At 38.3% G+C, this 288,358-nt stretch overlaps 5 protein-coding genes and 1 non-coding gene across 10 annotated transcripts in view; 3 read left to right on the top strand and 3 right to left on the bottom strand.

Annotated features, from left to right (window-relative positions):
- Positions 1-2,085: 2,085 nt before the first annotated feature.
- Positions 2,086-5,506, bottom strand: LOC149015911 (uncharacterized). The gene is made up of 3 exons (XM_089156887.1): positions 5,335-5,506; positions 3,399-3,485; positions 2,086-3,264 (listed from the first exon to the last, which is right to left on the bottom strand). The coding sequence occupies exons 1-3, from the start codon at positions 5,458-5,460 to the stop codon at positions 2,392-2,394; spliced, it is 1,086 nt and encodes a 361-aa protein (XP_089013013.1). The 5' UTR covers positions 5,461-5,506; the 3' UTR covers positions 2,086-2,391.
- A 2,083-nt stretch (positions 5,507-7,589) lies between these two features.
- LOC149015910 (putative small nuclear ribonucleoprotein F) lies at positions 7,590-19,283 on the top strand. The gene is made up of 5 exons (XM_089157078.1): positions 7,590-7,709; positions 9,960-10,047; positions 16,232-16,269; positions 16,735-16,799; positions 17,918-19,283. Exons 1-5 carry the CDS (start codon positions 7,704-7,706, stop codon positions 17,985-17,987), a joined length of 267 nt encoding a protein of 88 aa, XP_089013204.1. The 5' UTR covers positions 7,590-7,703; the 3' UTR covers positions 17,988-19,283.
- A 1,655-nt stretch (positions 19,284-20,938) lies between these two features.
- Positions 20,939-22,010, top strand: LOC149015909 (putative calcium-binding protein CML46). Its single transcript, XM_089156843.1, has one exon. The coding sequence runs from the start codon at positions 20,984-20,986 to the stop codon at positions 21,548-21,550; it is 567 nt and encodes a 188-aa protein (XP_089012969.1). The 5' UTR covers positions 20,939-20,983; the 3' UTR covers positions 21,551-22,010.
- Positions 22,011-63,495: 41,485 nt separating this feature from the next.
- Positions 63,496-185,612, bottom strand: EDD1 (glycine-tRNA ligase). 4 transcript variants are annotated; one of them, XR_016173554.1, is made up of 37 exons: positions 185,249-185,612; positions 183,529-183,579; positions 182,672-182,739; positions 175,937-176,018; positions 175,750-175,813; positions 170,155-170,210; positions 169,920-169,997; positions 169,600-169,674; positions 169,450-169,520; positions 166,002-166,118; positions 165,798-165,899; positions 161,913-162,039; positions 160,191-160,274; positions 159,389-159,475; positions 159,152-159,253; positions 142,049-142,112; positions 140,934-140,989; positions 135,636-135,707; positions 123,678-123,760; positions 112,162-112,210; positions 109,197-109,259; positions 108,936-109,025; positions 108,724-108,810; positions 103,839-103,910; positions 103,664-103,722; positions 103,376-103,469; positions 101,861-102,079; positions 92,827-92,921; positions 85,815-85,905; positions 85,631-85,735; positions 85,308-85,346; positions 77,184-77,273; positions 66,417-66,518; positions 64,874-64,955; positions 64,584-64,669; positions 64,034-64,190; positions 63,496-63,777 (listed from the first exon to the last, which is right to left on the bottom strand). XR_016173554.1 is itself a non-coding variant. In XM_089156475.1 (36 exons), exons 1-36 carry the CDS (start codon positions 185,501-185,503, stop codon positions 64,092-64,094), a joined length of 3,216 nt encoding a protein of 1,071 aa, XP_089012601.1. In that variant the 5' UTR covers positions 185,504-185,612; the 3' UTR covers positions 63,496-64,091. The 4 variants fall into 4 exon arrangements, 3 of the variants coding, with proteins under 3 accessions (XP_089012601.1, XP_089012602.1, XP_089012603.1); XM_089156475.1 differs by having other exon boundaries at positions 63,496-64,190; XM_089156476.1 differs by having other exon boundaries at positions 63,496-64,190; positions 160,191-160,268.
- Positions 185,613-226,719: 41,107 nt separating this feature from the next.
- Positions 226,720-226,826, bottom strand: LOC149015907 (small nucleolar RNA R71). The gene has a single exon (XR_016173745.1). It is a non-coding gene; the product is annotated as a small nucleolar RNA R71 (small nucleolar RNA).
- Positions 226,827-255,844: 29,018 nt separating this feature from the next.
- LOC149015906 (uncharacterized) overlaps positions 255,845-288,358 on the top strand; it is a gene marked incomplete at its 3' end in the record, with an annotated part of 40,544 nt that continues 8,030 nt past the window's right edge. Inside the window, 6 exon segments of one of the 2 annotated variants that reach the window (XM_089156903.1) lie at positions 255,845-256,022; positions 256,216-256,878; positions 274,375-274,575; positions 275,358-275,441; positions 282,150-282,209; positions 286,449-286,493. In XM_089156903.1, the coding sequence (XP_089013029.1) occupies positions 256,528-256,878; positions 274,375-274,575; positions 275,358-275,441; positions 282,150-282,209; positions 286,449-286,493 (741 nt within the window). 2 annotated transcript variants of the gene reach the window in all.

The raw sequence follows: 288,358 nt of genomic DNA, 5'->3' as shown, positions 1-288,358 counted from the left end.
TACCCCTCTCTTGCTGAGCCGGTTGGTTCCTCCAACGCTGAAACCCCCTCCACCCCCTTGTGTAGCCACCTTAAAAGTGGCCATTCAACTCAAGGTCGCCTTCCCCACGACAAAGACTTCATTGTTGACGTCTAGCCTTTGAAAAAAAGAAGAAAGACAATGGGAAAGAATAGTCTGATTTCCCCTGTTGGCCTTTATTGGTTTGTTGGCATCGATTTGTTACTTTATTTGGTTTTGTCTCGGCCTTTGTGGGGCTTTGTCCCTTTGTTTCTTGTTCACCCCCCCTCCCGCTTTATTCTTTCCTTTTGTAATGAATTCTTTATTCATCCAAAAAAAAAAAAATCTGTGAGCCAAAAATGGAAGTTAACAATGACCATTTCTACTTATGGAAAGGTTCAGCTTAAAGGGTGTTCTGATTATGGTGTATTTGTCTTGAAAGTGTAAAAACAAAAAGGGAGTTTATAATCCAACAAAAAATAAATAGAAGAAGAGAAGGTGAAGTGATACAAACTCTGGCTCACTACATTTTTCACACATTACATAATTCTACAATTTGCAACTGTTGATGTATCTACAGTTTCAAGAACCATCGGCCATTTGCAAACCACCACGCCTAGTCAAACACAAGTTTCTCAGAGCATAATGTTCTCTACATTTTTTTTATAAGACGAGAAATCAACATTAAAAGGAAGCCAATAGATAGAAGTTCCATGGCTTAGTTGCTGTGTAGCATCCTCAGCCATGGAACTTGTATTTATTTATTTTCTCCTTGAGAGATGGCTAAAAATAACAGAAATGTTTACAAATTACACCACCACCTGATAATCTGAAAAAGTTTTTTACTTTAGTACCTCAACTGAAATACAGGACAGTATAGATTTTGATCCTCTTTGGCAGAAAGGTATAAACCCCAATAACCTTTTAGTAGCTCCCAAGTCTTCATGTTCTCAAAGAAGATATATAGTAAATGTTGCCTAAAATGCTAGGATAAAAGGATTGACCTAAGATGCTCAATTATAGATATCAAATGGTATGCCTAGAAAAATAATTTCATTTAGGGCTACATGGATACTTTCATAAATCACCTATAAAGGCTTTTGCTATGTATTTGTAGCAAGAGTCTTTTCTTTTGAAGCAATCTAAGACAGATGTGAGGATGAGAAGCTGTAACCTGTTCTTATCTAAATTTTAATTTGCAGCAGTTTTGGATTAACAACCAAATAACAGCTGATTCATATGACAAAGTGACATAAAATTGTCAAGAAAAGCAAATAAATAAGCATCTCAGATCAATATCACATATAAAATTATAGAGCAAACAATAACTGGCTTTGTTTTGGGTTAGTAACATCTACATTTCTATGTTTGGCAAGTAAACGCTCTGCTCCACAAGCAATGGAAACCAAGCTTGTCCTCTGTTCTGGAAGGAATTTATGTTTCTCAGGTAATAGACTCAAAGAGTTTCAAGGTAATTCAGAAAAATAAAGATAATTTACAATCTGCAGTAAGTTCTCCCGTATGCATCATCTCGAAGAATACACAAGGGAGCATCTGGTAAGAAATCTGCAGCAGTGTTGAGTTCTCTGACATGGTGATGGAACACACACTGTGAAAACTAGAGGAAAACTCCAATATATCCCAGACCAGTTTTAAAAGATACCACGACAGTTGAGTTCTTTTCAGGTTCATCGAGATGACATTCAACAAGTCTGAACGGAGCTGAATCCTCTGGAAACATCCATCTGTAGCCTTTAGCAGCCCAATTTTAACGGCCATGAGCTTCATGTGTAGCACCTCAAAGGCAGTTTTCGCACCCACAATTGCGAAGACAACTCTGTCCACCATCATCGCGTTCAAAAGCACCATAGCCACCTATGTTGCCACGAATAGAGCCATCACAATTGAGAGATAAACAGCCAGTGGAGAAAATCAGACGAGAACTAAATACAGTAATTTGAATTCAAGTTGGATATAATAACCAGATGTTGTAACCAAATAAAGACTGAATAGAATCTGTAGTTAAGTACTGATGGATGAAAAATATTTCCAGACACAAAGGCCTCCAGGTAGTTAGTACTAATGGAATGAAATTCCCCTCTTGCTTTATTGCCATACATAAAATCTGTTACAGTTCTTATTTCCATACACCAATCCTTTCAACAATCTTCTTTCTTATCTAAAGAACAAGTGGTCTTCTAACAATTATTGCCTAGCACTGCTGACTATAAGAATACATCATCTCAAAACTTTGTGAACACTAAGGCCATACAATACAATCAAATGAAGTTCACTAAGTACTATACAAAATATATTGAAGAATCACATTCACTTTGTAAAAGCAATGCTTGCCTCTTAACTGCATTCCCAGTCCAAGAAGAACAGATTCATTCGCTAGACATGAGCAAGAACATTCCAAGAGCTTTCAATATGGTAATATGTCATGTCTGCCTCTAAAGGTTCGGAGTCGAGGGGAATAAAATCCAATTTGTACAGATCAAGATCATTTGCAATCTCTGAAGAGGATTCATGTTCCAGAGAAGTAGCAGATTCAAGAGGAATAAAATCCATTTCGTAGAGCATAGAATCAATTGCAATCTCTAAACTGGATTCTGATTCCAAAGGAATAAAGTCCAATCCAACTGGCAGTCCTAGAGAATGAACTGGATGTTGGTTCCTTGCTGTAGCAGGAGCTTGAACCACTGGATGTTTGTTCTTTGATGGACGTGATATATTTCTGTTTCTGCTATAAGAAGAACCACAGCCATTTTGGTTCGTCGGGAGAACTGTTGGCACATATGCTACCCTTTTAAACAGCTGCTTACAATATTGAGGCCCCAAAGTACCAACATTATGGTTTCTCTCTTTCCATATGAGGTCATTTGTATTGAGCATCAGCTGTGGTCTGTTCAAGTTCTGTGCACATCTGCTTCTGCTCAAGGTGAATCCTGGTTCCCAATTACTTCTTGGCACACCAAAACTGGTTGTTGATGGATAATCACAGAGTGTGGGTGAGGAGACTGACTGTGTTACAGAACCAGTATTGGGGAGTTGCATTTGATTGACTGCTAGAGCTTGATCTGGCAAGGAATGAGTCACTGCAGTTGTAGTAACTGGAAGCTTCTGGGCCTGTGTACCTTGCTTCAAAAGTTTCCTCTTCATCTGCCATATTTCCTCTTTATTGGTTGAATGACAATGGTCAGTTGCAGAAACACCTGTGCCCCAGTAGCTGCATGGAGCAGGAGAGTCACAGACATAACAGTGGCACTGCAGCAGTTTCCAGAGAATGGAAAATCAAAGAATGACAAAAATATCATATTTGAAATGCAAAGCAGAACAAACTATTAAACAACATCATCAAATAAAAGTTTTTGTTCAATTAAATGAGTGAAAGATCATACCATATCACAATACTTGTTATGTAGAGTTGAACCAAAAGGCAATTTTGCACACAGGTGTCGCGGGTGAGGGTAATCTCTGCATGCTAACTGCAAAAAGAAAAAAAAAAGAAATACAACAGTCAGCACAACTCGCTAAGAGAGAGCAACCACATGACAATGCAAATGGTACTAGCTTCAGAATTTTCAAAAGTCATAAACATGGACAAAATGCCAGTATAATGCAAACAGTACACAGATGGCAACTATGTTATAACTCTCGAGAATCATCTGAAGATGTGCTAGGAGCAGCAGGGAACCAACACCCAAAGAAGCAAATATCAAGATAATCAGTTTGTTCTTGAAAGCCAAAAACAAGAATTTCTAGTGAAAATAAAATATATTTTTTTTTTTGTGGCTCAGAACTTTATGTGATCTCTTAAGAGACATCTGAAGTGTATGGTTACAACAAATTGAATGAACTAAGAGAGATAATTGTAGACACACAAGAAGATCATCCCTAGCAAGCCTTCTAATGGGGCTGAGAACTTCTGAGCAAGTGGTCATACAAAATATATGCATTATGTGAATATCAATTGTGACATCTGAAAGACTAAAAACATTAGAAGGAAATCAAAAAGCTCTCTTTGCAAAATTGCCCATTGCCCATGAAATGAAAGAAATAAATCCACTTTAGTTATCGTAGGACTGGTGAAAAATGCCGTTTGGAGACTTTTGAGCAAGAACCCAGTTATGTAGAAAATATTGATGCCAAAGACTAACCCGACATGAAATAAAACATTTTACTGAAAAAACATGTTAATTGGAAAGGGGGTGGGAGGACCACCAGGTGTTTTCCCTGTCCCAGATGACATTCTAGACACCATTTGTTAAAAACAGGGGAGGTTGTGTTCGCCATTGGGCACTCCAAGCATCCCTGATGCAGCCCAGATGTCAAAAGGTAAAGTGCCATTGAACTCTTTTTACAATGAGACCCAATTGATAACTGATCAGAATACACTCAAACAAGCTGGAGACCTATTTTTCCCAAGACAGAAAGGAGGATCCAAGTACAAGCAAATTTTGTATAACTGCTAATAACAGAGAGCTTGAGAATTTTGAGATTCTAGAAAACAATTCAGAAAATATAGCGGTGAGACAGTTGGTGGCTCTTTCCGTTAAGCAATTTTGATACTAAATACAGAAAGAATGAGCAAAAATAAACAAGTGCATCGAGGACCAGAGTCAGGATGAACTGCAATTAAAGTAAAGAAGGACTAAAATTAAGATAAACAACCTGAAAACACGAAGATTTCTGGCACAGGATAAGAAAAAGACAACGAAGTTTCTATTCGTGGTTGTGGTTCTGGGTGGGTGAAAGTGTCATCGGACGTCGGAAACGAATTGGGACAGGCAAACAGATGGGTACGCAATGGATTGTTCGTAAAATCCTCCTTGTTTCAGATAGTAGGAGGAGCGGAAAAATATATTGAGTGTCTGAGGAATGGCGGAATCCAGCAAAATCCAGAAAATAAAGCATTATGTAGTATGGTGGCTTCTAAATGAGATATTCTCCACAAGACATAAAAGAAGAGCATATAAACAAGAGAGCTGCAGAACAGGGTGCATGACGCACATCAATAGATAACAATGGAGGACGAAAAAACGTAACCACGTAAAAGCAAGCCATGATAGATGAAAAACAATTAAAAAAACAAATCAAAAAAATTCATATTCTCTGCTCATATGGAGAGTTAGGGCTGAAAATAGTTTCATCAGGCAAAGAGGTGCTTGAAGCTCTATGAGTTGAGATAGGCATTTAGGCTTTCAATCCATCCAGAACCCATTAAAAAACCATGCGAACAAAAAGGGTAAAGTTCAAAAAACGATTCTATGAACTGAACTTAAACATAGTACAACCAAGTAATATTGAAAAGACTCAGAAACACAGAATCAATACCTGACCCTTCTCAGCGATGATGAACAACTCATCCTCCCCATCTGCTGAATCATTCACAACTGCAGTTGGGTTATCAGGGTCAGCATCCAATATGGTGCACTCATCGTCGTTGTACTCGTCAGCCATGATAAGTCGAAGAAGCGATACAGCCGAAACACGAAGGCTAAAGCTAGCAAACTTCACAAATTTGGAACCAAACCTCAAAATAAGATGACCGTTGTATTTATAGAGTACAAATTTGAAAAAGACCGGGTTTCATCAGAGTAAGACTACCCCGAAAAGAAATTTAAAATTTAAAATTGAATAGAAACGGTTAAATTAATTTGAAGAAACTTTACAAATACGAAAAACTAATTTTTTCGGTAAGTTTCCAATTTGAAACACAACCCTCGACTGTTGTAAATGTAAATTCTACCAAAAAAAGACCGTTGTAAATGTAAAGTACAAATTTGAAAAAACAAGTACAAATGTAAATAAAAAAAGATAATAAAAGATAAATTTGAAAGCAAGGATATTTTCCCAAGAAAAAGATAAATTTGAAAAACAAGTATATTAAGAAAAGGAAGATAATTTTACCGAAAAAAAAAAGGAATGGAAATTTAGAAAAAAATTACAAATTTGAATACACAAGGATAATTACCCAAAAAATAAAAATAAATTTTTTTTTTAAAGCAACGGTTAAAATGTTAAATTGGAGGGATGTAAATGGCGGTAATTACTAATTAGTGTTGTCTCTAGTTAAATTACAATTTTATTCTTTATAACTTTTGAAATTATTTATGGAACCTTATGTTTTGGTTGCTTTTGTTTCTCCCTTGTATAGTTAAGATGTGTTTGTAAGTTGATATGACATCTTTTAATTTTTTAAAATTTCTAAAATAACTTTCAATGGTTTGGTTAAATTATTTTTTGGATAAATATCATTTATCTCCCATTTTACCTAGCAAATATATCAAACACTTCCCCTTCTGTTAACTTTCTCAGTTAAATTTAACATTTACCGTTAAATATTTTTCTAAAACTCCAAACTATTCTTGGCTAAAATATTTTTTTAGTTTAAACCCTAAATTATCATAATCACCATAACAGTTAAAATACTAAATTACCTTCAATTTGTTATAAATAATATTGATTATGGATATCCATCACCCCCAATAGACAATACTTTCAATTGAAGATTTCAACCACCTTAGCATATAATCTTGGTGATTTACATTTTCATCTTAATTGAAAATTACAGTGATCTCAACACACAATGTTGACAATCAATATTTCCATTCCATGCACCTTCTATCTTATGCGGCAATCTATTTTTCCATATCAAGAATATCTTATTGTGTGCAAGAATCATATATTGTATTTCCATATCAGAGTAGATGCTCCTTCTAATATAAATATGTAATGGACTCAACTGAATGAATCACTTCTAATTGATCTTGTTCTAGTTTTTCTTCTTTGTCTCTGATATATTCTCTTTATTTTATAACACAATTAAAATATTTGTTAAAAACTAAAACATCATAATTAAAATTAAAATTATTTTTAATTATTAAAAGCCCAACAAACCCTTTTGATAATCAGTATTGAAATTGCATTTTGATATTAAGCGAAAAAAAAGGGTATGTTGGAGTTTTAATAATTAAAAATAATTTGAGTTTTAAGTATGGTATTTTGGTTTTTAACAATAATTTTAATGGAGGGTAACAATGATTTTAACTGCTAAGGTGATTACGATAATTTAGAGTTTAAATTAAAAAAATATTTTTAGCCAAACTAGGTTTAGGTTTAGGGTTTAGAAAAATATTTAAAGATAAAAATTAAATTTAACCGAAAAAGTTAATAGAGGGGACGTGTTTAATAAGAAGGTGTAAGTGCTATTTGTCAAGCTAAGAGGGGAGGTAAGTGACATTTACCCTTATTTTTTTAAACATAGTATTTTTTTTAATAAGTTAAAACTTGTAATTTTCCTTCAAATTGAAATCAATTCCAAAATTGAAAGCACATTCATGACCGTTTTTTTTTTTCCTTTTTCTTTTCTTTTCATTCACGACTCTAGAGAGGGCAAAGTGGAAATGCATTCAGGTTTATTCGGGTCAATGTTTAATCCGAATAGCTCTGAAGCCCGTTCTGTTTTGTGAAGCGGAATAAATATGGAACCGCAGACGATTCGGATCTGCATAGATTGTGACCCGAGTTCCTCAATCCATGCCCGAAACTACCTTGCCTTCTGTTTTTTCTTTTCAAAAACACAATAGGTAGAGAAACATGCAACTTCCACAGTTCCACTGACAACTTGAAGCTGTTTTCCTTCATCTACTGATTTTGCTTACTTGATTCATTGTGCTATCACGATTATAATTTGAGCTCCAATGGCGGTGAGTAATTCTTCAGTTCTTTTTAAATGCCGTTGTATATGTAGGAACTTTGAATTGGTGCGTTTGAGCTGCAAAAATTTTTGATGCTAGATTGACCTGTCTATTAGGGCTTTTAATGTATGTTTTACTAAGAATTTCCCACAATGGAAGGTACTCTCTGTTTTGACAGCTGAATTGTAGCAAAAAGGTAAGGTTTAATCGCTTGAACTCTGGACTTTAAACCCCGTTACCTAGATTCAACTCTCGCTACAAGGAGAAACTTCTCGTATCTTCGATTTCGTGTAGCATAGGATTCATTTGTTTTGCTGGATTTCTGCAAACCCGAAGACTTGAATTTCTAGAACACGAATTTTGAAGAAATACTATATTGTGCTAATGATAACGCGAAATGTTTATTCTCTGCCCAAACCCCTAGATGTTTGTTTTGTCCCATTTTTCTGCTGTCTTGTACCATATGTATTGTGGGTTGCGGTTGCAAGTGGCCTACCAGGTTGAGTTCTGGATTCAGTTTAGCACTAGAGCCAAGATCAGTGCCAAACCTCACTCCCTACCGTCGTTAGTTGTATTTACTTGAAATGATTACAGAGATTCTGCTCCATTTTATCCTATCAAGGGAACTTAACATTGTTAAATTCTCAGGCCAATAAACTAAAGTGGTGGATAAGAAGCTGCGTATCCGGTCATGGTTGTGCAGTTTGATATAATAGGGAGAGGATTGGACCTGTGTGGGGGAGAAAGGTTATGTGAGGGTTAAGTTGGGATTTGGGATAATGTAAATAGATATCAAAACATCTGGATGAATATTCAAGTTGTGATTTAAAAAAAAAAAAAAAATCTTGATCATCTCTTACCTCGTCTTTGTGTAAGAGGAGAGAACCTTTTTCATGGCTGTTAGTGAAGGGTTGAGATAAAAGCATTTCTCAAGATAAGAAGATGAACATCAAGATGAAAAGGTTCTAGGTTACACGTATTCATCTAAAATCAGGCCCTGTGTTAAGATATGATAAGTAGAAGTAAATATCTTAGGATTAAGGTTGTTAATGAATGTCTGCCAAACCTAAATGCAGAAGGAAACTTAAGAAATATTTGAATGAATTGTACCCATTGGTGTCATTAAATTTTTATTAATAAAACAATAGAATTGAACTAAATGGCCTTTACTCGTTCCAAACATGATAAATCTGTTGCATAAATAACCATATCAGAAATGGTTTTAGGTTATGATACAAGTGCTGACTCTATCATCAGGTTTGCTATGATCCTTCTTTCATGTTTTGAAAAGAAAAACCACATGACTTAATGTGGATGGAGTAAGCGGGTCTCTATGATAAGGACAATATTGTTCTGAGTATGATGTCTTGTATTCTCTCAGTTGGCTTGTGGGTTGATTAGAAGGGACTGTTAAGAAGTCAGGGTGCTGGAGACCCCAATGGAAATTTTTTGGGACTATGTGGGTATCTGGGTAAATTCTTGTGTAGGGGTTTTTGCCAGTAATATCTAGCTAGGTGTCTTTTCTGTAACACAATGTTAGAGAGTTGTGAGTACAAACCACTGTAACCCAATTTGATGGTGAAACAGCTGTTGTCTCACCATGGATGTAGGCAATCTCACTAAACCACATAAAAACTATTTTCGTTGTGTGTGGATTTTTATTTTCATTCTTGTTTATCTCAATGCTATTTCAGTTTGAGCAATTAATTGTTTGCTATCACACACGTGTGCAGATGCATATGTACAGTTTTCCCCTTTCCACATTTCCTATTGTTGTTGACCAATGAATAGGTACATATATTCTATGGAATATCATGCCATGGTTTTCATGTAATATATTTAATGTTTCATAAAGGAGTAGAGAAAGAAAGAATCTTCTTTATTTTTTATTATTTTTTTTTAAAGTAGAGCTGTGTTGGCATGTTTGAGAAAGCATCCTGGGGGGGGGGGGTTCTGCTGTAGGCTCTATCTTTCCATAAAAACTAGAACAAAGTGAAGTAAGTTAAAATTAACTTACAGTTATGCACTTTGAGATGGTAGCGTATAGCATGTACAATGACATGCACTTGTGCTCCTGATGCTGATTGCACAATGTTTTCTTAGATCTTTATCTCTGAATTCCAAGTGAATTTATTTTAATAAAAAAAATGTCAACAATAAGAATATATCTCGATTATAGAGTTTATTTTGGACTAGTGACTATTGAGGTCTTACATGCTAATTCCTTTATGCCCTGTGCTTTTGTTGTCTGATTTGCAGACTGTACCAGTGAACCCAAAACCTTTCTTGAACAATTTGACTGGAAAGCCTGTCATTGTGAAGCTTAAATGGGGAATGGAATACAAAGGTACTGTGCTAAATTAGTTATATTTGCCTTTCCCATTGCTTTTCCTAGTCTGAGTCTATTATTTGGACTACTAAATCATTTTTATCTGCTTGCATTTTTCTGGTGTGTGTGTTGACTTTTTGTTGGGGCAGGGGGGATTTCATGGTGTCTGTGAAGGGCTTTGGAATTATTATCTACAAATTCAAATCCATTCCAACTATGACTTGAGTAAACATGTTTGTCACAGTCAAAGAAGGAAACCATATTGTCATATTAATTAACAAGTTCCAAGGATCAGATTTAGCCAATATTATTGTCAAATAATATGATATCAGAGACTATACTTGATTGAAGTACATTATTAGTATACTTGAAGATGAAAACCTCAGAATTTATGGAGAAATCCTTTTTGGAACTAGTTTCATCCTAAGTTAACAGTTCAAGTGATTATCAGAAGTATAAAATCACAGAATGAACATTAACTTGAAAGTCAAATTGATGAAGTCAGACTTGAAATAAGAAAATCATTAAGATGTCAACAGATAGAATTTTGAAACTATAGGATACTTTAGGATAGAATTCAATGATAAGTGTTGAAGCAGAACTGAAGTCTAATAATAAAAGATGTTACAATCCTTGGAAGTATTCCAATTCCTGGTACCGTGAAAAGCCAAAAAACTCTGAAACCAAGCCATGACTTTCTTGACAGTTTCAAGTAGGCTCAAGCCTAATGAGGAACTCTCTTTCCGTCTTCCGACAATCCCAAGTACCACTTTTAAGCTTCAATGGTGGATTTAATTTTTAAAAGGTAGGAGGAAACAGGGGTTATTGGTTTCTTCCTTTCTCCTTCAAGCCCTAAAACACTTTCTTAATCTTCTCTCTGTTTTTCCTTAGCCATTCCTGTTCTTTAGGTGGACAAATCCCTCACTTAAACATACCAAACTGAAGCTTCATTACTCCCCAGCTTGACCGTTTATGGCTTCATGACCTTCTTCACAGTGCGGAGAAAAAGTCTTACTTTTGCTTTCAATCCCAGATTGATCTTATTCCGGAGTCATTGGGAAGAGGATGCAGATTCTACATATTTTAATTTTTTGAGCTTGAACACAAGTAAAAGATGTCAGAAAAGGGGCTGGAAGTTATTACATGTGCAGTCAGGTATCGTGAACACAATGCACTGCATCCATCTGCATCCATGTTCGATAACATAACATTCTAATTGGAACTCATTTTGACCCTATTGTTAAGGTGTTTTAAAGCTTACCATATGTCTAGTCTCTCCTAGTTTTGATTTTCAACTCTGAGTTAGTGGAAAGGTTATGAAATAAAGCTTGAAGCTGCTGGATGTGCAGATACTCATCCTACCAGATTATGACATTCCTTAACACATTCCAGACACCATATGCTCATCCACCACCACCTTCTAGTGCTGGACATCTATCTGGGTGTGTTTTGGCTGACAAAACTTCTCAGGTGCTGTCCAGGAAGAGAGTTGTGCTAACAATGACAATTGAAGCTGCTCTTCAATGCTGACAGCTTGGAACATGCAACACTCCTAGCACTCCCAACTTATTACTGGCTCAGACTTCCTGGTTTAGAATCTGTAGATTAAAGTGTGAAGAGGCGAAGGACCAAAATTAAATTCGAAATTTACTGTTCATGAGTTACTCTTCATAGGAATAGTACCCAACTACCCAAATTACTGTTCACATGAACAGCGCTGCAACCAATATTTGGCAATTACATTGTAGAAGATCTTGTGGCCCATTGAAGATGTCAAGTGGAGGAGGATTGTGTCCTAATTCTGCCAAAGTGTAGTGTTAGGACTCTGAGAAGATGCTACATGGAGGAGAGAAAGAGAGAGGGTGGGGTTATCTAAAAGGGGGAAATATGTGAGAAGAGGCATCAGTTATTGTGTATAAGGTTTTCAGCAGCTTTCGGCTGAGAGCAGCATTGTGTGAATGCTGTAGGGGGTGACTGGCATCATCAAAACCAGGTCTATCTTTAGTTTCTTGCCATACTCTTATTTCAAGTAAATGCAATATCAGTCTAGATAGGAGGGTTCCTATCATGTAGCTTCTAGTTTCAGTTTTATAAAATGTATCTTATTTCATCGGTAGCTTCTAATTTCAGTTTGTTACTATTTTTGTTTGTTCTCTAAATTTAGGGTTTCTATATTTGTGGCGACTAGTAGGAAGTTTTATATTTTGGTTGTAAGCAACTTGGTTGCATGCTATTTTTGTTTTATTTGGGTTCCTATATAATGTAATGCCCTTAGATGCCTAAATATAATTTTAGTTGAATGGAAACTTGCTTCTTAGCAAATCAATTGTCCTGAGGGGGCCTAACTGTGAGATATCAGGTCTGAGAGAGCCATTCTGGCCCCAACGCTGCCGACCAACACTTCTTCTTACTTTACATTTTCATCATTCTGCAATAAACCTGCCCACGTGAAGAATTGGGGCACTCAAGGATTCGGCCGGGGGGGGGGTCATTCTGTGTTCACATCAATTACTCATTCAGGTATCCCATTGGTAATTTCTGTTTGATCCAAAGGCTGGACCTGGTCATAAACAGTTATTTTTATTTTTGTGATCCCACTCTCTAATTCTAAATCCCTTCCATATTTCACCAGCCTTGTTTATTTGCCTTTGGATTGAGTTTATACTTCCACAGTCCTGAGCCAGTACCTTCACTTGAGTTGTGCCTGTAATACTGACCATGGTTGGAGTCTTCGTGTTGGTGATTTTAACCCTATGTGATGCGCTCTTGCTCAACACTTGTATACAATTCCATGTTTGAATTTCTCCAAAATTAGTTGAAATTTTGTCAAAATATAGACTTCCCCGTATTTTGTATAAGTTTCACATCTGATCATCTTGATTCCCAATGTTTAGCCAAATTTTTGATATCTGGTCAAAATGTAAATCCATAAATGGAAGACTGATCATGGTCCAAGATCTGATAAATAAGCTGATTGCTGGTTCTGGACCTGATCTTGGTTACCTGATTTGATGGAAATGAAGGAAGATCAGCTAGTCTCTTGACACTAGAGAGGATATCAAATTGGCCATGAGTTGATCTAGCTAATTGATTATTGATTGCTCAAAAAATTGATGAATGTTTTCTTCTTAGATGAATAATCAGATCTATCCTCAAATGTGGTTCAAAATGGGCTTTTCTGTTGAAGGGTTAAAGAATATGTGGTTTTCTGATTCACATGTAACATGTGTGGTGCCTAGTTACTTGAACATGATTAGCATGCCCATCTTAGTGCAATACTTGACCAATACTAACAAAGGATGCTGCATGATAGCATCTATCAGAAGGATTAATTTGGATATTGCATGAATACTTCTTGTTTATAGCTTTCTATTTTGCAGCTGTGTCAAGTGTTTTTCTGTTTCCTCCTAACGAACTCTCTATTTGTGTTTTCAACTTAAGTATTAAATGAACATTCTTGGAGCATATGGTTTTGGAGAGAGGAATGAGGAAGGGATCTCAATTTTAGATTTTGTTATTGCTTTTGATCTATCTATTGTAAATACTAACTTCAAAAAGAGAGAGGAGCATTTAATTACTTTCAAAAGTAGACATTATAGAAGGACTGATAGATTGTTGTGCAAGGATTGTAAGGTGATACCAGGGGAAGCTTAACTGCACAACATAGACTTGTGGGCTTGGATATGTGCCTAACCTCAAAAACTCATAAAAGGTGCAAGGTTAACTATTCCAAGATAAGTTGGTGGAACTTGAATAGAGAGTGCTCGAAATCCTTCTCTAATGAAGTAGTCAAACAAGGAAAGTGGGATTTCAAGGGGGATACTAATGCGATGTGGAATGAGATGGCTGTGTATCAAGAAGGTGACTAAAGATGTCCTTGGTGAATCAAAAGGAAAGCTCCATTCTTATAAAGAGATTTAGTGGTGAGATAGTGAGGTTCAAGCTGCCATTAAGAATAAGAAAGTTAAAGACATGACAAAGAACTAAGGATGTTAATGATCTTCAAAGGTATATGTTGGATATAAATGAAGCTAAGAAAATTGCGGGAAAAGCAACTAAGCAAGGGAAAAGAAGTATGAAGAGTTATACAATAAGTTGGGCACGAAGGAAAGGGAAAAAAATCTATTTATAAGATAGTTAAGATGAGGGATAGGAAGAGTAGAGATCTTGACCATGTTAGATGTATTAAAAATGGAGAAGGTAAAGTACTAGTATGTGATGAGGATGTTAAGAAAAGATGGGAAATCTATTTCTCTAGTTTACTAAATGAGCATACTTCAAGCACCTATGATTCGGACGATTACACCATTCACCAAGGCAACAATTTTCGAACTTATATACGGAGAATCTCAATGTCCGAAGTAAAATAAACACTAAGGAGGATGAAACTCGGCAACACAAGATCCTGATGAAATCATAATAGAGGTATGGAAGAGCTTAGGAACCCATAGACTAGTTTGTTTGACTAAGTTGTTTAATAAGATTATGAGCATAGGGAAAATGCCAGATGAATGGAGGAGAAGCATTGTGGTTCCAAGTTACAAAAATAAGGATATATTCAAAGCTGTAATAATTATAGGGGCATTAAATTGATGAGTCATACTATGAAATTATGGGAGAGAATAATTAAAACCCGTTTAAGGCACTTAACTACAATTACCGAGAACCAGTTTGGGTTTATGCCGGGAAGATCTACAACGGAGGCTATTTACCTAATTAGGAGACTTATGGAAATGTATAGAGAATGTAGGAAAGACCTTCATATAGTATTTATTGACCTAGAAAAAGCTTATGATAGAGTTTCTAGAGCATTAATTTGGCAAGTACTAGAGAAAAGAAGTGTTGCAAGTAAATATGTAGACATAGTTAAGGATATGTATGATGGTTCGGTGACAAGTGTAAGAATAGTGGGGGGACAAAGTAATGAATTCCCAATTACAGTTAGGTTACATCAAGGATCAACTTTAAGCTCATATCTATTTGCACTTGTAATGGATGAATTAACCAAAGACATTCAAGATGAGGTCCCCTAGTGTATACTTTTTGCTGATGATATTGTGTTGATTGATGAGACTCAAGTGGAGATTAATACCAAATTAGAATCATGGAGAGCAACTTTGGAATCAAGAGGCTTTAAACTAAGTAGAACAAAGACATAATATCTAGTTTGTAACTTTAGTCATGATCGGGCAGACGATGAGGTGGTGATATTTGACGATTAGGAGATTTCTCAGAGTGATTGTTTTAGGTACCTAGATTCTATCATAAATAAAAGAGGTGATATAGAGGATGATGTTTCTCAAAGAATTAAAATAGGGTGGATGAAGTGGAGAGGTGCGTCCGGGTCTTGTGTGATTGGTGTATTCCATTAAAGCTTAAAGGAAAATTTTATAGCACCGTTGTTCAACCAACTATGATGTATGGTGCAGAGTGTTGGGCTGTTAAAAAGAATCATATAGATAAACTCACTGTAGCAGAAATGAGGATGCCAAGATGAATGAGTGGCAAAACTAGGAAGGATCAGATAAGGAATGATCATATTAGAGTTGGTTTGGGAGGTTCTCCCATAAGTGATAAGCTTTGACAAAGTTGTTTGAGGTGGCACGACCATGTTCAACGGAGACCTATAAATGCCCCTGTGCGGAGAAGTGATATAATCCAGATTGAAGTGACTAGATGAGCTAGGGGTAGACCTAAGATAACCTTAAGAGAAGTGATGATAAGGATATGCATAGCATAGGCCTTTTATCTAGCATGACCTCAAATATAACTAATTGGAAGGCAAGAATCCTTGTAGCCGACCCCATTTAGTTGGGACAAGGCTTGTTGTTGTTGTTGTTGTTGTATTAAATGAACATTCTTGAGAAATTTTCTTTTTGGAAGAGACTTATAATCTCTTCTTTTTTTTTTTTTTTTTGGGGGGGGGGGGGATTACTGTTAAGAAATTTAGAAATTATATGAATTTGCTAGATCAAAATTCAAAAGGAAGGAGGTTTAGCTTAAAAATATGTGCAGAAGCATGTTATTTGCGTATTGAATGAGCTTTCTGTATCTCGCTTGACACTTAGATTTCTGGAAGTAATAGCACCTTGTTCCTGCATTAGTGTTCATACTTCTCTATATCTGAGCATGTAGGATTGCTTCTATGTTTATCTTATTTCTTATGTTTTGTTTTTGTTTTGTTTTCTATTTTTATTTTCAGGTTATCTTGTCTCAGTGGATTCATACATGAACTTGCAGGTAATGCTTCTAGCTCCAAAAGTTGATTCATGGAATTCATTAAAGGTCTCTATGTTTATTTGTTCCTTGTAGTATTATGAACCATGCTAGCATGCACCTAATCATGATGAATATCTATCTGGTGGATAGTACATGCATCAATCGGTCAAATTTATTTGAATATGGTTTCCTAATCCCCTGAGACACTCTGGGACCTGGGTTGGTGAATTTTCTATTAAATTATGCAGCTTTTTCCTTATAGCTGCAAGTCATCTGCAGTTAGCAGACAGTGCAAATCCAACTGGAAAAGTGGATTGCATAACCATGTGGGCATGTGCAGTATGTTACCAAGATTGTTGATGTACCATTAGAAGAGATTCCACCCTTTTTGCCTTGGATTCTTCTTAAATGGTTCCTATTAGTCTATTACAATGTACTCATTTGAATATATATTCTTATTATCACTTACGAAATCCTTTCTTGCAGCTGGCAAACACTGAAGAATATATTGATGGACAGTTCACAGGAAATTTAGGGGAGATTCTGATCAGGTATGTGCCCTCAAGATCCATGTGTAATTTTCTTTCATTCTTTCCTGTGCCTGAACTAGATAAAGGGGAACATAGGTCGTGAGAAGGGGAATGCCCAGCCTAAATATACCGATGTGTTCATGTGGGAGAAACATGGCAGCATTAAGCATGTTTAAAGAAGGTGATTCCTTCTCTACATAAATGTGGGCATGTGTATAGACTTTTTTTCTCAACGCTAGGTCGTTTCAGCTTATAATTATACCCAGAAGGAAGGAGGGAAAAAGAAAAAAAAGGTATTAGCTCTAGATTGTTCTAAGTTGGGTGGTATTTTAGTTCTTGGACAATTCCAAATGCCTTTTGTTTGCATATATATGACGTGGAATGTGGTTCCACCATCCCATCAACTTTTGTTGTGACCCCTGCCGGAAAAAAATTTGAGGGAAACTCAAGTTTTGACCTTGTGAAATGGTAAATTTCGTGGAAACCTGAGATTTTTTCTTGCAAGTTTCGATAGATTTTTTAGAGTATTTTAAGATAGGACTATGCATATAAGCTAATTAGAGTTTAAATAACACATCGTTCATTTTACTAAAAAAGTCAATATAGATATGTCATTCAAAGTACATAACATCAATGTAGAGTTTTATGACAAATACTTTATAAACTTAACTACATAACATTCAATATATAACTTCTAAGTTTAAAATATCAATTACAAAGTAACTGATAATAAAAGGGAAGTACAACTTAGTGCCAAGAGGAGTGCCTCAGTGTATCCATCCCGTGAACTGAAACTTGCAGGAAAAAGTCTGAGGTTTCCGCAAAATTCCTCATTTTCACGAGGTCAAAGCTTGAGTTTCCCTCGAAGTTTTTCTCATGAATCTGCTGGTCCAGCCGGGTTCGGTGTGGGATATTTCCGAGGTTCACATGGTTTCGTCAAATTTTTGAAACCTGAGACTTTTTTTCGTTCCTCTACAATTTCGTTTCCCATTTTCAGAAATGGGAAATTTTCCAGGTTTCGCGTGAATTTTGTTCCATGTACCCCTGCAGTATCATGCACCTGAACAGAATTACTAACTAGCTAGAACTGACCATTCGGATGTCTAATGGTATTTTTGTTTCTCTGCATTGTGCTGCAGATGTAACAACGTTCTTTATCTTCGTGGTGTACCGGAGGATGAAGACATTGAAGAGGCTGACCAGGATTGAGGGTAATCCTGTGGTTTTTAATGTATCCTACTTTAGAGATCAAAATACGTTTCCAAAGTGCTTCTTAGGTCTTGGGGTTATCTTAGCTAACAAATACAGTTATTGAGTTTTAAGAGTTTTGAGATTGAGATGGTTGAGTTTTACAATTCTGGTCCCCATTGTCTTGTGTATCTAACTAATTTCTTCCTGCTAGACCATCTGTCTGCATAAAGATAATTGGCTTATGAGAAGATACAAATTAATTGACCCCAAACTCGATCAGACAACGAACGACAATGGAAGCTAAAAACACTCGAAACAGTTTCTTTCTTGGCATTTCCGGAAAAAGATTACCAATATGCTAGATGGCATCACTTTCCATGTGGCTCGACAGCTTATGGTGAGTAGTACAAAAGCCCTCCAGAAGACATTTCAAAGATGGAGATCATGGTACATTGTTACACTGATCATGGCCAAGTGGATTCATTAGATGATACACTGATAAAATGCTTTTGATTTTGATCCTCCCAAGTGTACATGTACATCCTTTGATGCATCAGGTGGTGGATTTTTGAATCACCTAGCAGGAGCTTGCCAAGAAGGCCCATGCATGACTTCTCTATTCTTCTACTAACCGTGTTTTCTGGATAGCTATAGGTAGAAGAGTCATCAGACAATTTCTTCTCCTTAATTCCTGGTGCTATGTTCTGTATTCCATCTTCTAAAGTCGTACCAGATTGATTGGTATTTTTGCATTTCTTCTTCTTTTCTTAATGAAATGGAAGAGCTTAATTAATATACTTTTACCTTTCATGGGAGCCAACCAAACATTTGCATTGTTCATGGAATGAGAATGGGCTCCCATTCTTGATTCTTGTTGATGGTATGACTTCTGAGTTTTCAAACCCAACCATCTTTTTTGGGATAAGTTATTATGCAGTCAACCATCAGACAGCCTTGTACGTGGTTTCCTACCAATCTGAGTCTCTGATGCTTGTGCGGTTGTCTGGTGGGGAACTTGGAAGTCTCACATTTTTAATTTCCCACTTGTAATTTCCAATCTCTTTCACTTCCTGTCTCTCCCTATCAGCATTCAAAAGAAGAATTTGAAAACCAACGTCTGCTTCTCTCCCATTTCCAGGGTATAACGTTACTCTTAGCGTGTCCCCACGGTGCTTTTCTTAATAAAATATAGGGCTGCGCGACGTGTGGCAGCCAGGAACCTTGGAAGCATTCGCAAAGTGGACTTTCTTTGGAATCTGGACTTTGGAAAGCTTCTCCAATGCCATCAGCATTCAAGGGTTTCAAACTATAATCCAAATCGAAAACCAGAACTAAAATTGAACCGGATCAAAGTAGTAGTTGGTGTAGGTATTGCATGCTTTACATACATTTACCAACTCTCTTCTTTTTTTCTTTTTTGGTATAACATTTACCAACTCCTCGTGCGTTATAATCAAACGATCATCAACAAGATCACATTGAACCTTCCTTAGTATTGTATCTTTCTAGAAATCAACCTGCTCTTAGGTATTGCCTTTGATCCTGACTCCTTCAGTTGGAAATATTATGATCTTCTCTTTTTAATTCATAATGCACCGCTGCTCTTTTCAAATGAGTAGCAGCCCTAGAGAGTGCAGAAGCAGCCTCATACGACATGACCATGGTTGTCTGTAGACCTGTAAATGGATCGGATTCATCTCGGATACATTAGTATCCAATTCCGAATAGAAAACCGCAATCCGAATCTGGTAGAAATTTAGAGAAGGCATCCGAATTTAAATCCGAAACTTTATCGGATATCCGATAATAATCTGATAAATTATCTAATTATTTATTGGTGATTGCCATTTTTTAGTTTTTTATTTTCGATTTTTAATTTTCGATTGCAGATTACCGGTTTCCAAATCCAATTATTAGCCCCTTTTTTAGAGAAAAATGTTTAATACTTTTCTTTAACCGGATAATTTTCGATTTTCGATCATCCGGTTACCAATTACTGATATTCTAATCCGATTATCATCCAATTTCAAAGAAAAAAAATATTGAATACTTGACTCTATCCGAATAAATTTTTATCCGGATATTTTCCAATCCGATAAACAATTATCTGAATCCGATTGCTTAGCCAACGGGTACGGATATTTTTCGGTAAGAAAATTTTTGAATACGAATGCAAATTTGGAGGTAGATTTTAGTTATCCATTTACAGGCCTAGCTGTCTGTTTGGATTGATAGTTAACTCCCTTGCCACACCAACTGTTTGATTAGCTATGACCTTTCATATAACAGATCCACTATTAGGAATGACTACCTTCTACGCATACCCTATACACTGAATTATTTTTCTAAAATTTAAATCCTTTACATTGAGGGGTTACTTCATTTTCGACTTTCCCACCCTCTTCATCGAATTATCATTTTGAATTTCAAATTCATTATTTTTTTTTAAATTTTGTATAGACAGTAATCAGTACTTATGTTGCAATTAAATAATTTAGAAATTCAGAAGCCAGTATGAAACAGCTGTGGCTTATTAATGGCTGCAGACCCATTACTCTACCACGTCTAGGAAACTTCCACGTTCAGTTCAGGTTCATCTGCAACTACTGTTTAAGATCAAACCCACACATTCCTGGAAACATCCACCAAAACCCAACTAAAACAGACAACGAAAAGCAGTACAGAGTGGACTTCAGAGTCCAGACTGGCCTTTCTCTCACAACTGCGTTGTACTCACACTGTGCAGGAACGAAGCTTCCTTCAATGGCAAACCAATGGTCACCACCATTCTTTACTCTTTTTTTTTGGTAAACCCATTCTTTACTCATCACGTAATTTTCAATTCTCATATTGACGTTGACGTTTCTGATTCAACTAAATAAGAAAATTAAACAACTCGACACCAGTGTGATGGGTTCATTATATATATCCATAGCAGCAGAGTTTCAAAACAGTTCCTCAATTCCTCTTTCCACTCTAAGTTGATTTCTCCGAGCTATCCATATTATTCAGCCATGGCGAAATTTGTTTCCTCTGCCTTAGCATTAGCTAGATTTGTTGGGTTTTTAATATTTCAGAGAATCCTCATCTGGGTCTGTAGAATCCATAGGTTCTACTCAAGTTGTATCTCTCTTCTCCAATCCAAACGTGCGTTTGCATTTGAACCATCAAAAGGTTCAAAGGATTGGGCAGAGACGACAAGCCAGAATCAAGAAAGTTCAGAGAAAGACGATGAGAAACTTTGCTGGGGAGAGGTGGAGAAAATGATGGAGAATTTGGGGATTTTTGTAAGCAAAGATGATGAAAAGCTGCAGGAGAGATTGGGTTTGGAAGAGATTTCAGCCTTGTTTGAGGACGAACCCAGCATAGAAGAGGTGAAGGAAGCTTTTGACGTGTTTGACGAGAACCAAGATGGGTTCATAGATGCAAGAGAGTTGCAGAGAGTAATCTGTAATTTGGGCTTTGCAGAAGTGTCAGAGGTGCAGGATTGCAGAAGGATGATCAGGGCCTTTGACATGAATGGAGATGAGAAGATAGATTTTGGTGAATTTGTGAAGTTTATGGAGAACAGTTTCCAATGAAAATTCCTTCAATTTTTCTTCTTCCTGTACAGTGGAGATTCCAATATTGAATCAGTCTGATTTTGTTTCATGTGCCATCCACCAACGGTGAAGAGAGAATTTCTTCACCTTACAAATAATTTATAAATTTATTTATTTTCTTTTATGACTGAAAACTTGGAAGAATAATCAGTTATGTCCATTACTTTTTAAAAATTATTTTTTTATTGTTGTGATAATCAACGTCTCATTGCAAAAGGAGTGATTGAACATAGATGTATCAGCCACTCAGTGGAAATAAGTCATTCAATTGAACTCTCAATATCGTATATCTTCATTGATAAGAGATCCACCATAGTATTTTTTTGTTTTTTGTTAATAATCCATTATAGTATTGGATCACCTCGAAATATGCTGAATTCTACACTCAAGAAATTGTGTTATCAGGAATTGAATATCCTGGATAATATGCAAAATGGAAAGGGGGAGGGGTTGAGTGATCCTCTGTATGAAACACATCAACCAATTGTTTGTAGTCAGACTTTGTCCAAATATAACCAACCCCTTTCCAACTGCCTCTAGAAGTCCAACCCTTAATGCCAATGCCTCAGCCTCCATTGCCGATGAACACAAGATATGTATGGATTTTGGCCAATCTAAGTATATCATCCACAACCTGAATAGTTATACCCAATCCTCCTAACTTCCACTTTTCTTTCCAAGACGCATCCACATTTAATTTCCAAAAAGGAGGTTCAGGTGGATCCCACTTACCTAGACTCACTGATGCACCCCTGTTGAGCTTTAATTTCAGCGTTGGTTTTTTCATTGAACTCCAAAATTCAGCATGGGCCCTTAAGGCTTCTTCTACAACCTCTTACAAAGATTGTCTTCTTTCTCCAGTGCCTCTGTCATTTCTTCCTTTCCACAACATCCAGATAATGAAAAAACCAAGACTTTGTAACTTAATTGAGTCTCTATCATTGTTGTTCATACTTGCTTTCCAAGATGCAATCCATATTCTAAGAAAATTGTCTATTGGTTCCGGCACCTGCCATGAGTATGAACTTCCAAACTACACAAGTTTTGCAAATTTACAATTGAAAATGATATGAGAAATGGACTCTTCCGTTGCTCCACCTTCACCACAATTGGAATTAGTTTTCATTCCTTGGGCATTCAATGCCTCAACCCAAGCTACCCCTTCATTACAAGCTCGCAACATGAAGGTTATAATTTTAGGGAGTGTTGGGCAGTTTCATATCTGATTCCATGTTTCTTCAAGTAGAATTTTGCAATCCTTTACTCTTGATGTAGAAGTTGCTATCTCTTTAGACTCATCCATATCTCTTCATTTGAATTTTATAGGCTGTTTTAACTATAAATCTTCTACCAATATTGTAATATCCAGCCCTATTCTAACCTTGACCCTGACCTGGATCCACTGTTGTATTCAGGTCCGAAGACCCGAAGCGGTGGAAGAAGAGATTTATGGACCATTCTGATTGATGATTATGATTCGGAGACTGAGCCCATGGACATTGACAATGATACCCCTTGCTTAAACGCATTGTCAGTGTTTAAGGAAAGTCTGCGCATCGGAGAAGATTAATATGGTTGATGTACCAAATGACCTCCTGTGCACAATCCGAAGGTATTCCCCGAAACTAGACTTCTTGATTGAATTGTGGAAGAAAACCTCACTCAATTTGACCTGGTATAGCTTTTCAAATCCCTACTTGAAGTTGCTGTTCTAAACCTTAATTTTCTGCTGAAAATATTTTGGTCGATACCATCGACCAAGGACCATCGACCAAAATATCCCAGTCTGCCAAGTTAATGATTCCATGGAATATTCCTTTTCTATTTAATATAACCTCGAGCCTTGAGCCTTTTGCAATCATTTTCTCACCTGGGAACGTGGGGAGAGCTTCCCAAAGCAGCTCCTTGGTTAGTGTGAAGGGTACCTCATCAAAGATACTTAGTTTATCATTGATTCTTATCTTCATCTTCCACACTAAGGTATGACTCCTCATTCCACTCTCTACCCTACCATTTTCTACTCTTTTCTATTGTCACCTTGCTGATGAGACATTGGGAATGGTGCTGCAACCTTGCAACCACCACTCCAAGTGTCTACTCATGTTCAATCCATGATTTCCTTAGCTATTCATTGATGCTATGCTTCTATCTCATGCCTAGCATATGTATTCCATGATTTACCTATTAACATCATGCCATTTGATACCAAACTGAGCTATAGAGTGTATTATGTTCATGTTTAACATTGCCATATGATTCCAATCGAATTTCTATTAGCTCCTCTAACTATTACATGCTATTCCTCATCAATGCAATCAATTCCAACTCATGCCATGATGTTTATCACTTGAACTTGATAGCTCAAATTGGGGCTTTTTATTTAGACCATTGGATTGGGTTAATTTATTGATTTATAGTGTCCTACTACTGTTGTTAAGTATGCCTCCAAGTTTCAGATTGATCTGAACACCGGAAGACTCATTTAGGATGAAAACCCCCAAAATCCACATTTCTTTCCCGAAGACAATTTTGGTCGATTCCATCGACCAAGACCATCGACCAAAGTTGTTGCTGACAGCAACCTTGGCCAGTTTTGATCCAAATGACATCCGATCCTTCCGGCTTCTTTTTTAACTTATTATTGATGTTTGTTTAGGGCCTTAACAATTCTATTGGACTATTCTTGGTATTCTCAATTCATCATCAATTCACCCAAGGTAAGGATGGTTATCTCCATAAACATATAAGTCATCAAATATTGAATTGTGCTTTATTTAAAGAATGAAATCCCTTAATTTCCTTTCAATCATTATAAGACTGTTACATATGTGTTAGAACAGTAGCATTTAAATCTTTATACTCTTGTTGTGTTACTTTATCATTTTAATTTGCTTATGTTTATAATGATTCGTTTCAATATCATGATTTGATTACTATTATGAATATGCATTGGATGCATGAGAAATGATGAGATTGGATGTGTGATTGCTTACGTATGACTTGGGATTGGGGGGTGTCCTACTGACACTTCTGTCCTTGGGCATCGGAGGGAATAGTATGGGATGTTCTCCGATGGTGCCTATCGACACTCTCCCGAGTTATTGGATGACATACATAGGACTGCCTAGTTGTGTGGCTAGGTTCATCCTTGTCGTGTCAGACCCGAATCGGAAGGGCATTGAGACCGAACAACCTGTGGTAGTGTATGGTTGGATGGGCGCTTTAGGCCGGTAGCCAATCCGGTAGGGGACATAAACCATGCTACGGATACCTGAAAGGGGCCATTTATTGGTAGAGTTGCATATGGATAGACTTGGGCTCACGGGCGCTCAAGACCAGTAACTAATCCGTGAGAGGACGTGAGAGCTTCCCGTTTACTATATGTGGATGACCAATAGGGTTGATGAGTCTGAAATCCGGGATTTCGCTGACTCTAGTGTGAAGGATACCGGAAAGGATCGCCGGGGGAGTGGAATGGACGTATCTGAATCTGACTTGACCGACTGAGTAGATGACTTGCATTGGGCTAGGCTTTACTGTGACATGCGCCAGTACTTGACCAAATGGTGATGTGAGAGAGCGGTGACCGATCCCCTTACCACGGCTTTTTTGATGACTTTACCGATCTTCCCCGGGCATTCCCAAGATATGGAAATGGGAGAGTGACTGAGGACCCAGAGAAGTACGGTGCTATGACTTAAAGCATGTCTACCCTAGAGACTAGCATTCATAGAGTTAGACTCATAATTACATCATATATTCCATATCGCATTGCATTATTATATGTTCTGAATGTGTATGATTTCTAATTATGGAATAACTTCCTTGCTGAGCTCTTCGAACTCATTCCTTTTGTGCAAATGTTTTAGATTATATTCCAGGTACTGAAGATTACGATGGCACCTCCTATGAGGCGGACTATGATTCCACATACTACCCTCCGGGTAGTGGCGTCGGTGAGGATCCGTATATTGGAGCCGAGGAGGATTACTATCCGCACCAGGGTTAGCCCCACAGTTGTGCGGGAGCGGCAACGTTGGGTTTACTTCATCCGTACTGTTGAGGAGACTACCATTAGTATAGAAGAAACCCTAGCATAGTGCCCCATTCCCCTGGTGTATTTGTGGAACCTTGGATCTTGTAACTAACTTATCTTTGGGATTATCTTTTGACACTTGGACATGTATTTGACGTTATCACACTTCTTTTCTGCTGCTCTGAGAGAGTGGTTATCATACCTTTTCTCACCCTTATGATTATGTTTATACTTCAATGTTATTGTGTTCCGCACTCTGATTTAGTTAATCTTATCTTATTCATGATACTTAGTATTAACTGTTTTTACCATTGATTATTACTGTTCATGATTATGTTACCGTGTCTGGGGGAGGCATGGACCTCAGATCATTGATCCTTGGACTGTGGATCACATCCCGGGTATTCCAAATGGGGTACCGGCTGGGTGGATGTGACAAATATTGCCCCCCAAATCATAATATCATATGTAGGAAATAATGACAATGAAATAGCTAGGATTGCATTGCTCTTTATTGGACTAAATCATAGCTGAATCACATCTTCCTTCCAAATGTGAGTTTGTTGACAAATCCCTTTCTAAACCACACTCCCTCAGTTTATTGGATTGAATTTGAAATTTTCTCAAAGTAGACATCCATTTTTCAGACCACATATTTTAATAGAACTTCCACTTCCTATCTGCCAGGTAAGTCCCATCTTCAATACTTCCCTACCTTCTAGGATACTTCTCCATGCCCATGATGGGTTGTTACCACTTCTTGCTTCAAGAAATGAGGTAGTTGGGAAATAAATTCTCTTGATAAATTGTGCCCATTTTGATGTAAGATCCGAAAACAAACGCCATGCCACTTTATTCAATAATGCTATGTTTTGGATGTGAGGATCCTTTAATCCAAGACCACCTTTACACTTCGCCTTTGTTAACATTTCCCATGATATCCAATGAATGATAGATTTGGCCTCTGACACTCCACAATAAAACCTTGCTGCTTTAGATTCCACATGCTTGTGGAGACTCTTGGGCAATTTAAAATGTGAAGTAACATAATTTGTGGAAGGAAGTGCCACAAATTTAAGGAGAATTTCTCTACTAGTATGATTGTGAAGCTTTTTGCACCAATCTTGAAAATTTTGATCTACTCTATCCCCCAATGAATGAAATAATTCAACTTTAGACACTCCAAAATCATTAGGTAATCCCTAATATTTAGATGTACTTAATCCATAAGAAAATTTTCAAAACTTTTGAGAACCACCTATTTACCTTTTGTAGTGTCATACAAAAAAACCCATTTTTGGCGATGCTATTTTTTGTAACCGTCGCCATATATGGATTTTCCCGACGGTTTTTCTGTAACAATCGCCAAAACAAAGATTCAGCAACGGATAATAGAAAACGTAGCCAAATAAGTTAAACCATCGCCATATGGTAATTTTCCACGACGATTTTTACAGACCGTTGCCATATAGGAATTTTTACCGACGATGTAAAAAAAACCGTCGCCAAATATAGATATTTAGAAATGCATTTTCGGCGACGCTATTTTGTAATCGTCGCCTAATATAGTCCTTTTCGGCAAGAGTTTATATTAAAACGTTGTGGAATATTGTTATTTTCGGCGACGGTTTAAGTTAAATCGTTGCTGATGGTCATTTTCGGCGATGGTTTACGTTAAACCGTCATGGAATATAGGCTTCTCCAACGGCTCGACCGAAACTGTGGTGGAATATCGTTATTTTCAGCGATGGTTTGCGAACAACCGTCGCCAAATATCAAATATATCGCGCCCAAACTTTCGACTCTCCTGCTTTGATTTCATGAGCAATTTCTCTCTCCCTCTCACTCACGCTCTCACATTCTCCCTCTTGTTTGCACTATTGCTAGGTCTCTGGCTCGCGCTACCTTTGGTCGCCAGCTCTCTCAGTCTCTCACTCATGCTCGCAGGTCTCTCTCGCTCGTGCTGTCTCTCTAGCCCTCTTGGTTCGCAGGTTTCTCATACATCTTGATTTTATTTTGGATTCGTGAGATGTGGGGTTCCCATCTCTTGTGTCCTTCTAAAATTTGTTTATCAGTTGCAGATAGGTTTTTTAATATTTTTTCCTATACTTTTTTTTACCTGGTATATTGATACACCCTAGGATGGGAGATCAGTTACAAGTTACGAAAGGGTTTTAAGAATGGAAGAAAACTCAGAGAGGAGAGCTGGCTTTTGGCGTTTTCAAATTACCCTCTAAATTTCCCAAAAGCACTATCTACCGTTCTCACAAATTCCTCACTCTCATGCTTCTATTATGATCTTTTCCCTTTTTCATTTACAGAGCATAATTAGCTAGGTGAGCTGGCTTTTGTCTTGCTCTGGTACTGGTACGCAACGCTTTGGTTGTGGCCTCCGTCACCTGTCCTAAGGGTAACCGAAATCGCTTTCTCTGGAAGTGGTCTTGGCGTAACCGAAACCTGCTTTGCTGGAATTGGCTCTCCACAAGAAGGAACTGAGCTTTGGTTAGTATCATACAGCCTTGGAAGTTTTCCCTTCCCTTTTATTTGTGTCTCTGTGCTTCCTTTCATCTTAGGCAAGTTTAATTCAGATATGGTTGCTGCATTTTTTCAGTATTTGTTCTTGGTTTATGGGAATACTTTGATTTTTTTCAGTAACTTGAGAATCATGAGAATACTTTGATTTGAGCCCATGGACCTTGGGCATAAAGTATAATTTCTCAAGTTTGTATTTTTGTTGGATTACTTGTTGTTCAGATTGTTTTCTTATTGAGTAACAAATATTAATGTTTACTTGGAAGTAGCTTAGTATTAAAATTTAGAAGTGGAAGAATACTAGCCACCAAAGGGTTCCCAACTTTAGATTCCCAGTTCACAATGAACACAAGTAGACATGGGAGCTTCACATGAAAATGGTTCACAATCAGGGATAGAATACTATGGCTACAACCACTTGGTTCTTTCAAATACACGGCATCCACTGCTTTTTGGCATCCACTGCTTTTATTTCATTGATGCTTACTTTAATTCAATTTGTATCTTTACAGTATTAAAACTCATTATTGTATCTCCATTCCAAATTCATTTTGCTCCAAATTGGATTCTATAAGTTCAAAGTTTAGGAGAAGCCAGGTATCCCAATAGAAAAAAGTTATTTATAGTTTGATGCGTAGATCAAAGGGGTTTGGGTTCTTGTAGTAGCTTTGTCCATACTGAAGGCATCTTAGTTACTTTTGGATGGAGACTCTTAATCTTTAAATCTCCATTGTCATTTTTTAAATGCCAAGTAACTCTCTCTCATATCTTTTATTTGCTGATGATACATATGTGAACATATCTGGAATAATAAGTTATTGTATTATGGATTTATTTGGAATAATAAAATTATTGAACTTATTAGAGGAAGGAAGGGGGAGATAGCTTCAGTCTCTATGGGGGCAGAGATAGCTTCAGTCTCTATGTTCATTTCTGAACATCCAATAAAGAATTCATGTAGTATTTGAGGTCGCCAATTATCGCTTTCTTTGATTTGAGTGCACAATAGGTTAGATTTGTTTGGTGATGAGGGATAAGGAAAGAGAATGATCCTTAGGAAATTAAAATAGAGATGAAACTGCATAAATGCTTACACATTCTAAGAAAAATTAATGATATTTTTCAGGTGTAGTGTTGGGATACATTGGAGAAAAGAAAAGGGAAAGATGTGATTGGAACTTCGAGAAGCTTTGAAGTTCCATTTTTCTCCATACAATTTAACATTATAAGAATCTAATGGAGTCTACAGCCGATTGCAGCCCTGTAAGTTAATCTTGATTGTAGTGACTTAATTGAACAAGAGTGGAGTAGTCACCCTTTATTTGTTTATCAGTATTCTTCTACTAATTAATCTTCAACTCCTTTTATTTCTGAATTTTTGCGTGGTAAATTCAATGATTCAGCAATTTATTTCTTATTGGTTATGAATTTGGAATGGTTGTTATTCCTTAGTTAGGATTTTCAAGTTTAGAACCAACATGGATGGTGGTTATATACATGGATTTTCAAGTTTGTTGCTATTTCTTTGCTGTTTCACCTTACTTAAATATTGTTCTCAGGTTTTTGAGAAGTATGTGAAGAATTGGATTGCGATTGCTGCACCATTCTAGGGTAAGTAACCTTGATAATTTGTTATAAGGTGTTGTTGATAGTGGATGTCTGATATGTTATCTTCAAGTTTTTTGATATGTTGATTGAACTATACTGCAAAGATATTCCATGTTGTTCAAATCTTCAAGGTACATTAGGTGCCCCCTCCATGCAAAGGAAAAGAAAAGGATACATTAGATGCAAACGTGGTGGACTTTATTATATCTCTTTGACAAGTACTTTCTGGCAATGTGGTATGCTATCAATATGGGAATACTAATACATATTATATCTTCCACGTGGTTGGTGGTTTTGTTCTTTTGCATCATGATGTGGATCCTGCTGTTATAGATGGTTTTGCCCCTGCCACTCCCTCTTGAACACCCACCTAACCTTGAGATTGTTAATCTAGACAGTGCCCCATCCATGTTGAAAAGTACTAGTTAAGAAAAACATGTGGCTGATCATCAGCCTGTAGAGAGGTTCCTGTCAATTAAATTGCCCTCTGGATTGGTAATGTTCAGACTCTAGATCCCCTTCTGCTCTGCACTAAACTTCTCCCCTGTTATTGCCAGCTGGTGAAGTTTCAAAGTTCTAGCAAAAGGAAATTTTTTCGTTGCCCTTATTGGGGACCTTTTCTACTTTGCCATGTAGTCTTCTGCTTCTCAAATATGATAAGTTTGTCCGTTGGATAGATGGGGTGCTCTCTGGCTATGCCACTTGTGAATTTCGGTCTACCAATGGACCAACATTTATGGAGTTTTCCTTGTTATTCTATGGTTGCTGTTGTTCAAGCAGCGTAAGAAAGAACACCATGCAGACAATGTGTCCACCAACGTTTATTGGGAATCGATCTTTCATGTAACATTTATATGAGGGTCATGATGGGAGGAATTTCATAGAGGGAACCCCATTCCCTTAGTTCAGAAATGTGTATATTTCTTTAGATAGTACCATGAATCTTTGTTTCCACCTTGTGCTTTTAAATGTCTCTTCTAATGCGTTCTTGATTCTTGATTTTAACCAGACCTCTATATATTTTGAAGCAAAAATTTTCAAATCTAATACAATCATTCATGAGCAGGTGCACCTGGTTATGTCACATCCACCCTCTTGAATGGGATGTCATTTGTTGAAGGGTGGGAACATAATTTTTTCATATCAAAATGGAGCATGCACCAGCTGGTATTAACTGTTCTATTCGTATTTTAAAAGATTCTTACTTGGTTGTATACTCCTCTGCTGGAATATCTTGCATTTTGACTAGGGTGTGTTTGGTTTCGTTTTCCTTGGATATATAAACAAAACACACATTTTAGTTATCTACTGGAGTATCTTCTCTTACATTTTGATGTCAGCGTAATTTTTGTTTTGTTTTGGACTTTTTAAGTGCATACATGGATGCATCTTTGTGGTGAATTAGTGTACTTAGAGTGGTGAACTGGATCTCCCTTAGGGATAAAAAAGAATGAATGCCTTTGAAGAAAAAGTGTCATTTGGAAGATTCTTTTGTTTTGCCATCTCATAAATGCCATGGTGGAAGTCTGAGTTGAAAGTTTTAAGGTTTCCTTTTGTAACGTTTGTATGATCCTTCTTTCTGACTTCCAAGAGTTTCAGTGAAGTAAAATACAATGTTTAGGTAGGTAACAGATGAATTTATAAATTGACATGCTTTATTTTGTGTTTTTGTGATATCCCACAATGATTTTTGGTACACAACAAATGAATTTATAAATTGACATGCTTTATTTCATATTTTCCTGATATCCCTATTTACACATTTGGGTTTCTCTTAGTCGTTCTCTTTAATATTGTAGCACCGATGCATATATGATGATGGATTTGAATAATCAGACTGCTATCTACAGTAAGAAAAAGGAGTCTTATGGTTTAAGATATATTTGTTTTTTAGGGTAGTTAATAACCATCACCCAATGATACACTTTATTGTTCCTAATTCCCCATTCATTTGAGCCCCTGACAGTTTTTGGTGGCATAGAAACTCTGTTTTTAAGTGTCCATGCCCCAAATAGTTTCTTATTTTGTTCATTGTTCTCTGTCAGCTTTTTCTTTCACATGCTTTGCAATTCTTCCCTTGGTTTTTGCTGTTTGTTCTTAAAGTGTCCCATGCAGAAGCACATTTGACATTTTAACATTATAGTGTCTTAATAAATTTCAAGGGGCTGTTGCTGATGCTGAGCCATGTACGTCGTCTATGCACTAATGTAGAAACTTTATATTGTTGTCCTAAGCTGCTATTTTTTTTTGGTCGAATTGTCCTAAACCTATCTATAATGGACTACTAATCATGGTTGGCTGTTGAGGTCATGTTAAAACTTTCCAATAATGTTAGGATTTCATGTCTAACTAGCTTCTTTTTCAGCTAATTGAATGTCCTTCAATATATGAATTTCTGGCTTGTCCAAATTTGAATTGGCAAAATGTTCCCTTATTAAAAGTATGGAGAGAAAAGCAGGATGACGATGGTAAACCAACTGTTGCATGTGAATCATCTGAACCAATGGAAGCATTATCAATAATGGAGGAAGCTCTTTCAAGTAACACGGTGAGTAATGGTCCTCTCTCATGTCCCCAATAGCTTTATTGTGGATTAGATGCATTTCTCAATTTTATGGTGGTAGGGATTTTTTGGTCTGGATAACAACAATGATAACAAAGCCATGCAAATCATGCCTCCTAATGTACTGGGAGTTAGCTTGCACTTATAAATTATAATTACAATTCTGGGAATTTTCTAGGATGTTGATAATTTTGAGTTGAGGATGATATTGCCTGAAATGTATGCAGTGGTGGTTCCCAAATCATTATTGTGGATGGTTTCGATGAACATTTTTTCATGTCCTACATTTGGCAGGAAAGTCTCTAGTAGATATGTACGTCGATCTGTTGATGTCATTAATTTAAATTGCTGCCATGATCAGGTTCATTATGATGAAGTGGATATTCCTCTCCCATTCATCCTCAAGATCTTGAAATGGATTAATGAGACTTGAAACATCATGTCACGTGCTAAGCTTCCCCAAGGAATCAAGTTCTACAACATATATGGTATCGGTTGCGAAACACCTCACTGTGTTAGGTAATGTTTGCCTCTGGTTTCTTTTGTAATGTGATATGTGTCATATATTGACCTTCAATTTGGTATTTAGAAGAGCTTACATGTGGTTATGCTTGTGAGGGAAGTTTCATAATGGAGAAAATAATTTGAACTAATTTATGGAGTTGAAGTCTAGGTCTGAAACTCAGATCTGGCTTGAACTTTCTTCCGTACTAACAGATTAAATACTATTGTGTTGCTGAGCCTTGGCCTTTAACTTAGACTAGGAACTGGCTGCGAGCCAATCTAATTTAAGGATCATTTGGTTTGGCCCCATGTCCAGCTGTTTCAAAGTTAACACTGTAATTCATTGGGTTTCTTTGAAAACTGAATTATCACAGTGGTTTAACATCAATGTTCCTAAAATTTTTAGTTACTAGCTATTGTAACTGTATTTGTCTCTAAGTCCGAATTGGATTTGAGCTTGATGCAAAGTAGTCCACGACGATACTGTCATGCACCTGTAGAACATGTTTTTCAAGATTGTTCATGACTGACTAATGTTTCTGTACTGAAGCTATGGGAGCTAGGAAAACCCTGTTACGGACCTTCAACAATTGCCTTTTTTCTAGGTAAGGACCACCTTCTGATAATTTTTTCTCAGTTGGATAATCTGTGTGACCAATGTACATTGACAATATCTAAAAGAAACATTCAGTAGCAACTATGATTTCATCTTATGGATTTTCTGATTTCCCCTTTGTTGATTTTTCATTTTCATACCAAAATCTCATCAGTTTATTGCACATGTAGAAGAATTGTTACCCTAAACTGCCTAAAGAGGTTATATTTTATCATAATTTGGCAGAGTTGGATGGTTAGGTTAGGTGGATTGATGTCAGGAAGGACCCATGCTCATCTTAGTCTTAGTGGCCAAATTTTAGCCAGGAACAAGCACTTAAAGTATAGTTAAGAAGAATTGAGTTTAGCGAGTCATTTTAAAGCGAACTTGGAATTCATCTTATTCTTGGTGATCGATGTCAACCTTGAAACAAACAATCAAAGCATGAACTAAAGGAGGTGAGTTTAGAGCTTTGATGCTCCAAAATCTCATATGCTGGAAGGGAATCAAGCATACTTGTCAAGGCATAGTTGAGGCATCTAAGCACCCACTGCTGGAAGGCATTTTGGTTGCATAAAGAATGCCTTGAGAACTCGTCACTTAGATCCCCCCCCCCCGAATGCATAGGATCACCTAGATGCTGATAAATACAGATTTTGTAATTGTTAGTCTCACTTTTAGGGCACCTTCCACTCAAGTGGGATGCAAGTTGACCAATGAGATGGGTGTGTGGGTCCTCTACAGCATGGACTACAGATGGTTGCTCCTAGTGTTGAAATCATGATGGATAAGGGACATTATGGGAACCAGTTGGCTTATTGTTCATGTATAGAACCCTTCCAATATTTACATATGTTTGGTTTGTGCATACGTTCACATAGCACTCCCATTGACTAGACCCATCGTTGATTTACTAGCTTGTTAAAAAATTATTTCAGGCTAATTTTACGTGTGTTGATAGTGATGGAACTGTTCCTGTGGAATCCACCAAGGTGTGTTACTTGCTCCCTTACTCTTAGTGCTCCATTCCCCAGGCCTCCCCCTGCCCCTACCAAGCACTGTTGATTTAGCTTCTTTTAACTACTTGTATAACAACATTTTACTGGGTGGTGATTGGGACAATGATAGGAGCATCTACTGTCATCTCGTTCTCTTTACTCTCTATTGCATATTGTCCTTTCCTCTGATACCATACTGAAGCTAATCATGTGAAATTGTAACAACTTCAGCTCTTATTCTTCATCACCTAATGTGTTCATGCTAAATCCTCAATCTCTAGTTTTTCCAACAAAGATTTCACGATGGAAGAAATGGTGGCTCTCTCAAGAGCTCACACCATAGGTGAAGCTAGGTGTACTACTTTATTTCTGGTGCATACATTTTCAGGTGCTTACCTTCTCTGTGCAACAAGCTTCAGCAGTAGACAACTCAATTGGTAATTTTAAAACCCCAGCTGGCTCTTTCGGTACCTTCTACATATTGGGCATATTGATTGATGATGCTTTCTATGACCAAATGATCATTAGGTTGATGAAGTGGTGGAAAGGGAGACATGGTAGGTTAATAAATTACATATTAAGCTATACTTTCGTATTTTAAAGCCTGTTACTTGCAACAATACTCTTTTGAAGTGAATGAAAGCCCATTACGTGCAACAATACTAATTTGGTTGTTATTTATTATTTAGGATTTTCCAACAATAATTCATTTGATGCTGTAAGACCTATTCTAAGGTGTTTTTAAGCTGTTCCAACATGCTGTGACTGAGCTTCAGATCTGAAACAACTTGATGTTTGAAGTTCAGATTCAAAAATTGGAGTCCTATGTCAACTAGGATTAGGTTAGGGTTTGGAGAAGTGGCTTTTGGGGTTTCAGCTAGTGATGGAAGAAGGATCAGGTTGCTGGTTATGCTTCACATAACTAATTTCTATCACTATCTTTTCAACTAGAATGGATCTAATTGATTAGAAACTAATAGTCAGATTTCTGGAAAATTAGAATTTTCTGCAGAATCTCAAGGTTGAAGAAGACTTGCTGAAAATTTCATATTACGGAAAACAAGGTGGAATGGGGCAATTGACTTGGGGTTTTTGTTATATGGCTGGGTACAACTCTAGGGAAGGAGACAAGGGTTCAAGAAGGGCTGGTGAGGTGGGCTTCATCAAGGAGAGGTGCTACTTCTTGCGCAAAAACAGAGGAGGAAGGGGATGACCTATGATTGATGAGGGAGAGGAGATGGAGTTGCGGAATCAGGAAGGGAAGGTGCTAGGGTGAATTGCGACTAGGTTGGGGTTGATTTAGGTAAGAAGGAAAGGGCTGGGGAATGCTATGGCTGAAGTAGGAGGTAATGGGAAGGCTGCGGACAGGATAGGTGGGGTGGGGATTATATGTAACTTACTTGGGAGGGTGAGATGAGACTGGACCATGCACTGGAATGCCTTGGTTATGAATTTGGAAGGTTGTTATTTCTTATTTAGGATTTTCAAATTTAGAACCAATATGAATAGTGGTTATATACATGGGACACAGTTTGTTGCTATTTCTTTGCTGTTTCATCTTGCTATTGTTTGCCAATATGTACCCATAGGAATGTGCCCCAAAATCAGCCTAGCAAGGTTGTGGCCTGTGGGATGCTTCAGCCTGGTCTGATATTGCGACTATTTGTTGATCCAATTTAGTATGAATATGGAAAAATGGCCAAAACATTGTTCACGTCACTATTCACCTGAATAGTATCACAACTAATATTTACATATATTTGGAGATGTTTCCTAGAAGATTTTTGGGGCATAAGATTAGAATCATTAGATTACATGAAGTGCTGCCCCCTAAACTCCCTGCTCTCTCTCTATGTAACCTGTTTTTGGCAGAAAAACAGAAACAACAAAGAGCAGGAAAAAATAAAAAGTAGAAAAGAAAGAATGAGAGGAATATAGAGTGGTAAAAAAAATCAAAGAAAAAGAAAGAAAAGAGAGGGTTTTGGAGAAGTTCCCAATCTTTTCCTAAAATCTAAACCAACCCTTCAACTATTTCCTTCTCATCCTATAGGAATTTTGAACCCTTCAATATGGATTTGCCTTGATGCATATTAACACATGTAGTGGTCATGATTCTATATGAAATCATCTGATTTTTCCTTGTGTTTCAGCTATGGAAAATGAATCCAATTTACTTCTCTAGAAACTTGAATTGATGCAGAAGTGGATAAGAAAGCTGATTTGTCAAGCTAGAGGTTATGAACTTGATGCAAGTGATATCCAAGTTCGTGGAGGCACTTAGCATTGGCATTAGCCTCTACAGGAATACATTGATATAACAAGAAACATCAATCATTTTCAAAGCAAGTTTTGTAAAAATACTAATATTTTTCTTTTCTCCTTTTGTTGTAGTAACATGTTATATATCTTTGTTCATTTGGAATTTCTAGTAATTCATGTACTTCATATGTCAACTTTAAGAACTTTTCATTGTACTATATAATGATTGATTGTTATACAATATTTTTCTTTATTTTTATTTTGGTACATGAAAAATAGTGCATGCATATTAGGATTTTGATAATTCTAAATGTAATTTGTCATTATAGGTGTATGTTATTAAAGGATCAGGATGATGATTCCTATCAATTAAAAAAAGAAAAATGTTATTTTTGGCGATGGTTACTTTTTGAACCATCGCTAAAGTGTTCAATAACATAATAAAAATGTATTTTTGGCGACGGTGTCTGAAAAACCGTGGCCCAATAGTATACTTTTCAGCGACGGTTTGCGCTTAATCGTCGCCGAAAATTCGATTTTTGGCCACGGTTTGTGAGGAACCATCACCAAAAATATTTTTCCAATTGAACGTAAAAAACCGTCGCGGATGTTCCGCGACGCCAGTTTCTGCAACGACAACGGCGACGGTTGTGTATCGTAGCGGATTACTTTTGGCAACAGTTTATGGGTTTTAGAAACCGTTGCCAAAAATATTTTTTTTGTAGTGTGTATTTGGGCTTAAGCTTAATGATGATTTATGGTAGTTGAAAGCTTGATTTATAGCCTTACAGTACTTCTCCATACTTTTCTTGATGTTGTACACAATATATAAATTAACTTTAGAAAACATGATTATATCATCTACAAACATTAGTTTAGTTAAGGTGTTGTTCTCCCCCTTATTTTCATTCCCTTCAATCTTCCTTCGTCAACTTCTTTTGACAAAAGTTGTGTCAACCCCATTGAGCATAATACAAATAAAGCAAGTGAAATAGGGTCCCCTTGCCTGATTCCCCACTCAGGGTATAAGGAATATCTCTCTGCCCCATTTATCAAAAAAGTACATTTAACTGAGGATAGAGTATTGAGAATCATATCAACAAACTTGCAACAAAATCCCAATTTTGATAAGAGCACTGAGATGTACCTCCACTCTATACGATCATAAGCCATTTTCATGTCCATCATCACTGCCAACAATGCTTTCTTACCTTTCTTCCTACTCTTCAAATAATGGAACGCTTCATACGCCTTGAACACATTATTTGAGATTAATCTTCTTTTAACGAAATCCAAGTGTGAGGGAGGAACTATCAAAGGTAGCACTACATGAAGTCTTGTTGCCAATATCTTCCTTACAACCTTTACTGCAACCGAACATAAGCTTATAGGACGGAAATCCTCCACTAATTCAGGGTTATCCTTCTTTGGTATTAAGGATGTTAATGTATCATTTGAACCTTCTAGAAGAAAACTTGTGTCGAAAAAATCGAGACAAAAACATATAAATCATTACTTGTTAAGTCTTAGAATCTTTACAAAAATAAAGGTGGAAATTCATCAACTCCAAGTCTTTTGAGAGGTTTCATATCAAATAAGGCTGTTTAAACCTCCTCAACATTCAGTTTAGCCACCAATGAAAAATTTAGTTCATCCGATATCTAAGGTTCAATACCCTACACAATATTCAGCAAGTGTTCATTCGGCACCTCATTAGATGTAAAGAGAGTAGAATAGTTATCTAAAAAAAAATCATAAATTTCAACTTCACTAGCACTCCATTCACCCTACACATCCTTGATTTTTAATGTCGATCTCTTCTCCTTATTTGAAACTATTGAGGCATGAAATAAAGAAGTATTCCTTTCGCCCTCTTGAAGCCATTGAATACAGGTTTTTGTTTTCAAAAAAATTCTTCCATCTCTAACAATTCTTCTGATTCTTTACTGAGTACATACTCTTTGAATTGAGTTTCTTCCTCTACTGGCTGGTTTTGTAACTTTTGAATTTCCTTCTGTAATTTCTCAATTTGGAATTGAAGATGACCAAATCTCTCTTTATTCCATTCTTTCAAATCATTTTGACACCAATACAATTTACTAAACAGTAAAGAAGGATTTGCATTTGGAGTGGTAGCTACTTTCCTTCACATGTTGGATGTTGCAACCACATTGCTTCAAATCGAAATTGCCTTCGACCTCAATTAGGCTTCTCGTTAGTATCAAGTAGCAATGGGGCATGATCTAATGCCACTGCTGCATCAACAAAAGCTACCATTTCAGGAAACATAAGTAGTCATTCAGTACTCAATGCCCTGTCCAATCTTACCCTCCCATTATTTTTACCAATCCTTCTATTACTCCATGTAAAGGTTGATCCATTAGCTCCCAGATCATTTAAATTGCATATGTCAACCATTTCTTGAAATCCACGTACATCCTTTGACCCCTTATAGCTTCCTCCACTTTTTTCATGCCACCCTAGAAATGAATAAAAATTGCCCACACACATCCAACTACCTTCTCTCCCTTCTTGTAATTTAATAATTAAATTCCACACTTCCTGTCTTTGATTTTTTATAGGATCACCATAAACTAGATAAGAAGGAACTCCTTTCCCCTTTTTGACTTTATGTGAAGATCCAATGTATCTATTAGAATTACTCAGTACTGATATTGAAATTACATCATTCCAAAGAAGTGCAAGACCGCTAGATTTACCTTGTGCATCCACACTAAAGCTATTCTCCATCTAAAGTAATCTCTGAATTTATTCACCTTTATCTAAATAACCATGGTTTCCATAAGAAAAATCAAACCAGGACCTATTTTTTGACGAGTTTTTTGAGAACTCTCTATGTAGAGACCCCCACCAAGCCTCTACAATTCCAACTTAGGAGAATCATGGAGACCCATGGGGCTCTTCTCCCCCAGCCACCATGGGGTTCTAGTTTAAATTTGAGAGCATGTCAACCTCTTCCTGAATTTTCTTTCTCCAAATGTGCTTATGAATTCTTTCGTTTCTTCAAAGAGAGTCGATGGTGATACAAATCACCTAAAGGCCTTTGATTTACATAAGTGGGTTGGGCATCAACTTGAGATTGGGTTAAATGGGTTATGGTTAGAGTATTGTGGGTTATTAGAAAGGGTTGTGGGGAGCTGATGGACTGGGGAGGGTTGATTTTTTGGGTATGGTTGTCTCTGGCTATATTCCTTGCCTTAGGCTATGGAAGACACTAGATGTCGTAACCAAGCAGGTTTCCACTGTCATTTGAGTGGCTGATGCATCTATGTTGTTTCTGGCACCCACCTCTTCTTCTATGGTTGTAGAGCGTCTTCTATAGAAATCTGATTCAAAATAGTGAATCACTTCAGCATTAAAAGTTAATTGATCATCTGGTATATAGCCCCTTAAATGAGGTCCCAAAGGTTGTCTCCATCTTTTTTGCTAATTTCCAGCGCTAAAGAAACCAGGGCATCACATTTCGTCGTGTCCCAACAATCCACATACATAGAAAAATAAAGTTAACTTCTCATACCTGATCGAAACTACCACTTTCTCTCCTGTTCTTCTTCTTGCTACAATACTTTGTTTGAGTGGTCGACGACGTTGATGGTAATTTGACACAGAAAATATGTTACTGGCTAGCAAACTGCATACCTCGAATCAACATTCCTTTTCTATGTGCTCCAATGTTAGTCGCTAGCTAAAATTCAAAGTCCAGAGAAAATAGATATGCTGGAATATCATGAATTTGGCACTAGAAATTAGCATGTGTAAAGCTCCATCCTCCTTTAGGCTTCCATGGTTCAAGCATCAACTTATTCCCTCCAACACATTAAACAGATCATGTGGATGAGCAAATTGGAAAATGAATCAATCTTATTGTTCCATCGGGTTAATTTCTACACCAATAACCGTATTCCATGCCTTAGGTAATGCCTCTATTACTGCTTGTCTTCTATAAGGTTTGTTAGTGAGCACCATACCCACTAGAGCATTAACGCGGTTTTTCGCTGCATTATTTTCCATTTCCTCGTCAATATCTATACCTTTATCATCTAAGAGTATGATTTCTACAACTCTTGTTTGGCGATGGGCAGCATGTTGAGAAGGAGGTCTCCTTCGACCCTCTACCTCTAGAGGATGACATGCGAAGAATCCAATAACTCACATCAGAGGAAAGCGGTAATGGAAGTCAGATGGTTTTCTGGATCACCAAATAGAAAAAACAAAGCTGTAAATCTTCCTAGTTATGTCCATTACTTACAAGAGTCCATTATATTCTTTAACATACTACATTTTATAAATCCTTTACAGCGCCCAAGAGAACAACCATCCATCAACCTGTGGATATGATATTTTTAAACTAGTCAAACCAGTTTGATTCATCAAACAAAACAAACTATCAATAAGCCAATTGTTAAAAATTCGTAGTGTTAAGAAATCTATACCTTATAGTAGCGGAATTAACAAAGAAAAGAAATCAAAAGCAAGACACACAACATTTTACATGGTTCGGTCATGTAGACCTACATCCAAGGATGAGTTCAATAACTCATCAATCATTGCACTATCAGATTTCAAAGAAAATGCTATAGATCTAGTTGCTACCCAACGTGATCTCACAATACATGAACCAAGGAAGAGACTAACACAATCACAACAACCACACTTGATAATCGCACATATAATCTATTCTCTTCAAGGCAAACCGAGACCACCAAAACCAGCAGTAGCTCCACACATTAGAAGCTCCAAGGCTTCACCAACATCATGCTCAAACACCTCACGAAGTAGCAGCAACAGAGCACCTCCAGCAGAGCGACACCAGCTCTAACTCACGCACTAAAGAGAGAATAAGAATGATCGATGATATGAAATCCTAAGGCCCTAAAAGAACTATATATACAAACCACCGAAAAGACCTTATTAATCTCACATACAAATACATATGACTCCCATATCCCTTACATATGTGAAAAGACCATAAAGATCCTAACACATAACAACATTCTCCACCTTGACTTTGATATTTTGACTGTGCAATAACCTGAGAGTAAACACTGAACTCATAAAAAAATTTAAAATAAGAAAAAGAAAAAAGAATTATTAGAGAGATAATAACTTCATAATATTCAAAGCAGATTTGAACTTTCCAATAGGAACCACTTTAGTCATAATGTCAGCTGGATTGATAGAAGTATCAATCTTGCAAACATTAACAAGACCTTTAGCAATAATATCTCTAATGAAATGAAGTTTTACATCGACATGCTTAGTTCTTTCATGATATACATTGTTCTTAGAAAGACACAAAGTACTTTGAGAATCACAATGCACAAAAGAATGCAAGTTACCAAAACCAAGTTCACTAAGGAGCCCCTTAAGCCACAAACACTCCTTAACAACTTTAGCCAAGACTATATATTCAACCTCAGTGGTTGAAAGTGTCACCACATGTTGAACTGTGGACTTCCAACTCATTAAGTTACCACCAACAGTGAACAAATAACCAATCAAGGACCTCCTTTTGTCCAAGTCAGTAGCAAAATCAGAGTCACAAAATCCAACAATGCTAAATTATTATTACAAGAATTATCATGAACAATTCTATAAGAAGCAGAATTTTGTATATATTTTAACCACATAACAACATCTTAATGTGCCTCAGAAGGCCTACTCATGAACCTACAAACTAGTCCAACTAAATATGCAATATTAGGCCTACAACAAACCATTGAATACATAAGTCTGTCAACACACTTTTGATAAGGCCTACTAGTTATAACAACATCAGTAACAGTTCTAAGTTTAAAATGAGCACTAAGAGGAGTATCCACAGTCCTACAATTAACATTTTCAAACTTATTCACAAGTTTATGAACATAATCTACCTGAGACAAAGTTAAAACACCTTTAGATTTATCTCTATGAATATTAATGCCGAGAATTCTTTTAGCAGCCCCTAAATCTTTCATTTTAAATTCAGATTTTAACATTGACTTCAGTTTACAAATCTGAACCTCATCCTTAGATGCAATAAACATGTCATCAACATAAAGTAAAAGATAAATGAAAGAATTAGGACTGAATTTCCAATAATATACACAATTATCATAATAGTTTCTTTTATACTTATTGTTGAGCATGAATTCATCAAATTTCTTATACCACTGCCTAGAGGATTGTTTTAAGCCATGTAATGACCTCAACAATAGGCAAACCTTTGTCTCACTACCTTCAACAACAAAACCTTTAGGTTGAAATATGTAAATCTGCTCATCTAATTTACCATTTGGGAATGCAGTCTTTACATTAAGTTGTTCAAGTTCTAAGTCATAAATAGCAGCTACGGCCAACAACACTCTAAGGTGAGAACACCTTATTATAATCTATTCCCTCAATCTGAGAATAACTCTTAACCACAAATCTAACCTTAAATCTAAGATGTTCTACACCTAGAATTCCAACCTTAAACTTATAAACCCACTTACAACTTATAAGCTTTTTCCCCTTGGGTCTATCTACAAGATTCCAAGTCTGATTTTTGGCTAAGGAATCAATTTCATCCCTCATGGCAGCAAGCCAATGCTTGCTATCCACACTATCAAGAGCCTCCTTATACGTCTTAGGCTCACTTCCCTCAAGCTGGTCAGCTACATTAATAACATAAGAAATGAGATTTGAACTAGAATTAGAGATCTCACTCACATTGGCATACCTAGAAGGTCTCCTAATCTTCCTTCTAGACCTACCTTCTAGACAAAACATAGTTGTCTAAGTGATTCTCATCCTCAAGCTCTTCTTTAACATTTAAAGATCACCACCAACCCCTAGATCATCATCTTCACCTATAGGATCAAAAGTATCTAGTTTAACATTAGGTCAATCATCAAACTCCACCTCAAGAAAACTCTTATTTAAGTTATAGGAGTTTGAGATACCACTAGAGGAGCTAATTTTCAGGAATTCTAGTTCATTGAACTTCACATCCCTACTAATTATAACTCTCTTCTCCTCTAAACACCAAAGTCTATACCCCTTCACACCTAAAGAGTAATCTAGGAAAATACACTTCCTACCTATAGGCTCGAGTTTACCCTTACTTTGGTGAACATAACACACACAACTGAAGGGTTTAAAAATATTATAATCAGTCTTAACCTTACTCCACCTGAAATCAAGGTGTATCAAAGTCAATAGAAGAACATGGGGACTTGTTAACCACAAAACAAGTTGTACTAGTAGCTTCAGTCCAAAACTTTTTACCTAGACTGAATTCAATCAACATGTATCTTACCCTATCCATAATAGTCCTATTCATCCTCTCAACCACTCCATTCTGCTGGGGAGTATAAGTGCATGTTCTATGTCTAGTTATACGATGATCCTTACAAAAAATCAGTAATTTATCATTCAAAAACTCAAGCCCATCATTAGTCCTTAGTTTCTTAATTTTCTTTTCAGTTTGGTTCTCATCTAAGGCCTTCCATTTTAGAAACTTATCAAATACACCTGATTTATCCCTAATAAAATACAACTAGGTCTTTCTAGAATAATTATCAATTATGGACAAGAAATACTAGGTACCTGAGAGTGATAAAGGTACATTTGGACTTCCCCAAAGATCTGAATGTATATACTCTAGGATTTGAGAGGTCTTATATGAAGAATGGAGAATTTGGTCTTGTGGAGCTTACCTATAGCACACACATCACAGAAGTTCAGTGGGTCCATTCTCTCATTCCCAATTTTAGCTACATTTGTAGCCTCCATTCTCTCATTTCCAATTTCATTTTGTTTCTTTTGAAGTATTTCCCTACAATATTTTCTTATATGCCCCTCCTTACTATAATAAAAAAAAATAAAAAAAAAAAAAAAAAATAAATAAAAAATAAATAAATAATAATAATAATAATAATTATTATTATTATTATTTATCATTATTATTTTGATTATTATTTGCATTATTATTCTTTCCCAAAAACTTCTTCTTTTTCTTGTTATTATTGAACATCTTCTTAGTTTCAAAACCATTTTTATTTTCAGAATTACTAAACAACCCCTCACCAACTTGTTTTCCCTTCTTCTTAGTTTTAAGCTCTATATTCCTAATCTTTAATGCTTCCATAACATCATCTAGGGCTATAGATTTTTTTACCATTCTTGATAGTATTTTTAACACCAACATGAGAATCAAACAAAGAATTTAACAGTAAAACAACAAGGGTATTATTAGTCAATTCTTCATCTAAGTCAGCTAGAACAAATGACAGTTTATAAAACTCTTCTACATTATCAGTAAGAGACTTAGCTACATCCATTTTGAAACTAAATAATTGTTCCTTTGATAGAGTAATATTAGGAACATCATCAGTTAAATAGAGTTGTTCAAGTTTTAGCCAAACCTCAGCTACAGATGCGCAGTCCCTTACCCTTCTCATTATAGCGTTGCTAAGATGCAGAATTATTGTACTATAGCACAAGTCTTGCATGCCCTGCCTCTCATCTTCAAGAAGGGATAAAAGGAGATCCTTATCCCCTCTCACGACTTTATGATAGGGGTTTTGGATAAGAATGACATGCATTCTATTCTTCCACACCACATAGTCACATTTCCCATCAAATTTCTTCAATTCATATAGAGTGGGAGCCATGACAGGAGAGAGAAGACTAAGTCAAGGTATACTCAACTAATATAAATAGCAGTATAGTATGAAACTACTTAATTGAATAATGTCAGATTTAATAACACTTTTGAAACACAATATTACAGTATATCAAGATTATGTAAAGAAGGCAAAATTTAGGTTTTAGATGAATAACACACATCAGGTAAGCAATTCTAACAATAAAGAATGTGAAACAGAGAGAAAGAACAAATTTCCAATTACAGACAACATGCAATTAGTAAATAACAGTCAACTCATAACCAATTTCAGATTATAAATATATTTCAAACATCAATTTCATGCATACAGAGAGAGAATCAATTTCTAACATCAAAGAATTAGAAATACAAGAAACTCTAGTAGCCAAACCTTCAATTGACCCAATCTGAGTTTGTGGGTCACAATTTCATGCAATAAATTGCGGGTTTTTTTGTTGCAAACAACCTCAATTAGGATTGGAAATGAAAGCACTAAAGAAATTAGGTCAAACCCTAAGTTAGGGGTTAGGACAAATTAGGGTTTTAGTGTACAACCATCGAATTAGAGAGATGCTTGAAATAGAGAGCAAGAATCAATCAGAAAATAATAGAGGAACACTCGATTGAAGTAATCAAGAACATACAAGATCATATTAGACAACGTACATACCAAAAATAATACTGATCTAACACCAATATGTTAAGAAATCTATACCTTATAGCAGTGGAATTAACCAAAAAAAAAAAAAAAAAAAATCAAAAGCAAGACATAGCATTTTACTTAGTTAGGTCATGTAGACCTACACCTAAGGATGAGTTCAATAACTCATCAAGCATTGCTCTATCAAATATCAAAGAAAATGTTACAGATCTAGTTGCTATCCAACATGAGCTCACAAGACATGAACCAAGGAAGAGACTAACAGAATCAAAACAACCACACCTGATAATCGCACATATAATCTCTTCTCTTCAAGGCAAACCGAGATCACCAAAACCAGTAGTAGCTCCAAAGCTTCACCAACATCATGCTCAAACACCTCACGAAGCAGCAGCAACAGAGTACCTCTAGCAAAGCAACACTAGCTTTAATTCACGCACAAAAAAGAGAACAAGAATGATCGATGCTATGAAACCCTAAGGCCCTAAAAGAACTATATACACAAACCACCGAAAAGACCTTATTAACCTCACATACAAATACATAAGACTCCCATATCCCTTAGATACGTGAAGAGACCATATAGAGCGTAACACATAACAACACATAGGGGACATGAGGCATTCATTGGTTGTTGGTTGTTGGATAACCGTTCTCTTCGGTGCTGTAGATGATTTGAAACCCCCAATAAAAAAAATAAAAGAGGATACTGAGATTCCTTTTAGTAATAAATAATTGAGATTATCTGAGGTAAAATAATTACATTGCGGTTTAATCAATTTGAGGTGGACAAAACCTTTTTTTTTGGGTTCATAGGTGGACAAGACTTAGACACTTATTACAACCCTTTTTTGGGTGGAAAGTATAATAAGTATTTTTTTTTGGAGTAAATATCACTTATCTCCCCTCTTAGTTGACTAAATAGCACTTGGACCCCCTTTTAGTTATATAATATCACTTACCTCCTATCTTACCTAGTAAATGCATCAAACACCTCTCTAGTGTTAACTTTTTCCTTTAAGCTCAACTTTTATGGTTAATATTTTTCTAGAATCCCAAACTACTCTTGGCAATTAAAATCCAAATCATTTTTAATTAATTTATTGCTAAAAGCCTATGTTGCTGTACAATCCTGTTCGTCCCTTCAGCCGGTTAAACCTGCACAGATGAGCTCGACCGTGGAGGTCGAGTTTTCAACTCCGACGATCTAGTTAGAAATCCGACTAAGGAAGGCAAGAAAGTAATGAACAATAATAATACGAATAGTGATAATTCTATTCAGCGTACCTTTCTCTTGTGCTCCTTTACCTTTTTATAGACTTTCTATGCATGAGTTCGAGTGAGACTCAAACCCTAATTAGGTTGTGATCTGACCCTTAGTCATTGAGTCCTACTCAAATTCAAGTAGTTGAGTCATAGCTGAATACTATTACTTCGGCTAGAATCTTATCCAGACCTACCTTGTTATTCAGCCTTAGTATTTCTTCTACCGACCTTTGCTTGGTCGGTTTAGCTTGATCCGAGCTGGTCGAGTTCGGTTCAAACCAATCTGATTCTGATCTAGGTCGGTTTGAGCTCAAACCGGACTGGTTTTAAACTTACTTATTCTTTCCTTATCATAAGCCCCCCAATCTCTGTAGTTCGGACATTCTCTTGTTCGTGCTTTAGAGATTTTATTGGTCGAACATCTACGTATTTCCGACTAGCTTGACTTGTAGTCTTTTGGGAGGTGATTTGTGAGGTGTTATGAAGCTGACGTCACCTGACAAACTGCTGCGCCGTAATGACTGCGCACGACTTTTGGCATGTTCCTCTTTTTTGACACGTGGTCCTTGTAATAATGACCTTTTCTGTTTTCAAAAAATCTGAGAAACTCAACCGTTTTTATATCTAGGTCTTCAACGTTGGATTAGCATCTTCGCGAACAGTCCTTGTGTAAGATCATTAGATCTAGATAGCCTTCCAACCATTAGATTCAGGTCTTTTCATATTCTCCTTTTGCATCCATTAGATTTGAATGTTTTTTTTAGGAAGTATATAAGTCTGACCTTCCCTCTTTCATTTCACCTTTTACTGTGCTTGCGTTTGTGGAGAAGACGAAAGTTGCAGGATTTTTAGAACTTCATTTCAGACTTCACGAAGGCTCTGTTCTGTGATTCCTTTTGCAAGTGAGTTCCCTTTCGTTCCACAGATCTTCTTATGGTATTTGTTTTCTGTTTTGTGCTATATTCTGAGCGTATTTCCTTTTTCCTTTTCTCTGGTCTCTGCTTGTCGTTTTTTTTTTTTTTATGTCACTGTAACCATAGCTTAGTGATGGGTGTTAAAACGAAAGCTGTTAGACCTTCTAAGCCTTCTTCTAGTCGTTCATCTTCTGAGCAAGAAACTGTTCGACCAGGAGATGATGACGTTTGTTCCTCTGGGTACAGTGATACTGAGAGTGGTACCTCTGTTGATCCGAGCTTGTCTCCTGGTACCCGTCCGAACTTCCTTAGTGATGATGAGTTTAGGTCTTTAAGTATTCGAGCTCGGTTTAGCACCAATAGAACCAGATGGTTAAACAAACTTTCTCCTTCCGAGCTTGATTTTGAGAGAACCCGACCTAGGACTTCCGAACATGTGGATTTTGATCCTAGCAGTTCTGGTCCCAGCTTCTATCCTTCCGAGCTCACTGAGAGCGATCTGGAACTTGTCCGAGCTAGGTATGCTATCCCTGATAGTTTTGTGATCAGGGTCCCAGCTTTTCATGAACGTGCTCACTTGCCTCCTCTGGGTGAATATGCTGTGTATCAGGATGCCTTTGTTAGTGGTTTTAGGCTTCCCGTACACCCAGTTTTTGTTGAAACTCTCAATCATTTCGGAATGTGCCCAGGAATGTTAGCGCCAAATAGTTGGCGTAACATAATCTGTTTTTGGGGATTTTGTAAACAAAAGGAGGTCGGTGTGATTCCGACCTTAAACTTGTTCCTTTCAGTTTTTTATGTATAAGAAACAGGAGCAAGAACGTTGGTTCTATCTTTCCAAACGAACTGCCCTGCAATCTAGTTGGGAGGGCAACTTTGTTGGAACAGGAACTCTTCCCTCAAATACCAAAGGTTGGAGGTCCAGATATTTTTTTGTTCGCCCTCCTTCTCCTTCTGAATTTCCGACCTTCTGGCCAAAAATTCCTAGGGAAAGTTCAAATACCCCTCCTCCCCTTTCATTATCCGAACAGGAAGCAAGGGATCGTATTCGGATGATTCCTACTGAAGATCGGAACTTGCTTGCTGTAAATGGATTTTGTCCGGAATACCCCACTATTCTTCATCATTGGGGTTTTTTGACCGGTAAGATGTGTGCTTTTGTTTTTTCGCTTTGAATCATCTTTATTTTGCCAAGTTCACTTATTCGGGATGTGATGCAGTGTTGCTCGGTGAGGATGATTTGGCCAATGTTGTAGACTCCATGCTAGAGGTGGAAGCAAAACATCCGACCAAGCCAGACAAAGGGAAGGTTGATCGGGCTTCTCCATCTAAGGATAAGAAGTCTTTTGCCAAAGATAAATCTTCTCGTGTTCGGAAAGATTACTCCTCTGACATTCCTCCCCGACCAACAAAGAAAGTGGCCAGCAAAAAGGGCTTGGAAAATGATCCTCACCCTTCCTTGAGTGAGGATGTTTCTGGTCAAGAGCTTCCTGCTCAGTTCAGGGCTTCAGGGTCTTCGGGCTCTGCCAATGTTCTCCGACCAGACTGGTCGCTGGATGGGAACTCTTCGGTGTTCAGGGGTGAGTCTCTCTCCATGTCCAGTGTTGCCAATGAATGGCTGGGTGGAGTCATTCTTCCTTCGGACTTTGAATATCTTCAAAGTTTTGGTCGTCTTCAAGCACACAGTATTACTGTGAGGTATAGATATTTTCCACTTGTATTGAAAGTTATTTTTCTATACAATGTTAGTAAACTCTTTGTCTTTTTGTGTGTAGAATGGCTTGTGCATTGGTCCAATCCCTGGGTCAAAGCATTGACTTTGCTCGGAGGGACTTTTTTGATCTTCGGGATGCCACTCAGCGCAACAAAAATCTGGAAGAGGAACTGACTGCCTTGAAGTCCAAGAACAGTGAATTGATTGCCCGGGAGGCCGAGCTTCTCAGTGAAGTGGCTGCAGTGAAAGGTAAGAATGAAGCTGTGGAGCTTGAAAAAGCTGCTCTTCAGACATCCTTGGAGGAAACCCAAGGCTCTTTGGTCGGTAAGGAAGCTGAGATATCTAGTCTCCAAGCTAAGTTAGAAAGCTCCGACCACCAGGTTGCTAAGTTGATGAAGCTCATTGATGAGAAAGCCCCCTGTGTTTTCGAGGATATCTCCCCCAAACTTCGTGCTGAGGTGATAAAGAGGTGGGTGAAAACAGCAGGTTGCAAGAAATTTATGACCAAGGTGGCTGCACCTGGTTATATATATGCTCGGCGTCATACCTATCAGGGTCTGATTGCAGCTTTTAAGGATTTGGATCTATCTAGTTTTCAAAACCTGATTGATCCTGGAATTTATGACGACCTCAAGATTCCCCGACCTGAGTGGTGTGTTGGCCGACCAAGGTTTCCCAAGCCTCAAGAAGTTGAAGTGACAGATTTTCTGGAGGACTGGGATCCCTTGCCTGGGGCTGGTAGTTCGGGCACCTCATCTTCAGCAGCTCAAAAACCAAAAGAAAAACTTTAGAGATTCTCTTCTTTTTTTTTTTTTTTTTTTTGTATTGCCTTGAAATATCTTTTGTTGATGTACTGCCTTCTTTTTGAGGCTTGATGTAACCTTTCTGTGTTCGAAATAGAAAGACTTTTTTAATCTATGACAGATGTTTACTCCTTTCTTTCGAACACCCAAGTTTAAATCTTTGTATGTCTAAGTTGCTTTTTGTGCCTAAGTGACTTAGGGCGTTTGGTTTTTCCGACCTTAGTAGGTCGGTGGCCTAAGAAACTTAGGGCTTTTGATGCCTAAGTGACTTAGGGCTTCTTATGCCTAAGTGACTTAGGGCTTTTGGTGCCTAAGTGACTTAGGGCTTTTGGTTTTCCGACCTTAGTAGGTCGGTGGCCTAAGAGACTTAGGGCTTTTGATGCCTAAGTGACTTAGGGCTTTTGGTGCCTAAGTGACTTAGGGCTTTTGGTTTTCCGACCTTAGTAGGTCGGTGGCCTAAGAGACTTAGGGCTTTTGATGCCTAAGTGACTTAGGGCTTCTTATGCCTAAGTGACTTAGGGCTTTTGATTTTCCGACCTTAGTAGGTCGGTGGCCTAAGAGACTTAGGGCTTTTGATGCCTAAGTGACTTAGGGCTTCTTATGCCTAAGTGACTTAGGGCTTTTGGTGCCTAAGTGACTTAGGGCTTTTGGTTTTCCGACCTTAGTAGGTCGGTGGCCTAAGAGACTTAGGGCTTTTAGTGCCTAAGTGACTTAGGGCTTCTTATGCCTAAGTGACTTAGGGATTTTGATTTTCCGACCTTAGTAGGTCGGTGGCCTAAGAGACTTAGGGCTTTTAGTGCCTAATTGACTTAGGGCTTTTGTTTCCCGACCTTAGTAGGTCGGTTGATGAATTTCAGTTGTTTGTCAATACCCCCATGATCATCTTAGCTAAGTACTATAGCTTAAGCTGTAATGATATGTAGAAATTTCAAAAACTTTATTCAAATCAAAATGTCTGAATCACCAATTGAAGTGAGTATCTAAACAATTTAAAGACGAAAACTGAAAGAACATTCCAAAATTTGTTGAGGCTTTTATACTATTGATAGTACTTCCTCAAGTTGTTTGAATTCCAGGTCCGAGGTATAAGTTGGCCGGTCTCTGGATCGCGCAGCTTGTATGCTCCTGGGGCAACTTGTTGTACTATGATGTACGGTCCTTCCCAATTAGGAGCTAGCTTTCCTTGATTTGTAGGATCAGAGGCAGATGATTTGCGGAGGACCAGATCTCCAGGAAGATACTGTCGCATTTTTACCCTTGTATTGTAATGTGTTGCAATGCGTCTATGGTATTCCTCCAATCGATATTGTGCTTTATCTCTGATTTCCTCAATGAAGTCTATGTTGGCCCTCATCCCTTCAATGTTAGCTTCTTCATTGAATTCTTCTTCTCTGATAGATCCGACCTTAACCTCTACGGGAATCCGTGCTTCGACTCCATAAGCTAGTCGGAATGGAGATTCGCCGGTGGTCGTCCTGGCAGTAGTTCGGTAAGACCACAGAACTTTAGGTAGTTCCTCTACCCATCTGCCTTTAGACTGGTCCAATCTTTTCTTTAATCCTTCCAACATTAATCTATTAGTCACTTCCACTTGACCATTGCTCTGTGGATATGCTACAAAAGACCAACGGTGCTCTATGCCTTGCTCTTTACAGAATCGTTCGAATTCAGCATTTTCGAACTGTTTACCGTGGTCGGTGACTATGATTTTTGGGATACCATACCGGTACATGATATTATGTGTGACGAATTTTTTCATCTGATCGGTATTTATGGATGCCAATGCTTCTGCTTCCACCCATTTAGTAAAGTAATCGACCGCCACCACCAAGTACTCTCTGCTTCCTGTGGCCTTTGGTAGTTTCCCTACCAAGTCCATCCCCCATCTAGCGAATGGAATCGGAGAGAGAGTTGATGTTAGAGGCATTGCGGGAGCATGAGGTATGTTGGCGTGTGCCTGGCATTTGTCACATTTGCGGACGTGAGCCTTCGAATCTTGTTGTAGTGTGGGCCAATAATATCCTTGCCTTATTACCTTATCTGCTAAGGCTCTGGCTCCTATATGACTTCCGCAATTTCCTTCATGAATTTCTTTTAGGATGACGGCTGCTTCTGGAGCCCCCACACATCGTAACAATGGTCGGGTGAGAGACTTTTTGTACAACTTGTCATTTCTGACAGTGTATCTAATCTCTCTCTTTTTACAGTTCGAGCTTCCTTTGGATCTTCTGGTAGTAAATCACCTTCAAGATAATTGATTATTGGAGTCATCCAACCCTGCTTGGACTGAATGTGCATCTGGTCGGTCAGATTGATGCTCGGAAATTGTAGCTCTTCCATATATACAACCGGGTCTGCTTCTATCTCATCCGTAGCCAACCTAGATAAGGCATCTGCCTGTTCATTTTCTGCTCTAGGGACTTGTTGGATTTGGATGTTTTTGAAGAACTGTCTGTATTGGTTGACCATGGTCAGATATTTAGTCATCCTTTTTTCTTTTGCTTCATATAGCCCGTTCACTTGATTCACAATTAATTGCGAATCGCTTCTAACTTCAATATTCTGAATGTCGAGGGCTTTTGCTATGCGAAGACCGGCTATCAGTGCTTCATATTCTGCTTCATTATTTGAGGCTTTGAACTGGGAACGTAGGGCATACCGGATGTGGAATCCTCCTGGGCTGATTAGGAGCAATCCCGCTCCACTCCCTTGTGCATTGCTGGAACCATCCACTGAAAGTATCCATCTCTTGATGTTTTCGGGAGTGGCCTCTTCCTCTTGTTCATGCTCTGGCTCTGAAGTTTCAAGGATGAAATCAGCTAGGACCTGAGCTTTAATAGCTGGCCTTGGTCGGAATTCTATTTGATGCTCACTAAGCTCGACTGCCCAGGATACCAATCTTCCGGCCAAGTCTGGTCGGTGCAGTATTTTCTTCAAGGGAAAATTTGTCAGTACTGCAATAGGATGTGACTGAAAATATGGTCTCAGTTTTCTGGCTGCTATGACCAAGGCCAGAGCTTGCTTGTCCACTTCTGGATATCTTGTTTCAGCATCAATGAGCACATGGCTCACATAGTAAACCGGGTTTTGCTGTTTTCCTTCTTCTTGCACTAATACCGCACTAACAGCCAGGGGTGAAGTTGCCAAGTAGACGATCAGTTCCTTTCCTGTGGTTGGTCGTACGAGCGAGAGGTGGAGTAGTTAGCTTTTCTTTTAGGTGTTCGAAAGCTTGTTGACACTCCTCGCTCCATTCTGGTACTCCCTTTTTGGATAAGTTTTTTAAGGCTTGGAAGAAAGGTGAACATCTCTCTCCCGACCGGGCTATGAATCCGTTTTAAGGCTGCTACCCGACCAATGGAGACTTTGTATTTCCTTGATGCTTTTTGGCGGTTTCATCTCCCGTATGGCTTTTATCTTCTCTGGATTAGCTTCTATTCCTCTTCGGGATACCATGAACCCCAGAAATTTTCCTGAAGATACTCCAAAAGCGCATTTCTCTGGGTTGAGCTTCATTTTGTATGCTCGGAGTACCTCAAAGACTTCGCTAGGTCCTTCGGATGGTTGATTTGAGATGTGCTCTTTATCAGCATGTCATCAACGTATACCTCCATATTCCCGCCTATCTCTTTGTTCGAAAATTTTGTTGACCGCTCACGGGTAGGTTGCCCCAAAGATTTTTTAGACCAAAGGGCATTACTTTATAATAATAACTATCCCTGTCTGTCATGAATGCTGTATGTTTCTGGTCGTCTGGATTCATCAAGATTTGGTTGTATCCTGAATAAGCGTCCATGAAACTGAGCATCTCGTGCCCGGCGGTTGCATCGATGAGCAAGTCTATCCTTGGTAGAGGATAACAATCCTTTGGACAGGCTTTATTGAGGTCGGTATAGTCTCGTGCACATTCTCCATTTTCCGTTGTTCTTTTTTACCATCACCACATTGGCCAACCAAGTTGGGTGGTCGATGGGTTTAATGAATCCGGATCGCTTCAACTTCCGAGCCTCCGTTCGGATTGCCTCATGCTTTTCCAAAGAAAAATTTCTTCTTTTTTGTATTATTGGAATTGCATGCGGGTCAATATTCAACCCGTGCTCGGCTCATTGTTCGTCGATTCCGGGCATATCTTTGGCGGACCATGCAAAGACATCAGTATTTTTCTCGTAGAAAGTCTGGTTAGACTATTTTTAAATTCTTCTTCTTGTTCTCCGCTCCAATCATAGTTCCTTGATCTTCCCTTGAATTCAGCATAATCTTTTCCAATTTTTCTACCGGTTCAGCTCTTTGCATGTTTTCTTCATCACGATCATCTCTGACTTCAACCGCCATGGTAGAGCTTGTTTTTACCCTTTTTCTCATGTAATTGGCGTAGCTCGCCTTGCTCCCCTTTTGGTCGGCGGAACATTCTCCTATTCCCTTTTTTGTTGGGAATTTCATCTTCATGTGTAAGGATGATACTACCGCCTCCAGGGCACAAAGGGTTGGTCGTCCTAAGATCATATTATAAGCTGACAGATCTCGGACGACCATAAAATTTGTTTGGACGACCCTGTCTCTTGGGTGTTCACCAATACGAAGATCCAATCTGATAGTGCCCTCTGCTCGGGTTGAGGTTCCTGTGAAACCGTACAAGTGCGTCCCACAAGGGATCAGCATTTTCTCATCTAGCTGTAATTTTTGGAAAGCTTCCAATGACAAAATATCTGCTGACGACCCAGTATCAACTAGGACTCTATGGATCTCTGTTCCGGCCAGAGTGACTTTGATGACAAGGGCATCGTCGTGGGGAGTATTTACCCCCTGCTTATCTTTAGTTGAGAAGGTGATTGGTTCTGAAGTAATCTTCTCACCTGGTTTTTCAAGCTCGGCATTCCCCACATATCGTGCTTTTCTTTTGGCTTGCCTACTAGACTCCTCAGTTGGGCCACCAAATACAGTAAATATTGGTGGTCGTTTTTGATTATCTCCTCTTTCTCGTGGTCGGGACTTGTTTTGGCGTCCTTCTCTGCTCGGAGATCTATGCCTCTTCCTACCCCCTTCTGTTTGCTTTTGATCAGGCTGGGTAGGTTTGAGGTATTTTACGAGTCGTCCTTGATCGATGATTCTGTCAATTTCTTCTTTTAGTTGTCGACAGTCATCTGTCCAGTGTCCATGATCTTTGTGGAAGTCGCAATATTTGCTTTTGTCCCGATTTCCTGGTCGAGAATGTAACTTTTCGGGTTGTTGGAGGATTCCTCGATCTTTAATCTGCATCAGGATTTCCGATCTCCTCATGGTCGGTAACCTTTCCTGTTCAGGTCGACCATCCCTGGTCGGGTTTATGGTCGATCTTCTGACAGGTTGGTACTTTTCTTTATATGTTCGTGCCTCCATGTGTGGATGCTCCTTCTTTCGAGATTCAATTGTTTCTGATATCTCAACTTGCTTGTGACATCGCTCACGGAGATCGTTATATGTTTCTGGCATGTCATTCAAAAGTCTTTCAAGTAAGCCTTCATGGCTGAGCCCTTGGTACAAGGCGTGAAAGGCTATCTTTTCATCCAGATTCTCAATCTGCATGGTCAGTTTATTGAATCTCTCAAGGAAATCTCTAATGGACTCCGTTCGCCCCTGTTTTACGACAAACAGGGTGTCTTCTCTCTTTTTGGTTTCTACTCCGCTTTGGAAACGCAATAAGAAAGTCCGACCTAGATGTTCGAAACTTTTTATTGTGCCCCGAGGCAGAGCTTGGTACCAATCTAAAGCAGCTCCGGTCAATGACGCTGGGAAACTACGGCACTGGCTGCTTCATTATGTCTTTGAGTAGACATGACAGACTTATAATGGGTGATGTGATGCTTAGGACACTTCGATCCATCGTATGCCTTGAAGGTCGGACATTTGAAGCCTTTTGGCATCTCCGCCTCCGAGACGCTTTTGATGAAAGGGTCCTCCTTTAAGACGGCGTATAGCTCTTCTTTGCCGAGTTTTAACGCCTTTTTGACTGTTTCGTCAATGTCGGCAATTTTCTTATTCATCTCGTCATCACGCTTCTTTGAACCATTATGATCTTTTTTGTCCTTTGAGGCCTTTGTTGGATCTGTACTGCTTCCTCGATCTTCATCGTTGTTGACTGGAGGATTATCCTCCCTCGATGCTCGAGATTTCACCAGTTCTTTTTGAGATTGTTGAGGGATCTGGTCGATCACTGGTGGTCGGTCACGCCTGCTCCCCTCTGGACTTCTTTGTTTTTTCTGAGAATCTGCTTCGGGAGCAATTACATGCTGCATAGCCAACCTGATCAACTCGCCTAAGGATGAGATTGCTTTTCTCATCTCAACTTGTTCCTTTTGAACTTCGACAATTTGATGTGTTGTCGCATATGGATTTGCTGGTGTGTCTGGGAGAATTGGAGGATCTTGCTGAATCTGGAGTTCGGGAATTTTTTCCATCCCACCCTGGTCGACCTCCTTTTCTCCACCAGACAACTCTTCGATTACCAAACCTGATCTCGTCTTCATAATAGCCTTTTGATCAAGTTCCCACAGACGGCGCCAATTGTTGCTGCACAATCCTGTTCGTCCCTTCAGCCGGTTAAACCTGCACAGATGAGCTCGACCGTGGAGGTCGAGTTTTCAACTCCGACGATCTAGTTAGAAATCCGACTAAGGAAGGCAAGAAAGTAATGAACAATAATAATACGAATAGTGATAATTCTATTCAGCATACCTTTCTCTTGTGCTCCTTTACCTTTTTATAGACTTTCTATGCATGAGTTCGAGTGAGACTCAAACCCTAATTAGGTTGTGATCTGACCCTTAGTCATTGAGTCCTACTCAAATTCAAGTAGTTGAGTCATAGCTGAATACTATTACTTCGGCTAGAATCTTATCCAGACCTACCTTGTTATTCAGCCTTAGTATTTCTTCTACCGACCTTTGCTTGGTCGGTTTAGCTTGATCCGAGCTGGTCGAGTTCGGTTCAAACCAATCTGATTCTGATCTAGGTCGGTTTGAGCTCAAACCGGACTGGTTTTAAACTTACTTATTCTTTCCTTATCAGCCTAAAACCCCTAAATATCCCTATATTATTAAACCTTTGATTTTTCTTAGACTCTTTTTATCAGATATTGAAGAGGCGTGGGAGCCAAAGAATCGATTTTTCTAACGACAAACTGCAAATATATATGAAAATGAAATATTATCAGATATGATTACAGATTAGTTGATCTTTGCAGTAAGAAACCACTCTTTGGAAGGTCTTCAAGCTAATGTCCAGAGGCTGAAGACTTACAAAGCCAAGTTGGTGATTTTCCCACGGCACGCCTGGAAATTCAAGGTTGGTGATTTTAGTGCTGAAGAATTGGCAACTGCTACTCAAATCAAAACTGAGTATATGCCCATTGTAATGTAGAAGTCATCTGTTGAGTTTGTTAAGGTTACAGTTGAAATCAAGTTACTTAATGCTCATGCGAAGTTGTGTTTTAAATGGATGACTAAGCGCCACATGGGTGCTAGGATGAAGAAGGCTGCTGAGGCAGAGAAAGAAGACAAGAAATAATAAGTTGGTGGAGAGTTTTAGGTCTTTGGCTTGGGGTTGATAAGTGTTGTTCATTTGCAGACAATGCGGTTTTGGTTTCTTAATCCTTGCGATATTGGTTATGCTGTAGTCCTTTTAATTTATTTCAGTTTGGTTACCTGAATCTAGAGATTTGAAATTTCTGGATTCAAAAATGGGAGATTTATACCTGTTTGGTTGTGTGAATCCCTGGATTCATGAAATCTAGAGATTCACCTTTTTACACTAAAAACATGAATCTGTAAATTTATGGGTATGAAGTGAAATCGAGAGATTTCATCCTCACTATAAAAGCGTTAAACATTTGAACCACGACTCCATAAATGCTTTTTTAGGATGAATTTACAAATTTCATTCTAAAGATTCAGGCTAACCAAACAGTTAATTTTATGAACCATGATTCCATAGATTTGAAATCTCTAGATTTTTGAAATTTCTAGATTTTTTAATCTTCAGACTCAAGTAACCAAACAGGTCTTAGGGTCTTAGAAAAATATAGGTAAAAGTTGAACTTAAAGGAAAAAAGGTTTGGAGGAGAGATGTTTGATACATTTGTCAAATAAAAGGGAAGGTAAATGATATTATCCAACTAAAAAGGAGTCTAAATGCTATTTAATGAACTAAGAGGAATGTAAATGATATTTACCTTTTATTTATTTTTTGGTGAATAGTATAACAAGTACCTAGTCATGAAAATTCAACTAAAAGTGATTTCTCCATTTTATTTTTAAATTAAACCCTCAAAATATACTTACTTATAAGTTATAAGTGATTTCTCTATTTTATTTTAAAATTTTCTTTCATGCTTTTCAATATCTCTGACTGTTACTAATTTTATATCATTTATCACAAAACTGTGATCTGATTTGACAAAACCGATCTAAGAATCAGATAGAGTTATAAAACCTGGTTTTCTAACTACGATTTAGTATGGGTGGAATGGGGTTGGGTTGGGTCGGGTTTTCCAAATCAAAGTCCAACCTTGGGACACTTTAGCTTAATTGCAACTTAATATTGACCTAGGATTAAAAGTCTCAACCCAGGTTCTATCTAGTTGGTTCCAACCCAACCCAAACTCTGATTAACTATGCATTTAATGAATTATGAAAATGTATAAGACCGACCAACACTTCTTAGTGAAGAGGTTCTGGGTTCCTTGATGGTATATTATGTAACAATACTCCATCTCTTTGTGGTGAAAATGTGCTCTTAGCTCCCTGGTTGGCCCTTCATCCGGTCCTGGTTCCTGAGACCAAAATAGAGGTGAGAATGAGCCGCCTTTGGAGATGAGAAGCCACCTCCAATGATTAAATCAGTTCAAGTAGGTAAACCAGAGACTCCACCTTGAGGAATAAATACTCAAGGGGATGAAGAAGAGAATGTTCTTCAGGAGTAAATGCAGGAGAGTAATGGCTGTAGTATTCAAGTTTGCTTGGCTTACCGTTATTTGTGTGTATATGAGTTATTACGCAGCTGGTCCATACCTAAAATGATGGTTGTTTCACTGTGGCCCTACGATCAGGATGACTTAAATGAACGGCAGAGATGGCCTCTTGACAAGGCTTGCACAGCCAAACGCATGATTCCCAAGATAGAGATCCCATAGGCAAATTAAGAGATCAGCGTTAAGCTGATATTGATGTAACATCATCCTACAGTTGGGAGGACAAAAAGGTGGGACGCAATATTCGAGGCAGGCTTGGAGCGAATGAGAAGCTTCTGACCTATCCATGCACATTTAATGAAACTCAGTGCATTCAATGCTGAATTAAATGCTAGGGTTTGACATCTGGGCTAGGATGCACCAAATATTTCGCTAGCACTATTCCTCTATTCCTGTCGAAAAGTCATATGATGACAGCTATGTGCCATCGTGATGCGTGATTCCTGACTTCTTAGCTAACATCTGTTCCGAGAAGCGTCATGACTGAGACCCATCAGTTGGTCTACCTTGGACGAAGCTTGAACCATTGATTGGATTCAAGTGGTCTACTCCGGTTCAAGGATTCAGACCATAATGTCCATAACAATCTCTAATATATAGAATTGTCTGTTCTAAAAAGGCAGGGGGGAATCAAGTTTTTTTTTTTTTTTTAAAACCTTTAAAAGATATAACATCTAAATATTCACCAACTCAAATTAAAATCGACACATCAACTCTAAAGAGAACAACCAGCCCAGCTTAGACCTAGGGTTTGCATTTGTGGACCCTAACCCACCCTCAGGGTTGAAAAAACTAAGCCCAAGCCTCATTCAGACTTAAAGCAGACTTAAGCAAGTATCTCAAATGGGGGTGATTGGATTTGCACCAATGGAAACCATAAATTTCATTTCGAATAGAGGTATATGACAGATCTTTTGCCTTTGACTTTTAGTTTTAGATAATGAATGGGCCTCTATCCTAATTTGAACGAGTCACACATACACCCTAGTACAGGTTCCTCGACGCAGAGGACATCCCCCAAGCGCAAGGGATTTCAAGGTGAACTTACACCCCTATGATTTAGAGTGTTTCACCAGAAACTGATGGATTTGACAAAACTGAACAATCATGCTTTTTCTAAAAATTAATGTTCCCAAGTATGGTTTTGCGAACCCTTAGCAACAAACTGAACTCAAAGCCTACGACCTCCTCAAAGGATGAGCGCCTGAGTCCTTCATTGGCAATTGTAGTGGCAATGACCTGTGCATAAGGTGAGAAATTGTATTTCAAAATCATAAAATATTTATCACCAACAGGTTGACTCAGCTGTGACTAAAAGCAACATCTCTTAGTAAAAGTCACGAATTAAACTTTCCTTAGGATATATGTAATAATTCGTACAGTAACATATATATAAAAGCAGCTCCTGAAAAGAAGAAAAAAGTCATTGGATATAAGTTTAACCTCTCTAAGTGTACATTTGTCATTTTCTCTAACAACTAATGGTTTTAATGCAAAAGAGGACACTTCCAATCTAATATAGTTGTGGGGAACATTTATGATTTGGATGATTACACCGCTCACGAAAGAACTAATTTTCGAACATATATATGAGAAATTTTGATGTCCAAGGTAAAGAGCATTAAGGAGAATGAAATCAGGCAAGACACATGGTCTTGATGAAATCCCAATAGAAATATGGAAGAGCTTAGGAACCCACATGCTAGTTTGGTTGATTAAGTTGCTTAATAGGATTATGAGCACAGGGAAAATGCCAAATGAATAGAGGAGAAACATCGTAATTCCAATTTACAAAAATAAATTAGATATTCAAAACTGCAGTAATTATAGGGGCATCAAATTGATGAACCATACCATAAAATTATGACAGAAAGTAATTGAAATCCATTTAAGACACTTGGCCATAATTACGAAGAACCATTTAGGTTTATACCAATAATCTATAAAGATGCTATTTACCTATTTAAGAGACTTATGGATAGGTATAGAGAGTGTAGGAAAGACTTTCATATGATATTTATTGACCTAGAAAAAGATTATGATAGAGTTCTTAGAGCGTTAATTTGGCAAGTACTAGAGAAAAGTAGTGTTGTGAGTAAATATGTGGACATAATTTAGGATATGTATGATAGTTCAGTAACAAGTGTAAGAGCAGTGGGGAGACAAAATATTGAATTCCCAATTACAGTTAGGCTACATCAAGGATCAATTTAAACTCATATTTATTTGCATTTATAATGAATGAATTAACCAAAGACATTCAAAATGAGGTTCTTTGGTGTATGCTTTTTGCTGATGATATTATATTGATAGATGAGACTCAAGTGAGAATTAATACCAAAGTTAGAATCATGAATATCAACTTTGGAATCAAGAGGCTTTAAACTAAGTAGAACAAAGACAAAATATCTAGTTTGTAATTTTAATCATGATCGGGCAGAAGGTGGTGAAACTAAATGATAAAGATATTCCGCATAGTGATTGTTTTAGGTACCGAGGTTCAATCATGAATAAAAGAGATGATATATAAGCTAATGTTTCCTAAAGAACTAAAATGTGTCTAGGGTCTTGTGTGATCAATGTATTCCATTAAATCTTAAAGGAAAATTCTATAAGATTGTCGTTCAATTAGCTATGATGTACGACGCTGGAACTATTAAAAAAATCATATAGAAAAACTCAATGTAGCAGAATTGATGATGCTAAGATTGATGAATGACAAGACTAGGAAGGATAAAATAAAAAATAATCATATTAGAGTTGATCTGAGAGTTCCTCCCATAAATAATAAGCTTCGAAAAAGTCATTTGATGTGGCACAACCACGTTCAACAGAGACCTAAAATGCCCATGTAAGCATTAATATAATTCAGATTAAAGAAACTAAAAGAGCTAAGAACAAGTTTAAGATAACCTTGAAAAAAGTAGTGAGAAAAGATATGCATAGCTTCAGCTTTATATCTAGCATGGCCTCAAATATAACTGATTGGAAGGCAATAATCCATGTAGCAAACACCATTTATTTGGGCTAAGGCTTGTTGTCATTGTAATTGGGAAGAACATTCTCTTTCATCAATTATCTTAGGGTGTCCTAAACTTTTTTCTTTTTCCTTTCCTTTTCAATATTGTCATATAGAATTACAATTGAAACTTAATCACAACAGCACTCTGCGAAGTCTAGAAGAGAAAAGGATAATCATAGCATCACTTTCGAGTCATGTCTCTAAAGAATGACTTGGCTGATCAAGTACAGTGATTGGAAGAAATATGTTTGGTATGATTTCTCTCTCAGGTTAATGAGTGCTTTGTATTTCAGAATCATGCATCTTGGGGGAAAAAACATGAAAAAAACAAAAATTCTGAAATAGTGGAAAAGCTGCGATATAGGTGATGGGAGATGCCAAATGGTTGTTGGAGGAGAAAAACCATGATTTTGATTTACAAAGAATAAAACCCATATCTACGAATGGTAGTTCAATTGGTAATGTCCAACACCTCTTAATGAAGGGCTAGTGAATTCAACTTATACTGATGGTATATCTAATATCTCCATTCCCTATACATTAACAACGCCCTTGTTTTGTTTGGGACTATGAATGTGCTTTAGCACAACACAATGGTGGCAACCTCATAGGTAGAGGTTGTTAAGTCTTAAGTAAGTCTTGGTACAAATCTCCGTCACTCTACACCTTCCCCCTCCTTCCATCTTCTATGTTTGTGGCCCCAGTCCATGTGACTAGTGCAGAATGACCCCCCACCCAAAAAATAAAATAAAAAATAAACAACAAAACAAAGTGTTTGGGACTAAAACATCAAAATGCGAAAAGTTCAGTCGGCATCTTTTACTAACAGTAACTAAAAAAATTCCTTTCCAAGTATTACAAATTTACAAATGATGTGTCCAGAAATACAGAAAATTAAGGGTTCACCTACAAGAACTGATAATGAAAACCTCCCTGGCATATACAAGAACTGATACATATGACCTGAATGCAACCTTTGGCATTGTCATCAGCCTCATCGCTGACTTAACTCCCGTCGGCTGCTAAAGAATTACACAAGACACTCTGTAGAGGCCTAATTCGACCAGAAAATTGCATCTGAGAGAGCACAATAAACGGTTCCCGCTTTTCCATCAATAAATAGAAACGGAGATTGGGGCAAAAAGGAGGGGACATAAAAGAAAGGGGGGAAGGGGAGCGACCCTAGATTGGTCCTCAAAGAAATTCTGCACGATCCTCGTGTTATAAATTATATACTCTACAGCAGCTCAATTAGAGCAGAAAATTGATTGGAGGTGATATCTGAAAATCCTCAATCGCCACAAAAAATGGAACAGCAAGAGGAAAAAAAAACCTCAGATTTGTCCTTACAGAACCTCTCAAGTTGTAATCAAATGGAGATGGTCAATAGCCTAAAACCCAGGCAAGACTGAGAGGTCTGCTATCCCTCTTGGAAGGTCTGCAATTTGCTTCAGGAGTGCAAGTCTGTTCTTTCTGACTCTTTCGTCCTCCTATATATGAGCAGAAGCAGAATTGTTTGAGTAGGTAATTTTCCACCTCTTTAGAAGAATCAATAATGTGGGCAAACCGATTTGAGTACATGAAGAAGCAGAATTTTAAATACCATGATAACAAAAATAAATTTCAATAAGAAAACAACTACATTAGGACTCTTTAAGAATTCATAACTAATTAAAATTATTCCTGCAACCCTATCTTATGGTCAATATCTGAAAACTTTTATCAGATTTTTTGAGATGCCTCAGTCATATATCTAACATCTGCTAAACAAACATGTTTTTCTCAATGAGCCATAGCTAAAGTGTGGTCTTTTCAGCAATTTAAGCACTAACAATTATTTTCTTCTGGAAATACTGACAGAAGTAAAATTTGAGGCAGCTTACCACCATAACAAAGACATGATTGAAGAAATCCTCAAGTGGCTGTAGTAGTTCAAGGGATGTCTCAATAAAATTATCAACCTCGACACCTGTGGAAAAAAATGATGATACCAGAAACAGGAAAATCAATGACAGAAATTAGAAGAAAACTATGCTTTTAGAATCATGACTAGGAATAAAATATAAAATAGAAATAAAAGAAGCATAACTGAACTGATAAATCAGAAGATAGGAAACCAATTGAATGTAAATGAACAAAGTAAATAGTAGACAAGGAAGGGTAAACATCATACCGGGATAGATCTTGCTCTTTACTGACAAGAAAGCACTCCATAAAGCTCTCTCTTCAAGTGTTTCAAATGCAGTCTCGCTTACCTATTAAGAGAAATTCCCTCTGAAGTAAGGTGGTAAGGAAAAAATAACTATTAACATACTAAAAACAAGGCTGTTCATCAATATGGATATATACTAAGATCACCAGAAGGAATTATGTCAACAGGTTCACTTTTGATGCAACTTGGCAACTATGGAGTCCACTGTTGTGGGACTTCATCTGTCTGCTCAGATTAATTCAGCTACCATGGTTGCTAGCTTGTTTAAAGGATATATCAAAGAAAAGTTTGCAGGTCTTAACCGTTTTTGTTGATCTGTTATCAGCGATAAAATAAAGCCAAGAAAATTGCAGAATGAACCTCTTTTTACAATAACCTCTTTTTACAATCTGAATCATAAAGACATTTGCAGGTGATTAAAGATATTAACTTGGGGAGAAAAAAAAAGAAGATATACTGAGGAAGGGAGAAGAAAAATAGAAACTATTCAGCAAGGACAAAGTGTGCAGCAATCACCATTGCTTGTGAAAGAAATGCTGTCTTTGGACATGGCTGAGAAGTAGAATATACAGGTTAAATAGAGCATTCATCTGGTTCAGTCCTCCCAAGCATATGGTTGCACTACACTGTCATGGAGCTTCAGAAAACTTAGCAGCAACTTATGGAGGTTTGATTAGAAATGATGTGGAGCACCTATTCTGGCTTATGCAGGAAAGGGAGGAGCTCTTGGTTCTTGCGATGGAAACTGAAACTATTCAAAAAGGTCAATAGATCTTCTTAGAGAAAGGACTGTTGGACGCCCCCATCAGATCAGGCTTGAAATAGGCTATTAATGTAATTAATGGGAAAGTTCAGGGGCCTATGAAATTACAAGCTTTAGAAGGAAAAATCCAGCAGCTGGCAGACATTCATGATAAGCATTTTACGCATGTGCAGGAACAAACCCAACTGGCAGACTATGTGGCAGGTACAGCTGGGGCACACCCAGGTGGTGTGGGAACTTCCTGAGTTTCCAGGAGAGCAAGTGGAGATGATTCAAAAGGATGCTGAAGCTCATGTCTATTATAGATTATAATTGAGTTTATATAGAGTCTTGGTTATGAGTCATGAGGGAATGCGCTTCTTTGTTGGTCTAGATGCCTGTGACACATCAAGAAATTGGGCTGGAAACAAAATTGGTCACTATTTGGAGTTGTTTGGTGATAAATAGAAACCAATTCCTCATTATGTGCTTAAACCAAATGCTACTGGTAACTTCCTTGCACTCCTAAGTTCTAATAGGCGTGGTTTTGGCTTCGCAGTCCCAGAACTGAACTTCTTAGCAGTCCAAGACAAAGGAAATTACCACAGATTAGCTAATAACAGAAAGCCACAGATGATTTGGAATTTAACATAATCAATTTTATTAACCAAGAATAAACCAGGATACCATTCCCATCAACAAAAACAAGGGCAAGACATACAAATTTCAGTTTTAAAATAGACATTCCAACTTTATCTATACCTCCAAATCAGCATCGACATCCTTCCCACGGATAATTCTCGTGGGACGAGAATATGCCTCTACAACCTTTTGTAGGAGATCACCTCTTGATAAGGCCTCCATCTACAACCAATCAAGGTAATGAGGTGTCAGAAAAATATTGATGGTCTACATGATCTAGTTACCTTGCAGGTTATAATATACAAGTCTAGGGTTCCTCCATTGGAAAAGAAAGCAAGACTTGTACCACATGAACCAAGAATGAAACATCACAAAAAATATTCAAGCACCTGCCTTTAACTATTCTCTTCTAGATGCAGGTGGCCTCTGAGAGTAAATAAGTTGTTTTTTCTATTTTTATTTCCATTTTTTTTTCTAGGTGAATTAAATAAAGTTGTCTTTGTCCTTGGTAAAAAGGATTTTGGAGGCTCATAGTGCAATGACATAGGGCCACTGAGTTTGGGCTTTAGCTGGTTCTCATAGAAGTTATTATTTGCCTATCCCAATTGTCACCTCTTATCTATCAGCTACTTGTGGGAATTTGGCTCTTTTTTAATGGAAGATAGAAGAAAATAGTTGGGTCACTTGGCTTTCCAACATTCACTTGCAGGCAACGAAAAAAATATTGCAGTGCTTGTGCAAGATACATGGTTAATATCAGAGGAAAGCTTCAGACATTTTGCAACCTTTTAGGCCTTCAGATGTCAGGAGCTCTCTCACCTGAATGGAATTAGAAGCTAAGGGAATCAGAACCTACCTTGAAACATTAAGACCAACTGAAAATTCTGGACCAATCAATTACCTCACAGAAGGTTAGGGTGACAATATCTTTTCCCACTACTCCTTGATTGGCTCTGGTTGCATATAGCTGAATCTAATCCTCCTACTGGTACATCACATGTTCAAATTAAAACTATAGGTTGAAAGGTGTCTCCATCTGCTATTGGCTCAAGCTGTCCAAGTGTATGGTCATGCTGAAGGAAATATCAAGTGCCTCATGATGCACCTGCAATCTGACTTAAGGATTCTACCACTATTGCTGCCCATGACGATTAGATGTGTGAGAATACTACTATTAAAATTTGGTTATGGATTATGGAATAGTGTTGACCCATCTGTTGCTGCGAATGCGATTTTTCACAAACTAAGGGTGTTTGAGAAGATCTTTGTGAAGCTACTTCCAGGAGTAAATTATTTCCTGTACCTATGAAGCATGAACCTTCTGAAAAATTATTCCACCTCTCTCACCATCAGAATTCTCTGAACGACTACATGAGTACATATAAGAGATTTCTTGAAGAACTTTAGATGCATCAACCTCTCATTATTGATCTGGAACAATTGAAACAGCAAAAGCTTGAGTTCCATTTGCAAAATTACAACTGGTCTTCACCCTGGAATATTAAGCTGTTAACAGTCAGCTATTGATGGTTACAAGAAAAAAGATGCTCTTTCAACATGGTCTCCTCCAAGGAAAAAATTTCGATCGATATGGTAATTTCGACCTTGAAAAAGGTCAAAATTTCCATGTTTTGGCCGAAATTTTGACCGAAACTAGATACTTTTTATCTAACTCTTGAAAAGTCAATTTCGAGCCTCAAATGCACTCAAATTGATTTGGATTTTTGCATACTATCTATTTCAAGCATAATAAACACTAAAGAACTACTAGTTTACTAAAAAAATACTGAAAATGTAACATCCAAGTATCCAACATTCCAAGTATATAGTACATGAATCAGAGAAGAAGCGGGAATATTATTACTTACAAGTTACAAGTCTATTCTATTCAAGCCTCAAGGTCTCCCTCTTCCGTCTGCACCCCATACAAATGACAATACAACTCCCATGATGTTTGCCCTATATAGTTTTGGACATAATCAACAACTGCATCTCCGTACGTGGCCTCATCCACATGCATAAGATTTCCTAACGGTGGGAAGTTGTGAATCTCCAAAGGAACTGGTGGTGGTGGGCCTTGTGGCTGTGGAATAGTGTGGAAGATCTACTCAACAAATGAAAGAGCACCCTGGCTCTCAGGACTAGGAGAAGGATAAGGATAATGATAATGATAAGGTCCCAGTGGCTGACTCCGATAATCGACAGTGGGAGGGACACCATAAGCTCCATAGGCTGCTCCATAACCATAAGGCTCCACTAGTGGCTGACTGGTCTGACCCTGAATCTGATAGCCAGGAGGGACATCATATGGTCTATAACCATAAGTCGACTCGGTAGAACCAATACTCTCCACAACAGTATCATATGAGGACTCTAAAGGCCTATGCCATCCGGATCCTCTGGAGGTGGAGGAGTCTCTAGCATCATCAATGTTCATCGATCTCATAGATCCCACCAAGCTCTTGGCATATGCTGTCTTAACTCTCACATACATTCATTTGAAGCTTATACATGTACTATACATATACATTTTTAGCAATATACATAATTTAGTAAATAATTTTTTATAACAGAAAAATAAAAAAATACTAGGAAGAATCAAAAAATAATTTTTAAACTACAAATTCATAGATCAACACTCTAAAGTAAACATACATAAATTTGGAAGCAATCTAACATGATTTAAGGCACAAATGAAACAAAAATAAAAAAATGAGGAAGTTGGTTACTCACCTTGCAAGATTTGAGAAAATGCACAAATGGAGGAGCAAATCAAGTGTTTAAAGGAAATGGAATACTAGAAATTAGGTGTAGAAGGGGATGAAAGCAAGAGAAATAAGCAAAAATTTCAAAAGGGGGTCGAAATAGCTTTGGTGATATGGCTCAAAATCACGATATAGCGTCGATAGGACGAAATAACCCTCGGTTTGGATACTTTATAAGCAACGCAGGTGTTGTTTCAGCCCGATATGGTATCGGGCCGATATCTCGACTTGTATCGACCGATATACTGGTTGATACGAAACGATATGGATACTTTCTGTTCCTACTACTACATTTCGTTTTGAATTCAAAAAATGCAAACATATCGATCGATATTTCGACCATATCGATCGATTTTTGTTCCATGGTCTCCTCTTGCTTGCATTGTCTAGTTACTACACCTTAAAAGGCTACTTCTGTTCCTACCAAGGATATCACTGCATTTACCACTGATTGTGGCCAGGGTTCTAGAAGAGGCCGTGGTCAGTATCTTGTTAGTGGTTCTAATAGCCGTTGTTCGAGTGGACAGCCTATTGACAAATCTTCTTGTGAGTGTACTAAGCGGGAAAAGCCTACTGATATGGTTGACACATGTTGGTGAAACGTGGGAGATCTAACTGGGCTAAGGAGCTCCTTTCTTTTTTCCTTTTTCTTTTTTTGGGGGGGGGAATTGGGCAAAAGGAGTTAGCTAACACGGTACCTTTCTTTTCGGGTAAATGAAAAGTATATAACAACCCAAAGGGGAAAGAAGGAAGGGGAGGGGAAGTGGGGGACTAAGCAGGGAGCTTGGCCAGACAGAATAGAGGAATCTAGACCCTAGGTAACAAAAATGATTCTGTTCCTTGGGGAACATCTAAAACCGAGGTGAAACATCCCCATTTTAAACAGCAAGAGCAGCCACATTTTATCCCCCGTTAGCCCTTAGTATGTCATTCCCATCTTCGCTACTTGACACCGGTGAAGGAGAGAAAGGGGGCAAGGGTGAGGTAACTATACTCAGCTAGGGGCTTAAGGGGCATAACACAAAAGGGAGTCCTTGGAACTGACATCCTTGTGGATGGCTCACCAAATCTATGCAGGGGTCTGAATTTGGAGGACCATCTATGAAGATTGCTTTCAAACAAGATGTGCAAGATCGTGGTACCAAAAACCAGCTTCCCGTTAGTGTTGCAAATGTATGAGTCTCTTAAGGTAGATGCGAGCTATCACCACTGATGTGAACCAGATTCTAGGGTTCAATTGTTTGACTATAACCATAGAATGAAGCACACTCTAGGATCCTCTCTCTTGGAACCAGCAGCCTTCTAGGGCTGAGAACACCTTCGGTGGTTGGTGTCTCAGTGATCTTAGGGTATACAAGGGTTGGGCAAAGGCCTAGAAGAAATCAGCCAGGCTTAGGGTTAAGGAATTTAGAGTTTTAGACTTGACACCTTGCTGTAATAAAAGCTTCAGATCTGAATTTATGGTTTGGAGTTATGTTTTAGGGGATTTTAATTGAAGGATCCTAAGGTTTAGCTTCTGCTTTTTGTAGTTTCAGAACTCGATTTAGAAGCTAAGGTTTGGAAACTAGGGTATTAGGGTTTTGGTTAGGTTGGGAATGGGGCTGAAGTTGTTGTTTTGTAATTAATCCTAATGGGTTTGGGTTTGGGTTTGGTTTGAGGTTTTCTACTAGGAGTAGGATTCTTAGGGAAGTCAATGAGCATCAGGAATTGGAAGGGGTTGTAGGGTAGTGAAATATTAATCACAAGTGGTTTTGGAGTGTGGTAGAATGTTTAGGTTGAACTAGGGTTTTGGTTAGAGGTTGAAGACAAATTGCAGAATTTTAATGAAGGAGATGAAGTATAGGATTTTTAAACCCAATGGATGAAGGCCTTTTCATGAAACTAAAGTTGGGACTGATGGTTAGGGGTAGGTGGGATCCTTTTGGGAAGGGAGAGGTGGATTGAGGATGGGAAACTAGGAGTTTAGAGGGGAGGGGTTAAACTGCTTCTGTAGGGAAGAAGCGAGTGGGTGGGGATCCCTGCGGGTGCTAGGGAAGAGGGAGATGAGCCCTGGAAAGAGGCTGAGGTTGAGCTGCACTTACTTGGAAATGAGGGAAGGCTGCTGTGGTTGAAGAATCACTACTGTAGCTTGAAAGACAATGGCTGGAATCACTCTCACAAGGGTTTCGCAGATCTCCCAAGGAAGTCCATGACTTTGTTTTCTCCAAATTCTCACTCAATGTTTACTAATCATATCAACTTGCAAATATAGAGGTGGAGGCTTTATTTATAGTTTCTAAAAAGAAACAAACTAGGACTCATTTTAGGAAACCAACATGGTTTCAATCTAACTCTAATTCTAAGTATGACGCTTACTTGACTTAAAACTCTAATTCAAACAAGGATTCTATCATATCTTACTTGTAGAAAGATCCAATTTAGAATTTAAGAGTAAGTGTGGAATCCTAACAAGAAGCAAACAGTAACTAGGGGATTCCTACACAACCAAGGAATCATACGCTAACAAGGACTTGTCAACAACTCACAAAAAACTGACTTAAATAAAAAACAAAAATAGATCTAGGGTCCTAACAACAAGCTGGACCCGATGACACCCTAACCTCCGACCCACAAAAATTACTAAAATCACCAAAATACCCTTGGGTTGATTAGGGGCCAAGGGTTTAGGAAAAGTAACCTTTGGTCCTGACGCTGCCCTTGGAAGTAGTTTACGTCAGCCACTCTCAGACAAAGGCATATGGTTGGCAACAATGAGGCCAAATGGATGCAAGGGCAAGGGACTAGAGGTGGTGGGAGAAGGACCAAGAGAAGAAGAGATGGGCATGTCTTCCGAAGTGGGGGCAAAAGACGCAAGCATGAGGGGCTTGGATATGTTTATGGATATGGAAGCCTTGGGTTGGAATTTGGAAGGCAATAGGAGAGGGCTCTCCAAATGGTAAAGGACTTCCGATTGATTTTTTTTCTTCCCACCAACTCCCCCCCCCCCCCCCCCCCCCCCGTTGTGGGTGGATTGCTAAGTTGAGGTAGTAGAGAAACCACTAGTGTGGGATGGGAGCCAACCTAGTTTATTCAAGTGAAGGAGGGGGGGGGGGGAAACACACCCAAATAGAGCCAAATGTGGGGGGGGGGGGGGGGGGGGGGGGGGGGGCTAGTTGCCATAGGAGATGAATGGGAAAGAGGAGTGTCTTTTGGGATATTGGAAAAGTAGACACCCCTTGTGCCATTGAAAAGACACATGATACATAAATGGTGCCAAGGATCTAGCCAAAAGGAGATATTGACCGTTAACGACCATCCAAGAATTAGCCAATAGGGCTAACTTTTCCGTTTCTTAGAAGCATATCTATCAATAAAGATTAATATCCTTTTCTAAAAGATGATTCAAATAGAAATGCTAGATAGATCATAGTCATTGTATTTCTCTACTTTCTTCTTTACATGTTGATCAACCAAAGCATAGATTGACAAACCTATCCCATCCTCTCTAAATGGGATAGTTTAGTTATCGTAAGGGTACTTCTCCGATTGGTTTCTTCATAACGTAACAAATTGTAAACTTCCAATAATAAGACATTGATGAGTAAGCGTACTTGATTATTAATTGCATTACAACAAAAAATATCAAGTCACAGTCATTACATTTTAAGAATGGCATATTAAAATAAATCTAGCAACTTTCAATCCTCATAGCTACCTTAGGCTGATTTATTAAGTTAGATCACACAAGTAACTTTAATTTTGTCTCTTCAACTTTAATTTTAATCTTGTTTCTTCAACTTTCACCCCATTGATTATTGACTCCGATGCTTAATCCCATATGATAAAGTTTGATTTATTTTCTTCTATTTCCAACCCTAATGATTCCTCTCTCGTGGTCCATGTTAATTGAACCTCTACTAAGGTGACAGGTCATGCCACACCATCCATTAGATCATCTCCATATCTTTTGTTCCTAGTTTTCCATTAAGTCTTCTTTTATCTGTTGGCCAGCTTAACAAATGTCTATACTTCCCCCTTCCTATTGCGTCTTTCATGTCCTTCAGACAATGAGGACGATTGGAAAGGGGCTTAAATGGTCTGACTTACCATTTGGATGGCACTCTATCAGCATTGCTGCCTCTACTAGTAGACCTCCTCTTTAGTGGCAGTTTTGTCATGGACATCCCTCCTTATCTAAGCTTCATTTGTGTTCCAATTTGTCATTCCATTTTGGGTGTAGAATGTGAAGCATCATATTACATATTTCACTGGCCATTTTACATAAGTGATAGCTAATTGCCTTACACTTTAAAACATTAATTAATTGGAATAGGTTAAGGGTTCAAAACCTTATAAGTACAATATACTATTTTAATCACTATATAATCTTTTATTTTGTTAAATACCGATTTGGAAGGAGTGCCCATGTGAAAAGAGGCTAGACTTGGAAAAGAAAAAAAAGATAGAATAGTTAGAGAGGAAATCGAGGGAACGAGAGAGGAAACACAGGAGAGGGATTGTGAAATGAGAGAAGTTGAGAGAGAAAGAAGGATTCAAAGCCCAAGAAATATAAGAGAGAAAATTTGAGAGTGCTAGGGGGTGGGGGAAAAGGAAGAGAATTTGAGTGTCACCAAAAAATACGGTATACAAACAAAGAGAAGGGGGAAGAAGTTATAAAAGAAAAAGGGGGACCTAGGGGAGCTTTCAACATAAGGAGAAGGAGAGGAAGAAGAAACAGAGAGATGGCTTTGCTTTAAGGAGTTGGACCAGTCAGCATGACCTATGCTTCTTCTAATCCAATATTTGAGACCATTATATGTTAGACCTTGTTTGTCGGTAGTTCTTACAAAATTATGTAAACCTAGTTGATGATACCTCTTTGGGGTTATTGTTGAACTCCATCATAGAAGTTAGAACCCTATGTAACCACAGGAAGGATTATGCGATGAAAGGAATTTATTTTTTATATTTGAAAGCCTAAAAACAAACCATAGAGCAAACTAGAGAGGTTGAGGATGATCCATTTCGATAATTTGAATACTTTATCTGATGTGAACTGCATCTATTAAATCGTGGGAGAATGTTGTTTCTCTTACTACACATAAGACTTTTGATTAGAACTTTATGCATAAGTAATGTAACCATAGAAACCCTTCCCACCAAATTTGAGGCCATTTTCACCTCGCTTGATAGCATAACAAAACATTACATGCCAGAATAACCGACTGGAATCACATTCTGAACTTGGTTCTTATGAAAATCATAAATAGCCTATAGAGTACTTAAATCTAAAAAATTTAGGATATGTTGGATATTATGTCTTCATTACGTAATAAAACTAACAAAAATATAGAAAACCATAAAGTATAGACTAAAGTCATCTTACCACTATGTATAGAAATAGAATGGTTTTGGACACTATAATTTAAAGGATCTAATACCCAACCTAGAAGTTGATTCTAACTCTGGAATTTTCAGGGATGTTATACTTTAGGTAAACTAAGGAGACTCCCCCTCTGAGAACTGTATATGAGAAGTTCATCTTGTACAGCTCAAGCAGAAACCCACAAATACTGGTTTTGATGGATATTCAATAGAAAGTCTATTTATTCCATATTTTATGGTTTAGTGAGCAGAATCAGTAGCATCTGCGAACCAGAATTGTGAAATAATTTTCCACTATAAACTTTGGGGATTAGGTCCTTCGCTTTAGGGTTTTGTTCCTTAGGCCCTAAAGGTATTTTTGGCTTGTTTGTGATGTCCTATTTGATTTTTACATTATATTCACCTACAGTGAGAAGTGAGTGGTATTAGTTATGTTTATTTAAAGTCTACCTGATTATACACATTACGCATCACTACTATTTTTTTTATTGATCATCTTGCATTGGCTTTGGAATATACAATTGTGATTGTGTAGTCGCCAGTAGAGTGATAATGATGAGATATGAGATATGAGATACGTGATTGTGATAAATATTATGACGATAGTGGGTGGATTATTATGATACTCTGCTTCACTTACATCAGAAGTGCATGTGGTGCAGGATATATGCATAAGATTAATCAGTCAGAAAATCATCTGAGTTGTATATGCATTTAGTCAAGTGAAATACCCAATACTATGACCCTAAAAAGGAGGTGAGGTGTTGGAATAGCTCTTATAGGGCCAGTTTGATGAGAACATGCCAAGTTACCTGTTCTGAAGTATCAATGTTGACCAAAAACTGATGGTGATTGTCGATGACCACTATCAATTGACTTGAGTCCTTTTATTAAAGGACTGGCCAGACTTTAGTAATTACTTGCTAAGATGAGGCGGGGCTTTTAATAATTGTCATGCAATATCATGGACCATATGGTTTGGTTTTACTATCTGGTTGCATGATTATTAGCGTGTGGTTTAATGTCTGGGTTTGTGTTGGGTTTGCGCATTTTGTTTCATTTCTCTTTTTTTTTTTTTTTGTTTTTTTTTTTTTTTTTTTTTTTTTTTTTTTTTTTTCGCCCCCCCCCCCCCCCACGCATACCCGGCCCGCGGGGGGGGGAGGTTTTTTTTTTTTTTTTTTTTTTTTTTTTTTTTTTTTTTTTTTTTTTTTTTTTTAAAAATAATTTTTTTTTTTTTTTAAAAGGGGAGTATTTTTTTTTTTTTTTTTTTTTTTCCCCTCTTCTTTTTTTTTTTTTTTTTTTTTTTTTTTTTTTTTTTTTTTTTTTTTTTTTTTTTTTTTTTTTTTTATTTTTTTTAGGGTGTGGGGGGGGGGGGGGGGGTGCCCCCAACCAAGCCCCCCTGTTTTGGGTGGGGTGCGCCATTACCCCCCCCCCCCCCCCCCTTTCCCCGTGGGGTGGGGGGGGGGTGGGAAAAAAGGGTGTTTTTTTTTTTTTTTTTGGAGGAGCCCCCCTTCAATTGACTTGAATCCTTTTATTAAAGGACTGGCCACATTTTGTTTCAGTGTTTCAAGATTTTTGTGACAACATAAAACTCAATCTAATGCTTCTTTTAAAGTTTTCCTTCCTAGCTCTTGAATCTATTCAAAAGGATGTCTTTGAGTTCAGTTGTCGAAAGGCATGAGTAACCAAAAAGGTTTTTCTTATACTCCAAAGCAAAATGACGTTGCTAAATAGAAACCTACTGAATATTGACTGATCCATTATGTTCACCTGAAGGTTCCAAAAACTTTTTGGTGTGTGTGGTTCTTACTCCAAGCTTTCTCATTACTTATAGGGTTTGGCTCCTCTCTTTGGAGGATATCTCCCAAGGAGTGCCCAATGAGGTCTAACAGCTTGCCACGTGGAATATACTGATCCAAGGGTTATGATAAAATTCATAGTTTTACCCACTAGACCAAGTAGAACTCAGATATGATTTAGGTCTTCGTCTTCCTTGTTAAGACCTGCAAGAGGTAAGATTCCTAATGGATGCCAGCAGTAATGCCATCTCTGGCAACGGTCCGACCGATTTTCCCGCTTCTCTATCCACACCTAATTTCCATTCTTTTGATCATGCAGACCATCAGAGAGATTTAGATCTTCAATACTTTCCCCAGATGCATCAGATTTGGTATTCTGATGAAGGTTCACTTTCCAAACTAGAATCACCACTAACTCCTCGACTAATCTCATCCTCAGGAACAATAAATTCATCATTTAGCATCTGTTTTTGTTACGAAGGTACCATATGCATACATTTTACCACAATACAACAATTGTTTAGGCTATTGAAGCAAAGAAATTCTTTCTTTTGGTGGAGGGCTGTGGGGGGGGGGGGGGGGGTTTAAAATGAGAGTACAAGTTCTACAACCTCGGAGTTAATGCATAATGGATATATTTGAAGACCTACATAAGTCCTATCAGAGAATTTCTGTAGCTTCTCCCTTTTCTTTATAGGCCCACTGGACTTTGTAGATGCAAAACATTGATTTTGGGTCCACACGGGCATGATTTTTTTTAAAATTTAAAATTACTTCTATTTGTCGAAGTCAATGATTGGTTGCATTAAGTCAAAGTGGTATTGTCCAAGATGCACTCTAAATTAGAAATCTTATAAAATTTATGAATCAACTCACACAAATTGATACAAGTAAATACTTTGGAGATTGTGTAGAGAAATATGAAAACCAAAACAGCGTCCAAGGAAGAAGTCACATACTTTAAGTGCCGATTTTGTAGCTAGACATGGCCAATTTGCACGTTCTAAAAGAATAGAACGAACCACTTCAGGACTTATACCTTTGTCCACCTGTCAAAAAAATATAGTAATGGAAAATTTTCCAAAATAATATGTAATTTAGATGCACTTCATCCAAAAAGGGAAAAAAGGGGAACAAGCATATAGAGAGCTTCTTTTGAATGTAAACTAGAATGAAAGGTCACAGTCTTGGAGAAGTATTGTCCTCCGCAGTTGACATGTAAATTGCACCGTTGACATAGAACCTATCTTAGGATATGGATCACCAAATTGTGAAGGAACTTATTGATCCACTGTGATGGGAGTCATACGATGATGTTGCACGTTGGTAGCCTATACAGCTGGTGGGTTGGTAGGAAAAATGCGTCCACAAAAGGCAATGTTGCATGTTCTTTTAAGTGTGACTCATCAAATTCACCTATCATAGTTCCCAAGACTTCAACTTAAATTCCCAAAATTTTGACCAAAACATAGTATCTTTTTCATTTCGAAAAGGGATTTCACTCTGGACCCCCACCCACACTTGGAAAATCTAACCATGGATTGGAACAGTCTCTGCGTGCCTACTTCTGGAAAATTTCAGAAGACAGGTGAAATTTGGTCAAACAAAGTAATGTAGATCATACTATTTTGTCAAACACAGAATAGACTTGGTCACTGCACTTACTGTTGATGCGGATGATATTATTATCACTAGAGATGATAGAAAAAAATGTCCCTTCTAAAGACCCCAATGGGAACCCTGTTCAAAAGTAGGCACCTAAAGTACTTTTTGGGAATCAAAGTGGCTAAATGCAACAGCTGGAATCATATTAAAAATGGGAGCATATGGGTTAATTCAGATCAATATGGAATTACTACCCCATGCTCATTTTATATTTTCTCCTTGGTTGATGATGGTAAGCACAATGCAAATAATTTATGCAGCTTCAACATCTCTTGGTCAACGTAACTTCAAAAAGAGAATAGCCTATTCCTCTCTATCTCATATGGGTTTTCCAATTATAGGAATCACTTCCATAAGTGATACATGACTCAACAGAGCTGCAAAGTAATTTTCATTTCTCAAAGAAAGTTTCTTCTAGATCTTATTGAAGAGACTAGGATGCTAGGGCGCAAACTTGCAGATTTTCTAATTCAACCACCAACTCTGCAGCACTGGTGTCAATGCTATAGAAAATGGTGGTAGACTAGTATATTCATCCAACACCAGGCCAGACATTGCCTATGATGTAGGAGTTGTCAATCACTTCCTACATGATCCAAAACATAGTACAAAGTTTCGCGAGATTTTGGCCATCTTGGTAAGTATGAAATGAAATGGGCCCCGAGATGGAAATTCGGCGAAATCTCACCAAATGTCAGCCACTTCGCCTATATAACATGCATTTCAATGAAATTTTACTCCATTTCAAGCAAAACTTTGACAGACGCTGTTTTGTGCTTTTTTCACTTCGGAGTCCCATTTTTGTGATCTTAAAGTCAATCTTTGTCATTTTTTGCGTTCTTGCATGGATCTTGCCAACAAATGCGTCATCATATAGATCCAATGTCATTTCAGTCAAATCTTGGAATTTTCCATCATTAAGGAATGTCACTTCTCCCCAAACTAGAATTTTTTTTCCCCATGTTGGAAAGTTGTTGGATGGGCATGGAAATAATATACGTTGAACACATGGGCCTTCTGCAGTTGCAACTAGGCAAAAAAATGATCCTGGTAAATAGTCCATTACTCTATAAGTCATTAAGTCTATAAATCTATAACTCTATAAATGATAACTGATAAGTTATATAAATATAAAGATTTACTTGCCTAATGCATTCTTATTTTTGGTTATGCAGCTGATTGGTGGGTGCTATATGGAACTAGTGCGCCAAATCTCAGGGACATAGCAATTAAAGTACTCTCATAGACTTGCTCATCCTCTAGTTGTGAGAGGAATTGGAGCACCTTCTCGCTCATCCATAGTAAGGTACGGAACAGATTTGGGAGTAAGAGGCTCGAGGACTTAGTGTATGTGCATTCATGGTGGGAGATCTCGCGAGATATCTTGTTTTTTTGGCTTGGCGAGACGAGATGGAGGGCGAGAGCAGCGAGTTGGGATATCTCGCTCGAGATCTCGCCATATCTCACCATATCTGGCTATATCTCGCCCTGGATCTCGCTGGAACTCTCAATTTTTACCTTTTTTTTTTGTGGATTTTGGTTGAATTTTCACTTGCAACTACTCTTAACACATCTACAGCAAGGAAGATCAATCATTCTCTACTTGACTTATGAATTTATGATTTAATGACTTATATAGAACTTCTAATGGTTGTATAATTATTTTATTCTTGAAAATTGAGATTGTGATACTCATACGGATGGAATTTTATAACATTTAAGTTAGTCGATGCATTTGATATACTTGCTTTTCATTTACATGCCTTAAAGGTTCTATATTCATGTTGTATTACATTGCATTTTCCTATTTTTTTTTTTTTTTTTTTTACACTATGGGTAGACTTGATGTCATTCATAGGGTTGTTTCTAACAAATCCAAGGCCCCACGTGTTCAAAAGGGTCGGTGGCGGTTGTGGGGCCTTGTTAGCTTCTCAAGTTTCCACCCAATTGGAACCCTAAAACCCACCGAGATGGGCCACCGAGTTGCGCCAAAAGTTGTACCCGCGGTCTCCCCGAGATGGTCGAGATCTCTCTTTTCCAAGGTGGTGAGATCTCTCTCGAGAGCGAGATCTTCTACCATGTGTGCATTACAAAATGAGATTCAGAGTAGAGCACATACAAGATGATATAGATGACGACAATCATGAACCAATTGGGTTGCGCTGGCGCCCTTGCGGAAGATGAGGAAGATGATGTCATATATCGGTGGGTTGAGGGATCGGGGGCCCGGTGTGGTGGATGGGCCGGCAGGAGGCCGCCGCCGGATCCTACCATTGCTGTTGCTATGGGCCCAGATGTTGTGGCTGAGCACGTATCTTCTGATGAGGGTCAGGCTGCTGTAGCAGCATCAGAAGGACCAACCATACCATTTGTGGAGCCACCTGGTCGACTTGAAACAACTGAGGTGACAACTAGCAGTGGGGATTCAGATGATGCAGATGATACCAGAGGGCAAAGTGGTCCAAGTCAACCATCGAGTTCGAGTCATAGAGGTAGTCAGGCTGGTCGTGTTTCTGGTGGAAGTCAGCTTCAACAAAGGGAGTCACCTCCACCAGGTCCGAGTCATCCGACACATGCGAGACACAGTTCCCCTATCTCTCGAACTTATGCTAGGAGTAGGAAAAGCAGATCAAACCAAGGGCAGGGGCAAACGAATGATGATGCGAGCATGCATGATCTTGAATTCAACATGGGAAGCATGAGCCTAGATCATGGCCAGTGTGATTCACAACAGCAGAGTTTGGACACTTGCCTGTCATCGGGGTACCAATACGGGGATCACAGCATTGGGTCAGATTACAGTGGGTATTCTTTTTATGGAGGTCATACTATTCCTCAAGACCCTGCACTTGGAGAGTACACATATTGGAGTGAAGGTGGGTTGTTAAATGAGTGGTTTAGAAACCCCTACCCACATACTCAACAACAATATGAACAACAACAACAACAACAACAACAACAACAAGAATGGCACTTTCACCCACCCACGATTGACGGTTATCCCAGAGTGCTATTCCTCCAGTATTCTGACATGGAGACATATCAGTTCCATATAAACCGATATGTGACATACTACAGTGATGGGTTGACTTGGGAATCATATGTGGCCACCGTTCAGAATCAATTGATGCAGAATGCTGAGTGATACTCTTAGTCTTAGTCTTGTAAGTTGTAAGTTGTAATCTCCTAATCTTGTTACTCTTGTCTCTTGTACTCTTGTGATCTTCTTAATTCTTATGGTTGTAAACTTTTGAAGACATTTAACAATTCATTACTTTGAATCTTTGATAGTTTGAACTTTGATCACTTGTTGACTTGATTCTTGAATACTTCATGTGTAATGTTATTGTATTTGATAATTGATACTTGATAGTTGATAACTCATTAACTTGAATTACTTGATATCTTTACATTACATGTTGTGTTTAACCTTGCTTTTCTCAGAATTTCACTTTTCATAGAATTTCGGTTTTACACATAGGGTCGACTTAGGAGACATAGTTAGGGTTATTTTCTCACAAGTTTAAGGCCACCAATGTGTTCAAAAGGCCTTAAATAAGCTAATTACCAAATTTCAGCCCAACCAGAGCCCTAAAACCCACCGAGATGGGCCACCGAGACTATGCCATTTTTTTGGTAGATCTCAACCGAGATCTCGCCATCTCGGTCAAGATCTCCCACCATGGGTACAATATCATCAGATTAATTTTGAAAACAGGTGGGGATAGTGTTGAAGACGATGGACCTTAATATAAAGGTCCTACATATGGTGGATTGCTCTATGAAGGGGCCCACTATGCCCCATTTGTACACAACCATTGAGGCCATAAGGGAGGCAGTATGTCAGGTAAATCCAAGAGACTACAAAAACTTTTTGAAGATCATCAATGATTGATGGATAGCACATTTTATGCATACACTACATAAAGTTGGTGTAAATATGCAATTTGTTGGTAATTCATTCATTCTTATGTTAATGGAAATCTAATATCTAATTGTGAGTTTTTAAATTGTGTAGCCTACTATCTTAACCCCAAATACCAATACAACAACCATTTAGGGTTAAACATGGAACTACTCGAGTAGTGATGACCATGGTTGTGAAGTTGGAGCCGGACTCAACGCTTCAATTCCAATGTAACAATTAGTGAGATAGTAGGGAATTAGGACCTAGGACTTGCAATTGAATTTTAAAGAATTTAGCTAACCATTATTACAAATGATTGTTGATCAAGGTTTTCAAGGATGGATTCGGATCCTTTGGTTCAAAGGCTATTATGAAGGGACGGGATCGTATAGAATTATTACATTTTACAAATGATTAGATTATCTATTAAGTAATAATGTTTTTGTCATAATACAATTGAGTGGTGGGTTCTCTATTGTGGGAGTGCAGGGAACCTTAGGAGAGTGGTAATCAAGGTCCTCTTGCAGACTTGCTCCACCTCTGGATGTGAAAGAGTTGGAGCACCTTACAAATTAGGAACTCAACACCTAAATCACTTTGTATTTGTCCACTATACCCCGAGATTGAAGATGTAGCACATACAGAGCTAGGTAGAAGGTGACGCGAAGCATGAGGTCATCGATCTCGTGGACATCTTCGAGGTGGACTCAGATGATGAGGACCCCCTCATCAATTGGGGGAGGAATAAAGGTGAGCTAGCATTGGCCAGCCTAGAGGGAACTTAACCCACATATTGCTCAATAGGCGGGTGTCGATGTCGATGAGGTCATGGCTGACAAGGGTCATGTACCTGCATAGGAGACGACTAGTATTTTAGACAAGAATTGGGCAATGGCCCCATGCAACAATGAGGTTGTGCTTTCCACATACATGCATGACCTAGATGAGACCTAGCCTCCTATTCAGACTCAAGACAAGGATTATGATGGTGCCGGTGATGATGATGCTAATGATGATGTTGATGGTGGTCGTGGTGGTGTAGGTGAAGGACTTTTAGAGCATATGGCAGTTCCACTACCAAAGATATAACTAAGATCCCATCAGATCCACTAGGGAGACACAGTTCACCCATGCCACCCAGGATGAGCACCATGGTGGCATACCTTGTTATAGGACCAGGGCATCTAGGGGTTACACCAAAGGATCAAATGGCCATTTCCAACCACCTAGCAAAATGGATGTTGACATGCCTAGCTTGGCAGACTTGATGGGATCCATGAGCTTAGATGGAAGTGACTGTGTGGTCTATACCACACGAGGCTTATGTGTTTAATTACCGATATGGATATCCAAGATATGGATATAGAAGGGTATGACAAAGCATATGGTGGGTCATCTATGATTCGAGTGGTATGTCTACATATGGATATGGGGATGGATCAGGAAGATAATTTGTGGAGTCCATCTTTGGATATCTATTAGAGCCACTAGTAGTACCAGTATCCAATACCAATTGAGTACCTATTGCAATACCAGAGAGAGATTCAAATGATGACTATCCATTAAGTACCTAGTTGCATACCAAAGAGAGATTCAGATGATGACTATCCCGTTTCAAGTATTGCCCATAAAAGTCATTTCCCATATGACACATTGCCTAAGATGGGTTAACTATTTTACGTGGAAGATGCTACCTAGTACCTACAAAAGGGCCGCGATGGACTTCTTTGGCAACTATAGGCACACCATGACATGGGCTGAGTATGTCCAATTCATAGAGTTCCCTAGGTTAGGGGATGGATCTAGCTTGCCGCAACAACTACTATTAGGCTAGAGTAGGTTTTGATGTGTATTGTAATTTGTAATTCATTAATATATTGTTATGTAATACACTTATACAATTTTAACATAATAAACTTGTACTTGCATATTGAATTGTTGTTGTTGTCATGGTTTGAGATCTCGCAAGATCTTGCCGAGATCTTGGTCGAGTCGAGGTCTCAGTTCGAGATGCGGTTTGGACCAAGATCTTGGTTCACTCAACTACTTTAAATGCCATCTCTTAAGCGCAACAGGTCGACATCTAGACTTGTCTCACTTTCTTTTGCCTTCCAACTCACCGAGACCTTCCAAACCTCCATTTTTGCCAAATTTTTTGTCGGATTGACGCCAAAGCTTGACTTGCAACAAGGTTCAACACATCTACATCAATAAAGGAAGAACAAATAAGGCCATTTGAAGAAGCTCTTGAACCAAGGCGATTTGAGCAAACCCCTGTGTGCGTTGGGGAGAAGATCTTCAACAACAGAATGTGAAGCATGAGCCATACCCAAAACTTCTATTATGAACTTATAATTTATACTGAACTTATGATGGTTGTATTATTGTAAACCTGAAAGTCGAGAATCTGTTGTTGTATCATATTCATGTAGATGGAATTCTATAGCTATTTAAGTAATTTGATGTGTCTTATTGTTTACTTTTTATTTATATGTCCTAATGATTTTTTTTTTTTTTTTTTTTCCCCCCCCCTCCCTCCCCCCAACATTTTTTTTGTAAATTTGGGTTGAGTTAGAACTCATATTTAGGATTGCCTTCTTGCAAATCCAAGGCCATTAGTGTGTTTAGAAGGCCTAAAATAGGCTTAATACCAACTTAGAGCCCAACCTAACCCTTAAAACTCTCTTAGATGGGTCCTCGAGTTCACTACAATTAGCAGGGAAAAAATATTAGATCTTGAGCGAGATCTTGCCAACTTGAGCAAGATCTCTCTTTTTTGAAGGGACGAGAAGGGTGTCGAGAGTGGGATCTTGAACCATGGTTGTTGCCTTTTTAGTTACATTCTAATGAAAATCTTAGTGTTCTCTTGCATAATATCCATATTGTCATTTGTTAAAATTCATGTTCCAGACTTCTAGTTTTGTCCGCATACAACCGAGCATGTGATCAAGAATACCACTTCGGATTAGGTTTTAGGAAAAAATAAGTCCTTGTGGGTTTTAGTGGCTTCAAATTAGGCTAGAAACCAAAGTACCAAGAACCCCAAAAAGCCACCGCAATATGAAGCTGCAATAAAAAGAAGTTTCAAAATTTCACAAAAAACTCAATGTTTCACACCATCTCGCTATATGGCGAGGGGCAAATTTTCAAACTGTGCTTGGGTTATGCTCATGTTTAAAATGTATTGCAAACCTATGATGGATTCTTTTTCTGCGCAAGCTCTTGATTCTTGAACAGTTTTAAGAGAACATAGAAACATAAATCTGTTTAAGGAACCTAAGTTCTAAAGGCAATAGCTATAATATAATATTTTATACACATTGCAATGTTATGTACAATGAATAACAAGATGATAACGATCATAGCTTACCTATTATAATAACAATAATAATTTATATAGATGAATATTAACTGCTTTACGTTCGCATAAAATATATCAATAAGAAAAATCAAAGTAACAAAGTTACAGACAATGAAAATGGTTTTTTCTTTTTATAGGAACTTTACATACCAGAAATTGCTCCAATCTCCTTGTAACAAAGTGTGATACCTAAACGTGTGAAATGGTCAAATAATCTCATATATGGAAGGAGAAAAACAGTTTCAAATTACAAAAAATAATCCAAGAGTCTGGAAATGCATATGATGGTCTACAAATTGAAGAGTAAGTATACATGAGGGACATTGTTGGAGTTGCAGTTCTGGATAAAATGAGTTACATGGTGAAAGTTATTCCACACTCTGCCTGATTATAATGGTTAACATCAGTAGATCATAATATCAGCTATTGGGGATAAATTTCTGGAATTCCAGAATAGAGAATATCATGCTTACATCATCTATAGTAGTGGCATCAACTTGAATTGGTTGAACATCTGCAGCAAGTCCCAAAGCATTTCTTAGATCCAGGTTTTTGTCATTTTCCACCAAAACTTGGACCTAATCCCAAACAACACCATCATAAGTAACAGATAAGAATCTCGAAAGCATTTCCGTGATCAAGAAAACCATAACGTACAAGTCCATAAGAGATTCTTCGCATGCCAAATGGGTCATTTGTCGAACTTGGTTGACAACCAACTCCAAATAATCCAACAAGGCTATCAAGTCTGCAGAATGGGTACCAAGATATGATGGTTAAACAAAGCTAATAATACCCTTTTATACTAATTGAACAAGAAAGAGGTGACACATTAAGTATCAATGGAAGTATTAACACAAAATATCAAACTGTGTTAACCTGCACTTGGTAGACAGGTTACTACATCATCAATCATAGTTGATTTTCAAACATTATAACAATCTGACAGCATTATGACGATGTGATGGACTTCTAGAAGCCTATGGGATTAGATTTGAAAGTTGAAACTCATTCAAAAACCAGAATAAAAGTGAAGGGAAAAAAATCAGATTCAGATTCAAAATACAATAACAACAATAAGCCTTATCCCAACTAAATGCGGTCGGCTACATGGATTCTTCCTTCCAATCAGCTTTGTTTGAGACCATGCTAGATACAAGGCCTAAGCTATGTATATCCTTTCTCACCACTTCTCTTAAGGTTATCTTAGGTCTAGCCCTAGCTCTTCTAGTTCCTTCAATCTGGATTATATCACTTTTCCGTACAGGGGTATTTATAGGTCTCCGTTGAACATGGTCATACCACCTCAAATGACTTTCCTGAAGCTTATCACTTATGGGATCAACACTCAAACCAACTCTAATTTGATCATTCATTATCTTATTCTTCCTAGTTTTGCCACTCATCCATCTTAACATACTCATTTCTGCTATTCTGAGTTTATCTATATGATTCGTTTTAACAGCCCAACACTCTACATCGTACATCATAGTTGGTTGAACGACGATCTTATAGAATTTTCCTTTAAGCTTTAATTGAATACATTGATTGCACAAGACCCCAGACGCACCTCACCACTTTTTATCCACCCTATTTTAATTCTTTGGGAAACCTCATCCTCTATATCACTTCTTTTGCTTATGATTGAACCTAGGTACCTAAAAGAATCACTCTGAGGAATCTCCTTATCGTCGAAGTTTCACCACCTCATCGTCTACCCGATCATGACTAAAGTTACAACCTAGATATTTTGTCTTCGTTTTACTTGCCAAATTAACGCTCTAGGAACTCTATCATAAGCTTTTTCTAGGTCAACAAATACCATATGAAGGTCTTTCTTACACTCTCTATACCTTTCCATAAGTCTCCTAATCAGGTAAATAGCCTCTGTTGTAGACCTTCCCAGCATAAACCCAAATTGGTTCTACTTAGTTAAATATCTTCTTTCTTGTAGTTTGAACTAAGTAGACATTAGACAATGGATTTGACTTTTACCATACTTTGGTTGTGTTAGGAGTTTTGAGTAGATCCAAAGTTCAACCATTCATACCCTAGGGGTTTTCAGTACTCTTCACTGCTTCCACTATAAGTTGAATTGTTCTAATTCATCCCCAATACCACTCAGTCCCTGCAATTGTGGGGTCACTATGGACCTGTGGGACTAGTTAGGCTGAAAGCCTGGTACTCATCATTAACCAAGAACCAAATAAAAAGAGGGAGTTTTGAGTAGTATAATTGTAATTAAGTTTTTTTCTTTTTCTTGTTGTGGCGCTACCAAGGATCAAGATATGGTTTCAAGGCCGGTTTCAACCAACCAAAAATCGAGATATGGCCAAGATAGTTAAAAACCAAGGATTTTTGGATAAGACTTGACATGTGATGGGTTGGTCAAAACTACTTGATACCATCAACACTAGTTGAAACTACTAAAGGTAGGTTGATTTTGAAACTGGTTAAGATTGGTCACTATTTATTTATTGATTAAAGCCATAGAAAAGTTTGAAATGTTATCAACACTAGTCAAAGCCAAGGCCATTAAAACGAACATATGGTTATGCATCAATTTCTTGGGAAACTGAAATTCAACCAAAATTTTGGCCAATCCATTGTTGGAGAACTCACGAGATCTTACTTTTCGGGGTTAAGTGGAATGAAACATGTACCAAGAAAAAGAAACCAGAAAATAGAACCAAGATCTCGACCAAGTTGAGAACTCAATTGAACCTAGATTTTGGTCCAACCAGCACTTCAAAAGTCCAAATCTCAAAAAGATTTCGCCTCCTTGCCCCTATCTGATGTGAACCAGGACCTAGGTTTAAGTAATTAGATTCATGTAGATCTAGGCTCATTCCAGGATTCTCTTCCCCGAGAATCAGCAGTCTTCTAGGCCTGTAATCACCTTCAGTAGAGGGTTTTATGACAAGTATAGGTGCTGGGGTTAGGATAGGTTTTGCCCACGCTTGGGGGTCTAGGGTTTGTAATTTCAAGCTTGTATCCTTGCTTTTTTAATAATTTCAGGTCTGAAATTTAGGGTATGAAGAATTCCAGGGTTTAGGGTTTTCTATTTTGAAGCCAAGTTGAAGGATTTTAGACGTGAAAAGTAGCTGGAATTTAGGATAGAAGTTTGGGGGATGGGCTTAGGGCCTAATTCTATAAGGAGAGGGGTTTATGTCTGAAGTTTAAACTAGTTGGCGCACTTCTGAATTTAATTTCTGGAATTTCAGAAGTGCCGTAGATATTAGTGAAGAAAAGAAGCAAAAGAAAGCAGGAGGGGCTGTGGTTACAGCTTAGGGTTAGGGGAGGGTAGGGGGTTAACTAAGAGTGGAAGGGCATGCTTCCTAAGGCAGCCGTGGGGGTTGGGACTTGGAACAAGAGGCTGGGATTCCAGAATTAGGGTTAGAGGGTTGGCGGAACTCGGAAGGCTGTAGGTGAGAGAAGAGAGTAATTGGGCTGAGGCTGGGGAAGGACTGGTACTTAATTGGACTCAACTTTAGAAATCAAACTCGAACTCTTAACTTGCAATTCAAATCTAACTAAATCTCCTAAGTTTCAACTCACAAAAGGATCCTTCATAACTTAATCTAAAGGAATCCGTTTTGAATTCCAATGAGTAGATGCAGATTCGTCGCAAAGAGTAGGACAACCCTGATGAACTTCTTCACAAACTTGGAATCCCACTCTAATCACCCGAATTTAAAAACAAAGTAGATCTTTGGTCCCACAAACATATTGGACCCAATAATATCCTAACTTGGACTGAACAAAATTTTGCAAAAATGACCAAAAATGACCTTAGGCCCTGTGCTATCCCTGAAAATGGTTTAATCAATTCTCTCCTTGAAACCACTCATCGAAGATGGATGGGGAGTCTTCCTCTAAACTTAATGTACACCTGAAGCCTTGCTTGCCAAACCTTTACTGGACTTCCCTGTAACTTCCTAAGGTGAGATGGATAGATGGGGCGAATTTTCGAATTATGATCATGACTCATGAGAACTTGTTGGCTAGGGTCCGAGTCATTTTGGGAAATTCTGAGGGCTTGTCTCTTCTAGGCTTCTTTTGGTAGATTCAATGGCAAAGGTACAATCTTTTGAACTGTATGCTCAAAGACACTTGTTTCTCCTAGCATGATGGTGACATTGATGTCAAACAATCAAGGTCTTCCAAGGATGATGCCAAAGAGCTTCATGGCTACTACATCACACCAAATCTATTCAGAATAGGAGTGTGGAGAATCACCAGTACTAAACACCTGGATGTTCAAGTTTGCACTGTTAAGGAGGGACACCTTGTTTGGTTAGGGGTGCTTCTCTGTTTTGAGTCCTGCCCTTCTGACAAAGCTTCCTGAAACCTCGTTGACACTGCTGCTACTTTCCATGATGGTATGTGCTAGCAATCCTCCTGCTCTTAGTCTGGTGTGGAAGATGCTACTTCTCTAATCTTCTCCCTTAGCTTTGTGACTAGGATCTTCAAGACTTGGGACATTACATTCTATGTATTACGATCTAGGTACTCTTCCTAGAACTCTTCTTCTGGCTCTGGAACTTCCCTTCTTTTAGGACATTCATTGGCAAATTGCCCTCTCTTATGGCAGTAAAAGCATTCACCTAAGTTTTGTTTTGTAGAGTGGGCCTCTGTAATCTGTTTTGGGTGGATTTGGCACTTTGGGAGTAGATGGAGTGTAGGGTTTGGTCAGCTTCTTCTAAGCTAATGAGGTTTCTGCACATGGCTTTGTCAAACAGATCTCTAAAATGTCTGTCACACCTAAGATCACCTATATTTCATACTATAGACCAAGCCTGAATCGTAGTCAATGACTATAGTTTGCTTTCCGGAGTCCCTGTCCTGGAGGCTTAAGAGTCAAATTGTTGGATATAATCAATACCTGACATGGTTCTGTGCTTCAGAGTATGGAATTGCTCTAGTAATGTCCAGGTGGGTATCTCTTATTCAACTCCCTTCTCATCTGATTCCAAGTAGTAAGCTCTTCTACCCTCATAGTACAGTTCCCTCTCCATAGTATTCCACTAATACCAAGCAGCCCCACAAGTTTGGTCTTTACTAATCTCATCTTTCTCTTCTTTGACAAGTCATAGTGGTTAAAGTAATCATGTAGCTCCATCATAAAAGAGCTTGGGGGTTCAGGGAGCCATCAAATTCTGTTAATTCCACTTTTAACTTGTGGTGGTTTGCACCTCTTCTCTCTGATTCTATCCTCCATTGAAGTATGATTCTAGAGTGATGGGAGTCTGAGTGTATCTATGGGGGACCTTTCTTCAATTTAATATAAATCATACATTGGATTGCAATACCTTGATTCCCTAGGGTGGGCATTTCTGTCTCTGTCATCTCTGTGGATCCCTGGGGGATAAGGCTCTCCTTTAGTTTCATCCCCGAATCTATGGGCTCTGGTGGTCTCTGCTTGATGGGGAACATAGATCTATGAATTGACACTTCAGGGTGGTGAGGAATATGTACTGTATCTTCTTTGCATGCTGCTCTGGGTATGTTACTGTTACTGTGGTGGATAAATCTTGTACTTGAGTTGACAAACCCTGTAGTTGTGCTAGCATCTCGTTCTGGGTCTTCTGCATGTTCTCCAATTGCCTGGCTACTAATGACTCTTCCATAGCTCTGATACTGAAATCAATGTGAACCAGGATCCAGGGTTAGGTAATTGAATTAAAGCCCTAGATCTGGGCTCGCTCAAAGATACTCTTCCCTGAGAATTAGCAGCCTTCTAGGGCTGTAATCACCTTCAGTGAAGGGGTTTTATGACAAATAAATAGGTGTTAGGTTAGGCTAGGGTTAGCATAGGTTTCTGCTAGGCTTAGTGGTATAGGGTTTGTGTTTGAAGCTTGTATCCTCACTGTTTAATGATTTCAGGACTGAAATTTGGGTTAGGATTTGGAGAATTTAGGGAGAAGAATTATAAGGATTAGGGTTTTCTTTTTGAAGCTTGAAGGATTTTAGGGAATCAGATGTGGAAAGGCTGGAATTTAGGATCAAAGGTAAAAGGCTGGGTTTAAGGCTTAATTCTATAGGGAGAAGGGTTTAGTTTTAGGGTATACGGTCCTATAGGGTTTAACCTAGTTGCTGAACTTCTGAATTTTAATTTTCTTGGGTTTCCATAAGTGCCACAGCCCACAGGTATTAGGAGGAGAAAAGAAGAAGAAAAAGTATAGGGGAGGGGCCAGGATTACAATTTAGGGTTTGGGGAGAGTCAGGGATTTAACTAAAAGCAAAGGGGGAGGCTTCCTAAGGCAGCTGCAGGGCTGGGACTTGGGAGGGGCTGGGGGTGTCTGCAATAGAGGGAAAAAGGGGCTGGGATTCCAGAATTAGGGTTAGAGAGATGGGGGAAGGCTATGGGTGTGACAGAAGAGAGTAGGAAATGGGACTGAGGTCAGGAGAGGACCGGTACTTACTTAGGGGTTGAGGATGAATTCTGAACTTGAAGAATTTCTGCAGAAATCAACACTCTTGAAGTGCTGCAGGCCCCTCTGGGGCCCACAACTTTTCTTGCCTTGAACGCTCAACCAACTTTATTAATTCAGTTCAATCCACTGTTTATGAGATTTGAAAGCTTATTATAGCCTATTGAAAGAAATTAGACAAGGACTCAACTTCAGAAAAGAAATCAACCTTGAATACTAACTTGCAATCCACATCTAACAAAATCAACTCACACAAGGAACCTTCATACTTACTCAAAAGGAATTCAATTTGAATTTTAAGAGTACATGTAGATTCCTTGTAAAGAGTACGACAATCCTAAAGGACTCCATCACAAACTAGAAATCCCATTCTAGTTAGACTCTTTAATGACTTGCAAAATAAGGACTCAAATTGAAAAACAAAATTAGATCTGGGGTCCCATAAACACATTTGACCCACACTAAATTTTGCAAAAATGACTAAAATACCCCTGATGGAATTAGAAGCCATAGGGTTTGGGAAGCAACCCTAGGCCCTGTGCTGCCTCTGGAAATGGTAAACATCACTATCTTTTGTTGCTTCTCAGGAAAACTCATGTTTTCCCCTTTTCTTGCCAAACATGGCCGAAACATTTCATCCACTTCATCAACAACACTCCTACACCATTAGTTGCAATGTTCAAAGTGGTTACAACCAAATGTTCAAGAAAGGTGAGATTACTTCCCAATTCTTTTTTTTTCTTTTTTCATAAATCCATGTTCAAGACTTGTTAAATGGATGGACCCTAGTTGTCAAGGTGACAAGGCGAGGTGAAACGACAGAGGACAACGAGAACCAAGGTGACATGACACCAAGCAAGGCGCCAAGGCATCACCAAGGCTACAAGGCAACACCAGGTCACCTTGACCCAAAAAACAGCCAGGGCGCCAAGGCGTTGCCTAGGTGACACTTAGGCAACGCCTTGACAACTATGGATGTGATTTAAATATATGTTAGCTAACTTTCATATATGTTAGCATGATGTGGACTATGTAAAGTTGTAATATATATGAAAACTGTTAAAAGAGGACCATGTCATGGATTAGGTATACAAAGTTGCATTACTCTAGACATGAAATGAATATTAGGATTTCACCAAACAAAAAAACAACAAATGAATATTAGGAAATTACTACAGAAGATACAAATTATGACCATGAAGCTGATTAGAATGTAAACATAACATATAATTCACCTATCAGCAATTGCCAAAACCATGCCTGCGTCAGTTTTTGGTAGTATATCTCCAGAGAATCTCGGAAGTGTCATCTCAAACAGTGCATCTGCAACCTACCACACAGAAAAGTTAACAAACCGTCACCAATTCTGACTGGATCACCACAACCTCCCAAAAAAAAGGAGCCCTAAACAGCTTAAGCAGGAGAAAATGATTCATTTTGTGTTAAATGCATTCAATGAATTATATACCAGTTACGTCTCAGACATTAATAAGCTAGTACCCATCTTTATTGAATTGGAAGATTCAAACAAACGACTGGAAACTGGAAAGAATGAGCTCAGTAATGAAAAGGTTATAGAAGAAATATGATGAGCTGCAAGATATAGAACCAAGATCATGTTCCATGGTTAAAGGTATAGATATTTAACAGAAGTGATATTCTTTTCATGAATAATTGAAGGGCAATTTCAATGGAATGTTCGAGACTGGAAAGAAAAAAAAATGCTATTATTCCTAAATATGGGAATATATTGGACAAATGTGGGAAACCAATTCACCATATGAAATGTGAGAACTGAATGATTACAGGCTTCAGATCTTAAAAAGTAAATAGAAAAAATATAGGCATCACAAAAGTTGAGATCAGGATGGAGTGATGAACGACAAACCAGCTAGCTTGAAATCTTCAACTAATTCTGACCCAGTCATTTTTCTAACTCCCCAAGTAGTTAATACACTGAGTAGGTTATCGGTACACAAGCGAAGTCCTGGTATAACTAAAGGGTGGATCGTTATAGCCATGGATGCAAGTGGGATTGGATATCAACATAGTCCAAATGAAATTTACAACAAAAGTAAAAATATGGATACTAAGTATTACTACAAAATTTAAAATCTTAACTCCGATTTGTTTTGTGTTCAGGGTTAAACACACCGAACAAGAGTATAAAAGTGAAAAGAGAATGGAGAGAAATCAAATTTAGGGTGAAACTGCAATTGCTTCTGCCTGCATCCTCTTCTATCCTCTTTCCTTCCATCACAAAAAGTTGTTCATCCTGCTGCATTACTTCCTCTGGCATCTAGAACATCCTCTGGCATCTAATTCATCACCAAGGTTGCTTTTTCTCCTACTTGTTCGACTAACAGTTTTTTTGGGGGGAATTCAGTGTCACCCCCTGACTTACCCCCTAACATTAATGCCACCCCTTGACCAACTCAACTAATCAGTCAGACCCCCTATACAGGAAAAATATATCAATGACACCCCTTGAGATTAGGAAATCACTGTTAAGTGCTGATGTCAGCAAGTCAAACTTTTCAAAAGACAAGAATGCCCTTGAACAAAATAAACTGTACGTTCAACCATGGACCAACGTCTCGGTTTCGAGGCCGGTTTCAAGCTGGCCAACTACCAAAATATTCCCTCATGTGTTTTTGTGTCCTATATGTGGATGAGGATGACTGGTTTCGACCCCTAGTAGGTCTGGGGCCTTATAAAAAATGATTTGAATTCTAGTCTCCTACCTAGTTAAAGCATAATAAACACAACGGAACCAGTATTTTACCAAAAAACCACGAAAGGTTAACACTCAAGTATACTAACAAATTATAAGAATCGAGAAGTACCAACTCTATTACATAGCATGGTTAGAACTTAAATCTTACAACTTACAAAGTTTCAATTACATAGAAAGGTAAACAATAAATGAACGAAACTGCTACTATGCTAGGTCTACCACTAGTGCCCCAGTATGCTTTGCTCCTTATACCAAACGCAACACATATCCCATGACATATGGTGACGATCGTTGTTGATAGTCGACAACTGCAGCTCCACATGTCACATCAACAACAGTGCTAAGATATCCTAATGGTGGGAATATACAATTCAGATAGGGAAGTCCTGATGGAGGGGCTGGTGGTTGTGGTTCAATGCCAACGATTTGGTTAACAAACGTATGTGACCCCGAGTTAGGATCAGCATAAGTGGCACCTTGGTACACACATACCATCCCATCAGACCCTGAATAATACATCCTAGTGTGTCCCATTAGTGTTTGATAGCCGGGAGAGACACCTTAAGGTCCATAACTAGAACCAGAAGCAAAACCAATACTCTCAATAGCACTATCATGTGACTGGGAATATGGGGTCTATACTATCCTGGTCCGCTAGAGGTGGAAGCTTTGGAATCATCTAAGCTCATGGATCCCATAGAGCCCACCAAGCTTCCCATATCAATCAGATGGTAAGACCCATATAATAATGTGTCCCCCGTGTCATCCTCATCCACATAATATCCATATCTGTGCTTTTAACCCTTCCCATTCCAGGTATATGTTCAAGAAGCATGACCTCGAGATACAAGATCTAAGTCCCGTCTCGCTGGATGAACTAATTCTCACCTATGAATCTCGGTGATCCTCCCCATCCCTAACTCCCAACTAGCATTGGTGGTGGTGGTGCTCTCTCCCTAGGATGGTCACAAGGTCCATCATCATCATCCATGGGGGGATGTGCCTAAGTCGCATCATCTTTGATGTCTGACCAGGTAATCAAATCCTCACTCTGGGTGGATGCACCAAGATGTGGCACGAAGGGATGGGTGGGTGCTGCATGTGCAATCCCCTCACTAGCCAAGAAGTCATCCACGTCAGCCCGCATCTACTTTGCAATATGTCTACTGGGACAGCCTTCCTCCTCATCTAGCAATGACTCTCCTCTATATTTGACCCACTTAAATAATGGGTTCTCATCATCACGGAATAAATTTTGACCGAAACATGCAAAATTTCGGTCGGGTTTCGATCGAAATGCCTACATATTTTCAAATCCAAATTTCGTTTTGGTACAACATTTCAACTGAAATTTCACAACTATCGACTATTTCATAGGATTCGACACTCCAACTTATTTTTCCTTTGTTTTTGTTGATTTCCATCCCGTTTTCACCTAATTTTCACAACTCCTTTGCATTCAAACACCTCTTTTGCTCCTTTTTTTTTTCCGTCAAACACCTCTTAAGCCACAATAGCCATTCATGGGCCCAAGCCCAAACTACATATAGAACTCCGTCGACAATAGAATGTGAAGCATCAGCCATACCCCACACCATTTTTTTAATTATTGTTTTGTTCATGTCTTAAATGGTCTTGAATTACTTTGAAATTAATATATGTTTAGTCTAGGACTATGATCTATGATTATGTGTTGTTAAACTTATTTTTTTATTATTGCTACTATTTTTTTTAGTTTTCTAATTTTAAAAACTATTTTGTATATTGATTTGAACTTAATATATGTGAGACACCATCATTTGATATGGTTGGTAATTGTATTTTGTGACTTACTGTATATGTGACCAATATATCTGACAATCATCTATGCCTATATGCAATACAATTTCTACTTGTTGGAACCAGCCACTTGTTACTTGAATGATAACTTTTCAGGCTCTTTTTTTTTTTTTTTTTTGGGGGGGGGGGGGGGGGGGAAGGGAATACTAGCTCCATTGCATTTATTATGTTTTAAATAGGTCAGAGGCAAGAAATCAAATGAAATAGAGGTCATATAAGGCCCAAAATCTAGGGTCAAAATTTCAAAACAAAGTACCAAGTTTCAACAGAAATTTCTATCAAAACCTGCAAATTTGGTTTTTGGCCAGGTCAACCAGCCTCGAAATTGAAACCTCGATCCATGCTCATCATTATACTCCACCTCAAAGATGTCAGCCAACTCAAACATGTTATTCTCTCTGTCCATCCCTTGTCTAATATGATATTCCCTCAGTCTCATATTATAGTGCACGTAAACAAGGACCTCTAGACGTTACACACTCAATCAGTAGTGCCTCTTTGAGTAGATGAGGTTGAAGGTGCTCCAATTCCGCTCACACCCAGTGACAAAACATGTTTGTGACAACACTTTACATGTAACCACAATCAACTGGGGAGAATTGCAGTCATATTGTAACCATCATTCAGCTGCAACAGATATAGACTTAGTGGCAATACTTAAGTAACTGACTAACAAATGGAATATAAATAATTATATATATAATTAATTAACTTACCCCTAGGGGTGGATTCCTGTCCTGATATAGCCACAAAGCAACCGAAACTCCTAGTAGCACCGCTAAATGCCCTAATCTAATATCTCATATAAAGTAAAAACAATAACTAAGTTAATAACTTAGTATGAAACTATGAATTATGAATTATAAAATCACAATCACACCTCCATATTGATGATTGCTTGTATAGATGGATCCGGTTTCATCCTCTCCATTATAGTTTGGACGGCATCTATCAAGTCTTACCTCATACCAAGCATGTTTTTGTAGTGGTACTTGGGACTTAGATAGTATGTTGAGTAATAAGTGACCAGAATAAGAGGGAATAGTGTGATAATAAAATTAAAGTAGAATCCATTGCAAGACTAAATAAGTCACCAGCCTTATGCTGCAGCTGCTTCTCCCATTTGTTTTGAACGATGTCAACAATTTTCTTGCTGCCTTGTGGGTAGATCTGAGCAACCTGTTTCTTTATCTTAATCTACTGCAGCCATATGTGTGGTAGAGTTGGTTTTCTTTGTTAATCTACCATCCTCAAAACATGCACCACAAGTTCAAGCATCTTAAGAACAATCGTCACATTATTCCAAAAGGAGTCACTCAGATAGTATTTTGTGCTCTCCTCCCTAATGTGGTTGAAGAATGAAAATCATGTCTAAAAGAGGTTTAAGTAGAAGGCTATAAGAAAAAAGCAATGAACCATCAAGTGTGTATGTATTTAAAGTTAGTACTAGAAGCATGTTTTGATACTTGAGGTTCACCAACATCTTCAACCCAGCTTTCTTGTAGATGGAGCCACTATCTATCACAATCTAGACCGCATTTTCCTCTCCAACCTCCCTCACCACTTGCTTCAAAAATTTATAAATGTATTTTGCATCCTTCTTCTCCTTAGATGCATCCACTGACTTGTGAAACATTTTCCTCCCATCATAGTCCAACATGAAATTGATGGTGGACTATCTAGTGGGACAAATTCAACCATCATAGATAATAGTCAATGAGCCCACATAGGCTTCAATGCCTCTATGTAGTCATTCAAGTCTTGTTTAGACTTAGGCAGGTACACATTGTAGATCTCATGTGGGGTGGGCCCCTGTATACCACTTCTAACCCTACCTATCTACTCAATCATATCCCTATAGCAGGGCACTTAGATTGCATGAGCAGGAATGCTATAATACAATGCTCATTTGGAGATTGTCATCCCCACTTTCTCCTTCACACTCCCCCCACAAGTGCTTTAGCTTCTTCTGTTTATTCTCTAGCTTCCTAATAAGGCTGAATCTATATGAAGAATCTCAGTATCAGCATCTGTAGCATGTGCTGATGAAGCTTAGCCCCATGTTAGCGCCCCTGGGATATGAATCTCCTCCCTCACACTTTGACTTAACCTCAGAGGGCCTTGGGAGTTGCCTCACATACCAAACGGCTCTTTAGAGGACCCAAAACCCGTAGCCCTTTGTTGCCTCCTCATATCAGCTATCCACACCTGCTCCCTACTCATCATCATCGCTCTCCTCATATGTGTTGCCTTCAGGTCGAGGTCAGTCCCATACACTGCTAGCTCATCTAAATTGAAGTCCTGTTCTCCTAGCTCGAGAAGGTCATCTAGACAAGGATCCTCAAACTCCTCCCTCTATAATCTCTTTTCTTTCCTCTTTTGCTTTCCACCAGCCAAGTACAAGGCCGTTGCCTTCATAATCTCTGGGCACCTTAGGCCATCCTCTTACATTCCTATCTCCCTAGCTAGATGAAACTTCAATCCAGTGGCCCCACCTTCTATTTGTTTCTTCCAATAATTACAATCACTCTTCTTCTTATTAGCTGTCAATGACTTCCTGTATTGTCAAGGTATGTCTGACATCTTTCAAAGAGAGTGCATAATACAAGAAACACACACTAAGTATCTTAAAAAGCATTACAATATGCAAAAAATTACATAAATGCTTCAACTAATATTCTTTTATTTTAAAAAAATAATTAGCAATTTTTACTATTTAAATAATCTTAGAAATATTTAATACTTTCAAACAATTAAAACTAATAATTAACAACACCAACACAGTATAGATCAACTGATGGTGCCTCACATATAGTAAGTCGAAGGCCATATTGTACATATTTTAGCAACATACCTAATTTAAAAAATAATTTTTAAAAACAGAAAAAAATTTAAAAATTTGAAAAAGAATAACAAAAACCAAGAAATAATTTAGACACCACACAATCATAGCCCTAAACAAAACATATATTAATTCGTTAGATTGATTTGAGGCATGAACAAGACAAAAATATTAAAAAAAAAAAGAAGGGAGAGCTTGGAAACTGACCTTGCAAGAATCTCAAAAAACCACCAATGGAGGAGCAAATGTGGGTTTTAAAGGCAAAAGAGTTGTAGAAATTTTCTGAAATGGGGGTAGAAATAAACAAAAATCAGAAGAAAAAAATAGGGGAGGGGGGGAGGTTGAAATTTCAAAAGCAGAACCTAGGGAAACTCTTGTAGAGCTTGCGTTATTTCACAGGTTCCAGTGAAAAAGGGTAGTTTTATAAAAGGGTTTGGACAAAAGCTGGTCAAATCTGGTCAAATCAGATGTTTCGACCAGTTTCGGTCAAGATATCGTGTCATATCAGTTGAAATATGGTACTGAAACAAATTTTGGAAATTTCTTTTCAATTTGAGATTTTGCAAGCATTTAGACCGAAATTTGGATGATTTCAATCAAAATTCATTCCATGGATATATCCATCAAGATTTAAAACAATGCAAGTTGGTAACTATCATACCCCAAGGGACCTCATCTGGCATTTGCCTAGTTAAGTTATCCATAGTGAGGAGCAAAAACATAAGGCCTTACAGAGTTAGAGTTGATCCTTGATGTCAACCAATTGCAATTGGTAAGTCACTAACTTGGCCCTCTTTTGACACTTGGTCACTATGCCCTCATATGTCGTTGGTTATCTCAACATAGTTATTCAAAATCATTCTCTTCTTAAAGACATGGAAAATAAGATATGTAAGTACCATGTCATATGAAGGTTTCTTTTCTGGGCTCTAAAAACTTCTATAAGCCTCCTCAAAGGTAAATTACTTATGTTGTGTATCTCCTTAGCATAAAACCAAATGGGTCTAGCTCACTTCTTACCTATTAGTCTTTTTCTTTTTTAGATGAAAACCTGTTCAAACTATTACAAGTAAACATTATTAATATATAAGAGATAATATTGGAACACGATTTAAGCCACCTATTAAGCACTTAAGTGCTCAAGAAGGACCTCGAACACCTTGAATTGCCTAGCGTCTTGACAACTATATGTCTTAGAAAATTAGAACATAGGATACATAAGTCTTTAGATTATAGAGGATGACATATCCCTTTCCCTTTTCCAGTAATGCATGGAAAATAATTTTTGTTATAATCCACAACTAGCAAAAGAATCATAACAAAACTAAAATAAGCATGCAAGATGTAAGAATGTCGTAATGCAATTACTAGACAACTGTTCTTGTGACCATTTGATTACTTAAGAATACATTATATATCCATAGATTATTGGAAACAAGAGGCTTTAAAATGAGTAGACCAATGACACAATACAGGCTGGTCACACTTTGATGGATGACTAAATGGTGAAAATAGAGAGAGAAACTGATGTTATAGATATTTGGGCTCTATCATACATAAAGAAGGTGACATAGATGATGATGAGGATCATTCACAAAGAATTAAAGTGGGATGGATGAGCTGGGAATTCGACTGGCATTCTGGTGATTAACACATTCAATTAAAGCTTAACTGAAATTTTTGTAGGGTACTGTTCAACCTACCATAATGTATCACACATAATGTTGGACAGATAGGAAGTGCCACACAATGAAACTACGCATTCCAAAGATGAGAATGTTAAGATGGATGTGTCACAAAACTAGGAAGCATAAAGTAAGAAGGAACATATTATAGCTGAGACATGACAGTTTCCCCGATCTGTGACAAGCTCTGAGAATGGAGTCTAGGTGGTTACACCATGTGCAATGGGAGCCTAGGGATGCTCCCAATAAGGATGAGTGAATTGATTCTATTGAAGGATCTAAAAGTGAGAATGGCAGGCCTGAGATGATCATAGCTGAAGGTGTGAAAAATGGCACGCACGATCTGGTTTTGAGCCAAGTATGACTTCAAATAGAGCCTTCAACAATCCAAATTGGTGACACCATGCAGTTGAGATTTTCTTGATTTTCTGCGCTACCCTCTTTCCTGTTATTGCTGTTTGTCTTTTTCATTTTGCATTTCTAAGTTTGCTTATCCCATTTCTTTGTTTTTATTGTTCAATCCTCTTACTTTTGAGTGTGACAAACAGGGCACATACAAAGGGGGAAAGGAAGGGGGGGGGGGGGGAAAGAGACCAGTCAAGGAAGGGATTGGAGAGAGGAGTTGAGACTCCAAGAAATAACAATCAGCCTATTCCTTGGAGTGTCAATAACTTTGTTTTGAAGGGATCCATATATCCAGCCCCTTTTAGTTGGGATAAGGCCAAGTTGCTGTTGTTCTTCAGGCATAGTCTACGCTTTCTGCCAAATATGAAATAGAGGCTACAGGAGAAGGATCCCTCTTGACGCCATGCAGCTGAGATTTTTCTGATTTCCCGGTTATCCTGTTTCCTCTTAGTCATTTTCATTTTCATTTTGCACATCCAACCTTGCTTATTCCTTTCTTCATTTTTATTGTTCAATCCTCCGACTTAGTGTGGATCTCAAACTCTCAGTTTTCCCTACTTCGTTTATAAAGGATCCATGTAGCCAAGCCCATTTAGTTGGGATAAAGCTGATTTGTAGTTTTTTTATTGTTCACATTTTATCATCAGGAAAGAAGAAGAAAAAGGGAGAAAATAACAGAAACAGTTCAGGAGGGTCCTTAAACAACAAATTAAATATGTATTATAAATAAATCGAATGCATTTAACAGTAAGTTTAACAACCTGTCTTGGATAACCATCTCTAAGTGCATAATGGCGTGCCATTATTCCAGAGAGGGAGGTAAACTCCGTGACCACAGCAGTAGCTAGATCAGACATAGCCAGTGATGCAGCCTCTTCGATGACTGGAAGTTTATCTTCATCAAATCCCATGGCCAAGCCTAATTTTGTTACGATATGTTGAACGCGGACCATCTTGTCCAGCATTGTTCCTAGTTTCTCCTGATTTGTTTCATGCGTCCATCATATGAATGATACAAAAAAGTGATAAATTCAGTCAGCAATCATAAAAGATTCTACTTTATAATTTCTGAAGCTCCTAGAAAATAAATCAGTTCAATTCTTTTTGTACAAGTAAACAACAATTTAGATTCTTTATGAGTTGTCAAAAATTACTAAACTGGTAACAATTAGTCTCTTCCTTTTTCTTTTTCTGGGCAAAATTTGCTCAGAAAATGTTTGACAGTACAGTATTCAAAACTAGCAAACTGAAACTTGTGAAGTAAACAACCGGAAAATCAAAGATTGAACAATTCACAGGAGAGGATATATACAAAACTATAAAGTTCTTGAATTGTTGTTTTATTTGGACTGAAAACTCTACTCCAGCAATCACTAGTGCACCCTCTGGCATAACAGATGAGGGAATAGATTACGCTAATGATTTCAAGCCCAACCAATCAGAGATGAGGGTTGACCCTAAAAAAATGAGGGAACTGATAAACTCCCTTTCAGTCCTGCTGTACCACAAGTTGCCCCAAAGGTAAGTAGTGTAGCAGATCAAAAATAGGAAAGGGCCCAAAAACAGTAAATAGGTTGTCTCACATATATGGATTATAGTAGGGTTTTTTTCGCTAATGTTGGCTTGACTGATGGAGAGGGGCCATAATTGAAGCGTTTTGCAAAGTGACATTTAAGAGAAAACAAAGAGTATTTTGTTTATCCACTTGTCATTTAGGGTTTTTGATTGTGGTCGTTCTTATTATAATCTGCACCGTTGGGCTATTTAGCTCACCCTATTTTTTACATCATAAATGATAGAGATGAATACATGTTTTTTTGTGAAAAGCTGAAGGATGACCCAGAGATTTGTTTTAGTTACTCATTGTTTTATTAGATGAATTTAATAGGGAGCAAACTGAGAGGTAAACTCTAATAAATTGGAATTTGAGATTTTAGTATGAATGACCATTAGACTGCCACTAATAGAAGATATATGATACTTGAGGTATTTATTTGAATAATTAAGATTAAGATTTGGATTTAAATAATTTGTTTTAATGAACCTGTTGGTTTTAGCATTTGTTTGATTAGCACACATAAGGGTTGAACCCCATGTTAATCCAGGTTTGGGTAGTGACATCTTCATCAAAGACATAAGACATAATCCGAAGTCACTTAACCACCATCATAAGAACACAATTTACCACATCCCTTAATAATAAAGAAAAGGGAAAGGGAAACTGCATGAAAAGATTTACAAGGAAACACAGCAATGACTGAAACACCATAACTTACATGGAAAAGAATCCCTTTCAGCTGGCTTCGAAATTCAGAAAACTTTTTACGTGTGTCCATTTCATAGAAGAATTTGGCATCCTCATAGCGGGCTCTAAAAGGGTGAACCAAAAAAAAATAAGGGTTCTTTTGGTAAAATGGCATTTAACAAAGTCAAGTTACTCTACTACCATATAACTCATGAACCCAAACTAAAAGTCATTCCACAACCAAATTAATTTTGACTTCAAGCATCCTAAAAACCGCTGTAGGCATGCCAAAGAGTTTTAGACATGACTCATGTCAGACCTGAGTACAGCTTCATTCCCTTTCCTAACCGCAAATTCATTAATTGCTCCATTTGCCACCTACAATTTATATAAAAAAAATAAAAAAGCGTAACATACAGGTATCAATTGAAAATTTAAAACATTTCACCGGCAGGAGAGTTTCCAAAGCATCTGAAATCTAATTGATTTCTCACAGCAATGAAGTACGGCAATAGCCTCCCGTTAAAATCCCTCATGGAAAAGTACTTCTGGTGTTTTTGCATAACCTGCATAGTTATTAGATGGCAGTTATTAAGTAATGCCATTAAGAATATATAAAAAATGACCAGAACATACCAATATTTGCAAGAGGAATCTCGTTATGTTTTGCTACCTTTTTCGGATAAATAAAAAAATTCATTGCCAAATCCTGAAGGGGAAGAAGAGAAGAAAAGAATGTACAAGGGAAAAGAAGAAAAAAAGGGGGGGGGGGGGGAGAGATTACAATCGACTAGGTAGCAGGAAGGAAGATCCAAGACCCTGGTAACAGCAATCAAAATGTTCCTTGTAGTGTCCAGAACAGGGGATTGGGGGAGCATCTGAAGCCTAGCGAAGAGATCGAAACAAATTGCTTTCCAAATTGAGTCTAGAGATCTGGAGTTGGAAATCCATCTCTTGAGATTCCATTCCCATCAAAGATGAGCTCATAGTTGAAACACTCAAGGAGATGCGGGAAACTTAAGAATCTTAACCATTTCAAGGTGAGATGACACATGACACAAAATATGCACAGTTCGGCATAAGCCGCATAACTCAAGTGAAACTTCGAGAATCTAATAGAAGTTTCAAATATTTCAAGAATCTTAAGCTCCTCAGTAGGCAGCTACCTACTAATAATATTGTATTGTTAAACTAGGATAGTGAGGTGTCTAAGACTAATGTACTTGGATTGGGACTTTCTATGTAAATATGCATTGGGAACACTTCACTGTACCTTGTAGCTTATAGTAGAAGCTTCAAGTTTCAGCTATTTCTTGAGTAACTAATAGATAGATAGATAGATATTTCTGTGTTGTGTGTGTCCAATAGCACTCGAACAAACTGAAGAATAGGCAATTCAGGGTTCGATGTTTGCTAAAGCTATAATGCAAAGCCAAATGCCCAGATTAGGTATGTTTTTTCTGTCATTTTGTATATTAAGAATAAATTTATTAAACCTAAAAGAACCATCCACTAAAGTTTTGGAGTCAACTTTGGCTACTCGCCAACCAAAACATTATTCCAAAAAGAAGAAAAACTAATGCATAAGCTCGTTATGATGATGCAGGACCAGCAGCCTATAACACTATCCAGTAACACTAAAGCATATTTTCGGCACCAGGAGTATTCTTGTAATCTTAGAGCAATTCTCTCGAGTCAACAAGACCGATGAGGACCAAAAGAAGGCCTACGTTGCTGCACAGCACCCTGCGGCACCACTCAGCAGCACTGGAAGTTCGGTCCAACATTGGGGCAATTCTGTAACTTTGAGGCAGCCCTAATAGAGTCCTGCTGGGTCCAGTTAAATTTAGAATTTTATTAGGACTCTAGGTCTACTTTCACTTTATTATTTGAGTCGGTCTAGGTTTTAAACAGAAGTCCCTTTTTGTTTCTATTTCTAAGTAGAATTCTATTAGGAGTTGTCTCATAAAAGCTAAAAATAAATAGCCTATGCTTGTAATTAAGACAGTTTTGATGAATAATATTACTGAGGAGTTACAGCAGAGAGGAGCTTTAATTGAGGTTCCTAGGGTTTCTCAGTGCAGGAATGGCCTGTGGCAGCTTGGTTTGGTGATTTCCTTACAGCAAATTCATCATCTCTATCCTCCAACAGAAGTAAGTACTCATCCCTCCCCCAAGCCCCATTGCATCCTAGTCTTTCTCCCTCTCTCCTAGCGTGTGGCACCCTTTCTTCTTTCCTGAAACCCTAATTTCTAGATATCCTGATCCCCACAAAAGAAATCTCTCCCATTCTAGGATCATCATCCCTTATCCTTCCTTAGGATTCCCAAGTAGCAACCCTAGACCTCCTCCAGAAATCCTAATTTATATACCCTGAAACCCCCAAAAATGAAACCTTGGTTCTCCCAAAAACCTAAATAGGAATCTCAATCCGAAACTGAAAACAACCATGATCAGATTTAAGTTCAAGCACCCCAACCCTAGACTCTGTTGGCCGAACCCTATATTCCTACCCCCTTCAACCCTAGAGATGCCCAAAACTCTAGGAAACCCCAACAGCAGGGTTTAGAAGCCCTAAATTTTCTGTTGGTTCCTTACTAGATCCTGGATATTGGACCTCATCCTCTGAGGTCTACATCACAAGATCTGGAGAAACTTGACCTCGTGAAGATGGTTATTTGAAACATATTTATGAAGCTTGCTGTAGCTCAATGGGCTAGGTAACCATAGAAGAAAGTTTGACTAAAATTGTCAAAATTTCGGTCGAAATGTCTGTATTTTTCAAAAACGAAACTAAATTCCAATTATTTCAGAAAAGTGTCAATTTCGTTCGAAATTTTGGAGATTTCAACCATTTCAGAGATTTTGACCGAAATTTCAACCATTTCAACATTCCAACTTGTTTTTCCTTAGTTTTTGGTGATTTCTATCCCATTTTCACCTAATTTCCACGACTCATTTGCCTTCAAAGGTCAAACACCTCTTTTGCTGATTTTTTGCCTCCAAACACCTCATAAGCCACAACAGCTACAAAAGAAACTCCGGCAACAATAGAATGTGAAGCACGAGCCATACCCAACAGTTCTAAACTTCCCCTTTTTTAATTTTGTTTTGTTCATGCCTTAAATGATCTTGCATTGCCTTGAAATTAATATATGTTTAGCCTAGGACTATGATCTACGATTGTGTTTTTTTAAACTTATTTTTTTATTATTTGCTATCATTTTTTTCATTTTCTGATTTTAATAATTATTTTCTAAAATTATGTATTTTTATTTTATGTATATACGATATATAGACTTCAACTTAATATATGTGAAACACCATCACTTGATCTAGTCGGTCATTTTATTTTGTTGACTTGTTGTATATGTAACAATTCTACCAAACAATTCATGTATGCTGATGATTCTATACATGTATGCAATACAATTTGCATTTGTCGGAACCAGTCATTTGTTAATATACTTTGAATGATAAATTTTCAACCTTTTTTTTTTGGCAAAATATTAGTTCTATTGTGTTTATTATGCTTGAAATAGGTAGTATGCAAGAATCCAAATCATTTTGAGTCCATATGATGCCCGAAATTGAAGTTTCAATTTCCAGAAAAAAGTGTCCAGTTTCGACCGAAACATCCAAATTTCGGCCTTTTGCAAGGTCGAAATTCCTGTTTCGGTCGAATTTTCTTCCTTGTAGGTAACTAGGTTCAATGTGGTGGAATCATTAATAATTTTTCAGACGCTGTAAATCAATATTAACTGTTCGCTTGGTCAACTGCTTCAACCATCCTGGTCTCCTGGGTTTGGACACTGCTGTATTATGGATGTAATTGGGTTCAAAGGTAATCTTCTCTTTGTACTCAATTACTTCTTTTCCTTCTATTCTCTGGAATAATCATTCACTTATTAGTTATAAATAAGCAAAGGCTGTGATCATATTAAATCAAGCAATTCCTCAAATCAAAATATGATATCAGAGCTGGGTCCACTTCAGATCCCTAAAAATCCTCCCCTTACTCTTCTCTCTCAGAATCTCCCTGCAGTTCTTTTGTTCTTCCATTGTTCCCTTTTTTTCTTTTTCCTCCATTTTTCTGCAAGAAACCCTTTCTTGCCTTCTTTTTATCCCTTTCTTTCTGCCAGAAACCCTTTCCTGCCTCCTTTCCCCCCTTCCTTTTTCTTTCCTACTTTTTTTCCTCCCTTTTTTCTGCAAGAAACTCTTTCCTGCCTCTTTTTTGTTTCTCAAAATACCTCCGGCATTTTTTTCTGTTACTATTTTTCTCTTTGTTCTTTCTTAAATTCTGTTTTCCTTTCTTTCTCCGCCATATCTGGTCTTCTAGACCTATTGTGACTGATCTGGTTTATCCCAGAATAGTCTCCCTCAAGCAACCATGAGTATTTGAATTTGAACTACAAACACTTTAGCTGTATCAACTGGACAAGAAGGAAATGCTTTCCATAAGTTTCCTTTGTTCCCTATTAGCTCCATCAAACTTCGTCTGAGCAATTATTTGATATGATTGAAGTCTTATCATCATACAATTGGACCCCGTGCTGGGAAACCATCTAATAATAGTATAATACAAGGATGCCAACTAGAGGAAATGTTATGCATCAGGAACTTAGGATTAAGGAAATAAGTTGGAAAATCCAGAATTAAAAATCCGTGAACCAATACAAGTCCTGCCTTCACACTCAGGAGTAACAAACATTTTTCTGTTCACAAAATTATATATATATATATATATATTTTTTTTTTTTTTATATATATATATATATATATATATATATATATATATATATATATATATATATATATATATATATATATATATATATATATATATATATATATATATATATATATACATAATCACACACACACACAGATAGAGAAGTGAGTTCCAATTTATGCAAGTTCAGATTAGTATTTTGGACCACAGTTGGCGAGGTTTGAAAACCCAATCCTGAACGCCAACTCAGTGGTCTGAAAAACCAAATTGGACCAAGATCTTGCTGAGTTGCGGCAATTATGTTTAGTTAAAACCAAAGCCAAATTTGGGCAGGAAGCACAATATTGCAATAAAATTTTGAGACCATACCGGGATCTCTGCATACTCCCGATTTGAACTTATATTCAATCTCATCTCGCCCCCCCCCCCCCCCCAAAAAAAAAAAAAAAAAAAAAAAAGGATATTGCTGAGATTTCAAGGAGAGATCATATTGATAAGTATGATTTTGCTCCTCAATAAATAGTCTAACAACATTTTTTTGGGGGGTAGAAGAGAGACTAGCAACATCAATACAGTTAAAGTAATCTAACCATAAATTATCACTTCTTTATGCTTTAGCAAATCCTTGAATTTGCGAAATTGCTTACCATTATTAGCAGGTCTTCTGGGAGCTCTAGGAAAGATTCGTTGAACTTCCCAATGATTGGAACAGGTGCCTCGACAAGATTTACAACCTACAATTTCATGCAAGTAGAGATCATAAAATGGAGCTTAAGAAAAAGTTTAAAAAAGAAAAAAGAAAAAAAGAAATAGAACCTATCATATTATATAATTCAGAAAAAGAGATGATCAACTTTACCTCATTGAGTAAACTATTCTGCATAATAAGTTGTCCATCAACACTTTCCGCCAAAGACTTCGACTTCTCCATAATTGTTTGCTTCCGATCCTGAAGGTGAGAGACAGTTGTAAAGCCACATAGAAATCCACACAATGGTGATCTAACACCCAAGTTAAACTCTTTGGATGTTAAACTCTTTGGAAATGAAAACTGAAATATTTGTAATTCTTAGTTTCATATCGGAAATAAAAACTTGCAGACGGAATAATCACTTGGTACCTCAATTGAAATTGAAATTCCTGCTTTCTTCATTTCACCAATGTAGCATTCTGCATTTTCCACCTACGAAAAGTTCATACATATCAATAAAAGTCCTTCAAATCTCAAAATGAAAAGGAAAACAAAAAGAAGCAACCGCTGAAAATGGCAATGATGCAATGATATTTAGGCAAATAAACAAATCCAAATTGTTATTACCACACTAAAGTCTTCAAATTGATAACAAGAAAGATTTAATTAGAAGGGGGGATAAAGCGATGACCATGGGAAATCACTATCACTCCCCTTAACTTACAATATATCTTCTCCAAACTCCCCTATCAAAAATTCCACCTCTGCTTCCCCCCCAACAAAGCGGACTTCTTACATCTCTTGCTTCCCTGTTATTTAAATGACTAAATTACCCCTCTCATCAACCTATAAACCAGCCATCCCCAGTTTTTCAATTTTTGCTTTTTATTTATTTCATCTTCTCCCTTCCTTGTCTCCTTACACTTTGGTGAAATGTACCGAACTGTCATATCTTCTTCTGCATATGCCCCCCTCCTACCCTTGCAGCCACCCCCGCCACCACGCCCACCCATCACTCACCCATCTACAAATCATTCCCTCACCCTCCTTTCACTCTCATCTCTGCTATCATCCCTCCCCAGCAACCCATCCCATCATGCTATCTTGCCCTAATCACGAACAACAGCCCTTCTTAAATACTCCCACTTAGGAAGCCACATGTGTTATCCTTATACATGCATTGGTTTGTGCCATAGGTCCTAAGTTCTCAGGATACACCGTGAATGCTATCATCTGGACCTACTGATGTAAATATTCCAGATCTTTAGTTTCTTCATTTCCTTTGTTAATTATTGAGTGATCGTATATCTCTTAAATTTAAGAACTACTAATAATTTAATTTGTATATATGGCAATAATAAATGAAAATTTGGTTGAAAGAATGAAATGTCATTGTTATTAAATTCGTTTGTCACTTGTTAGGGATGTAATGTAATAAATGATGTTGCTCCCTAACCTTTTTTCCAATGAAAGAGGAGGCAAGGAAGAATAAGAAGAAACAAGATATAGCATGTGCCAGTTGGATGCACGGTTTCTTAGGAAAGAGCAAAGAGCTAATTTCTGGTCTGATATCCAATTCCAAGCCATGACCTTGCCCTAGACCTCACATGTAAACTTACAGAGCTGAAGGACATGACCATTCCTAAGCTCTTTAAATGCATTAGTATCTGAATTATGAAGACAGCTAATAATATATGATACAATTAATTTTTTAATGGAAAGAAACAAAAGGACGGTGACTGAAGGCTTGGAGCAGAGAAGAGCATAGCAGGATAAGGAAAGAATGAAATTGGTCACACTGTCAATTAGAGCTGGGTGGCCAGTAAGTGCGGCTGGTAAGCAGGTGGATGGCTCATTGCACTCCATCGAGAAGAAGAATAAATGAAAACAAGTTTGATAAAATCTATTTTTTTAAGAAATTCCAGTAATGACAATAGATTATTAGGATGGTGGGGAGGGGCAAATTGATCAATTTGCGAAAAAGAAAAAGAAGATATCAGAGTATACCTTTCAGGAGGAATCAAAGTTAGAATTTTTGACAGGGGACTTTCAATAAAGAGTGCCTAAGTTTAGTGGTGAGTGATAGAAAATTTTCCCCAAGTAATATATAATATATATCATGAATAAGGAGAATGTAGCACAATTGCATGATATATGTCAAAACTCAGGACATAACAATAGAATGCTTTATTGGTAGCCACAGTAGGGTATTTATAACAATACAATTAGGGGAAAACTAAATAATGACAGTGGCAAGAATAATAGGAGTAGGGAAAAATAAAGGGTAAGAAAATGACCTACCACCTCCCACATGAAACAACACTTTTACTCCCCAAAATGCCCTTCAATACTCCCCCCCCCCCCCCAAATTAGAGCAAAAAAATCAAAATGTAATAGAAAATTGTTCCAACACAAATCTGGAGTTGATCCTTGATTACAGGTTGTTGATTACCGACTGATGATGACATTGACACAATTAGAGTTGTCTTTTTCCAAAAGAAACACAAAACAAATAGATTACTATGCCTTGAAGTTATAGGTCCTCTTCATAAGTGTTTTAACCTTTTAAGTCATTGATTTAGTTTTGTATTTTAGTAGCAACAAGTCAACCTACAGGGTCACGTATCAGCAATAGATGGGTGGGTTCCCACTTTCCAGTTCCCTCCCAAGTCCCAATGGTTTTGTAGCATCTAACATTCTAAACAATAGTTAAGAATTCAAAGTTTTGAGGTTGAAGGAAGCAGCGGCAGATAGCAGGATGCAGGTCATGCGTTAATCATGAAGCCAATGCCCGATATACTGTGAATTTTGAAACCTAGGAATAAAGCAAAACCTGAATCTGAACCATCCAATGTTTTTGGCGTTACATTCAGATACTAGATTTATAATTTGATATTCTGTTGTAGCTTGTAAGTAAGCCTCTAGGAAGTCATCTACACTCTGCCCATCCCCAGAAATGATCCACACTCTGCCCGTTCAAGACAACCCCAACTTCAATTACCAAGCCAAAATAATCTACAATTTATCAACATAGGTCACTCTAAGGACATGCCACATTCTCAATTTGATGTCTTTTTAATCAATAATAAGATATTAAAAATGGCATATTTTATGATCACATAGGTTACCTTATAAATCAGTTCAAATCTAAAAACCGATAATGGTAATTATCTGCTTTGGACTAAAACCAGTAAGGCAGAGCTATCACAAAAAAACTTGAATTTCATCTCATTTAGTAGACATTCCACTTTTAGTCTTTTACTAAATATTAATGGAGTCTATGGAGAATCCACAGTTTTCTAGCATTCATAAAACATCATTAGTAAATAGAAATAAAAATAAGTGCAGATCATATACTTCATACAATGACTTATACTGAAGTTCAGCGACAAACCTCAAGAGTAGCAGCAGCAGTATTGCGTAGACCATAAGATAGATTTCCACTACATTATAAAAGAAAACTTCGTGAAACCACAATACTTTGGGCTTATAAATAGAAAGCAAAGTATACATGCAAGGAACAACTCAATGAAGTAAGCTAGAATTGCAAAACTGAATAAGCATTCACATTTCCAAATAGACATTTATTTGAGAACATTTGGGTTCTATTAATTTAGTGAAAGGTGCATAGCAGTATAAAATAAGCAACAATGAGAAAAGATAAGAAATCCCCCATGAATACCCATATCTTCTGTAACCAAATTAATGTCACCACTTAACAAAAAGCACCAAGTAGTTCCCTGTTATTGGCTTTCAGCATATTTCTCAAACTGTGGAAGACCAGTTGATCATCTTTGTTCCATTCTGTCAAACAGTAAACCTGATCCTAAAGACGGGTTTTCTCCACAAAAACTGTCAGTTAGACCTAGGAAGTTCAGAGGCCAGGCATTGTAATAGTGCATTTGGTTACTTAATTCCACAGATGCATGCATTGATTCTGATGTCAAATCCATGGAATCAACAACCATTAGATTGTAGTTCATTCAAAATCAACTGTTACGTTACCACCATCCTAACAATTGATTCATCTTGAAAAACACTTTGGCTACGACGAGTATGTCAAGGTTTTTTTATACCCAGGATCAATTTTAGGGGAAACCCAGGAGTCAACATCCATAGGATTGTAGTTCGTTAAAAATTAGCTGTTTGGTAAGCTTGATCCTGTGAACTAGTTCATCTAGAAAAACAGTTATGTTGCCAAACTTGCCAATACAGGAGTCAAGGGTTATTATACCTAGGATCAATTTGAGGAATCCATGGATTTAACCTCAAACCATGAAATCCAAATAATTCCAATTTTTAAGGAAAATTCATAATTCCACATGATTCATGATTCTAACACGAATCACTTAACAAAAGTAACAAAATGGTTAGTAAAAATTGGACTCACGAATTACCTAACCAAATGCCCTCTAAAGCATCCCAAAGACACCAAACAATTGAACCCAAACCACTGTACAAAATTCGATTGAAACATGCGAAATTTTGGTAACTTTTGGAACCTCGAAAAGAAACTTTGGGTGACCGAAAAAAATCCCAAGTTCCAATCTGAACCGTCGAAATTTCGTCAAACCGGAAACCTAGGACTTTTTCCTACAAGTTTCGCTATTTTTCCAAATTTTTTATTATTTTTGTTTCTTTCATGTTTCCCCAAATACCTCGACAAATACCCCCTCCGTTAGGACTTCCCTATCCAAAATGTGTATTCTCTCAAACTGGTTATCTTAGGCATGTTGATGACCAGACTTATAAAGCTAGAGTTGTCGATTACTTTGACAACCATAGGCATAAAATGTCAAGGGATGTTTGTCGATTGAACGAAAGGATGTTATAGGCACAGTGCTACTCAGCTCACAGGATGGATCCACCGAGGCACTTCTCTTGGCACTAAGTTGTACTTTCCTTTTATTGTCAGTTACTTTGTATTCGATGTTAAGAGGTAATATATTGAATGTTATGTACTTAAGTAGTTAAGTTTATATTGTACTTCTCGGACAACCCTACAATGATGTTATGTACATTGAATGACATATCTACATTGACTTTTGTAGCAAAATGCATTTGTCAATGTGTTATTTATACTCTAACTAGCTTAAATGTAGAGTCACAACCTAAAATTCTCCCTAAAACTTGTTGAAACTTGCACGAAAAGTCTTAAGTTTCCTAAAAATTTCCCAATTTCCCACCTAGGTTTCTGATTCTCACCTGGTCGAAACTTGAGGTTTCCTTGAATTTTTTCCTATGACCCAAACACACATGATAGTGAAGAAAGCATTCTTTTTGTGAACAGATGCAATAAATAGAACTTCCAACAACTTAAAAGTTAAAAGACTTTATCCTGTAATTTTTGCAACTGTGAACCGCCTTTTCTTCTAGTGTCATGCGACACTTCTGAGTATTTTACAGGGCTCAAGAGGGCATTTTAGCAATGGGTGGTAGATGGTTTATCTCGTATATCTAGTACATAATCACCAAATTCTTATCCTACTATTTTCCAAACTCTTTATTAAGATTTTACATACTTTATTCTTTGGGAGAGGAAGAGCCATTCTTTTAAGAGGGGGATGACGGTTGAATAGTAAAATATAACCGTAAGTCTTGAAGGGACAGGAGAGAGATAGAAAACAAAACGGGCAATTTTCACTTGGACCCCTTGAGTTTGGTCCAAGTCATTTTTAGTCCAAATAAAAATCACACTTTGCAACTGCCTCCCCTAAAGTATCCAAAAAGATCAATTAAGGACAAATTATCATTTTTATGAACAAAATACCCTTTTTTTTTGGAACTCCGAACAAAATACCCTTACATCCATTCTACCATTATATTCAAATCATGTCATCACAATTAAATCCAACAATGGTAATCAAAAGAGTGGGGTATATATGTAAATACGAATTTTTAGATTTACATTCCAAAGTTTAATAATTCACAAATTTAAAAATTGAATCACTCAATTTCCTCCTTCCACCTCAATGACATTTCCCCTTCCGCCTTAGGAGAGATTAGCAGCACAAACACATATATACAAACATAAGCATTCATTAGATTACGATGGCAGCCCATGATACGCATGGCTTTTTTTTCATTTTCTTTCACTTCCCACATTAATATTTCACAAAGAAATGCTTACCTCCTGTCATAGCTGCTTCCTCACCCACCTGCATGTCTGAGCCCTCCCACACCTAACCCTCTCCCGCACAAAAACAAAAACATAAAACCAGTCTGGATTCCGCTAACAGAAGGGATCAATCACTAATCAGATGCAGCGAAGCATACCCACATTCAAGAAATCTCTGTTGAAAGAAACGATATTTAAGGGAAGAGAGAGAGCAGAAATTCCAATGGAAAAGTAAATAGAGTATTAAAAAGTATTATTATTGCCACCATAAGTCATGATCAGCTGATACAAAGAAAGGAAAAAGATCACCGGCAGATTCATCTTTCTCTTCGACTAAATCTCATATACAAAAGAGAAATCATGTGCCGGAATTTGCCCCAAAACTTTGCCAGTTTCCCAAAAAATTCAGGGTCTCAACCAAAAAGATTTCAGGAGAAGAAAAGAAAAAGATCAAAGCGAGCAGAAGAGAAGTTCATGTGAACAACTGATTCATACGGTGAAACATTTCATCCGCCATAAACCATCAAATTCTAGAGTACTCTGTCTTCAAAAATTTTCAAACAAACAAATTAAGAAGTTTCTGTTCTCCGCGCTTCCCATATGATCATCATGGCTGCCAAAGCTCTCGTTGTCACAGATTCCTCAGGATTCATGGACAGAGTCATTGTCGCTGTTTCTCCTGCCGATGATGATCTTGATACATACAACCAAGCCCCACAGCTATGAAATCCTGCAGTCAAGGTTAGGTCTAGATTCCCAGATTGCAGCAGCTATACATCATTGATGTTCTTCCTGTTGTTGGAAACATGGAAAAAAATTCGATCGAAATGGTTGAAATTTCGACCGAAATGCCTGCAAAATTCCAAATCGAAACGAAATACAGGTATAGGCACGAAATGTATCCTATATCGTTTCGTATCGACCGAAATATCAGTCGATAGGAGTCGATATTTCGGCCCGATACCATATCGGGCCGAGATGATACCTGTGTAAGTTATAAAATACCTTGTTTCGACCCAGTTTCGACATACCGACGGAATTTCGACCTACCGAGCCATATCGCCAGAGCCATTTCGAGCTGTGTTTGAATTTTTTGCTGATTTCTCTTGTTTTCATCCCCTTCTACAGCTAATTTCTAGTATTCCATTTCCATCAAACACTTGATTTGCTCCTCCTTTTGTGCATTTTCTCAAATCTTGCAAGGTGAGTAACCAACTTCCTCATTTTTTTAATTTTTGTTTCATTTGTGCCTTAAATCATGTTAGATTGCTTCCAAATTTATATATGTTTACTTTAGAGTGTTGATCTATGAATTTGTAGTGTCAAAATTATTTTTTTATTCTTCCTACTATTTTTTTATTTTTCTGTTATTAAAAATTATTTACTAAATTATGTATATTGCTAAAAATGTATATGTATAGTACATGTATAAGCTTCAAATGAATGTATGTGAGAGTTGAGACACCATATTGCTGTGATGGTGTTGAATTTTTTTCCGTTAATTATGTAATTTTACTGTATTTAACATATATTTAAATAATTAAAAAATATTTAATAAATGGGAGAGGTGTGGAGGGACAAAAATTAGAACTCAAGATTTCATTTTAGTATAGAGTAAGTCAGGGGCAGGAGAGAGGTGCTCTTTCATTTGTTGAGCAGATCTTCCACACTATTACACAGCCACAAAGCCCACCACCACCAGTTCCTTTGGAGATTTACAACTTCCCACCGTTAGGAAATCTTATGCATGTGGATGAGGCCACATATAGAGATGCAGTTCTTGACTATGTCCAAAACTATATGGGGCGGGGGCAAACATCATGGGAGTTATATAGTCATTTGTATGGGGTGCAGACGGAAGAGGGAGACCTTGAGGCTTGAATAGAATAGACTTGTAAGTAATAACATTCCCGCTTCTTCTCTGATTCATGTACTATATACTTGGAATGTTGGATGTTACATTTTCAGTAGTTTTTTAGTAAACTAGTAGTTTTATAGTGTTTATTATGCTTGAAATAGCTAGTATGCAAAAATCCAAATCAATTTGAGTGCATTTGAGGCTCGAAATTGAGTTTTCAAGAATTAGGAAAAAGTATCAAGTTTCGGTCGAAATGTTCATATCGATCGAAATTTCTTCCTTGGTTGGAAGTGATCGTGTGAGGTGGAAGGGGAAGTGCCGAGGGAGGCGGAAGGAGAAAATTGAGGGATTCTATTTTTTAAATTAATGAATTATTAAACCTTTGAATGTAAATCTAAAAATATACTTTTACACACATACCCCACTCCTTTTATTCTGTAAATTGATGAATTATTAAACCTTTGAATGTAAATCTAAAAATATACTTTTACACACATACCCACTCTTTTTATTTCCACAGTTGAATCTAATTGTGATGATATGATGCGAATCCAATGGTAGAATAGATATAAGGATATTTTGGTCATAAAAATGACAATTTGTCCTTAATTGATCTTTTTGAATACCTCAAGGGAGGCAAATGCAAAATGTCATTTTATTTGGACTAAAAATGACTTGGACCAAACCTCAGGGAGTCCAAATGTAAATACCCAAAAAAGAAAAGGAGAAAAAAGAAAGAAGAGGGGGGAAGGGAAGACCATAAGGTCTAAGTGACCTAGAAGATAACAAAAGGGTAGATCTAGGCCCTAGGAAACAACAATATGACTGTTCCATGGGAAGTCTAAAAAGGGTTTATTTAGGGGGGGGGGCAAAAAGAAGTTTGTGGCTCAAATGATTGAAGGTAGCCATCCAAATCAAAAAAAAAATCCAAATTTGGAGGTCCACCACCTAAGGTTTCTCTATAGCTAAGGATGGGAGATAGCCGCACCAAAAGAAAACTTGTTGACAGTGTCACAGATCAAGGAGACAGAGAAGGAAGAAGATAACCACCCCCATTACGAAGGAGCCAGAGAAGGAAGAGCTAACCACCTTCAGTTCCAGTTGAAGACTCAAAGGTTAGGAGCATCTACAATGATGTGAAAGCACCCAAATGGAGAAGAGAGCCAGACAACTTTATGCAAATGGGAGCAGCAAGGAGGGGGAAGAGGGGTATGCGAGACCCAAATATGGTTAAGACCTAGGGGCAGAAGCAATAAGTTGGAAGATCAAAAAGGGTGATGCAGATCCACCACTGAAAGAGTTAATTTTCCTTAAGATAAGCCTAGGGTTGGGTTATGTAGGTTATGGGCCTTTGGTCCCATAGGTTTTAAGTGTAATGTGCCTTTCTAGTGGGCCTAGACCGAGATTATCTATGTTGAGTATGAAAATAGCTAATTGTTTAGTTTATTTTTATGTTTAAAGTCTGAACTGATTCAATGTTGTTTAAATACAAGTTAAGAGCTAGTTGGTAAATAAAAGTTAGGGCACAATGGCACATAGACCACATTTTATGGCTTCTACCAACGTGCAACTACCTCCCATGCATGTGGCTGGGACTAATGTTACTAGACTTGTAAATGGATAGCCGAAATCCGCTTCCGAAGTTGCATTCGTATTCATTTAAGGGGTATCCATATTCGGAAGTTTTCTTACCGAAAATATCCGTATCCATCCACTAAGCAACCGGATTCGAATTGGGATAATTGCTTATCAGATCGGATAATATCCGGATAAAAATTTATCCGGACAATGTAAAGTATTTAACATTTTTTCTCTAAAAAAGGTTGATAATCGGATTCGGATACTGGTAATCGGATTCGGAAACCGGTAATCGGTAATCGGAAATGGAAATTGAAAATAAAAAATATAAAAAAATGACAATCACCAATCAATAATCAAATAGTTTAACGGATTGGATTATTATTGGATATCCGATAGAGTTTCGGATTTGAATTCAGATGCCTTCTCTAAATTTCTGCTGGATTCGGATTCGAATACTGGTGTATCTATCCGAATCCGAATCCGATCCGTTTACAAATTTAAATGTTACTCCTCAGTCAGGGTTTCTAAACCTTATATTAAGGACACATAGTAGGTTGTAAAGGAGATATTCAAAGTTGATGAGCCATACTATGAAATTATGGGAGAAAGTAATTGAAAACCGTTTGAAACAATTAACCACAATTATGGAGAACCAATTTGGCTTTATACTGAGAAGATCTACAACGCAAGTTATTTACTTTATTAGGAGACTTATGGAAAGGTATAAAGAGTATACAAAAGACCTTCATATGGTATCTATTGACCTAGAAAATGCTTATGATAAAGTTCTTAGAAAGTTAATTTGGCAAGTACTAGAGAATATAAGTGTTGCCAGAAAATATGTGGACCGAGTTAAGGATATGGATGATCGTTCAATGAAAAGCATAAGAACAGTGGGGGGACAAAGTAATGAATTCCTCATTATAATTGGGCTACATCAAGGATCAACTTTAAGCCCATATTTATTTGAACTTTTGATGGATGAATTAACCAAAGACATTCAAGAGGAGGTTCCTTGGTGTATGATTTTTGCTGATGATATCATGTTGATAGATGAGACAAGTAGGGATTAATGGCAAGTTAGAATCATAGAGAGCTGCTTTGGAATCAAAAGCTTTAAACTACGTAGAACGAAGACATATCTAGTTTAAACTTGATGATAAGAAGATCCGTCAAAGCGACCTTAATTCAATCATAAATTAAAAAAAGTGTGATAAAGGATGATGTTTCCCAAAGAATCAAAATAAGGTGGATGAAGTGGAGAGGCATGTCTGGGGTCTTGTGTGATCAACGTATTCCATTAAAGCTCAAATGAAAATTCTAGACGACAGTCATTCGACCAACTATGATAAATGGTGCAGAGTGTTGGGCTATTAAAAAGAAGCATATAGATAAACTTAGTGTAGCAGAAATGAGGATGCTAAGATGGATGAGTGGCAAACTAGGAAGGATAAGATAAGGAACGATCATATGAGAGTTAGTCTAGGAGTAGCTCCGATAAGTGATAAGCTACGAGAAAGTCGTTTGAGATGGCACGACCACATTTAATGCAGGCCTACATAGGCCCCTGTACGGAGAACTGATATGATCTAGATTGAAGAATTAGAAGAGCTAGAGGCAAACCTATAATAACCTTAAGAGAAGTGGTGAGGAAGGATATGCATAGCTTGGGTCTTCTATCTAGCATGGCCTCAAACAGAGCTGATTGGAAGGCAAGAATCCATGTAGCCAACCCCATTTAGTTGGGACAAAGGCTTGATGATGGTGATGATAGTTTGTTGTAAAGGTCCCTATTAATACCCTCAACATCCTCCTCCCCTTTTTATCACAGAGATGAAATTAGACTTGTGATTTTTTGGACTAAGCAGACATGGCTGGTGCCTTTCTTCTCCGTGCTAAAGTATACTTGGTAGGTTCTGAACTTCTGATTCATTATGTATTGACACCCCCAAGGAACAGTAACATTGTTGTATCCTAGGGTAAATTCTATCTCTTTCAATGCTAATCCTTAAACCTATCTAAAGCTACGCACTAGCACTTCTTCTTATTTTCTTACCCCCTTGGAGGCCTTGTACCCCTTTTTTCTTTGCTAATGAGTTCTTTAAGTCGGCCCCTGCCCCAACAGTAGTGATGTACAACAAATCTTAGGGTTAGGATTTGTCTGGATTTTCCCTAAAATTAAAGGCAGCCCAGAATCTTCCAGCAAATAGGTCAACTTTAATGGGGTGTTTTGGACTGGTTTTAGGGCTCACAAGGGTTTGGTAAAGGCCTAGAGGGATTCTGCCAGGCTTGGGTAGGGGCTGTCAGTCTTATGCTTAGAACTTCTGCCGTAAAATAGTTACAGGTATTGGAGTTCAACAGTAGGGTTTGGAAACTACGGTGCTAGGGTTCGATTAGGTGGGGAATGGGCCTGTTGTTGCTGTTTTGTATTTTCAGATTTGATCCTAGGGGTTTTAGGCTTAGCTGGAGGTTTCCTACCTAGGGTGGGACTCCTAGGGAAGTGAACCAAGGTTAGGATTTTGAACTAAGGTTAGGCCTAGAGGTTGAAGATGAATTGCAGAGATTTAATGAAGAAGATGAATTGCAGAATTTTTAGAGGCGTTAGGAACTTAGGATCATACTTCTCAAGGCGTCGCTTAAGCGTCTGGGCAGTCCCTGCCCAGTAAAAGCGACCATTGCTTTTTTTGAAGTCAATAAAGTGGTCACTTTGTCACTTAAAGCATCGCTTAAGCATCCAAGCAGGCGCTATGGACACTTTGGTCGCTCAACCACCGCTTTATTGGCACTTTTCTTTTTGTTTTCTTTTTTTTTTTGGGCAATTTTTCCATTTTCTTCTTTGAGATTCTAAAATAATACTTCTATGGTAAATCCAATATCAGTATATCACATCTTTGGTTACCCACAATAAACCCAATACCACATCTCTGTGATGCTGAAATAGCATTTCTTCTCTGAGATTCTGGTATTGGGTTTTTTTAATGTTAGTTTTCTTGGTTATCAACTGGAAGTGAATGCATAATGCTTAAGTTATTTATTCAGCAGATGTCTGAGTTACTTTTTGTCTCTCAATAGGGTTGTTTAGTTGTTTTGATAATTGGGTTGTTAAACTTTGAAGTTTGATTTGTGACTTTGATGTTGTTCTATTTGAAGTTAATGACTATGATACATTTTCCAATCTTATATATTGAATATATGAATGAACATGTCATTAAGTTTGCTAAATGTTTCATACCTAAACACTAGGAATTTTAAGTAACTTTTGATATTTGGATCAAATATCAAAAAATTTACACTAGAATGCTTTGAACGCTTTAGTCATCGGTTTATTTGCACTTTGTCGCTTTAATGACTTGGGCGCCCTTCGTCGCTTTTTGACTTTGACAACCTTGGCTAGGATTTTAGGATTTAGATGGAATTGAGGGTAGGGTTGGGATAAGGGGTGATAAGAGATCCACGTAGGAGGGAACAGGGAGGCAAAAGGGTGGCGATTAGGAATCTAAGAGAGGAGGGATGCTGCTGAACAGGGAGGCAAAAGGGTGGGGATTAGGAATCTAAGAGAGGAGGAATGCTGCTGCTACCTTAAGGAAGAAGAGACAAAGAGGTAGAGCCAAATGGGTTGGGGAACGGAGGGGGATGTCACAGGATAGGGAGTGGTTAGGGGAGGGCCTAGGGAGTGATGTAGGGGGGGTAAGGCGCAGGGGTCTCGTGGGGTTGGGCAGGTGGCTGCCAGGTCATGGCAGCAAGGGGGGAGGGGCAATAGGGTTGCACAGAGACAGGGAAGGGGCTAGGGTGAAGGGGAAGGGTGGAGAAGCCTTGCATGGGTAGAGAAGAAAGGGGAAGGGTGGAGAAGCCTTGCATGGGTAGAGAAGAAAGGGGAAGAGGCTGGGATTGTTTTACTTACTTGGATGCTTGAAGAACACTTTTTGAAAATTCTAAATGGTGCTGAATATTGAAGAACTTCTACTAAAATCCGCCAAGGCCCCCTCAACAGAAACGCCGGTCCTAAATAACTTTCATTCAATAATTCGACTTTTCTTACAAAGAAAGAGTAAGCTCTTACTTATAGCCCACTAAAAGACTCTTAACTGTAAGCGAGTTCCTTTATGGATAAGGATCCCACCACATAATCTCAACCATTGGTTGACCAAAAAAATAAAAATCTCAATCATTGAAATAAAATTAAAACATCGGTGGGTCCCTAATACACACATGCTGAAAATAAAAGATTAAATAACTTAAAACTCTAATCTAAGGAAGTACACTTGAAAAAGAACAGCTTAGGACACTCAACTACTAACTACTAACTCAAGAAGTATTAACCAAATCAGACTCTAGAACTAGGTCTGTAATTAATTCCAGCAACAAAATAGGGCTGAAAATGCCCAAAATAACGCTCCTAGAGAGTTTAGCTAGCTTAGGAAGGCTTATTAGGGGCATCTTGTGGGGCCCACATAGAGTTTCACTGGGGGTAAAATCATCTTCACATCAAGTAGTTGTCACAGCATCCAGGCGAGCAAGGAAGTTCTTGGGGAAAAATAAAGGCAACACCTGGACACTTAGACATTCCCCACCCCTCCCCCAAAAGAAAGGGCAGAAAAAAAGAAAATAAAACTGTCAAAACTGGTAGATGAAGAGACTAAAATTGCGCAGAATTCTTGGACCTAAAGTTGGAATGTAGTAGTTGGGGAGGATTGGCTTCTCTTGTGCAATTGCACACAGTGATACAGAAAATGTCATTTTGCCGGATGAGGAGCTCAGCTGATGAACCACGGTGTGGTACTCTCATTTTATAAGGCCAATCAGCCATTGGTCTCCTCACAACCTGAAAGTCTCTCATCAGTGTCATCCAACTAATCTAGAAGATTTAGCAGATAAATTGGACAACCAAGGGGCAGTGAGGCCCAGGTAATGTTTTGGAGATTACAATTCACTTACGTTTTGATTGTACCTACCTGAGACTGGTGGTTTTGGTTCATTTCTCTCGCAAATATTTGTAGTCGTATCATTAGTATCCACCAACAGTCTGTATAACTCTTAACTTTTTTGTTAAATTTCTTTTGGCAATAATATTGTTCAACACCCAAAAAGTTGTTTCTAGTCAATGCACACAACCATAAATCAACCACTCCAAAATTAATTCACAAGATCAACCAGGTTTAATAGTCCAACTACCTGATCAACTCCATTACAGAAACATAGAAGTAATAGCACATTTAATCAACTGCATCTATCATTTATGATGGTTCAATTGCATCCCACAACAATATCCAAAAGTTAGCACAAAGTGTGATCATTCAAAATAACATGGCATTCTTAGTTTCCAAGTTAACTGGATTTCTCAAAAAAAAATTACCTTTGAACTCCAGCAAAAATAAATGGCACAACGACATCTCCATGGAGTGCCAGAATCCATCGAATAGGTCGACTAAACATGACCTGAGAAAAGATGAATAGGCAACAAATAATACATCCGAGTCTATCAAAAATGCTACTCTTTGAGCAGAAATCTCTTAGGTTTTCCAATTATGGGTCCCCCCCCCCCCCCCCACACACACACCAAAAAAATAAAACCGTCTGATAACTATAAGTGTATAATTTTGAAAACCCAATGTAGCCTGGCCCAATTAAGAACTCCAAGCAACTTCTATTATCAGCTAGGTGACCCTAGGCAATGGGGGGGAAAAAGATGCCCCGCAAGTGCCAAGGTAATGCGAGGCCACCAAGGCATCCTCCAAGCGAAGGCTCTCAGATGACATCTCGGTATGTATCAGCAACATCTTTGAGTTATTGGCGTATCTTCGCTATATCTCATATGGATCTTGCTATCATACTGTGGTTGCATGTTTAACACAAGCTGGTCTCCCAAACCAAGTTCTCGAAAGGTTGAATTGTTTCTAAGCTGGGGATAGTCTATGTGGAACTAATTTGGCAAGACCTTCATAAGCCAGCTACATTGGTGTAGATCAGAGTTACTCCACACAAGCCCAAAATTGTTGATCCCAATTGGTAACGTATAGGCTGATGAAGATGAAAACATGAAGAGGAAAAAATCATCACATGGTGCATGTGACAGTGTTATAGCCCCACATTGCCTTGGTGGGAATGTTAGAGGAACAAGACCAGAATATTGAAGGCTCTAGAAAATGATTCAACTTTGTTTACACCTGGGGACAGTTTTCTAGATTCTTCTTAAGTTAACAGATGGGGCAATGGAATTGTTTATAAAAGGCAGACCACAAGTAAAAAGACTTCACAGAAACCTTTAACTCACTCCCAAGAGCAAGAAACGGCAGTAAAACTTTGAGGGCTTCTAGAAGAACTTTTCTAGTTTCAAAGTTCATGAATCTTACCTACTTCTCAGTTACTAGCATTAGAACCATTGTCAAAGGAAAGGAGTCCTACTCATCTTTTGGAATTTGAATCATCCTAGGATGAGTTAAAGTTAGAATCCTTGATCGAATGAGAGTCCTAAGTCAAATAGGAATCCTAGTTTGATTTAGTATCTAATGTTGAGTCCTAGTATGAATCCTTTAGGTAAATCTAAAAGTATAGGCCATTGCTTGTAAAGAGAACAGATTATGATTACTGAAAAAACTTGAGACTGAAGATGAAATAGTGGTGTTGTGGGTTTCCCGAGGAAGGAAGCCTGCAGCTGCTGTTGGTGCTCTTATGCTCTGCAAGCTTCAGCTCTCCTCTACCATACAAGTATGTACCAAGCCCCCTCCCTGGTCCCTACCTTTCTTCTTCTTCTTCCTCCATCACACCACCCTTCTTCCACTTCCCCCTAGCCTACAGCAACCCCTCCCCATCCCCATACCCTAATTTTACTAGATCCAAATTCCCCACCCCATCGCAGCCCTCATTCTCCCCTCCCATAGCCTGCGGCAGCCTTATGCAACAACCCTAATTCTCCCATACCCCTGAAATTCCCCAACCCTAGTTCTTCCTCACAGCCCTCCCCCCCCAAAAAAAAAAAAAAAAAAAAACTTTTCTACATAGTTTTCCTTTTTTGTTTATTTATTTATTCTTTCTAAACCCTAGGATTCCCCTTCCTTCATCCAAACTTCACTCAAATCTCACCCCCCCCCCCCCACAAACCCCCACTCCAATACCCCTCCCCTCCTCTAACCTTTGACCCTAACCTCAACCCTGTCCCCCTCACCTAAAACCCTAAAATTCTGCACTTTACTGTCTTCTCAAAACCCTAGAAACCCCACCTTTATCTAACTCATATCTGTCAAGCTCTTCAACTACATCCTATTTCCTTTCAGAGTTCTCATCCCCTACCCCTCCTTTACCTTCGACCTCAACCCTAACCCTAACCACCCCTCAGAAACCTAAATTTCTAATAAACCACTAATCCTCGTAAACCCTAGATTTGGAGTTCAGTTCTGAATTTTAAATTAGAGCATGGTTCAGATCGGGAATTTAATAAATTCTAGACCCTAGTGATACCCGAACACTATAGACACTATTCCGATGCCCTAGAACCATTCAGTTCAACCCTACACCTTAACCACAGGGTTATATAACCCTATTTTTGCTGCTGGTTCACTTGAATTGATCCTGAACATTAGCCCTCAATTTGGGTGTTACATCAAGTGGTATCAAAGCTTGGATGAATCAACAGTAGCCAGCAAGTTTGAGGTATACAGAACAGCCTAACTGATGTACTAGCCCACTGCAAGGACAGAACAATAGGATGACCATATCAAAATAAAATCCGTAGGGAAGAGTGCTACGCACGCCTCCACCACCCCTAAGGGCCCACATTCAGATTACTTCCCCATCATGGAGAGTCCAATGAAGCCTATTGATATAGAGACGATCCTCCAGTTGGTGGATACAGGGAAGACAAAGAGGAATGGTCATACCCGTCAATCTAGGTACAACAATCCTATCTAAAATAGATACGAGAAAGGAGAAAGGCCACCACAAGGGTGAGTCCATCAGCAGACACCAGTTCACTTAGAGGAGCACATCCAATCCTACTTCAACAAAAGGCCAGGACCGAAGAAGGGGAGAAAACCACCACAAAGTCAAGTTCAAGCTTAAAGAATTCAATCGATCCTTGAACCCACAGGTGTTCTAAGATTGGAGGCTGCCCTGGATGATTATTTTGACTGGCATGACCTATCAAAGGACAGAAAGATAAGGTTATCCAAAACCAAGCTAGTAGGTGCTGCCAGAAGCCGGGGAACACTACGGGGAGAGAGTTGTACTGTGAAGGTAGAGAGTTCGAACCTGGAACCAGATGACACTGGAATTTACAGAGAGGCATTTACCAGAACACTACAAAACTAGGGTACAGGAACAGTTCCACCCCCTAAAGCAAGGAACCATATCTGTTGCCAACTACATCTAGCAATTTGACTCCTTAGCCTCAAGGACAGGGACTAGGGAGAGAAAAATAAAAAAAATAACCCGATTAAGACATGGCATGAGTATGAAATCCATGTAGCCACATGAGTTACTGATGTGAAAGATCTTGCGTTTGTTTGACAAAGCCCTAGGGGCGGAAACTCTACTGGCATAGAGAACAAATCAAAACTAAAGTAAGGACCCAACCACCAGCAAGCCATTCACTCCCTCTACCACAGTTCCTCCAAGGGGCCTTGACCCGCAGTTTCCGGCGGGCCCTGTCATCACGCACCCGATGGTGTTTTACCTGTGGGGGCCACTTTTCCAGAGTGTCTTCGGGGAGTTGTTGTCTTCAACGCCACCACGTCTCGGGGGGTACTTTGTCCTTCCTAGGCAGCACCGGGAGTACGGAGCGTGGACCCGCCCTCGCCTGCGTGTTGCGGACCTGTGGGGCCTGGGTGTTGGAGGGGAGCGTGTCTTTCACCAACTCGCCGGTGGTCTTCGCTCCCTGTGGTGCGGCGCCCGTGTGTCGGCTCGCCGGGCCGGCCTAGCTGGCCCCCCCCTGGGTCCCTCTTCGTGCCCTCGGTTCTCGGTGTTGGTACCGTGTCTACACTCCTCTCTGCTCTGGTGGGCTGCCTCTATGCTCGCTTATCCTTGGTGCCTCTGTCCGCTTGTCCTTCCCTCCTGGTGTGTGTTTGCCGGGCGTTGTTTTCCCCTCTCTTGGGCCGGGCCCCTTGGCCTGTGCTTCCCTTCGCCTCTTTTCCCCCCGGGTGGTCTGGTCCTGGCTTGTTCGCCTTTGGCCGTCCCCTTCCGGGTGTGTTCTCGGGGGGGTTGTGTGCCTTCCGCCCTCTGGGCCGCCCCCCCCCCCGGCCCCCCCCCCCCGGCGGCCCCCCCTCGCCTTGTTCGGTTTGGTTCCGTAGGGTTTGGACTCTGCTAGGTTCTTGGTGGGGATGGCCTGTTGTTGCTGTTTTGTATTTTCAGATTTGATCCTAGGGGTTTTAGGCTTAGCTGGAGGTTTCCTACCTAGGGTGGGACTCCTGGGAAGTGAACCAAGGTTAGGATTTTGAACTAAGGTTATGCCCAGAGGTTGAAGATGATTGCAGAGATTTAATGAAGAAGATGAATTGCAGAATTTTTAGAAGCGTTAGGAACTTAGGATCATAGTTCTCAAGGCGTCACTTAAGCATCCGGCAGTCCCTGCCCAGTAAAGCGACCATTTCTTTTTGAAGTCAATAAAGTGGTCACTTTGTCACTTAAAGCATCGCTTAAGCATCCAAGCAGGCGCTATGGACACTTTGGTCGCTCACCACCACTTTATTGGCACTTTTCTTTTTGTTTTCTTATTTTTTGGGCAATTTTTCCATTTTCTTCTTTGAGAGTCTGAAATAATACTTCTATGGTAAATCCAATATCAGTATATCACATCTTTGGTTACCCACAATAAACCCAATACCACATCTCTGTGATTCTGAAATAGCATTTCATCTCTGAGATTCTGGTATTGGGTTTTTTAATGTTAGTTTTCTTGGTTATCAACTGGAAGTGAATGCATAATGCTTAAGTTATTTATTCAGCAGATGTCTGAGTTACTTTTTGTCTCTCAATAGGGTTGTTTAGTTTTTTTGATAATTGGGTTGTTAAACTTTGAAGTTTGATTTGTGACTTTGATGTTGTTCTATTTGAAGTTAATGACTATAATACATTTTCCAATCTTATATATTGAATATAGGAATGAACATGTCATTAAGTTTGCTAAATGTTTCATACCTAAACGCTAGGAATTTTAAGTAACTTTTGATTTTTGGATCAAATATCAAAAAATTAACACTAGAATGCTTTGAACGCTTTAGTCATCGGTTTATTTGCGCTTTGTCGCTTTAATGACTTGGGCGCCCTTCATCGCTTTTTGACTTTGACAACCTTGGCTAGGATTTAGGATTTAGATGGAATTGAGGGTAGGGTTGGGATAAGGGGTGATAAGAGATCCACGTAGGAGGGAATAGGGAGGCAAGGGGTGGGGATTGGAATCTAAGAGAGGAGGGATGCTGCTGAACGGGAGGCGGGTGGGGATTGGATCTAGAGGGAGGAATGCTGCTCCACCTTAGGAAGAAGAGACAAAAGGTGAGCCATGGGTTGGGAACGGGGGGATGTCACGGATAAGTGGTTGGGGGGGCCTGGGGTTGTGGGGGGTGCCGGGGTCTCTGGGTTGCGGTGGCTGCCGGTCATGGCACAAGGGGGGGCAATGGGTTCCAGAGCAGGGAAGGGGCTGGGTGAAGGGGAGGGTGGAGAAGCCTTGCTGGGTGAGAGGGGGAAGAGGCTGGTTGTTTTACTTCTTGGATGCTTGAAGAACACTTTTTGAAAATTCTAAATGGTGCTGAATATTGAAGAACTTCTACTATAATCCCCGGCCCCCTCAACAGGACCCCAGTCCTCATAACTTTTCATTCAATAATTCATTTTTCTTACAAAGAAGAGTAGCTCTTACTTATAGCCCACTAAAAGACTCTAACTATAAGCGGTTCCTTTATGGATTAGGATCCCACCACATAATCTCAACCATTGGTTGACCAAAAAAATAAAAATCTCAATCATTGAAATAAAATTAAACATCTGGGTCCCTAATACACACATGCTGAAAATAAAAAGATTAAATAACTTAAAACTCTAATCTAAGGAAGTACACTTGAAAAAGAACAGCTTAGGACACTCAACTACTAACTACTAACTCAAGAAGTATTAACCAAATCAGACTCTAGAACTAGGTCTGTAATTAATTCCGCAACAAAATAGGGCTGAAATGCCCAAAATAACCCTCCTAGAGAGTTTGGCTGCTTGGAAGGCTTATTAGGGGCATCTTGTGGGGCCCACATAGAGTTTCACTGGGGGTAAAATCATCTTCACATCAAGTAGCTGTCACAGCATCCAGGTGAGCAAGGAAGGTCTTGGGGAAAAATAAAGGCAACACCTGGACACTTTGACATTCCCCACCCCCTCCCCCAAGGAAGGGCAGAAAAAAGAAATAAACTTCAAAACTGTAGATGAAGGGACTAAAATTCCGAATTCTTGGACCTAAAGTTGGAATGTAGTGTTGGGGGGATTGGCTTCTCTTGCGCAATTGCACACAGTGATACAGCAAATGTCATTTGCCGGATGAGGAGCTCAGCTGATGAACCACGTGTGGTACTCTCATTTTATAAGGCCAATCAGCCATTGGTCTCCTCACAACCTGAAAGTCTCTCATCAGTGTCATCCAACTAATCTAGAAGATTTAGCAGATAAATTAGACAACCAAGGGGCAGTGAGGCCCAGGTAATGTTTTGGAGATTACAATTCACTTACATTTTGATTGTACCTACCTGAGACTGGTGGTTTTGGTTCATTTCTCTCGCAAATATTTGTAGTCATATGATTAGTATCCACCAACAGTCTGTATAACTCTTAACTTTTTGTTATATTTCTTTTGGCAATAATATTGTTCAACACCCAAAAAGTTGTTTCTAGTCAATGCACACAACCATAAATCAACCACTCCAAAATTAATTCACAAGATCAACCAGGTTTAATAGTCCAACTACCTGATCAACTCCATTACAGAAACATAGAAGTAATAGCACATTTAATCAACTGCATCTATCATTTATGATGGTTCAATTGCATCCCACAACAATATCCAAAAGTCAGCACAAAGTGTGATCATTCAAAATAACATGGCATTCTTAGTTTCCAAGTTAACTGGATTTCTCAAAAAAATTACCTTTGAACTCCAGCAAAAATAAATGGCACAACGCGTCTCCATGGAGTGCCAGAATCCATCGAATAGGTCGACTAAACATGACCTGAGAAAAGATGAATAGGCAACAAATAATACATCCGAGTCTATCAAAAATGCTACTCTTTGAGAAGAAATCTCTTAGGTTTTCCAATTATGGGTCCCCCCCACACCAAAAAAACCGTCCGATAACTATGGTGTATAATTTTGAAAACCCAATGTAGCCGGCCCAATTAAGAACTCCAAGCAACTTCTATTATCAGCTAGGTGCCCTAGGCAATGGGGAAAAAGATGCCCCGCAAGTGCCAAGTTGCAGCCACCAAGGCATCCTCCAAGCGAAGCTCTCAGATGACTTCTCGGTATGTATCAGCAAGATCTTTGAGTTATTGGCATATCTTCACTAAATGTCATATGATCTTGCTATCATACTGTGTTGCATGTTTAACACAAGCTGTCTCCCAAACCAAGTTCTCAAAGGTTAATTTTTCTAAACTGGATAGTCTATGTGGAACTAATTTCAAGACCTTCATAACCAGCTACATTGGTGTAGATCAGAGTTACTCCACACAAGCCCAAAATTGTTGATCCCAATTGGTAATGTATAGGCTGATGAAGATGAAAATATGAAGAGGAAAAAATCATCACATGGTGCATGTGACAGTGTTATAGCCCCACCTTGCCTTGGTGGGAATGTTAGAGGAACAAGACTAGAATATTGAAGGCTCTATAAAATGATTCAACTTTGTTTACGCCTGGGACGTTTTCTAGATTCTTCTTAAGTGAACAGATGGGGCAATGGAATTGTTTATAAAAGGCAGACCACAAGTAAAGAGACTTCACGAAACCTTTAACTCACTCCCAAGAGCAAGAAACGCAGTAAAACTTGGGGCTTCTAGAAGAACTTTTCTAGTTTCAAAGTTCTGAATCTTACCTACTTCTCAGTCACTAGTATTAGAACCATTGTCAAAGGAAAGGAGTCCTACTCATGTTTTGTAATTTGAATCATCCTAGGATGAGTTAAAGTTAGAATCCTTGATAGAATGAGAGTCCTAAGTCAAATAGGAATCCTAGTTTGATTTAGTATCTAATGTTGAGTCCTAGTATGAATCCTTTAGGTAAATCTAAAAGTATAGGCCATTCTTGTAAAGAGAACAGATTATGATTACTGAAAAAACTTGAGATTGAAGATGAAATAGTGGTGTTGTGGGTTTCCCAGGAAGGAAGCCCGCGCTGCTGTTGTGCCTTATGCTCTGCAAGCTTCAGCTCTCCTCTACCATACAGTATGTCCGCCCCCTCCCTGGTCCCTACCTTTCTTCTTCTTCTTCTTCCATCACACCACCCTTCTTCCACTCCCCCTAGCCTACAGCAACCCACCCCATCCCCTAATTTTACTCCAGATCCAAATTCCCCACCCCATCGCAGCCCTCATTCTTCCCTCCCATAGCCTGCGGCAGCCTTATGCCACAACCCTAATTCTCCCATACCCCTCAAATTCCCCAACCCTAGTTCTTCCTCACAGAGCCCCCCCCCCCAAAAAAAAAAAAAAAAAAAAACTTTTCTACATAGTTTTCCTTTTTTTTTGTTTATTTATTTATTCTTTTCAAACCCTAGGATTCCCCTTCCTTCATCCAAAACTTCACTCAAATCTCACACCCCCCCCCCCACTCCAATACCCCTCCCCTCTCCTAACCTTTGACCCTAACCTCAACCCTGTCCCCCTCACCTAAAACCCTAAAATTCTGCACTTTACTGTCTTCCCAAAACCCTAGAAACCCCACCTTTATCTAACTCATATCTGTCAAGCTCTTCAACTACATCCTATTTCCTTTCAGAGTTCTCATCCCCTACCCCTCCTTTACCTTCGACCTCAACCCTAACCCTAACCACCCCTCAAAAACCTAAATTTCTAATAAACCACTAATCCTCGTAAACCCTAGATTTGGAGTTCAGTTCTGAATTTTAAATTAGAGCATGGTTCAGATCGGGAATTTAATAAATCCTAGACCCTAGTGATACCCAAACACTATAGACACTATTCCGAAGCCCTAGAACCATTCACTTCAACCCTACACCTTAACCACAGGGTTATATAACCCTATTTTTGCTGCTGGTTCACTTGAATTGATCCTGAACATTAGCCCTCAATTTGGGAGTTACATCAAGTGGTATCAAAGCTTGGATGTATCAACAGTAGCCAGCCAGTTTGAGAGTATACAGAACAGCCTAACTGATGTACTAGCCCACTGCAAGGACTGAACAATAGGATGACCATATCAAAATAAAATCCGTAGGGAAGAGTGCTACGCACGCCTCCACCACCCGTAAGGGCCCACATTCAGATTACTTCCCCATCATGGAGAGTCCAATGAAGCCTATTGATATAGAGACGATCCTCCAGTTGGTGGATACAGGGAAGACAAAGAGGAATCGTCATACCCGTCAATCTAGGTACAACAATCCTATCTAAAACAGATACGAGAAAGGAGAAAGGCCACCACAAGGGTGAGTCCATCAGCAGACACCAGTTGCCTTAGAGGAGCACATCCAATCCTACTTCAACAAAAGGCCAGGACCGAAGAAGGGGAGAAAACCACCACAAAGTCAAGCTCAAGCTTAAAGAATTCAATCGATCCTTGAACCCACAGGTGTTCTAAGATTGGAGAGCTGCCCTGGATGATTATTTTGACTGGTATGACCTATCAAAGGACAGAAAGATAAGGTTATCCAAAACCAAGCTAGTAGGTGCTGCCGAAGCCGGCGGAACCTACGGAGAGAGGTTGTACTGTGAAGGTAGAGAGTTCGAACCTGGAACCAGATGACACTGGAATTTACAGAGAGGCATTTACCAGAACACTACAAAACTAGGGTACAGGAACAGTTCCACCCTCTAAAGCAAGGAACCATATCTGTTGCCAACTACATCTAGCAATTTGACTCCTTAGCCTCAAGGACAGGGAATAGGGAAAGAAGACTAAAAAAAATAACCCAATTAAGACATGGCATGAAGTATGAAATCCATGTAGCCACATGAGTTACTGATGTGAAAGATCTTGCGATTTGTTTGACAAAGCCCTAGAGGCGGAAACTCTACTGGCATAGAAGAAACAAATCAAAACTAAAGTAAGGACCCAACCACCAGCAAGCCATTCACTCCCTCTACCACAGTTCCTCCAAAAGGGGCCAATTGACCCAAAGCCGATTTCCGAGCAAGAGGCCCTGTCATCAACAGCAACCCAAGCTAGTGCTTTTACCATAGTAGGAAGGGCCACTTTTCCAGAGAGTGTCTTCGAAGAAGGGAGTTGTTGTCTTCAACGCCAACCAACAAGTCTCAGAAGAGGAGGTACTTTGTCCTTCACTAGAAGCAGCACCAAAAGAGGAGTACAAGGAAGAAAACGTGGACCACGACCCTCGCCTGAACGTGATATGCAAGACCTTAGTGAGAGAGCCTGAAGGTGAAAATTGGAGGAGGAGCAGTGTCTTTCACACCAAACTCAAAGGCAGGTGGTCTTCTAGCTCAAACCATAGTGGATAGCAGAAGCAGAACCAACGTGATGTCAAAGAGCATCGCCAAGAGAGCCGGCCTAAAGACTGAAAAACACCCCAACCCTAGAAGGTACCCTCCTTAACAGTGCCAAACTCAAGGTAATCTCAAGGTGTTGAGTACCAGTAAGTCTACACTCCTACTCTGACAAAATCTGGTGGGACGTAGCCTCTAGAAAGCTAACAGACATTATCCTTAGCTAGCCATCAATGTCCGACAATAATGTCACTATCGCCTACCTTGAGAATAAGTGTGTGTTTGAACACAAGGGACAAAGAACTGTACTATTACCCCTCAATCTACTTGAAGAAGCCAAGAAGAAGCAAACCCTCTGGACAAACTAGAATGACTTAAAACCCTAATCAGCAACTCCTAATTATCCCACCCAAGGAAGCTAAAGAGAAGGTCATTGAGAATCACTAGGCATTGATTCAGGACCATGTGAGAACCAGAGGAAAGTCACCCATTCATCGGGGATGAATGTTCTCAAGAAGGGGAGAGTTGATATGAACCAGATCCACAGCCACTCTAGGGACCAAAACAAGGCCTAGGATGGCAGCCGAACACCCTGCAGCCCTACAAGAAATTTGGCATAAGTGGCATTTTGGTAACTTTGTTCCAGTTGAGTCCTAATTAACCGGACAAACACACATGCCCCTCAAGTGGTAGGATATGAAAGAGTATTTAACATTGGTTTTTTTTAATGCAATATGACTTTTCCATTGTGTTATTTATGCTTCAAATAGAGTGCATGCAAAAACCAAAGTCAAAAACCCATCAAAATATTGCTGAAACTGGCCATCGAAATTTCCTGGAAAAAATACCAGATTTCGGCCGAGACAGCTGAAATTTCGCCACCATCTTCATTTTGAGGCTTGCCGAAACAGGTCTCAAAATGGAGAATTCAAACCTTGGTTGTAAGATGCCATAGGGTCAGCCAGAGAATAACTTAAACCAAAGGGGAGGAACCCTGGTCATATTTCCCCATTTACTCCCTTCTTCCTTCAGTATTCCTTATTCTTTAGTGTTCCAAAGTTCTCTTGTCTCTATCATGTAATAAATATGCTAGCATTTTCATTGTCCAACAATCCTATTGTAACTGGCCTCTTACAGGATTATCTTACTGGTTCGAGATTGATTAGCATTACTGACTGCCATATGGATATGGAATATACTTAAGCCACCCAGGAAGGCCCTCCTACCTGGGCCATACAGCAAACAGGGCTTGTTCAGTTGAATTACCGAAGATAAAAATATCCTTTGTAGCATGTGATCCATCATAAGCATGCAAAAGCATCTACGAGATAAAATCAGCTCAAGGAAGGAAAATATAGACACCAACAAAGGATACAATTTACAAATATGTCAGGGTGACTAGAAAAATAACAGCTTGTGCCAGATGCAAACCAAAAACACTACATATAATCAGTTATAACTTATAGCAGGTACTACGGTAGCACACAGATTTGACATACAACTTTCATTTTGAAGAACATATCCCAAAGATCATATAATTGTTACTAGAGCATATCCCCAGAACAATACTTCACGAAATGCAAAAACTAAGAAAACATAACAATGGGAGACCAGAGCATTAAGCTATCATAGAAATCACAAAACTAGAGGGAAAATGCATGCACCTGAGAATTCCAACGCATCGATTTTGGAAATGATATCTTACTAATTGTACCAGCCAATTCTTCAGATAAAACCTACACATAAAGACAACAATAGCAGTAGTATCACAATATAAGCCATCCTTCACGAGTAACCTAAGAAGCCAACAAGAAACTTTTAATAATACATCAGTAGTAAAGCATTTATACAAGGGGAGTTCCCAGAAAATCAAGCTCTTAAAATATCTAGAGTTGCTTGCTGCGAAGATGTAGACCCCACAAATGTTTTTCCTCCTTTATACACGTAACTGTGAAGGTTCCTCAATTGTTAAATCCATAGCATCTCGTAGACACATTGAAGCAAGAAACATGACAAGACATGGTTTTTTAGAACAAGAACAAGTCATTTGAGAGGAAAATCTAGATGCATGTTTGAAGAAGCAAAAATGAGGCCTTAATGAATATGTTACATGTTTTGGATCACAACGATAGTGAATAGCTTCAAAAATATGCAAGGAAACCTGAAACCAACTTATAAACGCCAGCATCAAGGTGGAAGATCTCGCGAGATAGCGAGACGAGATGAGAGTCGAGAGGGGAGAGATGGGAAATCTCGCCAACGGTGGTCCAACCACCTCTTTAGGGGGTTTTAAAACCCCTTGTCTTGCTCGAGAGGCACATCTCGCTTCTCTAGAGACTCTCTCTCACTGCAAGTTGATTTTTCACCGGAAAAATTGATTTTTTGCGGAATTTGTTGGGGATTCAACTTCTAAACATCCTCAATACATCTACAACAGCAAATTATAATCATTCAAGCCTATTTCAACTAGATCTTCAACAAAGGTAAGATTTTCCGCCAAATTTGAATTTTTTCAAATACAATTCTCTACAATGGGTGTGTGAGTGTAGTATAAATACATCTTGATCTACTAGCTTTGATCTACACTTTCATGGAAACAAATTTAGTTTTCTGTTATTATTTTTTTTTTAATTTTCGTATTTAAAAAATATATTATTTAAAAAATTAAAATTATAAATTATAAAAAAAATACTTACGATATGAATGTGATTATCACTTATGTTAAACTACATTTAGAGGGCTACAATCCCATGTATTCATATTTTCACTATCATGCTTGCTGTATTTTTTATTTTTTATTTAAATAATTAAATAAAATAATTATGAAAAATAATATTTTATTAAAAATTATCTTCTTTTTTTTAAATGATGCTTATATAATGTAATTTATTTTAAAAATACAAACATGTTTGTTTGAGCATTGTATATATTTTATCTTAGAACAAAGTGTCTATTTTGTTGTTTTATAAATTATTTTTACATAAAATAATTATAAAAAATAATATTTTATACAAATTTATCTTCTTCTTTTTTAAATGATGCTCATATTATCTAGTTTATTTTAAAAATACAAACATGTATGTTTGAGCATTGTACATATGTTATCTTAAAACAAAGTGTGTGTGTTTTGTTGTTTTATAAATTGTTTTTACATGTTTTTATTTATCTAAAAATTATTTCTAATGATTATTTGGGAACATTCATGTATGTATTTCAATGTTGTACACTTGTATCTTAAATGGCAACTAGTGGGAGTGGCAGCACCAGTAGTGGGACTCAAGAGGACATTGCTTGGCAACATGGGGATCCACTAACTACTGACAAGAAAAAATCCCGATGCAAGTATTGCCTCAAGACCTTGAATTCTGGTGATTCAACCAGATTAAAGCAACATTTGGCTAGTGGCTAGAAAGATGTTTCCAAGTGTCCCAAGGTTCCTTATGAAATGCAAAAAGCAATTGCAGCAACTTTAAAGGGAGGGAGACAAAAAAAAGGAGGAGATGGCACAAAAGCAAAGGGAATTTGAGGATACAGTCTGGGCTAGACCTTTTGTTGATGTTGATGAGGAGTTAGACGACGATGAGGAGAGGAGGAGGGTTATGGGTATTGAGTCACAGGCCGAGTGGAGATAGATGAAGGATGCAATGGAAGCTAGCAGACAGTCCTTACATTTTGAGAATGTGAGGCAATATGAACAAACAAGAGGAGCAAGTGGTTCGGGGTCAAGGGCATCCATGACACTTAGACATAGTTTTCATGGAAGTGAGAGGACCAAAAGGAGGAGGAAGACTAGACATTATGATGCCACATTTGACCAAGACCCCTCCCTCTTCAAGTATCAAGACATCTATCAAAGAAGCATTCCATATATGTTTGCTAGAGGTAAAGAAGGCAATAGGGAGGAGAAGCTAGGTTGACAATCAGCAAATTTACACTCTACAACAACATTGCAGCCAATGTAGCCAAAACACCATATTATCAGAGGATGATCAATGCAGTTGCTAGGGCAGGTGTAGGGGTTAAAGGCCCAACAACTTGGGAAGTAATGAATAAATATTTACCAAAGGTAAAGCAGAAGGTGGAGGAATACATTGGTTCAATGAAGGAAAACTGGACTACATATGGTGTTACTGTGATGGCTGATGGATGGACTAGTTCTACTAGACAGTCCATCATTAATTTCATGTTGAGCTGCAATGGAAAGAAATCCTTCTTTAAGTTAGTGGATGCCTCAGATAAAATCAAAGATGCTGACACCTTTACAAGCTTCTTAGGCAAGGTGGTCCTCAAGGTAGGGCCAATGAATGTTGTCCAAATTGTCACAGATAACGATGCTAACTTCAAAAAAGCTGATGAAATGTTGATGAAGAAGAAGAGCAGCAGGATCCACCTCTTTTGGACACCATGTGCAGCACATTCGATTGATCTTATGTTGAAGGACTTGGGGAAAGGAAAATCAATGTTGTGGTTGATAGGGCTAGAAGGGTAAATAATTTTATTTATAACCATGGTTATGTGCTGAAGATGATGAGGAATCACTGTAAGGGTGACCTAGTCAGACTTGGATTGACTAGATTCGCCACCAACTATGTAGCTATGAAAAGCTTCCAGAAGAAAGTGGTGGGTCTACGGCACATGTTTGCAAATGCGGAGTGGTTTAATTGGTGTGGATCTAGCCATCCTGATGCAATACTAGTCCAACAAACCATTGCTCATGATTCCTTTTGGAGGCAGCTGAATAGGATAGTGGGCATTTTAGAGCCTATTGGGTTTGTTTTAAGGATGGTGGATTCGGAGAAGAAGCCCAGAATGCCCCACACATATGTTGCCCTCCAGCAAATGAAAGAGTTGGTTAGAGTTGCTGCCCTGGCTCCTTCAAATCCTATGAGAGGACCATCGATGATAGATGGGAGACCACTTGATGCATCCTTTGCACTTGTAACTTGGCTGGTGAATCACTTTTAAGTCTTCAAGTTTTTGTTGTATAGTTTAATTTACATTGTTAATTTGTTAGAAGTTATAACTTATAACTTATAACTTATAATTTATAAACAAGTAAACAACCAAATCACTAACCAAATTTTTTATTTCCACAATACAGGCTTATTACCTCAACCCAAAGTACCATTACAAGAATGATCTGGAGCATAATGTAAAGTTGATGAATGCGGTGCAAGACGTGGTGGAGAAGCTTGTTTCAAATCCCGTCATGCAGGGGACAATTAATGGAGACGTGAGAACTTATTCAATTGTTTCTTCAACTTCTTGCATTAGTGCATATACAATAGTAAAAGTACAATAATTGAAGAATTGGTGTACAGATCAAGGAGTTCAAGGATGCCTCTAGGAGTTTTGGAAAGCCTTCTGCGGTTGCAACTAGGCAAAAAAATGATCCTGGTAAATAGTCCATTACTATAAGTCTATAAGTTTATAACTCTGTAAGTGATAACTGATAAGTTTTATAAATATTAAGGTTTACTTGCCTAATGCATTCTTATATTTGGTTATGCAGCTGACTAGTGGGTGCTATATGGAACTAGTGCGCCAAATCTCAGGGACATAGCAATTAAAGTACTCTCACAGATTTGCTCATCCTCTGGTTACGAGAGGAACTGGAGTGCCTTCTCACTCATCCATAGTAAGGTACAAAACAGATTGGGGAGTAAGAGGCTCGAGGACTTAGTATATGTGCATTACAACATGAGATTGAGACTAGGGCACATACAAGTGATATAGATGACGAAAATCGGGAACCGATTGAGTTGACTGATATATTCCACGAGCCCCCCGCAGAAGATGATGTCATATATCATTGGGTTAGGGATCGAGGTGGCCAAGTGCTAGATGGGCCAGGAGGGCAGCCGGATCCTACCATTGCTGCTGCTATGGACCCAGATGTTGTGGTTGACCACGTGTCTTCTGATGAGGGTCAGGCTACTATAGCAACATTAATAGGACCAAGTGTACCATTTGTGGAGCCACCTGATCGACTTGAAAGAACTACGGTGACGTCTAGTAATGGGAGTTCAGATGATGCCGATGATAGCAGAGGGCCAAGTGGCCCAAGTCAACCATCAAGTCATGGAGGCAGTCAAGTTGCTGGTGTTGCTGGTGGAAGTTAGGGTCAACAAAGGGAGTCACCTCCACCAGGTCCGAGTCATCTGACACATGCGAGCCATAGTTCCCCTATCTCTTAGACTTATACTAGGAGTAGGAAGAGCATATCAAACCAGGGGCAAACGAATGATGATGTGAGCATGCAGGATCTTGAATTGAACATAGGAAGCATGAGCCTAGATCATGGTCACAGTGATTCACAACAGCAAAGTTTGGCCAGTTGGCAAGCATTGAGGTACCTATATGGGGATCACAACAACAGATCAGATTACACTGGTATTCTTCTTATGGAAATCATGTTATTCCTCAAGACCCTACACCTGGAGAGTACACATATGGGAGTGAAGGTGGGTTGTTAACTGAGTTGTTTTAGAAACCCCTACCCATATACTCAATAGCAATATGAACAACAACATGAATGGCAATTCCACCCACCCATGATTGACAGTTATCCCAGAGTGCTATTCCTCAAGTATTCTGACATGGAGACATATCAGTTCCATATAAACCTATATGTGACATACTACAGTGATGGGTTGACTTGGGAGTCATATGTGGCCACCGTTCAGAATCAATCGATGCAGAATGTTGAGTGATACTCTTATTGTCTTGTAGTCTTGTAAGTTATAACTGTGTAAGTTGTAAATTATAATCTTGTTACTCTTGTACTCTTGTGACTTGTGAGTTGTGATTGTGAACTTATGGATTATGATTTATAACTTACTAAAAGTCTAAAATTTCTTATGGTTGTAAAATTCTGAGGACATTTAAGTTCTTTGATAGTTTGATCACTTGATGTGTAATGTTAATGTATTTGATAGCAAGGACAAGGCATAGGAATGAACCTCTAAAGCATGTCGGGCAGGCTCCTTTACACGAACATAGACGTACTCTGTCTTCCCTAAAAAAAATATAAAGAAATGAAATAGAAGTTGACCAAAATGAGAATATATGAAGCTAAATAATAAATGATATCAAGTGATGGTCAAAATCTGCCGGGCAGAGAGATTTCAAAAGAACACCTTGGCCGCAAGGGCTCTTTGAGATTTTGACATAACCATGCTTTTGCTCAATTTACCAAAAAGGACCAAAATTTTGATCAAGATTTTGTACCAAAAAAAAAATTGACCCCTACCTCATTGGGTTATGATTTCTGAAATTTACCAAAATCACAGCATAACTTTGCAAGATTTTAAACCATAGTGACATCTATGAAATATAAACCAACTTCAGTAATACAGGTACATGGCAATTACGAAGGCATTCTCGTAATTGTACTCCCTATTTGAACTGGCAGCTGTCAATATGACAAGGCAACTATTCCATTAAATAGCAGTGATTTTAAGAGATGTATTCTATCATCTCATATTAGAGTGGCAGAACGTACAGTACAGAAACGTATGCAAGTTGTCAAAAAACACTTAAAAATGCTCAGGATACATGTAAAATATAGTTTTGAAGCACAGAACATCTTATTATGCAATATGTACGCATGTAAATATCAATTCAATAGAAGAAATTGAGTTGATTTAACCTAACTAGCAAAGCATAACAAATAAAAAGGGATTTGATCCCACTTTTTTTTTTTTTTTTTTGGGGGGGGGGGGAGGAGAAGCTATCATTGGAAATAATTTTCAGCCCACTAGTCACATCTCATTATATTCCACCACCAAAAACAAGACCCTCTTTACAAAATTAAGAGGCACATAGAAACCAATTTTCAAAACATTCAAAATGAACTGGATCACAAAATATTACAACAGGAACAGAAATATACCTTTTTATATTTCCACATCAAAACACAGGATAAGCAGATATTACAATAGCCAAAGCCAACAGCTTTTACACTTGAACATAGAATCCAGAATAAACATACCAAAACTACCATAGTAACGGAGCAATCCAAGCCAATATACGTAAATAGCAATTCCTTGATACAGGTCCATCTAAATTATCTTACCATCCTCCTTACTGTACAAAGATTGCAAAGGTACACCATATCGACGACAAAAACCGTCGGCAGCCTGAAAAAAGATGAGAAATTGATTAAGGAAATTAACACTTAACCTCAAACTCAAAATGCATCATAAATCATATGCCTAGACTTAACATGTATACAAATTTTCCAGTCATCAGGAACCTTAACCGTAAAATCATTGACAAAAAATATAAAATTCAACATTATATAATCAAATTGTTGCTACATATACTTATCCAGTTAAACCCCAAAAGCAACGCTAAATACAAAATACGCTACATATACACTTATCCAATTAAACCCAAAAACAACACTAAATACAAAATACTATAGGATGTAAAAGCTAATTATTTATCCAGAGTGAGAACTGAGTCGTCACAATTTTTGACTTGGTTTCAACCATATTTTGCACATTTTGGTATTTTGACCAGTTTCAACCAGCGCATTAACCGTTAAGCTTTGCCGAGGAAATACCAGGTTTCAGTCGAAACTCAGGAAACCTCACATTGGGCCAGACTCAAACATTGTTGTCAAGGTGTAAGCTAACATCCAGGCAGTATTGATAGGGCTAGGCAAGTGTTGCTCTATACTAGCTGAACAAAGCAGGCACTTTGGATGCCTTATGAGCCATGGCATCCATCTTTTGATACTTTTTTTTACTTTTCTAATATAAATATACCAAACAAGCCAATGCGTCCACCATTTCGTTCTTTTAGTTATTTTTTAAATATAAAGATACCATATCAAGGGCTGAGGTTTACTATCCTAGTTGATCTATTCTAAATAAATCTACTGATTGCAAATTACACTGAAACTTTGATCAGTGCTACATGGGCTTGACTAATATTAAAAAAGAAAAAACTTAACTTAAACCTAAATCTAAATTGCAAAACGCATACATGAAACTACCTCTTCTCCACAAAACCCTTACCAACACTGATTTTCATTTGCAGGGGTAGCCCCTCTTGCAGCCGCGCTACCGTCAGATGCTTGCCATGTAAGTCAATTTAAACCCGACGGTTCAGAGTGAAATCCCCTTTAGGATTATCGTCCCAAACCTACTATACCTCCCCCTTTCAAGTCCTAACCCCAGTTGACTTCCCCAAGAGTCCTACCCCAACTAGGGAGCTTCAAACCAACCCAAACCTATTAGGATTAAATCTAAAATCATACAAGAATAACAGCAGCTCTAATCCCAGATTCCCAGCCTAGCCAAACCCTAGAATCCATTAAACCTTTCAATTTTAGTTCTGAAATATAAGTTTCAGCAAAGTTTCAGCGTTTATTCTTCAAGCCTAGACCCCTAACCCTAGCCGAGCCTAATGCCAGACCTTTCCTAACCCTAGAACCCCATAACCAACCAATTTCCTTCAACCGTATGGTATTCTATACCCTAATTGACTGCTGATTCTACTGAAAAGTGTTCTGGAGTGAGCCTAAATCTAGGGCATTACCCCAATCAGTAAAACCCTAGGTCCCAGTTCACATCAGCAAGTCTGCAACTCAATATATAATTTAAAATTTTTATTTATATTGTATAATTTTTTATGCAACTGTGTCCCTTCAGCAGATTCATCTCTATTCCCTCCGCCAATTCTCTTCTCCAGCTCCGGCAACTTTCCGGCAACTTCTCCTTTTAACCTGTGTAGCCAATGATAGGTAAATTTTTTCCCTGCAAGTCTGCAACTCCAATTGGCTTTTTTTTATATAATTTTATTTCAAGTTTAGTGTGTCATTTTTTTAAATGCAATTTCCAGTTTCAATCATCCTGCTGTAATTTGTTAATTGTTATTCTCCTACTATTATTTAGTTGTGTAGAATATAGTTTACTCCTGCTGTATTTGTTTCTGTCATCTTCTCCAGCAGCCTAGTATTACTTTTGTTACGTTTATGACTGTTATGTTTTTGTTTGTTTGTTACAATTATGAAAATTTTGTAACTGCTCCTTTTTTTCTTTTTCTTTTTTTCAGCAAGTGCTATTTTTTTAATTGTTAATTGGTAGTTCAACTTGATATTTGCTACTCACTGTTCTGTTTTCACTATTCATATTCATCAACGGAAAGCATTAGTAGTGGACCTACTAGGAGTGGGGATAATGCACTGGCAAGTACAGCTGCATGATCCCATGAAAGACCCAACAGGAGGGCAAAATCAAAGGACCCTAAGTGGAAATACGAGTATTGACGCCAGACCTCATTAACAAAAACTTGGTAAAGTGTAACATAAAAAAGATGCAAATATGATGTTTCAGCTGTTGGACACCAAGGTGGAGGATACTGGGGGGAGAATGTCATACGAGCAATGACCAACAATGCTGCCAGCTACAATGCTGCTGGTAAGTTGTTGGTGGAGAACAGGAAGAGGCTTTTTTCGACTCCTTGTGCAACCCATTGCCTTGATCTTATATTTGAGGACATAGGCAATATCAAATCATACAAGATCGTCATGGCAAAGGAAAGGAGCGTGACGAAGTTCATTTATAGGCACTCTTGCCTTCTTGAAGCAATGAAATGCAAAGCAGGTGACCAGGATATTGTAAGCAAGGTTCAAGGTCTCGCTCTCGAGGGCAATCTCTCCCTTGAGAAAAAGCGAGATCCTGCTTGAGTTGGCGAGATCTGGTATTTTTCCTGGGCCAACTCGAATGAACTCAGTTACTCTGTCTGCAGTCCTTGTTTGCTCCAAATTAGTGACCCTTGTGTTCAACTCTGTCAGCTTTGCAAGCATATCTTGCTGTATCTTCAGTAATTGCTCCAATTGTTGCCTTGAATCTGGGTCATCCATGTTGTCTCAGATGTTTAAAGCATGCTGGAACCTAATGCTCTGATACCAATTGATGTAAACCACGATGTAAGGTTAGGATTTAGGATGTAGTCCCTAGATTAGGTGGCCGCCCAGGATTAATCCAGAGATAGATGGAGGGTTTTTAAGGGACTTCAACATTGTCTAGGCCTGCTGAAAGTGCAATTCCAGATCTGAATTCTTAAGGAGTGGAATTTCAGATTTAAAAATCAAGTCCTACGTCAACTGGGATTTGGATTAGGGTTTACAGAGGTTTCGGCCAGTGGGGTTTTGGGCTCTGATGTTACCGGTTTTGTGATTCAGAATTAGGACTCAAAAGGTTCAGAAGTCTTAGACAGTTTGGGTGGTCTCAAAGTAGGGTTTCAGAATTCTTCTGTAGAAGATGAACTGCAGGAATTTCTGGAAGTTTAGAAAATAGGGCTGTAATGGGGGAACTGATGGTGGGTTTTGCTCCTTGGGTATTCGCGATCCAATTGTAAGAGAAAAGCGATGGAAAGGGACTGGAGACAGGGTTTTTCAGCCGTGGAAAGGAGGAGGAGAAGGAAAGACTTGCAGACTCTAGGGGAAAGGCTAGGGCGGAGGGAAAAGTGCAGGGGAGGGCCAGGGGTGGCCTGCAATGGGTTTGGGCGGGTCACTAATGCCTGACCAGAGGTGAAGGGGCTGTGGAGTTGTGTGGCTAAGAGGGGAAGGGTGAGGGAACAAGGGAACATAGGGGATGGGTTGGAACTTACTTTGAAGTGGCTGGAACTTGAAGAAAGCTTCTGTAGTTGCCTGTTTGATGCTTCAAAACTTGCTGGAATACTTGCTTGAATGCTGGAAATCAATGAAGAACAGTCTCAAAGGCAAGGGCCCCCCTCTTAGGAACCCTACCACACTCAGGCAATTAGACACTCAAATATTCAATTCATCAAATCTGAAAAATAAGTTACAATGAAAGGCTATTTATAGCCTGAAAGCATACTCTGACTCAACTTAGGATTTCCTTATCAGATAAGAATTGCTTTACAAACTAATTGTACTTATAATTTTATTTTTTAATTATTAACTAAATAAGTTAGGAGTCCTATCCTAACTCAACTGGACTCTTTCAAACATGACTTGACTCAAAAGTAAACCTTCTCCAACCAATCCCAATTTAACTCAAACTAGGAATTGAAAAGACTTAAATCGCAGACTCAAAATTGGAGGTCAATCCAACTCTCAAGAAAGGCAAAAAATGCTAAATTACCCCTCTAAGGGGTTTTGGCCAGATTTTAGAGGCTTTTTTATCCCTCTTGAGGGCCTCACCTGATGATCTGATTAGGAGGGGTCTTTGTGTTCACAGCACTAGCTCAAATATGAACATTCCTTATCTTCTCCTTCCTAGTTCTATCACTTATCTATCTTAGCATCATCAATTTTTCTACACTAAGTTTATCTAAAAGATGTTTTTTAACAACCCAACACTCTGAACCATACATCATAGCTGGTCAAACAACAGTTCTATAGAATTTTTCTTCAAGCTTTACGGGGGTACATTAATCACACAAGACCCCAAACAACCTCCCCACTTCATCCACCCTATTTTAATTCTTTGGGAAACATTGTCCTCTATATCATTATTTTTTTTATTTATGATTGAACCAAGGTACCCGCAACAATTGCTTTGTGAAATCTCCTATTAATCAAGATTCACCACCTCTTCGTTCTCCTGATCATGACTGAAATTACAAACTAACTTGGTATTAATCCCTACGTGTGTCTCATCTATCAACACAATATCATCAACAAAAAACATACACCAAGGAAACTCATCTTGAATGTCTTTAGTTAATTCATCAATTATATGTGCAAATAAATGTGGGCTTAAAACTGATCCTTGATGTAGCCAACTGTAATTGGGAATTAACTACTTTGTCCCCCCACTATTCTTAAAGTTGTCATTGAACCATCAAACAAATCCTTAAATATGTCCACGTATTTACTTGGACCATTTCTTTCCTAGTACTTTCCAAATTAACGCTTTAGGGACTCTTATCATAAGCTTTTTCTAGGTCAATAAAAACCATATGAGTATATTTCTTACACTCTCTATACCTTTCCATAAGTCTCCTTATAATGTAAATAGCTTTCATTGTAGATCTTCCTGGCATAAAGCCAAATTGGTTCTCTGTAATTGTGGTTATTTGTGCCAAACGGGTTTGAACTACTCTCTCCCATAACTTTATAGAATGACTCATCAATTTGATGCCTCCATAATTATTAGAGCTTTAAGAATCTCATCTATTTTTATAAATTGGGACCATTTATCTAGCATTTTCCTTATGCTTGTAATCTTACTAAAAACTTAGTTAGCCAAGCTAAAGGTTCCTACGTTCTTCCATACTTCTATTGGGATTTCATTGGGACCTAGTACCTTTGACTACTTTCATCCTACTTAGAGCTTCTTTTACTTCGGACATCGAAATTCTCTGTATAAATGTTTGAAAATTGGTGCCATGGTGAAAGGTGTAATTGTTTGAATCACAGGTACCTGAAGCATGCTCATTTAGAAAGCTAAAGAAATAGATTTCCCATCTCTTCTTGTTGTCCTCATTACATACTAGTACTTCAGCAACTTCACTTTTAATACATCTAACATGGTCTAGATCTCTACTCTTCCTATCCCTTATTTTAGCCATCTTATAAATAGATTTGTTTTTTCTTTTCCCCTTCTTTTGTGCCCAGCTAATTGTATAAAACTTCAAAAAAAAATTCTCCTGCTTTTCCCAAAAATTTCTTAGCTTCATTTCTAGCCAACTTATACCTTCGTAAATCTTCTACATCCTTAATCCTTTGCCATGTCTTAAAACTAGCTTTCTTATTCTTAATGGTTGCTTGAACCTTACCATCCAACCGCCAACTCTCTATAGGAATGGAGCTTTACTTTTGATTCACCTATGACATCTTTAGTCACCTCCCTAATACACGTAGCCATATCATTCCACATTGCATTAGTGTCCCCCTTAAAATCTCACTTCCCTTGTTTCACTACTTCATTAGTGAAGGATTTCATGCATTCTCCTTTTAAGTTCACCATCTTATCTTAGGATAGTTAACTTGCGCATTTTCTAAGTTTGTCAAGTTAAACACATATCCACAACCTGTATGTTGTGTGGTTCAACTTTCCCCTAGTATCACCTTGCAATCCTTGCATAACAATCTATCAGACCTTCTAGTTAGAAAGAAATAAATTTTTCTTTTATGATGTCCACTTTTGAAGGGAATCAAATGTTCTTCTCTCTTTTTGAAATAAGTATTAACCAAAGATAGATCAAAAACAATAGCAAAATCTAAAATTGAGATCCCTTCCTAATTCCTCTCTATAAAACCATATCCTCCATGTACACTCATAGCATCTTTGATCTTCTCCAATATAACCATTTAAATCACCCTTTATTATAATCTTTTCTCCTTGACGAATTCCTTGCATTAACACCCAAAATTACAAGTTTGATAGCGATAATCTTATCACCTAATCTTTTAACAGCCACCACATCGTTATTTAAATCTTTATCCACTGTCATACCTACTCCACTTTTATTACTATCTCCACTATTAAAGGAGAACAGAAAGCAAAAACAGAATATATAGCTGAAATTTTGGGTATCCGTATTGCCTAGAGTTGCAATGTTCCTAAAGCCTGCTCATGTGGTGGCTTTGCATTTTGATGGAGATTTAGTAGACGCAACTATGCAAGCAGCCTATGGAATGGCAATAAAGGATGCCAATAGTAAAAGCTTACTAGTTTATGCAGGGAAAGATGCTGTATTATCAGTTCTAGCAATGGAAGAACAAGCACTCCCCGAAGGGCTAATATTATACATTCAGATAGGCTTTATGAAAATCCCCACTCATGCCGATCCACAGCTAACTATAGATATGTTGAAAGCATGGACTGAGATTTTCTAATCAAAATAAGATTCTGTTTCCTAATGAGTCTAGAGTTAGTTTTTTATTTCTATTTGTTTTGTATTTCCTTTTCCTACTTAGTGTGGAACTTAACTAGATTGTAACTATAAATCCCCTATCGGGGTTTATGAATCAAATACTTCTGAGCAATTCTTCACATTACAACATGGTATCAAAAGCCTAATTTCGATTAGGGAAGAAAGAGGGAACTAAAGAAACTTTCTTCCTCTTGATTTCCCTCACTGCCGATGTCAATGCTCTTTTCAACTTGATTACCTTCGCTGTTAACTAGTGGCGTTGCTAACTTTCTTTCTCTTGATTTCCCTCACTGTCGCTGCTCTTTTCAACTTGATTACCTACGCTATTTCCTTGCAGCGTTGTTTGCTGTATTTGGGACTTGCTTTCATAGTTTTGGCTGGAACATATTTGGGTTTCTTCCACACGCAAATCAGGAAACAACTCCACATCAAGGGTTGCGGCAGTTGTTAGGATGACCGTGTAAACCATCTGGTCTGCACCTGCTGCTCTTCCAGACCCTCTAGAACCTGCTGCACCCTGGTCTGCACCTGAATCATGGCAGATTTCCTTTAATTCACAGGGGGCTGTTTCGTAAATTTAAATAGTTCTGGGGGCCTTTTCGGTAAATTCAAATAGTTCGGGGGCCGTTTTGTAATTTCAAATAGTTCGGGGGCTGTTTTGCAAATTCGAATAATTTTAGGGACTTTTTTGTAACTCAAAAAAGTTCAAGGACTTGTTCGTAAATTTGAAAACTTTCATGGGTCTGATTGTAGATTCAAATAGTTCCAGGGAGCTATTTGTAAGTTTGAGTAATTTTTTCTTACGATGGTTGATCCCATATCTCCCTTGTCTGGTACATCTAAAGAGTCTCCCATGTCTTTCATTCAAAGGGATCGTGAGTTTTCTCCGCTTCAGATGACCATTGTGAAACTTAATGGGGCAAATCATCTTAGATGGTCTTGTTCAGTTTCCCTTGCTGTTGGTGCTCGTAGTCTTACTAGCCATCTTGAAGGGACTTCTACCAAACCTTCCACACCTAGTCTGCAACTTTCTAAGTGGTATACAGATAAATGCTTGGTCATGGGTTTTCTCCTCAACTCCATTGAATCAAGCATAGCAGAGAATTATCTCCTCCTTCCTAATGCGGCAACTATTTGGAAAGTTGCTAAAGATACATATTCCAGAGTAGGCAATGATGCACAGTGCTTTGAAATTAGACGGAAAATCAATCAGTTACAGTAGAAGGACCTTACTCTTTCTCAGTACTGTAACATTTTTCTGAAAATTACCAGACTTTAGATTTCTATGGGAAGTTTACATTAAAGAATGCTAAAGATGTTATTGCCTATCAATAATGGGAAGATAAACAGAGAGAGAATATTTTTTGGCAGAATTGAATATAGAATTTGATCAAATTCGCACAGAGATCCTTTCTAGAGAGCCTTTCCCTTCTTTGGATCAAGCCTATGCCATGGTAGATACAGAGGACATTCGAAGGACAGCTATGGTACACACTCAGACATCTGATAGATCTGCATTAGTGGTTGGTTATGGCAATAATAAATCTAGTTCTGGTGATTTTCGCCCTCCAGTAAAGTGCGAGTATTGTGGAAAAGAGTGTTATACAAAGGACAAGCATTGGAAGTTGCATGAACGTCCAACAAATTCCCGTGGAGGAGGTAGGAATGGAACCAAGGGCTGCAATCAAACATCTGCAAATCAAGCCAATTCTAACACCCTGAGTACTCCAACACCTCTTTCCTCATGAGCTCCAGCACCTTCGCCAATTGATGTCCAGACTTGACTCATCTTCTCTAGTACCAACTCCAGTGTGAGTATCCCTATAGGTATTTGTTAGAAAACAAACATTAAATAATCAAAACAGCAGCTGAACTTGAACAAAGAAAAGAGAGAAGAAGAAGAAGAGAAGAGAGATGAAGAACCAGTAGAAAAGACGTGTGATTCTTAGCTTAAGAGTCTAGAATCACAGAACACTTTTATTTATAGCTTCTAATGAATCTAATACAACTTGAGAGACAAGTAATTGTCCTCTAGAAAAAGGAAACAAAATATTACAGCTTTAGTAACTTCCTAACTCCTAAAATAGAAAGTTCTGAAAATAGAAACTACCACCAAAATAAAAACTATACTTTCTAAAAAACTCCCAAAACTTATGTAGCAAGACTCCCACATTAGAAATAGAAAATATAATAAAAACAATAGCATAATACTGTTCACGTGAACAGTAACACATATTTTACTGTTCACGTGAACAGTACCGTGAACAATAAAAACAGATTTTTTACTATTCACGTGAATAGTGTCGTGAACAGTAAATAGCCCAAGTGTATATACTTCAACACTCCCCCTCAAGCTGGAGTGTACACAAAGAAAACTTCAGCTTGCACAATAAGAATAAACTTGAAAAGTAGCACCAATCTTGAATCGTGTAGCAATGGCAGATGTCGATAAACACTGAGAAAACTTCAACCAGGAGATACTCAACACCAACTTTTAAAAAAAAAAAACTTTAATTCTTCATGTCAATAGAACCATCCAATATTGAGAACAATCGACGATGTTGAAGATGAACAAAGTCCATAAGTATAGCAGGATCAAAGACACTATCCATATAATGCCGTTAGTAGGGAGAAATATCCACACTAGAACTCCAAAGTCCATATAAATGCTTCACAAGAACGCAAGTAGTAGGTAGGCAAAAAGCATTATCCACGTAATGCTGGTGGTAGGGAGAAATAGCCACGCTAAATCTTCAATATTGCAACTCCAATGTCCATATAAATGCTTCACAAGAAGGCAAATAACAGGTAAAGTATGGATAGGTAAAAGACAATATTGATTATTGTGGACCAAGTTGGTAAGGTAGTATGAGATACTACTAACCAAGTAGGTAGGTAAAGGACACTATGAGTTACTGTGAACCAAGTAAGGTAAAGTAAAAGACAATATAGGTTACTGCAAACCAAGTAGGTAAGGTAAAAGACAGTATGGGTTACTGCGGACCAAGTAGGTAAGGTAATATGGGTTACTACGGACCAAGTAGGTAGGTAAAATACAGTATGGTTACTGCGGATCAAGTAGGTAAGGTAAAAGACAATATGGGTTACTGCGGACCAAACAGGCAAGGCAAAAGACAATATAGGTAAATATATGTAATGATATTGTTGTAGAATGCCATAAATTGAGGACAAACATCTTCACAAATAATATCCATCAGCCCATCTTGAGTAGATATAAAATAAGGTACCATTCTCCCCCTCACGTGTAGCATTACACGTGACAATTAATGATGACCAGTGACAAGCATCTTAAAGTATGAGCACAAAAGAAACCCAAAAAGGAAAAGTAACACCACAAAAGCAGTGTATTATTTATCAATAAAGCTGATCAAGCAGCAGTAAATCATCTCATAGGACAAAGTCTTGTTCACCAGGAGAAGAAAACAAATTCTGGACCACCACTAACCCTCAAATAGGGTAGGAGCAAATTAGATCAGGAGAAAATTACTGAACCAGCTAGGAATCTCAAAATTGCAGTAGTCGCTGCAGCAATCCACTCAAAAGAAGTGCAATAACAGTTGTTGCAGTAGTAGATAATATCAGATCTCGGACCATAGCAACAAACTTGTGCTAGATTTGAAACTCTAACAGATCTTGATATGACGGAAAAGTAGTCCTCTAGGTCTTTGTAGAAGTATTAGATAAAAAGAAGTCTAAACTTGATTCTGAAATAAACAACAGAAGTAGTAGTAAAGCAAGACGGTAGCAGCATAATTTTTTAGAACAAAGAAATTCAATGAAACAGGGGTACTAGTATACGACTTGTAGCAGAACTTATAGCGCAAACAATGGAAGACAATACTTATGTCTTGCAATCCAAATTATGGGCATATCTTCGCAAGAATCAAGAGGAATCCCAAGACATCAGTATAGTGCAGATTAAACTTCAGATTTGCACAAAAAAAAGGGAGCGGTAGTAGCAGCCTCAGTTGAATCAAATGGGTAGACATATCCTCAGAAAGCTTGGGGCCTTTTTGTAGTATTAATACATAGATACTTGGTGCTTCAAAAGTCAAAGAAGAACAGCCATTCACAATTACTGCAGCGAAGGTTGGGGCTAGCCTAGATAAGAAAAAGGAAGAAAAAAAAACTGGGCAGCCAAGAGAGAGAAAACAGTCCCTAGGTTGATTAAACTTGCTCTGATGCCATGTTAGAATTCAAACATTAAATAATCAAAACAGCAGCTGAACTTGAACAAAGAAAAGAGAGAAGAAGAAGAAGAGAAGAGAGATGAAGAACCAGTAGAAAAGACGTGTGATTCTTAGCTTAAGAGTCTAGAATCACAGAACACTTTTATTTATAGCTTCTAATGAATCTAATACAACTTGAGAGACAAGTAATTGTCCTCTAGAAAAAAGGAAACAAAATATTACAGCTTTAGTAACTTCCTAACTCCTAAAATAGAAAGTTCTGAAAATAGAAACTACCACCAAAATAAAAACTATACTTTCTAAAAAACTCCCAAAACTTATGTAGCAAGACTCCCACATTAGAAATAGAAAATATAATAAAAACAATAGCATAATACTGTTCACGTGAACAGTAACACAGATTTTACTGTTCACGTGAACAGTACCGTGAATAGTAAAAACAGATTTTTTACTATTCACGTGAATAGTGTCGTGAACAGTAAATAGCCCAAGTGTATATACTTCAACAGTATTTTTGGTTGTCACAATGTCAATTTGATTTTTCCCTCCTGGATGATCGACTCTGAAGCAACTGACCATATGACAAGCTCATCTACTTTTTTTCGTACTTTCCTTTTGCTCAGGATGTTCGAACGGCTGATGGATCTCACTACCCTATCTATAAGGAAAGGATCTATTATCTGTTCGCCTTCTCTTACCTTATATAATGTCTTGTATGTTCCTAAGTTTTCGGCTAATCTTTTATCTATTAGTAGCCTTATTCGTAATATGAACTACAAAATAACTTTTTTTCCTTCTCATTGTGTGTTTCAAGACCTAGAAATGGGGCTTACAATTGGCAATGGTAATAGAATGGGGGCTCTACTTGATGGATGGATCCCCATCAGCTCTTTCTACAGTCTCTAGTTCCACCTCTCCTGCACTTTTTACCTTATTGCAGTAGCATCGTGTTTTTGGCCACATTCCTTTACCTATTTTGTCCAAGTTATTTCTTAATCTAATTAAAACATGTAATTTGAATGATTTTTATTGTGAGGCATGTATTTTGGCCAAACAGACTAGGCATGCTTACCCTATTTCAAATTATCGTAGTAAAATCCATTTTCATTCACTCTAATGTGTGGGGTCCTTTTCGGACTGTCTTTATCTGGTCATAGATGGTATGTTACCTTTATTGACTGTTGCATTAGGACCACATGGGTTTACTAACTTCACCAAAAAAGTGACGTTTTCTCGTGTTTTCAAAATTTTCATAATATGATTAGGACTTTGTTTGGGGCAACAGTCAGAATCATTCATACGAATAAAGGAACTAAGTACTTGGGTGGAGCATTCCCTTCCTACTTAGCAAACCATGGCATCATTCACCAGACTAGTTGCGTCGACACTCCACATCAAAACGGGGTTGCCGAACACAAGAATAGACATCTACTTCAGGTAGCACATTCCCTCATGTTTACTATGCATGTGCCTCCTCAGTTATAAGGTGACGCCGTCCTTACTGCAGCATATCTAATTAACCGAATGCCTTCCCGAGTCTTAGACCAACGTTGTCCCCTTGAGATTCTTTTAGGAACAATAGCCTTTTCAGTGCCACCTAAGGTTTTTGGATGTGTTGCCTTAGTCCGGAACCACCATGTTCATGGAATGTTGAATCCTCATGGGTTAAAGTGCATTCTCTTGGGTTGTCCTCCTACACAAAAGGGGTATAAGTGTTATCATCCTAGTTCTCGTCATTTATTCGTCTCTATGGATGTTATGTTCCAAGAACAGATTCCTTATTTTTCCCCTACACCTCTTTAGGGGGAGAGTTTTAGTGAAGAGGTTCCAGTGTTGATTCCTCCTTTCAAAGAGGTTCCAATGTTAATTCCTCCTTTTGATATTTCTCCTGAGATTCTTGTAGATGATCCTCCATTGGATGATGGAGTGACCGAACAGGAACAGCTAGTGGATGATATACAGAGGGAGACTAGACCTTTAAAGACCTATCAAAGAAAGCAACGAGTGACCCCTTTTGAACCAAGCCAATTAAAAGCTTTGGTTCCTGGACCTGAACAATATGTTCCTCTAGGTGAGTCTATCTTTGACCCTTCTTCTGATCCTACTTTGGACTTACCAATTGCATTAAGAAAGTAGCCTCGAACTTGCACCAAATATCCTATTTCAAATTATGTTTCATATTAGTCCCTATCCCCAGAATTTCAAAGTTTTATTTCCTCTTCGTCCTCTACTTCTGTTCCTAACACTTGGCAGGAGGCATTATCTCAATCAAACCTGAAGGAAGCTATAGATGAGCAAATGCAAACTCTGGAGTGGGACTTTGTGACTTTGCACACAGGAAAGCAAACTGTTGAGTGCAAATGGGTGTTTGTGATCAAGCACAAGGCAGATGGGACTATTGAAAAATTCAAGGCAAGATTGGTGGCCAAAGGTTTCACTCAGACTTATGGCGTTGACTACCAGGAGACATGTGCCCATGTTGCCAAGATGAACACAGTTCGTACTATTATTTCATGTGCAATTAATAAAGGGTGGAGTTTACAACAGTTAGATGTGAAGAATGCCTTTTTGCATGGAGAACTCCCAGAGGAGGTATATATGGAAGTACCACATGAGTGTTCTACTACTGAGACTCATAGGAAAGTGTGCAAATTAAAGAGGGTTTTATATGGGTTGAAGTAATCTCCAAGAGCGTGGTTTGCAGGGTTCCAAAGGCAATGATATCTAATAGCTATAAGCAAAGCAATGCAGACCACATTTTGTTTATTAAAAGAGGTGGTTCCCACACTACACTACTTTAGTATAAGTGGATGATATGTGATCACAGGCAGTAGTGAGGATGAGATTTCAGCATTGAAGACTTTTTTGGGAACCGAATTTTGAGATCAAAGATATGGGAAAACTCAGATATTTCCTGGGTTTAGAGTTGGCATATTCTACTAGCGGTGTATCTCTATCCCATATGAAGTATACATTGGATCTTCTTAAAGAAACTGGGATGCTAGGATGTAAGCCTGCTAATACTCCTATTGAGCCTAACCTACACTTGAAGGCAAAGGAAGGAGAACCAGTTGACAAAATAAGGTATCAAAAATTAGTAGGAAAGTTGATTTATCTATCTTACACTAGACCTGACATCACATTTGCAGTTAGTCTTATTAGCCAATATATGCATGAGCCCTACTCCTCACTGATAAGCCCCTAATATCCAAAGTATACAAGAGAAGCGATAGGAGGGAGTATGCAACATTACCTACTGCTGTTACAGGGGATCTAAATATAGAGAATACAAATGGCAGCCTCCCAATGGACAGCAACAAACACCCTGCTGTGAACAGAGGACCAGAAGAGACAGACAGGTGGCAAGAGTGGATTGAGTGAACGTGTAGGAGTTTGTTATGCAACAGAGTTGGTTAGAATGGAAGGGGCTATGTAAGGGAAAGTGGGAGGGGAGTTTAGGGGGGGAGAAAATAGAAGTAGCAAGGAGAGCTTGCGGGGTAGAGGGAAGACCTCTGGGAATGGCCTAGCCATGGTGTTGCTTCTGGTTTATCTGTGTTTCAATTTAGTTTGTTTAATTTCAGTAGTTTTTATCAGTAGTATACTCAGTCTGTTTTTATTCAGCAATATCCCTACAGGAATGTTAATGGAATCGACTATTACTTGAATATCATTCTACTATTATGCTGTTCTGAATCATTCTGCTGAATATATTGTTCTGAGTTCATAGCCTTCAGTCTGTAGATATCAATAGATGTTGTGTTTATCCTTGAGGTTGGAAGAGTTAAGATCGAAAATCAGGGGGTCCTAACACTCACACTTGGATGCAGTATATCGGATCTTGAGATACTTGAAGGCCACCCCAGGAAAAGGGATTTTAATTTCAGCTTATGGACATTTGAAGATTAAGGCATATAAAGATGCAGACTGGACAGGATGTCCAAATGATAGGAGGTCTACCTCTGGGTATTATGTGTATGTGGGAGGTAACCTTGTGACTTGGAGAAGCAAGAAACAGGCTGTGGTTGCTCGGTCCAGTGCCGAGGCTGAGTTTAGGGCGATTGCTCAAGGCATTTATGAGGTACTATGGCTTAAAGGGCTGCTTCAGGAGGTTGGGACAGATTTAGAGGTTCCTATACAGTTATACTCAGATAGTAAGTCAACGATCAGCATAGTTCACAACCCAGTAAAGCATGACAGGACTAAGCATGTGGAGATTGACAGACATTTCATCAAAGAGAAGGTTAAGGCTGGGTTGATCCACATTACCTTGTTACTTCAAACAAGCAACGGGTTATGTGCTCACAAAGAGCTTGAGCACAAAGGTATTCAATTACATTATGAGCTGTTAGGCATGATAAATATCTATGCTCAAACTTGAGGGGGAGTGTTGAAAGCATCGATTGAGGTTTTCTAATTAGATACGATTTTGTTTCCTAATGAGTCTAGAGTTAGTTTTTTATCTCTATTAGTTTTGTATTTCCTTTTCCTACTTAGTGTGGGACTTAACTAGATTGTAACTATAAATACCCTGTTAGGGTTTATGAATCAAATACTTCTGAGCAATTCTTCACATTACAACATGATATCATTAATGGGAAGATTAAAAAACCTAAGAGTTCAAGGCATAAAGGAAAGATCCCCAAAAAAGCAAATTTGTTACATAAATGGGAATTCAGGCATGCGCAGAGAGACCTGAATCAGCCTGCAGATTACATGGCAGAGGTTAGAAAGGATAATGGGCAGCTATTGTGGACTCCAGAGGAGTCAGTGAGTTCATAAGATGATTCAAAAGAACACAGATTCTTATATGCTTACAAGGTTTACTTGGGTAATGCTCACTCACTTTGGAGTCTCCACCCCCTTTCTAGGAGGTTCAAGGGGCTGCATACCCTGTACTTTTCCTCTCTCTAATATAAAACTTACCTACCCCCCCCCCCCAACAAAAACAAAAAAGGCAACCTCAGGAACAAGTACACAGCTTTCCCTGCCTTACATAGCCTTGATGAGTGGCCAATAAGCTTTGGAGTCAGTCGCCTGAACCAGTTCTCAAATGCATTTCAACTTAGAGGGGGTGGGAAGAAGCTGAGCCCGCTACGCATGGACTACCTATTAGTTCTTGGTTTTTTTGCACCAGGATTGCAGGGATAGTCAATTAGATCTATGTCATTCCTTGGAAGAAGCAATTCCCCTGGTATCTTCTATATATTATTCCATTTGTAATTGTACTACCAATCGATGTTTAAAATATCGGTTTCGAGGCCGGTTTCGACCCACCTCAAAACCAAGATTGTACCGAAATTTCAGATATCTCGGCCAAAACCTAGGACTTCTCCTAGGTAGTTCCGAGACCAGGTTTCAGGGGGTTTTACAGGTTTTTTTTTTTTTTTTTCGTCTGATTTCTTGCATCCTACCTATTTAAAGCATAAAGAACACAAGGGCACATGTATTTTGCTAAAAAAACCAATGAAGAGTTATCATTGAAGGTGTCAGTATACATGATAGGTTCCCAGAAATACGAACTTCATAAAACTGAACAAACCCTATTGCATACATTAAAGTTTTGATACAAAATTACAAACACAAACCAAAAAGAAACTCCCAGGCTTAAGTTCCAAGTTGAGTGCCTAAAGTTTCAGAGTACTCCATATCCAGCAACTCCACCATATACTCCATATGGACTATAACCATGGATAAGCAGCAAATAAGGTGAAGGAAGACAAAGAAGTGATGATTTTTTAGGGAAAAAGAAGTTAACAGAGGCAAAAATGGCAAAAAAAATGGGGGAAGGCAGGAATCCCTGAAATCTGACCAGCAGCACCTGCAAGTTCTACAAGATTTCGCAAATTTCAATTGAGATCTGGGACTTTTGAATCGGGTTTCACAGAAGGTTTCAACCCATCTCAGCCAAATTTTCTACCCGGACAGGTTGAAACCTGGGAATAAAGTTGCATCCCTAGGATTTCATAAAAACCAAGATTTCAACAGAAATTTGGTCTTCTCAGTCGAAGTTTTGACTATGATACTAATCAATAGAAAAACAAAGTTTTATTTAACAAGGAAAAATTCGTAATATCATGATGAAGAACTACAAGAGGATAAGACAAGACCTTGGTAGGATTCCCTCGATCATCAAATGCCTTGGCAACTGGAGGTCCCCGAACCTCAATTTCACTCTCCAACTGTTTAGAACAAAGCCTGTCAACAATAACCTGCAAATGTGTAATACCATCATAAGCACTAACCAATGTACTACCTAAATCCCCAAATCCAAGTACTGTCTCAAAAATACAAAATGCAATGAGTACAGGCAAAAGAAATAAGTTTTAATCCATTAAAACAGATACCACAAGTCTGCGTGGTGTACCACATGCAAATACTTCATCATGCTTCAGCCTTTGCTTTTCTAGTAACTCCATGATTAAGCCTTTAATCTGCAGCAACCAAAAAGGCATTCTCATATGATTGTAGTCAGAGGTTCTGCCCTTAATTTAGTAGATAAATTGACTGAAATGCTTCATAGCATCAATCCCACCCCCTAAAAAATAAAAACAAAAAGAAATAGCATGCATTTAATAGAATTTCAAGGGCAGCATGGACTGGATCATAAAGATTCAAGTTTGTGTCTCATGATAGACTGACGGAAAAATTTACTCAGATATGTAACCTTAAAAGAAACAAGAAGAAAAAGAGTGCAACAGCAATAAAAGCTATGGAAATTAATGATCAACAGATTTCAAAGATGCCAGCTCTCTCTACAGCCAGACTGGAATAAAAGTATCAGCAGTAAACATTTGGCAAATTTATTCCTATGCAGGCAAAGGAAAGTGGAGGTTACACAGAGAATGAGGGAAAGAAGGAAAACATAGGCATGGATGAGCATCTCATTAAGCTGCTTAACGTAGGTCACCAGTGAGAGTTTCAAGGGTGCCATGGTATCGAGGTTTTCATGTTGGATGATGGGGTGTTCTCTTTAGATTATCATCAGAGTTCTGAGTCATCTAATTAATGACTTTCTCTTTTCTTTTATGATTTTATCTAATCTTTTCAGTTTCCATGTTTGGAATGTGTATTCCCTTGACTGAATATTTATAGTACACTTATGACTTTCTATAAAAATCAGATGCTTCAAGGAAAATAAAAGATTACCTGTTGGCTAGCATCAACTACATCTTGAGGTGGCAATTCTTCTGTACCAATTTCAAGAACAAACACCCTACTATCACCCTGCACCTGCCACACACATACAAATTAAAACTAAAATAAAACTTGCAAATGGCTAATAATCTTGCTATTTGAGAATTCTAAGTCCAGCTGGTTTGGCAATTTCCCCAGAATGTACTACCAGAATGTTCCCGAAATGATCAGGGTATGTTGCCAATCCAGATCTACACTATCTAGAATGAAAGGAAGATCATCTCTGATGTCAGCACTAGTGTCAGATATGGAAATCCAGGATAAAGGTATTTTCTGATTTTGCCAAATTTCAAGCATTAGAATTGAGTTGACAACCTATATGTCACAATCATTGCAAAGAAGAGACTGCCAGAAACACATTGTTAAGGTTTACAACAGCTACTTCTCTCTGGAACTACTATCCAAGCTTGTCGAGTTAGGAAAACTCTCTCTAACCCATATTTTCCTACGGATGGGCTCCAATTTATGGATTTGCCTCCCTAAGCTGCCTCATAGGATTGTGGGGACTGGAGAAACCATAGTAGTAGGCTCTTTGAAAAACAACTCAGCCATATGCATGCTAAAATTCTCAATATCTAGGCAAAAGGAATCACAGGAAGAAAAAGAAGATGTCCCCTACTAATGTCACCCGATCAAAGGATCCATTATCGAAGATTGTTCGTTGGGTTAGTAGACCCAGCTTTGAGAATAATTGGTCATCTTAAATCTTAGATGGGTCATATTTTCACTTATATGTATCCTATAGTTTATTTTCGTGAAAGCCCTGTTTCAATTTCTCCGCCGGTTCTTTTTCTTATTTTTTGGATAATAAATATTTTGTTTAAATTAAAACAGAATATAATACAATCCTGCCAGAAGGAACCTATCTTAAAGAGAGAATTTATTACAAAATCATAATATTTCTAACAGATAGTACAATGCATTAAAAAATTCTTCAAACAATAGTTCTGGTTGTACAACACTACAACCTCTTGGATTGCCAATTCATAGCCATTACATTTGGCACTTCTTGCAATCCATCCAGAAAAAAATATTCGGCTGAGAAGAAAGATGCCTAACAGGCCTTATAAATCGACCAACATGCCAAGGTTCAGCAACTTTTCTAGCCAAATATTTGTTTTAAAGAAGTTATCCTGTCTGACCATACTAGTACATGTTTCTCATACAGCAACAAATATAAGCTATTCTTGCAAGAACCACCCCACCCCCAAAAAAAAAAAAAAAAAAAAAAAGGCAACATCACCTTCTACTCAGACTACTACTAGCTCACTCTTAAAATTAAAACGTATTGCATCCTGAAATTTCGTGAAAAAGAATTCCTAATGCTACTTTATTGTTCAAACATGCCTTTGTTCTGAAATTAACACTGATCATATCCTAAGTTAGGACTTCATGATACAGGTTTCAATAAAAAAATATATATATCACTTGCTATATGGAAAAGACCTTGTTGAGTTGTTGGTGACTGAGTGAGTCCATATTCAGACATTAATGAATGACAACTTGGAGGTTAATTAGTGAAAAATGTCAGACTTAAAAATCAACTACACATGAGATCAACAAAAATAACAGTCAATAAGTGACTTTCCAGGAATTTATAAAGCAGCTACAACGGGCAAAAAAATTAACTTAAAAAAATTAATTAGGCAAGCCCCACAAGATGGAAAAGGCAACCTTTTTCAATGTTGTTTCAAGAAGCTCTTTGGGATAAGTAAGATGTTTCTGTTCAGAAATAATGCCTAGTGGGTGTCCCAGTGATTCTCGTGTCTTTACCCAAAGTTGGGCACATTGACGAGCTAAACTGCAAATGAGACAAACTAAAGCACATTAATCTTTTTTTTGGGGGGGGGATCAAAAGAAGCACATTAATCCATATACATATATATATAGAAAATGCATACAAATAAGTATAAAATACATCAACGTTGCAAATTGAGAAAACCTCTTTCCATCTATCTGTATCTGCAAGTCCTTTTTGGTGCTTTTTGGGCAGTGTGGATAACACATATTATGGAGTAGGTAATGTATTGTTACAAGGTTTTTTGCTTTGACACTTTGCCTATCTCTCCAATGTTGTATTAGTAGTTATCGGTGCTCATTTGTGGCAAGGGCTGCAGGTTTCTTTTCAGAAACTTCTTCCATGTTTATTTTGTAGTTGCATACTCATGTATGAAGTTTTTATGGGTGCTCTTTCTGGGCATACTAGCCATGGTTGAAGAACTCACTCTTGCCGGGGATCTCGCTCCTTCAAAAAAGCAATATATCAATTGAGTTGGCGAGATCTCGAGATATGGTCTTTTTTGGGCCAACTCAATAGCCCATCTCGGTGGATTTTAGTCTCACATCACAATGTGGCTGAGGAATAGGTCACCACTCTCTCACCAACACCATTTGGTTTGAAAACTAGCACGTGTCAGGAATAAATCCATCCCAATGCAAAGTCATAGGGTAACACACTACATGTGGTCCAGATACCTTTCCTCGTGCCCAGTGCCCTTTTGGTGTAGTGTCCTTCCCACCTAGCCACCTAGGAATGTTATTCCTCATAGTACTCAAGTCGTCTTTTGGCCTACCAATCCTTAACCCTATGATCATCCACATATGTTGGGGTGGATGCCTCTCATGTCTCCTCACAACACTCAAGCCGTCTTTTGGACACCCCATAAGCCCAACCCTAACATATGCAACCCTACCACTGCATGACAACAGTGGGCTTGTGTCTCCTCACGATACTCAAGCCGTCTTTTGGACGCTCATAGGACCCAACCACTAAAATCATGAGTCACTCGACTCTAATATCCCTGCCGAAATGGTAGTATCATGTGGAGTTAACCTAACCATGCTTCTAGACACCTATTGACCATGTATATAATCATGAGTAAATAGGCACCAAGGATAATGGGTGAACCCACAACGAGATGAAGGGCCAGACAAGATAAAGGGCGAGATTCCCACAACTCGTTCGAGATCTTGCCATATCTTGCCGAAACTCTCAAATTTTTCATTGGATTTTTTTTGCGAATTTCAGTTGGATTTTCACTTGCAACTACTCTTATCACATCTACAACACCAAAGGAAGGTCAATCATTCTATCTTTGTCTTATGAACATATGAGTTATGTCTTATATAGAAGTGCTAACACACTACAAAAACCCTAGAAACATATAGACTAAGTTAAGATTAGGTTGGGAATCGAACTAAGCATCAAATGAACCCAACTAGCACACTCAAACAGGAGGCAGCAAGTCAAGCTCACCAAGGCTGGTCAATCGATCTTCCTGGCTCAACCAAAAAGCTTCTATCCAAACTCATTTCGAAGTCAATTGATTTGGGGGTTTTTGGACTTCAATGGAACAATAATATTGTCCATTTATATATACCCATTCCCAACTAATCAAATCAAAAAACCTTAATTTGGCTCTCAGAGTGTCGCACGCAGGAATCTCTGAGAGGATGAATCGGTCTCAAATGAAAGATTTCTTGGACTTTTGAAGATCATTCTTTTTATTGACACGTGAGGAATACATTATCATGTATTGTGTATTTGACATAAATTATAATTCATGTTATTTCAAATGTCATATATCTTCTTTGAATTGTGTGTGAGACTTTGCACAGATAAAAGATAATTTGATATTTATGTTATGTTACCATTCAATTCATTAAAATGATGATTGTGAATGTGATGTGTTTGAAAATTGGGCGGTATATATATATAGAGAGAGAGAGAGAGAGAGAGAGAGAGAGAGAGAGAGAGAGAGAGAGAGAGAGAGATCTCACAAGATCTAGCCAATCTCAAACCATGATACTAGTATTATTGATGCACAAGCTAGGTTGTAGTCATGATACAAAAGGAAAGAGAAACAAAAGTCAGATTTCATTATTCCTGAATTAACAGCCTGCAGTTCCAGACTACATTCCAGGTCCCAGATATCTAATCCCATTAGAAATATCAAGTATCATCAACTTTTTGGGTCTGATATTAGTGTCTCTTTCTATTTCTAATTGTTATTTCATTACCGTTTCTGAGTCCTAGCCTATTTCAGAAATTCCAATATCAGGTTAATTAGTGGAGTATGAAGTCTGCTTTCTTATTTTGTTTTCCTTTTCCATCACTGGTCAGGATTGACTATAGTGTTTCCCTGGTCAAGCATGTTTAGGTCTCAAAAGTACTATAAATAGAATAGATGTAAAGACCTCTGACCTTCTCCATGATGTGATCAATACAGCGGTTCATACTTTATGAACTATGCTGCTGTATTCAACAATATACTTGGAAGATTACAGCTCAGGAATAGGTGAATTCTATCCTGTCTATCCCTCTAATCCTTCTACTCATCTCCTTACCAAAACTATCGGTGCAGATCCATCACCAAAACAGAGCTTAATTTATATGAAAATATGAAATAACCCTTGGGTTGATTATATTGGGCATTTGATCCCATGGCTTTACTTTGTAAAAGACCATTTTTTATGGGCCCAAAAAAATTGGTTAATTAGGTCAGGTGTAAAAATAGCTTCCTCTACTTGGTTTGCATCAATAAAGTTCAATTGAACTGGTTTTATGTGATCCAATTTAAAACAAAGTTAGACTGTGACAGCACATCACTGAACTATTAGAAGGTAACTAGAACTTTATTTTGAGTTTATTTTACATTCCTAGTAAGCTTAGCTGCCTATTAGGTTAAGTATTGGGTTTAGCCTTTCCTTTTCAGTTAGAAGTCTAACTTTTGGGCCTTTCTGTTCAATGTTGCAAAAGGGTACATTATGTACACAAATTGACCAATGAGATTGCTATTGCAAGCTGCTGCTGATGCTGATGCCTCCATCTCCTAGTATGGAGACCAAGACTTCCAGTTTAGTGAGTAATATCTAAAATGTGGTGAGTTGGTTAATATGTAATGACTCCCTGCAGTGAGAAATTGCCCAGGAAGTTCACTGGTAAGATTGGTGTGCAATATCCGGAGGACTCCCAGATGTTGTGAAGCCTTGCAGGTTCTAATCAGAGCTTCCCCTTCAACTAAGTTCATGATTCCTATCCAACAACAAGGTTCTAGTAGGATTCACAAGACGCTACCATTAAAGGACACAACTACAGTGAGTATAATTTAAGAATTTCGTAATTCATATTCTAAACCCTTCCCAAGGATCATGTTTTGTTCTAAAACCCTAATTCACAAACCAAGCCACACCCTAGATTTACTAATGTAGCCCTAGATTGAATAGGTTTATCTAGGAGCCACTTTCCAAGATCTTAAACAGAACCAGCTAGCAGGAGGTCTGGTTTAGGGTTACAGGCAGAGAACAAATGACCAGGAGGCTTGAATACAAGACCTCCAGGTAGCATTGGCCTTTTTAGGCACCACAAGCAGCTAAGTGCAGTAGACACTTGTTCATAAATCAACACAATAGTATTCCTTGAAAGTAGAAGCAAGTGCTATAAATGAATGAGCAAAAATTCCTGCAAGTATTTTCAGAAGAGTAAAAGCAAGAACTAATCAACTTATCCAGTTATAAAATTGATCCAACTCATTTCAGAAACCAAGAAAATAATCCCACCTTCGCATCCGACCAAAATAGCGTGCCCGTTCAGTTACACCAACAAAACCTCTGGCATCTAAAACATTAAAAGCATGTGATGTCTTCAGAAGCTGATCATACCTAACAGTTTGTGGAGTAAGCATTAGCTTTTGAGCAAAAAAGTGATATAAAACAAATTCTAGATAACATGGGACACAAGTAATGATAGTTTCTATGACATACGCTGGGATTGCCAGACCCAAGGATAACAAGGACCGAGCTTCCTCCTCAAAAAATTCGAAGTGCTTCTGGATATTGTTGACACTAGCATGCTCTAAATAATATGCACTCATTTCCTTCCTGTGAGATAAGTATAAAACCAAGTACTTGTTAGCTCACATTGCAGATAAGCACAAAGCATCTTCAATTTCTAAACTGATCATCCTGGCCAATCAAAAGGTAATTAGATCTCAACAGTGACAAAGAATAATCTGAAGAAATATGAGCACATCCCGAAAAAGAACAATTTGATAGAATCAGTACATTTAGTTGGACAAGGCTGAGTTGAGTAGATAAAATCAGCACATATCAGAAGACTAAAAGAGAAAAAAATAAAAAAAAAAAAAAATTGCAGGGTGATAGGGCCGGGGGTTATAGTTTTTTGGTTTTTTTTGGGGGGGGGGAAGAGAATTGGGGTTGATTAGAGGTTATAAAGGGGTGGGGGGGGGCGGGGGCCGGGGGGGGTGGCAGCAGAGAAATTCAGTCTACATGTTAAGCACTTATATTAACTACAGGATCTTATCACCAGCTCTCCAAAGGTTTCAGCTTGTAACAACTAACAAATGCACCAGGAAAAGATGAAACTAAGAGAAGCACCGCATATGCAAGAATGTGATTATGAAATAAGTCCACAAGTGAGGCATTCAGCTTCTTCTTCTTCTTAGATGGAAGGGAAGGAAAAACAACACAAATATGGCAGCACCGAGATAAAGAAATCCTTCTTTGCTACCATTGGTGACAATAAAATGCAGTGTTTACCATTTGAAACCAAGGAACTTACTAAAACATTACTCCCTCCAGCTAAGTTGTCAAGCATTCACTCCCACAAGTATTCGTTGTTTCTAATTTAGACTATTTTAGACAAATGAAATTGTTAAATTCAGTGAAAATAAAAATAAAAAAATCCCTTAAAAGGAATCTTGTCTTAAGACATCCGTTTATATGATCACTCTACAGACATAAGGAACTTGAATCACCACTATGAATCTCCGAAGCAAAAATTGGATCTGAAAAAGTAGTCACCCGGAGTCACACCCCCCCCCCCCTCCATTGTGAATCTAGTCATCAATCTGAAACAAGGGTAAGGTTTCCTTTTTGCACAGGAAACTCTTTGGAACAAAAATCCAAATCCTCTCCTCTAACCCCCCCCCCCCCCAAAAAAAAATAAATAAATAAAGGGTGGAACTGGATAGAGCTTGTGCATTCTGCAAAAATTGATGCTTCACGTACAACAGGACCTTCAACTATAGATTCCCTGGGTATACCGCATACCATGAGAATCTTGCTCCATTCAAATAGAAAATGGGCTTCTGTTGAGCCTTCATTATTGCCATCTCACCATATGACACTCATATGGTGATTTGGGTATGCGGATCAAGCCATGCACGCTACTGATTCAGTGTTGTGGTGTTCCCTTCACATCAGGAAAGCAATCTTTGGCTGACTTTGCCCCTACTAGAGATCAAGTTAGGAAGCAGTTAGGAGGGAAAGCTCAATTCCATTCCTTTGCGGGGAAACTCCAGTTACTGTCTTAAGTCCTCCAAGGAAGCTAAACATACTGTACAGGTTTATTTGGTATCACACATAATTAAATCATTAAGTTGAAATCTATGTTCTCAAATTTTCTCTGGTCAGGTCCAAATCCTGGAGGAAAACACACTTTGTCCCTTGGGATTTCATCTGCAAATCAAAAGAGGAAGGAAAGCTAAGGATAAGGAGGATCAAGGATATGAATGTTGCAGGTATTATGAAACAAATCTAGTGGATAGCTTCTCACGAGAACTTTTGGGTGAAATGGGTGCAGGGCAGATATTTGAAACAGGACTCCACTTGGACTGTGAAGGCTCCAAAAAATTGCTCTTGGGTGTGGGCAGAATATCCCAAGTACAAGACAAAGTGGAGCCCTTCATCAAACATCTAATTGCAAATGGAGTAGACACTAGACTAAAGCTGGATAGATGGCATCCTAGAGAAGACCTTGTTAAGGTATTTGGGAGAGAGTTAGATATGAAGCTAGATCCACAAGATTGGTCAATGTGGAGGGCATATTGAGAAGTGGTTGCTGGTTCATTGACCATTTCAGCCTCTCACTTTGTAGATGCCTGGCAAGAGCTGGATGGGAATTAAAGGCATGATTCTGAAGCCAAGGACCTGACTGTATGGATTGAAGACTCTTCTAGTGTGTTCAACTCTAAATCAGCCTGGAACATAGTAAGAGGAAATGGTTGGAAAGTGGACTGGAGCGAATCAATTTGGTTTGCAGGAAATATACCAAGGAATTGCTTTATAAGCTTGGCGAATGGCCTCCTGCTAGAGACAATCTTTTGTGCAGGAAGATTCAGGTGCAGCCAAATGTATTTTCTGCTTGGCAGCCTTGGAAAAAAAGAGACCTCTTTTTCAGTTGCAGCCGTATTCTCTTGGTTTGGGATAATATTTGTAGGCTTTACTCTAGTGATGGACAGCCAGCTACGACATTAGAAGAGGCAGCTTTGAGGATTGAACACTTCTATGGGGAGGAGAACGTTAGTAATGCAAGTAAGTCAGCAAGTTCCAGAGATACGATGAAGGTCAGATACCAGCTTGTTAATGCAATTAAAGAACAAGCTATGGTCAAATGCTCCACACTATCACTCTCAGGAGGGCCGAATGCCAACCCAATATGTAGCTGATAATTGGGGAGTGCAGATTTCATGGGTAAAAAGAGCTCCTTAAACTCTTGGAACTGTCCATGATTTTACACTCCTGGCAGCATGAGGGCTCTGCACTGTGATAGCACTCACTACTTTGAATACAGAACTGCTTGCAATTAAGAAAAGGGAGCAGTATGCATCGAACATGGTTGGCAGTGGATATTCTTAATGGTAAGATTAACCGTCCATGCAGTGCTCAAACCCTCAAGAGCAGCATACTATATTACTAAACAAGCTAACTACACACTGGGATTGGCATCCTCATTGGATGTCTTGATGCAACGAGAAGATTGACACACACCCCCCCCCCCCCAAAAAAAAAAAAAAAAGATGCAACCAGAAGAATTTGATGAGGGCACTGCTGTTACGAAGAACGAAATATTTAAAGGAATTAGCTGTGTTTTCCGTAGAGAGATTCATTCTTTTGTCAAACATAGGTCTGGACAACTAGAAATATGACCCACGATAGACGTCAGCCAAAATGGCAGAACGTGATTCAAGTAGCTGAGACAAATAGATCCTTAGAGGAACATGATGATGATTGTAATACTTATGTAATAAAGTAAATATTAACGGACATAAAATATCTAATTTCAAGATAAAATTATTTCCCATAATTATGCAAGAAGGAAAAACAAAAGTAGCATTTCAACTGATCAATCAAGAAATTTGCAGAAAATTTTGATAACTAATAGTCCAATAGTACTAAGTGGCTCACTTACTCATTTTCCAAGAACAGCTCCCCATAGGTAATTCCCTCAGCATATTGGATTTTCTTGAAATGATCAACCCCCTGCAATCCAAATTAAGTTAATGTGAACATGCTAATAAATGTACAGAAGCATATACCAGTTACGCAGGCAAGTATTAACCTGAAGCAACATGAGAATGCGCTCAAGCCCATAAGTAATCTCCACAGATATTGGCAGCAGTTGAAGACTCCCAGCCTAAAATAAAATTAGTACAAATTAACACAATAAAGCACCCCAACACCACTTTCTTCTATCCATCTAGCAATCCTACAAGAATATTCCCCTTCCCTTCCCTTCCCCCCCCCCCCACCCCACCCCTTCCCACATTATCTCTCCTAGAAAAATATTTTCTTCTGAACAGTCCAAATTCTGTTGTGATGCCAAGCCACATTGACACATAATCCAATACAAAGAAGAAATATAAACAACAGAAAAGGTACCTGCTGAAAGTAGGTGAATTGAGTGATCTCCATACCATCCATCCAAACTTCCCACCCCAATCCCCAGGCACCAAGAACCTGTGAATATCTCAAATCCAATGGTAAAAAGATTAGCAACGAAGAAAAATATGCAAGAGCTAATTTCCAAAAACCAATATGGCATCATCTAGCTCATACAGAAGTTATAAAACAGGTCTAAAATGCGAAGTAAAAACAAGAACAGAAAAGATATTACCGGACTCTCCCAATTATCCTCCACAAAACGTATGTCATGTTGATGGACATCGATACCTGTCAAGCATACAACAAATGGACGCTCAAGACTGAGAAAGGAGGTAAACATTATAGGAAAAGTGACAACAAAACTATTGCAGAAAAAGAGTGCCACATGGCAAAGACAACTTAGAATTATGCATCGGCATTACAAAGAGAATTGGATAGTTTCTCCAATAGCTAACCGGGGCAGGTAAATTATTAATCTCCACTTAAATTCTATAATCAAATTATAAATTTCAGGCACAAGGACAACATTGGATTGCAATTTTGTTCATTTCAGCAAAATGGTGACTCATTTTGGCAAAAGAATGAAACTTCAACTCAATTTCGGCCAAAGTTCAAGATTAAGCATCCCACCCTTTATCTTGGAAGTCCAGAACCATTTCCATTTTTGGGAGAAATCCTTCATTTTACTACTAAATCATGACTTGGTGATAGAGTATTTGAAAAAACATTTGGTCAAATATATTCAATTTCCATCCATATGGCCATTTCATTGGGATGAAGAAGCATATTTCCTTCATCCGATCCGAGTTCCGAGTATGGCTCCTAGCCTCCTACTCAAAAGAACAGAAATGTATCTGATAAGCACATTTGCGTGAAATCTTAAGGCATAAAGCATGCATTTTACATACTTAGAATAGACCTACCTTGGGTTTTTTTGTTCTTGTTTTTGCAGATATTAATATTATTTGGGAGATTAGAAAATATTTGTGATATTCTGATGTGATACATGCAATTTTACACTTAAAGTGGTCCAATTTATTTTGTAATGTAATTTTGAAGAGGGCTCAATTCTAAGCATGATGGCCGAAAATGGATTGAAATGCAAATTTGGGCTAGGACGTACAATTCCAAGGATACTTTTGACATCAAAGAAAGGACTTATGATCAAAGGCTGAGATTTATCTAGAATTTTATTTTTTGGAAAAAGAAAAAAAAAGGAAATGCCAAATGTACGCTTTGGGGCCTACAAATATTAGAGATTGAGATTCCCTTTCCTTATATGAGTTGGTCATCTTCCTATTCTTCCATATTATCCTAAGATTCTTTACAGCCTTTTATTTTATTTTAATCTAATTAATTGTATCAAAAAAAAATTAGATTTCTATTTCTTCCCAAAATTCTACCTTTCTTTCTTCCCACCTACCATTTTTCCCTTATTATTTATTTTTTTTTTTTTTATCAAACGCTTCTCTCCCTTTTCCCATTTTCTCTCTCTCTCTTTTCATTCCCTCTCTCATTTTGTCCTTTTCCCCTATCTCTCACATTTCCACATTCTAGTATTTTTTATTTTCTTTCCAATTTTATTCTCTCTCCTTCCATTTTCTCTTTCTCTCTCATCTCCCCACTCTCTTCTCTTCTGCATATACAGTTTCTTTCCTTCTTTATTCGCTCTCTTTCTCTCTTTCCATTTTCTCTCCTCACTCTCTTTCTCTATCGTTCCATTTAAAAACTCTTTCTCTTATCTCTTTCTCCAAGATTCCAATCTTGCTTTTTTCTCTTCTTTCTCTCTCTCTCTCTTTATTTCGTTAATCCCTCCATCTCATTCCACTTACACATGTATATTTTCTATTTTTTTTCTTTCTTTGAATCAATATTCTTTAAATTCTACTATTGTTATTATTATTTTGGGATAATTACTGTTGCCCCCCTGTACTTTGATTTTATTACTAATAAAACCCCGTTCTTTACAAAATTACTGTTGCCCCCCTTCCTTATAACGGTGTTAAGTAGCCGTTAAGTTTGAATATGTAATGTCCACTTTGTCCTTCATTAAAATTAAGAAATCAAAAGACAATACTACCCCATTTATAAAAACGAGATTAAATGTCAATTTTACCCTAACTTCATTTATTTTGAATTTAAAAAATATTGGTTTTCCACCTTCACTAAACATAGTTATTTTGAATTAAAGAATTGACAAAATTCATTCGATTTGGTTTCCCACCTTCTCCTCTAGCATCGTAGGGAAGGAAACCACAATTTTTTTTTTTTTTTTTTTTTTGGGCCGGTGCTTTTTAATATTGGAAACGACGTAACACCTCCCCATGGGAGTTTAGACTTTAACCGCTTTACTAACCCACCATTGACGAAACCACAAAATCTTGCCGAGAAGGAATTAACGGTAGGTGATATTCGGTTTCCAAATTTGGTTGAATTCTATCTTCCCTCCTCTTCGGTTTCTATTTTAATTTTATTCAATTATTATTTCTTTATTTTGGTGATTTTTTTTAGAGGAAAACAGATTATGATTATTTTTTTCTCTACAATTAATTAAGGGTATTACTGTAACTTGACAAAAGGGTAAATAAGTAAAGAGATAAGTAAAAGGGTATTTTGGGATTTCTAAAAAATATGGAGATGCTACATCATCAGTAAACTAACGGAACTTAACAGTAGGGGGGCATTAGTAATTATAGACAAAGTTAAAGGTTGGATTAGTAATTTTGCAAAATACAAGGGATACATTAGTAATAAAATCAAAGTACAGGGGGGCAATAGTAATTATCCCTATTATTTTCCTTCCCTCTAATAACTCTTATAAATACCCCTCTCATCTTAGACTTAGACTTCAACTTCTCCTCTTTAGTTTTTATTAGGTCTTCTCTTTCTCTGTTGCTTTTTTGGTTTCAGTTGTTAGACCTAATGTTAAGGATTCAAGTTTACACGAAATTTCTTTTAGTGCAATTAGTTCTTTATTGAGTTGTTTACTTCTTTTTACTTATAAAAGTGTAAGTTTTTGTTTTCAATAATGCAAGTTCAAGTTTCCCTCAAGTTTAGGTTGTCTTCATAAAGATTTGTCTCTCTCTGGGTCTAGCATTTTCAGATTTGGTTTAGTCCAGATCTAGTCATTAGGGTCCATTGAATTTCGAATCAATCAAGTACTTTTTGTTATTCAACAATTCAAATAATCCTCTTCAATAGCCTTCTCTCACCCCTCCAATTCCTGCTTCTATCTACCCTTTCATTCTTAACTTAGGACTTTATTTTGTGTATATAAGATATTTACTACGAGCATTTATTTTAGGTACATAAAATAGGATTTTACTTCCGACATTTTATTATTGTTTCCCTTCCCCCCTGGATCCTTGATCAAAGATGCTTATAGTCGTGCCTCTCTTCAATTAAAGTTCCGCTTTTATTTATGGTTCTATTTATGTGTTTTTATTTTTTTTTTCATTTCCTTTCTGCAATTTTTATTTCATACCCCTTCCTCCAATCAATGAACTGTAAGCTATTATTGTTTTTATTTTACTTATGCATTTTTTCTTATTAGATGATGAATGCTTAGGGGTTTTTTTTTTTTTTTTCATTAGATGCATGTTTTAGAACCCTTACTTTAGTTTAATTAATTAAAGAAAATTTTTATCACTCTTGCATTACCTTAAGAGATAGAACTAAGTGGTATATCACCCTGAGTTAGACCTGTTAGCTACATGATACCAGGCATTTGTGGTTGTTCTAATTTCACAAATAGTTCCGCATCGTCCTTTATGGACAAGATGTTCTACTATCCAAGCCAACACCCATACATGCTCCCAACAATGCCATATGATGCATATGATTATGGATTAGTAGGTAGCACAAGCACATCACCCTTTTTTAACAATTGTGGAGTCACTTATCTATACATGTGAAAATCCAATCAGATTCAAGTTTCAACACATACCAGCAAGCATCTTTGTGAATCCAAAACACCGTTGTAGATCATTTGCATTTTTTTTTTTTTGGGGGGGCAAGAGAACCATGTAAGATGTGTTTATTTGCCTTAAAACAGCATACTCCTGATTCCTTAGGCATCAAGTATCAGACCCTAAAAATGCTTAAAACCCCCTGAAACGGACTACCAACATCTGGCCATTTTGTACCAAATTTCCATGAGACTTCAATGTAATTTCAGTATTTCAGTCATCTTGGAGGGACCAAAATGAAATTAAACTTAATACCATGCTTAAAGGTGGAGTAAACTGACCTGCAGGAATTGAAAATAGGCTGATAAAAAGAGAAAAACCAGAAGCAAAAGTTTCACAAGATCAATCCCAGATGTCAAACAAAAATTTAATATTATCCACCATCTGAGGATGCATTATGCTTGTGGGGGCGCAGACACAGGATCTTTCTTTTTTTTTTCTTTTTTTGGGAGGGTGGGGGGTGGAAGGAGGAGAAGAGAATGGAAGGAAGCTGCATTAGATAACAACTATTTTGCTTCCAAAACAATGAAGAGGGTAATGCATATTCCTATGATGAAGATGGCCTTGCCTACCAGTTGAACCAAATCAGGCTCTGAATGTAAGATCAGCTCTTTTGAGCCTGCCTCATCTACTAGGGAAACCTATCTGGAGGGTTTTTAAGGGCAATTGGGTTCCTAGCAGACTTTTAGAAGATGTACACAATAGATGAGCTCAATGTACCTTCTTTCAAAAAGCCAGCTTGGCGCTCAACCCACTAGGGTTACCTGCCACAATCTAATGTACCAAAATCTTCCTCTCGGCAATCGCGTGATTCCATCATCAAAGATGTAATGTCAACATCCTTAGAAACTGAGTTCAGCAGCTGCCAATACAGGTGATCATCCAATGAATCAATGTTGCTAAAACCCCGCTCAATTATACCCTCCTCTTCCGTAGAGAATTCTCACTAAATCCTGAGATATCTCATGAAAATGCCATGCGTCTTAAGAATACACACCTTTTCCAGAGTCTAATACATCAGTTGGACTTAGAAAAATGGGATGGTAAGCAGACCCCATCAGAAGACTCAGCTCAAGTGAATGTCCATCATACAACCAACATCAATGAAAGACCAATGTTTAGGAAATGTTCCAAAAGAGGTGCTGGTAATGTACAAAGGGCAGCAGGGATCTCAAATGGAGAATGTTAGAGGTAACTCTCTCAAGCAAGCATGGGTGTTGGAAATTATACTGACGAGTTATGTCAAGAATATGGAGCGGTAACAACTGGTAAGCTTTTCTACCAATGAAAAAGACTGTTACGCTTTCTCCAAGGCTACAATGAAAATGGTTTTCTTGTACTGTACTCCAGGGAGAGGAGAAAAATTGGCCTTTTCTAACCATAGATGATGAGTACACCTATAAGTAATTTGAAAAAGAAGTTTTGAGATAAAAATGATATTTAATTCCTTGGAAAATTGCCATGACCTGAATCAATCATTAATCCCCAAATCATCTATCTTTATTCTTAAATTTTTTTTCTTTGTCGCTGCAGGTCAGTTTTCTTATATCTGGAGTGACTAGCTGGTTCATGATATGTGGTGGACACTATCCTCTCTATTTTGCTGCATCTGGGGCTATTTGGCTTCCAGTGATCCTGCCTTTTTCCTTCTGCCAACTAAGCCACTTTTAAATTGCTGAAGATGGAATAATAAGGATATAAAAGCAAAACTGTACACGGAAAACTAAAGATACACAACCAAGAATCAAGCACTTTGCAATGGAATCAGAATACTTTTAAAGTGGTAATAACTGTAGCATGGATTTCAACCCAGAATAATGTCTTGAAAAATTTAAGAGATAGAAAGGCTGAGTCACTACCTAAAGCCAAAAGGCTACGGATGAAAAGATCTTGAGAGTTTCCTGGGTCTGGCTTCAGTATAACCTGATATCAGAGTCAAAAAGTACTTTCTTTATTGGGAAAACATGGTAAGTTAGTGTGTCCTGTGCACCTCTTTAAAGATTCATTATGTAAAAGTTGCATTATTTGGAAGTCAAAAAAGCTAACCTGAAATTGTGTATGGCGTTGAAGCCTGTTTGGGTTCTCCCCATAACGACTATCATCCGGTCGTATACTAGGCTCTACATAGCTTTCACCAGAGACTTATATGTCAGTAAAGTATTAATAAGCAAGTGACAATGGAAAATTTAATGGTTGCAATGCAACATGCAAGAGTTTTCGGACATCTCAAAAACGATAGACAGGGCAGCACAATGTAAATAAATTGGATTCACATAATCAAATGGTAATAAGACCTTAGCAGAACAAAAACTTTTATGGAGGAGAGCTGTCAGGGATATTTTAGGGAGGATTTCCTCTCTTGGGACTGGGCTAGCTAACACTGGCACAAGTCTCAAGAGGGATTCTTCTCTCTCCTTTTTCGCTCTCCTTTTCTTTTTCTTTATTTCCTTGTTCCAGAAGGAACCTTTCCTAGGAGTCCTACTTTGGTTTTTTTCGTTTTTCCTTTCCTTCACAGACTCATGTTTCCCTTTCCTTCTCAGAAATGTCTTTCCTTTAGATTGAAAACTATAAATACACCATTGGGGCCTATAAATAAAGCACAACTTTCCAAAAAAATAAATTCTTTGCTAGCAATAACAATAAACCAGACATGTAAAGCTTGCAAGTTCCAACTAAATCACACCCAAACTAAACAGAGGATGATGGCACTTTTTGCGAGGTGCAAGTCTACAGCACTTTAAAAATGGAGCTCTCAAAATATCAATTTGTTAAAGTGAAGAGACAACATTCCATTTTATTCTTTTATATGAATCCATTAATATTCACTATATTTACAGATCCTCTATCCTATCATACTATCATACTACTATATAAAAATCAAAACACGATTCAGTTATGGCAAATTTTTTACTAGACCAAAATACCCTTACTTCAAACCAACATACCTTCCCCCCAATGAATACTCTCTTTCAAGATAAAACATCATATCATACTATCATACTACTATATAAAAGTCAAAACACGATTCAGCTATGGCAAATCTCTTACTAGACTAAAATACCCTTGCTTCAAACCAACATACCCTTCCGCCAATGAATACCCTCTTTCAAAATAAAACACCAAAAAGCATGAGACACACCCAAAGAAGTGAACCCCCACTCCCAAACTTTCAGTAATCAAATTTTTTAAGCGGCGCCGCACAAGATTCGCATCGCCGCAAATCGGGTGTCTTCTCTTCGCTGCCTCCTTGGATCCCTTCATTACTGTAAACCATTCCGTTGCTACCCTCAAATCGGGTGTCTTCATTGCTTCCTCTCCTCCCTCCTCATGTCAAACTACTGTCCTTTTCCTTCTCGCCTCTTCCCTTTCTCTTTTATAATCGTGGTCATTGATTTCAGAAAAGCGAACTATCTTTGAAATTGATTACCACTCTTTTTTGGTTCTTTTTCTCATTGATTTAAAAGTTGAATTGAAAAAGCAGATATCAAGCTCACTCCAGTTATCAAAAGATGACGGCCAACGAATATAAATTTGTTATAGAGATGGAGATGGCTCTATCACTCTGTAGTTAGATTTGGCGAACGATTTTGTTTCCACCTTTTTATGAAAGAAAAGGAAACCAAAAAGTAATAGAATACACTCATCTCTTGCCAATCTCCACCTCACGGTGCAAGGTTAGGTAATCAGAGACTCTCTCTTCATCTCAAAATTCTTTCTTTTTCATGTTTTCAGATGCATTGAATCGCTGGTTTAATGAGGACTGTCTGTTAAATTTTGTGATTTATTCTACTTCTGAGATACGGATTTCTGGAAAATTGAATGAAGAAGTTGGTTTGCTTAGCTGCCTGTGTAATTCGTTGCCCTCTCGCTCCCTGTCTTATCTACCTTAACCAAAATCTCATCCCAGTTAGAGATACTTCTATTGTTTGATGATTTGATTAGTGGTTCTTCAATAATGCTGGTCTTTCTTGTTACAGTTCTTCAAGGTGTTAGGCTGAACTCAAATTGAAACACCAATACAAATATGCTAACTCATCAGTTCAGAACAAAACAAGGTATTTATATTCACTAAAAACGACATGGAAGATATAAATCTTTCTCTTATCTTGGGTTTCTTTCGTTGATGGTAATATTCCTATGAGGAATAAAATGTTTGAGTCAGATTGATATGTTCTCAGATAAACCCCTGGAAATCATCTCGAAGAAATGTAAACTTACAGTTGAAGGTACGGACTTCCTCAAGTTTTTTGTCTTCTCTGGTTTCCCTGTAATTTTATCCATTCCTTGATTCTGTGACTAATTTGGGTGGTGGTGTCTCAGACCAAGCTCAAGAAAACTACGTTCAAAAGAAAGGAATGGAATCTTCCAATTTTGCAGAGGATAGATGCTTTAAAAACGAAAATTCAGGTAAATTGTCAAACGACTTTAAGAAAGAACAGGAACCTTCAAACTGTAAATGCCGATCATATTTTTCTTCCCCCTTCTTCAGATCCAAAATTTTCCCACAGGGTTCTATCTGGTAAAGTAAATGAAATCGACCGAATTTATCTTCTTCATGTCTTACATTCTATGAAGTGGTTGTTCTCCCCTGATTTTCTCCAGGATAGTCTTCAGTGCTCACTGGTTATTCTCCCCTAATTTCCTGTAGGATTGTCTTCAGTGCCCACACCCACAGTTTTTGTGACCACACCCATGAAGTGGAACCTGAGAGGTGACTGTCCAAGCCATGACCTGGAAGGTGAGGACCCTGGTTCCATTGTTGATACTTTTGGGAGGAATAAAGCAGTAACCATTGCCAGTGCTTCCTTGCTAGAGAATCTCATGCAATAATAGCCTCTCTGTTTTGTTATTGTTGTAATCTGCAACAATTAATGTAATAATTGCACATCTCACCATAATAGTGTATTTTTATTTTATTTTTGTTCATGTTTTCTTCAAATCTCTCCACCAATTGTTGTCCTTTCTTTCATATTGTAGCCCATTGGTGGATGAAAATTCTATCCTATAAATGTATTTCTTGATTGCTGTTGATTACAATAACTGGGTGATCGCACCAACCTCAGTTGATTGAAACTAAGTACAGCAGGAAAAGAAAAAAAGGAGGCATGAGGATCACTTTCATCTCTTTATTTAAACCTTGTAACCATTTCCCTGACATGAAATATCCACCTCCAGTTCATAGTTACTGCGTTGTTCAGCATTATTTGTGAGTAATAAATTAAGAAGTTTCACGGAAAGTAAAACACAGAAATACCTTGGATGGGCCTGAGTTGCCCCATGGCTCTAGGGAATTCAGTCTGAAATACATTAATTATTTGCGTAGATTATACCCTATAGATTTTGTTGCTTTTCTAATAGAGCCAATGATCTTGCGGTTCTCCCAAAAAACTGAATTCGATTGCTTGAAATTTGCATCTTATTCTTCTCCTCTAGGGTTTGGAATCAAGAGCTGATATTAATGAGTTTATTTTAATCATTGTAAAATGTGAATGATTAATTAACTTTCTAGAATTCTTTTGGTTAACTAACCGAATTTTCTAATCTAAATTAATGGAAAATTTCAGCGCAAAGCATTTCAAGTCGGTGTTTCTGCGTGGTTCATTTTTACTAACAATTTATACCATCAACATGAAACTCACATACTACGATACAAAAGCACAAACTTTTCTCTTCATTGAACCCTCCTCAGAAGCCACACATCACATAATCTCATAATACTAACTCACTCACACCCAAGACGCCACACATATTCTCAAAATACTAATGCACTCACACGTAGGACTGATGAGATGTTAAGTATCTCTTAACAATTAGGGTCTACCATTGAGATTTTTGAGATAGCACTACAACCTGCAGAAACTAGATACTTGGACCCTTTTTTAGTAGGGAAGGGCCAGAAGGCCTACAGTTATATCCCTAAAAAAAATTCTTTTTTTTTTTGGATCTAAGGTTCAGCCAAGCCAAGTTTACTCGCACCTCAATTACATCCTCAATGAAATTTTTATATAATTAATATAGGTGGGGATTCAAACTCTAACCTCCTACGTGGAAGCATTGGTCTTTTGCCAACTAAGCCACCTCTTAGGGTAAATTTAGATTTTTATACATGTTTTGTTAACAATTGAGTAAGCTTGTTTAATAAGATTATGAGCACAGGGAAAATGCCAGATGAATGGAGGAGAAGCGTCGTGGTTCCAATTTACAAAAATAAAGGAGATATTCAAAGCTGTAATAACTATAGGGGCATTAAATTGATGAGCCATATTATGAAATTATGGGAGAGAATAATTGAAACCTGTTTGAGACACTAAACTACAATAACAGAGAACCAGTTTGGGTTTATGCCGGGAAGATCTACAACGGTGGCTATTTACCTAATTATGAGACTTATGGAAAGGTATAGAGAATGTAGGAAAGACCTTCATATGGTATTTATTGACCTAGAAAAAGCTTATGATAGAGTCCCTAGAGCGTTAATTTGGCAAGTACTAAAGAAAAGAAGTGTTGCAAGTAAATATGAAGATATAGTTAAGGATATGCATGATGGTTCAGAGACAAGTGTAAGAGCAGTGGGGGGGACAAAGTAATGAATTCCCAATTACAGTTGGGCTTCATCAAGGATCAACTTTAAGCCCATATCTATTTGCACTTGTAATGGATGAATTAACCAAAGACATTCAAGATGAGGTCCCCTAGTGTATGTTTTTTGCTGATGATATTGTGTGTATTGATGAGACTCAAGTGGGGATTAATATCAAATTAGAATCATGGAAAGTAGCTTTAAAATCAAAAGGCTTTAAACTAAGTAGAACAAAGACAGAATATCTAGTTTGTAACTTTAGTCACGATCAAGCAAACGATGAGGTGGTGATATTTTACGATAAGGAGATTCCTCAGAGTGATTGTTTTAGATACCTAAGTTCAATCATAAGTAAAAGAGGTGACTTAGAAGATGTTGTTTGCCAAAGAGTTAAAATACGGTGGATGAAGTGGAGATGTGCGTCCGAAGTCTTGTGTGATCGACGTATTCCATTAAAGCTTAAAGGAAAATTTTATAGGACCGTTGTTCGACCAGATATGATGTACGATGCAGAGTGTTGGGCTGTTAAAAAGAATCATATAGATAAACTTAGAGTAGCAGAAATGAGGATGCTAAGATGGATGAGTGGCAAAACTAGGATGGATTTGATAAGGAATGATCATATTAAAGTTGGTTTGGGAGTTGCTCTCATAAGTGATAAGCTTCGAGAAAGTCGTCCGAAGTGGCACGGCCACGTTCAACGGAGACTTATAAATGCCCTTATACGGAGAAGTGATATAATCCAGATTGAAGGAACTAGAAGAGCTAGGGGTAGACCTAAGATAATCTTAAGAGAAGTGGTGAGAAAGGATATGCATAGTTTAGGCTTTGTATCTAGCATGGCCTCGAACAGAACCGATTTGAAGGCAAGAATCCATGTAGCAACCACATTTAGTTGGGACAAGGCTTATTGTTGTTGTTGTTGTTGAGTAAGTTTGTATCCCTTGATTTGGGTATGGCATTACAATTCGTTGCTTAAGATTTAAAATGGGAAAATCAAGGAGGAAGCCCAATGAAATAGGTAGACTTATCAATGATATGATGGTAACGGCGGTTGATACTAGCATTTCTGGGGGTGCGGCTGATTACGGCACCTCTAAATCATGGGTAGTTCCCATCTATTGGATTTACATTATTTCATGTGTTTTTAATCCAATATCAAGGTTGATATCGTCAAGTTGTTGGCTTGGAAATACAAGAGGGGTGTGGACAAAATAATGCATTATAGATTGTACATAAAGAAGGACTTCCAAAAGGAGAAAGAGGAAAACAAAGAGAAAACAAAGCCACAATCTCAAATTATGGAATTGGGATTATTTCAATTATTTTTGGAGAGCTTTCATCGGTTGTTGACAATAGTTTTCTCTATATATGTGGATGTTTGAATAAGATTTGATATGACAACAAATGTCAAGTGCATGATTAATCTGTAGGAAGAACTGAATGGAGATACTTTGTTCTTTCAAAAATTCCATTAGTCTAATGTGTAATTTGGTAAGTTCCTCATGTATGCTATATGTTAAAAAGCATTTTACTTTCAATATCCTACCATCAATTCTCTTTAAAAGAAAAAGAAAAAAAACCTACCATCTGCTGTTTTGTCAGATATTGGCACTACATACCAACGTGATTGAATTAACATATTTTTTTCGGTAGAATTAAAGTGACATCTTCTGCCAAGAAACTCACATTTCTAAACTAACTATAACCCTCATTGCACCCATTTGACAAATGAGAATCCAAAAAAAAAAAAAAAAAAAAAAAAGAAAGTATGAATAAGTGAACAAACTCATTTAATTAAATCAAAACTATCTTTATATAAATTCTCCCATACTCTCCTGAAAACAAGAATTACTATCAGAAAAATGAAAATGGAACAGAATTTAAAATTATTTAAGTTACCATTAAAAAACTACACTTTGTAATCTTCCATCTAAACAGAATATAAGCAAAAAACCCACATGCATTGCACGTGCAAATTTACTAGTTGTTAAACTAAAAAGCACATGCCGGTAGTACATTTAAAATAAAAATGATAAGGATAAGACACATGAGAAAATGCAAGTCTTTTACTCAATTCATCAAAGAAGATTTTCAGACAATGCAAGTCTTTTACTCATTTCATCAAAGAAGATTCTCAGAAGTAAGTTATCATGGCTAATGCATAGCATCAAATAACTATATTCCAAAAGTATACTTACGCAACATTCCATGGTTCTGGGCCAAGAACCCTCAAAAATGTCAGAGGATTCATTGTTCCAGCTCCAACCTGACAAATAAACCAAGGGCTCAATCAATCAGTCTCACAAAATAACAAAAACGATACAAGCTTAATGAACATAATTAAAAAAGGAGTTACAAACCTATTAATCATTTTACATGTAAGAAGTAGATAATACATCTTTTCAACATAATGCACCTTATAACCTATACGCATATGTAAAACTTTGTGTTCACACTCAGCATGTGAAGTTCACTTGATTCAACTCAACCTACCCAAATCCTAGCTGATACCTGCATCATTATTTTGTTTTTCAGTTTAACTCTGTTTAAAGCCATAGCAGGCTTAGCAGCTGCATGGCAGGTCTTGGTGTATAGCACACGCATCCTAAAAGCACTGATTTCCTGCATGGACAAGCAAATACCCACTCTGTTCCTATAGCATTTTGCCCATAATGCAGGCAAGATTTAAAGACTCACTTCTAACTTTCGAGCATGCAAGAGTACATGAATCAATGCTATTACTGCACTTCGCATACAATTGTTTCATTAAAGTCCAAAGCCAAAAGTAGTCTCAACCCACAAGACTCCCACTTTCTTGCCCAAATCTAAAAAGCAAGAAAAAGAAGAAAAAAAAGGGGCAAAATTTTACAATGATGAATCTCACCAAGAACAATCAAAATAATATATCCTTGAGAGATAATGGTATAGATAGTCAAATAATATATCCTTGAGAGTTAATACAGCATAGATAGTAAAAGAGCTTAACATCCAAACAAAAAAATAGCTTTGCAACTAAGATTAAATTTGATAGAAGAGAACTTCTAAAAGTCACTACCTCTGTGTTGCTACATTGCATGACAGCACATCCTACAGAAGCCCAATACTCCTGTAGAGTTAAACATTACAATGACGTTAGTAGAGAAAAATGATAATGAGGATGATGATCAATTAACTAAGTCCCCTATAGCATACACAGTCTGCAACATTCAAGTATACCCTCTCTTGTTCTTTCAAGGAGAAGGAATTTTCTTCTTGCTAGAGATTTCAAACAAGAATCATTGTTACTGCCTACTGGTTAACAAGCATGGTTCAAAATTTTTGGAAATTTCAGCAATTACTTGCAAAATATTTAGGTAATTCTATGACAAACACGGAAATGGCCAGATTTCGGTCAAATTTTAGTATTTTATGCTTGAATTTTTTGTCCAATATTCTGTTTTGCTGATCTTACAGTAAACATGTTATACTGTTTTAGTAATAAAACCATGATTTTGAACAGAATGGAACAAATTTGCAGGTTTTAACAGGAACATCTATGCAATTTTTTTGCAGTTCTAGCAGGGACTATCACCTAAAAGATCCAAATTGTCCTGCATCACCAGGAAACCAATTCCCATGTCATCAATTTGCATAGATCTATACGGTAATCCAAGAGAGAAATTCCCAGTTAGCAGTTTCAACAAGAAAATGTCACTTTACAATTACCAAGTGTTTAGTGTACTCCCTTAATATTCATTTAATAAGCCATTCGGGTTCTTTCCCCCCATGAACCTCAACTAGGCCTTTATTGTCATTACCAGAATACTCTAAATTATAACCTCAAAACCTTGCCACAATGAACCATGGCCCTTTGGTCATTGTTGTCCTCCCTAAACCTCTATGACGACTTTTGCAGAAGGCCCACATTCATACAAGTCAAAGCCCCAATCTACACTTCCCTCATTCTTTGAGGAATGCGACAAACTCCAGTTAATAAATGCTACTTCTTTTTCTTCATAAAGCATTCTCCGAGGGAAATATCACCCCGTCTTTACCACTCCTTTTCCCATTAATACAACATGAAAAAAGACAGATTGTAAGTGTGGGAGACAGCACACTGTGATCTGGGTCAAAGTTTCTTATCCCCTGGAACGCTATTTGCTTTAAGAGGGGTACTGTTTTCAGGAAAACTGGATTAGCTATAGAAAAAATATTTTCCTTTCTACACTATCTTTTCTTTAATACACGTGAAAAGAAAGCGTGGGGGGGGGGGGGGGGGGGGGGAGGGGGGAAGCATGAGACAGTGGTGGGGCTCTCAATAGTGGCATGATGTTATTGACCAACATTCAACCATTTGTTCGGATAACTAAATCCAACTTAGTCAAAAGCAAGCAGTTTCTCTAAAATTTTACATCGAATTCCAGTAAAGCAAATAAAATTCTCATACATACAACAGCTGCTTCATACATTTACAGCAAAATATTTGCCATTGAATAGCTTAACCTTTAGCTGCTAATTTTTGAAACAGAACGTTCAATAACCCACAATAACGAATCTTACACTTAACAAAAAATAGCAGTTAGAGTGATAATTGATAAATATAGCTGGACATATCTCAAACATCTTTACACAAGAAAAATTGGAAGCATTACATGGAATGTAAACCATACTAAATTAGAAGTGTTTATTGCGGGCTTCCATATTTTTTTAAATGACCTATTGGACTTGACGCTCTTTAGATATACACACCCCCGAAGCTTTTAAGATTATACATGAAATGTCGAGAGGAAACAAACCTGGAGACGCTGAATTGCCTGTTGAAATGTAGGAGTAGAAGCTTTGGTTTTCGATTCTGAATCCTTGGAGTGTGGCTGATATACTGCAGAAGTGTTGAAGGCAGATATACTGGTTTTGCTGAAATGACGGAAAGAACGACAACGGAGAGGCTTGCAGAAATGGGTAGGGTTCCTTTTGCTGGCATAGAAGAACGAGAAGTGAGCACCGTGTGGTTTTAGAACAGACAGAACAAAGGGTAATGCGATCATAGCCATGGTTGAGGAGTTGCAGGCGGGCTTGCTGCAAAAGATTGATGGATGGCTAACTTATCCACGGTGTTGTCGCCAGAGCTTCTATTTTACATGATGGAAATCTTGGCCCCGTTTGAACTGCACCGGTCAAAATGGTTAATAAGGCCTTGTTTCGACCTAAATTTCAATTTTTAAAATTTCAATTTAAAAAATAATAATAAGAATAATTATAATATCCTAAATTGCAATTACGAGGCATTGCCAAATAGAGTCCAAATCCTCTCCACCCAGCAAGGTTGTTCCCCATTATTAGAGATCCTCTCCACCCATTCTCACATGAGTGTGAGACCCATAACTCACGAGGTCTGCCCTTGTCAAGCAGAGTACCCCCACACTTATGTGAGTGTAGGTGGAGGCGCAGGTTAAGTGGAGATGATCTGGACTCTTCCCCATCATCCCACCCTCATAGTTGGGCTGACACAATGCCCATGTGAGGGTGGGAGGGATGGGAGGACAGGCAGTTGGGTGGAGAGGATTTTGTGCTGAGCCCACTCTGGCCTCGCAGGGCGGGCCCCTGTGGTTGCGAGCTGGAGCTGCTATAGCTTATGGCTAGAGCAAAGGGAGGGGGCCCCAGCAAAGAGAACAGTAAGGATAACGAAGCTTGAGGAAGAATACGATATCACTAAAGCAACCTTGAAAGCAAGGCGTAATTGCTTGCTGCGCTTCGCGGGTGAGAATAGCGATTGAGGAAGCAGCGCGCGCCCACGGGTGCTTTTGCAAAAGCCTAAGCCGGTCACCACTACCTCCATTGTTGCTTGAGACCCAAACAACTCATTTGTTGGCCTCTGACTCCTATAATAAGTGCCGATGGAGGAAATCCGCCTTTGCTCTTAGCAGTCCTTGTCCTTTACAGCTGCCATAAATTCCTCTCCAAAAGTGGACTTTGTCACACCCCACCCGCCGGTCTCGGTTACCCACAACCCGTGGGAGTGATCCGTCACAGGATCCACGGTTTTAGTCTATCAACAAGATTAGATACAAATAAAGATAATCAAGAGCAATAAATGTTCAATAAATGAATTAAAGGAATTACAGGAGTCCAAATACTCCAATAACAATAATAACAGGAAAGAATAATAAATAAAACGAATACGAGTTCAGCGGAAGTAAACAAAAGAGTTATATCAATTTCTTTCCAGTTTCCTTTTCTAAGGCTATAAACTTAGACTCTAGTTTAACAAGGTGAGGAGTCCTCCAATTCTTCTTCATTCGTTGATCAAACTTTCTAACCACCTTCCGTCTCTGGCCATCAATAGGTGCGATAAGCGCACTCCATGCACCCGCAGGAGCTCCCGCACAGGCTATCTCCATTTCCCACTGACGGTGCCACATCCTCTTCATACGGGATGGTTCCTTCATAGGAAACCAGTCCATCTTCCTGTACAATTCCTTCTTCTCAATGCGGCTAATAAACATATACAAAATAAAGGCGTCAGTTCTAAAGAACTCAGCAAGAAACAATCATTCTCATCAATTATCCAACAATGCCAGAATGCACAAATAATATGAATGAATGCAAAGTATGAATGATACTATGATTTCTATACACCAGCCCTCCTCTGGGTAGGTCTAGTCACTCTGATCCGGCAAGGACTGGTTACCTCTGTAGGGATCCTGGGAAAAAGGGAAAGTCCACACCTGGCTCACAAACCATAGCTGGGGTTAAGTCAACACTCTCTTACCACGACCATTGGTAATGAGTACTGGCGCATGTCGGGGTTTCTAATCCAATGCAATGTCATACTGGTTACATGTCTACATGAAGTCCATATACATCCCCTATGGCACCAACCAACTCGGTTCAGTATCCTTCGCAACCTAGGAGAGAGAATCCTCACAGACTGGCTACCGCTGTTGGACTCCACTCCTTAACCCTATGGTCATCCACATATTATTGGGGCGGATGCTCTCATGACTCCTCACGACACCCAGTCCGTTCCTTGGACGTCCATGAGCCCAACCCTAACATATGCAACCCTACCATTTACATGACTAACAGTGGACCAACGTCACATCATTGTCATCACGGGTCACTCGGTTTCAATCCCCCTACCGAAAGGGTAGTAGCATGTGGGGTACCTAGCCATGCACTTCTAGACTCTTCCTAAGAATGTCATCAAACAGTCATGATAGTGCTGGAGACATCAGCAGGCATGTGTCCCATTCCACAGCCTTTTGATATCCCAAAGGAATACCTCATCTATCATAACCATATACTAACCGTCATCAGTACATAACAATCATAATCAACAAAGTATATATGTAATCAAGACAAACAACAGTAATATAACAAGATTAATACATAAGATATGAATACAGCAGCATATATATAAAGAAATACTAATTCTAATAGACATTGGACTAGCATGTTCAAGTCTATTCAAAAGATAGGATTGATTGTCCTTACCTGCATATAAGTAAATTGTTCATAAAAAGAGATCCGTTAATTATTACAAGACTTTCTTTTCAAACAAAGTATACTTAAACATAGTGTTACTGGTAACACCCCCATATTTCTAACTCGAGATCCGTATTTCAGGTCTGAGAACCCGAAGGTCTAGTCGGGTGAACTTGTGGAGTATCCAGATTGAAGCCCATGATCCATACCCAAGACCCATGGATCTGAATCCTTTATCTGAAGAACCTGCCTTGGTTGGATTTCGGAATTCTGAAAGTCAGGTGTTGTTCAGAGATGTCCGGAATGAAGGTAAGATCTCCCCCATCTCTTATTTAAGGCTAGGTTGGCCTTGGGTATCAACCCCCTAGTAAAAGCACCCTTGTATGGCAAATTACATGGGGGCGGTTACTAGTGGCGGTCGCTCAACCTAAGCGACCGGCCCAAGCGACCGCCCGGTCTGTTTTCGGGGATTTTGCCCTATTTTGCCCCTGACTTCTATAAAAGGCAACCTCCGTCTATTTAACGAATACTTTATTCGTGGTTGCTTATTTGGGAGGTTAGACGGCTGCGGGAAAGATCTGAAAGAGTCTCTGGAGTACTGACAGTGACTTGGAATGTCAGTTCTTTCCTTCTCTGACTCTCTGGCGTGAGGTATTGAATTAACCCTTCGTTCTTTACTCTCTTTGTCCGTTAATTTAGTATTAACCCTTTTTCCCTCGTCTTTGTGATTACCCCCTTGGATATTTTAACTCTCTTTTTAATCTACTTGAGATGGAATAACCGTAAACGAAACCCTGTTTCCGTGAGATGGTTAATCCAGTCAAGGGGAGGGTTATGGGTAACCTATTGATGGTAATGGTTAGTTTTCCCTCACCCTTTTGGCTTAGGGAGTGTTTGATTCGAGACTTAGGTCAAGATTACTCGAAATCCGGATTGAAATTGAGTAATCATGAGCCTGAGTTTTGGATTGAAACTCACTGTTTTTGGGGCGGTCACTAGTGGTGGTCACTTAACCTAAGCGACCGGCTGGTAAACAGTGACCAATTGACATTTGGTTCTGATTCAAATTGATTCATGTGACTTATATATTCTAATAACCCTGTGTTTAGGTGTTTACTGTTTGAAAGAAAAGTCTTCTAATAGTTACTGGATTCCATTTTTCGGACATTCCAATTATATGCAAGTAAGGACAATCTATCTTATCTATCTACATATACTTGAACATGTTAATCTGATAGTTGTTAGTCTTAATTTCTATTATTATATGCTGCTGTAATTGTATTTAATTCTGATATACTACTGTTGTTTGCCTTGATTTCATAATTACCTGGTGAATTGTGAATGTTATATGATGATGGTAATTGGTATATGGTTCTGATAGTTGAGATGTTCCTTTTGGGATATCTTGGCTGGTGATATCAGAAGGCTGTGGAATGGGACACATGCCTGCTGATGCCTTCAGCACTATCATGACTAATTGATGACATTATTAGGATGAGTCTAGATTGCATGGCTAGGTACCCCATATGCTACTACCCTTTCGGTAGGGGGATTGAAACCGAGTGACCCGTGATGACACTGATGTGACTTGGTGGTCCACTGTTAAATGGTAGGGCTGCATATGTTAGGGTTGGGCTCATGGATGTCCAAGGACCGGACCGGGTGTCGTGAGGAATCATGAGAGCATCCGCCCCAATAATATGTGGATGACCATAGGGTTAAGGAGTGGAGTCCAACAGAGGTAGCCAGTCCGTGAGGATTCTTACTCCTAGGTTGCGAAGGATACTGAACCGAGTTGGTTGGTGCCATAGGGGATGTATCTGGACTTCATGTAGACATGTAACCATTACGACCTTGCATTGGATTAGATTCCCCAACATGCGCCAGTACTCATTACCAATGGTCGTGGTGAGAGAGTGTTGACTTAACCCCTAACCATGGTTTGTGAGCCAGGTGTGGACTTTCCCTTTTTCCCTGGATCCCTACAGAGGTAACCAGTCCTTGCCGGATCAGAGTGATGAGACTTACCCAGAGGAGGGCTGGTGTTTATCTTAAAGCATGTCAACTGTTAGAGACTTGCATAGTTAGAAATCATAGTATCATTCATATTTTGCATTCATTCATATTACTTTTGTATCATGGCATTATTGAATGATGGATGAGATTTATGATTGTTTCTTACTGAGTTCTTTAGAACTCATTCCTTTATTCTTTGTATGTTTATAGCCTGCACAGAAGAAGGAATTATATCTGAAGATGGGCTGGTTTCCTATGAAGGAACCATCCCGTATGAAGAAGATGTGGCACCGCCAGTGGGAGATGGAAATAGCATGTGCGGGTGCATGGAGTGCGCTTATCGCACCGGTTGATGGTCAGAGGGCGAAAGGTGGTCAGGCAGTTCGCACAGAGACTGGAGAAGAATTGGAGGACCCCTCACCTTATTAAACTTGAGTCTAAGTTCATTGACTTAGAAAAGCAAACTGGAAAGAAACTGATATAAACACTTTTGAATTATTCCGCTGCCCTCATTTTTGTTTTATCCTTATTTTTTATTTCTTTCCTTTGATATTGGAGTATTTTGGACTCCTGTAATTTTTTTAATTCAGTTATTGAATATTTTTGCTCTTGATTATCTTTATTTGTCTTAAATATTGTTGATAGACTAAAACCTTGGATCTTGTGACGGATCGCACCCACGGGTTGTCGGGCGGGTAACCGAGACCGACTGGTGGGGTGTGACAGTTACAATATTACATAAGTTAATTGAATCAAAGTGAATAAGAACCAAAAGTCATTTGGTCACTGTTTACCAGCCGGTCGCTCGGGCCGGTCGCTTAAGTTGAGCGACCGCCACTAGTGACGCCCAAAAAACAGAGAGTTTCAATCCGAAACTCAGGCTTCTGATCACCCCTTTTCAATCTGGATTTCGAGTGATCATGGCCTAAGTCTCAAATCTAATACTCCCAAAGCCAAAGGGTGAAGGAAATCCTAACAATTACCATCATTGGGTTACCCTGAACTCTCCCCTTGATTGGAAAGAGAGTCACAATGATCAAAGAGGGTAACCACCATGAGGAGGGGATGGGTTAACACTAAAATAACAGACAAAGAGGGTAAAGAATAAAGGGTGAATCCATTACCTCACTTCAGAAAGCCAGAAAAATGGAAGGACTGATCTCTAGATACTGCCAGCACTTCAGATCCACTTTCGGAACTTCCCCCGCAGTCATCTAACCTCCAAATTTAGTAACCATGAATAAAATATTCGTTACTTGGACGAGGGTTACCTTTTATAGAAGTCAGGGGGCAAAATAGGGCAAAAACTCCGAAAGCAGACCGGGCGGTCGCTTGGTTTGATCGACCGCCACTAGCAACCGCCCCCATGTATTTTGCCATACAAGGGTGCTTTTGCTAGGGGTTGATATCCAAGTACAACCTAGCCCTAAAGAAGAGATGGGGGAGATCTTACCTTCATTCTGGACATCTCCGAACAACACTTGTCTTCCAGAAGACCAACTACCAAGCAAGGCAGGCTCTTCAGACAAAGGATCCAGATCCATGGGTTCAGGGTATGGATCATGGACTTCTATCTGGACACTCCACAAACTTACCCGACTAGACCTTCAGGTTCTCGGACCTGAAATACGGATCTCGGGTTAGAAATACGGGGGTTGTTACAGACTTCGTTCCAATTCCTATCCCACCTTGTAGTCGATATGGCTTTCCGGTTAGCGAATCCCTCAACTTGCACTTTGCCGAATAATAACTTCTTCTTTTTTGGTAAAACAAATGAAAATTTACTTGTATTGTTTTTGTTATGGTATCGTATGTTATGGATGTTTTATCCCAGGATAGATATATCACATACATTGCATTTGAGTTGCCAAAATTTTTTTTGGGTAAAGTATGAATTTATTTAAATTTAAACCTACGACTTTGTATACACCCTAAATTATCAAACAAAAGACACCAATATAAAACTTAGGAGGTTGAGAATCACTCCAGAAAATAGATTGAGTTATTGATGCTTCATTAGCCAATGGATCAGCTGCCTAGTTCCCTTCTTGCAAAGTATGGTTGAAAGAAATGGATTCAATTGATTTTTTCAAAATTCTGTTGTCGTCAATAAGTGTTCTAACTCTCCAACAAGGTTCTACATATGGTTGTTTTAGAAGATCAATGATGTCCCAGTTATCTCCTTCAACTATTAGATTTGACAAACCCAAATTCCAGTGCCCATAAGAGAGCTCTTTGAACTAGTAGAGCTTTTGCTATTGTTGAGGATTGTTGCCCATAGCCTTCATAAAAATAGAAGAGCATCCTACCATGATGATCTCTAATGATTCCTCCAAAACCAACATGAGTAGAAGCATCTTTTGCTAATATCCTTCCATATTGAACTTGATCCATCCTTCTTGTGGTGGTTGCCATCTCACTTTTTTTTCCTTCATTGTGTAAGGATGATTCGACCATCTTGCCTTCTAAGAACTCTTCTGTCATTGTCTTGCTTAACATAGTGTGTGAAATCCCCCAGATTTCTACCCCTTAAACCCGTGGCTTCAAAATCGAGAAAATTGGGCCTCGAGTTGACGATAATTGTGGGCCATTCAAGTGGAGCCCGAAGGGTTGGAAATAGAACCAATGTTGGTGGATGACCCTTGTAATGACTCATCAACTCTCCCAGAGTTTAAGTGAAGATAAAAAATTAATCACAATGGTGTAAAAGGGTGATTTTAGAACGTCCGTAGATCGGTGATGGAGAATCCAATAGACACAAATAAGGTATCAAATCGAAGATCGTCGAAATACCTTAACAAGCCAAAAATTACCAAAATACGAGTCCATTTGAGGGGTCAACTTGGGGCTGGTTGAACGGCTGGTCGACCGCCCCAACCCCCCACCCATTTTCCAGCTTCGGGGCAGAATCAGGTTTTTCATGTTTAAAACCCTATTTTGAGTTTCTAACCTCTCATACTCGCATTTTAGAAGGCTAGTACGAGCCTGAGGCTAAAGGAGGAGAGAAACCAAAGGAGAGGAAGGTTTCTAACCTTTCGGAAGCGTGCCGGCACTTGGATCTTTGCGGAATCATTAGGAAAGGTAAGATTCATCAAACCCTCTTCTTTAAGCTTGGTTTCATGGGGTGTTCTTTGCAATAAATGATGGATTTGGGTAGTTGTTGCATGTTAGGTCTATTAAATGCTTGCAAATAGTTTTGTTTATGTTTCTCTTTAGTTTGTGAGTGGTTTGTGCGGATCGTTGCAAACGATTTCACGTTTTGACTCTCAGAGACGCTCCCGAGAGCCAAATTTGGGGCTTTTTGATCCATAACGAATTGGATCAAATTGAAGGTACCTTTAGGACGCTGCCAATTGGACATTCCCAAAGTTTCGTTTCAATTCAACTTCGAATCGATGGTGAAATATTGATTTTTTCCGAAACTAGGTTGAGAACGGTGGGTTCGAACCTAGTTGGCAGATTAGGCTTTTGTTGGGTGATTTTGGGAACTCTATTGAAACCCAATTGACTTCTAATTTGTGTCTATTGATCTTCTTACATGATTAAGTTTATTTTGATTATAATCACCAACTCGTAAGTGTGACTTTGTGGAACTTTGGAGAGCTTATGTTAACTAAAAAAGTGAGGAATATACTTAACCTTATCTTGCATGTTTAATCATGTTAATTAAATTTCATTATTGATATCTTGCCTTGCCTTAGTATTTATTTTCTTGTGTTCATGTGTGGGACTTTGCACGAATGAAAAGTAAGAAAGTATGTTTGCTTCCATTTTCAATATTCTTTGAAAATAATATGAGAATGTATAAGATGGATGAGATTGAATGGAGTGAGTCTTTCTTTTATTTTCAAATCCTAAATTATTGATGTGAAGATATATGGATGATGTTGGATTAAATTACTCTTTTTATTTTATGTTTCAAGCTAGGGTTTTGGGTTCGCCCATTACCATAGTGAACTTACATGAATATGCATCTAGAGCTAAGTACATGAATGCTAAGTGTCTAGAAGTGTTTGGCTAGGTAACCTCATGAGTACTACTACCCTTCTGGCAGGGGTATTGAAGCTGGTTAACCGGTGATGTTAGTGGTTCAATCCTGAGTGTCAAGTAGGCCCACTATCATCATAGAGAGGTAGGGTTGTATATAATAGATAAGGGCTCCTGGGCACTCAAGACCGGTGAAATGATCTGTGAGAGGACATGGAGAGCATCCTGTCCATTATATGTGGATGACCACTGGGTTAAGGAATGGGATCCAACAGATGCCTCCTGTTGAGGATTCCATTCATAGGTGGGAAGGTATCGAACCAAAAAGGCACTAGGCATGAGGGGAGATATCCGGACCATATGTAGTATGAGACCGTATGACTTTGCACTGGGCTAGGATTATCCTTGACACACGCCAAATCTCATATCAAATGGTGATGTGAGAGAGTGGTGACCTATACCCCAACCATGGCTTGACATGACTTTACCCAACAACCGTGGAGAACCCAATAGACGTCTCTTGTTGAGGGAGAGTGACTAAGACCCCTCAAAAGAGATTGGCGTATAAACTTATTGCGTGTCTACCATAGAGACTTCATGATAGAGTTAGGATCATAATATCATAGTTCATATATTCTATCATTATCATTAATTACATTATCGATATTCATGGTATATGCGTGGTGTGAAATTTTGTGAACTAAATACATGACATGATGTGAATCTTGTGAGAGAATGCATGATATGATGTTGAGTTGACCTCACTGGGTTCTGTTGAACTCATTCCATTTTTATATGTTTGTTTCTATTAGAATATTATGCAGGTTATGAAGACTCCTTCCAAGTGGAGGATTTGTCATCGGTAGACATTGTTGAAGGAGTGACTCAAGAGATGTAGATTCGCATGGAGCTTCATGCCTTTGCAAAGATTGTACTTACGAGGTTGGATTCTATTAGGGAATCAATTTAGTTCAAATTCCGCTGCGACAATCTATTCTTCCTTCAAACTCTAATGTCCATTTTGATTAACTTTAGATGACTTATGATTGTAACCTCTTTATAATTCAGATTTGATAACTGTATACTTGAACTTGATTTATTATTGTCCTTTTAATTATACTATATCATGTGTTGTATGGAATTGTCACTGAACCTAGGTCCTGCGGTGTATCATTGCCACGGGTATTCTGGTATGGCCGGATCTGGCTGGGTGGGGTATGACATAGTGACTCCCCGTGGACTGACTTTAACGATTGTGTATCATATTGTTGCAATCAATCCATGTATTCCATAAAGTGTTCAGAAGTATATGTTGTTACACCCCACCTGACGCTACCGAGTCCACCTCGAAAACCTATGGGTGTGATCCACAGCTGCAAGATCTCAGTTACACTATAGTAATAAATAAAACACACAATTCCACAATCACAAGCAAGAAAAGACAATTCAATCATTAATAAATGGAATAAAGGTTCTAAAATCCCAAGAATGAATACTGAATGAATCAAATAAGAATGTAAAAACGGAAGCTAAATCAAAATGTCTCATTATGGTTTACAATTATCTTTCAGTGTTTTAGGTATTCCTCTTCAAATTTCTCTATGAAATGAGTTGTAAGACCCTCATTCATCCCTTTATCCCAACGGCAAACAACTAGAACTATATTCCCATCAATGGGTGCCATAAGAGCACTCCATGCATTCATAGGAAGCTTCGTGCTTATCATAACCAGTTCCCATTGGAGCCTCCAATATCTCTTTAGTGAAGTTTTCACATAGATATGGGGTTTCTTCAGTTCCTGCATAATCATATAAGAAAGAAAACAATAAATCATAAGGAATGAATTCTAACAAACTCAGTAAGGCAACAAATCACATACATATTCATCGATCACATATGATTAAAGAAATAAATAGATGAAAAGCTATGTTATAAATGCATATAGGAGCCTAACTAAACAACTCTCTATCTAGGCAGACATGCTTTAAGATATGCATTGGTTCTCCTCTAGGTAGGTCTTTTTTCCTCCCCACCACCACACCAACCCCCCCACCACCACCAACCAAAAACCACCCCAACAAACACCACACCCACAACAACCACCCCCCCCCACCCCCCCACCCCCCCCCCCCACCCCCACCAACAACACACACCCCACCCCCCTCCCCACATTTTTTCTCTTATCCCATATCATGTCCATTCCCTTCCCTCCTTCCTCCCACCTCCTTCTTCCCCCCTCCCCCCCCACCCCCACCCCCCCCCCCCCCCCCCCCACTCTCACACCACCCCCCCCCCCCCCCCCCCCCCCCCCCCCCCCCCCCCCCCCCCTCCCCCCCCCCCCCCCGGGCGAGGCCCCCCCCCCCCCCCCCCCCCCCCCCCCCACCCCCCAACCCCCCACCCCTAACCTTGACCCGGAAACCTTGTTATTTGTAGGTCCAGGTGACCCGAAGTAAAGTAAGAAGTCAGCTTTGGGCCATCCCAGTGGAGGACTTGGTGTACCGGCTTTGAATCCATGAGAGTTGATGATGAGGTTCTATTTATGGAAACCGAATCTTGATGAAGATCGGATTAGTTGATGTACTTGGAGTGCTCTCTATCATGGTTTGAAGGCATTTCTACCTATTAGGTAAGTCACTTGATATGTGTGCAAAACCCCTTTAGGATTGGATTTGATTTGGGTCTTCAATTCCCTGTTTAGGAGTTCTTCGCATGCGATTGGTGGTCGACTGGACCGTCGACCAATCCACTCGACCAATGAGTCTTGTCTTTGGCAATTAGGTCTTGCTTGCTCTATTTAAGTCCAATCTCGAGTCTACTTCGTATTTTCGCCTCCAAACTCTTTGGAGCAGACCAAAGACCTCTCGCAAGTCATCTCCCTTGCATCCTTGGTGTTTTTCTTGACGGATCTTCGTCAAAACTCTTCCTTTTGCATCAAAGATATGTCTACACTCTCTTCTTCTCCTCCATCTCTGTTTTTCTTTCATTTTTGAGTTGAGACAGTAGAGGAGATGCTGCATTCTCTGTTGCAAACATCTCTGGACTTGTCTCTCATGATCTTCCTAAGGATTAATGGCTAAAGCAATGATCTTAACCATGATCATTGCAAGCTTTTGAAGGAATCATGATCAAATCATGATCTAGTCTTTGTTTATCTTTTGATTTGAATTCTGATATCCTTGGATCTACTATATTGATCATGTTAGTAGTCAATTGCTGTGTTTTCTTTCATGATCCATGATCTATCAATCTCTAGTTGTTTCTCTTCTACCATACCATGTTTTCTTCATGAATCATGATAGTTACATATATGGTAGGTTTTGTTTCCTTATTTAGATTTATGCTCTTAGGTCTATTTTCTTAAAGATCTAAGTATGCTTTTCATGATACCTTTACCTGAATCAATGATTCATTCTCCTATTGTTCTTGTCTTTGATTTCTATCTTAAATTCTTCAAGAACCATGGTTGATCTAATTATGGTAACTTTTTGTTTCCTAATTTGTTTCTTGATGACTTGATTTGATTAGTGTTTTGAGGTCTCCTATATGTTAGGATACTACTAATGTAGTTTACCCCTTGATTAGTACCCTTTTGAACCACCAAATTCGGATTTTATATCTCAAAACTCTGATTTTATAGGCTCTTTCTGCTGCATTGGTCGATTGATTGGTCGATTGGGACCGATAGACCAATCCAATCGACCAATGAGTACAACAACTCCAGAATTGGTCTTTTTGGATGTTTTGGTATCTTTTCTGTTAGGGATCTTTCCTAATATGTTGTATGCACTTGTTTAGGACCTTCTTCTCGAGTTTGTCAAGATCTTACTTGATTTCTTAGGATTCCTTTGCAAGTTATAAAAGGTAAGGATGGTTACTTCTTTAACAACATAAATTGCATATCTTAGTTTCTATATTTGAATCTTGTTAATTTATTTCTTTAATTAGATTCTTATAATGTTATACTACTGTGTGTCTTGTCTTGATATCGGTAGCATTACTTATTTATATTGAATTGACTCATGTATGATTTACTTACCAGTTATATACAAGTTAATTGTACTTATTGATTTCCTTCCATATATGAAGTTACCATATATGTGATGATATGAATTGATGCTTGTGTATGCTTAAGTATAGTTTGGAAAGGAGAGGTGTCCTTTTGACACTTTTGTCCTTGGACTACTACGGGAATATTATGGGATGTTTCCGGAGATGCCCTCTGGACACCTTCCTAAACTGTTGGATGACATATTTAGGACTGTCTAGTAGTGTTTGGCTAGGATGTCCCGTTATGTCGGACCCTAATCGGAGGGGTATTGAGACCGAACGACCCGTGGTAGCAATGGGGATTCATGGGCGCTCAAGACCGGTAACCAACCCGTGAGAGGACAGGAATCACATTGTGGGGGCCATTTATTGGTAGGGTTGCATATGGATAGACTTGGGCTCACGGGCGCTCAAGACCGGTAACCAACCCGTGAGGGGACGTGAGAGCTTCCCGTTTACCATATGTGGATGACCAATAGGGTTGATGAGTCCGTAGTCAGGGACTATGAGGACTCTAGTGTGAAGGATACCGGAAAGGATCGTCAGGGACGAGGAATGGACGTATCTGGATCTGACTTGATGTAACTAAGTAGAAGACTTGCATTTGGCTAGGCTTTACCCTGACATGCGCCGGTACTTAGACCAATGGTTATGTGAGAGAGTGGTCACCTATACCCCCAGCCATGGAATGTCCCGAGGGATGCCGGACCCATTACCAACTGATGATGAGTGATTGAGACCTTCCTAAAGAAGTACGGTGCTATGACTTAAAGCATGTCTGCCAATAGAGACCAGCATATGTAGAGTTAGATTCATACATTCATTGTTTGTTTCATTCCATATTGCATTTATGTTTGTTCTAAAATCCTGCCATTTATGTTATTATGGATTTAACTGCCTTACTGAGTTTCTTTGAAACTCATTCCTTTATTGTACAATGTTTGTTAGACTATTCTACGAGTTCCGAATATCATGACGGCCCGTATGAAGAAGCGCAAGGAGAAGAGGCATATCTCCGGGAAGGTGATTGCGGTTACAACAATTACACTTTGAAGATCCCGCGAGTGGTTATGCTCCGTACGATGCTTAGTCCGACCATAGAGTGGAAGCGCCCTTGTGCCGTTTATGAGATTTATACTTATAGGGATGTTGTCTATAAGATTGAGAACAATTTAGTTACCTATTGTACCTGCTATTGGGATTAGATTCTATCTTGTTTATTCTCTTTCTTTTTTTTTTTCTTTTTCTCCTGTTGGGGGTTGCCCCCTCCCTCTCTTTTTTCCTTTTTCCTTTTCTTTTTTTTTTTTTTTTTTTTTTTTTTTTTTTTTTTTCTTTCTTTTTTTTCTTTTTTCTTTCTCTCTCCTTTCCTCTTTTTTTTTTTTTTTTTTGTTTTTTTTTTTTTTGTGGGGGGGGTTGGTTTTTCGCTCCCGCCTCGTGCGGGGCCCCCCCCCCCCGGCGCCCGGGGGAGGGGCCCCCCCGGGGGGATGTGACACAATCACCAACCATTCCACATAATAGTTCAATCATGAGCAAGAATAAATCAATGTTATAATCAAGGAACTATTTATTGCCGAAATTTTGGGATTTCGCCCCAAATAACCGAAACCGGGGCGAAACTGAGATTTTTCAGAAACTTTGCAACTCCTCCTCGCAACTACCTTTGATCTGCATCCTGTTTAGAGGAGAAGAAGAAGAAGAAGAAGAAGAAGAAGAAGAAGAAGAAGAAGAAGAAGAAGAAGAAGAAGAAGAAGAAGAAGAAGAAGAAGAAGAAGAAGAAGAAGAAGAAGAAGAAGAAGAAGAAGAAGAAGAAGAAGAAGAAGAAGAAGAAGAAGAAGAAGAAGAAGAAGAAGAAGAAGAAGAAGAAGAAGAAGAAGAAGAAGAAGAAGAAGAAGAAGAAGAAGAAGAAGAAGAAGAAGAAGAAGAAGAAGAAGAAGAAGAAGAAGAAGAAGAAGAAGAAGAAGAAGAAGAAGAAGAAGAAGAAGAAGACGAAGAAGATTCTATCTTGTTTATTCTCTTTTAGAACTACTTTTCCGCTGGTTGTAGAGTGGGATTTCACCTCACTTTACTTATCTGATTAAACACTCTGATTATATCTAGTACTCTGATTTATATATGATTCATTCTTTCCTTATTTGGATCTATGGTTTATCTTCCGCACTTTTATTATTATTGTTCATGATTATGTGGGAGGTTGATTACTCGATACCTGATCTTCGGGCTGTGGATCACACTCTCGGGTATGCCAGATAGGGTACCGGCTGGGAGGATGTGACACAATCACCAACCATTCCACATAATAGTCCAATCATGAGCAAGAATAAATCAATGTTATAATCAAGGAACTATTTATTGCCGAAATTTTGGTGATTTCGCCCCAAAGCGAACTGAAACTGGGGGGCGAAACGAGATTTTTCGAAACTTTGCAACTCCTCCTCTGCAACTACCTTTGATCTGCAGCCTGTTTAGAGAAGAAGAAGAAGAAGAAGAAGAAGAAGAAGAAGAAGAAGAAGAAGAAGAAGGTTAAAGGCTTAAAGCTTTCCATACTGATGCGATGTTACTTGTGAGTGGGGCAAGCATTTATTACAGAGAAAGAGAGAGAGAGAGAGAGAGAGAGAGAGAGAGAGAGAGAGAGAGAGAGAGATAACTTCATGGTTTAAGTGATTTATCAATTAATTAATACTAAAAATGATTTGCCTTCAGCCGTTTAACCACTTTATCAATTATTTAATATTAAAAATGACGTTGATGAGTTTTTATTTTATTTTATCTAAATATGATTTATTATTAAAAAAAAGTTTTGCTGCTTTTGTAGATGTGATGTGACATATCACATAATATCATATTATATTATATATCAAATCTATCATACATTTGTTTTACATTTTTTAATTTTAATAACAATTTGGGGCGAAATATCGCTGAAATCTCGGCGATATTTCGCCCTTTCGCTTGGTTCGCTGGGTAGCGAACCGGGTGACACGAACGAAAGTTTGTTCCTTGGTTATAATATTAAAAAATAAATATGTCAAGTAATAAGGATCTCAGAAGGATCTTAAAACTGAGTCTGAGTGTAGAAGTGATGTCAAATCAGGTACATATCTTTAAGTAAAATATAGTTTATGAACAAAAAAAAAATATCCGTATCACGAAAGGTACAAATGAGTCGAACTAATTATGGTATGCGCAATCGAGATATGAAGATTCTTCAACGTGAACGTCATAGTCCCCAAAATCTTGTACATCGTACGGATCAGTCGCCGGTGTCTAGTATTCTTGGATTTTTGCAACATCCGGATCAACAACAAATTCCTTGAAGGGTGAGCTCAAAAGAACTTAGAGAGTAGTTCATAAACAAATAACCAATATCACAGTCCAAACCAATACATCATATGGTGCAATATGACATAAGACAAAATGCAAGTATGCAAATATACTCTACATGATGCTAATCTCTAATGGCAGACACATATTAAGATAGAAAACTAGCCTCCTACTGGAAAGTCTCGTCACTCTGATCTCTCATGGGTTGGTTACTAGTATTAAGATCCAATGTAAGGGGTCAAGGCATCCCTCTTGGATTATCACCATGGTTGGCGTTTAGGTCACCACTCTTTCACCACACCATTGGTATGAGTACTGATCCGTGTCAAAGTTATACCTAGCCCAATACAAGTCAACTACTCAGTCACATCAACCTAGGTTCAGATACCTCCCCTTATGCATCTTAGAATCTTGGTTCAATATCCTCCCCTACTAGAGTCAATGAATCTATGGCACCAACCAGCTCGGACTACATGTTATCACAAGAACTTGAAGGATTGGGTGTTGAATTGTCTTATGAAGAAGAGGCCGCTGAGATATTGGACTAAAAGGACAAGCAACTCCGGAATCGAACCATTCCATTGGTGAAGATCCGGTGGAAGAATCACATAGTTGAAGAAGCCTCGTGGGAGAAAGAAGATGAAATGCAAGCGAAGTATCCTGTCCTCACCCGTTAACCCATGCATGTTTTTAGGACCGCGAACTCGGGCCTCGAGTCGGCGACAACTGTGGGCCATTCGAGTCGAGCTCGAAGGTTCGGGGGTGAACCCAATGCAAGTGGATGACTCTAGTGATGACTTGACACCTCTTCTAGAATTTAAGAGGAGAGAGAAGTTTAGTCACTAAGGTTTTAAAAGGTGATATTGGCATATCCGTAAAACGATGATGGAAAATCCAAATGATGAGGTAATTTCTCCCACGCGTAGATATTTGAAAGACCTTTCTAACAAGCCAAAGATCTCCTAATTTGGACCTCATTTGGCCCCTCAACTAGGGCAGGTTGAACGGCCGGTCGATCGCCCCCTGCCCAGTTCAAGGCAAAATCGGGTTTTTACTGTTTAAAACCCTATTTCTTTCTCCTTTTCTCTCATACTCGCATTTATATTGCTAGTACGAGGCTGAGGCTAAAGGAGGAGGAGAAACCAAGGGAAAGTAAGGTTTCTAACCATTCAGAAGCATGCCGACACCCGAATCATTGCAGAATCATTAAAAAAAGGTAAGAATCCTCAAACCCTCTTCTTTTAGCTTGGTTTTGAGGTGTTCTTCGCAATAAATGATGGATTTGGGTAGTTGTTGCATGTTAGGTCTATTGAATGCTTATGTTTAGTTATATTTATGTTTCTCATTAGTTTAGAAGTGGTTTGTGCGAATCGTTGCTAACGGTTTCGCGTTTTGACTTTTCGAGACGCCTGCGGGGGATTCAGAGAGCCAAATTTGGGCCTTTTTTATTTAGAATGAATTGAACAAATTGAAGTTACCCTTAGGACCCTATTTCTGCCAATTAGACATTCCCAATGTTTCATTTCGATTCAACTTTGAATCGGTAGCGAAATATTGAATTTTCACCGAAACTGGGTTTAGAACGACAAGTTTGAACTAAATTGTCAGATTGGGTTTTGTTGGGTGATTTTGGGAACTCATTCGAAACCCATTTGATTTCTAATTTGTGTCTATTAATCTTCTTGTGTGATTAGGAATTTTCTAAGTTTAATCGCTGACTCGGGTGAGCCGAAATTGTGAAATTAAGAAAGAAACCGAATTGAAAGGTGATGAATGACTAACCATGTTGTGTATTATTAAGTGCTGTTATTTTGGATTCTATTAGTGATATAAATTGCTTTAAATTGTTATCTATTATAATATGCTTGTGTGTCACTTTGCACGAACGGAAGGTAACTTTGATGTTGAGTATTTTCCTTTATTTGAAACTTTATATTAATGATATGTATATGATATGAGAATGTATGTGATGAATGGAATTATTCTTCTTAGCTGATTTTATCAAATAGGGTTGTGGGTTTGCCCATTACCCTAGTGACCTTATATGATGGTATTTAGATTTAAATTGCATAAATGATAGGTGTCTAGAAGTGTTGGGCTAGGAAATCCCTATGAATACTACTACCCTTCTGGTAGGGGTATTGAAGCCGGTTAACCCGTGATGCTAGTGGTTGGGTCCTTGATGTCGAATAGGCCCACTTTCATCATAGAGAAGTTGGGTTGCATATAATAGATAAGGGATCCTAGGCACTCAAGACCAATAACCAATCCGTGAGAGGACATGGAGAGCATCCTATCTATTATATGTGGATGACCACTGGGTTAAGGAATGGGGTCCAATAGATGCCTCTCATTGAGGATTCCATTCATAAGTGGGAAGGTATCGAACCAAAAGGGCACTAGGCATAAGGGGAGATATCCGGACCATATGTAGTACGAGACCATATGACCTTGCACTGGGCTTAGGCTTATCATTGAAATGTGCCAAGTCTTATACCAAATGGTGATGTGAGAGAATGGTGACCTATACCCCAACCATGGTTCTACAAGACTTTACCCAATAGACGTCTCTTGTTGAGGGAGAGTGACTGAAACCACCCAAAGGAGATTGGTGTTTATATTTAAAGCGTGTCTACCATAGAGAGTGCATAATAGAGTTAGGAACATCATATCATAATCATACATCATTTTAACTATACTATTAATCACATGCTTATCTTATGTTTATGATGTAGAAATGATGGATGAATGCATGACATGGATGTTAGTTAACCTCATTGAGTTCTATGAACTCATTCCTTTATTTGTGTGTATTTTCTTTAAACTCCTTTTTCAGGTTATGATGACCCCACTCCCATAGAGGATCCATTGTAGGGTGATTACCACGAGGGCATAATGGGGAAGATATCGATGCACACGACGCATCATGCTCGTGTTAAGATTGCTCTTATGGTGTCATCTTCCATTAGAATGATCCTTAGAGATGTTCCATTGCAAACGATTTACCATCTCTTCAACTCTGATGTTCATTTGATTAACTTTAACTTCTACTTTTAGTCGTTGGATGATTGTAATCGATATTTTGAATTTTTTATTTTAATACTTGAACTTGATTATTCTTGTCCTTTTAATTATGTTATATCATGTGTTGTATGGAATTGTCACTGAACCTAGGTCTTGCGGTGTATCACCCCCACGGGTATTCAGGTATGACCGGATCTGGCTGGGTGGAGTGTGACAGAAGGTGAACATGGGGGGAAATATTGGGAGAAGGCTTCTCTCATAGATGGGTATTCAGGATGGGCTCTACTCTCCAGTCCTGCTCGTCGATGGTGAGGGAGGTAGGCCTCAGGAGCAGCGCCACATGGAGGAGGATGAGTCTTCCCATCATAGGAGGGCCCCACATGGATGGGAAGCTCTCATGTCCTCTCACTGGTTGACCACTAGTCTTCAGCTCCCATGAGACCAAGTCTATTATATGCAACCCTACCAATGAATGGCCCCCACAATGTGGTCGTGTCCTCTCACGGGTTGGTTATTGGTCTTGAGCGCCCACCACCCCACACTGCTCCCATGGGTCACTCGACATCAATACCCACACCAATAGGGTGTGATATGACGGGGTGTCTAACAAACTCCACTAGACTTCCTAGTTATGCCAGTAATTGTGAAAAGTGCCAAGGGACGTCATAGGATTGTGTCCCATACCACTCCAATAATGTCCCAAGACAGAAACTCCCAAATCAATATTTCAATTCACAATCACGACTTACATTCACATAACAAGAGGGTTTAATCATATTCTCAATTCATAAGTCAATCTAAGTCGATATAGTCACATGTTGATCCATATATTAAGAATATCATTAATCACCTATATATTGAAATTTTCAGAGTCATAATTATCATTCCTAAACACAAACAACAATATGTAATCATATAAGCAAGTTTTGTAACAATCAAGAATGTAACATTGGTTATGTGCAAGTGAACGTCCTCACCTTGCTATCGACTTTTAACCTTGTAAAATAGGTAAAAGAGTATGTTCACGCTTCCCCAAGAGTCCTATTAACATGTTGGTTCAAAGTTAGAAACAACCTTAAAGGTATGACATTGAGAAGAGAGACAAACAACCAACTTGGCAGAGGGTGGTTGGTCGGGCTGGTTTCCTGGGGCAACCAGGGCAATCAACCGAGACATGCAATCTGTTAGAGCATGCGTTGGTTGATGGGTGGGTCGCCCTGGGCAACCAGGCCACTCAACCAGCCTTTTGTGTACGAACATATTTGGCTTAGATCAACAGAAAGCTTCCCGTTTGGGTTCTAAACTACTCCAAAAATACTTAGAAAATTTTGAAATCATACTAGAACATGATCTATCATGGTTTAGAGATCAATCAAAGCAAAAAGAATGAAAATCAAACGAATCCTATATTAGGTCTTCTCCGAAATCTATTTGCAAGATTCACAAATGAGCCAGAGTGAATGGGGATTCACTTTAAAGTAAAGAAGATAGAAGAATTAGGTTGATACAAAAAGTAGAAGCCTTCAACTAGGTCTTGGCAATAGGAGGAATCAATTATAGAGGATAACTATAATGAAGAAGATGAATACTAACCTTTAAGAAAGCAAATCGCCGTTTAGAAACCTTGATGGATGCTCTCCACACTTTCTTTCACATTGGGGAGGGTTCTTTGAGGAACTCTGACATTCTCTTATGGCTTTAGAACATAATGACACATTAGAACGAAAAAACATTAAATAGAGCTTCAAAAATCACTTTTTCCCAAAATGCCCTTTTTACCCGAGATTGGGTTGGTTGCCCGGGTGGGTTGCTTGGGGCAACCAGGGCAGACAACCAGCCCCTGGTACTTTTGTTCCAGGAGCAATGTTAAGGCTTGTCTGCCCTAGTTCTTCCTTAGTTCCTATTCCATGCTATAGAAGAGCCCTACCTAATTTTTCGAGACCTTCTACACATGTCATCACCATTTACTTGATCCATCTATCAAGTCCGTCAACGTCCGAGTTAGATCTTCTTCCAAATTATGACAGAACTCCCAATTCAACATCATCTCCATCTAATTCCATTGGTTCGAAACCAATCCAATGGTCTCTATCTGGATGGCTTACAATTGCTTTCTTCCCGCACTTCGGGTCTTCGAACTTACAATATGGATTTTCAGGTTAGGATTTTAGGAGATTTCACATCCTCCCCCTCTTAAAAGAAATTTTGTCCTTAAAATTGGAAGGGTACTTAGGTTTCCAAAGAGATGGGGATACTTCGATCTCATCTCATCTTCTTTCTCCCAAGAAGCTTCTCGAGTATGGTTCTTCCACCGGATCTTTACCAAATATATGGTCTGTTCCACAACTTGTTTGTCTTTCTTATCCAAGATTTGGGCTAGTTCTTCGTTATAGGTAAGATCTACACCTAGACCTTCTGGTTCTTGCTGGAGGAGATGCTCAGGATTTTCCACACATTGACATAACATCGATACATGGAACACATCATGCACACTGGCTAACATTGAGGGTAAGGCTAATCGGTATGCAATCGGTCCAAATTTTCAACGATCTCGTATGGTCTGATGTACCAAGGGCTAAGCTTTCCTTTGATGTTGAATTTCATTACTCCCTTCATAGGTGACACCTTTAGAAAAGCTCTTTCCCCAACTTGAAACTCCAGATCAGTCCTTCTTCTGTCTACATAAGACTTCTGCCTTGACTGTGCTGTCTTTATTCTTTCTCTAATCATATTAACCATTGCACTTGTGGCTTCTATCATCTCTGGACCTAGAATTTTTCATTCATCATTTTCGGTCCAATACAATGGGGTTCTACAAGTGTGTCCATACAATGCTTTGAAAGGAGTCATGCCTATTGTTGATTGGTAACTATTGTTATAGGCAAATTCCACCAAAACTAGATGTTCATTCCAATTACCTCCCATATCCACTACACAAGATCTGAGCATGTCTTTTAAGCTCTGAATTGTCTGCTCAGACTACCCGTCGGTTTGTGGATGATGAGCTGTACTTAAATTCAACTGAGTTCCTAAGGCTTTCTGTAGACTATTCCAGAATCTATAGGTAAATATTGGATCTTTATCCTATATTATACTTACTGGAACTCCGTACAAACACGCTACATTGTCCATATACAATCTTGCCAGCTTATCCATGGGGTATGTGATCTTCATAGGAATAAAATGTATTGATTTAGTCAGTCTATCAATAATGACCCACACAATGTCATTCCCTTTGCTGGTACAAGGTAAGCCAATGACAAAGTCCATAGTGATGTCTTCCCACTCCAAATAGAAATGGGAAGCAGTTGTAGAAGTTTTGACGATGGTTGTCGGACAGCTTTAACTCACTGACAAGTGTCACACTTAGCCACAAAGTCTTCCACATCATTCTTTAGTCCAATCCACCAATTGTGTTCCTTCAAATCCCTATACATCTTGTTGCTTCTAGGATGTATAGTTAATATTGATCGATGTGCTTCTCTCAGGATTTCTTCCTTAAGTTCTTCAACTATCGGTACACACAGTCTTCCTTTATAAGTCAAAAGCACCATCGGTAGACATAAAGAAATTGGACTCTTCCTGTGGACTAGAAGCAATTTTCTCAATCTTTTTCTTCAATTATGGGCTTGAAACTTGCAGGGCAACTATCCTATCTCTCAAGGTTGACCGTGCTATCATAGCTGCAAGTATTACTTCAGATTCTTCTAAAACAATCTCAAGTCCAAACTTTAAGATAGAGTACTGAAGCGGTTTGCTAAGAGCATTCAAATCCACTTCTTCTCGCTTACTCTTCCTATTGAGGGCATCTGCAACTACATTAGCTTTCCCAAGGTGATATTGAATATCATAGGCATAGTCTTTTACCAACTCCAACCACCTACATTGCTTCATGTTTTACTCCTTAAAGGTGAAGAAGTACTTTAAACTTTTATGATCAATATAGATGGCGATTGTTATCCGAATTAGTAGTGACGCCAAATCTTCAAGGCAAAGACTACTGCCGCTAACTCCAGACCATGAGTAGGGTAGTTTTGCTCATAATCTTTCAGTTGCCTTAAGGCATATGTGTAATATCCAGCTCTATTCTAACCTTGACCCTGACCCGGATCCACTGTTGTATTCAGGTTCGAGGACCCGAAGAGGTGGAAGAAGAGATTTATGGACCATCCTGATTGATGATCATGATTTGGAGACCGAGCCCATGGACATTGACAATGATACCCCTTGTTTAAATGCATTGTCAGTGTTTAAGGAAAGTCTGCGCATCGGAGAAGATTAATATGGTTGATGTACCAAATGACCTCCTGTGCACAATCCGAAGGTATTCCCCGAAACTAGACTTCTTGATTGAATTGTGGAAGAAAACCTCACTCAATTTGACCTTGTATAGCCTTTCAAATCCCTACTTGAAGTTGCTGTTCTAAACCTTGAGTTTTCTGCTGAAAACATTTTGGTCATAGATACCATCGACCAAGGACCATCGACCAAAATGTCCCGATCTGCCAAGTTAATGATTCCATGGAATATTCCTTTTCTATTTAATATGACCTCGAGCCTTGAGCCTTTTGCAATCATTTTTCTCACACTGGAACGTGGGGAGAGCTTCCCAAAGCAGCTCCTTGGTTAGTGTGAAGGGTATCTCATCAAAGACACTTAGTTTATCATTGATTCTTGCCTTCATCTTCCACACTAAGGTATGACTCTTCATTCCACTCTCTACCCTACCATTTCCTACTCTTTTCTATTGTCATCTTGCTGATGGGACATTTGGAATGGTGCTGCAACCTTGCAACCACCACTCCAAGTGCCTACTCATGCTCAATCCATGATTCCCTTAGCCATTCATTGATGCTAATGCTTATATCTCATGCCTAGCATATGTATTCCATGATTTACCTATTAACATCATACCATTTGATATCAAACTGAGCTATAGAGTGTATTATGTTCATGTTTAACATTGCAATATGATTCCAATCGAATTTCTATTAGTTCCTCTAGCTATTGCATGCTATTCATCATCAATGCAATCAATTCCAACTCATGCCATGATGTTTATCACTTGAACTTGATAACTCAAATTGGGGCTTTTTAATTAGACCATTGGATTGGGTTAATTCATTGATTTATAGTGTCCTACTACTGTTGTTAAGTATGCCTCCAAGTTTCAGATTGATCCGAACACCGGAAGACTCATTTCGGACCAAAATCCCCAAAATCCACTATTCTGCCCCAGGACTATTTTGGTCGATCATTTTGGTCGATACCATCGACCAAAACCATCGACCAAAGTTGTTGCTGACAGCAACCTTGGTCAGTTTTGACTCAAATGACATCCGATCTTCCCGACTTCTTTTCTAACTTATTATTGATGTTTGTTTAGGGCCTTAACACTTCTATTGGACTATTCTTGGTATTCTCAATTCATCATCAACTCATCCAAGGTAAGGATGGTTATATCCATAAACATATAAGTCATCAAATATTGAACTATGCTTTATTCAAAGAATGAAATCCCTAAATTTCTTTCAATCATTATGATACCTGATACATATGTGTTAGAACAAGAACATTTAAATCTTTATACATTTGTTGTGTTACTCTATCATTTTGATTTGCTTATGTTTATAATGATTCGTTTCAATATCATGATTTGAGTACTATTATGAATATGCATTGGATGCATGAGAAATGATGAGATTTGATGTGTGATTGCTTACTTATGACTTGGGATTGGAGGGTGTCCTACTGACACTTCTGTCCTTGGGCATCGGAGGGAATAGTATGGGATGTTCTCCGATGGTGCCTATCGACACTCTCCTGAGTTATTGGATGACATACATAGGAGTGTCTAGTTGTGTGGCTAGGTTCATCCTTGTCGTGTCAGACCTGAATCGGAAGGGCATTGAGACCGAACAACCCGTGGTAGTGTATGGTTGGATGGGCGCTCTAGGCCGGTAGCCAATCCGGTAGGGGACATAAACCATGCTACGGATACCCGAAAGGGGCCATTTATTGGTAGGGTTGCATATGGATAGACTTGGGCTCACGGGCGCTCAAGACCGGTAACCAATCCGTGAGAGGACGTGAGAGCTTCCCGTTTACTATATGTGGATGACCAATAGGGTTGATGAATCCGAAATCCGGGATTTCGCTGACTCTAGTGTGAAGGATACCGGAAAGGATCGCCGGGGGCGAGGAATGGACGTATCTGAATCGACTTGACCGATCGAGTAGATGACTTGCATTGGGCTAGGCTTTCTTGTGACATGCGCCGAGACTTGACCAAATGGTGATGTGAGAGAGTGGTGACCGATCCCCCTTACCATGGTTTTTGATGACTTTACCGATCTTCCCCGGGCATTCCCAAGATATGGAAATGGGAGAGTGACCGACGACCAGAGAAGTACGGTGCTATGACTTAAAGCATGTCTACCTTAGAGACCAGCATTCATAGAGTTAGGCTCATATCTGCATCATATGTTCCATATCACATTGCATTATTATATGTTACGAATGTGTATGATTTCTAATTATGGAATAACTTCCTTTGCTGAGTTCTTCGAACTCATTCCTTTTGTGCAAATGTTTTAGATTACATTCCAGTGTACCGAAGATTACGATTGCACCTCCTATGAGGCGGACTATGATTCCACATACTACCCTCCGGGTAGTGGCGTCGGTGAGGATTCGTATATTGGAGCCGAGGAGGATTATTATTCGCACCGTGGTTAGCCCCACGGTTGTGCGGCAGGGGCAGCGACTGGGTTTACTTCATCCGTCTTGTTGAGGAGACTACCATTAGTATAGAAGAAACCCTAGCATAGTGCCCCATTCCCCTGGTGTATTTGTGGAACCTTGGATTTTGTAATTAACTTGTCTTTGAATTATTCCGGTGATACTTGGATATGTAACTAACTTGATTTAATACTTTTCCGCTGCTCTGAGAGGGTGACTACCATACCTTCTCATCCTTTATGATTTTGATCATACCTTATTTATTATCTATATTCCGCACTCTGATTTAGTTAATCTTGTCTTATTCATGATACTTGATATTAGCTGTTTTTACCATTGATTATTACTGTTCATGATTGTGTTACCGTGTATGTGGGAGGCATGGACCTCAGATCATTGATCCTTGGACTGTGGATCACATCCCGGGTATTCCAAATGGGGTACCGGCTGGGTGGATGTGACAATATGCCACTACCTTCCTGTATTGCATCAAAACATAACCTAAACCAATATTCGAAGCGTCAATATAGACTATCAATCTGCCAGAGTCATCTGGTATGGTCAACACTGGGGCACGTGTCAGTCTCTTCTTCAATTCTTGAAAATTCTTCTCACAAGTATCATTCCAGATGAACTTCTCACCTTTCTAGTAAGCTTAGTCATCGGGGCAGTTAATTTAGAAAAGTTCTCTATGAACCTTTTGTAGTATCATGCCATTCCCAGAAAGCTTTTGATCTCGATCACAGTCTTAGGTCTATCCCATTCCACGACTACCTTGACCTTATCAGGGTCAACTTGGATTCCTTCTGTTGAAACTACATGGTCAAGGAAAACTACCTTAGACAACCAAAAATTGCATTTACTAAACTTAACAAAAAACTTCTTTTCCCTCTGTAGGGTAAAATAGAGATGTTCAACATGCTCTTCTTCATTCTTTGAGTAGATCAGGATATCGTCTATGAATGAAATCACAAACTTATCCAATACATCATGGAATACTCGATTCATCAGATCCATAAACACTACAGGAGCATTTGTCAAGCCAAAAGACATTACCCTGAACTTGTGATGTCTGTATCGAGTCCTGAATGTTGTCTTGCATATATCACTTGTCTTCACTCTAAGTTGATGATATCTAGATCTCAAATCTATCTTTAAGAATATTGTTGCTCTCTTCAATTGATCAAAGAGATCATCTATCCTTGGCAGCGGGTACTTATTCTTAATGGTCAACTTATTCAATTCATTGTAATTAATGCATAGACGCATGCTACCATCCTTCTTCTTCACAAACAAAACTAAAGCTCCCCAAGGAGAAACACTTGGTCGGATAAATCCCTTCTCCAGGAGCTCCTTTAGTTGGTTCTGCAATTCTTTTAACTTGGTAGGTGCCATCCTATACGGTGCCTTTGACATAGGAGCCGCTCTTGGAATTATTCTATCGTGAATTCCAATTCTCTTTCTGGTGACAAACCTGATAAGTCTTTTGGAAAGACATCCACGAAGTCTCTTACCACCTTAACTTCTTCTATTATCTTCTCTTTCTTGCTTTCATTCCCTGATGAAGCATTGAGTGTTGCATTTTCCACCAATGCTTTAATTTGCATTACTGCAGTCTGGGTCTTTCTACTAAGTCTTCTTTTATTACCTTGAAATTTAAAAGATGAAGTTCCATCAAACTTGAACCATACCATTCTCCAGGAGCAGAGAATAATTGCTTTGTGGGTCGTTAGCCAATCCATTCCCAAGATTACGCCGAAGTCTTTCATATTAAGGATCACCAAATCAGCTTCCAAGTTTCTTTTATATATGGTAACAGGGCAAGCTTTTATTACTTGTAAAGCATGAGTTTAGCACACTTCAGCTTATTTAAAAACTTATCTTATTAATGGAATTCAGTTATGCTTGTTGCATTTTTATTTATTGTCTCTTAAGCACTTCTGATGGTTATTATTGTGAAATGCATTCTCGTTTTATTTATGGTAACCTATTCAAACTTGAAGTTCATTTGCTTTACTATTCCACTTGCTAGCGTATCTATTATTCACTTTTAGTATTGTGGGTCACTTCTGGATTTATGACCCGGATTGCTCATATATTATGTGTATTAAATAATATCGACTCTGGTAAACCTGTGGCTCTGATACCACCTCTGTCACACCCCACCCACCGGTATCAGTCTTGCCAGACAACTTGTGTAAAACCCGGCCCTAACCTTAACCCGGATACTCTTTTGTTTGTAGGTCCGAAGACCCGAAGTAGAAGTGAAAGTCAACTATGGGCCATATTGGTAGAAGACATAGTGTTCGACTCCGAACCTATGGAGATTGAAGATGATGCCCCATACTTGAAGACAGTGTTGGATATAGAAAAGAGACTACGCCTTGATGAAGAGAAGATTAGTTGATGACCAGAGCTTGGTGGGATATGATTTAAAGCCATTTTTCCATGCTAGGTATGTTATAGAATATGTGTTTAAAGTTTCGTTTGATTCCGAGTAGTGGAAGACCCTCAAATCCCTGTCTTTGGATTTGCTGTCAGCTTGGGTCGACTGCTTGGGTCGACTGGGCCAGGCTACCCAGCCAATCAACCCAGAGTTGCTGAACTCGAGTAGAATCTTCTGTTTAGGTTATATTGCTATATATACCCTATGACTTTGTGATTTTAGTATCCCTAGCCTCCAAAACACTTAGAGAACGAAGGGAAACCATCTCCAAGCCTCCAAAAGTGTAGAAGAAGATCTAATCTTACAAACTTGTTAGTTCTCTCTCTTGTTCTTCAATCAAAGGTTAGTATTCAATCTGTTGTGTTCTTGATTTATTCTTTCCATGATCACTCTCATCTTTGAACTGAGATTATGATGAAGATGCTGCAACCTTGTAGTCATATCTTTACAATCTCTTTTCATTCTCTTATGCCATGATCATCTCATTCATTCTTAACATGATTTTTATGATTTCTTCTTAAACTATGATCATATTCTTATTTCGATTTATTCTAGCATTATAGATGCTTCTCCATGATTATTCATACCTCTGATTTATTGTGTTCTTGTACTAGAATGAGACCTTATCATCTCTAGTTCATCTCTTTCGTTCATAGCATGTTTCCAATGAAAACCATGATTTTTACCAAAATAGAAACTATGATTTCAAATTAGTAAGTAATGGTTTTAATGGTTGTTTGATGTCCAAAATATGATTTTTAGTCTTAGACTTTTGTGTTAGACATTCTCTCCAAGTTTCGTCGCATTCCGGATTGTGTAGCATAGGTTTAGAATCAAGATTCCCTTTATATTTTCGGATTTGCTCTTGGGCAGATTGCTTGGGTCGACTGACTCAGTCAACCCAGCCAATCAACCCGCAAGAACAGAATCTGATTTCTTCGTCCGATTTGATTCGATTGATGCTTATTCTTTTAGGACTACTTCCTAATGGCTGTATGATGTTATTCTAGGGTTTGTTTGCTAACTTTGGATTCATCCTCTTGTTCGTCCGGAATATATTCGAATCTATTTAAGGTAAGGAAAGTTGTTACCATATTAACATAGATTGCATAGATTTAGTTTCCAATTTGGGAACTACTTAGATTTGCTACTGTTATGTTAGTTTCTATTATGATATGAATGTTGCAAGTACATTAGGATCTTATTTCCTTATTTACTTTATGTACTTGATCATGTATGAATACTTATTCATGTATGTTTCTTATTTATTTGATCTTGTCTTATTATACTCTTTCATATGATGAGATATCTGTCGTGGATGATATGACTGAATTATGATTGTGATTGTTTAGGTATGATTGAGATTGGGGAATGTCCTTTTGACATTTCTGTCCTTGGACCTCATTGGGAGTAGTATGAGATATTTCCAATGTTGCCCTTTGACACTTTCCCGGATTATTGGTTGTCATACCTAGGACTTGTCTAGCAGTGTTTGGCTAGGTTATACCCCTGATATATCAGACCCGATTCGGAAGGGTATTGAGACCGAACGACCTGTGGTAGCAATGGGGATTCATGGGTGCTCAAGACCGATGAGTTATATCCGTGAGGGAACATGAATCACATTGTGGGGACCATTTATGGGTAGAATTTCATATGGATAGACTTGGGCTCATGGGCGTTCAAGACCGGTAACCAACCCGTGAGAGGACATGAGAGCTTCCCGTTTACTATATGTGAATGACCTATAGGGTTGATGAGTCCGTATTTGAGAGAGTTGGATACGCTAACTCTAGTGTGAAGGATACCGGAAAGGATCCCGAGAGGGGAGGAATGGACGTATCTAGATCTGAGTTGATGTAACTAAGTAGAAGACTTGCATTGGGCTAGGCTTTACCTTGACATGCGCCAATACTTAGACCAAACGATGATGTGAGAGAGAGGTGACTTAACCCCCAGCCATGGATTGTCCAAGATGGATGAAGGACCCTTTACCAACCGAGGATGAGTGAATTGAGATCTACCCAAAGAAGTATGGTGCTATGACTTAAAGCATGTCTGCCTATAGAGACCAACATACATAGAGTTAGACTCATACATGCATTGTCTGTCTCGTATCGTATCATATTATGTTTTGCTTATGTTATCATGTTATTTATGCTATTATGGAATAACTTACCTTGCTGAGTTTCTTTTGAAACTCACTCCTTTTGTACAACATCTTTTGTTAGATTATTCTGCACGCCTTGATGACTATGAAGCGCAATATGAAGAACCGCAAGATGAAGAAGCATACCATACGCAAGGTGTTGGTAACTATGAAGATTACATTGAGGATTCCTCGAGTGGTCTCTCTTGTTACCAAGATTAGCCCTACTGTGGAGTGGGAGCGTCTGAGCGTGATTGATGAAGTCTATGTTTACGAAGACGTTCTTTACAAAGTAGAATAGACCTTAGCTTAGTTAGACTATATCTTTCTTTCTTATCTTAGTATCAGTTGTAATTTCCTTTGAAATTCGATCTACATTCCACTATACTTGTGGAGTGAGATTCCGCCTCACTCTATATTTTGATTATATATCTATTGGTATCATTTTCACACTTTGATGATTATCTCGTTACTTTACTTGATTCATTTGAATAATATTGTAAACCTTGATTTAGTCTTGTTCTTGATTATATTGTTGTGAACGTGGGAGGTTGATTTTACTAACTACTAGATCTTGTGGACTGTGGATCACACACTCAGGTATGCCAGATAGGGTACCGGCTGGGTGGATGTGACAACTTGTGGGTGGGATCCACAGTCACAAGATCCATAGTTTAATCATCAGTAATAATAAATGCACACAATACCAAATCAAGAGAAAAGAACAATTCAATAATTAATTATAAAGGAATACAAGTGTCCAAGATCCAATAAAGAGGAAATGATTATAATCCAAAGAATGAATAAAAGAATTGTGTCCAAAAGAGTATTTCAGCGAAAATAGAGAGAATCTCAAAGTCTAATTATTAATTTGGTCTTTCTCAAGGCTAGCACTTTTCTCTTATATTCTCTCAATAAAAGAAATCATAAAACCCTCTCTCATTGATCTATCCAAATGGCAAACCACTTGGATCCTCTTGCCGTCAATAGGTGCTATAAGCGCTCTACATGCAACCACAAGAGGCTTCGTGTTGCGTAGCACCACTTCCCATTGACATCTCCAGGTCTCTTCATTGGGGTTCTCCCAAACATACGGAACTTCTCCTGCATCTGTATAGTCATTTGAAAAAAATAGAGATAATCCACAAAGAATGAGTTATGACGAACTCAGTAAGGCAACAATCCTATATACATATCAACATCATGAACATGACAATAATAGTAATGAAAAGATGATATGCAATAGTATGGATGCATCTAGCAGCTAACCATGCAAGTCTCTATAAGGCAGGCATGCTTTAAGATATAACACTAGCGCTCCTCTAGGTAGGTCTTGTCACTCTGACCCCTCATGGACTAGCTACTTATGTTGGGATCCCACGCAAGGGGTACGGTCCTCGTCAATCAACCATGGCTGGGGTTTAGGTCCACATCTCTCACAACAACCATTGGCACGAGTACTGGCGCATGTCAGGGATGCTAACCCAATGCAAAGTCCTACAGTAACATACTACATGTGGTCCCAGATATCTCCCCTATAGCACCAACCAACTTGGTTCAATATCCTTCTCCACCTAGGAATGAGAATCCTCACAGACTAATTCCCTTTGTTGGACATCATTCCCTAACCCTATGGTCATCCACATATTGTTGGGGTGGATGCTCTCATGTCCCCTCACGACTTCCATGCCGCTTATTGAATGCCCATGAGCCCAACCCTAACATATGCAACCCTACCATTGCATTTTCAACAGTGGTCCACTAAGTCTCCACATGGACTGGATACTGTAGTAGGATGAAACAGAGTCACGTTACTGTTATCATGGGTCATTCAACTTCAATGCCCTTGTGAAAGGGTAGTATCATGTAAGGTTATCTAACCATGCAGTCTAGACCTCCTTGGTATGTAATCCATCAATCCTGATAGTGCTAGGGCATCAGAGAGAAGTGTCCCATACCATAGTTCCTGATATCCAAAGCTAGAAATACCCAGTAAGTATAACCCTCAATCATAGTCGCACCAAACACATCATTCCATATCAAATAATGAATCAAGTATATCTAACATCATCCACAACATGTCATCTTCAAGTAATCAATTTAAAATACTACACATGTTCAAAGTGATAGATAGTTTATCATATCATATGTCAAATCATATATGCAATTGTTACCTTACATGTCTTAGCAAAAAAACTATTGAGAAACCTATTAAACCTCACAAGTAACCACTACAACATACCTCAAAGATCACCTAGATTAGGGTTAACAAGTTTGAGATCCAAATAGGGCAAAAATCAAACTGACATGGCCATTGTGACCCAGCTAGTCACTTAGGGCAGTTGGTTGGGCCAATCAACTATACCTCTCTCGGGCAGAATTCCAAGTCTGAAATTCAGACTTTTGATCACCCATCCTCGATATGATTTTGGGATGATTCAAATCCAAATTTCGTCCTTAGAACTCAGAGTTTATCACACTCTAGATTACAGAAGAGGAAGATCTAGAATCCACTTCATCTTATTTGACAAAATCAACCCTTGATCCAGATATAGAAATCCATCTTCAGGCATAATATAGTCGTGATCATTGATGGGATAGATTCTAAACACTCCAACTCACCACTACATAATTTTAGAGGGAGGAACAACTCTTTGACAATAAAGAATTCATGTAATAAGAGAGTGTGCTTAACTAAACTCTAAAAGATCCGAAAGTCCAAGCAAGATCCAAGCCTTCTCCGTGAATCGAGGGTTCTTCACCACCAACCACGTGTACACAATCTCCCCACTGTCCACAGCAGCCTCCACGAATAAAATAATGCGAAATTAGGCTATGCATGACTAATTATAGAGGGCCGGGGGGCAAAATGAGTTTTAAATCTTGCACCCAGACTGACTGCTTGGGGCGGTTGGTTGGGTCAATTAACCACCTTAAGCAACCGCCCCCTAGTACTTTTCAGCACTTGGGTGCTTTGCTCATCCGGTTGATCCCCAACACCAAAATAACTCAAACCAACATGGGGGTCCTTACCTTGATCTCAGACATCTTCAATATTGACTTGACTCAAGCTAGAAATCCATCTGCCTAGTCCATCAAGGTTTCTACTTGATCTTCTTCAAGTTCCCAACAAGGCAGGTTCTTCATCAACAGTATCCAGGTTCATGGGCTCAGGGTATGGATCCTGGGTTTCAATCCAGATAGCCCACAGCTTCTTCCGGCTGCAACTTCAAGTACTCAGACTTGCAATACAGATCCTGAGTTAGAATTATGGGGGTTATTACAACCTTAGTTCCTATTCCATGCTATAGAAGAGTCCTACCTAATTTTTCAGGACCTTCTACATGTGTCATCACCGTTTATTTGATCCATCTACCATGTTCGTCAACGTCCGATTAGATCTTCTTCCAAATTCTGACAAAATTCCCAACTCAGCATCATCTCCATCTAATTCCATTGGTTTGGAACCCAATCAAATGATCTGTACCTAGATGGCCCACAGTTGCTTTCTTTACACACTACGGAAATGGAAGCGGGCGTGTACTTTCAATGGTTCAATGGTAAGGCATATCTAAAGTATGAAATAGGATCGCCTTCTCTTTCTCGTGCAAGCCTTAAATAAAGAATCCAAAGAAGTGTGGTAAGGTAAGCTCTCTGGAAAGTGCCAGTCCTTCTCCATATGAGTCAATAGGATTCAGATCAAATAGGCCAGCCAATAAGGTAGTAAGAACGGCCGATCGATACTTTATATATATCTTTCTTTACCAGTTTATCCTATTTTATAGATAGATTTCTTTGCTTTGCTTGCATCCCTTGTTGGAACTACATAAAGTAAGGCTCTTGGATTTGGAAGGTCTTCCACGTCTCTATGTCATCCAGTTTTCCATATGCATAGTAAAAGCTTATCTGTGGCAATCAACAAGTGAAGCCGATTTAAGACCATGGGATAAAGATGTGGAAGTTTTTCTTGAAACTTAAATGCATTTACGTGAACTCCTATGCCAACACAAACCTGGAAAAAAATGTCCTTCCAATATATGTCCCTCCTATTAAAATAATATAAATGAAATTCCCATTTGAACGATCTTAGTCTAGAAGATCTAAAAAAGATAGTGAGCATTCTAGAAAAGAATTTCTGATTTACTGAAGAATAAGTTTTAAATCCATTGGAATTTCTTTTTGATATTTTTATTTCTTTTCTTTTTATAAAGAAAAGAAAGAAAAGAAGAAAGGTTTTGAATCTTCAGCAAATCCGTATATTCGGAATAGGTTCAGAATGTAATGGAATAGACGCAATGTATATCTAATTGTGTGATTCACAGTCAGAAAGAATCAAACCACCACCATGACACCGCCATTTTCTTGTTTAGCTTGCCTATGATTCGTCAATTTGCTTTTCTTTCCTTTTTCTTGCTTGATCGCTTCGCTCCGCTAGGCTCTCTACGCTTCCACTGCCGCTGTGCTTCTTGCTCTTATCGGTAGTTCAATGAATTAGCAAGGAAGCCGAAGGTGTGAATCTCTTGCGGACCCTCGCCCTACTTCTAAGGATAGATAGAAAAGGTTGGATAACCAGTAGTGGATATCGGGTTAGGATTTTGGGGGATTTCACACTTACGGTTATCCACATATTGTTGGGGCGAAAGCCTCTCATGTCTCCTAACAACACCCAAGCAGTCTTTTGGACACCTATGAGCCCAACCCTAACATATGCAACCCCACCATTACCTAATAACAGTGGGCCTGTGTCTCCTCATGACACCCAAGCCTTGTTTTGGATGCCCACAAGACCCAGTCAGAGCCCTCACGGGTCACTCGGCTTCAATACCCCTACTAAAAGGGTAGTAGCATGTATGGGTAACCTAACCATGCATACAAAAATCATAATCACGAAGGGCAGCAACTATGAATAGTGTTGGGAATACTAGAGACAATGTCCCATACCACGACCCCTAAGGTCCCTAGCTAAGAATACTAGGTCAAGTATTCCCCAAGTCATAGTCACACCAAACAACATCATTCCACAACATGAAAATGAGTAAAACATAATGAGCATCATTCATGATTCAAAATTAACAAGTAGACAAGCATATCAACAATTACAAGAAGTTATAGAGTCATTGATATGCTTAGAATTATAACAAATCTACAAGTCATACAATCCAGTTATATATGTAATTGTGGCATTACTTGACTTAGTGGAAAAATACGGATAAACGTGCTAAGTCCTCACAACCAAGTACTTCATTAGATCTCAGAAAACCCCTAAATTATGTTTATAAAGTTACATTAGAGTTTAGGATTCAAACTAAGCAGAAACAACCTCAAAACAGTTTCTGAACCCAACCAGGTCGCTTAAGGCAATCGGTCAGTTCAATTGACCGGCTTAAGCAACCGCTAGCCTTTCTGGCAATTTTCCAAGTCTAAATTCAAACTTTTGATCATCCATCTTTGACGGGTTTTGGGATGATCTCAAGTCTAAATCATGTTCTTTGAGCACTATAGAAGCCTCTTCAACAATGAGAAAACGGAAAACAAAACCTAATATAAATATGGAAATAGAAATCTCCTTCAGAGTGTAACCACCATTAAAGTAGACATAAGATCTATTCTCTTGGCGATCTGATCGGAAATGATAGAAATAATAATTCTTCATCTCGAATTAGTTTCCAGCAAAGATTCAAAAGAAAAACTACTCTCTAAGGTGAAGAAATTATTAGAATAAGAGAGTAGTTTAACTAACATTCTCTAGAGTTCAACGGTCAACCAAATCTCTAGGAAACTCTCTGCGAATCTAGGTCTTCTTCTTCTCCACGTGCTTTCTGATGTTGTAGCAGTCCACAATAGTCTAGAGCATCACAATAATGCAAAGTTAGGTTTTAGAGGCCTTAAATAAGCTGTTGGAGGGAAAATAAGACTTCTTTTTTTTCAAAATTTCCAATCAACCACCTTAAGCAACCGCCCCCTAGTACTTTTTAGTACTTGGGTGTTTTGCTCTACCAATTGATCCCTAGCACTGCTGCAAGCTTAAACAACATGTAGGAGGCTCTTACCTTGTTCTTTAGCAACATCCAAACTTGATTTGCTCATACTAGAAATTGGCCTGCGCAATCCATCCAAGTTCTGGATAGATCTTCTTTCGGCTCCAATTAAGGCAGGTTCTTCCCCAGCTTCATCTAAATCCATGGGTTTTGGGGCCGAAACATGGGCTTCAATACAGATGGACCACAACTTCTTCTAACTAGACGTTTGGGTATTCGAACCTGCAATTCGGGTTCTGGGTTAGGATTACGAGGGTTATTACAGATGCAAAGATTTCCTTTCCTCTCTGTTGTTGGCCTTCTGTGTAATGAGTTATATCACTTGCTCCTTCAAGCTTTTATGATATTCCCATGTGAGATTCAAATGTCCCCAAACCTGTTTACTTAAAAAACATTATAGGAAGATGTCTTGATTGTCATTGTTTTGAAAACCACAAAAGGAGCATACCATTGACACATTACAGCCCCTGCTCTTATATAAGTCTTGAGACAACACTCTATAATGCAGAATTTTCCAAATGAACAAGATTATTTAGGGGCAAGATTTAAATGTCATGGCTTCATCCAAAAGGTATTTGTTGCAGTTGGAGTTTCTCCTATTCCCAATCTATAAACTGATGCCATCAAAATTCTCTAGATGTTGTGGGATGCAGAATTTTCCAAATGAACAAGATTATTTAGGGGCAAGATTTAAATGTCGTAGCTTCATCCAAAAGCTATTTGCTGCAGTTGGAGTTTCTCCTATTCCCAATCTATAAACTGATGCCATCGAAATTGTCCAGATGTTGTGGGGGCCCAGATGATTTCATCACTTTTTGGCAGTAAGGGAATCTGAATTTGCATGAATGCATCTTCAAATTCAAGTAGCTACCATTCCCTTATTAGAGTTCAATTCCAAGTTTGCTGATCTTGTTATGAAGCATGATGCATGTCTAGGAGCATTAGGTGAAACTAGAAGGAAGCTCAAAGGTGATCTCTACCTGGGATCCACCTATCTATCCATGGATTAGTTGCTTCTCCATCTCCTATGATGTGAAGAAGTCTTGGCTTCATAAAACCCCTTGATATGATGATGGATTTCAATGCTGAAGACAGAGTTTGTGAAGCTTTTGCTTGTAGATAATGAACATCTTTGAAGTACTTTTGTTTAATCAAATTTCCCCAAAATGATAGTGGGCTTGATGAGTTCCCTTAACTTCCAAGATAGAAGTGCCAAGTTCATAACTTCCAATTTTTTTTATGTTCAAACCTACTACTCTCTTTGACTGACAAATAATATTCCAGCTGATCATAGAAATTCTTGTGTGCTCTTTCGAACTCTTCTAAGGTAGACTTGGGTAATTTGAAGCACGACATGAAATGTGACTGCATGGCTGAAGATAAGATTGTATCAGTATAGTTTTCCCTGCAATGCTAAGCAACTTTGCTTTCCAGCTTTTCAAACGAGTATTCACCCATTGAATGAGTGTGTCACAATGCTTCTTTTTCAGCTTGCCGCTAAGGAAAGGGATTCCAGGTAGATATCCATTTTTGTTGTTGGTGTAATATGGAATTGGGTGGAGAGGATTCTTTTCAAGCTACTGGATGTGTTGGGACCATGAGCTTGAGTTTTGTTGACATCACGCTGTTGTCCAGATCTTTTGCAATAATCTTGTATCAAGTCCTAAAATATTCTTGCTTCCTTTGTTGTTGCTTGGCCAATGAAAATAATATCATCAGCAAAGCCTAAATGAGTAAGACTCTCACATCCTTTACCAAGTATTGATACCATAGTGCATTACTAACATATATGTTTTAGTCTAATTGGACAACATGATAAATACCACCACAACATGGCAAACTGAAGCTTAAACTAATTTGACATTAGATACCCCTTTCATGTGACGAGATCTCGGATTTAAACACATAATTATCAGTTGAGTTGCCAAACTTGTAGCATTCAAGTAAACTTAGATAATTTCCTCATAAATTTGATTTTCTTTTGAATGCAAAACTGTATAATTTAATCCATAAAAATTAATGACTAAAATGAAAAACATATAGTTTATAGAAAATAATCATATATTTAATTATTATAGATTTGTATGGTATGGTTCTGATGTTAATTGTTAGGATCTATAGATTTTTCTCAAAACTTTAACCCATACAAAACTATATTATAATATAATATTCAAAGATAAATTGTACATACTTTACACCAACGTTGTTGAAGAGGATCAATCTCAGCCTTGTAATAGAGTGATGATGCCTTATCCAATCTCCTCGTCTTCTCTACCATCCCTCTTTCTTATGGAGAGAAAGGAAAACAAAAGACTTGAGTGGTTGGGTGAATTTTATTATAAATATTTATAAAATATTCCAAAACCCTAATCCACTTCCATAATGGACCGGCTTAATTAATCTCAAACCGAATGGCAATGCACCACCCAATGTGTTGAGGACCGCATCAATACAATATAATAAAACAAAACAAAACCCAACCCCACAAAGGCACACACAACCCAAAAAAAACAAAAAAAAAAAAAAAAGGAAAAAATTTATATATATATATATATATATATATATATATATATATATATATTTTTTTAAAAATATAATGGAAAAGTTTTTTTTTAAAAAAAAAAAAAAAAAAAAAAAAAGAAGAAAAGACCGCCACACAAAGAGGAAAACCACAGAAAAACCCCCCCCTTTTTTTCCTTATTTTTTTTTTTATTGTGTGGATTGGTCCCCTCAACCCCAAAACTTGTATTAGAGCTTTAGGTTATGCGATTTGGCTATTTTTTTTTTTAAAAATAGAAATTTTCGGGATATTTTTTTTGGGGAAAAAAAACCCGCGCAACCAATAGGAGAAAGATGTCCACCCGGCCAAGAAAACCCCTAGGAAAAGAGTTAAGATTTATAACTTTTATACTTGAGATGGCTTGATTTAGGAGTATTTTGTCTTTGTTTTAGTGATAGTATTCATTAGGTGTTGTCTTACTTAGTCTTAACATGTTGCATTTTGTTTAGTTCATTTTTTGTCACATTGCATGAATTTCCCTTCTTTTTATGGATGAATTTGACTGTTTCTCTTTCTCTTGAACATGTAGGTGAAGATTCATAATAGAAGAACATGTCCTCTAACTTTGTTGTAGAGTTGTTGCTGCATTGCTACAACAACGGAGCAGAATATTCTCAGATTCAATTCAAATGGAATTGACCAAAAAGGGCTAACTTAAGTGGACTAAACTCTTGTAAATACATGATGGTTTTCAGCCCTTGATCTCAGGAGGAAAGTTCTAATCCTATGGCCAGAATCTAACCTAATGATTGAAGACATTTTATGGAAGAAAGAGAAGAGAGGCAAGGAGGAGAGAGGAGGGACATTCGACCAAGGTGGTGGATGAGAGACTTGGCTGAGAGGAAGGAGGTAGAGAACGAATGCTGGAGCTCTTGTGGAAGCAAGGAGCTGCTGGAGTTGTTGATTTGCTGAAGAAGAAAGCTGGAGCTCATGTGGAAGCATTGAAGCCTTAGTTTATTCTTGTTTTTATAACTCTATCTTCTTATTTTCTAGTCTCATGTCAACTATACTTGGTTTTATGCATTTGAATTCTGTTATGGGCTAAATCTTAGCTGTGTTGGGATGATAGTAGTACCTAAACCTGAATTTTGATATGTAATTAATCATGTGTTCTTTAGTTTTATTGCAATCCACTTTATTGTTAATGAATTCAGCATGTTATATTGATTAATTTCAGTTCTTGAATGATCTTTCTTGAATGAATGTTATGATTTCATTAATTGGAAAATTAATGAAGTCTAGGTGTTTGTTGAATTGTGTGAGTTAGCATCGTCTTTAATTAGGTTGTGTTAATTAGTAGGTTGGGTAGGAATACCCAATTACCTCACATTACCATTGATTGGATTGGGTTTAAATTGCATTCTTAATTCAATTCTTCATAGGAATATGCTGATGTTGATTTAGGATGCTAGCTTATGTGTATTGGAAAATACCATATTGCCATTCATTCCAAGTTCTTGATTTATCTTGGGGTTGTAGTATTGCTTTAGTATTTGTGTTTTAAAATTCAGGGGAAGAGAAACTTGATTCCTAACACACTTGTCACTCATTAAGTTTCTTCCATTGGTCACATCTACATTTTAGTTCCTTAGTTTTCTTTACCTGTCATTTGGTTAATTAGTTAGACAAACACCAATCAACCTTGTTAATTTCATTTAAATCAATTTTATTTTTACATTGAAAGTTAAGGATATAATTCTCCGTGGGATCGATACTTTACTTATCATTTATTACTTGATTGCGATACGTATACTTGCGTGATATCTTGAGATACAAGCAACAAGTTTTTGGCGCCGTTGCCGGGGAATTTTGTCTTTGATAATTAGTGTAGAAGTAAGTTTTAGTTATCTACTGAAATTTCTTTACTTTGATATTAGTTTCCTTTTATTCTCAGGTGCTTTTACCCTTGTATGAGTCTGCTGCCTGATCAAGAGTTGATACCCTTTGACCTTGAAATCGAAATGACATTTCGAGCTAGAAGAAGGGAGCAGAGAGGTTTAGCAGCAGGTCAAACAATGGCTGAAGCAATGAGATATGGGTTGAATAATAATGAGAATAATATGGCAGCTGAGGGTGATGATAGAGATAGGGCCATTAGAGGATATGCTGTCCCAAGGTTGCATGAGCTGAATCCAAGTATAGTAAGGCCAGAAATTCATGCATTACATTTTGAGCTTAAGCCTGTGATGTTCCAAATGCTTCAGACTATAGGACAATTCAGTGGGATGCCAACAGAAGATCCTCATCTCCATCTTAGACTCTTCATGGAAGTAAGTGACTCTTTCAAGATACCGGGAGCAACTGAAGAAGCTTTGAGATTGAAGCTATTCCCTTACTCATTGCGGGATAAAGCAAGAGCATGGTTGAACTTCTTACCTCCACAATCAGTAGCCACATGGAGTGATTTAGTAGAGAAGTTCTTGATGAAGTACTTTCCTGCATCAAAGAATGCCAAGTTCAGAAATGATATCACTAGTTTTCAAAAGTTGGATGGTGAATCTTTGTATGAGGCATGGGAAAGATTTAAGGAGCTCTTGCGTAAATGTCCTCACCATGGTATTCCTCATTGGATTCAAATGGAGACTTTCTACTATGGTTTAAGTGGACAAACTCGATCCATAGTGGATGCATCAGCAAATGGGGCTATATTGGCAAAGTCTTACAATGAAGCTTATGAGATCTTGGAGAGAATGGCCAACAACAACTACCAATGGCCAGTGAGAGAGGTGCTGCAAATAAGAGAGTGGCGGGGATTTATGAGTTAGATGCGGTGACAACTTTAACTTCACAAGTGTCATCCCTAACTAGTGTGTTAAAATCCGTAAACTTGCCTACAGCTGTACAAACTCAACAACATACAGCAATCTCATGTACATATTGTGGTGGGGAGCATGTCTTTGATAGCTGTCCATCTAACCCAGAATTAGCTTACTATGATGGTAATTTCAGCAATGCCAATAACCCATATGCCAACACCTATAATCTTGGTTGGAGGCAGCACCCTAACTACTCTTGGAATGCTCAAGGACAGAATGCAAGCCCATCTTCCATCCTGCCTCGACCTCATCCGCTTCCAAGTGCTCAATAGCAAGTGAACATTCAACCTATGGAACCCTCTTCATCAATAGAGCTTTTATTGAAGGAGTATATGGCAAGGAATGATGCAATGATTCAAAATCAAGCATCTTCATTGAGAAATTTGGAGAATCAAGTTGGACAGCTGGCTAGTGCTTTAAGTAATCGCTCTCAAGGATCATTGCCATGTGCTACGAGAAAATCCTAGATCTCCGGATGCAATAGAAGAGTGCTTTGTTGTGGATGTCCTTGAAGAGCTGGTTTCCGAAGAGTTGGAGGCAGAGTGTATTAAAAACCCACTAGAGCTTTCATTGGCAATAGAAATTGAACAAGTGGATGATGAAGCAAGTAGATATATGGATTTGTTAGAGGCAAGACCAGCTAAGGCATTGAGTGGGAGTAGATTTGAGTCTCTTGTATTATCTGAGCTTGAAACTAAAGCCCCTAAACCATCAATTGAAGAGCCACCTATGTTAGAGTTCACACCTCTTTCAAAACACTCTCAGTATGCCCATTTGGATGCAGCCAAAACACTCCATGTTTTTGTTTTAGCACTGCTAACAAAGGAGCAAGAAGATATGCTACTTGAAGTGCTGACGAAGTGTAGAAGAGCAATGGGATGGAGTATAGTAGAGATCAACGGGATCAGTCCTTCAGTATTACAGCTTAAAATTTGGTTGGAGGAATGTTGCAACAGGTACATGAAGCATCAGAGGAGTTTGAGTCCAATTATGGAAGGTGCACAAGAAGAAATCATTAAATGGCCTTGGGAACTAGAGCATGCAGTGGATCAAGCATTATTGGGGAGCACCATTGGAGCGGGACAAATCTTCAATCATCCTTCAAGAGGCTTAAAAAGAAGGGAGGTCACTTAGATTTCATTATTTTTAGTTTAATTGTGTGCTAGTAGTTCATTAGGGGTTTAATAAAGTCATGGGTAGTTCATAATGTGTGATGAAAAAAAAGAAAAAACAAAAAACACTGACAGATAATTTGCTGACAAGTGTCTTTGATGTGCAGGGAGTGTGGGGAACAAATAGAGAGTGTTTGGGTGTTTTGCCAAACTTATCATTAAATCAAATTGCTGAACAGAGCATGTTTCAATATCCAGCAAATTTCACTATCTTTGTTGTAGCGATGTGGCCACAATGCTACTACAAAGTTTTGAACCTCAGCTACGGGTCTTACATGTTCTGTTGACACATTACATTCTCTGTTGAAAATTACATTCTGTGTTCGTTGCTATAGCAAAGCTGCCACAACACCACAGCAACGATAAAACCACTCCTTGACCAGTTTAACCTTAAACCCAACCAACCCATCAAAAATACACTTCAAAACTTCTATTAAACCATTATGAACCAATACTGATTCGAACCGATTCTGAACCAATACCCACCCCAACCCATTAACCTTCTCATTTCAAACAAAATCCCAAAACACTCGAAGCTCACTTCTTCGCACCTACCACGGCACCATCGTCTTCTCCACCGCGATTCCTCCTCCTCCTTTCTTCTTCCATTTTCTGCTTCTCAAAGACTTTCACACCTCCATTTACCTACATTCACCCACCAAAGCAACCTTCTTCTTCACCGATTGCCCATCTTTCACAAAAACCCTAACTTTTTCCCCATTCCATCATCGAATCACTTCTCAGAGGACTACCGGTGCTGTACTGGATTTCGGGCATGTTTTTGTGGTATTTCGACCTTCCATCTTCCCTACACCACATCAGCTAAGTGTTCTCCCCATTTCTTTTCTTTCATTCCATATTTGTGAAATTTCTGATTGGCTGCTGTTATTGTCGAATGTTCACTTTTGGTTTATGGTTTATGTGTTTGCTCTTAAATTGTCTTGGCGTTTGTTTTCGTTAAGGTATATGCAAAGTTTTTCATTTGTTTTAGGTGCTGTTTAGGAGATACCATCACTCGCACACACCAACACAGAATTTCTGGGTCCTCATTACCCTATGCTCATCTCCTCTGTTTTTGTTATTTGTTTGTTCTTGCTATCTGTCTGATTAGTTGTAGTTAATTGTTTGTTATTTGTTTGTTTTTTTTGTTTTCTACTTGTATGGTGTTTCTGTTTTTGATAGATATGGTCTATTTTAGATATGGTCTGTTTTAGTGTTTGTTTGATTCATTGTTTTTTTTATCTTCTACTGTTTCTGTTTTTTTTTTTTTTTAATGTTTCGTTTGATAGTGTTTTTGTTTGAATTCAATTTTGGTTGTTAGGGGCCAACCTTGTGCATTCCATTCGAAATGGCCCCTAAGAAGAAGAGCAGAACTGACCCTAGTTCTAGTGCTTCAATGGGTCCCTCTTATTTTGCCTCTCCCATAGCTGAGACCCGCTTCACATCCATCTCCACCAAGAAATTTCTTCATAGTGATGATGATTAGGCCTAGCTTGTTCAGGGAAGTTCTGTTATCTCTCTTCTTTTACTGTGTTTTCCTTTTATTACCTTACTTTCTTTTCCTTTCTTTCGCTGTGAGGACACTGCTCATCTTTAGTTTGGGGGTAAGTTTTGCAATGTTCCAATAATTGCATATGTTATCTTCATGTTATGGATGTCCCCAATTACTTAATTTTTTTCAGCTTTCTTTTGTGGCTGTATAGTTTAGAGTTGCTGTCCAGTTTTAGAGTAGCTGTTTTGGGTAGATGTTTTGTGTAGTTAATCTGGCTTTTCATGAAATTTGGATGGTTGTTAAGGAATGTGAATGTCAGTGCCTCTTACTCTGGTTTTGTTGGAAATCTTAGCACAATTCTGCTATAATGATCTGATGTCTGCATTTACTCATGTTTGTGATGCCATATTATTGATGCACCAAGTGATGTTTCAAGCTCTAGAGAACCTGGGGAAAGCTGGATCAATGTGAGAGTTTTTAGGATTTTAAAATCGGTTAAATGAGAACTTCAAGACTTACACATTAGGGATCCCCATTTGGTTATTTCCAAGAACTTTGTGCATTGTGAATATTGATTGAGGTTTGACCCCTTCCCTTCCCTAAAAGAATAATGCTCCGCTGATTTGGGTTGCCTAGTAACCAGGAATATGCATGTAACCCATGTGTATTTTTGACGTCAACAGTGGCCCGAAATATGAGCACTAAAAAAAAAAAAAAAAAAAAAAAAAGAATAATGTTCCGCTGTTTTGGGCAACCTAGTAACCAGGAATATGCATGTAACCCATGTGTATTTTTGACGTCAACATTGGCCCGAAATATGAGCATGCAAGGCACTCTTGTTTGTGATCTTGTTGAGTAACCGAGTATCTTCATCACAAATGAGCGATATTCGCCTAAAAAGGCAAGATGACAACATTTAAAAAAAAAAAAAAAAAAAAAAAAAAAAAAAAAAAAAAAAAAAAAAAAAAAAAAAAAAAAAAAAAAAGTTCATAAATAATAAGTTTGGGGGTCAAATGCTCAAAAGAGTATGAAACAAGTTCTTGTGGTTGTAAAAAGATATGGATTCCTAATTAGTGGAGAGGTAATCATTTGGTCAACATATTAGATCAATGAATTAAACTTGATGACCATGATTCAGCTATACTAGGGTGATCTGGCAAGATCCTTAACTTTCACACACACACTTGAGAGCATCCTGATGAGTAAAGTATGACATCTAAGTGTTATTGGCCAGATGTGTTGGATCTAAAAATTTAGAAAAAGATTGAGAGGCAACTTCTGTCTAACACTCATCCTATTGCATGCTTAAGCCAGGTTATTTGCTTTTCTTTTCTTTTGATTTCCTCATGCTTTCATTAGTAGTTAGTTGTTGTTTTCATTTGTCTTTATTGCTCGAGGTCAAGCAATGTCTTAAGTTTGGGGGTGTGATAACTCTATGAAAAAGAGTTAAGATTTATAACTTTTATACTTGAGATGGCTTGATTTAGGAGTATTTTGTCTTTGTTTTAGTGATAGTATTCATTAGGTGTTGTCTTACTTAGTCTTAACATGTTGCATTTTGTTTAGTTCATTTTTTGTCACATTGCATGAATTTCCCTTCTTTTTATGGATGAATTTGACTGTTTCTCTTTCTCTTGAACATGTAGGTGAAGATTCATAATAGAAGAACATGTCCTCTAACTTTGTTGTAGAGTTGTTGCTGCATTGCTACAACAACGGAGCAGAATATTCTCAGATTCAATTCAAATGGAATTGACCAAAAAGGGCTAACTTAAGTGGACTAAACTCTTGTAAATACATGATGGTTTTCAGCCCTTGATCTCAGGAGGAAAGTTCTAATCCTATGGCCAGAATCTAACCTAATGATTGAAGACATTTTATGGAAGAAAGAGAAGAGAGGCAAGGAGGAGAGAGGAGGGACATTCGACCAAGGTGGTGGATGAGAGACTTGGCTGAGAGGAAGGAGGTAGAGAACGAATGCTAGAGCTCTTGTGGAAGCAAGGAGCTGCTGGAGTTGTTGATTTGCTGAAGAAGAAAGCTGGAGCTCATGTGGAAGCATTGAAGCCTTAGTTTATTCTTGTTTTTATAACTCTATCTTCTTATTTTCTAGTCTCATGTCAACTATACTTGGTTTTATGCATTTGAATTCTGTTATGGGCTAAATCTTAGCTGTGTTGGGATGATAGTAGTACCTAAACCTGAATTTTGATATGTAATTAATCATGTGTTCTTTAGTTTTATTGCAATCCACTTTATTGTTAATGAATTCAGCATGTTATATTGATTAATTTCAGTTCTTGAATGATCTTTCTTGAATGAATGTTATGATTTCATTAATTGGAAAATTAATGAAGTCTAGGTGTTTGTTGAATTGTGTGAGTTAGCATCGTCTTTAATTAAGTTGTGTTAATTAGTAGGTTGGGTAGGAATACCCAATTACCTCACATTACCATTGATTGGATTGGGTTTAAATTGCATTCTTAATTCAATTCTTCATAGGAATATGCTGATGTTGATTTAGGATGCTAGCTTATGTGTATTGGAAAATACCATATTGCCATTCATTCCAAGTTCTTGATTTATCTTGGGGTTGTAGTATTGCTTTAGTATTTGTGTTTTAAAATTCAAGGGAAGAGAAACTTGATTCCTAACACACTTGTCACTCATTAAGTTTCTTCCATTGCTCACATCTACATTTTAGTTCCTTAGTTTTCTTTACCTGTCATTTGGTTAATTAGTTAGACAAACACCAATCAACCTTGTTAATTTCATTTAAATCAATTTTATTTTTACATTGAAAGTTAAGGATATAATTCTCCGTGGGATCGATACTGTACTTATCATTTATTACTTGATTGGGGGGGGGGGGGTTGTTGGGGTTTTGGGGTTGTGGTTTTTGTTTTGGTGTGTTCTTTGGAAACAAACAACCAACCCCCCCCCCCCCGGGGGGGGGTTTGGGGGGGGGGGGTGTTGGTTTTTTGGCAACTAAGGTGGGGGCTTTCTCTTGGATAGAGATTTGTGGTACTTGGTTGAAGACGATAAACCATCAGAGGCGGACGTGTTAGTTGAGATGAAGGAATGGATAAAAAATGATAGGAAGGCTCGAAGTCTAATATGGTTGTGACTTGCTGATAATGTTTTGGTGAACGTGACTTCTGAGAAGACAGCGAAGGATCTCTTGACGAAGCTGGGAAGCCTTTTATCAAAGCAAATCACTCGTGAATAGGCTATTCCTGCAAAAGAAGATGTACAATTTGTGGATGAGTGAAGGTGATTTGTTTTCTGCGCATTTAAATGAATTTAATACTATATGTGGACAACTTGCATCTATAGATGTTAATCTGGATGAGGAAGATAAAGCTTGTACTTTACTTTGTTCACTGCCTAACTCGTGGGAGCATATAATTATTTCGATTGGTTACAGTGTTGGCAAACTATCTTTTGAGATTGTAGTACCAGCCTTGTTGTCTGAGGAGTGAGAAAGATGGTTATGAAAGTACCACGAATGAGGCTTTAGTGGTTAGAGGGAGAAGCAGTGAGAAATTTAAATTTGGTGATAGAAGTAAATCTAGGTGAAGATCTAAATCCCGACATAAATCTGAATTAAAGTGTTGGAAGTGCAAGAAGTTGGACACTTGAGGAAGGATTGCAGAAGTAAAAGTGTAGGCCCAAAAAAGCGAGATGAGGCATCATCTTCTGCTACAAAGAAGGATGATAACAGTAGCACAGGAGATCTGTACATGGTAGGTAGCTCATCTCAGAGTGATTGTAATGAATGGATAATTGATACTGAAACATCTTTCCGTATGACACCTCGTAGGGAATGGTTCTGTAGTTATGAGCCATGTCACGGGGTACAGTGAGGATAGGAGATGACAAAAGACTAGATATAGTTGGTCGTGAGAAGGTGAGACTGAAAATGAAAGATGGAACAATCAAGGATTTGCCTGGTGTGATGTGTATTCCTGGTCTTAGTAGAAATCTTCTTAATGGGAACTATAGTAGATGCTGGTGTCAATTTTAGCAGCGACAAGTACTCATGCAAACTAACTTGTGGGTCTATGGTAATTGCTAGAGGAGAACAACATGGGAAGCTGTGGAAACTACTGTGCAACACAATGTTCAGTGGCGAGAGCTATGAGCAGGTGGAGGAGGACACTTCAATGTTGTGGCATAGAAGGTTGGGTCATATTGGTTAGAAGGGACTGGAGACCTTGGCAACAAAGAAGCTAGTGGATGGAATGCCAAGATGTTCTATGGGATTTGATTTCTATGAACATTGTCTATATGGGAAACAAAAGCGGGTTTCATTTAAATCCAAAGGAGGTAGAGCAAAAGGTACTCTGGACTTCATCCACAGTGATGTCTTCGGACGTACACCAAATGCATCACTTGGAAAATTGAGGTATTATGTTTCTTTTACTGATGATTTTTCATGATATATATGGTTATACTTCTTACAGAGCAAAGATGAGGTGTTTGAAAATTTTCAAGAGTTCAAAGCCTTGATGGAAAATCAGTTTGACAGAAAAATCAAAGTACTGAGGATTGACAACGGAAAAGAATTTTGTTCAACAAAGTTCAACAAATTTTGTGTGGACAGTGGGATTGCAAGGCAAAATACAAAAATATATTCGCCCAATAGAATGGAGTGGCAGAGTGGTTGAATCTGACACTCATGGAGAAAGCAAAATGTTTGCTAAGCGGTGCAGGTTTAGCAGCTGAATTTTGGGCAGAAGCCATAGCTATTACATATTATCTCAAAAACAAGTCCCCTACATCAGCTTTGAAGGATCAGACCCCGTTTGAAGCATTGTTTGGGAAGAGGCCAGATATTTCTCATCTCAGAATGTTTGGTTGTGAGGCATATGTGCATGTGCCAAAGGAGAAAAGAAACAAGTTTGATAGGAAGTCAAAGAAGTGCATCTTTATTGGGTACAAGGATGGTATAAAGGGATATAAGTTTTGGAATCCCGAAACTAGACATATCTCTTACGGTAGAGATGTGTTCAAAGAATCAAATTTGAATAAGATTTTTCTAGATGCTCCAGAAAGGCCACAAACAATGATGTTAGATGTGGGTTTTGAAGAACAGTCAGTCAGCGCACAAAGTGGAGCAAGAAATTCAGATTCTGAATCAGTCGAACCTGATGAGACAGAGGATATAGATTCTGAAACAGAAGTTGAGGCTGAGGTTGAAGTAGTAATTGGTCCAATGTTAAGGATATCCACAAGGGAGAGAAGACCATCAGAGAGGTATGCACCTGATAACTATATCCTTTATGCCAGTAATGATAATTATGCCCTGAATGTCATAGGTGACGATCCAAGCACAGTAAAGCAAGCTAGAAGCTCTGATGATTCCAAATAGTGGGAGGAGGCTATGAAAGATGAGATGAACTCCCTGAATAAAAAAAAAAAACTTGGAGTTTGGTGAGAGTACCTACAGATCGCAAGGTGATTGGATGCAAGTGGATGGTTAAGAAAAAGGTTGGTGCAAATGGGGACATAGAATGCTACAAAGCTTGATTGGTTGCAAAGGATATCCTCAGATAGAAGGGGTTGATTATGGTGAGGTATTTTCACCTGTTGCAAAATTAAATTCCATCGACTTGTTCTATCTATAGTAACTACATATAATTTGGAGGTGGAGCAGCCAGATGTAAAGACTGCATTCCTCCATGGTGATTTGGAGGAGGATATCTACATGAAGTAGCCAGAGGGGTTTGTGGTCAGAGGAAATGAAGATTTGGTGTGCAAGTTAAATAAGTATTTGTATGGCTTAAAACAGTCTCCCAGGATGTGGTACCAGAAATTCGACTCATATGTCTTGAAGCTTGGGTTTGATCATTGTATTATGTCCATGTAAAAAGGTTAAAAGGTATCTTTGTTATTCTAACCTTGTATGTAGATGATATGTTGCTTGTTGGGAACAATATGAAGATGATCAGCACAATTAAAGGATTGCTAGCAGAGCAGTTTGAGATTAAAGATTTAGGCCCACCAAATTTAATTTTGGGGATGCAGATTAAGAGGGATCATGAAAAATGAAGATTGTGGTTGAGTCAAAAGCAATATATTGAAAATGTTTTGAAGAAATTCAATATGTTAGATTGCAAGCCTAAAAATGAGGAAGAAGAGATGGCATCAATTCGCTATGCAAGTGCTGTTGGGAGTTTGATGTACGCCATGGTTTGTACTCATTTAAATATTGCCCAGGCAATGGGAATTTTGAGCAAGTATATGTCTAAGCCTAGGAAAGAGCATTGGATGACAGTGAAACGTGTGTTTCGCTATCTTCGCGGTACATCTAATTTTGAGTTATGCTATGAAGGCATGAAGAGCTCAAAGGGACAGCCACCATTAGAGCTACAATGCTCTGTGGATGCTGACTAGGGATGTGAGATTGATAGTAGAAGATCTACTAGTGGATATGTTGTTTCCTTATTTGGAAGAGCTGTCAGTTGGATGAGCAAGAGGCAAAGCACAATTGCCTTATCTACTATAGAGGCAGAGTACATGCCTTGACACATGTTGTCAAGGAAGTGATTTGACTACGTAGGTTGTGTAAAGAGCTTGGTTTTACACAAGGTGGAGTGACAGTTGGGTGTGATAGTCAGAGTACAATATTCTTGGCCAAAATCCCAGGTTTTCAAGCAAGGACCAAGCATATCAGCATACAATACCATTTTAATAGAGAGAAGATAGAACGAAAAATTTTGTGATCCTGGAGAAAATTGACACAAAAGTAAATAGTGCTGATTTTCTTACCAAGGTAGTGAGTTCTGAGAAGTTTGAATGGTGTACAATTGCTTTGGGTTTGAGGAATCATGTGAAGCATTCACCCAGTGGGAGATTGTTAAGTATTGCTCATGCTTCACATTGTGTTGCCGACGAACACGGGGGTCCAGCTCGGCAGCGCCCCCATAGCCTGTAGAGGGTCCATATTTATGTGGGCCTTGGAGTTTCTTTACAGTTTGGGCTTGGGCCCACAAATAGCTGTGGCTTAGTGTTTCTAAGTGCATATATATATATATATATATATATATATATATATATATATATATATATATATATTCTCTTGTAACAGAACATTGTAAGCTATTGTTTTTGAGAAGAATATAGTGAAAAACCTAATGCTGGACGTAGCCTCACATTTAGGTAAACCAGGGTAAAATCCGTGTCTCTTTCTTCCTTGTTTTCTATTCGATTGTGTGTGAACGATCTCTCTAATCGTAACATCGCACCTTTTGTTTAAATTCTGTGGAGTCCATAAACCATCTCCTATGTAAATGTCTAAAGTCCATAGACCACCTCCTATGTAAATGTGATTTTACTCAAACTATCTATAAGAGATTGTATATATCAATTGCTTCCATCAATAGATCTCAAAGTCGTGGACGTTAGAGTTGTAGAGGGTACAAAATCACTTCTATGGTTCATCCATGCAAAGTAGGGTGCGGTGCTTTAGCTTTACCTATGCCATTTGCCATATTTGGCAAGCTAGGAACTTCAAGATTCATTGGTAGGATAACTCCACTCCTCATATGGTTCTCGCTCGCATTATATCGAACACACAGAGGAGTTGTTCTTGATGTAACTATACAGTAGAAGACTTCAAGAGCAGTGGATCATTCTTTAATCATTGAAGGATTCTGGTCCTGATCCAACTACGACACAACAACTTACACCATGGATTCAACCATCGTTTGAGTGGTTGGTAGTACATTGTGACAGTTCTATTGTCGATGACCGTGGTAGGTACGGTGCCACTCCTAGAGTAGTAGATCATTCTTTAATCGACGGAGAATTCTGGTCAAGATCCAGCATTGTTGTAAGAGCTTACACCATGGATTCGACCACCATCTAAGTGGTTGGTAGTAGATCGTGACAATTATGTCGTTGACGACCGTGGCACATACAACAACATTGGAAGAAATTAAGAAGGACATGTCCTATTCACAGTAGCAGGTGGCAGCCCATATGCAAATGTGGAGCTGTGAGCAATTTTATGTGGGTTAACCCATGCCCGCCATCATGGTGGGGCCAAGGTGCAAAGTTCATTCGAATTCCTAGCTTGCTGTTGACAATGTTACTGGGGTGATAAACATGTCGTGGGCAGCATAGGATCTTGTTGTTCCAAAATCTGTTTGCGTGCAATCTGGTTCACTTCTAGTCCAAACCAAGTTCCTGGAGATCAAAGAAATGTGAGAGTTGGCTAATTCTCAGGACGGGAAGCTACCTCCAATGATTAAGTAAGATTCACAAAAACACAAATCCTTGTATGGAGGAGTAAATGCTCCAAGAAGGAATGTCTTCACTAGAACTTGCAAAAGAATTACCAGAGTTATTGTAACTAGGCTTACCCTCATTTGTGCTACAGTTCCATACCTCTAATCATGTAAGGATGTTGTGATCGTCCAATCTTCCACAACAGGATGAAAGGTTGACAATGCTCACAGTAGATAACTTAATCACTAAGTTAAGAGCTCAATCTTCTTGGAGAAGCTTCAAGCCAGCTGCACCTTATCTCAAATTGATCAGGAGCTTAGAGTCATGTGGGCTAAGATGTGACAACTATCCCTTAGTCCAGCAGACAAACGTAAAGGAATAACACTTGAAAAAACATGAACGAATGAGAGGCTTCCTGATAAGCGTTGGGCATTTAATGCATCTCAAAGCATTTAATGCCTTGACTGACGTTTGGATAAAGATGAGCCGAATCTCCTTACAACGTTACTTTTTCCGAGAAGTAGCATCCCGAGAGCTATGTAAGGTGTTGTCCAATAAGTAGCATTCACTGAGAGACGTTCTTCAATGCCAGCATTCATCCGAGAAGTGGCATATCGAGAAATACTAGGTGAACCCTTCAAACTGGGTTTAATGAAATGTTCTCAATTGAATGACTCACTCCGGTTTAATGGTCTAAACCATAATGTATATAACAGATCTCATGGACAATATGTCAGACCTTCATCTAAAGTCCTAGCACTGTGTTGTCATCCATCATGTTCGTGAGTCAGCAATATCGCCAATCTTCCTTCCTCTCTGATTAATACAAAGTTCCCTTTGCCAAAAAAACATAAACTTTAAATGGAAAATCCAAATTATCGCTCTTCCAAACAAGAAGAAGCAACTTCTAAATTTCTAAACCTCTCTTTCTCCCTAGAAAAGATAGCTTTATTTATGAAAAATGATATGCAATAGTGTTAAAATTTATAATAGTTTTTCCTATTGGCATCATTCCAAACAAGGTTGGAAAGAGCTGTTGGGAGAGCATCAAGATGAAAATAAACTTCTTGGGTGGATTGGAGAAATCCAACAAAAAATTCCGCCCTAGGGTACTCACAAACATGGCGGTCAAGTGACATATTTTTCTCTCTATGTCCATTTTTCTAATGATTTCAAAGGTGTGCTCATAGGACTAAGGGTTGATTCTATTCTACATCTTGTAACTTAGAAAGACCAATATACCCTTTGTCTTTTTCTTCTTTCCCATCAAAATCGATCATTTCTTTTATTTCAAAAAAGAAAAAAATATTTCTTTATCTATTAAATATATTTCATGTTTTCTTACTGAAGAAATATATTTCATGATTGATGCTTCTTCTGATTTCTCCTATCAATTTCAAATAGTACTGTTGTTGGAGAAAATATAGTCTTAGCTCCACGATTCGCTCTTGATCCAGCCCTTGCTCCTGAGACCAAAACAAAGTGAAAGTGGGTTGCTTCTGAGGGCATGAAGCCTCTTCCGACGATCGAGTTAGTACAGACCAGCAAATCAAAGACTCCGTTGAGGAGTGAAGAGCCCCAAGAGATGATGAAGATCACGCTCTTGAAGGGTTAGAAAGCTAAAGAGAGTGGTGGCTGGAGTGGTCAGAGCCTTACACTGTTCAAGCTTGGTGAAGGGTTATATATTTGATTCATACCTCCAAAGATAGCATGCTTCACAACCTTTGGATGCTCATGTGATGAGATGGAGGGTGGAGATGACTTCATGAGTGGCTTGCTTAACAAGCTAGCTTGCTTGAGTGATCTTCATACCAACTAGAGGTTTGTTGGTGGATTGAGAAGTCAACATCATCTTTGGCTTTGACGTGACACATGCCCATGGTTGAGGGGACAAGAAGATGGATGCAATGTTCAAGGCAAGCTTGGGCCACGTGAAGAGCTCCTTTGTCAACAAGAGCATTTAATGCCTCTTGGGACCTTCAATATTGAGTTGAGAGCTTTGTCAGGTCATTTAATGTTGATTGAACAGCTTTGGACAAGGACATGCTAAGTATCATATTTGTCCTATTCTCTGCTGAGAAGTCACGTGAAGCCAGCTGTAGTGGAAAGTTTGAGAAGTGCCGGACGGGTCCTCTTGGCTCAGATTTTAGCCCTTGGTCTTGGCCCAATAATATGGTTTGGTTCCTTGGCTTGAACCATAGTTTTTGACGATAACAAGTACTACCAGTGTTCTTTGTTCTCTAATTGCTATCCCAAAAAAAGGGGTTTAATTCTTTGTATTCTGTTCTCTGACATTGGATGCTTTGTTGATTGGTCTTACTTGTGTTCTTTGTTATTACTTACTCAATTCAATTAACTAGATCTCTTTCTAATATTTCATTTGCTTATAATCAACGATCGTGAGACTGGGAGAAACCAAGATAAAAAGAACTGCAACTTCTCCCACCTTGAATTTCTATTTAAATTGAATCAGAGCATGAAAGGTGTAAATAGAAAAAGGATGAGTAAAGATTGGTTGGGAAGAATAAAGATCGAAAAGATCAACTACAAAAAGAAAACTAAATCAAAATCACAACGCTAATTAGAAAAGAAAAGAAGAAAAAAAACAAAGATTAGGAAACAAATACATCGAGCTTATCTATTTCAATGTAAGATGTTAGTCTCTTCTTTTCATTACAATGGTCGAAAAAGGCAGCATCCTCATCCACCTCATTCTTGCTGGAACCCTAGAATGACTGTAGATAGGGGTGTAAACGGACCAGATTTGGATAAAATAGTGGTAATACCATATCCGCATTTTATTATGTGCGGACGGATTCAGATAATAATATCCTTCGATTTTCGGCCGAATTCAGTCGGATTTGAATGATAATCGGATAGTTATTTTCTTAAGTAGATTCTTCTAAATGGGCATGAATAAAGATTAAATACAAGTTTTCGACTACCTGTTTACATCTTTACCATTTCATTTGTGAGGGCTAGGTTTGAAATTTAAGAATTTAACAACTTTGGTAGCTATTCTAGTAGAAAATCTAGAAAAATTGTTACATACCACAGGTAAAAAATTTATAAAAATAAGAAAAATAAGTCTAAATAAATAACTTAATTGGATAATTTTATAATCGGTAAGAAGGGGGTATATCATATCCGCATCCTGTTAGTAATCGGACAGATTTGGATACTCCTAAACGGATGTGGATGCGAATTCGGAAGCGGATTTCGATTATCCATTTACACCCCTAATTGTAGATGATTCAATAGATTATTTCATTTCATTTCATTTCTTTTTTCTTTTTAAGAAGAAGATGCTATTAATTGGGATTTATTGAATTATAATTAAAATCTAGTAAGGGTAATATTATAAAATTTTTAAAAAACTAAAGACAAGTGGTTAAGGGTAATACTGTAAAGTCACAATAAGAGCGAATTAATAATTATGAATTATCTAACTATGACTTAACATAATCTACTAATGGAATAACACATTGTGCAATTTTATGAGACATTTTGGGGTGTCTCTGCCAAAGTGATATATTTTTGGGGTGTCTATGATTTTTGTTATATATTTTGGGGTGTCCTTGAAATTTTCCCAAAAAAATTAGCCCCCTTCTCTTTATTGACATAGTGTGAAGTTCTAACAAGTTGAGATTGTATCTCGTATGTGTTAGGTATCAATAATGTATTGGATTATATTGTTGGGTTATGAAAAACCCACCGAATAGAATAATCAGCAAATAAGGGCAAAGAAGAACACAAGAATTTACGTGAAAAACCCTTAAAAGGAAAAAACCACGGACAAGAGAGAAAACTCCACTATAGATAAAAAAAATTACAAGAGGGAGGACTTTGGGATGAATTACGTGTGGAGGGGGAGGCATCCTTTTATAGCCTCTCCCCATCCTACATTCTCCCACATCTACTCGAACTGGGACTAAAACTCTCAACAAACTCCCACTTCTTTTTGATGTGGGATATGAACTCCCACTTCTACTAGATGTGGGACTAAGACTATACAACAATCTCCCACTTGGAGATTAGATTGAGAACCAATTAATCTCCATACCATTTTCTATCTTGCCACCACTATGCTGTCTAGGTCTCTATCAAGCCATACAAGGATCTGTACCAAATGAACTTGTTAGTGTTGATTGCCTTTGTCAATGCATCTGCTAAATTCTCTTTTGTGTGAATTTTCTGCATATCCACCCTTCCGTCTTCCACCACTTCACGAACAAAATGATATTGTACTTCTATGTGTTTTGTCCTGGAATGAAAAGCTGGATTCCTTGCAATGTGCAAGGCACTCTGACTGTCACAATACAAGAGAATCTTCTCGTGTTTGTGCCCAAGTTCTTCCATGAATCTTCTTATCCAGATTGCTTCTTTACAAGCTTGTGTAGCTGCCATATACTCAGCTTCTGTTGTAGACAGTGCTACAACTGTCTGTAGTTTAGATACCCAGCTCACAGCTCCTCCTGCAATTGTAAACACATAGCCAATAGTGGATCTCCTTTTATAAAGATCACCTGCAAAATCAGAATCAACATATCCTCTGACAGTAAATTCAAATCCTCCATAACATAGAGCAGCATCCGAGGTTCCTTTAACATATCTTAGGATCCTCTTCACAGTAATCCAATGCTCTCGTCCTAGATTCTCCATGTGACGACTAACCACTCCCACTGTATGTGCAATGTCTGGTCATGTACATATCATAGTGAACATCAGACTCCCTACTGCTGATGCATACGGTACTCGAGACATCTCCATCCTCTCTGCTTCATTGCTAGGACACATACTTGAGGATAACTTGAAATTAACAGGAAGCGGGGTAGCAACTGGCTTACAGTCTTGCATATTGAAGCGACGCAAGATTTTCTTTAAGTAACTCTTCTGAGATAGCCAAATCTTCCTATTATTTCTGTCTCGGTGAACTTGCATCCCTAGAATCTTGTTTGCGGGTCCCAAGTACTTCATTTCAAATTCCCTAGCCAACTGAGCCTTTAATTCTATGATATGATTTTTGTTGGGGCTTGATACCAACATATCATCAACATACAACAACAAAATAATGAAGTCATCACCACCAAACCTCTTGTAATACGCACAAGGATCTGAAGCAAGTCTGTTGTATCCAAGGCTCAATATGAAGGAATCAAATCTCTTATACCAACATTTTGGCACCTGTTTTAAGCCGTATAGAGATTTGTTCAACCTGCAAACCATGTTCTTCTTTTCTGGTTCTTCAAAACTTTCTGTTTGGAGCATATAGATTTCTTCTTCAAGATCTCCATGAAGAAATTGTTGAGGTATTTGAGTCATACCCAATTAGGTTGAGGTACTCAAGTTATACCCAACTTATTGTTGAGGTATTTGGGTCATACTCAACTTATGTTCTAATATGAGCCATCAGATTAGTTACGATCTAACGGTGTAATGGGCCTTGTAGGAGAGTCCAATTACCAATAGAATTCAGTATTTATTCTATAAATACTAGCTGGAAGCAGCGTTCTGGGTATTCCAAACTAGATACTCAGGGTGTAATGCTTTAAGCAAACTTGTGCTTAAACCCTAACTCTAACAATCTTAAAGCATTATTTTTCTTGAGAAGTTCTTATTCAGAAAAAGGTGATCGACGCTGCTTGGAGTGTTCTGCGACTCAAGTAATCAATGAGTAATCCTCCCTCACAAGTAAGTGGCTTCCTCCATACTTACTGATTTTCTCTTTTGAAGAATAAAGTTTTCGTTCTAGTAATCTTTTAGATTCAAACGAACGAATTTTTAGACGGAACGAATAAGTTTTCTGTCTTGATCGTTTTTTCAGAATTAAATATTGTAGGTAACAATCTTTATCAAAAGCTATTCTGACAATACCTGAATGAAACTAGTAATATTTTTGAGTTTCCCGTGAACCAATGCTAGTCATTAGCCTCTGAGGTAGTGAGGTGTTGCTTGAAAACCTTTTTTGTTCTTTGACTTGGTTAACAAGAATCAGGTTATGTTTTTGAAAATAGAGATAAACTGAGTTAACTACAATTCCTTTTTTTTTTTAGTTTATTTTTTTGGACATTAATAGTTCATAAAGCAAACGACTTTATTGTTTTTGAGGTAGACATAAAGTGTCTTTTGGAATTCTGACAAACCATATTTTTGGTTAACCTATAATGACTTTTTGGAATTCGGTTTTTGAGGTGGACATAAATCATCTCTGTAAGATTATCCCATCTGAACCGCAAAACTGATGCTCTGATGTTTTAATCAGTTTTCAACTTGAAAGATGAAAACTTGATTAGATTACATCAGTAACTGTACATAATAGTATTTGCTAATTGCAGTTCCAATTTTTCGGAGAAAATCATCAATATTTTAATTGCATAGGTTTTGGCCCAAGTGGCCCATCTAAACCTTTTTAATATTGAACTAGTTTTTGTCAAAAGATCTTTCATCATATTAAATTAGACAACAGTTGGAGCATATGTCATCCAGCGTTGGTGGCCACATGAAGCCACCGAGCTTCAGAGATGGTAAAGAGCATATGTCATACAGCGTATGGGTTGACAAACTTGGTTATGAATCCAAAATAGAAACGAGGTCAAGATCGCTAAACCAAGAAGACCGATATTCTGATGTTCCGCATCGGATCAGAAAGTCAGTTTCAGATGAGATTTTCTGCTATTCCGTTTCTTTGTGATTTTTAGTCTTCTGTTATTTTTAATTATCTAATATAATAATTAATCATGTTTGATAAGAGATAGAATTATTCTTCAGAAGGTTACAAGGTTTTAAAACCAAAGTCATCATTACCGGTTCTTTATTAAATCAATATTTATTTATTGAACCTTGTTGAAGAAAGTCATCGGATAGTCAAAAGTCTTGATTAGCTCTCCTTTATTGAATTGAAATTATGAATTTTTTTCAAAAGAAAGCTATCATGACTATAAAAGATCAATTGTGGTTATCTCTTTTATTAGGTTATTTTTCATTTTCGGTTACTGTAGCATGAATTGATTAAAGTAACTATTGTTGTTTTGGTATTAATTGATACTTTAACAAAGTGAATTGGTTACTGCAACCTAATTTTGGTGGAACTGAAGTGACAACCATTGGTACTGGCTACTAAGATACCCTCAATAGTTTTCATATTAACAGTTATAATTATTACCTGTATCTTTCTTTACTTGTTTTTCTTTATATTCAGGATCAAAATGGATGTTGTTCCAATTGACATGGTCAAACTATAGACCTTTACTGGATCTGAATTTAATGCCTGGAAAAGAAAAACACAATTTGGATTAAGGTATCTGAAAGTGTTTCATACGGTAGAATCCTCTTTTGAAAATACTGTTGAGGAGATCACTGAATTACAATGGAAAAAAGATGAGGTTTTTTGCAGAGACTACTTGTTGAATGTCCTGTCAAATAGACTTGCAGACACCTACAGCAAGTTTGCAAGTGCTAAAGAAATATGGGACAACCTGGATGCTCAATATAAAAAGGAGGAAGAATTGTCCAAAACTCATCTAGTAAACAAATTCCTGAACTTCAAATTTGTTGAAGACAAAGAAATACTCCCTCAAGTTACAGATCTTGAAAATCTGAGATCCAAACTAGTCACAGAGAAAATAAATGTTTGTGATCAATTTCTTGTTGGGACAATTATTAACAAGTTACCATCGACCTAGCACTCATTTAAAACTAAGATGTATAGGAAAAAGGTACAGGTGGGGCTGGATGATCTCAAACGATTCATACGAATTGAAGATGAGAATTGACTTAGCATTAACTTGGAGATGGTGAGTTGACAAAAATCTGCTGTGAATATGATCTCTTATCCCAGGTATAATTCTAAGCAAACCAAGCCACACAATAGTGAACCCAAGAAGTTGGAGGCCAAACATACTATCTTACACAAGAAGAAGGGCAAGTGCCACAACTGTGAAAAATGGGGACACTATGCATTTGAATGTAGACTACCAAAAAGGAGTGATGGACACACTAAAAAGAAAGAAGTCAACATGACGACTGAAAACACTGAGCCTAGACATTTTGTAGCCATGGTAGGCGCAAAGGAGGTCAAGACCAGTACTTCTTCAGTTGCAAATGGAGCATCAACCATGGTAACCCATAGAGGAACTGCAAATCTGATTCTATATTCAGGTAAGAAACTAACTTTAAAAGATGTTAAAGTAGTTCCTAATTTAGAAAGAATTTAATTTCACTTAGCCTTTTATGCAATGCTGGCATGTGTATTTCTTTTCATAGTGGTAGTGTAACTTTAACTGTTAACTCTCAAAGCACGTCTAGTAGTTAAGGGCTATGAATGCAAACTGGAAGAGACACCATATGATTATAACAAAAAGCTTATACCGAATATTGGTAAAGCTATGAATCAGTCAAAATATTCTAAACTGATTGGTAGTCTCATGTATGCAATGAGTTGCACTAGGCCAGACATAGCCTATACAGTAGGCATGCTGAGTCGCTTCACATGTAATCCTAGTACAGAGCACTGGACTGCCCTTGAAAGGTTAATGAGATATCTTAAGGGTACTACAAACTATAACCTTTGCTATACTGAACATCCTCCAATTTTGGAAGGATATTCTGATGCATCATGGTGCTCAAACATAGGAAACAGCAAATCCACTAGTGGTTATATATTTACACTAGGTGGAGCAGTTGTTGCGTGGAAATCTAAGAGACAGACTTGCATTGCTCTGAGCTCTATGGAATCAGAATTATATGCTCTAGCCTCAGCAGGGGATGAGGCAGAGTGGATAAGAGATTTGATCTTGGATATTCCATTGGTTAACTTGAAGGTAACTTCTTTGAGTTTGTTCTATGATAATCAAGCAACGACAATGATAGCTAATAACTCACTCTATAATAGTAAGAGGAGACAAATTAGGCTAAGACAGGCCGTGCTGAATTATCTTATTGAACAAGGAGTGATCTCTTTGATTGATGTAAGATCAAAGAAGAACATGGCAGATGCCCTTACAAAGGGATTAGACAAAGATCGAACATTCAAAACTGTGGGGGAAATGGGGTTAAAGACCACATAGGTAGGTCTTAATCCAATATTTATGTTATTTTGAAGTGCTTCGAATATGATCTAGCCATTGTTAGCATTCATGACAATGTACATATTTCAGATAATTTTATAAGATTGTGAAGTATAAAGCTTTGTGAAGTCATTCCACTTTGATGATGTAGACCTTTATATGAAGCTTGATTACCTTATTATTCCAAACAAGAAATATGGAAATTGTTAATATGTTTCAATGATGTTATTGTTATCTATATATATCATTCCACATCTGATGATATGTCTTCCATAGAAAGATTTGTCATTCCAATTTTGATGATACAATCAACAACTATGTTGGACAAGATGATTATAACATTCCAAATAGAAACACGGTATGGTTCTTGGTAAAAGAAACCATTTAGATCTTGTTCTTGTATAGAAACTTGATGAGAATGCAAATGTTCTTTCAGTCATTATGTGGAAATGTACTAAGTTCTTTTAGTAGAACTAGATACTTGCATATATATATTGTTTGAATGATTGGATTCATTTTCTTATGAAATTCATTGACAATTTACAGGAAATGACGAAAATGGAGGAGAGCATCTTAATCTGGAGCTCGACAAGGATGATTTACTTGATGAGGATGATTTACTTGATGAGTAAATCGTTCAAGGCTAGAAGGAACTATTATTTGTCCATACAAATTAAATAGTTTATATAGAACCTTAATTTGATTTGATTTGTTTAGATTGATTATAAAACTAATGATTCTATTTTAAAGTATTCATTTGGATATTATTAAATTTGGAAAGTTATGAATGATTCTGTATTGAGTTTGAACATTACATTTTTGGGACTAATCTTAGAGCCATATGTAGAACATAGGAGGAGATTGTTGAGGTATTAGAGTCATACCCAATTAGGTTGAGGTACTCAAGTTATACCCAACTTATTGTTGAGGTATTTGGGTCATACTCAACTTATGTTCTAATATGAGCCATCAGATTAGTTACGATCTAACGGTGCAATGGGCCTTGTAGGAGAGTCCAATTACCAATAGAATTCAGTATTTATTCTATACATACTAGCCGGAAACAACGGTCTGGGTATTCCAAACTAGATACTCAGGGTGTAATGCTCTAAGCAACCTTGTGCTTAAACCCTAACTCTAACAGAAATGTAGTTTTTAGATCTAACTGCTCAATTGTAGATCAAACGTAGCACAAAATGCCAGAACCATCCAGACAGTAGTAAATTGAACATTGGAGAAAAGATTTCTCTAAAATCGATACCTTCTTTCTGAGCATATCCTTTGATCACCAATCTTGCACGATACCTATCTACTTGATCATTACTGTTTCATTTGATCTTGTAAATCCATTTGTTACCAATGGGCTTCCTTTCGTGCGGTAAAGGTACAAGCTCCCACGTCTTATTCTTATGAAGAACTTTTAGTTCTTCCTGCATATCTGCCATCCAAAGTGAGGCTTCTGAGCTATCAATCGCTTCTTTGAATGTTGATGGCTCCCCATCTTCTGTTAGAAGACAGTATGCAACGTTGCTCTCCATAATATAATCAGACTGGCCAGTTGGTGCATGTCTTTCACGAGTTGACCTTCGAACTTCTACAGTTGTAGACTCAACTGGTACTTGTTCCTCGTTTTCTGATTCTGCTCCAGAAGAATTTTCTGGATTGGACTTCTCTTCTTCCTGAACTGTTGTACTCTCCGGAATTTCTATTGAAGTGCTACTCACATCTTCCTTTTGCAGCTTATCTTCTGCAAAAGTAACGTCTCTGCTGATGACGACTTTGAGGGCAGTGGGATCCCATAGTCGATACCCATTGACTCCATTAGCATACCCCAAGAATCTGCATTTTCTGGATTTTGGATCCAATTTCGAAATTTCTTAGGGATAATACATCACGTACAAAGACTCCCAAATGTGTTCAGGCATGAATAATCAACTGGCTTGCTAGTTCACATCTCCATCGGTGTCTTTAGATCAATCGATCTTGTTGGTGATCAATTAATCATATAGCAGGAATGTTTACGGTTTCGCCCCCAAAAGGACTTAGTCATACTTGTAGTTCTCAACATGGCTCTCATTCTTTCGAGTAGAGTTCTATTCAACCGCTTTGCTACTCCATTATGTTGAGGAGTGTAAGCCACCGTGAATTGTCTCTTGATGCCTTCTTGAGTACAAAACTCAAAGAAGTCATCCCCTGTACATTCACCGCCATTGTTCGTCCTGAGGCACTTGATTTTCTTCTCAGTTTCTCGTTCAACTTGCACTTTGAGTGTTTTGAAAACTGAAAACACATCTGACTTCTTCTTGATAGGAAACACCCAACATCTTCTAGAACAATCATCAATGAAAGATACATAGTAGCTTGCTCTCCCAGAGATGTAACCGGTGCTTGCCATACATTAGAGTGAACAAATTCCAGAATACTTTTACTCATGAAATTAGATGCACTGAACTTCAGTCTATGCTGCTTGCTTGTAACACAATGCTCACAAAAGGGTAATGAAACCTTTGTGAGACCCGGGAGTAATTTCTGTTCTGTGAGAACTTTCAACCCTTGCTCTGACATGTGGCCCAATTTTCGATGCCACACTTTTGTCATCTCTTCTGTAGTACCAGTTGATGCAATTGATGCTTCTGCCTTTAGACATGTTTCTCCCATTAGTTTGTACAAATTTGCAGCGCTTCTTTCAGCCTTCATTACAACTAGCGCTCCTTTGACGATCCTCATCATTCCATTTTGGATGTGTGTTTTGCACCCAATTTCATCTAATTGTCCCAAAGACACTAGATTTTTATTTAAGCCCTTCACATGCCACACATTTTGAATAGTGCGTACCATACTACCGTACATCTTCAACTTGATGGTGCCAACTCCAGCATCTCCAAGGCATGATCATTTCCCATGTATACAAACCATGTAGAGATAGGTTCATAAGTGTGAAACCAATCTCTGCGAGAGGTCATGTGCCATGTTGCTCCCGAATCCAAGATTCAAGCATCAGTGAGCTCCAATCTATCCTTGGATACCGTTGCTGCTTCGCTGTAAAGAATCTCTCCTTCAGCAACGCACCCTTGAGATGTTTCTGCCTTATCTACACCCTTTTTGAATCGACATTCATTTTTGAAGTGTCTCCTTCTGCCACAATTATAGCACTTGAAATTCTTCTTATCCTTGGATTTTGACCTCCCTTGATTGTGACTCCCACTGAAATCACGTTCCATTGACCTTCCTCGCGTCATAGACAGAGCTCCTTGTTGTTGTGAGCTTGCTTGTCTATCTTCCATGCTTTTTCGTCTATTTTCTTCTTCAAGAATTGTAGCAACGACATCATCAAATACTAGATAATCAGAGAGGATATTACTGGTTAAATTGATGATGATTGGGTCACATGAATCTAGAAGACTTTAGAGTATAATTTCAGCACGTTCCTGTGGTAAAACATTATGTCTCAACATTGAAAGTTGAGAACATAATGAAATCAGAGTATGTAAATGCTCTGTAACTGATGTAGATTCTGCCATCCGTAAGGTATACAACTTTCTCTTCAAGAAGATTTTGTTGTAAAGTGATTTGGCTTCATACAATTTGATGTGGTGATCCCAAACCTCCTTAGCAATTTTCTTCTCTTCTATGCCCGTTAAAATATCATCAGATAATGCTAGATGTAAATTGGAAAGGGTCATCGCATCTATTATGTTCCACTTTTCGTTATTTATGAACTCCGCCAGCCAAACATTGATCGCTTCCAGACAGTTATCTTTTATCAATAATGCTTTCATCTTCATTTTTCATAATGAGAATTTCGTGCCATCAAACTTGCCGATGTCGATCCTTGCTGCCATTGCTTCCATCACGAACTGTTGTTGACTACATAATAACTCCCACTATTTTACGTAAAAAGTATCTCCTCAGGTTACTTCCAACTGATATATTGTTGAACCAAAGTACACAAGAATTTTTTTTAGGAAAGACTGGAGGGATACAACTGGTCCGCTTAAATACCAGACTCCTTAGACAAAATTTTCCTAGACATGCACTTAATCCCCCAATATACCTTTCTAGGATACCAAAAAAGAAAACAAATACTTGAATAGCGACTTCAAAAAATTTATGCAGCACCTCCGTAGGATGAAAACAAAACATTGCTCTGATACCACTGTTGGGTTATGAAAAACCCACCGAATAGAACAATCAGCAAATAAGAGAAAGGAAGAACACAAGAATTTACGCGGGAAACCCTTAAAGGGAAAAAACCACGGACAAGAGAGAAAACTCCACTATAGATAAAGAAATATACAAGAGGGAGGATTTTGGGATGAATTACATGTGGAGGGGGAGGCATCCTTTTATAGCCTCTCCTCATCCTACCTTTTCTCATATCTACTCGAACTGGGATTAAAACTCTCAATAAACTCTCACTTCTTTTTGATGTGGGATAACAACTCCCACTTCTACTAGATGTGGGATTAAGACTATACAACATATATATATTGGTTTCACACCTTGATACAAATACCAATTTGATATGGTATTGATGCAACTAATACTGGTACTTGTCAAGGAATATTAAGGGCAAAGCCAGACAAAGAGGGAACTAAATTGGGGCCGAAGGAGGCCATGCCCCTCCCCCCTCCCCACCCCCAATTTTTTTAAAAATTTTCATTAATTTCTTTAATTTTTTGAGTTTTTTCTTTTCCCACATGTGAAATATCACTATTTGGCCCCCTTAATATTGAGAACAAATTTTAAAAATAAAATAATGGGTATAAATATCATTCCAAATAAAAACTAAATCCTCAATTCCTATTTATTCTCTCTTTTTTTTCTCTCTCATCTTTTCTTTCTATTTACTATCTTCTCTTTCTTGAAACGTGGGTTAAGGAAATTTTTGAAAAAAAAATTCTTATTAGGTATTCAAAATGTCATTCAGAAACTAACTCCTCAATTCCTATTTATTCTCTCCTCTCTCCTCTCTTTTTTCCGATATTATTCTCTTCCCTTTCTATAAGCGTGGGTTAAGGAAAATTTGGAAAAATTTTTTTTCCACAATTAGGTATTCTTTATCTTTTATTTTAATTATTTATTTATTTTTATTTGATTTTCTATTCTCTGATTCTTTATTTCATCTACAATTTTTGTTATTTAATTTTATATTATGAATAAAATGTCTATAGTTAGTAAGGTAACTAAGTATCATTGGTTTGCATCTCCTACACGGGGAGAGAGAAGAAAAAAAAAAGGGTTTGCATTTCTTACAAGAGAAAATTTTGGTTTGCGTTAACATTTTCAAGTTGAAGTCATGTGTCTTTTTTTTTTGAATTGGTGCTTTAATTTATCTATATTTTGTCAGGAAAAAAAATATCATTATCAATCACTTACATATTTTTTTCAAATATGTGTGGGCCCTATAAAATATATGTGGACCTATACCTTAACATAGTGAATAATCCAGAGGTGGGACCCCGAATGGATTTTAGGTCCACACAATATGTGTGGCGAAATAGCATTAGTGCTTCCCCAACGGGAAGGTTATCTGGACCTTCACTCTTCGACCCCTCCAATATTGAATCTTGGTTCCGCCCTAAAGCCAGATACATATCCACCAGTACCATATTGATTTCATTATTATGCAACTAAACCTTGACTGCTATTAATAAGAGTTTTACGGGTTGGTTGGTTCAGTTTGTTTCTAGATGGGCTAATTCTGTAGCCGATAATCTAGCTAGGAAGGCCCTATTCTTGGCAAGTAGGACTGTTTGGTCTAATTCTATTCTTTGGCTCTTTGAAGCTTGTATTTAGGATGTCTTGACTTTTTCTTGCCCATTTTCTAATAGATTCTTTTACCAAAAAAGAAAAAGAAGAGAGTTTTAGGGGTACTCCTCTAAAGGATGATCATAGAGGGACTTTACGAGAGCCGAAGGCAAGAGAGAATACTACAATGGTTTCTGCTAACATTTGTAGTCATTGTTGAAGTTTGGTTGATCTACGGTGTGGAGAGATGCATTATTGACCTCTCGAGAATTTTCTATATCTTGAATTTAGGATTCATTTGATTATCAAAGTAATGAATAAAAACTCTTTTAAGTGGTTGAAAGGAAAGCTGCCACCAACCGCCATCAACTTACCAGATTTAGTGACTGGGTCAAATAGGACACCATTGAGGGATTAGAGGACGATGGACAACAGTAACTTCATGCATCATGGGATGGTGAATCTAATCCTGATCTAGGTTATTTGGTTGAGTATTTCTATTTGTTCCACATATTCTATATATAAAAAGTACCTTTACATATGTCAAAGCATGATTGATAAAGTGGTAAGATTCATACTTTTCAGTGGAGAGATCATGAATTCAACCTTTGCGGACCATATAGCTCCTTTTGAGGATGTGATGGAGGTGCACGTAAGCTGTTCTGGATGAACCTAAAAAAAAAAAAAAAACACATTTGCACGAAAAAAACAATTGAACCGGAAATAGGTCCTAAAACCACATATACTCTAAAGTTTCATCGCGGATGCAAATTACTTCTCAGCTTGAATAGCTTGTTGCTTATTTTAGTTGAATAATTAAGTTTTTAGTCAATGATTTCAATTTCTCCTAAAAAGACTTGACTTATCAGCCTTTTCATTGAAAAAGCCATAATAATTTCTGTTGACTTTCTTTAAAAAGTTGAACATATAGATCTCATAATAAATAAAGTAATATTTTTTCATTTCCTTTAAGTTTTCCTCAAAATCACTCATAAGAGTGTAGGACTTTGACGAAATATGGGATGTTAAAATTGTTTGTTACTGATGCGTCCAAAATCTGCTCAGTCCTTAGATCTCCTCGCGATGATCTGCAAAACGAAAGCGTTAGATGTTACCCGACTGCTGGGGTCGGGAGTCCACCTCCGAAGGCTAAGTCGATTGATGAACTTAATCACAAACGGCTCTTAGAGCAGAGCTAAGGAATGAAGAAGCTGGGAAAGGTGATCTAGATAGCGGCCCGCTGATAGTTTAGGTCTATCAGTATGTATCTGAACCTGAGTCTCAGATAGTATTCTTTTTCGATCCCCTCACCTTGTATGGTAGTGAGGTTTATATAGAGTGTACCTTCGAATCTCCTTCGTTGGATGCACTTGAGCCTTCTTCGGGTAGTCGTTGGATCTTAACAGTTAGATCCGTTGGGCAATAGACTTCTACTAGTTTGGACTAGTAGAGGACTCCTGAGATAACCTTTAGGTTATGTGATGATTATCCCTTCGATAATGATTATCCGCAGCCGTCAATTCGAGTCTGCCATTATTAGGGTGATTATCCTAATCCATAAGTAGGATTAAGGCGCGCTTGCAGCCGAATAAGCTTTCTTCTTTAGCAAGCCATCTTCTGGATCCGGTTCGCTCGGGAGCGAGTCGGTTCTCTCCGTCTCGACCGGGGTCGAGGGTCGGACCAGGTATGAACCCGGTCTGATCATAATCTCTCCGTATCAATTACATAAGCAGACTATTCCCTTAAATCATGCAAGATTATCTTTTTTCCTAATTCACGCTATCTAAATGAACAAACCAAGATTCTGGTATTTATAGTCAAATTACAGAGTTATATGTCTACAGACGCCTGTTGGTTGGTTATCACCACATGCTAACTTGCTATATGTTCCGCAATAAAAAAAGCTTTAATCTTTCCAAACCAACTTTAATCCATCAAAGAGAGATAACAATGTTGCTATGGTCTAGAATAGGTTAAGATGAACTTCAAGCATACAAACAAATACTTCTGAAGAGGGGCAGGCTCTAGGTAGTAGAGGTGTTGCAGCTGCTGCTTTTTCCTTAGCTGGGTCTCTGCCGAAGGGTAGGGAGAGTGAGAATCTGGATCATCTCTCAATCGGGGGAGTAACAGCTTTACAACCACAAATTATGTGGGGTCTACAAGTAAAAAATAATAAAATATTTAAAAAAAAAATCTCATCACCCAATCCTGTAGACCCTTTGTAGTTTGTATATGTCAAGCTATCGAGAAGCACACCCGACGGGGAGATGATCCGGACTCGGGAAGTGAAGTTTGGGTTTTCCACCCGAAACGAAGGCCAAAAAAAGGGTTGAAGACCCGGCTTGGTGGTCTGAGGCGGCTTAAGTTTGAACTTTTTATCTTCAAATTGTCTTTTGTCTGAGTTTTTTTATTTTCAAATGGAATACGGTCGGATCATTTTAATTACACGTGGCATCATCGGGACGATGAGCAGCAAGTGCAGCAGGAGATCAGGATCGTATATATTAGAGGCATCGAATCATCGCTCGTATTGTAAACAGTGGCTCGTAAATTCACGCCCGCCCTTGACTTTCTAGGGTCTCGATTTGCTCAACCTTTTTGACAATCTTGTTCATGAAGTCTCTAACAAAGTTAAAAGGTCGTAATTTTTTATGAAAAATAATAAATAATATTACAGTAACCGATAATATGCCGTAATATACGATAGATATCACGTGCGTTCATTTAAAAGAACCTCTCCTTCACATGGTGTAATGTTTATACAATCCGCACGTTTTGTGGGGTCCACCAAATAACTCCATAAACTCCAAGATTTCTATAACGGTCTTAAATTCTCTTTTCGTGAATGAAATGGAACGTTTAGGGGCGGTTAGGAATCTAAACTATATACTTCACGTCCGTTTTCTGGATGACGTGGATGAAGTTGCAGAACGAAACGTGGGGGATCAGTTACATGTAGAGGTTTCTAGTTTCAGGAAACGGAATCTTTATTTTAATCTACAAAAGTTTAATTTTCGGAGATATTCGAGTGATCGATAGTGATGTGAACAGCGAAGCATCCAGGATGAATAGGAGTCAAATATAAAAACTATATAAAGCAGAGAGACTCCGAATGACCCTCTTCTTCGCTCTCCTCGCTCTGCTATTTGTGTGGTTCTCTGTATGAAAGTGAATATGGCCGTCACAATACACGAAAAAGGAACGAAACCCTTAAAGATTGATGAATAGGTACGCTTGAAGCTGGTGAAATAAGTACAGAAACGTTCATGCTTCGTTTAAATTTGCTAACGTTTTGATTCGTTCATCCATATATGAAGATCAATGCTACAAGATTTGATGCTTGTCTTTTTAATTCCATTTGTTTTGAATATCGTCTTCCTGGAAGGTTTCTTGTTCTGAGTCGCAATTTCTATTCGGTCAGGTACCAACTAAATGCATTTGAAAGCGTTGACAATGCTTAGTTTGTGGTTAATAAGAGGTCGACCAAGCAGCTATTCATGTTTCAGATATATTAATTTGGATCCTTGCAGAGAATTCAAGAATATTTGAGTAATTCGAGGCTTCAAACGTTTTTGTGGTCTCTTGGTTGCGAAAGGTTCACAGAGTTTGTTGAAAACAGAGCTATTAATGGTGGCAATGTGTACTGGTTGCTTCACTTCCTATCCTATAGCTTAGTGGAGCGCTCAATTATTGAGATATATGAATTTTAGAAGAATGAGTTGAAGTACATGCAATGGGAACAACAGAAGAAGATGGGAACACACGAGATGGTCAAGAACTATCTCATTCTGCTGCCTTGCAGCAATTTTCTGAGGACGCAATTAGAGCGGCTGGCCAAGTATTTAATAATAGTTATGTGGGCAGTCCGAACATTCCACACCCGGTGCCACCAGGGCATCGTCGTTGTCAAAGCGAAGTATTTTTACCTAAACGGAGTAACAGTTTTCACAAATTGAAGTCTCAGATGCAGAAGGCTTTGCGATGGGGTGGCGAGACCACTGAGAAGAGTTCTCGTTCGAATTTTAACCCTGAGGTTCTGGCAAGCCAAAAGCGTCAGTGGTATCAGCACCACACAAAAACTCTGGTAAACTTTGTTATACTCTCCTTTAATCGTTTTTTCTGAATCATGAGGCTTTGAGGGAACTTGTCACTTTATTTTCTCTTCAGTGTGTAACAAGCAAGCGTCCGTTTATGTTGTTCACCACTTATGTGTCATGTAATTCTTGGTTGGAAAGATCCAACTAGAATCCAATAAGGCAATAACTAGGATCTGGGATGAATAAGTTTCGCTAGTTCAAGAATGGGGGGGTTTGTCCAAATCAGGGTTAAAGTCTTGTAGGACCTTGGGTTTGATAATATGGTTATGCTAAGTGAGTGTAAGGGTATCTAACAGTAAAGGTTTCTTTGAAGGTTTAATGGTGAAATAGTGCTGGAATATAATGGCAGCAGAAACAGGTAAGGTTTCTGGATTGTGGGATAGAAGAATGTAAAGGAAATTAGGTTTCTAGTGGCCAGAATTGGTGCAGCTAGATCGAGTTTCCAGATGGTGTGGCAGAGATTCAATCCAATCATCCAATATGGGACAATTCTGATGGTTGGTTTGGTCCATATGTAGGTTTCAAGGTTTGTAGATGATTTATATATGGTAGGGTTAATGACCTGTAAGAGTAGCAGAAGAAGAATTTTGGGGTGGGAGATGATTCAACTTAAGACTTTGATGAAGAGGGTCTTTTTTTTTTTTTTTTTTTTTTTTTTTTTGGGGGGGGGGGGGGGGGGGGTGTGTGTGTGTGTGCAGCACAAGTAGACAGCTATCAGCAACACCCTTAGAAACTCGTATTTAATAAATTGTGGCTTAGCTGAGCAAATACAGCTGCATTATAGCCTCAATGGACAATGGTAGACATAGAGCTCAAATAGAACTCGGACTCAAATTAAAACTAAGATTCACTATTGACTTCCTATTAGGATTACAAATCCTAACATGAATTGGATAAGAGACTAAATAAAAACTCAAATATTCTTAAATTACCCCCATGGTATCGGTGCTGCTGTATGGGGGAATCCCTACACCTAATAGTGCTGCTGTAGGTAAGAATTCTTACAGCTGTAGCTGATTTTAGAAAGCTGAGCGTTGTGCTGGGAGTCAAGGAGCTGAAACATGATCTGGCAGAGTATTTCTTTCTGCCCTTGGTCTATATCTCACATGTTGCTTACCACCATCTATGATTGTTGCATAGGGTTTTTTTTTGGCATTAAGAATCATGTAATATAGGGAAGTGGAAAATATGAACCCCACCTGATTTTTGACTGGGCTCTAAGGCATATTAATCAGTGAAATTAGTTTGCGCTTTTTGTTGTTTCCAGTATTTTATATGGGCTCTTTAGGATACAAGGATCATTGAATCTTATTTGAGAGCAGTCCTTATTAGTAGTTTCATTTTTTTTTTTTTTTTTTGGGGGGGGGGGGGTTTTGTGCAGATCCTGTACCGAATTGGCCTATTTTTCTTTGAGTTCAGCCTAGGGTTGATAGATATGGGATTGGGCCTTTGTTTAATATGTTTGTGTGGGGTCATGGGCCCAAAAGTTTAGCCTCTAGGTGAAGTACAAAAATGGGTTAGTTTGTTAGTTTAATTGGTCTAATCATGTAAATGCTACCCAACTTATATTATAAGGGCAGATTAGTGTTTGCTTATGTTTTATTTGAGTTTAAAGTGTAAGTCACTATAGGCTAGTTACTTTTTGGATATCAGATTTAAATATCAAATGATAAGCTTCTTTTTGAGCACTTTGTGTGTGTTTAAGTTATTGGTTCTATCAATTAGTTTGAGAACCCAAGTAGGAGGAGTTCTGGTTCTGTCAACTAGTTTGAAGATCCAAACCTAGGAAGGTTTTTGGTGAAATCAAGCATAAACACCTGCATTGGTTGAAGATTCGAGTTCAACCTTCATTCTCCATCTGTATTCCATCTTCAAAGCTTCATTCAGGTATTATTGGTAGCCTACATCAATTCTCTGTTTCTGTTAGATATTTTTTTTGAACATATTTGGAGTTCCCAAGACACCCAAAATTTAAGGTCATATCTACGCCAATCTAACCTACAGATTTTACCCACACTTTACGTACATCATCCCCCCCCTAGTGAGTAGTGACCTTAGATTCTAGTTTGACCCTGTTTTGACCCATTCAATTTCAAGATATGAATTTTTTTGACTTGAATTTTCATACTCCCTGAGCCCACCAAAATAAGAATCTTTTTATCTTCCATTTAGGCATCCATACCCAACCAAACTTTGGGGATTGTTTCTTTATATCGTTACCGACATTCCCTCCAAGTTTCACCCCATTCCCATTAGTTTTCATCTCATGTCTCAAGAACCTGCTCCATCCTGCCATATGTTCCACCATTCTAAATTTTGTCCAAAACTAACACCCCATCATCGTTAATACTGTTTGATTTCAATTAATCCAACCAGGGAATTCAGAGGTCACTAAACAGATTCATTCTTACCAGCAAAATCATTCTGTCACAGTCCATATCAGAAATAACCCCCCATATCCCACAAACTGGAATTTCAAGAAACCCTTTCTTGGTTCCGTATGAGTTGTTTCTTTAAAAGATTTTGGAAGGAGTGGCCCTTCTTAAGTTGGGGCTGCACTAGGGGTGGACTGAGAATGCTATATTAGTTTTCTCACCTTTGTGGAAAATAAGGAAGAACAACTCAGCGAACTGACCTATCTGAAAGTATTTTAACAATTGTTGAGTCCGTCTTTAGGTTGCTCATTTACTCGGGGAAAAGGTTTTGAGGGCCTATTTGAGTTAAATGGAGAGCTGCTTTGGCCTTTCCAATTGTTGGGTTGATAGAACACCTCTAGAATGTTCATGTTTTATATTCTACTGGGTGTGGCAGGTTCTTTTATTCCCTATGAATGTGTTTTTTTCAGCAGTCATTCTTGTAAATAGACGGCTAGGAATCAAATGCAATGCAAAGTCAGAAAGATCTGGATGTAACCAGAGTCAGGGCAGCAATAAAGGCTGGAATAGGGATTAGGGTGATAGCCCAACACCCTACGGCCTTACAGTAAACCAGGGTAATTTTGGTAATTTTACATTGTTCTAGTTGATTAAAGTTAGGGTTTGCTGGATCTAGTATGTTAGTATGATCTCAAATCCACTTTTTTTTTCGAATTTGGTTGAGTTTAGGACAAATTATTGAAGAGTCTCAGTTAGGTTAGGAGTCCCACATAGAAAAGGATTCTCTTAGTTACTGCCAGTTCTTCCAAGGAGTCTAGATCTACTCTTATTTTGTAATTCGGATTATTTTAGGATGAGTGGTGATAGTCCTTGTCGGAGTGAGAGTCTTTGGTTCAACTAGAGTCCTAAATCCTGAATTAGTTTCACCTTCTAAGTTTGAGTCCTAGTGTGAATTCATTAATGTAGGCTATAAATAAAGCCTCTCCAGCTTGTAAAAGGCAGATCTGATCGATAATAAAATTTGAGATTGAAGATGCAAGGAGAAGAGCTGTGGGTTTTACCTAGGAGGGGAAACTTGTGGCTGCTTTGTGTTTACAAATGCTGCAGATCTGAATGTTCTTCAACCCCAATCTTCTTCTACAAGTAGGTACAAGAAGCCCCACCCCAGCCCCTACCCTCTCCCCGCTTCTTTTCTCACTTAATCCCAAATTCCCAATCCCTTTAGGATATGTCTTTCCCCTTCCCTCCCCTCGCTTTTGCCCTAACCACAGTCCTACCCACCCCCCAACCTAGGCAGACTGAAACCCTTCTTCCTTCCCTAAACCCTAAGCCATATCCTTTCTTTCTTATTTTCTGAAATTTCCAGACTAGATATCATTAATATGTCTATAATCGTAGTATAACATATAACATTTGATAAGTAAACATATATGACTTATAAAAACCCGCCAAGAAATATCCAATATAAAAAATATGATCCCCATTATACTATTGACAGAATCTTGATCAACCTAATGTATAAGTTGATATGATGCTGGGAACTCTTCTTTAAATCTTTCCCAGGCTGCTTTTACTGACATTCCTAAATATGTTTCTAATCTTGCAAATAATTCCTCTGTTGTTAGGGAGTCTAAGTCCCGTTTACTATATATGTCTATGGTGACTAGATTTGTCCATACATCTATTATTTGATGGAACTTCTAAACTCCTACTGAAGTCTTGATAAGGTAAATAAAATTGAAATTGAATTTTTTCTAGCTATTTATGTATCATAAAGTACTAATAGAAACACTGAATTTAACTTCTAATCTCGTGTACTAGCATCACCCACACTTTTAGGCCCATTTCGTCAATAAATCCAAAAATAAGAAGCCTAGCGTCTACAAAGCCTTCAGTGGGAAATAAAGTATTTTAAGTTCGAATTGGCTCATCTGGGCATTCCTAACAGCATCAATCACTGTTCAAACCGGCCAAACCAGTTCAATTTAAAACCTAAATTTCGTATAAACTTAATTGCCCATAGTTCAGGCACATGAAAGTGGCCTATTATGTAGAAAATCCATGGGATCAAAGGACCAACATGTATGGTACCCAACAATATACTAATTCCTACGATGTAACCCCCAAATTGAGGGTCAGTTTACAGGACCACTTCAATTTAAGCACCCAGCAATTAGGTCTTCTAGGGCAGTTCCAAAGTGGATAGCCGCTATTTTGGGCTAGATACACCCTGTGGCAAGTGTTTCTAGAGGTCTAGGGGCAATTTAGGGTTGTTAGGGAAAGAGAATAGGGTTCAGCGAGGCTTTAATTGGGTTGGGAATTAAGGGAATTAAATCAGTTTGACAGTTTTATTTCAGATTCAATTCCCACAACTAGGATTTCACACAGTTTCTACGGTTTTTAGAGGATGTTCTGATGTAACCCCCAAATTTGGGGGCCAGTCTTCAGGATCAATCCAAGTGAACCAGCAGTAGAATTATGGTTTTCTAATCCTGTAGTTCAAGTATAATGCTGGCTTGAGGGGTTTTAAGGTATAGGGCCTACAGGGTTCGGGTAAGCTTAGGGTCTAGGGTTTATTGACATCTAGATCTGAACCTCCTGTGAATTAAAATTCAGTACTGAATTCGGGATTCTCGGGGGTGGCTAGGGCTAGGGTTAAGGTTGAATGTAAAGGAGGGTTTGGGGATGATGATTCTAAAAGGAAATATGATTTGGGTGAAGGGTTTGATAGATCTAAGCAAAAGAAGACTAGGGTTTTTGGGAATTCAGGCTGCAAAGGAATATGGAGTTAAACTAGGGTTTGGCGATGTAACTGACTTGCTATGCTAGCAGAAGAGTACGTGTGCTAGTGAGCTACAACTAGCAGCCAGCTAAAAAACTACAGCGCGCTAGTCTTGATCTCGGGTTTCTGTATCGATATGTTTCCGGTGCTCCCGGCTCTGGAACAGGCTCTGGCTGAAGCAATGGATAGGGATGCCTAGCAAAGTGATGGTGAATAATTAGGCTATTCCGCAGCTGGTTCATATGGCGATGCTGCTGGTCATGGTTCAATGGATGAAACTTAAGGTTCTGCTTCGACGCTCCCGACCAACAACTCCTGACTATGGCTTTCGAAACCTAGTAGGGAGCCCCTACTCGAGGAAACGCCATTCAGACGCTTTCTCTGATCCAACTCGAGTTCGATATCTTAGAATGCTTGTTGGAGTGAGTAAATCGAGAAGCAGCCGCCCATGCATCGGAGGTTAGAATCAGGCTTACGAATGTCGGGATCTTGCTCCCTATGGCTACTGCTACGGGTCCTTCTGCCAGATCGAGACTGCCCACTCCTCCCCTTTCATTCCATTCCTTTGATCGAAGGAAGTTGTGATGGGTTCATCTTGCTCGCCCACAAAGATAGGCATAGGAGAAAGAGATACGAGGTGTAATAGGGGGAGATGAGTTGAGGACTGGAGATTGAGGGTTATCTTCCAAGATCTTCTAATAAGGTTGCACCAGCTAATTAGGACTCTTTGCTCCAATTACAACTCAAACTGGACTCTATCAACACTTTAAAAAGGAATCAAATTGCTACGAGATTCCAGCCCTTAGATTAGAATCTCTTATAGACACTTATTTGTGACTCAACAAACACTTAACTAAAATAGAACTACTTTAAGATGAGGTTTCCTAAAATTAAGGAACTCTATCCTAACAACTCAACACAAACTTTAATGGACTATAACTCTTAACTGACTTGTCAGAAATAAAAAATAAAAATATATCCCTCAGCCTAGGATCGTGGGGAGCAAATAAGACCCATATTTGGGCCCCAAAAGTGGGGCTTGTAAAATGACTAGAGTACCCTGGGGGTATTCAGCCAGTCTTAGGTGCACTTTTTAGGCCTGGTTTTGGCCCAATTTTTTTTGGGGGGTCCAACCCAGGATACATCATTTGGTTGGTTCGATTGGGCTGAAATTAAGAGGGAGGGTCACTAGGCTTGGGGGGATGAGGTCCTGAAAGTTGCAACAGATGCAATGGTTAGATAGCCGTAGATGATCTATAGGTGATTCGACCATCGAAATATTGGTCGTATTCTTGGTCTTTTTCCAAATCAGAGATGAAATCCTATGGGCAAAACTTTATTCCAAGGTATTGACCCGTCTTGGTTGAAATTTTGAAACCAAGGTTTTGACAGAAATTTGTTAAAACTTATTAAAAAATCCAAAATCACGGTTGAAATATACAAAATTTCGTGAAACTTGTAGGTGCCGCCGGTTAGAACTTCGGGGATTCCCCCCCCCCCCATTTTTTGCCACTTTTACCTCTTTCAGCCTCTTTTTCACTAATAAGTCATCATTGTCTTCCTTGACCTTGTTTGTTTCTTGCTCCATGGTTGTAGTCCTTATGGAGTGAAAGGTGGAGTTGCTGACTATGGAGTATGACTTTATTCGAAGTATGCGTCTCAAGGGATAGATCCACCTAGGCACTGAACTTGGAACTGAAGCCTGGGAGTTCCTTTTTTATTATTGTTTTTGTAATTTTGTATCTAATATTTAATTATGCAATACAGTTTGTTCAATTTTATAAAGTTTGTATTTCTCAGAAACTGTCATGTATACTAAAACTTGAATGATAACTCATTATTGGTTCTTTTCTTTTAGCAAGCTACCTTTATAATTGTGCTCTTTATGCTTTAAATAGGTAGCATGCAAGAAAACTAACCAAAAAACCTTGTAAGAACCTTGGCGTAGATCTGACCTCAATTTTAGGTCTTTGAAAAATTCCAAAAATCCCAAAAAAGTTCCAAAAAATTGAAAAAGACATGAGGCTTAGGGTTTAGGGGTAGAAGAAGGGATTAGTCTCCCTAGGGTTGGGTGGGGAGGAAGGTAGGCCTATGGATAGGATTGAAAGCTAAGGGAGGGGTGGGGAAAGTGGTTTTCTATAGGGATTTGGATTGAGAGAACTAGGGTTTGGGGATGGGGAGTGGTTGCTGCAAGCTATGGGGAAAAGGGAAGAAGGGGTTGCAAAGGTGAGGGAAGGAGAACGGTAAAAGTAGGGATTGGGGTTGGGTCTTGGTACTTACTTAAAGAAGGGAATGGGAGAATTGAAGATCTTCAATTGCAGAAAATTACGCACACACAGGACACAGCCACAAGTCTCCCTCACTCACAACTCCTCTCTTGACACCTTCCAAAATTTTATTGTTCACCCAATATTTTTTACAAGCTAGAGAGGCTTTTTTTATAGCCTTACATGAATGAACTCACACTAGGACTCAAACTTAGAAAGTGATCCGAAGTAGATTCTAATTGGACTAAGGACTCTCATCCCATCAAGGATTTCATCATAACTCAAACCTATAATGATCCAACTTACAAATTTAGAGTAGATCTATACTCCTTGTAAGAATTGGACTGTAACTAAGTGAATCCCTTTCTAATTGGGACTCCTACCTTAACTGGGACTCTTCAATAACTTCACAAAGACAAATCAAACTCAAAAACAAAAGTAGATTTGGGATCTTACTAAAGTTCTGGACCCAAGAAAAGCAATCCTTCTCTAATTAGGACTCCTAGCTAGACTAGGACTCTTTCATAACTTAACAAACAAGGACTCAAATAACAAAGTAAAAGGAGATTTGAACTCCTAAAGTTGTGCTTCATCTAACCAGATTAGTTGGAACTCACAAGGAAGTGGCAAAATGACCAAATTGTCCCCATTTGGTTCAGCCTTCTTATAGGGCCGCAAGGTCTTGGCAGCAATCCTCTCCTTTCTTTTGGCTTTTGGGGCTTCTCTTAAGGGGGTGGTCCTTTTGGTTACATCATGGTCTAAGGCCAGGGTTAGTTGAGTGTTAAGGGAGGGAAGAGGGTGTATCCTGGATTGAACAGGATTTTGGTAAATGGTTGAGGAGAAGTAGGTATTTGAAGTTTAGGGTTTTAGCGTTGTGTGAGTTAGGGGTGGGAGATGGGAGTTGAGTATGAGTCAGGGGAAGAGGAAGGTGGTCCTTAGAGGGTAATGATTTGGGGGTGGAGTTATAAAATATAGAGGAATGAGGGTTTTGGAGGGAGGGGTTGTTGCCTTAAAGGGGTCGGGAAGGGAGAAGGATTGCAAAGGGGGTAGGGTGTGAGAGAGGGTAGGGATAAGGTATAGGGTATACTTATGTGTTTGAAGAAGAGGATTGTTTAAACAAATTGTAGGAAGTCTGGATGCTCCAAGTGGCGCCAACGATCCTCCGTGGAAGCCTTCAGAACTTCACAATTTTCCTTCAATCCAATTTTTATTAATCATCAACTGTGTTGATTACATGTAGGAGGCTTTGTTGATAGCCTTACATTGAAGGAGTCACACTAGGATTCAAGTTGGAAATAGAAACAAAAGGAATATTGTTTTAAGGAACTCCTACTCAAATAAAAAAATAAAATCCTAATTTAAGAAGGAATCTGTGGAAATAATTGAATCCTTATATAATCAATGTGATCCCTAAGTTTCTTATTTATAATAATGTGAAATATACAAAGTTACATAATTACCCTCACTAAACAACTGATAATAATAACTTGAACCACAATTTATAATTAAACCAACCCACAAATAAACCGAACCAACCAACACTCCCCCTCAAGTTGAGGCATAGATGTTTATCATGCCCAACTTGCTCAAAATAGGGTAGAAGTCTCCTTCCTTCAGTCCTTTAGTAAAGATGTCAGCTACTTGATCTCCAGATCTCACAAAAGGCGTGCATATCAGCCTTTGTTCCAACTTTCCTTTGACAAAAAAAATCTATATGTCTAAGTATGTTTTGTACAATCATGTTGCACTGGATTATTGGCTATACTAATGGCAGCCTTGTTGTCACAATATAACATCATGGGACTTGTAATAGGAAACCCAATATCTTCTAATAGACCCTTCAGCCATAAAAGTTCACATACTCCTCGAACATGGATCTATACTCAGCCTCTATACTAGACAATGACACCACATTTTGCTTCTTACTTCTCCAGGTTACTAAATTGCCCCCAACAAATGTATTGTATCCTAATATTGATTTTCTGTCAGGTGAACTAGCCCAATCAGCATCTATATAAGCTCCCACTTTCAAATTATCTGAGGGTGACAAAAGTATTCCCTTTCCTAGTGTGGATTTCAAATACTGAAGTATTCTAGTAACAGTATTCATATGAGTCGATTATGGGTCATGCATAAACTAGCTCATTAGGCTTACTGAAAAAGCAATGTTAGGTTTGGTGTGAGACAAATAAATCAGTTTTCTAACCAACCTTTGATATCTCCCTTTATCTACTGGTACTCCCTCTTTCTCTTTAAGCTTAATACCTGCTTCAATTAGGGTATCCATGGCTTTACATCCCAATATTCCCACTTCCAAAAGTATACTTGCGTTAGGACAAATAGATGCCTCTTTCTAACCTAGCGACCTCAATTCCTAGGAAGTACTTGAGTTTCCCTAGATCTTTGACCTCAAATTTGTATTTCTGCCCCATCAGTCCTAGTGATGACAATGTCATCTACATAAACTATAAGAAGCTTAACGTGAGTTCCTGACCTTTTCACAAAGAGAGTATGGTTAGCGTTAATTTGCTTGTAACCTATCGATGTCACGGCTTTTTGGAGGCGTCCAAACCAACACCGAGGAGATTGCTTCAACCCATAAATTGACCGCTTCAACTGACAAACCTTCCCTTTTGTTTTGCTATCATAGAATCCATGTGGGATTTCCATATCGACCTCTTCTTTCAATTCTCTATGCAAAAATGCATTCTTTACATCGAATTGATATAAATCCCAATCTTAATTCACAGCTACTGATAACAAGTCCCTGACTATATTCAATTTTGCAACAGGAGCAAAGGTCTCTTGATAATCAATTCCATAAGTCTGAGTGAACCCTTTTGCAACCAATCTAGCATTCAATCGGTTGACTAAACCATCCATGTTCTGTTTTACCACGAACACCCACTTATCAACCTACCGGTTGTTTCCCTGGAGGAAGAGTAACCAACTTCCAAGTACTATTCTTCTTCATAGCTTGCATTTCCTCTACCATTACCACCTTCCAATTTTTATTAGCATAGGCTTCCTGCTAAGTCTTTAGAATAGATGCAATAGATAAAGAAGATATGAAGGGTTGGTAGGAAGGAGTCAGATAAAGAATCAGAGGAAACGTATTTAGCTATAGGATGTTGAGTACACGATCTGATTCCTTTTCTAACAGGAATAGGGAGGTCAGAAGGAGATACCTCAGGGATACTTACAGGACCTGAATCTGGATTAGGAGATTAGAGTGGTAACATGTCAACCTTCTTTACCTATTATTGCCAATTGGTTTTCTTCCTCTAATAGGTCTGCATATCCTTGCTTTGGTCAATTTGCCTTTGAAAGACCTTAATAGTGTGCCTTGCAGGAGTGGTCTCCCCCTGGATAGGATCCTCATAAGGTTTAGATGGGGAAAGGGAAGATTGTGTGTCTACATGTATGCTAGCCGAATGTTCCCTCTATTAAGGAATCTCTTCCTGAATCTCTAACTAGGGGTTGAATTAGGTTTGGTAGGTCTCTATATGTGACAGGAACATCCTAAGTGGGAAAGAACACCTTTGCTCTTGGAGTCTCTCCCTGGAAAGGTGTATAAGGAGTAAACTCATTAAAGATGCCATCCATGGACACTATTGTCTTCCTCGAAAGGGGATGGTAACATTTGTAACCCTTTTGAGTAGCAGAATACCCTAGAAAAATGCAGCGGAGGCCACGAGGTTCCAACTTACTCTTTTGGGTCGAAGTTCTGGCATAACACACAACCAAATATCCTTGGAGGAACTATAAAGGAAGATGTCCCTTGAAGGACCTCACTAGGGCATTTTAAGTCAAGGATTCTACTAGGCATCCTATTTAAGAGGTATGATGCAGTGAGAACTGCGTCACTCCAATATTGGTCGGGGACATTTATGGCAATTAGAAGACAACGAGCAATCTTTAAAAGATGCCCGTTCTTCCGTTTGGCCACTCCATTTTGGGTTGCAGTATCAACACAATTAGTCTGATGTATTATGCTAGAATCAAAGAGGTATCTCTGAAATTCTATTTCACTATACTCGGTTCCATTGTCACTGCGAAGGACCTTCATAGTGGCATTGAATTGAGTTTTAACCATATTATGAAAATCTTGAAAACATCGAAAAACTACATTTTTTTTTTTTGTTTTAAAAGATAAATCCATGTGGAGCGAGAATGACAATCAATAAAAGTAACAAAAAAACGATGGCCAGTAATAGATATGTGACGACAAGGCCCCCACACATCACTATGAATTAACATAAAAGGAATAAAACTTATATCATTATTAGAAGGCAAATAACTTGAACGAGTCTGTTTAGTAAAAACATAAGCTTCACAAAAAAAATTCCTTATGACAAAATGAGACTAAATTGGGAAAAAGTTTTCTTAGAGTTCCTATAAGGGGATGGCCTAGCCTATGATGCCACTGTTGGAGAGCTGACAAATTGACCTGATGAGGAGTAGCAAGCATAGCAGAAAAAGAGGTTCCATTCGATTCCAACAAGTAGAGTCCGTTGTTTAGTTTACCACGTCCAATCTCCTTCCCCGTTATCAGATCCTGAAAGACACAGTAGGAGGGAAAATTGCTGGCCACATGTAGCATACATGCACCACACTCCCTCAAAATAAGTGGGAAACAGATGAATGCTTGGTTTCGAGGTTTCTCCTTAATTCCATTGAATCAAGTATTGTAGAAAGTTACCTTCTCCTTCCTAATGTTTCTTTAATATGGAAGGTTGCGAAAGAGACTTATTCTAAGGTTGGGAATGATGCACAATGCTTTGAGATCAGATGAAAAATTCATCAATTGTGACAAAAGGAGCTTATCCTATCTCATCACTATAACACTCTTCGAGGCTATTATAAGACCCTTGTCTTCTATGGATGTTTTACTCCATCCTGTGCTGCAGATGTTGCTCAGTTGCTACCTATCAAAATTGGGAAGACAGGCTCAGAGTGTATGATTTTTTGGTGGTACTAAATATTGAGTAAGATCAGATTCGAGCACAGATTCTTTCTCGAGAACCTTTTCCTTCTTTGGAGCAAGCTTATGTTATGGTTGACAACAAGGACAGTTGTGGGATAGCTATAGTTCATACTTAGACTTTTGATAGGTTTGCACTAGTGGCTGGTATTGGCAACAATAGCCCTAGTTGTGGTGATTCTTGTGCCCAGTGAAGTGCGAGTTTTGTGGTGAAGAGCGTCATACAAAGGATAAGTGTTAGAAGTTGCATGGACGTCTAGCAAATTCCCGTGGTGGAGACAGGAATGGAAATAGGGGCAACAATCAAGCATCTGTATACCAAACTAATTCTAACATCTTGTGTACTCTAGCACCTCTTTTCCCATACAAGCTCCAACACCTTCACTAGTTGATGTCTATACTTAACGTGTCTTCTTCAGCGCTAACTTCCAGCGTGAGTGTAGCCTCTGCTGTTGTTCCCTCTGTTGATACACAGTCTTCCGCAAGTATTTTTGGTTATCACATTGTCAATTCAACTTATCCCTTCTAAATAATCGACTCTGGGGCAACCAACCATATGATTGGTTCATATTCATTGTTTCATACTTATTCCTCTGTTCCTTTGACTCAGGTTGTTCGAATGAATGATGGGTCTTGAGTTAGCATATTCGGCCAATGATGTCTCTCTCTCTCTCAGAGAAAGTATACTTTGAGGTTGCTGAAGGAAGCTATGATGTTAGGATGTAAGCCTGTTGAGGTTCTTGTTGAGCCTAATTCACACTTGAAGGCAAAAGATAGAGAGCTAGTGGGCAAGACAGTCTATCAAAAGTTGGTTGGAAAGTTTTTTTATTTATCACAGACTAGACCAGATATCACAGTTGCAACTAGCCTTGTCCGTTAGTATATGCATGATCCTTGTTCCTCACATCTGGATGCAGTGCACTTGATCTTGATATATTTGAAGGCTATTCCAGGGAAATACATTTTGATTTCAGCTCATGGACACCTTAGAGTTGAGGCATACATAGATGCGGACTAGGCATGATGTCCAACTGACAGGAGGCTTGGCTCTAGCTACTATACATATGTTGGAGGCAACTTGGTAGCATGGAGGAGTAAGAAGTAGGCAATAGTTGCAAGATCCAGTGCTGAGGTAGAGTTTAGAGCATTACCTCAGGGTATTTGTGATGTACTGTGGTTGAAGGGGCTACTTTAGGAGCTTGGGACAGATTTAAAGGCACCTATTGATCTGTATTCAGACAGCAAGTTAGTAATCGACAAAGCTCATAATCCAGTACAGCATGACAAGACCAACCATGTGGAGATCGAAAGGCACTTCATCAAGGTAAATTTGAGGCTTGGCTGATTCAGATTACCTTTGTTACCTCAGTTAATTAGTGGTTTGATGTGCTTATTAAGAGCTCAAGTTAGAAGATGTTTAATAAGATCAAGTGGGGCATGATAAATATCTATGCTCCAACTTGAGGGGGAGTGTCGTAAGACAGAATCGGGTGGTAGATTTACTTTCCTTTTTCGGGGTTTCCTTATTGAGGGTAGATTTTCCAAGATTTTTTACTAGGATCTTTTAAGATCTTTTATATTTTCTTGTAAGATTCCCAAATTGGGAAGATTTGATTTGTTTTGTATTTGGAAAGTTATTAGTACAAATAAAGCTTTTGCTGTGTCCTTCAGAGTTTAGACACAAGTCAAGATTTAGACAATTGTTCCAACACTAACCAAGCTAATGTGCTTGTAGACCTTGAAATATATTGTCCAACAGACCCAAAAAATGCATAAAACCCTTGAAACCTAGCTGAATTTGTACTAGGTTTCGGCAAGATTTTGGCCAAAATCTCATCGAGATATTGAGACAAAACAAAATTTAAAACTATGACTAAGACGACATCATTTTTTTTTTCCTTTTTTTTGGGGGGGGGGGGAGGAGAGGAGATAGAAGAGTGTTTGAAGTATGAAGATAAAACATTAAGCTAGTCCAAATGTTTAATTGGGTCATGTCGGGGGAATTTCTTCATCATCTGGCTAGTTGGATGAGTATATCCAATTTTACATTTACTCATTCTGGTGTGAGTTTGACAAGTTATGATTCTTGGTTAGCTTGTTTGCCTGAATGTTTTGTCCCTAGTGATGTAAGCAGGCCCACCCCCTCTAAGACCTAGCAACAACTAGCCCTATAGTCAAGCTCAATTGGCACACCAAGGTGCCTGCCAAACCCTCAGAGGGGTAGTTTTGTCTTTTTCTTACCTACTTTAAATGCTAAAAGGGTCCAGTAAATTTTCTAATTTTTTTGGGTCCATATCTACTTTTTTTTCTTCTTTTTAATTTTTAATTGGATTAGCATTGAGATTTGAGAGTCTAGTCGGAGATGGAGTGCCAGTTGGAATCTATTTTAAAGCAAGACTCCTTAAGGATAGTTGTTATTTTATGTTGTAGATTTCTGTCGTCCTAGTTGTCCAGTAGTTGTGTTTGATAATTTGTTATTAATTTTGCAAGTGTTGATAATTTGTTATTAATTTTGCAAGTGTTGATAATTTGTTATTAATTTTGCAAGTGTTTTTAGAAGATTCCTTTTTAGTCATCATCTAGTACTGTCCAAGGTTAAGTCCTAAGTCTAATACAAGGGTATTTATAGTCCCACCTCCTTGTGAAGAAGGCAGTTTTGAGAATTAATAAAATCAGAGACTTGGAGTCATGGGGAATTAGGTCACGACCTGGGTTTTGTATTGAGTGAATTGTTGAAGCAATTCTCTATCTTCTTCAACCTTGCAGCAGCCTTGAAGCACCTTTCCAGATTTGCAGCATTCATCCTGCCCTCCCTAAACCAATATGTACAATCCCAGCCCCTTCTGTACCCTAATCCCTTTCCTCCATCTTTGCGTAAGCCCTCACCCTCTTCTGAACCTTGCGGCAGCATCATCCTTCCCCTCCCCCTCTTCTAGACCTTGTGGCAACCTTCCCCAGCCCTCTCCCTTCCACCTTCTTTACCCTCCTCTCCTGATCTTGCGGCAGCATTAGAAGAAGAAAGAAAGAAATTCATAAAAAATGGAAAAAGAAAGGGGGGGGGGGGGAGAGAGAGAATAAGAAAGAAAGAAAGAAAAGAAAAGAAAGAGAAGAAAAGAAAGTAATGAAAGAGAGAAGAAAGATCGATCACCTTCAGGATCTTATTCAAGTGAACCATCAGTAAATCTAGGGTTTAATACCCTGCCATACAAGGATTAGGGCGGATTTGAAGGTTCTAGGGCTTTAGAATGGGTTGGATAGCGTCCTGATTGGGCTAAGACTCAGAGTTTGATGAGATTCAATCCTAAACCTTGCAGTAAATTGATTTCAAAACTGAATTTTTAAGTTTAGGGTTTTGAAAGTTAGGGTTTGATAGGAATTGGGGTTTCTAGAGAAATGCCTAGGGCTAGGGTGATAGTTGAATGTCAAGTAGGGATTGGGAAAGGTAATTCTAAATGGAATTAGGTTATGAATGAAGGGTTTGAAAGTTACCATTGAAATTAAGGTTAAGGTTTCTAGGGTGTTTTGGGGAATTAGACTAGGGTTTGGCCGGTCAGGTTGAAACTTGAAACTAAAAGGGAAGGTCCCTAGGGTTGAGGGATGAGGTCCCTAAAGTTTGGACAGATCTAATGGTTAGATTGCCGTAGAATCTGACCTTGAATTTTAGTCCTTAGAAAAAGCTCCAGAAAATTAAAGTAGGATATTGCGCTTGGGGGGGGGCAGGGCTATGTTTAGGATCGAAAACTAGGGGAGGAGAGGGGAAAGAGGTTTCCTAAAGGGATTGGGATTGGAAGAACCAGTATTTGGGCATGGGGAGGGGTTGCCACAAGCTAGGGAGAAGGGGAAATAGAAGGGCTGCGAGTGAGAGAAGAAGAAGGAGAAGGTAGGTGCTGGGTTGGGACTTGGCTGTACTTACTTGAGGATGATAATGGGAGCTTGAAGAACATTCAATGCTGCAGAATTTGTAAACACTGAACAGCCACAAGTCTCCCCTCCTAGGGAAAACCACGACTCCATTCTTGGCTCCTTCCAAATCTAAATTCTATTCAGATCTGCGTGTTACAAGCTTGAGAGGCTTTATTTATAGCCTTACATGTGTGTAATCATATTGAGGACTCAACATAAGAAGGTGACTCTAACTAGGTCTCTAACTTGAGTCAAGACTCACATTCAAACAAAGATTCTTACATAACTCATCCTAGCATGATCTGAGTTGCAAAACGAGGGTAGATCTGGAATCCTTGTAAGAAGTGGACTCTAGCTAAGGGAATCCATCTCTAATTGGTACTCTTCAATAACTTGACCATAACAAAACCAAATTCAAAAACAAACGTAGATTTGGGATCCGACTAACATACTGGATCCAACTAAAGGAATCCTTCTCTAATTAGGACTCCTAGCTGGACTAGGAGTCTAGGACTCTTTCAAATCTTAACAACTGAGGACTCAAATTCAAAAATAGAAGTATGTATAAACTCCTAGCAGGACTTTGAATCAAACTACATCAGATTGGGTTTGATTAGGGGACCCAAAATGATCAAAATACCCGTACGCTGGCCAAAATTCCCTGGGTTGGTGGTAGGGCCACAGGCGACTATTAACCCCTCTTGGCCCTCTTTGGATGGTCCTGGATCTGGTTCACTTCACCCTGTTCTGTTATCAGTGAATAATGATCATAAGGAAGGAGGTGATACAAGTATTGTCTATTAATATTCCTCCACCTGGAAAAATCAGATATTTTGTGATATAGAGTATTTTCTTCTAGACTCCAAGTAAGAGTATATGTGTATTTTGTAAAATGAAAGGTCTAACTGACGTGATGATATAACATGTTTCAATATGAGATTATAAGATTGGCTCTCTATATCTGTGAATTATTCAACATGACTAGATGTTGCTTCGTTCCTTCAATTTTATTTGGTATCTATAAGTAGTAAGTCATAGAATCAGACCGAAATTGGTTTCTCTTATATCTTTTTAACTAGAGATTGAACTACTTAGTTAGAAAGTATTTTTACTTCGCAAACTCCACTATTTGGTACTAATGTTGAGCAACTCACATGTGGTTGTTGTTGTAGGATTTGAAAAAATACAAGGAGCCCACTTCACTTTTTGAACACTTTCTTATAGTGGGTCTTCGTTCGGATACTAACCTTGAGGCTGTCGAGGATGCTTTTGCCAAAAGGAAGATATGGGAATCACAGATGGCTAAATCTGAAATAATGGATCACAAAATGCTACAGTATCATGGACCCTCAGTTCCAACATTTGAACCTCAGGTTGATTGTGCTGATGATATCAACTGTAATTTTCTCTATTTTGGTAAATTAGTTAGTATCAAATTTATTGTTCTACATTAAAAGAAGTGCAAATACATTGAGATTTTGGGATTCCCAGATTTCCACTTTTGGGATGCTTGTGTGCTCTACTGCTCTACAGGTTCTCAGACTCCTCTCTTTGCTAGTGCTCTCTCTGGGAAGAAAGGAAAAAGAAAACAAAATTAAGATGCTAGTTGATTTTCTGTCTTTTTGGGTAACCAAGTTAGGAATTTCAGCATTCACCATACTGGGAAGGTTTTCCTTGAAGTCTCCTGTGAAAAGGACAAATAGCTGCCTTGCTTAATTCAAGATCTTAAATATAAAATTTATCAAGGAAAACTCAGATTACCCTTATCGAGGATGGTAAAATGGATTAGTTTCCCAAATAAAATTTAAAATGTTGTTAATGGGTTTGTGGGAGTTAAATATAAATTTCTGAGGGGACACAAAGAAAAAACAATTTTAAGTTATTCCATAAATCTTGTTAGTGACACTGGTGGTGAACTGGTGACCATCGGTGCTTTCCCTCAATGAGGTTAAGTTGGACCTTTAAATTTTAAAAGGTTGCAACTCCAGGTTACAGGTGTTTTCTGATCCTTGGTTAATCACTCTTGCAATATTTAAGTTTCTGCAAATGGTTCTTAAAGGATAAATTTTAATTATATTATCATGGTTGTGTCCTGTCTATGGGATGCATCCATGTCTTTTATTGATTTTACTGAAAATTGATGTCAAACTTGCAGATTCTTTTTCAATATCCTCGAGGAAGGAAGTTAGCCGTGCAACCAAAGGATTTGCTTGCTTTCTGTTTTCCTGGAGGTGTCAAGGTATGATGAGATGGATTCCTTTCATGTCATGCTCTTCATGTTTTAGCTAGCTAATTCCTTCTGAAGGAATTGGTGTAGTCATTTCTGAAGGAATGTTTATTTATCACAATAAACTAGCAAACACAGCAAACATAGAGAGAAGAAGTGAATAAGAAAACAATAGCAGAGATAGACATGATGGTGAGAGTTATTGATGAAGCCTAAGATTAGATAGGTTCAACTGAAGGTGAATGACAGAATCTCAGTTCAAAGGTGAGGGTTTTCACTTTCAAGGTTTTGGGTAGTTTATTGTGGTACGTGAACATAGGTTATAGCAGTTGAATGGGTATGAAACTTGGAGAGAACTTAGGGAATGGTATATGGGGATGATCCCTAAGTTTCCGACAGTTGTCACAGTTCTAACGGTCAGATTGGTGTAGATCTAGGCTTGAAATGGTTTTTTAGGGTATGAAATTCAAGAGGGAGTTAAAACCTTGGATCTTGATTTGATGTGTACTCTTGATTGGATGAAGGGAATGATATGCATAGGCTGTCAGATGGATTTCCTATGGATTCTAATGGTTATTTTGGACTGAAGATGGTTTTTAGTGGCTAGGTTTAGGGGAAGTGAAGGTAAAAAGAGTTTAATTGAGAGGGTAAGAAAAAGAATTGGGGTTGGGGATAAGTCAACGTACTGTTGTTGAAGACCTTCTTGAAGGGCAGCTTGAAGCCTTGAATGATAGAAGAAGCTCTTTGGAAAGGAAAGGGAAGATGAGAGAAAAAATCTCATAATTTGGGGTTGGGGGGAGGTGTAGATTGTCACGGAACTATACTATGCCATTGTAATTTGTACCTCAATGTAGCACATACCAAAATACAATTTTTAATTCTTCACTTCATTGTCACTATGCCATTGTGCTGAATGGTTTGATAACTTTTGACTTTTGTCAGAGAGACACAGTCAGTCTTTATTGTTTATACGAGAAGAGTACAAAAGAAAAGAAAAGAAAATTCCCAATATATGGGATTATTACAAATAATATCCTAGAGACAATTGTATCCTTTGTTCTTTGAGTTACAACAGTCCCCCTCAAGTTGGTGTATAGATATCTATTATACCCACCTTGCTAGTAATGTTGCCAAAGTTTGTAGTAGTTCGACTCTTAGTGAAGATATCAGCCTTTGGGTTGTCAGTTGAGACAAAGGAAATGTTAATCACTCCGGATTCAATCTTCTCCTTCATGAAGTGCCTGCCAATCGCTACGTGCTTGGCCCTATCATGCTGGATTATGGGCTATGCCGAGTTGCTATTTGAAAACAACTGTATAAGAACTTTTGACTTTGCACTCAGATCTTGAAGTAGCCCCTTTAACCATAACACCTCACAAATACCCTGTGCCAGTGTTCTAAATTCTGCTTCAGCACTGGAGCTAACAACCACTGCCTGTTTTTGACTTCTCCAAGTTGCTTAGTTTCCTCCCACATAGGTGCAGTACCTAGAGGTAGACTTGATATCACCTAGGCATCTTGCCCAATCTACATCTGTATATGCCTCAAATTTCAAGCGTCCATGAGGAGAAATCAGAATTCTTTTCCTGGGGCTGTCTTTAGATATCTTAGGATCCAGTAGACTGCATCCAGATATCTGAAATAAGGATCATGCGTGTACTAACTCCCTATACTAACCGCAAAAGTGATGTCGGGTCTATTATAAGAAATAAATCAGCCTCCCAATTAAAATGCAACAAAAAAAGACAAGAACTAAAATTGCAAGTAGTCAAGTACAATTGTAGGAGTCAGTAGTCAGTAGTACACGGTTAACACATTATAAGTGTATAACATAATAGTATATGAATGAATTGCAAATTGCAAATTACAAATTTACAATACACATCACACCTATGAATAACCTAATAATAGCTGTTGTACTGTGTTGTGGTGGCTTCATCGTCAAAACCCCATAGGCTTGCTTATGTGAACGATGGACATACTCAGCCCATGTCATCGAACCCATATAGTGTTTTGCTAGTGGAACCTTGCCCTTCTGTAGGTAGCATCATGCTTATATAATACCCAACCCATCTTAAAGAGAGTGTCATAAAGGTAAGGACTGCTGCTATAAATTTCGGTGAGATTTCAAAAAGTTCAGTGAAACTTCGCTGAAATTTTGGTGAAATTTTGCTGGAAAAATTTCGATGAAATATAGACATTTTCATCTCAGCCTTCGTTTCGTTTAGTTTCGATGTGGACCAAAACACCAAAATCACTGTGAATTTTTGCTGACATTTCGAAAATTTTAAAACTATGCTTGCTAGCTGTTAGGAACAGAAGCAGTGGACAAGGAAGAAATAAAGCTTTGAAACATTGGAGATAGTGATTGATATGATACAAAGTTAAAAATAGGGTGCTTAGTGCATGCTCGTGGTTGCTTCCTTAGTGCAACTGGTAAGTATAATGAAGGACTAGATGTGAAATAGGAATAAGCTTACTAGGATTAGTTTGTGTAGCACTAGGAAGTGGAGCTTACGACTGGCTAGGAATGGTAGAGGGAATTTTCAATGTTGCTTTCCTTTGATAAGGTTTCAAGGGAGATTGCAATGTAAGTTGTTGCTCCCCTTGCATGTCACTGCCTTTGTTCATCGCCAGTTGTTCCTATTCGGTTATTCCATCTTCCAAGTGGGCATCATCCGTAGGAATATTAGAAGGGATTTTCATTAGAGGGATGAGAACTAGAAACTCTTCACTAGACTTATCTCCCCCTAAAAAGGTTTAGGGGAAAAATAGGGATTGTTTTCCTAGAAAACTACATCCATGGAAACAAAAATCTGTTGAGAAGGTGGATGATAAGGCTTTACCCATTTTGAGTGACAAAATACCCAAGGAAAATAGACCAAAAACCCCAAGGACCAAGTTTACCATGGACGTAATGGTTTCGAGCAAAGGCAACACACCCAAAGACCTTAGGTGGGACTGTGAAGGGGGTGGAACCCAAAAGAACCTCAAGAAGACAACGTTGTTGTACAACACGGAATAGCATTCAGTTGATAAGATAGGCTGCAACAAGGACACCACCCCAAAACCATGGGGGGGGGGGGACTGGTGAATATCAATGATCTAAGTATCTAACAACTTCAAGGGTGTGCCTATTTTTGCGTTTGGCCACCCTATTTTGAGGTGGGGGTTAACTCAACTAGTTTAGTGGATGATGACATGAATAGTGAGATAAGTTTGGAACTCCCCAACTGTATATTTAGTCCCATTATTGGTACAAAGAATTTCCATGGATGGTTCAAATTGGATGACAACCATCTTGTAAAAAATCTGAAAGCAAGAAAACACATCACTTTTTTGGTATAGTGGATATACCCATGTGTTTCTAGTGCAACAATCAATAAAAGTAACAAAACATCTATAACCAAAGGAAGAAACAACACAGGAAGGCCCCCAAACCTCTCAATGAACGACAGAAAAAGGTGTAGTATTACAATTCTCAGAAATAAGATAAACATGTCTAGTTTGCTTTGCTAAAATGCAAGCATCACAATGGAGATCGTTCATATTAGGACATTTTACTGAATCAAGAAAAAGCTTAGCTAAAGTACATAAAGTAGGTTGGACAAGACGACGATGCCACTGAAGCAAAGTAAATAAAGCAGCAGCAGAGGAACTAGAGACCGTAGTCATCGTCGATGAGGAACTATCTTGCAAGTGAAGTCCCCCTGTCTGTTTATCACTGCCAATCATAGACCCCGTTTGCAACTCCCAAAAAACACATTGAGATAGAAGGAAAGTTATTTTGCAGTTTAAGTCCCAAATGATGCTACTAATAGATAGAAGGTTAGTTGAAAATTTGGGAACATGCAATACGGAAGAAAACTGTAAAGATGGGGAACAAAACAATGGATCCTTTTACATAAACTTTGGAAAGGGATGCATCGGTAATACATATAGTTTGATTTGTAGAAACATGAGAATGTAAAAGAAATAAAGAAGATAAACTAGCCATGTTATTAATTGCCTCAGAGTCAATTATAGATGAGGAAGAGCTTGAAGACACATTATGGCAACCAAAAATACTTGAAGTGGAAGACGGTTTAGAAGTATTCACCATGCTGGAGGCAACATTAGCACTAGAGGTTGGCGTGGAAGTAGGCATCACAAGCCCAATCATCAACTGATGGAGATGTCGGAGCTCATCTGAGGAGGGAGGAGTTGGTACACCAGAGTCTTCCAGATGGGCTTGATTCGTAGCTGCCAAGGAATTTCCACTTCGACTAGCATTTTGTCCTCCATGGGAACTACGTGGTCAACCATGTATTTTCCAACACTTATCTTTTGTATGACGTTCACGGCCGCAATATTCCACATTTTAGTGTTTCAATTTCTAGGATTTCTGGGGGACTTAGGGCTGCTTCTGGGTATTGAGTGTTAGGGAAGGGGAGGGGGTGATGATTCCAAAAGGGGGTGAGATTTGGTTAAGGGGACTCAAAGATATGAAAATTAGGGTTTGCGGAAGAAGGGAAGCCACAAGCAAGGAGATAGAGAAAAAACTAGGGTTGCAATGCGGTTGGAGGTGGGAAAGGGTAGGGATGAGCACTTACTGTATTTTGGGGGGTTGAATATGAAGAACTGTTGAAGAAAATATCACCAAACGATGAAGCCGAGAGCCTTCATGTGCTGGCGATTCCAAAAGGAACCCTGCGGAAACTCAATCGTTGTTGTAACTCTATCTGCAACTTTATTTGTCAATAACTGATTTGGTTACAAGTTTAGGCCATGTATTTATTTATAGCCTTTATTAGACAACTCCTACTAGTTTTCAACTTTGGATTAGAAACAAAAGTGGACTTCTATTTTAGATAGCATTCCTACTCTAATTAGGACTCTTACTTATGCCAACACAAACTGACTCAAATAACAAAATAGAAGTAGGACTAGACTAGGACTGCCCAAATTACCAAATTGCCCTTCATGCTGGGCCTTTCCTATACTGCTGAGCATGGATGCAAGGTGCTAGGTAGCAACCCTGGGTCTTCCTTGGGTCTTTCGAGGTTTGTCGTGGGTCTTGCATCAGAAACTCTTGAAGATCTGAACCAAGCATGCAATGTATTAGTATAACCTCGTTAAAGGCATGAACAAAGCAAAAACAAAAAAATGGAAAGTTTAGAATTGTTGGGTATGGCTCATGTTTACATTCTGTTGCCGACAGACGGGGGCTAGGGGTCGTGGGGGCCACCCGGTGGGGATATGGAGGCAGCACTCCTGGGCGTGTAGAGGCCTTATATCACTTTGGGCCTCAAAGTTCCATTGTAATTTGGGTTTGGGAGCATGAATAATTGTTGTGGCTTAAGAGGTGTTTGAAGGAAAAGGAGGAGCAAAAGGGCTGTTTAAGGCAAAGGAGTTGTGGAAATAGGGTGAAAATGGGGTAGAAATCACCAAATACAAGAAAAATTAGCAAATATAGATTGAAACCTAAGCTGCAAAACAGTGCGAAATATTGCAGGTTTCGACTGAGATAGAGGATTTTATAAGGAACAGTCAATTGAAACCGGTCAAAACCTTGTTTGGCTGGTTCACGTCGAAATTTCTGTTAGGACCGAAACACTGTAATAAAACGAAATATTGCAGGTCTCATTTAGATTTTAAAAAATACAGTTATTTTGGTCGAAATTTATTGCATGCTTTGATGTACTCTAATGTAATTTTTTTTTCTTTTCTTATTTTGGTCTTTTTTTTTGGGGTTTGGCAGCTAGTGTATTGGCCTGTATTGTTACCGTACATAAAATCTTTGTCGACTAGTTCTGTATCAAATCAACATTGTCAAGTTCGATATGTATTGGTGAAGACATTCCTTGTGGTATCAATAATTAATGCTGCAATTCATCCAAAGAACACATAAATTGATGCCACTGGTTGAGGGATTAGTTAATGCCTGATTAGTACATATTTCATCCTACTGAAATTCATTTGGAAGTTTATGTTTGCTTAAACAACTTGTTATAGTTCCTGAGGTTTTAGCTCCTCAAGATATTTCCTTGATGTTGCTTTTGCATTTGGGAAAAAAGAAGTGAAAGTTAATTGTCACTTACCCCTAATAGTTGGTGTAAGGTTGGAAAGAAGAACTTGACTGGGCCTAATTTACCTTCCATTTGAAGAATACTTCCTCGTGAAAAACTGTCACTGATTTTAACGAGATCACTTCAATCCATACATTTGAGAAATAGGGAGACTTGTGGCGATGAAGCATATTTGGAGACATGTTGAGAAGGCGATGATTCTTTTAACTGTTCAACATGGTACTTTAAAGTTATTTATTCTACTTAAATTTTTTTATCTGATGAGTCTTGGATTACGTGTGAGTCAGTAATTGTATTGGCTTGCCTTCTTTTGTAGATGCAATGTGCATAGGATATGACCATAGGAGTTGCTGCTACGTCCTTAATGAATAAAATTTCTTTTCTAATGAAGCCATGATGTGTTAAGCTATTGTCTCCTTGCTGTTGTTATTTAATAGTGAATTGTTAGTTTTCCTTTGCTTCACATTAGGTTCCTGTTCTTTGACCTATCAAACATATTTGGTTTTTATTTTGGATAATCTGGTTTCTGTTAGAATTAGCTATTTACACTCAAAGACCAAGAATAAAGAGAAATAATAAAATTATTAACTCCTGGTTATATTATTAAAGTTTTTCATTCTGTTTTTATTGATGTTGTTAGCAATTTTTGTAGGCTCGCTTGATGGAGAGGACACCGTCAATGAGTGATCTAAATGAGATTGTCTATGGACAGGTATGTTGAATCATTGTTAACAAGGTTGTTGTGTTCTGGTTATGTCCAGAAGTGTATATGCACTAATTATGTTTTACAATTGAACTTGGCTTACTTAAGCTCTACACTAGGGCTGCAACTGGGCCGGGCTGGGCCGGGCTTTTGCAATCCCAAGCCCAGCCCTATATGTTCCAATTTGAGCCCATTCCCGCCCTAACCCTAGTTCAGGGCCAAGGATTATTGTCCCTAGCCCTAAGCCTTACAGGGCCAAGCCAAGCCCATTCCCACCCTAATTGGCCCTGTCCCTGGCCCTGAGTGGCCCTAACCCTGGCCCTAATTGGCCTTAACCTTGGCCCTATTTGGCCCTGTCCTTAGCCCTAACCCTGATTAGCCTTGTCTCTGGCCCTAATTGACCCTATCTTGGCCCTAGACTTAATTGGTCCTATCCTTGGACCTAAAATATCAAATGTAAATTCATAAAAAAAATAAAATAAAATTCATAGAAATATAAGATGATTCAAGCTCCTACAAAATGATAAAAAAGTCAATAAGTTGATAGTGTTGCTTTAAACATAAATAAATTCATACTCCATAATTATATATTGAGCTTTGAAAGTCTCCCATTGCTTTGGTGATGGAAATTGAAAACATCTCCCATTACTTTGGTGATGGAAATTGAAAACCTCTTCCATTGATATCCTTATTCAACAAAAAAATCCATATTCAAAACTTTGTTAACAAGTAAATCAACGATAATTTAGTATTGATATTTTTTTCGTAGTAAAGAAAATGATATTTTAGTTACAAACATAGCTATCTGTCCTTAATAAGTTTTTTTCCCCCCCTGAAATATCACATTGGAGGCAAAAGAAATATGTCAATATTCATGATGAGAAGTTGGGGTGTAGATTTGTTAGATATTAATTCTCTACAAACTAGCTTTTATTATTTATAATATATTATCTTGCCTTAGTCAAAAAAAAAATCAATGATTTTTGGAAACTAAAAATTACTTAGTTTGAAAAATATAAATTATCTTAAAAATAATATAAAAAGTGAACTCATAGTCTAATATGATCAAAATGACTGATGATCAAAGTCGAGACTTATAGTTATATCAACATTAATATGAAGATTAGGGTAAAAATCTAGTACATGATCAAGGTCAAATTAACATTAAGAGTAGAGCCAAAATTAGGGTCAAGATTCGGCCAAAATCAGGTGGATGCTTACCACATTGGTAATGATGATATAATTTATTTTTTTTAATTTTTTACAAAACATGATCATGTTTTTAAAATTTGACACGTGTCAAGTATTCACCCATGTGGATTATAATTAATTCCTCTCCATATGGGTGGAGGGTCCAGACTCAAATTAGGACCAAAATCATGGGCCTAGATCAAGGCCAAGATTGGGGTCAATATCAGGGTCAAGATCAAGGTCAGAATCAGGGCCAAAATTAGGGCCAAGATCAGGGCCAAAATCAAGGTCAAAATCAGGGTCAAGATCAGGGCCAAGATCAGGGCCAAAATCAGGGCCAAGATCAGGGCCAAGATCAGGGCCAAAATCAGGGCCAAAATCAGGGCTAGAATCAGGGCCAAAATTAGGGATGGGCCGGGATGGGCTGGGCGGGTCAGAGAGTAATCCCAGGCCTGCCCTTGGCCCTAGTTCAAGGCCAGAATATTTTGGCCCTAACCCGCCCTTAGGGCCAAAATCTGTAGCCCACGCCCTATTCGGGCTCAGAGCGGGTCAGGGCCGCCAGGGCCAAACTTGCACCCCTACTCTACACTAGACTCCTTTTCATCTTTTCAGATTGTAAAACCTATAATACTCCAAAAAATAACCCCTTGTTCCATCGGTATTCCCGAAGGCCAAAACCTATTAGAGTTGAACTCCTAGTAAAACTCAACTGACACTCCCCCTCAAGTTGAGGCATAGATATTAGTCATGCCCAACTTGTCTACAATAGGTAGGAAATCTCCTTCCTTCAAACTCTTAGTGAAAATATCTGCCACTTGGTCTCCATACCTCTCAAAAGACATGCAGATGAGCCCTTGTTTTAACTTTCCTTTGACAAAATTACTCCTTTTTTAGGGTTCGGCCAGCCCTAGGTGTGCCACCTTGAAGTGGTCTTAGGGCCTACTTTGGGGTTTCTGCCGGGAGGTGACCCTTGTTCACATCACTTGCTGGTTTGCTGCAGTAGAGTTTGATGAGGAAAGAAAGAGAGTAAAGCGAGACTAGGCCTGTTTTGAGAGTTGAGACTCAATAATAGACATGAAATGTTTTTTTTTTGAACAATAAATTTTTAAAGAAAAATGAGAGATAAGAAGAGAGGGACAGAAATGAAGAGTTCTCACAAGTCACAATTCTCAATCTTTTACTTGACTAGATAGTATCTTCTTAATTAACTATTGATTGGTTGGTGTTTCATGCACTTGAAGGAAAACAAATATTCCAAATGTCTAGTTTCCTAGAATATAAAAACTAACTTAGAAAATACTATTACTGTATTAGAAATTTAGAACTCTTGAGAAAGTACTACTAAAATTCCCAAAACTGAAACTATAGTGGGATAGCGTTACAAAGTATCAGCTGTATAGAACATACCTGACCTATTGATATGAATTTGGTAGAAGATGGTGATATAACCAGGGTCGTCAGCAAGCATAGGACACCTCAAATTTTGAGCGCAAAACCCCCCAGACCATGTGGCTAGGGTTGGCTGAATCTGACCAGGGGTATCTTGGTCATTTTACACCCTCTTTTGGAGCCCCAGTAGGGTGAGTTAGGTGTAGAATGCTCTTAGGCTACACCTTTTTTTATTTTAAGTTTTGGTTCTGTTTTGATCAAGTTTTGGAAGAGTCCTTGTCTAAGTAGGAATCCTCGTTGGAATCCAATTTACAAGTAGGATATCTTATGGAAGTAGGTTGTTTATTTGCAAGTTATCTTTGTTCAAGAATCAGTTGTTCTCTAGAAGACTCCATTTCTAGTTGTTTGAGAGTTACTTTTTTAAGTTGTTTAGATATAATTGGATTCCCTAAGTTGAGTCCATGTAGGTTTCCTAAGTGGAGTCTTAGTTGGTTTCCCTCAATTGTAAGGCTATAAAAAGCCAACTCACTGTAAGCAATTTATTTTATGAACATTGAATAGAAATTAGACTTGGAGTTGTTGGGAACAAATCCCACCACTTGGTTTTTTGAGGGATATATGTTTTCTTCAAATTCTGCAATTTTCAAGTTCTTCTTCATTCTTTTCAAGCTTGCGGCAGTCAGAGAGTGCATCAAATCTAGAACCACATTGGAGGATCTTCTTCCCCATTATGCAAGCCCCTCTGCTATCCCTTCCCTAACCCTAATACCCCTCCCTAACCCCTGTGCAATTTATCCCTTACCCTTCTCCTTCACTATGGCAGCACTACCTGATCCCCTAAATTGAACCCTAGAAACCCTCATCCCCTTTCCCCTATTAACTCCCCTAGGATCGCACCTCTCTCCTCTCTCTTTTGCTAGTAAAACTAACACATCCCCATGCCTCTTAGTTGTAGAAATTTCCTGCACTTCATCTTCTTACTCTAGAAACCTCAACCCTAATTTCACTTAAAACTCTAGTATCACCCTAAACCCTCAATCAAACCCTAAACCCATTTAGGATTACCTTCCCCTGCACCTTCTCTACCTTCCCTCTAAACCCTAACCCTATCCAACACCTTAAGAGTCCTAAACCAACTAAGGATACCTATTTTCTAAACCCTAACTCTTAGTATCAAATCTGAAATTACAGAAAAATAAGATTAAAGTCAATAGTTTTTCCCTTGGACAAACCCTACACTTAATCCTAAGTCTCTCCCATCAGTACATAAGGTTTAAAGTCAAACCCAGCCTAGCCACAGGGTTTTCAGGTATTTGAGTGTGATTCAGCTACTGATATTGAAATTCAGATCTGGACAGCAAGGAACCCAACCCTAATTGAACTGCTGTGACTATAGAACAAAGTTTTAAGTTGCTGTCCTTGAATTCCAGACTTGACCAGCAGGGTTACAAGCCCTAAATAGCTTCTGTCCACCAAGACTTGACCTAGAACAGCTGGGTTGCAACCCTAATTTTACTGCTAGTGCTGATTCACTTGAGAGGATCCTGAATACTGCTGAGGGTCATACTATTACACTTTTTTAAACTTTTCTTCTTGTAATTTTTTTTCTCTCTTATTCTTCAAGGGAAAGCAAACTTATCTCTTTATGCATATAATTTTCTTTTACAGGAGCATCTTGGTAGAGATGATTTAGCATTTATTTTTTCATCGAAGGTAAATCATGTTTCTTGTTTTTTCTTCTTCTTACTCATAGATGGAAGTAGCATATTTTCTTTTTTCACTCACTAATAAGATTCCTGCTGTGTCATATCAAAGAATACACTAGTAAAATGCTCGAGCAATCAACGCTTGTGAATGTCGATGCTGGTGCTGTGTAGCCAAGCTACCTAATAAGTCTTGTATCCTGATATGATTCAATAGCAATTACAAGACATAAAATAATATCAGCATATACAAAGCCCTGTCGTCAGACGACTCAGACCAGCCTGCACTTGCATTGAACTCATTCATCTAGACTATCACTTGGCCAATTGGAATTGAACTTCCTTTGATCAACAGCTTGAAGTACCTTTGGGCTACCTGTTTGATTGGATAGGAGGGTTCTGTTGTCTGCTCACTTCTTTAAGCTAGATCTTTTTGTTTATCCAAAAATAAAGGGATTTTTGTTGTACAATCCCAGATAACTGAAACAATCACAATAAACAACTAAGCATTGTCCAAACGACATAGGGTCAGGTACATGAATCCAAACAAAGACAATTAATTAATAATAATAGTAAAAAGGAAGGAAACCCACCAAGATTGAAGTATCGGTATTGAGTATCTGGTATTGTATCATAATGGGCAGTGCAAAATCAAATGGAAATGGTCAAAATACACATGGAAATACCCATTTGAAACAAAATAAATAAACGACATATAACAATTGTCATGAATAACACACAGATAAAGAATAATGTTTAACCAAACAAGTTGCATTAAATTGACATTGCTGCAAAAGATGAGGTTTCTTACATGTTATGATAGTTATAGCCATGAAGAATATTGGACGACCTTCTAAAAGTCCTTGATTCATTTTAAGTCCTTAAGTGTGAAAACCAAGGTTAATGGAAAGATTTTAGACTCTTGGCTCAGAGGTTTCCTTTATCTGTCCATTAGAATAGGAATTTTGTCGAGTATTGGAGTCTTTGCGGAAGTGATTTTCTTATGTAGGCATGTTGAGTCATATTGGCTAATAGGTATTGATTCATATTAATGCACCCACAAAACTAATTTGTCCTCAACTTGATTTGGGGCCAATGGCCAGATCTTAAAATCAAAACCACCTCAAATTCCAGAAATTGGGGTTGGGGTTTGTGAGGCCCGGAATTTGGGGCTTAAGGATTTATAGATGGAAACTTTTTTCCTTCCAATGACCCTTCATCCTTGATATTTTGTTCCTTCTAATCTTGTTGTGCATTTTGAACTCATATTTCTGTTGTAGTGGTCATATGGCTGCACTCATCTGATAGGTTACTTGAGGTTGAGGACCTCCGAAATGACACCATAATAATCCCTAAATGTCACATTCAACACTTAGAAGTTCAAAAAGCAGGCTTGGAGGAACGGTGACCCAAGACAAGTGTTCCCTTGGTGTGCTGAAATTTCTGCAGTTAGACCGTACCAGTTGCTGAATGATATGCAATCTGACGTATTTGAAAGTCCTTTTCCTTTTCTGCATCTTGTTACACCTATTTACTTTGGATAATATGCTGATTGAGTTTAAACATCGTTGATGCAATGCCCTTCAGGAGTCCCGAGGCCCAATTTAGGTGAAACTCTTTAGATTAGCACCTATGCTGTGGATTAAGTTTTTAAAAATCACTTCTGAAGCAGTAAGGTAAATTCATTGGTAGTTCCTGAAAGAATTTTTTGATGCTTATTTTCAACTTCGATTAGGATACGATCACAATGTAGTTCATTGGTCCTAGTTCTGTGATTCTGTTTCTTTTGGTCTTGAGATTAGTAGTTCTAAGAAGTTGCATCATTGAACTGTTAATATCTCATTCTTGTAGTCATTTACGGTATTTCCTGCCTCT

Source organism: Hakea prostrata, chromosome 5, assembly GCF_041222555.1.
Source record: "Hakea prostrata isolate BN-2017 chromosome 5, UWA_Hpros_2, whole genome shotgun sequence".
Lineage (NCBI taxonomy): Eukaryota > Viridiplantae > Streptophyta > Magnoliopsida > Proteales > Proteaceae > Hakea > Hakea prostrata.
The sequence above is the reverse complement of the archived record's forward strand: the minus strand, read 5'-3'. Positions and strand labels throughout refer to the sequence as shown.

Bases quoted from the DNA above. Each gene is read 5' to 3' on its own strand.
- LOC149015910 (XM_089157078.1), top strand. The intron at 10,048-16,231 runs GTACTGTGCTAA...TTTTATTTTCAG, and splicing joins ATGGGGAATGGAATACAAAG to GTTATCTTGTCTCAGTGGAT. The intron at 16,800-17,917 runs GTATGTGCCCTC...ATTGTGCTGCAG, and splicing joins TTAGGGGAGATTCTGATCAG to ATGTAACAACGTTCTTTATC.
- EDD1 (XM_089156475.1), bottom strand. From the start codon at position 185,503: ATGGCTATGATCGCATTACCCTTTGTTCTGTCTGTTCTAAAACCACAC. The intron at 182,740-183,528 runs GTAGTGACTTTT...TTTATTTGTCAG, and splicing joins TGCAATGTAGCAACACAGAG to GTTGGAGCTGGAACAATGAA. The intron at 103,470-103,663 runs GTCTGACATGAG...TCACCCTTTTAG, and splicing joins GGGAATGAAGCTGTACTCAG to AGCCCGCTATGAGGATGCCA.
- LOC149015911 (XM_089156887.1), bottom strand. From the start codon at position 5,460: ATGGCTGACGAGTACAACGACGATGAGTGCACCATATTGGATGCTGAC. The intron at 3,486-5,334 runs GTATTGATTCTG...TTCTTTTTGCAG, and splicing joins TCATCGCTGAGAAGGGTCAG to TTAGCATGCAGAGATTACCC. The intron at 3,265-3,398 runs GTATGATCTTTC...AAACTGCTGCAG, and splicing joins ATAACAAGTATTGTGATATG to TGCCACTGTTATGTCTGTGA.
- LOC149015909 (XM_089156843.1), top strand. From the start codon at position 20,984: ATGGCGAAATTTGTTTCCTCTGCCTTAGCATTAGCTAGATTTGTTGGG.